This window comes from Callithrix jacchus, chromosome 6, assembly GCF_049354715.1.
Source record: "Callithrix jacchus isolate 240 chromosome 6, calJac240_pri, whole genome shotgun sequence".
NCBI lineage: Eukaryota > Metazoa > Chordata > Mammalia > Primates > Cebidae > Callithrix > Callithrix jacchus.
Genome location: NC_133507.1, coordinates 144110981 through 144331340, shown reverse-complemented (window position 1 = coordinate 144331340; position 220360 = coordinate 144110981). Strand labels below are relative to the sequence as shown.

Genomic DNA, 220360 nt, shown 5'->3' with positions numbered 1-220360 from the left:
AACACGCTGCCAAACGACTGTGCTTGACAAACGGGTCAGGCAGCAAAAAGGGCAGAGCAGATGCACAGTGGTTTGAGTCTCCACGATGTCTGTTTCATGTTCGGGCATTCTGCGCTGCTTTTGCTTCTAGTAGGCAGAAAGGATGACTATGAATATTGTAGCTGGACTGTGGGTTGAATAAACATCTCCAGCAAAGGGTCTAATTGAGTTATGTCTGACCAAACCCTGTAGGTGTTTTTTCTTCTCGATGTGACTAATGGAGTGTGCTAAGAAAATACTCAAGGTCCACACTCAAGCTTTTCATTATTCATCTGTAAGGTTTGGCCTTTTGTTTCTGTTGAAGAAAGGTAGGAAAGGCATGAATCTCCATTAGAAAACATTTGAAGGCTGGGTGTGGTGGCTCATGCCTGTAATCCCAGCACTTCCAAAGGCTGAGGTAGGCGGATCACTAAAGCCCTAGAGTTAGTGACAAGCCTGGGCAACATGGCAAAACCCCATCTCTACAAAAAAAAAAAAAACAAAAAAAAAACATATATATATATATTAAAAAATACGCCAGGTGTGGTGGCTGACGCCTATAATCCTGGCACTTGGGGAGGCCAAGGTGGGCAGATCATAAGAGATCAAGACCATCCTGGCCAACATGGTGAAACCCTGTCTCTATTTTAAAAATACAAAAATTAGCTGGGCATGGTGGCATGCTCCTGTAGTCCCAGCTACTCAGGAGACTGAGTCAGGAGAATTGCTTGAACCCAGGAGGCAGAGGTTGCAGTGAGCCAAGATCATGCCACTGCACTCCAGCCTGGCGATAGAGTGAGACTCCATCTCAAAGAACAAACAAACAAAAAAACCCAAACGTTAACTAGGCATGGTGGTCTGGCCTGTCCTTGCCATGTGAGTCAGGATTGCACCACACAGCATTCCAGCCTGGGCAACACAGTGAGACACTGTCTCAAAAACAAAACAAAACAAAAACAAGAAAAAAACATTTGGAAGAATCCATCATGTTAGGAGTGCTGGCAAGGCTATGAGAGGGAGCTGCTATGTACAGCATTGAAATCAGAGGGCTCACAGACAGGAAGTCTAGGCAGAAAGGTGAAAATGTGGAGAAAATCTGCCTGGTTGATGTCAAACCTGAGAGCAAAAGAAATGTTCTGCTTTCCACATGTCATAGCTTTCTGTCAGGAATAAAATATGCCTGTCCCTAAAATAAGCACCTGCTTAGGGCTGGCAAGAAACCAGTTGTGACACACAGAATAAACAGTCACATTTGATGCTAGAAAGGTTCTGAGAAAAAGCCCCATTGGAGATAGGAGGGATTCATTAGAGATATTTTGGCTGTGAGTCTTGGGCAGAACATTTAAGCAAGGATCATTTGGGCGACTGGGACAAATGAAACAAGATAGCCAGACAGAGAGGCACCCCATAAGCAAATCATGTAGGTGAGATGACTTGTGCAAAACACCAGGCACAACACCTGTCACTCAGGGGCCTGGACTGGGGTCTCTACTGAGCCACAGTGGAAAGCGCTCTCTGATCTTCAGGATCCTTCAGCATCTTTTTATTGGTGGCTAATTAGGAAGACTAAAGTGATCTGTGTTTAGTGTGCACTGTGCATAACTGAACCCACTCACAATGACACCCATCAGGTTTCCATGTGACAGAGACACTGCAGACTGGAAGCTCAGGAGGCTTCACTCCTACCTGCGCTCATGGGTACAGGTAGATTATAAGACCCTTGCAGGCATGGGCATTAAGGCAGCACTCAATTGCCATCCTAGCTTGCCCCCAGTGATCTGAGACCATCTTTGTGTATATTAAAGAGGCACTGGCATTTGAACACCTGCATCGGGCAGAATGTGGCTTGCCATAGAAAGAGCCAGGCCAGCAGATATGCCGAGTGTATGTGTTAAAGAACCATTACAGCGGAACTCCTAGCTACATCCTCACTTTGCTTGTTTGTTTTTGCATGCCATACAGACAGGCGTGGAAGAGGAAGAACTATTTTTGGCTTTGTATAGCTCCCCTTCTCATGTGGCTACAGTTTTAAGAATTTAACATTCTCTTCATGGCCCACATTCAACTCTGATTCTCTTAATGTGCATTCTGTAAATAGTCAAGTCTGTACTACAGGTGTGTCTCATTTTAAGAAAACAATGGATACATGGTGTGCACAAAGTCACCCATTAAAGCCTTATGTTTACAGAAATGATGAATCTGAATTTTAACTGAAACCCGTAAGTGCAGTTAAAATTCATGTGAAAAACATCAAAACACATGCAGCTTTGAGGAAAACATCTCTGGTCTAAAATGAGATACGTGTATATTGCTGTTCCACTTGGCTCTCGAGTGGCCTCTTACTAGAGGACGAGGGCTTCATTCACAATCATTAGAGAAAGAGTTGGAGCATTTCGAAGTCCCCTGAAGAGCCAGGATCGTGGTAAAATATTTTTAAAATGAAGTTTCACATGACAAGTTCAGGGCACTGAGCAAAGAGAAGACTGAGGACGGGCATGGGCATGAAGAACACAGAGTGAGGTCCCAGCTGCTGGCCATGGCCGCCAAAAGAGAAACAAGATATGAATGACGCTGCGCGTTCGGAGATGGAACGCTGTGCATTCAGCGGGGGAACGTGCCCAGGCTGACTGGTAAGTACAGTTACCCTTGAACAGGATGGGTTTGAACCGCAGACGTTCAGTGGTATGTGGATTTTCTCCTTTCTCTGCCACCCGTGACACAGTAAGAACAACCCCTCCTCTCCCTCCTCTTGCTCAGCCTCTTCAACGTGAAGATGATGAGGACGAAGACTTTTGTGGTGATCCCCTTCCACTTAATGAAGAAAATAATATATTTTCTCTTCCTTATGGTTTTCTTAACATTTTCTTTTCTCTAGCTAACTTTATTGTAAGAATACCATATATGCCTATAACATATATGCGGCAATCTACTGTGGGTGCTATCAGAAAGGCTTCCCATTGATAGCAGACTATTTGTAGTTAAGTTTTGGGGGAGTCATAAATTTCATGCATTTTTGCTACATAGGAGGTTGCCACCCTACACTTGTTCAAGGGGCAACTGTATTTCAATGAGGAATGATGAAAGGAGTATGTGAAGTTACCTCTGGACGTCACCCCCTCTGGGAGGGGCTGCTTACACTTCCCATCCCTGTGGTTTGGTTCTGCAACGTCTCAGCCCTGTGCTCATCCTTTATTTCACCACCACCACCGTTATTCTTACAATCACCTACATGGTTTGGTTTTTCCTTGTAAGAGCTGGAGGCATTTGGGAAGTGTCTCAGACAAGCTGTTCTCTAGCCATGGAATACCATCTCCTACCGACTTCCTGTCACATTCCCTGTGTGAACCCCATCTGTTCTTTAAACTCCACTCATGCAGTCTCCCCCTCCTCCAAGTTCCCATGTCGTACTTTTCCCTACAGCCATAACCATTTGGCTCTTGAATTGTAATGTCTTCTCTCTCCTGGGAAAACTGCACAGGAATAGGTTGGAGCTTTACATCCCATACATCCTGCTCAAAGTACAAAGAGAGACCTAGGTTTGCCCTTGCAAATAAGGGGCAGTGTCAACCATATGTACCATCTCAAATAGCAAATTTGGGATGCTTAAAGGCAGAGCGCATTATTGCAGTGACGTGAGGTGAATTTGAATTACGGTTGTGCTCATTTGGTTCAGCAGATACGGAACTCATCTCTAAAAACCTTTTACTTACCTTAACTAGCAACACTTACAAGATTTACCTTTCAAAACACAGCGACATTTAACTCCATATAAGGTGAAAGGAGATTCTTTTATATCAGGGACTAGAGGAGGGGATTGAAGGATGCTAGCATGCCACTTCTTTCCTGTTACCACACCCGTGGGCCCTCCAACGCTCACCATCATTTGCACGTGACTGGATTATGACAACCACAGAGAATTCCGTAGCCTGCCACTTAAGTGTTGTCGTCCCCTTCTCAACTCAGGTCCAATGAATTCAGAGAAAAATGTCTACATTAAGAAAAAAATTCAAGGAAACAGAACACTGGCTTTTAAAGCATTTAATAAGTCAAAATCAAATAAAAGTTATTTTAAAAAGAATAAATTTACATATAGCACATAAGCAAGACAGCTGAAGGTCTCTAAAATAGAAACCTGGAGCATATGGCCCCAAAACACCACGTGCTTTGATTATACTCAGGAAGCATGAGTTGCCCATTTGGGTGAGAAAAATCCCATGTTACAGTAAGATCACTGGGCATGTTTTAGAGTAATTCCAGCCACAGCCATATAAGTGTTTTTAATTCAGGGGTGTATTCTACGTTTTCATCTTCTGAATATCTTGTGATGGTGCAGGTTTGAGCAAAACTGGCATGAAATGAGAGGTGTTTTAGATGAAGATTGCAGCTAATCTTTAGATCAAGATGCCTTGGCCCACAGTGGCAGTGGGTTGGGGGTAGAATGGGGACAATTAGGAAAAAGGCATGTCATTTTATCTGGCTCCGGGAAGGGCAGATTAATCCTGAGAGCTTTGGTGTCACAGTTCCCAGAAGCAAGGTTGGCCAGACCATAGGCTTAGGTTGTGGTGAGCTTGACTTATAAATTAATCTCCAAGACACCAGATCAAGAGGGACCGTGAACCTAGACTGAAGCCATACCAGTAGGGGGCGCTCCTTCCCCAGAGAGAAAATCCAGATGTCTTGAAAGGAACCTGAAGCCATAGCCTTTTAAGGGGCATGCAATGGTGTGAGTGAGAGAGGATTTAACCCAGCGAAGTGCTATGTGAGAAAGGAATGGAAGAGGGCTAGCAAGAAAAGAGTTTGAATCAGATAATGCCTTGCTTTCCCCCCAATCAATTTCTGTCTGCTTCTACACCACAGAGCAGGAGGGCTCAAAAACAGAGGTTGGCGTCACAAGTGTATGCTTTTCATTCTCCAGCTGCAGCAATCAGCTACTTTAAAAAGTGACCAACCATGGCCAATCCTGGGCTCAAGCTTTAAAGTGCTGTGGCTGATATATTCATCCTCAACCCAAATTAGGTAAGTGCAGCCTTAAATATATCAATATAGCTGACGTGCCTTCCTATTGTTGGGGGTTAAAACTAGAGACAGCACTAAAAAGTATGCATATATACACACATATATATATATACACACACACATATATATATATGATATGCCAACACCCACTGCTTTGACCATTATCACAATCCCTCCTTTTAAAAGACACAAGTGGGAAAACCTGAACCTTTTGTCAGCTGGCTTCAGACAAGTCAACCACAATTATTTTGTATAGCTACCCACTGTTGCGAACTCTGGCTGGGAAGCTATGAGGATGGAAATACAGAAAAGTGCCTCATCCAGCTGACAGCCACTGCAGTGCAGGTGCAGGTGCGGGCTGAGGGTGCCTGCTTGCTAAGGCCCTTCCCCTGAGTTGTGCTGTAAATACTCGTCAGAGTTTGATGTAAAAGCAGTCAAATGGTAGGTCATCTTGATCTTTGCTTTCTAACTATAATAAACGTGAGAAGAATTTTAAGTAAAAAGAGGATGTTTTGCTAAAAGTTCTTGAGAAATTGGAGTGCTAAGTTAGATACTAATGATCATCCCAACAGTAAGGCCGTAGAATATATTTGAAATCAACAAGAATGTGATTTTTCAGTTTTATCACATTAAAAGCCTCTGTAACTTTCAGGGAAGCTAATATTTTCCAAAGTATATACATGGTAATGATGTGTTGGGTTGATAAAGCATGGGCTTCAGTCTTACAGGCACTGTGCCTCAATAGATACTTTGTTAACTATAGTTACACGAACTTTGAAAAAGTTCTTGATACCTGTTCCTTATTCTTAGGAACTGAAGAGGAAGGGACTCTGATGTCTGCATAATCATCACCTTCCTATGTTAAGAGGACTCACCCTGGTAGGCTTAATGGGTGTTGTATTTGGTTGGCTTGTTTTCCCAACGGATGCTAAAGTTGTTCTTGCATTAATTACCCTTAAAATTGCCAAGAGGTAAGAGGTGGGAAGACAGAAAGGGAGCCTGATTCTATTCAGTAGATGGGAAAATAGATTTACAGAAGGTAACTGTGAAATTGGAGGAGTAATGTCATGGAGGCCTTGTCAGGACCAGGCAGTCAAGGAAACCTATCTGTTGTTTGTCAGGCTCCAGAAAGGATCGAGTTCATCTGTTCTTCTATGGATCCGCTTTCCAGGAGATGCCAGTGTCTTCCAAGTTTTTATGAAAGCAAAAAACTGCTGAAGATGGGCAGAGGGCCTGTCCCAAACCACTAGGAGCAGGAAAGGGTGGGAATCTCAGTGAATCCCAGATATATCCACTTGTGTTGAAGGCTAACACCCAACCTGTTTGGTGAAGTGGGAGCAACCAGCTTGTTTTATGGGTCAGAAGAGTTTAGTAATGGTACCTGGAATCCTGCAAAATGTATATAAATAAGGAAGACCAGATCTCTGTTTCAACAGGAACACCAGGACTCAAGGAAAGCAGGCTCTTCCCCATGACCTCACAGCTCTGCCTCTGCCTTTCATCTGTTCACAGTGAGTTTTTTTTTTTTTTTTTTTTTCCAGAATGGTCTTACCACCCAACCAGGCACCATCTAATTTGATCACAGCAAGGAGGAGGCTGGGCACAGTGGCTCATGCCTGTAATCGTAGCACTTTGGGAGGCTGAGGCAGGTAGATTGCTTGAGCCCAGGAGTTTGAGACATGCCTGGGCAACATGGTAAAACCCTGTCTCTACAAAAATTAGATGGGCATGGTGGTTCATTCTTATAGTCTCAGCTACTCAGGAGGCTGAGGCAGGAGGATCGCTTGAGCCTGGGAAGCAGAGTTTGCAGTGAACTGAGATCGTGCCACTGTACTACAGCCTGGGAAACAGAGGAAGATCCTGTCTCAAACACACAAAACAAAACAAAATCAACACCAAATAAATGATAAGGAAGTCACCCTCTCCAAGGAATGTAGTTTAATATGGTGCCATCCCTTCTCCTGGACCAAGGTTCCCATTTTGGAAATCAGACTCAGCACTAGGCAAGGTTGTAACTGAAAATAAAAGCTCTACCTGCAGCTTCCCAGATCATCCTATCTCTCCTGGCTCTCCAGAACCCAGTGGGGCTCACAGCTACTCCTAAGCCAGGCCACAACTCCCGCTAGCCCATGACTAGGTCCAGAGTTCATGCAACAGAAAGACAGAGGAGCAGGGGCTGGGGTGGGGGTGTGCCTTTCAAGATCTGGATTATGGTTTTTAGCTTGGGTTCAACTGTAGCATAACCACTGCAGACTAATGACACCTATGAGACAATTTTTCCCTTTCACATAGTGGCATCATTTATCTGATAGTAGCAAGACAGCCATATGATTTTTTTGTTTAAGAAAAATGAGTTGTCAAGAATTGCCTACCAATAACTTTCCTATGTCTTGGCTCTCATGTCCGGTGGGCTACTTTTCAACCGTTTGAGACTCAGGGTAATCCCAGAAACCTGTGCAGCATTGGCACAAAGGTTGTAGCGCAGATGCCAACCGATGTGTAGGTAACAAACTTGTAAGGCACTTCGATCTCCAGTCTCCGCCTGGCCTCCTTGTTCCTGGTAACCACCTTGAACCACGAGTATAACACTTGCAGTGAGAGATTTTGGACAAGCTGACGAACCAAGAGGATCAACACAATTCCCACTGTAAATTTGGTCAGAACCAGAACTAACAAGTCGGTGGTGAGCGGTGGGATGTTCTGAATAACAGGGAGAGATTCGGTGGGCTTGGACACAAGGTGGAAGAAATGGTTGATCCAGCAGCCTATGGTCACTCCAGCCCCAGCGGCCATAATGGTGGTGGTGTCCGCCCGGGTTGGGCTGTAGTAATCAGAAACCGGATAATTGTAACACAGAAAGAATGGCACAACTATGACGCACACAGGGAAGAGGGGGCTGGCTGAGTCCAGGCCGTCGATGAGGGTCCAGGCAGGGTAGGTGAGGGCGATGAGGAGCGTGGTGATCAGGACGCCACCCAGCACATCCTTTGGGAAGGAGAGAAAAGAACAGTGTGAACCAATGAGTGTTTCCTTGCATACAGGTCTAATTCTGAGTCAAGTATGGTTAATGTTAATTTCATATTGAAAACACAGTTTTTGCATTGTTTTCTTTTACAGTACATATTCAAAAAAAGTGTAAACTTCTAAAAAGTTGAAGTGAAAATAGGAAAAAATGCTCCCCACAACCATGCTGCTCATGTTTCATATCGTCTTTCACCTTTTTTAACCTTTTGGAATAAATTCTGTATTTGTTTTCTTAATAACTATAATCCCATTGTCCTTCAAACTTATATAAACACAATAAGTATTTTGATGCTTATATCACAAATACTGTCACCGTCTTCACAGAGAGACCACCATTCTTTCTTGGCAGGCAGGAGTTGGGCTGCAGGCTGGCTAGAGGGGGAAGATCACTTCTGGGGGAGCTGAATGCACACAGCAAGCACACTGTTACATAGAGGACATGCTCCTTTGGGGTGGTCTGAGGAGACATTGGATGTGGTGGCACCAAAGCTCTTTTGCATCAGTCTTGGCACTATACTCCGCCTTCAGAGACAGGATTTCAAACAGTGTGCATACAATTTCATGGAGCAGTTGTACCATGATTTATTTAATTAATCCCACTCTTTAGAACATTAAACTTGTTTTCTTCCATCGCCTCCTCCCTTCCTTCCCTGCTTAAAATATCTTCAACTTCTTGATGTCCCACATTTTCCTCTTTCCTTAATCTTCTCTTTGCACAGTGTAATTAATCGATTCTTAGTTTCAATACCTGGAGTTAAGCACTTTCCCTATGTTTGCATGTTTCCATACATTCTTTTTTTCCTATATATAAAATGGAATTCTAAGACTTGTCTTGCTTTTCCTAATAACTTCATTATTTATTTCTCTTGCTTAGTGTCTAATACAATTACTTCTGATTTGGATAAACAATGTGTGAGAATTAGATTTTAGAAACAATCACTAAGGCAACAGCAAATTTCACAAATTAGTGGGCATCCATCCATCCATCCTTCCGGTGGCCGTGGATGAGTGCCTACTGTTTGCCAAACACAGTGCTAGAGCATCCAGGGTGAACCAAACACACGATCCCCACCTGTCCTGGATCTCACAGTCTGGTAAAGAGACAGTTACCATTATTTCAGAGGGAAAGAGGCCAGTGAGGGATCTCGATGGTCCCTTGGAGCTGGAGAGGAGAGGGTGAACACAGGCAGGAACCACTTCACACTTGACACAGGGCCCTGAAGTCCAACCCACGCCGTGAGTACCACATCCTGGGAGCAGCCTGAAATCCTGAGTAGCTCTCACTGGGTAGCAACATGACTGGATTTTCACTTTTAAAAGATTGTCTGACTGCAGTGGGGAGGGTGGACACGGGGAGGAGTGAGGGTAGTGGGAGAGGACTGAGGGTGGATGGGGGAGGAGTGAGGGTGAAGGGAGGAGGGGGGAGGAGGGAAAGTGGGGGGAGGAGTAAGGGTGGAGGGGAGGCGTGATGGTGGTAGTGGAGGAGTGAGGGTGGAGGGGAGGAGTGAGGCAGGGAGGAAGGACAGTGGTGGGGGAGTGAGGGTGGTGGGGGATGAGTGAGGGGAGAGAAATGAGGGAAGAGAAGTTGGGGGAGGACTGAGGGTGGTGGGAGGAGTGAGGGTTGGGAGTGAGAGTGGACGGGGGGGAGGAATGAGGGTGGATGGGGAGGAGTGAGGGTGGTGGGAGGTGAGGGTGGTTGTGGGAGGAGTGAGTGGTAGGGGAGGAGTGAGGGTGTGGGGAAAGTGAGAGTGGATGGGGGATGACTGGGGTGTAGGGGGAATGAGAGTGGTTAGGGGAGGAGTGAGGGTGTGGGGGAGTGAGAGTAGATGGGGAACAAGTGAGGGTACTGGGGAGTGAGAGTGGACGGGGGAGGAGTGAGGGTGATGGGGTGAGGGAGAGCGCCTGCTTCTCAGAGGAAGGCTTGTGTGTCCTCACTGCCTACACCTGGCTCCAGGGCTTCACCAGTGCACACTTCAGTCCAGGTCTGCTATCCCCTCAGGCTTCACGATCTCTGCAGCCTCCGTCCCTGTGGTTTCTTTTCTTGGGCATATGAATATGCACTCATATTGCCTTAATTTGGCAAAAAAAAAAAAAAAGTCCATCATTTAGGCTTCCTGGTTACCAAAATTGAGCCAAACTCTTTGGGTTTTCTACACATGTTGCCTCCAGTTTCTCAACTTCATACGCAGCTGCTCCTAGACTCCCGCACTCGGGATGCACCACTCTGAAAGGCCACTCCCTGGACACTCACAGGCTGTTTCTTCAACATCTAAATCCTCCAGCAACAGCCCCATATTTCTCCTTGGGGATCCATGAGGTTCTGGGAAATTATGAAGTTGAAGCACATGACCTGGGTAGGCCAATCAATGCACTGAATTCCTTTCTTAGAGAGTAGTTGCGGGGGTGGGGATGGGGGTGGGGGGGGTGATCATGTGACCTCGCTGAAACAATCAGAAAGAAGTGTAGGCCTTTTGTTTGGAATTCTTGGAGAGAGATGTTCTTTCTCTTAACGTTGTGCCCTGGGATTTAAACCCTTTACTTATCAGACCTTTAAAATCCAGCTTGTATTAATGCTACCCTGAAATAGTCTGGTTCTTCTGTGACCTCTAAGAAATCTCTTTCTTGGTTTCTTCCATTAAATCTTCCTCTTTCCACATCCTAAATGTGGGCATTTCCACAGATTCTGTCTTCAAGCCCGGCGTGTTTCTCTCGAGTTTGCACAGTTCCCTGGCTTCATCTCTCCCTTCCCTATCAGTCTCAAAATTGAAGCCTGCATTTTTTAATTGAATGCTAAACGTTTCCATCTGGATGTCCTATCAGCTCCCCTAAACCAATTTGTCTAAAATAAGAATCAAAAACCACCAAAAAAAAAAAAAAATGGATAAAAGAAATGAGCAGCTAAAGGAAATATAAATGTCTTTTAAATGTATGAAAATATCCCTAACTCAATACGATATGAAATTAAACTATACCAAGGAGAAATTAAAGCCTATGTTTCTACAAATAATGGTACATGCCTGCTTACAGCAGTTTTATTAATAATAATCAGCCCAAACTGGAAACAATCCCAATGTCCCTGAATGGGTGAATGGGTAAATGAACTGTGATACTCCTCAGCAGTAAAAAGCAACACGCTATGGAGGCGTGCAACAGCTTGGATGAAACCTCCAGGAAATTATGCTGAACTGAAGAAGTCAAGCTCCTAGGGTTACATACTGTACGGTTCTATTTATATCATGTTCTCGAAAAGATAAAACCACAGTGATGGAGAATGGATCAGCACTTGCCTAGGGGTTTTGGGGTGGGGGGAGGTGGTGACTTCAAAGGGATGGCAGGAAGGAGTTTTGAAGATTATACAACCATTCTTCATCGTGGTGGGGTCACTCAGATCGATACATGTGTTAACATTCATGGAGCTTTATGCCAAACTTAAAGTCAATTTTTAAAATAAATTTAAAAATATATTTCAGACACGTAAACCAAAACTAAAAAGCTGATGGGCTTTTCTGTTGCCACTGAATGCCTGCTGCTATCTGCAAAGGCATTGCAGGAATCTTGCTCTGGACCCCAGCAAGGTTCGCAGTATAGCTGATCCCTCCTCCACCTTCCCCCACAAACCGTGCAGAAAATTGACTCCTCATCTGTCCCTGCTGACAGAGATGCAGAGGTTTAACGTTCTGTTAATGAAACTGTAGGGGTGAAATGGGACTCTTTTTCATTAATCATATGGATGCAAAATGGTGTAACATTTGTGGGGAAGAGCCTGTCCATAGCTTTAAAAATTACACATTTATTTATTCTCCAGTCAATCTCATTCTGGGACTTGACCTTAGAGATATAACTGCTCAAGTTTGAAAGAAAATGTTTACAAGTTATCTGTTGTTGTATTGTTTGTAATAGCAACACACTGGAGATAACCCAAGTTCCATCTATAGAGGTCTAGTTAAATTTAATGATGATATAGTCACACAGTGGAATACTATGCAGTTGCAAAAAGAATGAGGATGCTCTGACAAGAAATTTTAAAAAGCAAGGTGCAGGCCAGGTGTGGTGGCTCATGCCTGTAACCCCAGCACTTTGGGATGCCACAAGGGACAGGTGGATCATGAGGTCAGGAGTTTGAGACCAGCCTGACCAACATAGTGAAACCCTATCTCTACTAAAAATACAAAAATTAGCCCGGTGTGGTGGGCACCTGTAGTCCCAGCTACTCAGGAGGCTGAGGCAGGAGAATCACTTGAACCTGGGAGGTGGAGGTTGCAGTGAGCCAAGACCACGCCACTGCACTCCAGCCTGGGTGACAGAGTGAGACTCTGTCACAAAAAAAAAAGCAAGATGCAGAAAAGAGCATACATATATTACCATTTCTGATTTCCATTTTTTAAAGCTGGGCAGATGCGGAGATATCCTTTCACTTGAATACACAGAGGTGCTACTTGGATGACTGGGGACAGTCAGGAAGGAGACTTTTCACAAGATGCCCTGTGTATCTTTTGAACCTTGTATCATGTGAATATATGACCTCTTTTTAAAATGTAAGATAAAATTCAGTCTCTCCTCTTCCAAACAGCATCTGCCTTTCCACTTCCATATGAGTGAGATCTCAGGGGCCATAAGTGTCCACCTCACAGGATGGTGTGATAAAATCTCACCTCCGGAGCTCTGAGGACATTTTGTTTGTATGTTTTTAAAGGCATAAGAATTCTGCATTTTGGGAGGCCGAGGCGGTTGGATCACGAGGTCAAGAGATCGAGACCATCCTGGTCAACGTGGTGAAACCCCATCTCTACTAAAAATACAAAAACTTAGCTGGGCATGGTGGCACGTGCCTGTAATCCCCAGCTACTCAAGGAGGCTGAGGCAGGAGAATTGCCTGAATCCAGGAGGCGGAGGTTGTGGTGAGCCGAGATTGCGCCATTGCACTCCAGCCTGGGTAACGAGCGAAATTCCGTCTCAAAAAAAAAAAAAAAAAAATTCTGAGGGAAGGAGGAGAGCCAGGTGCAATGAGCTTCACTCTGCAAACAACCTCTCCTCTCTCATGCGGGACAGAAGATTCTGCCATTCAGATCTTCTCCCAGGTAGCTCCACTGGACTCCAGCCTGAGCCCTAATAAAGCCTGGAAGATAAAAACAGTCACTTTACCTAAATCTACAAAGCACAGAGCTAAAGAATGCTGCTTTGAGACTCCCCTAGCAGAGGGACCTCTGAAAGGAAGAATCCTTTCTTCCTCACACTTCTAGGCCAAGCTGCACTGATGGTTATTTCAGTAGCAAACATTATCAAATTTTAGTGCACACTGGAATCTCCTAGGAAAATGTTAAAATGCAGATTCAGCGTACTGTCCTCCGATTCTGATCAGAAGTGTGGCCCAGGAGCCTACATTTTAACACCACAAGGTAATTCTGATTGTCATGAGTCTAAATAGAAAACTCGGAAATGCTAGCGTAGAGGTTTACAAAGGCTTCTGTGACATGGGTTTCATTAGCCCATCATCCCACGTTTTCTCTTGCTTTCCCATTTGAACTTTCTGCTCTACTTAAATAAGTGTATTTGCTTTTCCCAAATATACCTAATACAATTTTAGGGTAAAAATTTTGCACTTGTTTTATGTACAGCTCACTTTAACCACCTCTATCAAGATCTTATTGGTGCTTCTAAGACTAAATTTAAAAGCTACTTCTTTTTTTTTTTTTTTGAGACGGAGTTTCGCTCTTGTTACCCAGGCTGGAGTGCAATGGCACAATCTTGGCTCACCGCAACCTCCGCCCCCTGGGTTCAGGCAATTCTCCTGCCTCAGCCTCCTGAGTAGCTGGGATTACAGGCACGCGCCACCGTGCCCAGCTAATTTTTTGTAATTTTTAGTAGAGACGGGGTTTCACCGTGTTGACCAGGATGGTCTCGATCTCCCGACCTCATGATCCACCCACCTCGGCCTCCCAAAGTGCTGGGATTACAGGCTTGAGCCACCGTGCCCGGCCAAAAGCTACTTCTTTTCCAAACTATCTTCTGTATTAACACAGTCAGAAACAGCCTTTCTCTCGCCTTCTCCCTGAACTGAATGTGAAGGCACTTGCTGGGTGTTACTTCAAAAGCCCTTCCTTGCATTACCTTTTGCTCTCATTGTATGTGTTTCCTGCTTTTCCTCTAAGTTGATTATAGGGTCTGATCAGCAAAGCCAGGGTCTTTGCATTATTCCACAAAGCTCCTAGCCGAGTGCTGAACACGTAGCAGACATTGAATTATAGGAATTGGGACACTGGAATGCCTTTCTCCTTTTGTTTCTTTCTTTTTTAAAAAAAATGTTTTATTTCCATAGATTATTGGGGAACAGGTGGTGGTTGGTCACATGAATAAGTTCTTCAGTGGTGATTTGTGAGATTCTGGTGCACCCACCACCTGAGCAATATACACTGCACCAATTTGTAGTCTTTCATCTCCTACCCCCTTCCCATCCTTTCCCCGAGTCCCCAGAGTCCTTTGTGTCATTCAAAACCTCAATGCAATACCACTTTACTCCTGCAAAAATGGCCATAATCAAAAAAATAAAAAAATAATAGATGTTGGCTTGGATGCAGTGAACAGGAAACACTTCTACACTGCTGGTGGGAATGTAAACTAGTACAACCACTATGGAAAACAGTTTGGAGAGATTCCTTCAAGAACTAAAAGTAGAACTGTCATTTGATCCAGCAACCCCACTACTGGGTATCTACCCAGAGGGAAAAAAGTCATTACACGAGAAAGGTATTTGCACACGGATGTTTCTAGCAGCACAATTCGCAATTGCAAAAATGTGGAACCAACCCAAATGCCCATCAGTCAACTAGTGGATAAAGAAATTGTGGTATATATATATAATGGAATGCTACTCAGCCATAAAAAGAAATGAACTAATGGCACTCTCAGCAACCTGGATGAGATTGGAGACATTATCCTAAGTGAAGTAACTCAGGAATGGAAAATTGAACATTGGATGTTCTCACTCAGAAGTGGCAGGTAAGCAATGAGGATGCAAGGGCATAAGAATGGAATGCCTTTCTCTCATCCCAAGTACTTATAATACTTAGTACCCACTGTTTCAATAGGTAAATAAAAATTTGTCTTTCTTTCCTCTGTCTTCCTTTGTAACTGCTGATTTGTAACCAAATTCTCAGACATCTGGTGGGAATATTTTTTGTAAAATGAATTCTGTTCATCGTCAGTGCATCAGGAGACTATTTTTGGTTCACAGCCCCAGCATTTGAGGCAAAAGTAATTGAAGTCGATATGGCTGTTGGTGAGATTTTCAGCCATAAAAGGTGATATGGTAATAAAAACATGTAGGTATTTTTGTAAGGAAAATACTTGAACTATAGCTAATAAGCTTTCTAGTATAAGGCTCTAAATTTCTTATAATGAAATTACTCCAAACGATTTCTAAAAATAAAGACTGTAAATACTTGAAAATTTGAAAACAACTGTTTATGTTGGTTTCTTTTAAGCTACCAAATTCACAGAAATTATGAAAGCTCACAAAATATCCATCTCTGAACTGGATTTGTTGTTTTTATTTTTTGCATATTCCAAGTTAGGAGGTGACTTCTTTGGAGCTGCACAGTATGTGAGGCCAGAGGAAAAATGGTTCACAATTCTGCAGCACAGCAAAGTCAAGCTGTAGGGCAGACGACTGTGTAACAGAAGACCAAAAATGGGGATAACTGTCCTGAACAGGTGGATTTGAGGGATGGGGAGAAGAGAAGAGAGAAACGAGTGTAGGTGGTTGATAGGGAACATGTGAAATACCTGGAAGACAGGTAAAGAGAACGGTGCAAAAGGTGTGATAAGGGAAAGACATAAGAGCAAAAATGAAGAGAATAAATATCTTTACTTTGTAAAGAACAAATTTAAAACTCCTTCCCATAGAGAAATATAACTAGACTACAAGGTATACAAAATATACAACATATTCAAACACGTAGACCCAGTGATTCCATTCATAGGAATTTATTGTAAGAAAATAATCAGAGAAGATAATCAGGCTTCTCGTGAAGTATATAGGGATGATTCTTTTTGGGTTATTTTAGCTCATGCCATTTAAGTCCAAAAAGTCCACATGATCCATTACAGAAACATCAGAAAGCACAAACGAGCAAAAATTGCGTAAAGAATGGAACATACGTCATAATAAGAATCTAGAAAGATAAATTAAGCACATTATTCTGTTTACACCAAAAATGAGATAAAGACTATGCTGTTTTCTTATTTAATAATATAGCAGGAACATTTTCCATTTGCAAAGACAAATTTCTGCAACCCTATTTTTTATGGTTTCAAGGTAACCATAAATGAGATGTTTTAAAAAGAATACAAGCTTTGCAGAATAGATGATCCTAATTTTATATAAATATGTGCTTATAAGCATGGATAAAATATCAGAGAAATAAAAATGTTAGGAGTAATTTCTTCTCTGTGTTGGGATATCATAGATGACTATTATCTTCTCTACACTTTGGTATTTTCCAAATTTTCTAGAGTCAATATCTGTTGTTTTTATTATAATAAAATGAAATCAAGGAGAAAAAATCAGAATGTGAAAATCAGAATTTTTTTAAAAACAGACTAAAGTTGAAATGTTTATAATTTTCATATCATGCCAAAAAATAAAATCTATATGATAATCAACATACCATTCCTTCATGATCCAAGTAACTTTTAAAATAAAGGCATGCAAGATGTGTTTCCAGCCTTACCCCATAGCCTTGTTTGAAATATAGTCAACCTTTAATTCAGTTTACCATCCAAGGTTTACATGTAGCCTTTTAAATTATTTGGGAAAAAAAAAATCATTACACAAAACTAACACTTTCCAAAGTTCAAATGCAGAAAGTTCTAAATCCCTTTGATTTTTCAACCTATTCTCATTTTCAGTTATAAAACTCGATATTTAGGTAAAAGTTTGAATTTTATTATATCTTATTGTAGGAAACAATAATAGAGGCAGACAAGCTCCAGTGTTTAGAAAAGAATGCTGATAGAGCTACCCCAAGCATCAGAACAAATTTTACTAAATGCTTATATAAACACATAAAATAGAGTGTTTTCATTCTTAGCCAAACGGAAACACCCCTCCTTTTGGTAAACATCTCTGGGTATCTCAACAGCAGACTAACCCTGAAAACTTCCAGCATTTGTGAATTCTGACGCTACATCACATTCCCATATGCGGTTTCCTGGGAAGCATTTACATTCTATCTCCAAACATCTTCACTGAAGAATGCTATTAAACAGGCCAACACAACAAGGTTAGCCAGAGAGAAAGAAGGGGAGAGAACAAACCCATTCAGTCAATTGTTGGGAAAGAATGCATTCAGATCTTGGAACTATTTATGCTGAGAACTCTATGATTCTGGCATCTTCCCCTCTGCCAGGTCCCCTGCTGAGAATGTGAAGGGCCTTCTCTGCCCTTGGCTGCCTTCACAGAGTGAGCTGAAGCCAGGAGCAGAGTAAAAGCCAAGGCCCACTTCTTTGCAGATGCTGTGAATGCTTTGAATGCAAGCAGACGCTGACATTAACACAAAATGGAACAAACCAAAACACCTCAGTAATTCTAGAACATCACTTTTAGTTATAGATCGGCTAACGTTTCCTAGTTAACAGCCTCAGAATACTTATTCTTTTCTATGCTAGCTCAAAATTAATTCAATTCCTGGGAATAATGCAGATGAGATTCAATAGCAGCCAAATGACGAGGAGGAGGCGACATTATTCATGAATATGAATATAAATGATTACAGAGAGAAACCTACATGTAATTAGCATATGTATAGGGGAGAAAAGTGAATGCATAAGTTCAAAAATATTAATTTCCTATTGAAAGCACATCACCGTCCATAGGGATCAGTCAAAAGCAGGAAGCTGATTTACCTTGCCATGTGGAATGAGCAAAAGCAGTAGAAATCACCTGATGCGAATGGGTCTTTGAGTGGGCACTCTGTCACTGAAAGCTTGTGCTTTCCATGTCATGACTGTCCTCTGAGCCACCTTAGATATCCTAGCATTGTTACAAGTCTAGAACTAAAAATCACTAGGTGTGGAAATCTCTGGTAATACAGAGAAGGCTTTGAAAAAGACTGGAAACTGACTGAGGCTCAGGAATAACTACATGAGGTAGAAAAAAGTATGTCAATTTGCACCTTCTGTAATTTGAGAAGAAATGCCCGCTTGGAAAGTGAGCATACTTAAATCTTCAGTTGAAATTGACATTTTTAACAAAAGATGGTTTTCTGTAAGTGTGCTAAGAAAAATCATACAAAAGGTGAACAGAAGGTAAAACCCGATTTCTATGTCATTCGGGGGCAAAGCCCATCCCAGGATTATAAAAGCGAAAGTACTTTGTTCAACTTATTGTTTACTATTGATTAATGAGTTCAGACTTAATGAAATGAGAGGTTAGCTGGTAGATTCTTGTCTGGGTGAAAGGAAAGTAATTTCGGTTTGGTGGAAATGAAACCTGTAGGTTACAGTTTGTTGCCCTGTAGGACAGTAACTCTGTAGGACATATAACTAGTTTTGTATATAACCTAATAATCTCAATGTAATATTTCTTTATTAGATTGTCTATAGATATTTACTAGTTCCTTCATTAAATCTTACTGGTACTTTCATTAATAGATTTAATAAAATCTTTGACACATATTCATTTTATATTTGGAAGGGAGTTATGATTTTACCATTCAAAAAGTATACCCTGGCAAGTAGATTGTTATTTCAGTGTTTATTATATGACTAAATATTTATAAAGAAAATTATGTTAGATTATTGAATATGTATACTGCATGTAAAAACAAGTGCAATTTTAATTTTGCTTTCCTTTGTATATTCTCTTTAAATGATACTGGTTTGCTAAAAGGTAAATAAGGCAAGTATTGTTTTTCCATGTGATAATATGATAATATAATGTATAATTTGCATACTTTGTATGATATCGATATCACTGGAAAAGTATTTGAGTATACAATATATTTCTCAACTTTATTTCATATCAGGCATGATTTAGGATATAATCACTTGCTTGTCTTGACTTCACAGAATCTAACAAGTCCAAACAGAAGTCTTCATGAAACAGACAAAATTTCCCCACCCATAATTCACATGAATACGAACAGTTCTAGTTATAATGAATCACAGGATTTGGCAGGTCAATAGGATTGTGACATTAGAACAAACAAGCCTCCAGACAGGTTATAACATCGTCTTTGACAACTGCCAAGCAAGCAGCTTGCAGGAATGACAAGCCTTGGGAAGGGCAACCTGCTAGAAGACACAAAGACACTGTCAAACATTCTAGTAATTTTGCTCAAATCTGGGTGGGCAGAGGGGCCTCTGGGCAACAAGACAACAGAAGAGTTATGTTCGATGCAGTATAATTGTTAAACAGGCCCATGCAGGTTGAAGCTTCATTGGCATCGTCACCATATTTTCTGGGATGTGCATCTAGACTGTTTCAGTGCATTTCAAACTGTATATTGCATTCAGATCTCCCGGGAAGTCCGTTAAAATGCAGCTTCTAATTTAGTAGGTCTGGTAAGGGCCTGAGAGTCTGCATTTCTGACAAACTCCCAGGAGATGCTGAGGTTGCTGGTCAGAGGATTCACCTTGCTAAATCACAGAGGCCAATGTGAGCTCTTCATGCTAAAGGGGGCATGTCAGGGCTTCTGGCATGCCTTTTTTTTTTTTTCTTTTGCCACACATGTAAAAGAATAAAAACATCTGAATTATATTAGTGCTGTTGTTGTCTTTGAAAGTCCTAGAGTGATATTGCAATATATAATACATAACCACAAAGAGGCACAAGAAAAAGATCTGGAAATTCTTTGTAGACCTGGAGACGTGGGTGTTCACACACAGAGGAAAGTGAATCTATCCCAGCCTTTTGTCACTGACCTTGGGGAATGTTGCTTTAGCTATTGAGTCATGGCTCCTGTGCAAAAGCACAGCTCCCTGGGGAAATATTTTGTATCCCTTCTACCTAATAGGAACTAGAGATTACTGAGGATTTTTTAAATGTTGGTCGTTTTTTGCAGATTGTTCCAGTGAAGTCAAATGTGGCCATGTTCTTTTTTTGATGAGGCTGGACAATCTCATTTACAGAGATTGTGACATCCTTGTTATTAAATATGTTTCAAGTGAGCAGAAGGTTAAGCCATTTAATTTTATTACAATGGAGAAGTGACATCCAAGGTGCAATGAGGTACAAGATTGTGGTGCTTGGGTGACCTTTTGCTTTTGTAAATGTGGTGAAAGCCAAGGATTATGGTGTTGAAATCCAACCATGCCATAGGCCTATGCACACGAATTAATCTTATGCAGGTTGTCAGGGCTTTAAAAAATCAAATAAATCATAGCCCTTACAGGAAATCCTGTGTGCATTTAAACATATGATATATGACATGTTTATTTCCTTTCCCAAGTGAGCATGTTTCAAGGAACATTCCCACAGACATACGTAAACACAGACCTCAGCAGTGTTTTGAGATTAAAATGAAGTTCCAGACCTTTAGCTAATTTTCAGAGCATAGCTGCAAGCTGGCTACTTTGCTCTTCTACATCTGCTGTATCCAATCAGCATTCATCAAATCACCAACAGGATATATTTTGGTAACAGACCAGTTCTCAGGCAGTTTTACGACTGTGATGGATAAACAATCCATTTGCCCTTTTGTGACAACTGGAATCTGCTGTTTCTCTTGACAGGCTACTTGGCCCGGCTCAACTCTAAACTCTTTAAGGTGGAATTTCCATTTTGAAACAGCCACCACACAGAAGGGAAGGATAGATATTAATTCTTTGGAGAACTTGGTTCCCTTTTCCAATTGTATTTGGGAGGTAGGATTGCAATTAACACAACGTTAAGAGAAATTCTGCAAATCAATGGTTTGAGAGTTTTAAAATCGATTCCTAAACAAAAACAGACAAAAGACATAAGCTCTTTGAAGGACAGGCGTGATGGCTCAAGCCAATAATCCAAGCACTTTGGGAGGCTGAGGAGTGGATGGATTACCTGAGGTCAAGAATTTGAGACCAACCTGACCAACATGGTGAAAGCCTGTCTCTACTAAAAATACAAAAATTAGCCAGGCGTGGTGGCACATGTCTGTTAATTCTAGCTACTCAGGAAGCTGAGGCAGGAGAAGCGCTTGAACCTGGGAGGAGGAGGTTGTAGTGAGCCAAGATTGTGCCACTACACTCCATCCTAGGCAACAAAGTGAGGCCCTCCTCAAAAAAATAAAAAATAAAAAAGACATAAGGTCTTTGAAACCCGTGTACTTGTTTGATTGCCGAAGTTCACATTAAGCATTGTTCTTCTATTTTTAAAAGAGAAAAAAAGACATAGAGCAAAAAAAGAAATCCTAAGAAATGCAAGTACCAGTGGAAGAAGAAGAGTTATTTTTCATCACAATAAAGTCTAAAATCTTTCCTCTCTTCCAGGAAATCCTCATGTCAATAATAATAGAGCTCAAATGATCTTGCTCCTTCCCTGACAGATTCTCCTATCAGGGGTCACAGTAACGCTAAAATTGCTGTCTGGAACTTCGCTGACCATGCTGTCCCGGGTGGTACTTTCTGCTGCCGCCACAGCGGCCCCCTCTCTGAAGAATGCAGCCTTCCTAGGTCCGGGGCCATGGCAGGAGGATCACTGGAGCCCAAGAGTTCAAAACTAGTCTGGGCAGCATGGGTATTGCAAGCAACAAGGACCTTTCACACAGAGCAGCCACAGCTTGCCCCTGTACCACCTCTTCCTGAATATGGAGGAAAAGTTCGTCATGGACTGATCCCTGAGGAATTCTTTCAGTATCTTTATCCTACAACTGGTGTAACAGGACCCTGTGTGCTTGGAACTGGGCTTATCTTGTATGCCTTATCCAAAGAAATATATGTGATTACCGGAGAGGCCATCACTGGCCTAGCAGTAATAGGGTTATACATCTTTGGAGTTAAAAAATTTGGTCCTTCTGTTGCAGCATTTGCTGATAAACTCAATGAGCAAAAACTTGCCCAACTGGAAGAGGCAAAGCAGGCTTCCATCAAACAAATCCAGGATGCAGTTGATATGGAGAAGGCACAGCAGGCACTGGTTCAGAAGCGCCACTACCTTTTTGATGTGCAGAGGAATAACATTGCTCTGGCTTTGGAGGTTACTTACCGGGAATGACTGCATAGGGTATATAAGGAAGTAAAGAATCGCCTGGACTATCAATATCTGTGCAGAACATGATGCGTCGAAAGGAACAAGAGCACATGATAAATTGGGTGGAGAAGCACGTGGTGCAGAGCATCTCTGCACAGCAGGAAAAGGAGACAATTGCCAAGTGCATTGCTGACCTAAAGCTGCTGGCAAAGAAGGCTCAAGCACAGCCAGTTATGTAAATGTATCTATTCCAGTTGAGACAGCTAGAACGTTGACTGACTAAATGGAAACAAGTCTATTTGACAAAATCTTTCTGTATTGGTGTCTACTGAAGTTATGGTTTACCTCTCCTAAAAATGAAAAGTTTGTTTTAAATAGTGAGAGAACGAAATCTCTGTCGGCCAGTCAACTATTTCTCATCCTTCTTACTCTGCATTTGAGTTATTCTATGATCACTTCTGTATAAGCAGTTTGCCTTTATAAAAACTTGCTGCCTGACTGAAGATTACCACGTTATACTTTAAATTTGTAATTAATTCTACCATCTTGCAATAAACTGACAATTGAATGACATGAGGTTTTTCAAGTTGTATAAGTCTCTGAAATACTCAGCTTTTGTCATATAGGTAAAAATTAAAGATGTCATTGAACTACTGTCTTGTTTATGAGACCATCCAGTGGTGAATTATTTCTGGCTGATAGGAGATAATGTAAAGCTTTGTAGTATTCTTAAAATAACTAAATGGAATATTGTATATAAAAAAAATAATAATAGAGCTCAAATAATTACTTGTTCAGTCATTCAATAGCTATTATGTGCTTTTATTTTTCATTAGCTATTACTTACTGAGAAATAGACATAGACAGGAGGAGAATAAGAATACTCTCTGTCCATTAAATAAAAATACCTTTATTATTTTATAACAACAAGCCAGGCCCACTACTAAAAATGCATTTCAGAGTCCTTTGTCCATAACTAATGCCCCAAACACACTCACAATTTGACAACAGTGGCACCATACTGTAAAAGCTGTTCTGTAACTTGCTTTTTAAAAAATAATAATATGTCACAGGCACCTTTCCAAAATCATAGAGCTATATTAGAGTCGGCCTTCAAAATCCATGGGCTCTATGGATTCTGCTTCTGTGGATTCAACCAATCTTGAATCAAAAATATTTGAAAGAAAAAATGGATGGTTGTAACTGCACTGAACATATACAGACTTTTTTTCTTGTCATTATTCCCTAAACAATAAAGCATAACAACTATTTACATAGAATTTACATATTAGGAACCGTAAATAATCTAGAGATGATTTAAAATGTATGGGAGGATAGGCATTGATTATATGCAAATACTGTGACATTTTATATAAGGGAATTGAGCATCTGTAGATTTTCATAACCATGGAGAGTTCTGGAACCAGTCTCCCACCTATACCAAGGGAAAAGTTATATATATATTTTATTATTATTATTATTCATTATACTTTAAGTTCTAGGGTGCATGTGCAGATCTTGTAGGATTGTTGTATAGATGCACACATGCCATGGTGGTTTGCTGCCTCCATCCCCCCATCACCTACATCAGGCATTTCTCCCACTGTTATTCCTCCTCAACCTCCCGACACCCTGCAATCCCTCCCCTAGCCCCTCACCCCCCAACAGACCCCAGTGTGTGATGTTTCCCTCCCTGTGTCCATGTGTTCACATTGTTCAACACCTGCTTATGAGTGAGAACATGTGGTGTTCGGTTTTCTGTTATTGTGTCAGTTTGCTGAGAATGATGGTTTCCAGCCTCATCCATGTCCTGCAAAGGACATGAACTCATCCTTTTTTATGGCTGCATAGTATTCCATGGCACATATGTGCCACATTTTCTTTATCCAGTCTATTATTGATGGACATTTGTTGGTTCCAGGTCTTTGCTATTGTAAAGAGTGCCACAATGAACATATGTGTGCATGTGTCTTTATAGTAGAATGATTTATAATCCTTTGGTTATATATCCAGTAATGAGATTGCTGGGTCAAATGATATTTCTATTTCTATATCCTTGAGGAATCACCACACTGTCTTCTACAATGGTTGAACTAATTTGCACTCCCACCAATGGTATAAAGGTGTTCCTATTTCTCCACATCCTCTCCAGCATCTGTCTCCAGATTTTTTAATGATAGCCATTCTAACTGGTGTAAGATGGTATCTCAGTGTGGTTTTAATTTGCATTTCTCAAATGACCAGTGATCATGAGCATTTTTTCATGTTTGTTGGTCACATAAATGTCTTCTTTTGAAAAGTATCTGTTCATGTCCTTTGCCCACTTTTTGATGGGGTAATTTTTTTCTTGCAAATCTGCTTTAGTTCTTTGCAGATTCTGGATATTAGCCCTGTGTCAGATGGGTAGATTGCAAATTTTTTTTTCTATTCTATTGGTTGCTAGTTCACTCTAATTATTGTTTCTCTTGCTGTGCAGAAGCTCTTAAGTTAAATTAGATTTCATTTGTCTATTTTGGCTTTTGTTGCCATTGCTTTTGGTGTTTTAGTCATGAAGTCTTTGCCTATGCCTATGTCCTCAATGGTATTGCCTAAGTTTTCTTCTAGGGTTTTTATGGTGTTAGGTCTATGTTTAAATCTTTAATACATCTGGAGTTAATTTTTGTGTAAGGTGTCAGGAAGAGGTCCAGTTTCAGCTTTCTGCACATGGCTAGCCAGGGGAAAACTATATTTAAAGACCTGTATAATATTTCACTCTATGGACATACCACGCTTTATATGACAAGATCTGATTGATGGATATTAAATTATCCATTTTTCTTTCTTTTTGTTCCACTAGTGGGACAGACTAACAATAATTTAGAGGCTTACAAATAAAAATGAAGTACAGGCACGTGCCAAGATTTTCCTAAATGTCATAACAGTGATCATGCTGGCAGAAATTTGAATTTATATTTTCCCAAGGGGCCAAAGAAACAATGTTTTATTTTCCTATTTTATTTATTTATTTTTTTGGAGACAGAGTCTCGCTCTATCCCCCCGCAGGAGTGAAATGGCATAATGTCGGCTCACTGCAACCTCTGCCTCCTGGGTTTAAGTGATTTTCATGCCTCAGCCTCCCGAGTAGCTGTGACTATAGGTGCCTGCCACCGTGCCTGGCTAATTTTTATATTTTTAGTAGAGACAGCGTTTTGCCATGTTGGCCAGGCTGGTCTCAAACTCCTGACCTCAGGTGCACCTCAGCCTCCCAAAGTGCTGAGATTACAGGTGTGAGCCACCGTGCCCAGCTGAAACATTTTTTTAAAACAATGATGTAAACATCCTTCCTTGGCCTTTCAGCTAAAATAGAGTGTATTACCTATTCTTATCATTTTAATTAAAAAATGATGCAAACAAATGGGAAAGTCAGATTGATTTTACAAAAGGTGACTTCACAAACAAATTCTGAAGATGGTGCTTTTTGCATTAAGAGAGGCATACAATTATAAGCTATGGAAAAACTTCACCCTTTGATGAAACTACCTGTAACATACTATATAATCCAAAAGGCAAACACCTAATAAAAGAAAGAAGCAGATGGAGCCTGGCTATGGAAGATTTCATCAACCCTTTAGTCTTAAGTAGAAACTGGAACTTGCCTAGAAACACAAATACAACACACAGTAGTGTTAGTCCTCAAATATGTGCTATCCCTAAATGTGGCTGCTTTTTATTTGGGAAAAGTGGATGCATTCTCAGTACCACCCAGACTTTAAGCCTTTACTGAGCTCCCCGCTCATCATGCTGAGATTTAAGTGGCACTTCTGGGCCCTCTGTGATAAACCACCCACTTCCCAATGGACCATCTCTGAAGTCCTAGTCTGTTCAGCTGCCTGGCCATTAACCTCAGAGAGGTCCCCTCCTGAGGGACCCCCAGTTAGGCTAATTATCAGTTAATTATCAGCTCCTCCAGGTCTGACAACACACCATGCTGAAGCAGCCTGAAGCAGTTGCCCGGGTCCCAGGCTGCAGAATGTCAGGTGCCAGTTGGTTTCTCCACTGTGGCACAGTGGCTTCTGGTCTGATACAGATGGACCCAATGCCTGTCAGCCCTTTTGACTGTGGCTCTCTGCTATGCAGGGACCTCTGACCTCTGCCTCACTCTGGTGCCTGACCAACTTCTGTCTTTATCCATCTCCTGCAGTCTGTACTCAAGGCTCATCCAGCTCCCATCCTAGACTTTGAGCAGCTGATTCATCCCACACTTGTAAAACAGATGAAAACGGTTGCCCCTTCTGTGGCTTTCTTTCTTTCTTTTTTTTTTTTTTTGAGATGGAGTCTCACTCTGTTGCCCAGGCTGGAGTGCAATAGTGTAATCTCGGCTCACTATAACCTCTACCACCTGGGTTCAAGCAATTCTCTCACCTCAGCCTCCTGAGTAGCTGGGATTACAGGCACCTGCCATCATGCCCCGCTAACGTTTGTATTTTTGTAGAGACAGGGTTTTACCATGTTGACCAGGCTGGTCTTAAATTCTTGACCTCTGGTGGTCTGACTGCCTCGGCCTCCCAGAGTGCTGGCCACTGCTCCCAAAGTGTTGGGCTACCATGCTCAAAGGCATGAGCCACTGCACCCGCACTATGGCTTTTTCAATAGTGTTGGAAAAGAAGATAAAAAAAAATTAATTTGCCTATGTTTGTAGTTAGAAATACATACCAAAATTCTTGCTGGAAATTCTGCTAAGCCCTAATTTTGATTCAACTAATACAGAAGCATAAAATGCCTTCAATTTCCCTTTACCTCATCCCAACAATGAGTGTCTGAACTTTTCCTTTGGTGGTTAAAAAATGATTTATTTTGTCTTTTTTAAAAAACCTTAAAACCAAGAGGGAACGAATGTTTCCCCATGAGTATTCATTACTTTTAAACCAGAAAAAATTCTCTATTTTTACAAAAGGGTAAAAATATTTCTCCCCAGGGTAAAGAGAAAACAATGGACATAATAAATAGTGACTGATACGCAGAAACGTAACTAAATTCTCATTTTATCTCAGTAACTTATCCAACAGGGTGTAACAGAAAGTAAGGTTTGGTAGGGTGCAGTTTATATTGCAATTGGCTTTTCCCCCCATATTAAGTAAGGCTGTTTGAAGTAGATTTTTTTAAACAACATGAAAAAAATACAACAAAAATGCTGTAGTCCAAAGCCAGAACACAGTTCTGTATGGTCTGCAGGTAATTTAGTGTTTGAGAAGCCTTTTCAACATTCTCCAACTCCAACCAAAACTAAATCAAAACTTGGTATGAAAACAAAATAAATGAATCAGCAAATAAAACAGTATCTGTATAATTATCCAAAGATCAAACAGTTTAGGGACAATAAAATAGAGCAGCATTTCAGCTAGGTTGTGTGCAAAATAATGGAACAAGTATTCGCTGTTTATTTATATTTCACACATTCACTAACAACAAAAAATTCTGCCTAATTCTACTGTTACTATATTTGGGATGATTGCTTTATTAGTCAAAGAGCTTAACATTCGTTTTGTGTAAGTTGAATAGTTCAGGGCATCATGATTATAGTATGATTCGTCTTCTGGGTTTGTTCTAGTCCTCCTTCCTCCACAAACACAATTTTAGGTCCACATTTTGAGCCTTTGAAAGAGTAGGAAAATGGCCAGGAGAAGTGCCTCATGCCTGTAATTGCAGCTCTTTGGGAGGCCAAGGCAGGTGGATCACCTGAGGTTGGGAGTTAGAGACTAGCCTGACCAACATGGAGAAACCTCATCTTTACTAAAAAAAAAAAAAAAAAAAAAAATCCAAATTAGCCAGGCATGGTAGCACATCCCTGCAATCCTAGCTGCTCAGGAGGTTGAGGCATGAGAATCGCTTAAATCCAGGAGGCGGGAGCCGAGATCATGCCGTTGCACTCCAGCCTGGGCAACAAGAGCAAAACTTCTTCTCAAAAAAAAAAAAAAAAAAGTAGGAAAAATGCCATGCTATAGTTAGATGTAGAAACCATATCACAGGGCTTTGTCTTCCCTGCTTCTGATGACAGGAGGCACTTTATTTTAGAGAACCAAATCTCCTGTATGCCAATCCCCACCCTAACCTTTGCTGCCAATCAGAGCCACTGCTCACACAGGTGGCTCCAGACCTGGCTGGTTCCATCACCCCTGGGACAGCATCTGACGCAGCCATGGACTTCTTAACCAGCTGCGTCCAATGAGAGATCTTCCCTGAAACTCTCCTCCCTGAAGTCCTTTAAGGGGTGAAACAGAAAAAAAAAAAAAAAAAAAAACTAAGCCCAAGATTCTAACCTCAAGGAGGATGGCAACCCAAGAGCATGAATCCATCATGCAGAGATGAACTTGGGGAAGAACAGTGTGGGAAACTTCTGGTGAAGGTCAAGGCCTGGGGTCCCACTCTCCCAGTGCCAGTCACCCCTCTGACCTTCTTGTACTGTGGTTATAAACATCAATACATTTCCCTGTAAGCTTAAACTAGTTTGAGTTCATGTCTGCTATTTGCATTCAAGGGGTCCTGACGAATGCAGGTGGTAACCAGTTGGTTTTGGGCACACTCAATTGTGGTGACCTGATGGGGCTCTTTCCAGTCCCTATTCACAGGACACGGCCTTCACATCCCACAGGGGTGGCTTTCAGCTTCCATTTCTGCTCTGTGACCCTGTCCCCCTGCCAAGGCTAACAGTCAAAGGGTAGTGCTGGGTCCAACCGAAGTCTCACTTCCATATGTTAGAGTTTTGATCTGAGGGAAGAGTTGTTGGGAGCTGGGATACAAGAATGGTGGCACTCCAGTGGGAAGGTGATGACACTCCTTAGGCAACCCCACTTCTGGTTCCTCCTGAGGCGTGGCTTTTTGACACCTTCCTGAGCTCCATGAGCTACCCCAGTCCTTCAAATACATTCTATCTTCCCTCCCTTTCCTCCTTCTCTCTCTTTTTCTTCAGCTGGTTGCAACTGGTTTATTGTTCAAACCAAGAGAACATGAAATTATACACCAAAAAACTGTTTTTGTAAATTATCACTTCACATAGAATGCTTTTCACCATGAGAGAATGTAAGACCTCAGTAAAAGCTGCTTTCAGCAATAGGGAACTCTGTTTTACCTTGAATGGTGAGTCCAGAGGTGGGGTGGCCCTTGGGGTGGTAGAGTCACCCAGTGATGTCACCAGGCCCCTGTGTTTTATTTCAATGTTTTGGCATAAACAGTACTGACTTTTCTCAAATGCCAATTCCCCAAACATTGCCAAATGGCTGCTGCTCACAACTGGGGCTGCATCATCATTCATATCCAGCAAGAGATAGAGAAACTTCCCCTCCATGTGTGGAGCAGCATAATCAGATTTGGAAATAATTTCCTAGCACTGGTGTAAGAACAGGTTTGAGACATATTTAGGATCCAGAATGGATTCCGCCTGACTGATGGAGGTGAGGGAAGGGAGGGGCTGGGGTGTCGCCCATGTTTCTTGCTTGGGTATCTCGGTAGACAGGGATGCCCTCCCCGGGGTGGGGCCAGATCTGGTTTGGTGAGAATGATGACACAAACGTGTAAGTTTAATGCCTCTCCGTGCTTCACTGGGGCCAGCCCAGGAGCCTAGCTGGAGCCTGTCAGCAAGCTTTGACAGGGGCACCAAACCTCATCTGACAAGGAATGACTTCTTAAGTGGTGGGATAAGCAAATCCCACTTATGCAGATAGAGCATTACTATAAAGCAGGCAGCCACCTGAATGATGTACTTTTATACATCATGAGCATCAAAGCTGTATGCGATCAGGGTGGATCAGGGCACACCCTGATGGCACACAGCTTTGACGCTCATGGCATTTAAGTACATGTGGATGCTGGGTGCCTACAGAGTATCGGTCTCCACTTTCCTTCCACCTTCCAACCCAGTTTTGTTCAGGAGCATGCCCATATCCAGCACTAAACATGGATCATTAAGCCAATCAATGACTCTCAACTCCGGCTGCACATTAAAATCAACCAGGGAGCTTAAAAAAATACCAAAGCCCAGGACCCACCTGCATATATCTATGAATATGTACACACACACACGACCTAACATTTGCCACCTTAACCATTTCAAAGTATCCAGTGCTGTTAACAGCATTTATGTTGTGCAACCAACATCATCGTCCAATTCCAAAATACTTTTCATCTTACAAAACCGAAACTCTACGCACTAATAACTCCCCCTTTCCCTGACAGCCTCTGGCAACCACCATTCTAATTTTGGTGTTTATGAATTTGATTACTCTAGGTACATTACGTAAGTGGAATCATATAAGATTTCCTTTTCTGACTGGCTTATCTCACTTCGCATAATATCTTCAAGGCTCATCTATGTTGCAGCAGGTGTCAGAAGTCCCCTCCTTTTCCAGGTTGACTAATACTCCAATGTATGTGGACAGGCATGTGCTTCACTTGATTGCACTTTGCATATACTGTGTCTTTTAACAAATTGAAGTTTTGTGGTAATACCATAACCAGCAAGTCTATCAGCACCACCTTTCCAGCAGTCTGAGCTCATTTTGTGTCTCTGTGTTCTCTCGCTTTCCTCTGGCTTCTCTATGCTCTGAGACACAACAATATTGAAGCAATTAATAACCCTCATAGCCTCTCAGTGTTCAACTGAAAGAAAAGTCACATGTCTCTCACTTCATTTATTTATCTATTTTAGAGACTGAATCTCATTGTCACCCAAGCTGGAGTGCCGTGGTACGATCATAGCTCACTACAGCCTCCAACTCCTGGGCTCAAGCAATCCTCTCTCCTCAGACTCTCAAAGTGTTGGGATTCCAGGTGAGCCACCTGGCTGACATCTCTTACTTTAAATCAAAATCTAGAAATGATTAAGCTTAGTGAGGAAGGCATTTCAAAAACCGAGATAGGCCAAAAGCTAAGCCTCTAATGCCAAACGGCCATATTGAGAATGCAATGGAAAAGTTCCTAAAGGCAATTAAAAATGCTACTCCAAACCACATGATTATCTCAATTGACGCAGAGAAGGCATTTGACAAAATTCAACAGCCCTTTATGCTAAAAACCCTCAATAAACTCGGTATCGATGGAACGTATCTCAAAGTAATAAAAGCTATTTATGACAAACCAACAGCCAATATCATACTGAATGGGCAAAAACTGGAAGCATTCCCTTTAAAATCTGGCACTAGACAAGGATGCCCTCTCTCACCACTCCTATTCAATATAGTACTGGAAGTTCTAGCCAGAGCAATCAGGCAAGAAAAAGAAATAAAGGGTATTCAAATAGGAAAGGTGGAAGCCAAATTGTCTCTATTTGCAGAGGACATGATAGTATACCTAGAAGACCCCATTGCCTCAGCCCAAAAACTCCTGAAACTGATAAGCAACTTCAGCAAAGTCTCAGGATATAAAATCAATGTGCAAAAATCACAAGCATTCGTCTGCACCAATAACAGACTTAAAGAAAGCCAAATCAAGAGCGAACTGCCATTCCCAATTGCTACAAAAAGAATAAAATACCTTGGAATACAACTCACAAGGAACGTAAGGGACCTCTTCAAGGAGAACTACAAACCACAGCTCAACGAAATCAGAGAGAACACAAACAGATGGAGAAACATTCCATGTTCATGGTTAGGAAGAATTAACATCGTGAAAATGGCTATACTGCCCAAAGTAATTTACAGAATCAACGCTATCCCCATCAAGCTACCATTGACTTTCTTCACAGAATTGGAAAAAACCACCATGAACTTCATATGGAACCAAAAGAGAGCCCGCATAGCCAAGTCAATTCTAAGCAAAAAGAACACAGCGGGGGGCATCACACTACCAGATTTCAAACTATACTACAAGGCTACAGTAATCAAAACAGCATGGTACTGGTACCAAAACAGAGATATAGACCAATGGAACAAAACAGAGGCACCGGAGGCAACACAAAATACATACAACTATACAATCTTTGATAAACCCGACAAAAACAAACAATGGGGAAAGGATTCCATGTTTAACAAATGGTGTTGGGAAAACTGTCTAGCCATGTGCAGAAAGCAGAAACTGGACCCCTTCCTGACACCTTACACTAAAATTAACTCCAGATGGATTAAAGACTTAAACATAAGACCTGGCACCATAAAAACCCTAGAAGGAAATCTAGGCAAAACCATCCAGGACATAGGAGTAGGCAAGGACTTCATGAACAAAACACCAAAAGCATTGGCAACAAAAGCCAAAATAGACAAATGGGACCTAATGAAACTCCACAGCTTCTGCACGGCAAAAGAAACAGTCACTAGAGTGGATCGGCAACCAACAGAATGGGAAAAAATTTTTGCAGTCTACCCATCTGACAAAGGGCTGATATCCAGAATTTACAAAGAACTCAAACAGATTTACAGGAAAAAAACAAACAAGCCCATTCAAAAGTGGGCAAAGGATATGAACAGATACTTTACGAAAGAAGACATATATGAGGCCAACAATCATATGAAAAAATGCTCATCGTCACTGATCATCAGAGAGATGCAAATCAAAACCACATTGAGATACCATCTCACGCCAGTTAGAATGGCGATCATTAAAAAATCTGGAGACAACAGATGCTGGAGAGGATGTGGAGAAAAAGGAACACTTTTACACTGTTGGTGGGAGTGTAAATTAGTTCAACCATTGTGGAAGACAGTGTGGCGATTCCTCAAGGCCTTAGAAATAGAAATTCCATTTGACCCAGCAATCCCATTACTGGGTATATATCCAAAAGACTATAAATCGTTCTACTATAAGGACACATGTACACGAATGTTCATTGCAGCACTGTTTACAATAGCAAAGACCTGGAATCAACCCAAATGCCCATTGATAATAGACTGGAATGGAAAAATGTGGCACATATACACCATGGAATATTATGCAGCAATCAGAAATGATGAGTTTGTGTCGTTTGTAGGGACATGGATGAATCTGGAAAACATCATCCTCAGCAAATTGACACAAGAACAGAAAATGAAACACCGCATATTCTCACTCATAGGTGGGTGATGAAAAATGAGAACACATGGACACAGGGAGGGGAGTACTAAACAGTGGGGTCTATTGGGGGGAAAAGGGGAGGGCCAGTGGGAGGGGGAGGTGGGGAGGGATAGCCTGGGGAGAAATGCCAAATGTGGGTGAAGGGGAGAAGAAAAGCAAAGCACACTGCCATGTGTGTACCTACGCAACTGTCTTGCATGCTCTGCTCATGTACCCCCAAACCTATAATCCAATAAAAAATTTAAAAAAAAAATGTTACTCCAATGAATACATGAATGATAAGAAAATGAAACGGCCTTATTGCTGATACAGAGAAAGTCTGAGTGGCCTGGATAGAAGATCAAACCAGCCACAACATTCCCTTAAGCCAAAGCTTAATGCAGAGCAAAACCCTACCTAACTCTCTTTAGCTCCATGATGACTGAGAGAGGTAAGGAAGCTGTCTCCATGATGACTGAGAGAGGTGAGGAAGCTGCGGGAAAAAAGTTTGACACTAGCAGAATTTGGTTCATGAGGTTTAAAGACAGAAGCTGTGTTCAAAATATAAATGTGCATGGCGAAGCAGCAAGTTCCGATAGAGAAGCTATAGCTAGTTATCCAGAAGACCTAGCTAAGGTCATCAATGAAGGTGGCCATGTTACGCAACAGAGATTCAGCATAGACAAAACAGCCTTATGTTGGAAGGAGATGCCATCTAGAACCGTCAGAGCCAGAGAGAAGTCATGTCTGCCTTCAACGCTTTAAAGGACAGGCCGATGCTCTTGTTAGGGGTTATTGCTGCTGGTGACTTTAAGGTGAAGCCAATGCCCAGTTACTATTCTGAAAATTCTAGGGCCGTTAAGAATTATGCTAAATCTATTCTACCTGTGCTCTAGAAAGAAAATAACAAAGTCTGGGTGACAGCACATCTGTTTAAAGCATAATTTACTAAGTTTTTTTTTTTTTTTTTTTTTTTTTTGAGACGGAGTTTCGCTTTTGTTACCCAGGCTGGAGTGCAATGGCGCAGTCTCGGCTCACCGCAACCTCCGCCTCCTGGGTTCAGGCAATTCTCCTGCCTCAGCCTCCTGAGTAGCTGGGATTACAGGCACGTGCCACCGTGCCCAGCTAATTTTTTGTAATTTTTAGTAGAGACGGGGTTTCACCATGTTGACCAGGATGGTCTCGATCTGTTGACCTCGTGATCCACCCGCCTCGGCCTCCCAAAGTGCTGGGATTACAGGCTTGAGCCACCGCGCCCGGCCAAGTTTTTTTTTTTTTTTGAGATGAAGTCTCGCTCTTGTGCCCCAGGCTGGAGTGTAATGGCAGGATCTTGGCTCACTGCAACCTCCGCCTCCCAGGTTCAAGAAATTCTCCTGCCTCAGCCTTCTGAGTAGCTAAGATTACAGGTGCCCACCACCACACCCGCTTAATTTTTGTATTTTTAGTAGAGACAGGGTTACACCATGTTGGCCAGGCTGGTCTCGAATTCCTGACCTCAGGTGATCTACCTGCTTTGTCCTCCCAAAGTGCTGAGATTACAGGTGTGAGCCACCGTGCCCAGCCAATTTACTAAATATTTTAAGCCCATTGTTTTGCCTACTGCTCAGAACAAAAGACTCCTTTCAGACTATTACTGCTAATGGACAATGCACCTCATCACACAAGAGCTCTAATGGACATGTGCAAGATACATGTTGTTTTCATGCCTGCTAAACACAACATCCATTCCACAGCCAAGGGATCAAGGAGTCATTGCTACTTTCAAGTCTTACTTTTTAAGAAGCACATTTTGTAAGCTACCATAGATAGTGATTCCTCTGATAGATCTGGACAAAGTAAATCAAAAACCTTTTGGAAAGGATTCACCATTCTAGATGTCACTAAGAACATTTGTGATTCATGTTCATGGGAGGAGGTTAAGTTATCAACATTAACAGGAATTTGGGAGATATTGATTCCAGCCCTTATGGCTAACATGGAGGGGGTTATGACTTCAGTGGAGGAAGTAACTGCAGATATGATTTTAAAAGCAAAAGGCGGGGTTCAGCGGCTCACACCTGTAATCCCAGCACTTTGGGAGACCAAGTTGGGTGGATCATATCAGGTTAGGTGTTCAAAACCAGCCTGGCCAACGTGGTGAAATCCTGCCGCTACTAAAAATACAAAACTTAGCTGGGCATGGTGGTGCATGCCTGTGGTCCCAGCTACTTGGGAGGCTGAGGCAGGACAATGGCTTGAACCCGGGAGGTGGAGGTTGCAGTGAGCCAAGATAGCACCATTCCACTCCAGTCTGGGTGACAGAGCAAGACTCCATCTCAAAAAAAAAAAAAAAAAAAAAAAAGAAAGAAAGAAAAAGAAAAGAAAATAGCAAGAGAACTAGAATTAGATTTAGATGTGGAGCCTGAAGATGCGACTGAATGGCTGCAATCTCATGATAAACATGAATGAAGAGTTGCTTTTTATGGACAAACAAAGAAAGTAGTATTTTGAGTTGGCATCTACTCCAGGTGAAGATGTCGTGAACATTGTTAAAATGACAAGGAAGTGCAGGATATTACATAAACTTAGTGGGTAAAGAAGTCGCAAGTCGCAGGGTTTGAGAGGATTGACTCTAATTTTGAAAGTTCTACTCCAGCTAAAAGCCTATCAAATATCATCACATGGTTTGTCATATGTAAAGGGGAGAAAAATAAGGAAATAAAACAGCACTGGCATTCTACAAAGAAATCCTTCCTAAAAGGAAGTGTCAATTGATGCGGCAAACTTCATTGTTGTCTCTTTTAAGAAACTGCCACAGCCAGGCAAGGCACAGTGGCTCACGCCTGTAATCCCAGCACTTTGGGAGGCCGAGGTGGGATGATTGCTTGAGTCCAGGAATTTGAGACAAGCCTGAGCAACATAGTGAGATACCATCTCTACTAAAAATACAAAAATTAGACAGATGTGGTGGTGCGTGCCTGTAGCCCCCGCTACTTGGGAGGTTGAGGCATGAGAATTGCTTGAATCTGGAAGGAAGACATTGCAGTGAGCCAAGATTCACACCACTGTACTCCAGCCTGGGTGACAGATTGACATGTCTCAAAAAAACAAACAACTGCAAAAAAACAACTTGCCACAGCCACCCCACCCTTCAGCAATCACCACTCTGATCAGTCAGCAACCATCGACACCGAGCCAGACCCTCCACCAGCAAAAACACTATGACTCACACAAGGCCCAGATAATTGTTAGCATTTTTTAGCAATAAATGATTTCTAAATTAAGAAATTATGTGTGCATTGCTTTTTTTTAGACATAGTGCAATTGCACACTTACTAGACAACAGAATAGTATAAACATCATTTTTACATGCACTGAGAAACAAAAACGTGCGTGATTCACTTGATTATGATGCTTTGGAACTGAACCCACCATGACTCTTTGTTAGCCTGGATGTCACCCCGTGTTTATCCAGTCCTCTGTCAGTAAACACTTGGGTTCACCTTTAGGCTGTTGTGCATAAGGCTGCTCTGAATATGGGGCTACGAATATCTTCAGAGAGATTTTTTTGAAAGCTTCCCATGGGGTTTGAATATGCAGCTATGGTTAAGAGCGACTGTAGGCCGGGCACGGTGGCTCATGCCTGTAATCCCAGCACTTTGGGAGGCCGAGGCGGGTGGATCACGAGGTCAAAAGATCGAGACCATCTTGGTCAACCTGGTGAAACCCTGTCTCTACTAAAAATACAAAAAAAATAGCTGGGCATGGTGGCGCGTGCCTGTAATCCCAGCTACTCAGGAGGCTGAGGCAGGAGAATTGCCTGAACCCAGGAGGCGGAAGTTGTGGTGAGCCGAGATCGCGCCATTGCACTCCAACCTGGGTAACAAGAGCGAAACTCCGTCTCAAAAAATAAAAAAAATAAAAAAATAAAAAATAAAGAGCGACTGTAAAAGAAATTCCCTAGAGATTGCGAGGGGCCCGGGGAAAGGGCACACTACGAGTTGGCTCAATCCAGCTATTCCATCCTAACCATATCATCATGCCAGGTAGTCAGCAGCATAGACGTCTGTCTCCTTCAGCAGACTTGGACACCAGAAGGGTGGGGTAGGTTTGTTTACCACAAGAGCTCCCAGATCTAGTTCCAAGCCCAGCACCCTGTAGGGGCTGAGTAAGTTGCTGTTGAATAAAGACTACGAATCTATAATTCTACCTTATCCTACTATTAAAACCAACTGTTCTCTTCTATTAGGAATTACTCATCATTTTACCCTAGGCCATGCTCTGGTCCTGTAACCTGACTGGTACCTGGGTCTGAGCCTGCCTGAGTCAGCGTCTAAGATCTTTATGAAATAAAATTATAATCAGGAAAGAAGACCTGGGTCCTGACAAAACAGATGGGACAATGGAGTTGGGAACAATGGTTGCTGTGGCCTGTTGCTCCAGCTTCTTCTGGGACAAATGCTCCTAAAAGGGGGACGGGACCCATTCCTTGCATCTGGATGAGAGGCCTAACTTACCTTTCCCTAAATATCTGCTTACCCTCCCCACAACTCACTTTAAAAGGAAAAAGCTGTAGCTGTGTTTCTAGTGAGCTGGGTTTTGTGGACTCTTTATTCATTTCTGTAGCTGCACATGCTCGGGCTTACTTTTATTTTAACTTCAACCCGAGTTCTCAAGATCATTTAAAAAAAATTTTTGCTTTAAGTTCTGGGATACATGTGCAGAACGTGGAAGTTTGTTACTTAGGTATTTGTGTGCCAGGATGCTTTGCTGCACCTATTGAACCATCCTCTAAGTTCCCTCCCCTCACCTCCCAACAGGCCCTGGTGTGTTATGTTTCCCTTCCTGTGTCCATGTGTTCTCACTGTTCAGCTCCCACTTATGAGTGAGAACATGTGGTATTTGGTTTTCTGTTCCTGTGTTAGTTTGCTGAGGATAATGGCTTCCAGCTTCATCCATGTCCCTGCAAAGGACATGATCTCATTCCTTTTCATGGCTGCATAATATTTCATGATGCATGCGTCCCACATTTTCTTTATCCAGTATATCATTGCCAAGATCATTTTTTATTAATGCCTACAGAAATTTAAAAGTAGCCCTAGATAGAAAAGAGATGCCAGAGAACCTGAGAGTTCACCTTCATTTCATATTGAAGTCCCTGAACATATTTGGAAAGAACCTCTTGGTAGCACGAAGCAGCAGTATAGCAAATTGAGAACGCCCTCCTCCCTTCCTCCTCTCTATCTCAGAAGCCACCAGTGTGCTGTGACGTGGTATGGGACATCAAGGATGTGCCTTGGAAGGTAAAATTACAAGACTGGCCCTTCATTGCTCCTTTCATATTTCCAAGATCTGAGCCCTGCCTTCACCCGAACAGCTCCCAGATCAGGGCCCGGCTGAGGTGAAGCAGGTGATGCAAGGGGCATGCAAATACAGGGTCAGATCTTGTCTTTACTTAAAATATGACTATTTAGCTCATCATGGGGGTTTTATGGCAGGAATTTTAGTGTGTTTAAAAAAATTGCAGTTAAATTATTTGTCTTGATTCCTGAGATCTTTAGCATTCCTTAACTTGGAGACTTGCCTGCCTCTTCTGAGGCCTGGCCTTGAGTCAGCTGCTCTCAGCACCCGCCTGTGCATTTTAAGCGTAATGTTGCTGTCTGACAGACCCTCCCAAAGCCCCCTTCTCTGAGTTACTTTGGCCTCTGTTCATTTTGACAAATGATCTCCCCAATCTGTTCACTCTGAGGCTTCTGCTGCCCCACTTCCACATTTCCCATAAAAATCCCACACCAGGGACCAGAGAGAGAAGAAGCAAAAAGTCTGACGTGGGTGTAGGCCTTTCCCTGCAAGGTTTTTTTTGTTAACTTAACTTTTGAGCTTCAGAGCTGAGATAAACACACAATGAGTAAGGGCCCATTTCTTTGCAAAGAAGTCTTTCTTGCACCCATTACCATGATCAATAGCGCTCCTGTGTTCAACCACAACCAGCCTTATGCTCTGTAACTTCAAGGCAGCTGTGAACAGGCTGGGAAATTGAATTCCCAGGGAATTTCAACTGTGCTAATCATGGCAGCCCTGGAAAATATTTCTAATATGGCAAAAGGGTGGATGGACCTTTAAATGCAGATGGGACTCTGTTCCCACCACTGCCTCCGCCTAAAACAGTATGGAAGGAAGCGAAGCCACAATTGCACTCTTCTGACCTGGGGGGACCCTTACCCTGCAAGGGCACTGGAGCCCCTGATTTCAGGCCCCTGAGTATGAGGACCTACGTGGGGAACCGCGTCTATTCACCTGTGTCTGTGAGCTGGGGGGCTTTTCCTGCACTGCTTGCTGCATCATTAGTAAACCTATGTGAATGTAAATGATTGGAGTTTCCAACGCTGTTCTAGCCCATTTTTCAAAATCTTGAGGGTTTGGTGTAGCTCAGCCTCATTTATATTATCTTAATGTTTCATTACTATTGTCATACATGAACCTGAACATAGTTACTTACTGCATGGGCATGATGAGAAATATCAATACACATGCAAACAACTTTATAAATGAGTAGTATGAGAAACATATTGACACAGTGACCATAACACCATTCAAACCATCACCACAAGACCAGACCCCAAAGCCTTACCAGGACCGTATGCATCCCAGTGTAGAGCCTGCTGAGACACACCAAGGTGGAAAACACCACGGCCATCACCAGTCCCAACACAAATGGATACTGTGGGGGAGGGAGGAAGAAAAGCAAGGAAATTAGATCACACTCAGACATAGACGATTTGTTGTCATAGGTGGAAATAGGATTCATTAATGCAAGAATTGCTAGTCCAAACCTTTCATTCCCCAGACCAGAATCTGATTATCTCAAAACATTTTTTAAGTGGGGAGACAGAAGAAAGAGAAGGGGAAGACACTTAGGTCTATACCGTACTGGGAGGAATTTTCACAACATGTAAGCATGCACCTGAGACATAGTAGGACTTGGCTTTAAGACTCATGACCACAACTATGGTGCTAAGAGTTTTTGTGAAATGAATAACTTTGATTTCTACCTATTTTTAAATTAGAACAGTAAGAAACAATTTGACCAAGCAAGGTAGATAGCCAGGGCTATCACCTGAAAGTCCCAACAAGCAACTTCTCCTCCTCTGTAAGAGATGCAGGAGCAATGGACCCAAACTGAGAATCAGCATATTTGCATTCAGATGTCAAAAGCACTTGTGCAGATGCGACTGACTCTCAACATTTGCTGCTGAGTAAAACTAGTGGCTAGAGGAATCCAGCTAACGCTGAATTATATAAGGAACACACAGATACTCTGCTTATAAACTAGACATAGGCATGTAAGCCACCTGCTTCGAGCACCAGTGTCAGTGGTGTTCCATAGTAAGAAGATCAAGACTATACAGTGCTGTCTATATTAGGCAAAGCACTCTACACCAACTCCTTAAATCTTCACACAACCCTATGAAGTAGGCTCTATTATCAGCCCCATTTTACAAATGAGGAAGCCCTTAGCCATGATAATAAATGACATTAGTAATCAACTTTATCACAAAGAAACTTTCCTGTCAGTGCTCCCATTTGACCCTCACAGCAGAAGCTTGGGGCTCAGAGAGGTGCAATGATCTGCCTGAGGTCACACAGCCGAGAGTCAGAACTGGAGGCCATGCTTTCTGAGTTCCAGCCCAGTGCATTCTTTCCCATGTAACACATGAGTACAATAACACCTGGCTGTCATGTCTGTTCTTAAGATTTATTATTAACTAAGTCTCTTTAATGTAAAGGTGTTAAGAATTAATGAGTTAATGTATTTGGAAATTAGAGTGTGGGCAGTAGCCTCAACACGCATTTTAAAATTTTTATTTCAATAGTTTTTGGGGTACTCAACACACATGTATATAAATAAAACAATATTTAGAGCTGTTTCTGAGCAAACAAAGCTAGTGAAATATATTCACCATTAAAAATCAAATAGGAAAGAAATTAAACGACATGACTCAGACCTTATGAAAACTGCTATATCATGTAAGGTGATGAGAATTTTTTAAGGAGGACTGGGAGGTCCTGCAATGGATGCGCCCGTGGTGGTGGTGGTCGTTTTTCTGCTGCCAGCCTCCACTTGCCGCTTTTCTCTTAAGCAATATTAGCATGTTCACAGACTTTTCTGGGCACCAAGAGCAACGCAATGGGAGCTGGCACTTGGCCTATTACATCCTTCTAGAGCAGCTGACATTGGGTACAACATCACTCAGCGTCTGCACTAAGTTAATTCAGACAGTGCTAGAAGCTCAGATACTGTTTGGCTGTGGCATGACCTTAAGGTAACTTATGACAGAAGTTGATATCTAGTCAAATATATTCCTTATAACTATCCCTTTCTTACAGAAGAGAGGTCTAAACCCAGGTGGCCAGGTAGAGGGCTACAGCGGTAGAGGTGGGACCCCACACTAGTCCCAATCTTTCAAGCTGCATGAGGCTTGACTTCCTGCTTCTGGATAACCTGGAATATGGACCATTCCCGAGCTTCTGGGGCAAAGGGGCAGGGCAAAACAATGCTGTTATTTATCTACAAGACTGTGAGATTGAACAGAATAAAAAACTTCCAGTGGGGCTGGGTGCAGTGGTTCATGCCTATAATCCCAGTGCTTTGGGAGGCCCAAGCGGGCAGATTGCTTGAGGCCAGGAGTTCAAGACCAGTCTGGGCCACATAGCGAGACCCCTTCACTACAAAAAATTAAAAAAACATATTAGCTGGATGTAGTGGTGCACAGCTGTCGTCCCAGCTACTTGGGAAGCTGAGGTGGGAGGATCGCTGGAGCCCAGAAGGTCAAGACTGCAGTGAGTGGTGATGGTGTCACTGCACTCCAGCCCCAACAACAGAGACCTGTCTCAGAAACAAACAAACAAATAAAACTTCCAATGGGTAAAAGACAACACTTATAAAATTAAACACAAGATTAGAGCCACAGGTCTCACTTAGGAGAAAAATAACTTCCATCGCTATAATAATACAACTGTTTAAGTCTTACAATAATTGTCATTTAAGCAAATATTAAGTAAAATTCTTCTATTTTCAACATTTATTAATCCCCTACCATTTAGACTGTTCCAGAAAACTTTGAGCCATCGTTTCTAGAGGCTGAGCCTTAACCAGGGCAGAGACATCCTTGGAGGCTAATTTGAGGCACAGACTCTTTGCTGCCTCAGGCCCTGGGGAGTCTGGCAGAGGGATTTGGTGGAATCATCTCAGCCCTGGAGGATCATTTGCTAGGACATAAATTCCTCTTGCAAACAGAGGATGAGAGCACTAATTCAAGCACTGTCTCATCAGGCAGCCCAGGGTGATGTTACATGCTGGTCTCCTGGGACGGTCCATATTATGCTATTTGCCCTGGTGTCATTATTAATGGTGCTGATGTTCACACTCAGGCATAACCTGATTTGAATGCTAAATTACAAGATCACTTTATTTATGATGCAATTGTCATCAGCTTAATAGGTTTCAGTGTCTCTTAATCTATATTTCATAAACCTTAAGGTCCCTCAAAGCAGCTTTAAGAGAAAATTCAGAAGTGCAGCTTCTATTGGCTGCCTCAGTAGATGGGTTGGAAAAAGAAACAGGCCATGTTACCTGGTATCTGTCCATAGTAGAGATAAGGAGGGTGAAGGCGATGGCAGTGGACGCCATGGCGTGGGTGGATGGCATTCCATATTCAGCGATCACTCTCTTTTCCAGTTTCACAACTGGAGGGGAGGAGGGACGGGGCCACTTCAAGATATCCTTGGCCACTTGGCCAATGTACATCACCAACTGCAAAACCAAAGGACCAAGGCAAGTTTAATGAAAGAAGGAAAATGAATGCATTTCCAAGTGTCATGGATTTATTTTGGGGTCTCAGGCTGCTGGTTGAAGTCTCCTTTCTCTCTGACCAGCTACCTGTTGGCAAAGTCTTGTAGGATATTTTAGTTGGTGAAAAGGGAACAGGCTTTCTAGATTCCATAGGACCACTGAGCAACTAAGATATGACATTAATGCATATATTATTTATTTTAATCATATATTTAACAAACAATTATGTAGCTTATATATGTGCTGGGCACTATTCTAGGAGTTTTGCAGATATTTACTCAATCCAGTAACACCTGCAGAATGCAGACCCATTTTACAGATGAGTAAACCATTGCACACTCATCCACAGGCACAGAGTCAGCAAGTGGAAGAACTGGGATTAGAATCCAGAACAATCCTTGTAACAACATAGGAGGCCATAATACTAAGCAAATTAATTCAGGAACAGAAAACCAAATACCACATGTTCTCACTTATAACTAGGAACTAACCATTGAGCATACAAGGACTTAAACATGGGAACAACAGGCATTATGCACTGGGGGGGAGGGAGTAGGATGAAAAACTATTGTTTACCATGCTCACTACCTGGGTGCACTATACCCATGTGACAAACCTGCACATGTATACCCCATATCTAAAACAAATGTTGATTTTAGAAAAAAATTGGATGTCCATATCCCCTAAAAGTGGATAGGGTTATTAACAACAGACTTATTTATTTTGTCAAGGAGTAAATAGGAATATTAACAATAGACTAATTAATTTTGTCAAAGGAATTTACGGGACAACTTCATAATGTAATATCCAAGAGCAACATATTTGCTTAGGTACCTGCCTTTGCAGCTTAAAGTATTGTCTGAGAACTGGCTGTACCAGTCCCATCCAGGAGCTGCTTTAAAATGCATCATCTCAGGACCTTCCTTAGACCTACTAAATTAGAAACTCCATTTTCAAAAGACTGCCAGGTGATTCGTGTGTACAGGGGAATTTAAGAAGCACTGAGCTAGATAGTACTGTTGTACAAATCACTTTGTCAGGGGCTTTAATCATAAAACACATCTTACCAGGACTGTATTGACCTTACTAGGGTTTTATTTAGCTTGTGATGAATGACATTACCTTGCTTAGAACAAAACCAGCTATGAGGAACTATTTCAAAATAATTTTGATTATAGTCAGCTGGATTGCTGTAGGAGTTACCATATTCTAGTGTCTTCTTTTAACTCCTTTAGTTGCTGGTTAATTCCGTGCATAATTCCAGCAAACCCAGTAACCCGCCCCCCACCCTCAGAAGGTGTTGCATGTTTTTGTGCTTCACTGCCACTTTGCTCAGGGCTGAAAACCAAGAACCACTCCCTGTGCACAGCAGGCCAAATCCACAGGCTATAAAGCCTCAGTGACAATTACTCTGAATTCCATAGCTGCAATTTCGAATTGGACTTTGAAACTTAACTTCTTTACCATCCGCTTACCACCAGGAACTGCTCTCCTGGAAACCAGCTCACTCTTTTCATGTTTCTGCCTCCCTCCTGTGAACCCGTAAAAACTGCATCTAACTGACCATTATCTGGGGAGCTGAAAAACTTGCAGGTATTATTGACTACTGAGAATTCCTCAGAAGCTGCTTGAAATATACTTCTCAGTCCTACTTTTTCTTTACCCACCAACATATAAACTATTATAGGCATAACAACTAATCCTAGTTCCCTCAGAAATACTTAAAATCCTCACACCATAACATGGAGGATAAGGGTAAAAAAATACTTAAAATCCTCAGAAATGGAAACTTTAAAATCATAAAAATAATGGTTGGGTGACTCTCCTTCAGATAAAGTTTAATTTCTTTGAGGTTCACGAGTTCCTTTGTCTTCATCTGTATTTCACCTTCTGTGTTTGAAGAATGTTTTGTAGAATTAGGAAAATTATTCATTTTATTTAAAACTATTACTACAGCTGTATATTATTTCTCATTAATAATTTTCAAGTAACAATGACTGCGATCACAGCTCTCTTTAAACAAGAGAAAACAGCTACATTTTTCAAGTTGCAGAGGAAAAGTATCACTCTTAGAAGTTGGTATTCTGTCTCTAACATGGTCATTTGTGACCATGATGCTATGATGGGCCAAGCCTTGTATTAGGACCCCATCCTTGAGTAGGGAAAACAGTAACACAATAAGATTTCAGGGGATAATGTGAAAAGGCTTTGAAAAAAATTCACAAAATTCTATGGGCATGTGTGTGTGTGTATGTATATATATATATATATATATACATATATGGAGAGAGAGAGAGAGAGAGAGAGAGAGAGAGAGAGAGAGAGAGAGAGAGAGAGAGAGAGAGAGAGAAACTCTGGCTCAACCTGGATGGCCAGGGAACCTGAGGATAGGTAAAGTGAAATAGGAGAGTTCCCTGACCCACCTCACAGGATGTGTGACAGGGGTGTGGCTCCTCTGGCTGCAGCTGCTACTCAAACCACTTAAGAGGGGGAGCACACAGATGGACAGGGGTAGGAACCAGTGCGAGAGCTTTTGGCCCCACATTAGGAGTCTAGGGGTGTGTGTCTGCAACTCTCAAAGCCCAGTGGGTGTGCTACAGTGCTCTTTTAGTTCTGTCATCACAGACAGCTTAAGTGTTAACCAGCTCAGTACCATCTTGGTACCCGAGTTCTTGTCCAGCATCCAGGGAGGATCAGGTCACACACAGACTTGAAGACTGGTGAATGCAGGGGTTTTATTGAGTGGTGGAGGTGGCTCTCAGTGGAAGGGATGGGGAGCTGGAAGGGGGATGGAGTGGGAAAATGATCTTCCCCTGGAGTCCTGTTATCCACCTGTGGATCTCCTCTCTGACTGTTCCCAGCTGAACTCTGAGACATTATTTCTCTTCTCTCCTTCTCTGCTGTGCCATTCTGCTGCTCTTTTGCTCTTCTGTTTGTCTGCCTGTGTAGTCTGGGATTTGGGGTTTGAGTATAGGATAAGGAGGCATGAAAACAGGAATGTCTGTTCCTATTTAGGGCCATGAGTTTCCAGGCTGGAGGGTGGGGCCTTTGCCAGGGGACCACCCTCTTCTACCCAGTATTTCCCTGTCTCTTGTCTGTATCAAAAGGAAGATGATTTAACCAAGAGATGGGTATAGAAGCATCCAGATTATAAGAACAGCCAGAGCAAAGGCTTGGGGAAGTGAAGCCAGATGGTATGTAGTGGGGACTACTAGGAGGTTAGGACCACTAGAGTTTAAACTGTGAGGCACACCACTACACATTCACTAGAAGGGCTAAGACTAACAACACTGATCACATCAAGTGTTGGTGAGAATATGGAGCACATGAACTTCTCATATGCCTCTGGAAGAAACACAAAATGGTACCACCCTTTGGAAAATAGTTTGGTAGTTTCTTTAAAAGTCCACTTTATACTTATAAGTTTCTTAACATATACTTATCATATGATCCAGCCATCCCACTCCTAGGTGTTTGCCCTTGAGAAACAACGGCAATATGACCAAATCCTCATATATGAATGTTTCTAATAGCTTTCTTTTTTTTTTTTTTGGTAAGAGTCCTGAATTGGAAACAACCCAATTACCATTAACAAGTAAGTAAACAAATTGTGGTGTAATCACATAACTGAATACTACTCAGCAACAAAAAAGAATGAGTTAGTGATATATGTTTGCATGGATGAATCTCAAAATAATTATGCTGAATGAAGAAGCTAGACCAAGACAAATGACAAAGCAAACAGTACATACTACATGATTTATTTCCATAAACTTTTTGAAAATGTAAACTAGTTTATAATGACAGAAAGCAGATAAGTGGTTGCTAGGGAGGGGAATAGAAATTACAAATGGGCATACGAAAACCTTAGGGGGTGATAAATATCATTTTGATTGTGGTAATGAGTTCAGGGATAGGTACCTATGCTAAAATGTGTCAACTTGTATATGTTTTTATTTTTACTTTTTTGAGACAGAGTCTTAATCTGCCGCCTGGGCGAGAGTGTAGTGGCACAATCTTGGCTCACGATCTTGGCCCAGCCTTCAACTTGTATATTTTAAAAATGTGAGAACCCTGTGACTACACTAAAAATTACTGAATTATATGCTTTAAATAGGTGAACTTTGTAGTACATTAATTATACCTCAATAAAGCTGTTAAATATGTGTGGTTTATTATATGTCAATCATGTCTTAAAAAGTGGTTCAGGCCAGGTGTGGTGGATCATGGCTGTAATCCCAGTAATTTGGGAGGCCGAGGTGGGTGGATCATCTGAGGTCAGGAGTTCGAGACCAGCCTGATCAATATGGTGAAACCCTGTCTCTACTAAAAATACAAAAATTAGCTGGGCATGGTGGTGCACACCTGTAGTCCCAGTTACTCGGGAGGCTGAGGCAGGAGAATTGTTTGAACCCGGGAGGCTGAGGTTGCAGTGAGCCAGGATTGTGTCACTGCGCTCCAACCTGGGTGACAGAGCGAGACTCTGTCTCAATTTTAAAAAAAGTGGCTCAACATTTTTTCTGAAATGTGAGAAGCAGATATTTGGGGAGAACCTGGTGATGAGGCACCATTTGTAGAATGGATCTTTAGCCTACTGGGAGATCCTAGGCAGAGGCCTAGCCTGACCTGATCTGCATATCTGATGACTCCCTTTGATACCAAGAGTAGATTGGGGATGAGGACATCAGGATTTGAAGGAAAGACATGAGTTAAGAGAATATTACAAAATCCAGGTGAGAGATGCAATACGATATAAGGCAGCAGTAGGGCAGAAGAGCGATTTGAATAATTTTTTTTTTAAATGAAAGAATGTTGAACAGGTTGACAAATGCACAGAGAATGACAAATAGGGAGAAATTACATATGGAAGAGAGGAAAAAGAAATCAATGGAATATGGACCTCGAGATGATCAGGCACTGTGGACGTGATTTTGGAGTTGAGAAGGGTTAAGCCCCTGGTCCTCATAAGGGATAGGTGCTCTCCTGGGGGACATTCTGGTCAGTGCAGTGATTGCAGACACTACTGGCATTTGCTGGGAGGAGGCCAGGGATGCAACATGCCTTTCAATGCACAGGAAAGTGCCACTCAATGAAAACTGGTTTTTGTGTTCAATGTAACTCCTTTATTTTTTTCTATTTTGAGACAGAGTCTCACCCTATTGCCCAGCCTGGGGTGCAATGGTGCGATCTCAGAGACTCCGTCTCAAAATAGAACCTGGAACCTCCGTCTTCTAGGTTCAAGCAATTCTCCTGCCTCAGCCTCCCTTGTAGCTGTGATTACAAGCATATGCCACAATACCCTGCTAAGTTTTTGTATCTTTAGTAGAGACAGGGTTTCACTATGTTGGTCAGGCTGGGCTCGAACTCCTGACCTCGTGATCCATCTGTGTTGGCCTTCCAAATTGCTGAGACTACAGGGGTGAGCCACTACACCGGGCCTCTAATGTGACTCTTGAGTGTTCTGCCAGACATTCATGTAGGCAAAAAACACATCTATAGTCCTCTGAGAGCCTAACTCTATTTTACAAGTAAACACCCAAATATTTTCTTGCAGGGTGTGTACATACACTAAAGTTTCCAAGGCCATAACAACTGCGTAGACTGAAAAAGATTGACTTTGGTTTATTTGGAACTTTATCCAGATTAGCTGGGTGTAGTGAGTGGCTTGTGCCTGTAATCCCAGCACTTTGGGAGGCTGAGGCAGGAGGATCACTTGAGGTCAGGAATTTGAGACCAGCCTGGGGTACATAGTGAGACTCCATCTCTATTTTATTTTAAAATTAATTTTAAAAAAGAATTGTTCATCATTTGGAGAAATCAGGTTATGAAGGGAAATGCTCCTTATTGTATTTGAGACTTCAACATTGCATATCTGTGTCCCAGCTACCATCACTGGCACATTCATGGTGATACTGCTTCATAAATAGTAAAGTAGGTTCAAGGATCCTACTATCCTATGAAATAAATAGTCTAGTATAGATGAGTTACAGCAATTACTTATTTTAAAAGTTATTTTGATTATAAGGCATGTTATTTTTTAAAAAATTGTATGTGTTAGTAGGTCATTTTAAGAAATTAAAATTTTAAGAAAGTAAAAGGATTATTATGAATTTTAAGAAAGTAAAAGAATTATTATAATATATTTAGAATATAACAGGAGGTGCTCTGATGCTAAATTTAGTGAGCCAGACAGGAAAGATCACACATTGTATGATTCTATGTAAGTAAAATGTCCAGAATAAGCAGCTCCACAGAGATGGAAAATGGATTAGTGGATACATATGGCTTAGAGGCCAGAAGTCTGAAATCGAGGGGTCCACTGGGCCACACTCATTCTAAAAGTTTCAGGGGAGGGTCCTTTCTTTGCCACTTCCAGTTTCTCGTGGCTGTAGGTACTCTTTGACCTACGGTCACATCACTCTGATCTGTACCTCTGGGTCACACTGCTTCCTCTTCTTCTATCTCCTCTTCTTCTTATCTCATCTCTCTGCCTTTTTCTTATAAGGATATTTGTCTTTGCATTGGCCTATCCAGATAATTCCGCATGATCTCCCCATCTCAACATCCTAAAGTTAATTACATAAACAAGGACCATTTTCCCCTAAACAGCACTATTCACAGATTCTAGGGAATTGAATGTGGGCATATTTTTTCGGAGGCCACTACTTAACCAACTACATACAGTGAATATTTGGCAAGTGAACCATATGGATCAGGTACTGCGCTGGTTTGGGCGAATACCATGGAGAAGAAGATAGACAAGATCATTGTTCCCACACAGCACAAAAACTGAAACATTAGCAAAAAGTCTGCTTAGCTCCTTTACATATTATTGTTCCAATAAAATGGCATCAACATGCTTTAAGGAAAAAAGAGGTATGGGGTCTGGCAGAATTGAATAGTTCTGCCTAAGATTAAAAAATATTACTATAAATGTTCAACATCACATGACATTAGGGACTTCCAACTTCAAACAACAATGAAATCCAACTACATACCTATTAGAATGGCGAAGTCCAAAACATGGACAATACCAAATACTGACAAGGACATGGAGCAATAGGAACTCTCATTCATTGCCTATAGGAATGCAAAATGGTACAGCCACTTTCAAAGATGCTTTGGCAGTTTCTTATAGAACTAAACACACTCTTACCATATAACTCAGATGTCACATTCTTTGGTGTTCATCCAAGTGAACTGAAAACTTACCTCCACAAAAATCTCATACACGGATGCTTATAGCAGCTTTATGTTTAATTGCCAAAACTGGGAAGCAACCAAGATGTCTTTTAGTAGGTAAATGGATAAATAAACTGGTTCATCCAGATTATGGAATATTATTCAGCACTAAAAAAATGAGCCATCAAGCCATGACAAGATATGGAGGAGCCTAAATGCATATCACTAAGTGAAAGAAGGCTGTCTGCAAAAGGCACACAATGTATGACTGCAACTCTATGACGTTCTAGTAAAGGCAAAACCATGAAGACAGTAAAAAAGATCAGTGGCTTCCAGGGACTGAGGAGAGGCAGGGTGAACAGGCAGAGCACAGAGAAATTTTAGACAGTGAACCTACGCTGTATGATACTATAAGGGTAGCTACATGTCATTCTACATTTGTCAAAACCCATAAACATACAAGACCAATACCTAGTTTATTGAGGGCTTTTAGCATAAAGGGCTGTTGAACTTTGTCAAAGGCCTTCTCTGCATCAATTGAGATAATCATGCGGTTTTTGTCTTTGGTTCTGTTTTTGTGGTGAATTATGTTCATAGACTTGCATATGTTGAACCAGCCTTGCATCCCCAGGATGAAGCCTACTTGATCGTGATGGATAAGCTTTTTGATGTGCTGCTGCAATCGGTTTGCCAGTATTTTATTGAATATTTTTGCATCTATGTAAATTAGTTCAACCATTGTGGAAAACAGTATGGCGATTCCTCAAGGAACTAGACATAGAAATTCCATTTGAGCCAGCAATCCCATTACTGGGTATATATCCAAAGGATTATGAATTGTTCTACTATAAGGACACATGCACACAAATGTTCATTGTAGCACTGTTTACAATAGCAAAAACCCAGAACCAACCCAAATGCCCATCGATGACAAACTGGACAGGGAAAATGTGGCACATATACACCATGGAATACTATGCAGCTATCAAAAACGATGAGTTCATGTCCTTTGTAGGGACATGGATGAACCTGGAAACCATCATTCTCAGCAAACTGACACAAGAACAGAAAATCAAACACTTCATGTTCTCATTCATAGGTGGGTGTTGAACAATGAGAACACATGGACACAGGGAAGGGAGCATCACATACTGGGGTCTGTTGGGGGAAAATAAGGGAGGGACAGCGGGGGATGGGGAGTTGGGGAGAGATAACATGGGGAGAAATACCAGATATAGGTGATGGAGAGGAAGGCAGCACATCACACTGCCATGTGTGGACCTATGCAACAATCTTGCATGTTCTTCACATGTACCCCCAAACCTAAAATGCAATAAAAAAAAAACATACAACACCAAGAGTGAACCCTAAGGTACACTATAGACTTTGAGAGATAATGATATATCAATGTAGGGCCATGGAGTACAAAAAATGCATCACTGTGGTGGAGAATTTTGGTAGTGGGGGAGGTTGTGTATATGTGGTGTGGGAGAAGGCATATGGGAACTCTACTTTCCACTCAACTTTGCTGTGAACCTAAAACTTCTCTAAAACAATAAAGTTTATTTTCCAAAGTCACTGTGGTGGGCCAGGCCTGGTGGCTCAGACCTGTAATCCCAGCACTTTGGGAGGCCAAGGAAGGTGGATAACTTGACCCAGGAGTTTGAGATCAGCCTGGACAACATGGTAAAACCCTGTCTTTACAAAAAATACAAAAACTAGTTGGGTGTGGTGGGGTACACCTGTACTCCCAGCTACTCAGGAGGCTGAGGTGGGAGGATCACCTGAGCCAGGGAGGTCAAGACTGCAGTGAGCCGTGATGCACTCCAGCCTGGGTGGCAGAGCAAGGCCCTGTCTCAAAAAAAAAAAAAAAAAAAAAAAAATTACTGTTGCAGAAGAGAACTACTTCTCCATTTAATTATCAGTTAAAGAGTATAATGATTTACTTTGGGCAGTATGGCCATTTTCACAATATTGATTCTTCCTAACCATGAACATGGAATGTTTTTCCATCTGTTAGTGTCCTCACTTAGTTCCTTGAGCAGTGGCTTGTAGTTCTCCTTGAAGAGGTCCTTGTTAGTTGTATTCCTAGGTATTTTATTCTCTTTGTAGCAGTTGTGAATGGGAGTTTGCTCATGATTTGGCTCTCTGTTGTTGGTATATAGGAAGGTTTGTGATTTTTGCACATTGATTTTGTATCCTGAGACTTTGCTGAAATTGCTTATCATCTTAAGAAGATTTTGGGCTGAGACAATGGAGTCTTCTAAACATACAATCATGTCATCTGCAAATAGAGACAATTTAACTTCCTCTTTTCCTAGTTGAATACCCTTTATTTCTTTTTCTTGCCTGATTGTTCTGGCCATAAATTCCAATACTATGTTGAATAGGGGTGGTGAGAGAGGGTACCCTTGTCTTGTGACCATTTTCAAAAGGAATGCTTACAGTTTTTACCCATTTAGTATGATATTGGCTGTGGGTTTGTCATAAATAGCTTTTATTATTTTGAGATCTGTTCCACCAACCTTCTTCACAGAACTGGAAAAAACCACCTTAAACTTCATATGAAACCAAAAAAGATCCCACATAGCCAAGACAATCCTAAACAAACAAACAAACAAACAAAGCTGGAGGCATTATGCTACTTGACCTCAAACTATACTACAAGGCTATAGTAATCAAAACAGCATGGTACTGCTACCAAAACAGAGATATAGACCAATGGAACAGAACAGAAGCCTCAGAAGTAATGCCATACATCTACAACCATCTGATCTTTGACAAACCTGACTCAAAAAAAGCAACGGGGAAAGGATTTCCTGTTTAATAAATGGTGTTGGGAAAACTGGCTAGCCATATGCAGAAAGCAGAAACTGGACCCCTTCCTTACACCTTATACAAAAATTAACTCCAGATGGATTAAAGATTTAAACATAAGACCTAGCACCATAAAAACCCTAGAAGAAAACCTAGGCAATACCACTCAGGACATGGGTATAGGCAAGGGCTTCATGAGTAAAACACCAAAAGCAATGGCAACAGAAGCCGAAATAGACAAATGAGACCTAATCAAACTCCACAGCTTCTGCACAGCAAAAGAAACTATTATTAGAGTGAACCAGCAACCAACAGGATGGGAAAATTTTTTTGCAATCTACTCATCTGACAAGGGCTAATATCCAGAATCTACAAAGAACTAAAACAGATTTACAAGAAAAAACAACCCCATCAACAAGTGGGCAAAGGATATGAACAGATATTTCTCAAAAGAAGACATTTATGCAGCCAACAAACGTATGAAAAAATGTTCATCATCACTTGGCATTAGAGAAACTCAAATCAAAATTACATTGAGATATCATCTCATGCCAGTTAAAATGGTAGTCATTAAAAAATCTGGAGACAGATGCTGGAGAGGATGTGGAGAAATAGGAACACTTTTACACTATTGGTGGGAGTGCAAATTAGTTTAACCATTGTGGAAGACAGTGTGGTGATTCCTCAAGGATCTAGAACCAGAAATACCATTTGATCCAGCAATCCCATTACTGGGTATATACCCAGAGGATTATAAATATTTTTATTATAAAGACACATGAACATGTATGTTCATTGTGGCACTGTTTACAATAGCAAAGACTTGGAACCAACCCAAATGCCCATGAATGATAGACTGGATAAAGAAAATGTGGCACATATACACCATGGAATACTATGCAGCCATAAAAAAGGATGAGTTCATGTCCTTTGCAGGGACATGGATGAATCTGGAAACCATCATTCTCAGCAAACTGACGCAAGAACAAAAAACCAAACACCGCATGTTCTCACTCATAAGTGGGTGTTGAACAATGAGAATACATGAAACAGGGAGGGGAACATCACACACTGGGGCCTGTTGCAGGGTGGGGGAGCTAGGGTAGGGATAGCAGCGGGTAGGAGGATTGGGGAGGGATAACATTAGGAGAAATACCTAATGTAGATGACAGAGGGGATGCAGCAGACCACCATGGCATGTGTATACCTATGTAACAGTCCTGCATGATCTGTACATGTACTCCAGAACTTAAAGTATAATAAAATAAAAAAGAATATGATTAACTCAATGTGTGGCTTGCCCTAAGTGAAGAAGGGCTTTTCTCTGTATTGTTGAAGGGGTCACCTTCCTTAAGAAACCCAATTAAATTCCATCATCCTTCATACTTCTTTGGGCTGAGGTCCCAAAGGCCTGCACATAAAAGCAAAAACCCAAAAGGAGGCAACACTGGAAGTAATCAAAGATCATTATCACCTTGGCAAACTGGCTGGGGGCTCCCACATGGCATTGAGGGATGGCATGGAACTGTAATCATAATAAAAGCTAAGTCATCTGCAGGATGAACAGAGCACCAAGAGGCCCTTTTCAAATTATACCCACCGTATAAAAAAATTAGAAAAATCCCAATATCTTTTTTCCTTCCCTTGGCTACACTCTTAGTCCCCTCCACCATGGAGAAATAGCCCAAGTGATGCACTGGTAACTAACGGGAGCGTACGATTATTTCTCATGTCTCATGGGGTAGGAACACTCCAAACCACTGGGATTTACAGTCTATCTACAAGTTTGTTTCCAAAAAGTCAGGAACTGGTTATATCACTGACTGTTGGGGGCAAAAGAACAATGATTGGTAACCCACAGACCACAGCCTCTCTACCAGTACATACCTATTCTGCTTCTTAATTGATCCAAATGAATCTCATTCCCTTTTTTTCTCAGGTTACCAATAAGATGACTTGGATAAACAGACACCAGACAGCCATCCACTCCTAGGTGTATCCTAGGAGAATGGAAAGCACATTTCCTCACTGGAACTTGGACATAAATGTTGTTAGCATTTGTTGGCATCATTCTTGTCAAACTCCAAAAAGTTTAAACAACCTAAGTGTTTATCGACTGATAGGCAGATAAACAAACTGTGTTATATCTTTATAATGGAATATTATGTGGCCATAAAAGGAAAAGAATTACTGATACGTGCTACCTGAGTACAGCTACATCAGTACCTGTAGTATTGATACAAGACTACCACATAGGTAAATCTTGAACATGGTAATCCTGAGTGAAAGGAGTCAAACATGAAGGACACACATTGTATGATTCCACTTACATGAAATGTTCACTGAATCTATGTGAGGCTATATGTATAATACATGAGAATAGATATCTATCCTTAAAAAAGTTAAAGTCTATTATCTTAATCCTTTAGATCCATCTGGAGTTCAATAGAGGACACTGAGTGCCCTGCTGGGAGATTAAGATGTCACATCTGATGAGAAAACTGCTTAACCCTACCATCCCACCAGTGAATAGTCCAGAACACTAGGAGTGGTATCGTTTACTTGCCATTGGATGGACATCACATCCAAATGACTCCCACTGAGGGAATGGGTGTTTTCAGTCCTAGGAAATGTAGAACACACTCAGGCACAAAAATCATGCTTAAGCTCACCCTTCTTCAAACAAATGAACAATCAACCAACAGCAAAAATCTGGGAGCAACTCTAAATGTTCATGACAGGACACTGGTAAAATAAGTTGTGTAACTGTTAAAAAGAAGAATGAGATATACTGTTAAATGAGAAAGCAAGAGGCCGAAGAGTACATTTTGCTGCCATTTGCATTTTGAAAAGGTATTTACATACCAATGCATGTGGGTACATGGGAAACTGAATAGTAGATTCACTGGGGGATTAGAATTGCAAAGTGGGCAGACGACACACTTTGCAAACACACCTTGTGTGATGTTTCAATTTTTCGTGCAAAAATAAATAAAAATTTACTTCAGATAGCAACAGAAGCATTGCTAAGAAAATTCTTTTCTACTAGATTCCTCCCTCAAACTGATAGAATTTTCATTGTCAGTCCTCCTGACCATAAAAAGACTAAGCAATAATATTACAAGCTTTATCTTCACAAACCCCTAATGGCAACATGTAATACATGTTAGTCATGTCCCAGGTCCAACTTTCTCATCTGATTAAAACCACAAATGATTCCCGTCTCTAAGTGTGATACCACATCTTAAAGATATTCTCAGAATATGCAATTTGGAGAGAAGTCTGTCTCTGGTCTTGGCTGATTGATTACTAACCAAAGACTCCTTCTTCTTTTACTTGCATCCAAAACAGTAAAACCTGCACCACGACTTTTTCATAGGTTAGAAACTCTAACAAACTCAGGAAAATCAACACAAGCCATTTGCTCCAACAGCTGAATTCTACACCAATCGCCTTCACTAAATCACCAAGCATTATCCTTGATCTTCATTAATGACTAGTTCTTCCAGATTTTCAAGATGGAGTCAGAATAGTTTAAGTGGAATATGAGTGGACCTGTACTGGGACACTTTCTGTGGGTCTCGAACAAAGCTGGGGTTGGAGGTTTTCTCTGTACTCCCAGATCACCATGCCCAAGTGTTTTTCAAACACAGTCATTCACAAACCACCTTCCAGATTCTGCCACACTAATGGACCACCCATGTTATTATTTCTTTAACACTGGTCTTTAAATTGGCTTATTTCCTTTTGAAATCATGATCTGATTGTTAGTTAACTTTTGTAATATGCAATTGACCCTTGAGCAATTTGAGAGTTGGGAGTGCCAATGTTCCATGCAGTTGAAATCCATACATAACTTTTGACTTTCCCAAACTTAACTACTAACAGCATTCTGTTTACTGGAAGCCTTACCAATAACATAAACAACTGATGAACACACGTTTTGTATGTTATATGTCTTATATACTGTATTTTTGCAATGAAGTAAGCTATGCCAGGAAAGTTATTAAGAAATCATAATAAAGGGAAAACACATTTCCAGTACTGTGTTGTATTTATCAATGTATCATTTGTTTATAAGATGAATCATCTGTATGAAATGGTGGAAATCGCAAAGGGAAGACCTCAACCTATGGTACATCTGAAGCAGTTCAACTTTTTCTTGTAATTTGATAGCTCTTCTCTGCTTCTTGGCAGCGCTTCCAGCATCATTAGTGGCACTTTGAATGGGTCCCATGGTGTTATTCAAAGTTTACGATGTTGCATTAAATATGATGAAAAATACATGAGAACTGCAAAAGATCACTTTCTGCTGTGATGCAATTTCCTGGAGAGACAACTGTTCACATGGAGATGATTAGCGTTACTCAGTGATTTAAGTGGATACTCACAACACTCGTGCTCACCATAATAACAATAGGAGGTAGCCATGAAATTATTACAGTTCAGTATGCACTACAATTAACTTAGGCTGTTATAATTTAATACTGCATCTTTACAGTTGTTTAAATTTCCTAGACTGTGACTGGTGTCATGCATAGTTTTATTTGTTTATGTGCCTAAGTTTTGGTAAATTTTAACTACTTTTTCTTGTTTTTGAGACAGAGTTTCACTCTGCAGCCTAGGCTAGAGTGCAGTGGTGCGATCATGGTTCACTGCAGCCTTGACCCCCAAGACTCAGATGATTCTCCTACCTCAGCCTCCCAAGTAGCTGGGACTACGGGTACCTGCCACCACACCTAGCTAATTTTTGTAGCCATGGGGTTTTGCCATGTTGCCCAGTCTGGTCTTGAAGTTTTGAGCTCAAGCAATCCACCCTCCTGAGCCTCCCAAAGTGCTGGGATTACAGGTGTGAGTCACCGGACCTGGCCTAAATTTTAACTTTTCATGATAGATTCAAATATATATATATATATAAATTAGTGGGATGTGTGTGTATACATATATATACGTATATATATATATATGTATATACATATATATACGTATATTATATATATGTATATACATATATATACGTATATTATATATGTATATACATATATATACGTATATTATATATATGTATATACATATATATACGTATATTATATATATGTATATACATATATATACGTATATTATATATATATTATATACATATATATGTATATAATATATATATAATATACGTATATATATATAGAGAGAGAGAGAGAGAGAGAGAAAGAGAGAGAGATGAAGTTTCGCTCTTGTTACCCAGGCTGGAGTGCAATGGCACAATCTCGGCTCACCGCAACCTCTGCCTCCTGGGTTCAGGCAATTCTCCTGCCTCAGCCTCCTGAGTAGCTGGGATTACAGGCACGCGCCACCATGCCCAGCTAATTTTTTTGTATTTTTAGTAGAGATGGGGTTTCACCATGTTGACCAGGATGGTCTTCATCTCTTGACCTAGTGATCCACCTGCCTCGGACTCCCAAAGTGCTGGGATTACAGGCGTGAGCCACCGCTCCCGGCTTCATATATATTTTATGGTAGTAAATGATAACATATATAGTATTGACATATGTTTTATGCATTTATGACATATCTTTTTCTTAACTTTTCCAGCATTGCTAGGCTACACCTTTCATCTGTGAGCTTTTCCAAATTGTTGCAAATTTACAGAAAAGTTTTCAATACATTTATTTTTAAAAATTCGTGTATAACGGGACCCACTTGATTTAACCCATGTTGTTTAAAGATCTACTGTATATTCAATCCAAGATGTACATATATAAACTAAACCCCCCCAAAAAAATAAATAAAAATAAAAATAAATTAGTGGGATGTGGTGGCATGCGCCTGTAGTCCCAGCTACTCGGGAGGCTGAGGCAGGAGAACTGCATGAACCCGGGAAGCAGAGGTTGCAGTGAGCCAAGATCGTGCCACTGCACTCCAGCCTGGTGCCTGGCAACAGAGCAAGACTGTGTCTCAAAAAAATAAATAAATAAACATATATAAACTAAACCACAACAAGCTCATCTCACATACTTGGCACTTTGGGAACCATAGTTGTTCTTTTACAATTATGCAGTTACATATATCCACTCATCTTCATATGATTATCTCTAGTTTAGATGATGGTTGTTTAATCTCCCAGCTCTTGCAATAAATCAAGGTCTTAAATGAGAGTGAGTGAATGCATGCATGTGTGAGTGCCTGTAAGCAAGCAGTAAATATAAATATCCCTCACTATCCAAACTTTTGCTTTCTGGAATCAGAAGCTGAATATATTTAGATAAACTTTTGTATAAATTCTTTGCTATTGAAACTCATGTTACTTGCACTCTAAAATTCAGGAACCAAATGGCTTTGAACAACTTGTAAGATTTGCTACCCAACCTTTCTTGCTTCCTGGACTTGGCCTAAAATGTATTACTTTCACTTTCACATTTAAAACCCATGCAGGTCTCTCAGTTCCTCTCCAACAAAGAGAAGCCTCGCCTTTTTGTGTAGTGCCAGCCTCCTCACGCTGTCATGATGGCAAAAATTGGATTACATGGGTTTGGCCATTCTGGGTACCTAGTTAACAGGCTGCTTCCAAAATGGATATTGCAGCCATCAGTGTCTCCTTTCTTGACCTCAATAATAGGAACTACATGCCCAGAAATGATTCTACCCATGGCAAGTTCAATGGCACCATCAAGGCTGATACAAGTACAGTCAGTTTGAAATCCTACATTCATTTTCCAAGTTCAAGGTCTTCCCAATACCAAATGGGATGAAGTGATGTTGAATACATCATAGAGTCCACTGTACTCTTTACCATCTAAGGCAAGGCTATCATTCACTTGAAAGGGTTATTATTCCTACTGGCTTTGCCAATGCTTCTATATGCTCAGAATGGGAGAGAACTGTGAAGATGACAACTCCTTTGAAATTGTCAGCAATGTCACCTGCATACCAAGTGCTTTGTTCTCCTGGCAGAAGTCATCGATGATGACTGTGGTAACATGGAGGAATCTCAGACCATGGTCCACGCCATCACTGCTTCCCACAGATCATGATTCTCTAGCAAGCTGTAGTGTCATGCCAGTGGTGATTATCCCCGAATCCCTGGCTCAGCCAAAACTGTGCACAGGATAATCCTCTAGTTGAATGGAGAGTTCACTGATTTGGCCTTCCAAGTCAGTGGAAAGGTTGTTGAGAATATGATTTGCCATCTGGAGAAAGGTACCAAATATAATGACATCAAGGAGTCCATGAAGGAGGGATCAAGGGTCCCTGGAAGAGCATCCCAGGCTACACTCAGGACCGGTTGGTTGCCTATGTGGCAACCACTATCCACTTTTGCTCTGGGGAGGATATTGCTCTCAGTGATCATTTAATCAAGCTGATTTTCTGGTATGACCACAAATTTGGCCATAGAAACTGACTGGGGGGAATCTATCTTATGGTCTGCATGGCCTCTAAGGAGTAAGAGTCCTGGAGCACTCACCCCAGCAAAAGTATGAGAGGGAGAGTGAGGCCCTTGGTCACTGAGGAATCCTTGCCCCAATTCCATCCCAACACATTGAGAACCTTCCTTTCTCTTTATTTGGGTCCCAACTAAGACCCATGAAGAAGGAAGGACCTGAGAGTCTTCCCTTGTTGAGTATCATTGATGTCATCAATAAAATTTCCATGTGCACACTAGGAGTGCAGGTAAGAAAATAAAACACATACAGACACACAAAATAGACATTATAATCACTAGCATTATAATCCCACACACTATACTGAAAAAAAATGCTGTCCTATAATTTATACAATGATTCAAAGCAATTATTACTAGGGACCTCTGACCTTTGTCACCTCACCACAGGAACAGCCCTACAAGTGAATCTTATATGTCCCTTGAAGGTGGACTTGAATACCGAAGGTAAGTGAACCTGTATAAATAAATCTATGCTTTTAACACTTTAAAACAAGAATGCATCATGCTCTATTCCCTCTTTATTACAGCCTTAATATGTTTGAATATTTCATAACATGTGTAATAAAATTAAACATTCATTATTATTATTATTTGGAGACAGGGTTTTGCTCTTGTTGCCAAAGCTAGAGTGCAATGGTGCGATCTCAGCTCACCGCAACCTCTGCCTCCCTCTGCCTCAAGTGATTCTCCTGCCTCAGCCTCAAGTAGCTGGGATTACAAGCCACACCACCACGCCTGACTATTTTGTATTTTTAGTAGAGACAGGTTTCTCAATGTTGGCCAGGCTGATCTCAAACTCCTGACCTCATGTGATCCACCCGCCTCCCAAAGTGCTGGGATTATGAACGTGAGTCACGGCACCTGGCCTTATCATCATTTTAACATATAGCTTTAGCTACAGCAGAAGGACTTTCTGATCATCCCTCATCTTTAGCAACGATGCTCTTGGTTTTTACCCTTTTGGGTTCTATTATTTGGCTGTTTTTCCTGAATGGGCTACATAATCTAAACAGAGATCTTTTTATCAGGAACATACAGTTTCTGTATTTCCTTAGGCTTCTCAAAGCAGAATCTTTCATAGCAGGCGATTAGAATAAAAGGATAGTCTAGGTGATGTCCTTAGAATGGGTAACTTTTCTTCAATTAGAAATAAACCAGCTATATATTAATTAACAACCAGTTTAAAACTAAGACCTAAAATACTTCAACTTATTATTTCTTCTTATTCATATTTTTAAAAGGCACTACAAGTCTCGAATTGAAGCAGTGCTAAAGGATAGAATTTTGTACACAGAGTGAATGTTCTCTCAGGAATGGTGCCAATTCCAGTGCAAACCATTCCTGATGTTAGCCTCCAAGATGAGCTGCCATTCTCCCTGGCACTGTTGGCTTTAGCAACAGCAAGCTAGAGCTTCTCAGCATGGTGCATTGATAATAAGCAGCTGCTGCCTTTATCTAAATCATCACTTACATGTGTATCTGTTCAGGAGTCATTTAGATGTTAGAAATCAACATTGTGAACAGCAGCCTATCTACAGCGCATATTATTTAAAAAAATAGGTTGAGTGTCCTTAATCTGAAAACCCATAATCCTAAATCCACCATCTTTTGAATGCTGACATGACACTTAAAGGAAATACTCATGGGAGTTATTCGCATTTTAGATTTTCAGATTAGGAATGCTGAATGCAAATATCTTGAAAACTGAAAAAATCTGAAATCCAAAAAAATTCAAAAACCAAAATACTTCTGTCCCAAACATTGTGAATAAGGGATACTCAATCTGTATGGAGTATGCCTGGTAATAAAGTTTAAGGAAAGGAAGAGTCTTTGCCTTCAAAGGATCCTGGCTATCTTCAAATTACCTCAGAAAGTCACTTTTATTTTCCCTCCAATGGTGTTAAGAACAGCAAATGATCATCCCCAAACCCTAAGGTCTGAGCTCTTTGTCCCCAAAGGCTGATATTGCTAGTTCTATTTCCCACACATAGGGGGAAGCACCATTTCATGGTGAGATGCTTTGCTGTGATGCAGTCCGTGAGCAAGAAGGGGATATGGTTAGGTTAAATCTAAGTTATAAACTTATGTAATTTTCTCAAGACATTTTAATGTATATATGCTGATTCCTGGCGATTTAAAAGAATTTAATTGGGCAAATTTCCCAATTTACCTAGGCCAATTTCCTTATTTCACACATATTTTGCAAAACCAACTCAATCACTTGTATTTTATGAGTGCGCCTAATGAATGGGAAAACTTGTGGGGGTGGCATAAGGAACATCTGTCCAGACCTTTCTTAAAGCTCTGGTCATTCTAGTGGTACCCAGGTAAACTTGGGTTTTACCATAAAGATTGAGAAAGCATTTGTCTTAAAGTTGCTAACCATAAAGGCAAATGTTTTTACCTGTCTCCTCCTTCCTCCATCATCATCAAACATCCAAACCCTTAACAAAACAAAAATAACTCTGTAGACTATTTGGATTTTTCTAATATGTCTCACAATTTGTGGGGAAAAAGTTTAGTTGAAAAAAGCATAGATATTAAAGTGAGATTCAGGCTCAGTATATCCTGGAATAGTGATCTAGCTTCAGAGTATCTATTCGTGACTTACCCTGAGACAACAGAAAACGTGAATGCACCTCTCTCACCTGTCCTTCTATGGCAATGTCTGTTTATAAGAAAGTCTCCTGATGAAGTGAGATCAGGTCTGCCATTTTGCTGATCAAGAGTTAGGCTCAAGGTCATTAACATCAAACACGTAATTTTTCCAGCAACTGCCCACTCTTCCTACACATTTGGTCAGAGTTCGGTCATTTAAGGTTAAGCTCCTATAAAAGGACGGCTTTTGAGGTTTGAGAACCTCCCTATGAATTTAGCTGTTAGAGCTGGAGGTCACCTCAGTAGGTCTGTCACAGGTTTTTGTTCTTAATAGAATTCAGAAAATATCTGAGTGGTGATCACTCAAAAGAAATAAGAAAGTTTTATTTCTGGAGGGATTAAAGACTCCAAGGGGCCAAACCACAGCAAACTCATCTGTCCAGGTTCAGAATGACAGTCACTGACCTCCTCTTCCATGAACAGTCACCTGTACTGCAAAAAGGAGACCTGGATTTATGGGCAGGCTCAAGTGCCCTAACTAAGGGTCCTTGGGTGGAAAGCTCAAAGGTCACAGGCATTTTTGTGTGTCTGAATTTTGTTCTCTTTATAAAAGCCCAAATCTCTCCACTTGTCTTATGGCAGGGAGCCAAATGGTGATAAGAACAGCAGATGATTGTCCCCAAACCCTCAGGTATGAGTTCTTTGTCCCCAAAGGCCAACATTGCTAGTTCTATTTCACACATGTAGGGAGAAGCACCATTTCATGGTGAGATGCTTTGCTGCGAAGCAGTCCATGAGCAAACTGAATTACCAGTTAAGATGCTTGTAAAGAAATGGAGAGCTGAGGAAATGCATGGACACAAAAACTCAATATGAAGGCTAACAAAGTTATGGGAGCCATAATCACAGGATGCAGGGAAGAAAATTCACTTAAGACAAGGCAGACGATACCAGTTTTCACTGAAGGCACCCTGGATGTGTATCTGCTAATCTGGGGGAACAGCCAAATGGACTCTTTCATTTCTTCACACAACATATGTTTCCATTCTCAGTTTGACATTGCAGACTTTGCTATCCACACGGGGAAAAGCCAATTCCATACTCTTTCCACACAAGTGCCAACATGGTGACCATGAGCAGGTCGGCTTCCAACAATGCGTGGCAAACTAAGTCCACTGTCTTCTTAAACACCCTCGAACTGACTGTATTTCTAACAACACCCCCACTTACTCCTCATCGCTCCCTCATTTTTTTCTGCTTATCGTTTCTCCTCTTAAAACTGAAAATGAAGATATCCAGCTGGAAGTCAGAATCAAGACCGTCATGACTTGACTGTTTCCCTCTGTGCTTCCAGTCCCCACTCACGCCTCCATCCCAGTGGTGTATCACCACCACCACTGAGAACCACAGTCTCACATCTCACTGTGTCATAATATTGGCCCCTACTTTAAGATTTAACCTCTCTCCTAGGAAATTTCTAAACCTTCTTCCTTATGTGACAGAGTATCTGAGCCCGGAAGCTCAGGTGGTGGTTCGCATACTTCTGGGATGAACACCACTCAGCCAGACCCACTGAAAGAACAATTCTTTTGGCCTTAATGAACAATTATTCCTGCTGGTAACACCCTTCTGCCAACCAAAGGGTTCAGCCGTACTTCTAGTGAGGCCCAAAATGAGAACTTAACCTTGTAAGTTCCAGTCCAGAACGCTGGCATCCTGACTCTTCAGGCCTTCTGCCTGGGGACCTCTGGTCTAGTCAGTTGCATGGATGGCCTCATTTAGGGTAAACATGAAGACATTTAGAGCTCAACCACAAACAGGCAACTCACCATCTCCTTAATAAAAAGGTTCTAAAAATGCAGATGACATGGAATTGGAAATGCTTCCAGCCCATCATCTCTGGATATTGCTTCCTTTTCATTTTGGCTGCAATGATGTCTTTCCTCAGAAAGGCTGCCTTTCCCCCAATGCCCCAACTTGTGTTTCCCCTAATGCCCCCTCTTTTCTGCTTCCTCCTCCTCTTTGGCAATAAGTCTTCATTATAAGGTTTCTCCCAGTTAGGGAAGAACACACTCTCGTCCCCTGGGGTTAGATGATTCTCCTCCTGAAGAGCCAGTCTTTGAGTAGGAGGGGAGAAGAATCCCAGAGTCCTCTGCCTGACGCCAGTTCACTGCAGGGAGCAGGGGAGCAGGCTGGCCAAGCACAGGCAAAGTGTAGGAGAGAAAGCAGGGAGCCACTGATTTTCCAGTTGGCCAGTGAGTGATTAACTCTGCTCCATTAGGAGGGGAGGTTGCTCACACCAAACACCTCCTAAACCTTCATGTAACCTCCCAATGACCCTTTGTAATGAGAAAGGCTTGACTGGAGCCTGTCAGAATCTGCCTTCAGGGCAGTCACTTCCCTACTTCTCTGTGCAATGTCCGCTTTCCACTGTAAGGCTGAGGCTCAGCAATGCTGACAATGGAAGTCTCTTTACAGAACCCATGTTTGATGAAACGTCTTAATAGATTTGAATGATAGCACATGTTTTGTTTTAAAGATGAAAAGACCAATTCGAAGACGGCTTTGCAGTTTTTAAAATTTAGCTATCTTCTCCGGAGCCTTGCTTGCTGGAGTACTTAGACTTCTGGTTTCCACCGATTTCCATATGAACACAGAAGTCAACTAGAAAGGATGATGATATATTTCAAACATTCTAGACTTGCCATAAACAATTTAAATATGAGTTATAAGTAAACTAAGTAAAGTTGGTCCTGTACCCAAACACTTCTGCTGAAAGGCCTTCTCTGCCCACCTTACTTAACACACCATGCTTCTCATCACTTTCTCCTCATGCCCTCTTTCTGCTTTCCTTCGTACAGCTTTATACCCTGCCTGCATTTAGACTATATATTTTTATTTTATCAGCCTCATCTTCACCCTGAGTGGACGTTCTGCCTTAGTGTGGCCCAGAGTCTAGAACAGTATCTGGCATTTTAAGTGCTCAATTTTTTCTGTTGTTGAAAAAAAATTCACTCATTCATTCACTTTTAAAATGAATGAATGAATAAATAATGCTTCTCGAGATTCAGTGATCTTTTAGTAATTAATGATTTCTTTGGGCTGGGAGACCACGTTGGCTTCTCCAAATGTCCCAGACATATTGGCTGCCATTAAAAAATTTAGAATGCTCCATGAGTTGATGTGTCACCCTTGCCGAGGGGCCCTGCCAATTTTCCCTGTATCATTTTAATTTTTAGAATATGTGCTGCTGAAGTGAACACAGTTATTAATGTTAATCGCATCATGGTATACAGAGCTGAGAGCATCTCATACAACCTCTGCCTTTTACATATGAAAGAACCCAAGTCTAAATCAGTGAAATGATAATCCATGATCTCAGGCTGAGTTGATGGTTGAGGCAACACCGAACTTAGGTTTCCCAAAGGGGCCACACCCTCTGCAATCACCAAAGGAGACTGAGAATGGGGCCTGTGTGAAGTAACCCAGGAGCATGTGGTCTCCTGGAAGCTTCTAGAAGAAAGCTACTTCTACCTCTGCTGAGTCACATGAGCTTCTCTCACTCCTCCACAAGGTAAACTTTTTCCCTCTTTGAGATTTTCTTGGCCTGGGACTCTTTCCCTCAGGGCTCTCCTGAGGCTGGCTCCTCTTCGTCAAGACTTAAGTTAAAGAAAACTGGCACAAACTGCCCCTCCCCAAACACCTTCTCTAAAGTAGGTTTCTGCTCTTCCCTGATTATGTCCTACACAGTAATTGTACAATACTTAATTCCTGTATTGATTACCTGTTAGTGTCTGTTTTGCCTACATGTGAACCCCAGAGCAGGATGGAGCCTGTCTTGTCCATTGCCTAATCTGTACCACTTGGAATAATATTTAGCACATAGTAGTTCCTTGCCACGTGTCTGTTAGATGAATGAACAAAATAAATACATTTAAAGGTTGTTGCTCACCAATTACAAGGTTGAGAAAGAAATCTGCCAGGCGCAGTGGCTCACACCTGTAATCCCAGCACTTTGGGAGGCCAAGGTGGGAGGATCACCTGAGGTCAGGAGTTCGAGACCAACCTGGTCATCATGGTGAAACCCCGTCTCAACTAAAAATACAAAAATTAGCTGGGTGTGGTGATGCACACCTGTAGTCCCAGCTACTCAGGAGGCTGAGGCAGAAGAATCACCTGAACCCAAGAGGCAGAGGTTGAGGTGAGCTAAGATCACACTATTGCACTCCAGCCAGGGTGACAGAGTGAGACTCTGTCAAATAAATAAATAAATAAATGAAGAAGAAGAAAGAAAGAGATCTGATGCTCTTTTCAAAAAGCAAATACAATTTGGTTTCTGGTTACAAAACTCCTGAACAGTTCAGAAACATATAGCATTTTTATTTTCATCCTACAAACACATTCAGGGAACCTTGACCAAATTTATTTCCCAACTTTCCTTCAGGGCTAATAGGGAGCCATTCCAGATGGAAACAATTCCATTCTAAAAGCAGTTCCTCTAGGATGCTACTGTAGTGCTTTATAGATGTTCTCCATGTATTTTTACCATCCTGAACTGCAATGACCTCTTTACATGGGTGCTCCCGTAGGGGACATCTCTTAAATCACTGTTATAGAAATGGCCCTTATTCATGTTACCCAGTATTTATTTAGTGAATTGCCAGGTTGAAGAAGCAATAAGAAACCAACTGGGAGGGAATGCAGATACAGGAGTCAGAGTGGCTTTCCTAGAGATTATGCCTGCACTGAGACTTAGCTGAAGCAAAGGGAGTAGGCAGCAGGCAGGAATTATGAGAGGATGAATGGCAGAGTAACACTGGGAAAGGGGCATAAAGTAGAGTATGTACATACCCCCTATGTAGGGGATGGTGGAGCAGGGGATTTCACCAGAGACAAGAACAAACAGGGGAAAGAGCTAGAGGTGAAGATTTAGGCAGAAGTCTGACTGAGAAATCTTGTATGTAATTTTAAGGTGCTTAGATATTACATATTTTTAAAAGTTCATATCTGCCTTTCAGATAGATCACTAAATGCTGTGAGGAGGATGGATTTGAGGGTATAAGAACAACTCAAGCCAGACCGATGAGAACATCTACTGCAATAGTGCAAAATAAAGATGATGTAGGCCTGAACGGAGGGAATGTGTCCAGAAATGTTTAGAATACAAAATTACCAGTGTTCGTATAGGATAAGTCTTTATTAAATGAATAAATGCAACAACCCTGCTTCCCTGGAGAAAAAGACTCTGCTTACTACTTTGGAAAGTGTCTGAATTTTAGAAGAGAAGACCTCATTGACAGGAACTGTTTTACATCTGTGTTTCACATTGCTCTGTGTTCAGAGACGTCTCCACAGGCAGGCACAGGAAGTGTAGGGTTGAATTCTTTGCCTTATTTATTTATTATCTTTGTCAAATAAGAAGCAAACCTGGATTTCGGTAAGGAGAGACGTCATTCAAAAGAATTCTTGCATGAAGGGAGTGGGCCACCATATGGCACAGAGACCAAGAGATCTGTAAATGTCTGGAATGAAAGGAGAAAAGGGCTTTTCTACTACTTAGAGAAGAATGAACAAGGCTCAGGAGAACTAGAAGTGTGGAAGTGGATGGAAGGTGAAGATGGGTCAGGACAGTAAAACTATGTGTACACTGAGGTCAGCCTATTTGCAGAAGGGGCTGTGGGGTAAGAATGGGTCAAAGTTCAGGGGTCTACAGATAGAGAGAAACTTAATTAAAGTTTGGTCAAGTCAAGGTGGCAGGTACTTTGTCCAGACTGACCAGTGGGGACACAGATCAGTTAATCATTTATGAGACAAAGAATGGGAATTTGGAGAGTTTGTGTCTGGCCTTGTCACTAATAAACAAGGGAGGCATCTGTGGGTCTTATCTAAGCCACAGGGAGAAAGGGGATTCCTTGGCGTAAATCCTTTCCTGGAACACACAGAAGGGTAGAAGGATTATCTTCATGGTTTCTGTTTTCTAACAGCATAGACAGCTCAAGTAAAATTCAACCAAGCCATTTTTTTTCTTCTCATTTTTAAGCCAAGAGACCTTGTGGATATTCTCTAACCAGTTTATTTGCAGGAGAAAATGTAAATATAAAAGGACTTGGGTGCAAATACTTTTTTTTTTAATTTTTAGTGAGATGGCTTTATTTTATATGTGTGTGTGTGCATATATATATTTACACAAATATATGTATATATATTTTATTAATATATATATTTTTTATTCCACTTTGGGTTCTGGGGCACATGTGCAGAACGTGCAGGACTGTTGCGTAGGTACATACATGGCAATGTGGTTTGCTGCCTGCATCCCCCCCCGTCACTTATATCTGGCATTTCTCCCCATGTTATCCCTCCCCAACCTCCCTACCCCCAACAGTCCCTCCCCTATTCCCCTCCAACAGACCCCAGTCTGTGATGCTCCCCTCCTCGTGTCCATGTGTTATCATTGTTCAACATCCGCCTATGAGTGAGAACATGCGGTGTTTGATTTTCTGTCCTTGTGTCAGTTTGCTGAGAATGATGGTTTCCAGATTCATCCATGTCCTTACAAAGGACACAAAGTCATTGTTTTTATGGCTGCATAGTATTTCCTTGTGTATATGTGCCACATTTTCCTTGTCCGGTCTATCATCAATGAACAATTGGGTTAGTTCCAGGTCTTTGCTATTGTAAACAGTGCCACAATGAACATACGGGTGCATGCGTCTTTATAATAGAACTATTTATAATCTTTAGATATATACCCAGTAATGGGATTGCTGGGTCAAATGGAATTTCTATTTCTAGGTCCTTGAGGAATAGCCGCATTGTCTTACACAATAGTTGAACTAATTTACACTCCCACCAACAGTGTAAAAGTGTTCCTATTTCTCCACATCCTCTCCAGCGTCTGTTGTCTCCAGATATTCTACTGACTGCCATTCTAACTGCCATGAGATGGTATCTCAATGAGATTTTGAATTGCATTTCTCTAATTACCAGTGATGATGAGCATTTTTTCATATGTTTGTGGGCCTTATATATGTCTTCTTTTGAAAAGTGTCTGTTCATATCCTTTGCCCACTTTTGAATGGGTTTGTTTGTTTGTTTGTTTGTTTTTTCTTGTAAATCTGTTTTAGTTCTTTGTAGATTCTGGATATTAGCCCTTTGTCAGATACCCATCTGACAAAGAACATGTTCTAACCCAATGAAAAGAACCTAAGAACCTTGAAAAAAGGTTTGATGAAATAATATGAGAATAAACAGCTTAGAGAAGAATATAAATGACTTGATGGAGCTGAAAAACACAACACGAAAACTTTGTGAAGCATAAACAAGTTTCAATAGCCAAATCGACAAAGCAGAAGAAAGGATATCAGAGATTGAAGATCAGCTCAGTGAAATAAAATGAGAAGGCAAGAGCAGAGAAAAAAGAGTAAAAAGAAATGAACAAAGCCTCCAAGAAATATGGGATTATATGAAAAGATCTACTCTATGTTTGATAGGTGTTTAAGCTGGAAGATACACTTCAGGATATTAGCCAAAAGAACTTCCCCAACCTAGCAAGGCAGGCCAATATTCAAGTCCAGGAAATACAGAGAACACCACAAAGATATTCCTCAAGAAGAGCAACCACAAGGCACATAATCATCAGAGTCACCAGAATTGAAATGAAGGAAAAAATGCTAAGGGCAGCCAGAGAGAAAGGTTGGGTTACCCACAAAGGGAAACCCATTAGACTTACAGGGGATCTTTCCTCAGAAACCCTACAATTCAGAAGGGAGTGGGGACCAATATTCAACCTCCTTAAGGAAAAGAACTTTCAACCTAGAATTTCATATCCAGACAAACTAAACTTAATAAGCGAAGGAGAAATAAAATCCTTTATGAACAAGCAATTGCTGAGAGATTTCATCTGCCTTACAAGAGCTCCTGAAAGAAGCACTAAACATAGAAAGGAACAATCAGTACCAACCACTCCAAACACATACCAAATGGTAAAGAGCATCGACACAATGAAGAAGCTGCATCAACTAGTGGGCAAAACAACCAGCTAGCATCAAAATGGCAGGATCAAATTCACACATAACAATATTAACCTTAAATGTAAATGAGCTAAATGCTCCAATCAAAAGACACAGACTGGCAAAATGGATAAAAAGTCAAAACCCATCAGTGTGCTGTAACCAGGAAATCCATCTCATGTACAAGGACACACACAGGCTCAAAATAAAGGGATGGAGGAAGATTTATCAAGCAAATGGAGAGCATAAAAAAGCAGGAGTTGCAATTCTAGTTTCTGATAAAATGGACTTTTAAACCAACAAAAATCAAAAGAGACAAAGAAGGGCATTACATAATAGTAAAAGGATGAATGCAACAAGAAGAGCACCCAATGCAGGAGCACCCAGATACATAAAGCAAGTTCTTATTGACCTACAAAGAGACTTAGACTCCCACACAATAATAGTAGGAGACTTTAACACTCCACTGTCAATATTAGATCAACAAGACAGAAAATTAACAAGGACATCTAGGACTTGAACTCAGATTTAGACCAGATAAACCTAATAAACTTCTATAGAACTCTCCACCCGAAATCCACAGAATATACATTCTTCTCAGCACCACATCACACCTACTCTAAAATTGACCACATAATTGGAAGTAAATCACTTCTCAGCAAATGCAAAAGAATGGAAATCATAACGAACAAGTCTCTCAGATCACAGTGCAATCAAATTAGAACTCAGGATTAAGAAACTCAATCAGAATCATAAAACTTCATGGAAACTAAACAACTGGGTCTTGAATGTTGATTGGATAAACAATGAAATGAAGGCAGAAGTAAAGATGTTCTTCTAAACCAATGAGAATGAATACACAATGTATCAGAATCTCTGGGACACATTTGAAGCAGTGTCTAGAGGGAAATTTATAGCAATAAATGCATACATGAGAAGCAAGGAAAGATATAAAATTGATATCCTATTGTCAAAATTAAAAGAGCCAGAGGAGCAAGATAAAAAATAACTCAAAGGCTAGCAGAAGACAAGAAATAACTAAACTCAGAGCAGAACTGAAGGAGACAGAGACAAGAAACCCTTCAAAAAAATCAATAAATCCAGGAGCTGGTTTTTTAAAGATCAATAAAATAGACAGACTGCTAACTAGATTAATAAAAAAGAAAACAGTGAAGAACCAAATTGATGCAATAAAAAATGTAAAGGGGATATCACCACTAATTCCACAGAAATACAAACTACCATCAGAGATTACTACAAACAACTCTATGCAAATACACCAGTAAACCTGGAAGAAATGGATAAATTCATAGACACTTGCACCCTTAAGCCTAAACCAGGAAGAAGTTGAAACCCTGAATAGACCAATAGCAAGGGCTGAAGTTGAGGCAGCAATTAATAGCCTACCAACCAAAAAAAGCCCAGGTCCAGATGGGTTCACAGCCAAATTCTACCAGACATACAAAGAGGGGCTGATACCATTCCTTCTGAAACTATTCCAAACAATTCGTAAAGAGGGAATTCTTCCCAAATCATTTTATGAGACCAATATCATCCTGATACCATAACCAGACAAAGACTCAACAAAAAAAGAAAACTTCAGGCCAATATTCATGATGAACATAGATGCAAAAATCTTCAATAAAATACTGGCAAACCTATTACAACAGCACATCAAAAAGCTTATCCATCACGATCAAGTAGGCTTCACCCTAGGGATGCAAGCCTGGTTCAATATACACAAGTCTATAAACGTAATCCACCACATAAACAGAACCAAAGACAAAACCACATGATTATCTCAATAGATGCAGAGAAGGCCTTTGACAAAATTTAACAGCCCTTTATGTTAAAAACTTTCAAGAAAGTACATATCAACAGAACATATCTCAAAATAATAAAAGCTATTTATGACAAACCCACAGCCAATATCATACTGAATGGGCAAAAACTGGAAGCATTCCCTTTGAAATCTAGCACTAGACAAAGATGCCCTCTCTCATGGCTCCTATTCAACATGGTATTGGAAGTTCTAGCCAGAGCAATCAAGCAAGAAAAAGAAATAAAGTATATTCAGTTAGGAAAGGAGGAAGTCAAATTGTCTCTTTTTGCAGACGACATGATTGTGTATTTAGAAGACCCTGTCATCTCAGCCCCAAATCTCCTGAAACTGATAAGCAACTTCAGCAAAGTTTTAGGATACAAAATCAATGTGCAGAAATCACAAGCATTCCTACATACCAATAACAGACTAAAAGAGAGCCAAATCAAGAATGAACTGCCATTCACAATTGCTACAAAGAGAATAAAACACCTAGGATACAACTAACAAAGGATGTAAAGGACCTCTTCAAGGAGAACTACAAATCACTGCTCAAGGAACAAGAGAGGACACAAACAGATGGAGAAACATTCCATGCTTAGGAAGAATCAATATTGTGAAAATGATCATACTGCCCAAAGTAATTTATATATTCAATGCTATCCCCATCAAGCTACCTATGACCTTCTTCCCAGAACTGGAAAAAGCCACCTTAAACTTCATATGGAACCAAAAGAGAGCCCACATAACCAAGACAATTCTAAGCAAAAAGAACAAAGCTGGAGGCATCACACTACCTGACTTCAAACTATACTACAAGGCTACAGTAATCAAAACAGCATGGTACTGGTACCAAAACAGAGATATAGACCAATGGAACAGAACACAGTCCTCGGAGGCAATGCCACACATCTACAACCATCTGATCTTTGACAAACCTGACAAAAACAAGCAATGGGGAAAGGATTCTCTGTTTAATAAAGGGTGTTGGGAAAACTGGCTAGCCATGTGCAGAAAGCAGAAACTGGACCCCTTCCTGACACCTTACACTAAAATTAACTCCAGATGGATTAAAGACTTAAACATAAGACCTAACACTATAAAAATCCTAGAAGAAAGCCTAGGCAAAACCATTGAGGACACAGGCATAGGCAAGGACTTCATGACTAAAACACCAAAAACATTGGCAACAAAAGCCAAAATAGACAAATGGGATCTAATGAAACTCCAGAGTTTCTGTACAGCAAATGAAACAATCATTAGAGTGAACCAGCAACCAACGGAATGGGAAAAACTTTTTGCAATGGCAGACTGCCTTGGTAGTGGCGGACTGCGTTGGTAGTGGTGGACTGCCTCAGTAATAGTAGATGCCCTTCCCCATCCCGTGTCCAGCTGTGCTTGTGACAAAACTCAATTTGGCACGTTTCAGATTGCTGGTCTTTGTGGTGGTGGGACCTGCTGAGCCAGATCGCCTAGCTCCCTGTTTCAGCCCCTTTTTTTTCAGTTGAATAAGTGACTCTGTCTCCCAGGCATTCCAGGTGCCACTTGAAATGGCCACCCAGTTTTGCCTGAGTTTTTGTGCAGAGACCCACTGCACCGACTGAAACAGCTGTGCTGGAAACTTGTGGCACTTTTTAGCCCGGGAATCTCCTGGTCTGTGGGCAGTAAAAACTCATTTGGAAATGCTGTGATCACTTACCCTCTGCATTGTTCTCACTGGGAACTACACTCCAGAGCTGTTCCTATTTGACCATCTTGGATCCCCTACCAATAGTTTTTGTTTTTATTTTTTTGAGACAGGACCTTGCTCTGTTGTCCAGGCTGGAGTACAATGGCATAAAATGGGTCACTGCAGCGTCAACCTCCTAAGCTCAGATGATCCTCCCACTTCACCCTGCCAAGTAGCTGGTCCCACAGGCACATACCACCATGGCTGACTAATTTTTTAATTTTTTGTTGAGACAGGGATTCACTTTGTTGCCCAGGCTGGTCTCAAACTCCTGGCCTCAAGCAATCCTCCCACGTCTGCCTCCCAAGTTGCATGAGCCACCATGCCTGGGTAGGTGCAAATAATTAAAAGTAAACTCTGACATTAGCCAACTCCTTCAGGTTTTCAAACCATCAGCAACTTTTTTGAGGGGGTGGGGAGATGGAGTCTCGCTCTGTGGCCCAGGCTGTTGTGCAGTGGCGCAATCTCTGCTCACTGCAAACTCTGCCTCCTGGGTTCAATCAATTCTCCTGCCTCAGCAACTCTTATGCTTTAAGGGAAAGCTAAAGAAAAGCCTCCAGGAACTTTCTGGGTGGCAGATGCTAGGCAAGGTCAGGACTTCCAACACAGAGAAAAACACAAACTTCCTTTTAAAATACAAATGGGAGAGAGAGATCCAGTCTTTGGCAAATGTTTAAATGCTGCTCTGATTGCCCCCATGTATCGTGAAATGACTAGCTATGATTGTTTTGGAGGCGAATTTAAGCTCTCGGTCAGCTCCCATTAGAGAAAGCCTCATGCTAATATTTTGGACACATACTGATTATGGACCACTGGTGACAGTCGTGGAACTGCACATTCAGGGCTGAATTGGCACCCTCAGCATGTCGCTTGTGAACACATCGTTATTCAGTGAAGGCACAAGTGCAAGGTAGGCAGCTGTGGGCTGGCAAGGTGACCTGGGAGATCACCGCTGCCACCTCCCAGAATTTCCCTGACTAGTCAGTGTCATTACCCATTTCTCTGAAACTTCATAAGGAGTGCATTTGCTCATTCGTGAACATTCTCTCTATCTCTACTGCCTATAGTAGAGCCTTTTGGGCTTTTTCCAAAACTCTTGATTTCCTCCTGTCAAAAGACAAAATTACAACAAATTTAGCTTAAAGATTTTTTTCTAATCTTTTTTCTTCCCAGTGTTCAGTGCAGCTGGGATCCTTTGGAAAAATCTTAATTGGCTTCATTTGCGATTCTAGAATTGGGCAACACTTCATTCCATAAAATAGAAGGAGTGTTCCAATGGGTTCAGCAGAGGAGGCTGGTTTTACAGACAGGAAAGGGCTGAGGAAAGAGAACAAAAGCAGTTTGGTGGTTTTAAAGTGATTTTCCTTGAAAGCTGGGAACAGGAAAATAGAACAATAGAAAATGATTGATTAGTTAATATCATGTTGTTTTTTAATAAGGATTAAAACAGAGGGAAATTAGTTATCCTGCCCACTGAAACTGGCCTTTATGGCTATTCTCTCTGACCCTCCTGATTTCTCAGAAGGTCAAATGAACAGATTGGTTTTGGTTTGGCGATGGGGAATTTTAGCATGAGTTGGACCAAACCAATAGCCTCCTGTAAATGTTATTTAACATTCCAAATTTATTTTAGGCCTAACAGTACAATGAAGTAAAAAGAGGGCTGGCTTGAGAATGAGCTCTGTTGTTATTAATGTCTCACCTTCAGTTTCATCATACATAAATGTAGATATTCATGCTTTACAAAATTAATGTTAGACTTAGTTAAGAATGCATTTGGGCTGAGTGTGGTGGTTCATGGCTATAATCTCAGTGCTTTGGGAAACCGAGGCAGGAGGACTGCTGTAGCCTAGGAGTGCGAGACCAGCCTGGCTCGCACAAAGTAAGACCTTGTGATATACTTTGGCTCCGTGTCCTCACCCAAATCTCATCTTGGATGGTAATTCCATAGTCAAGTGTGAAAGGAAGGCCCAGGTGGGGGATAATTGGATCATGGGCGGTTTCCCCCATACTGTTCTCATGATAGTGAGTTCTCACAAGATCTGATGAATTTATAAGGCAGTTTTCCCTGCTTTTGTTTGCTGTCTCTCACCTGCCACCATGTAAGACGTGCCTCTTCCTCTTCTGCAGTGATTGTGAGTTTCCTGGGGCCTCCCCAGCCAAGCAGAACTGTGGGCCAATTGAACCGCCTTTGTTTATAAATTACTGAATCTCAGGTAGTACCTTCATAGCAGTGTGAAAATGAATAATACAGTAAATTTGTACTAAGGTAGTGGGCACTGCTATAAAGATACTTGAAAATGTGGAAGTGACTTTGGAACTGGGTAATGGGCAAAGGCTGGAACTCTTCAGAGGGTTCAGAAGATGACAGGCAGATGAGGGGAAATTTGGAATTTCTTAGAGAGTTGTTGAATGGTTTTGACCGGAATGCTGATAGTAATACGGACAATGACGTTCAGGCTGAGGTGGTTCAGATGGAGATGAGGAACATTCTGGGAACTGCATCAGTGGTCACTCTTGCTGTACTTTAAACATAGAAACTGGTGGCATTTTGCCCCTGCCCTAGAGATGTGTGGAACTTTGAACTTGAGAGACATTATCTGAAATTGGAACTTATGTTTAAAATGGAAGCAGAGTATTAAAGTTTGAAAAATTTGCAGCATGATTATGCCAAAGGAAAGAAAAACCCATTTTCTAGGGAGAAATTCAAGCTGGCTACAGAAATTTCCATAAGTAACAAGGAGCCAAATTTTAATTGCCAAGACAATGGGAAAAATGTTGCCACAGCATGTCAGAGATGTGGGCCTCCCATCACAGGCACAGAGGCCTAGGAGGAAAAAAATGATTTAGTGGGCAGGATCCAGGGCCTCCCTGCTCTGTGCAGCCTCAGGACTTGGTGCCCTATGTCGCAGCTGCTTCAGCTTCAGCTGTAGCTAAAAAGGGCCAAGGTACAGTTCAGGCCATTGCTTCAGAGGGTGCAAGCCCCAAACCTTGGTGCCTTCCATGTGGTGCTAGGCCTGTGGGCACACAGAAGTCAAAAACTGAGGTTTGGAAACACCCACCTAGATTTTAGAGGTGTATGGAAATGCCTGGATGTCCAGGCAGAAATGTGCTGTAGGGGTGGAGCCCTCTTGGTAAACCTCTGCTAGGGCAGTGCAGAAGGGAAATGTGGGGTTGGAGCCTTCACACAGAGTCCTCATTGGGGCACTGCCTAATGAGTCTGTGAGAAGGGGGCTGCTGTCCTTCATGCTCCAGAATGGCAGCTCCACTGACACCTGGTACCATGTGTCTGAAAAAGCCACAAGCACTCAGTGCTAGCCCATGAAGGAGCTGCCCAAGGCTGTGAGAGTATACCCTGGTGAATGTGACACATGAAGTCACAGGAGATCATTTTGAAGCTTTTAATATTTAATGATGGATTTTGGACTTGCATGGCATCTGTAGCCCCTTTGTTTTGGCCAATTTCTCCTATTTGGAATGGGTGTATTTATCCAATGCCTGTACCCCCATTGTATCTCGGAAGGAACAAACTTGTTTCTGATTTTACTGGTTGATAGGTGGAAGGGACTTGCCTTGTCTCAGATGAGACTTTAGACTGTGGACTTTTGGATTAATACTGAAATAAGTTAAGACTTTGGGGGACTGTTGGGAAGACATGATTGTGTGTTGAAATGTGAGGATGTGAAATTTAGAAGAGACAGAATAATATGGTTTGGCTCTGTGTCCTCACTCAAATCTCATCTCAAATGTCAATCCCCCTAATCTGCACCTGTTGAGGTGCAGGTGGGAGGTGACTGGATTATGGGGGAGGTTTCCCCCATGCTGTTCTTGTGATAGTGAGTTCTCATGAGATCTGATGATTTTATAAGGCAATTTTCTTTGCTCTTGCTCACTCTCTCTTGCCTGCTGCTATGTAAGATGTGCCTGCTTCCCCTTCTTCCTTGATTGTGAGTTTCACCTCCCCAGCCATGCAGAACTGTGGGTCAATTGAACCTCCTTTGTTTATAAATTATCCAGCCTCAGGTAGTATCTTTATAGCAGTGTGAAAACAGATCCTGTCTTTACAAAAAAATTAAAAACTTAGCCAGACATGGGGTGCATATCTGTAGTCCCAGCTGCTCAGGAAGCTGAGGCAGGGAGATTTCTTGAGTTCAGGAGTTTGAGGTTACAGTGAGCTATGATCATAACACTGCACTCCACCCTGGGTGACAGAGGGAGGAGACCCTGTTCTTTAAAAAAAATGCATTTGGAAGTGCTATGCCATCTTAAACATTATTTTTTTAGAAACAATGACTGACTCATGGTTCCTAGGGGTGAAGAGCTGGCATGAGACAATTATTACTAGAGTACAATTACCTTATCTTACTGGGCAAGCACATTAAAATCTTCTTTTACATGTTTTACCTACTTAGTGGCACACCCAGACAGTGCAGGAAGAAGGTGTTGCTACAGATAACTAATGAATTATGCTCAGGGTTACAAGACGCCCAAACCAAAAAACTACAAGTGGAGACCTAGATTTGATGGATCTATAAGAATACAAGATTCAGAAGCTGTTTTATGAGATACCTTCAAAAAGATTACTATGCCTGTGTTCTCACTTATGTCAACCTCTAGTGTTCAAATGCACATAACTGCTGGGTGCAGTGGCTCATCCCTGTAATCCCAGGGTTTTAGGAGGCCAAGATGGGAGGATTGCTTGAGCCCAGGAGTTTGAGATTAGTCTGGGTAACACAGTGAGACCTTGCCTTTACGAGATAAAACAAGAACAACAACAAAATTAGCCAGGTGTGTTGGCTTGTGCCTGTGGACCCAGCTACTTGGTAGACTGAGGTGAGAGGATCACTTACATCTAGGAAGTCTAGGCGGCAGTGAGCTGTGATTGCACCACTGCACTCCAGCCTGGGCAACAGAGCAAGACCCTGTCTCAAAGAGAACTCAAACAAAGAAAACAATAAATGTACATAATCTTGCAATTTTGGGTTGCAAAGGCTGATAAATGTCCAAGTGACCCCATAAGAGTATTTTGTCATTGCCTAGGTTTTGATTTGAGTGCTTGTTCCCCTCAGTTTTTAGGATGATATCACTTGGAAAACCCCTGTTCCACTTACCAAGTATATTTTCTAAACTAGGGCCCATCCCATGCATGGCTCTTTATATTTTACTCTTAAAGGTAACACACTAAAAAGGTTCTAGGTGATTTCCTATATCCTATATCAAAATTTATAAAAATATGTTTCTCACAAATATAGAAACTTACTCAAAATTAACATGCACAAGGGCTAGATGTAGATGAACACATCCTTAAACACATACTTTTAGGTCGCTGAACTGTTTTAAACAAAGACAGGCACCTGGTTTTCTGCAGCTCAGCCTTTCACAGAGTTTTACTTTTTATTTTATTCGTTTATTTTTGAGATGGAGTTTTGCTTTTGTTGCCCAGGCTGTAGTGCACTGGTGCGATCTCGGCTCATTGCAACCTCCGTCTCCTGGGTTCAAGTGATTATCCTGCCTCAGTCTCCTGAGTAGCTGGGATTACAGGCATGTACCACCATGCCAGGCTAATTTTGTATTTTTAGTAGAGATGGAGTTTCTCCATGTTGGTCAGGCTGGTCTCCAACTCCTGACTTCAGGTGATACGCCTGCCTCAGCCTGCCAAAGAGCTGGGATTATAAAAGCCCACAGAGTTTCAGTGATTTAATCTTTTCAGTGCTAAAGACGCACCCTTTTGATTGCCCTGTAGGACAAACAAATTAGAAGACTTTTTTTTAAAAGCTCAGTCTCTAACATACATTCTAAAAGCTTTCTGTAGTATAAATTTAGGTTTAAATTTCTGATTTCAGCCTCCAAAAAGACAAAGACCCGAAACAACCTTTAGCTTGTTTGAAATGCTACCCAAATCAATGAGCCCTGTTTTTTTTTTGTTGTTGTTGTTTTTTGTCTTAATACATTCTAATTAACAGCCAACATACAGTCCTTGCTGGCTACTGAAAATAAAAAGGAGACTTTTAGTTCATCACCTTGTGTCTATTCCTTCAAGCTAAATATTCTTTCCAATTATGTAAACAAACATTGAAAATTGCTCAACCTCCATTTTTCACAATTTGTTTAAGAAACCCTCAAGGGCTGGCTTGGAAGGGTTCATCCTGCTGGCAGTGATGTTACAGGTATGCAATCACTTGTAGAATTTGTATTAAAGACAAGGTTTAATGGTCTCCTTTGTCTGAATCTTCAGTTATGGCCTAATAAAATAAATCAGCTCTCTTATTTTACTAACTTAGCCTTTGTTTGCTTCACTAGCGTTAATTTAAAAGGAAGCAAGCTTACTGTTCTTCATGACTTGCTAATTTCCAAGTTACAGGTTTTTTTTTGGAAAACCTTCAGAATTTCATTCCCCAACCCCCAGAGTCAAATTGCTATGTGTTTGAAAAGCATTTTCAAATTAAACAAAACATTTTTTTCCCTTCTGATTTTAGTGTCTGTGAATGCCAGAAGAAATTTAATTTTAAAAGGAACAAAAAAATCTAACATCTGTTTCTAGTTAAATCTGAGTATATGTAACACAAACAAAGAATTTATATGTGTGTCTATGTTCGTGTACACACACACACACACACACACACCCCCCGAAGCTGAGAGCAAGGCTTGCATGTTTGATGTTCATGCCTTTGTGCCTGGACTAGTGGAGCCCAGAACCCACATGGATTTCCATGCCCTTTGACTTGTATTTGTAAAGTCACATGATTTCTGGTGACTCAGACTTAGGTTAGTTTCAACCACTGTCTCACTAAGCAGCAGTCCCCAATCTATTTAGCACCAGGGACCGGTTTCATGGAAGACAATTTTTCCGCAGATAGCGGCTGGGGGAAGATGGTTTTAGGATAAAACTGTTCCACCTCAGATCATCAGGCATTAGAGTCTCATAAGGAGTGCACAACCTTGATCCTCCCATGCACAGTTCACAATAGGGTCCGTGCTCCTATGAGAATCTAATGCTGCTGCTGATTTGACAGGAGATGGAGCTCAGGCGGTAATGCTTGCTCACCCGCTGCTCACCTCCTGCTTCCTAACACCTGGTTCCTAACAGGCTATGGTACCAGTCGATGGCCCAGGGCTTGGGGACCCCTGTCTCTAAGGACCCCTCTCACAGAGGATCATTAATAATTGCTTCCTTTCCCTATCGTGGGAGACCAGAAGAAAATTGGTAGGAGCTAACCCAGTCAGGTGTGTGGGAGTCACCTAGGAGAGATTTTGCAGGGTGCAAGGTAAAATAATAGCAATATTTTAAGCACACATTTAGAATGACACTGTAAGGCAGATGACCTGAATGTCTGTTCCGAGCTAGGGAATCCAGGAGTGGCCAATGTGCGGATTCATTTACTTTCTATGATAAACATCTGAGCCCCCTGTCCTGTGGAATATGGGGTGTACAGGGGATTGAGGCCCTGAGTTGAGTTAAACGAAAGTTGCTAAGTGGAGCTCTTTTTTTGTTTTTTTTGTGGGAGGGAGGCGGGTGTGAAGTGAAATGCTATATAAAATGCATGCTATTTGCAAGGGGTTGTAGATTTTCTGTCCACTGCTGGCCTGGAGGAGGGCAGATATGTTGCCAGTGCACTGCCACTAGACTGTCTCTCCTATGTGAGCCCCTAATAAAATCCCACATCTCGTTTGCTCACTCCGGGTCTCTTCTTTGGCTTCTTGAACCTGGTATTTTCTCTACTGACGTTAATGGGGGTTTGTCACAACGTATGGCAGATGCATTGCTGAAGCCACGACATATGACGAAAAGACTAAATACCCTATAAGATGCATTACCACCCGTATTTTTATCATCATAAAACTTTCAAAATTGAGAGGGGCCCTGTGGTCATTTTGCTCAACTTCACATTTCACAGATGGTTGAACGGAGGCTCAGAGAAACATCAATTTGTTATTAGTAATAAATTCATTGCATGCTTGTAACATCCTGCAGGCTCTGAGTCCATCCCAACCTGGCTATGTCCACCATGTGCATTTCTCATTCAACCTTTCTAGAAAAACAATGTGCTAGGTAAAATAAACAGAGGTTGAGCAACTTTCACTTGTACTATAAACTGTATCTCCTATTTTTTTTTTGAGACACTCTTGCCTTGTCACTCAGGCTGGAGTGCAGTGACACAGTCTTGGCTCACTGCAATCTCTGCCTCCCAGATTCAAGCAATTCTCCTACCTCAGCCTCCCGAGTAGCTGGGACTACAGGCGTGTGCCACCATTTTTTTTGTATTTTTAGTAGAGACAAGTTTCACTGTGTTAGTCAGGATAGTCTTGATCTCCTGACCTCGTGATCCACCCACCTTGGCCTCCCAAAGTGTTGGGATTACAGGCGTGAGCCACCTCGCCCAGCTAAAATTTTTAATTAACATGGTTTACTACTTGCAAAATGAAAAGTGGAATTTATTGGAACATGTTTAATACAGACAAAAAAGCCTTAGTATATTTAACATAATTAAGGGAAAAGTTTAGAGGAGAGCAAAGAAGTTCATAGCCAGGGTTCTAGAATCACATAGTTACTGGTTTGAATCTAGGCTCTATATCCCTGGCCATGTCAGCTTGGCCGGCCCTCTCACATGGTTTCCTCACCTTCAAAATGAGTTATCATAGTAGTGTCTACACTTCCCTCAAGAATATTTATAAAGACCACAACCCTGCATCTAGCACCCAGTCAGGACTTGTAAATGATGGCTCTTGCTGCTCAGAGAGTGAGTATCTTGAAAGCTGGCAAATAGTCACTGGAGAAAGAGCCAAACTATGCCCACACAGCCACATGTGGCTCATGTTTACAAATTCTATAATGTTATTGTTCCTAGGCAGTCAGATCGTGGCTCTTTGCCTATTATTTATTATTTTTTTATTGCATTTTAGGTTTTGGGGTACATGTGCAGAACATGCAAGATAGTTGCATAGGTGCAAGATCAAAAAAACCCAAAACCTAGCAGAAGACAAGAAATAACTAAGATCAGAGCAGAACTGAAGGAGATAGAGACACGAAAAACCCTTCAAAAAATCAATAAATCCAAGAGCTGGTTTTTTGAAAGATCAACAAAATAGACCACTAGCCAGACTGATAAAAAAGAAAAGAGAGAACAACCAAACAGATGCAATAAAAAACGATAAAGGGGAAATCACCACAGATTCCACAGAAATTCAAACCATCATCAGAGAATATTACAAACAACTCTATGCACATAAACTAGTAAACCTGGAAGAAATGGATAAATTCCTGGACTCCTGCATCCTCCCAAGCCTAAACCAGGAGGAAGCCGAAACTATGAATAGGCCAATTCTTTATTCAAGACCTTTCATTCCACCTCGCGGAAGATGGAATAATAAGTAATAATAATAACGATGATGATAATGATGATAACAAGGGCAGGCAAGCAAGGAGACCACTGGGGCCAGGGCCTCAGGCGCCAGGAGATGGTCAGGAATGCTAGGGGAGGGAAGACGTCCAGAGAGAGGGGCTGGCACCCACGGAGTGAGATTCAGAAAGCCTCAGTTTCCCAAAGGTAGCCTCAGCAGGCTAAGGCCCAGCTTCCCCATAGCAAACGCAGCACCTCCCTGTCACGTGCAGCCCACCAAGGTCACTACGCCAAAAACAAAACAAAACAAAAACCTGAGAGGCCTTTTGTGGCAGCAAACCCACAAGAGAGGAATGGAGGTCAAGGCAATTTCCCTGAGGCCCGGCCCTCTAACTAGAGAGGGCTTCCCAGGAAGCCCCACCCTCTGCTGGTGAAAGGAGCTGGAAGAGAAATGATAACAGCCATTAGGTGAAAAAGACTGTTTGTTTTGCAGTTCTCAAGCTTTCAGAAAATCCCAGAGGCCAAAATAAACTGTGGCCTCTTTAGCTGTGAACAGAGCACTTAACCAAGGAAAGCCTCTCCTTTCCCTTCCCAGCATGGGTAACACTTTCTAATCCTCAAATGCGATCAGAGAGCTGGTGAGGAGTTGGAGGTTCCTTGTCACTCACACGAGAGCTGGACAGGCACGGGTGCGAGGAAGATGAAGGCAGGCAGAGGCGAGAAGCCTGAGAAGGTGGAGGGAGGAGGCGGGGGGATGGGGGGGTGGTTTGCACATTGATAAGAAAAATGCCCAGTCCCCTTAGGTCAAATCCCTAGCTCCTAACAGGGACAAAGGGACCGCTCTTTCCCTCGCTCCTTCTTTTCCACTTGGCTGCTTTGCAGAATAGGATAAGGAAGTAGAACTTGGGCCCAGGAATGACAAGCCCACTGGATCTGCAGGCAGCCCTCTGCAGGCCTCCAGCTCGGAAACAAAAGTACCAAAGCCCTTCTCCGCCCTGCTAGGTCCCCATGATGCTCTGGCCTTTCGAGTACGTGTGAAAAATCTGGGACACACAGTCTGACAAATGCGGGGGTGGGAAGGGGACTCACCAGGACCAAGCACAGAGAATTGGAAGGAAAATGCCTAGAAAATCTGTAACATATGGCTGCTGTACATATAGGAACTTGCAAATGAGACTGTGATGCCAAACAGAGCCTTTCCAATCAAATAGGGAAAGCACATTTCTGAATAATTGGACTGGGGAAAAAAAGTAAAGTTTTGCCACCTGAGGCAACATGGTGCAGTGGGATAGAACGGATGGGGTTTAGAGAGAGCGCTAGGGACGAACACTGCCTATTCTGTTTACTGGTTGTACCCCTTTGAGCAAGCCGCTTCATCTTTTTGGACTTCAGTTGTACTCATCTGTAATATGGGGTTCTTGGGTATAAAGTACTTGGCATATAGTGGAGGCGGCAGTAAGCAGCTTCCATGAGAAGCAAATCCATTCCAGATGGCAGCTTTGCAAAGGGAATCGATTAGTTTAAAAGAGAGAGAGAGAGAAATTAAGATTTTGTTGAAAATTTTATCTGAAAGCCCTCATGGCCTATGAATTGGTTCATCATCTTTCCTTTTGTTTTACAAGTGAGTAGGAGAGAACCTGGAACAAAATCCTGTCTGGAATGGTGCCTTTGTAAAGAAACCCCCTAGGGACCAATTCTCCTGTCGGCAGTGGAGGAGGATTCAGGTTTAGTCACAGCCAGAGAGAAACTGAGTCCCTTACCCTCTGCCATATCAGATGCTTCTTGGTTTGGGGCCTAAATATAACTGGGCAATGACTATTTGTTTTTCCCAGTAAGTCATTAACAGCTAGCATAAGACCAAAAGGAGAGAAGAACTAACTCCACAATAAAACTCAGTGTAAAGTGTTCAGTTCTTTGCATCATTTTAGCAGATCCAACCTAGTTTCATAATTTCCTGACTCCAGGAACCTGATGATCCAAGCAATTTTCTACCTGCCAAAGCTTTAAAGCTGTCACCCATCCACACGATAAAGCAAATGAAGCATCAAAATGATACATGGGGTGAGGGGAACAACAGGCTCTCTCTGGGACAGCTATAGTTCTCCATCAACAGCCCTGCAGTCTTAGGGCTGTGCGGCAGGGGCAGCAGGAAGGAAGGAAAGAGGGAGGGGAGAATGAGGGCACATTTTCCAGTCATCATCATAAAAAAAGGGGATAATTTTTCTGGTGATGATGGTTGACAACTAGAGAGATCTAAATTTATTTGTTCACCACAGGTCCAGTTTTAAGGGTTTTTGTTTGTTTGTTTTTTAAACCTGTACTAAACCCAAAACTTTTCCTTATTGTATTTCAAAACCAAACCAATGCAGTTTTTATAATAAACCCCCTAGAGACATTTACTTAATATTTAACTAAGGCTAAATTACAGATTCCACTTCAGTGGGACTAAGCAGAATCTCTGACGCCTAATTCTATTCCATTCATTGCAAGTTAGTGAGGGTGACAATCTGGCCATTGTTGAATACTTTTTAAAGACTCATTAATCTCAAGCAAGAACCAACTTAACAAGCAGGGCAATCTTTTGAAGTGAAGTGGTAGTGGTTTAAACAGAGGATTAAGAGATAATCACATTTAAAGTCATCTTTTGGTTCCAAGATTGACCCCAGTCTATGGGTTGTGAATTACAGGGATGGGGACAGGCTTTTTCCCTTTCCACCCTAACCAGGTGACAGACTCCCTTATAAGACAGCCAGATGGCAGCCTGCCCACATCCAAAAACACACTAGAACATTTTGAAACGTTATCACAAAATGTTTACCTCTTAACCAACTTATAAGACTGTTGCATAAAATAATACCCTAAATTCTATAGCAGTTAAACACTATCTAAATAGTATGTCCAATTTAAATGTAAATTTTCCATGTACTTTTACCATGAGTATCAGCTAGCTAGCTGCTGATAACCAGAATGTGAAAGAAATGGGAAAATCATCATTTTAAACTGAAGCTCTTTAACATAATTTGTCTTAGAAGAATGGGAACAGAAGAACCTGCTAAAAGGAATCTTCTGCTTTTAAAACATCCTTATCACCAGGATTTTGGTTCTACAAAAAATGAAATTTATATTTGCCAAGCATTTATGCATTTTCCTTTACGGTATTCCTTCAGTCATGTTGAATACAAAACAGGAGGCAAGCTAACAATTATTTAGCAATGGATTTGATATGCATTTCAAGTGTATTGTCTCATACTGAGGTGACTCAAAACACAAGTCAAAATAAGTAAAGCCACATTTGCATTCAGTCTGCAGAAGAGATGAAATACCTTCTGTTCTTTTTTAAAAAATATATTTTCCTCTATACCATGGATGAACCTCTTTTAAGTGGCACATAGCCAACATGTGATGAAGAGTCATGACGACATCACAAGCCTCCGAGGATCTTCTAGCTGAGTCCTTTCACTTTGAAGCTAGGAAATCTGCAGACCAGAATCTCCAAGGTCCTTGAACTAGGTTTCACTGCTAAGATTGTAGTTCAGGTGTCCTGATGTTCCAGACCTGGCCTACGGCTCTGTGGCCACAGTTAACTGTCCATCCCTACCCAATACAGCTTTTTAGACCAAGTACAACCAATCTACGCACTGGCCAGAGATGGATGGACTTTTGCTATGAGGCCACACCAGGAGCTGCATTTGGGTGTCTTGAACATCTGAACTAAAAGACAGTTGAGAGGCTAATGGTGGCCCATACCTATAATCCTAGCACTTTGGGAGGCCAAGGTGGGAGGATTGCTTAAGGTCAAGAGTTTGAGACCAGTCTGGCCAACATGGTGAAACCCCGACTGAGCCAGGTGTGGTGCTGCATGCCTGTAGTTTCAGCAACTGAGGAGGCTCAAGTGGGAGGATAACCTGAGTCGAAAAGTTCAAGGCTGCAGTGAGCTATGACTGTGTCACTATACTTAAACCTGGGTACCAGAGCAAGACCCTGTCTCCAGTCAACCAGTCAATCGATCAAATAAGAGACAGTTGAGAAAGTTGCCAGCCAACAGCAGGAGATAAAAAGATATCAGGAAAGACAGCTGAGTTGTAGCAGACAACCCAACTGTTCTCTAGTATTTGCTCCTGTGAGCCTCTGGTTCTTTTATTTTCCGTCACCTTACAACAAATTCCCACTTTCCTGAGCTAGATTGAGTGGATCTCTGTTTCTGGAAGCCAAGAAACACTATCTATATTACATCAGCTTGGTGTTCCTTTCTTGGTATCACAGGACCAGAAATTTCTGACCAAACCTCAAAGCTGCTGGTGAAGTAGAAGCAGCCCCTCCCACTTCTAACACAAATACTCCTTGCTTCCAATCTGGGAGATGATCAAAAGCCAATCATTATTAGAAGAGAGATTAACCCTGTCTGGAAATTCTCAGGGACAACCAGAGCTTCCACATAATCAGAAAAGCCATAGTAACAATTTGGTTATGATAACACTTACTTAAAAATAACCATGCTATGTAAGAATGGTGGGAAATACATCTTTTGATGTTAGGTGAAAAAAGAAAAATCTTCCAAATGGGAAAAAAGCAAGGAGAAACTCAAAAACAAATTTTAACTTTATTGGAGTTCAGGCAGCATGTACCAGGTTTTCTAAGGGCTGGTTACCCTCCAAGTAAGCTATTTTATGCCAGGGAAACTACACCCCAGAAATATTAAGTATCTGAGGACAGGAGTCCCAAATTAAATGGCCATTAAAGAATCAGGGAGGTCACAAAGGGTAAGACAACAGGGAGTGATGAGGCCTCTGCCTAAAGTTAACACTCAGTGTAAAAGCATTCCAAAGTCACTACTGATGATACTATAGTATTAAATACTACTTCTTAAAGTCTTGAACTTCTAAACATCTTATATATAAAGATACACTGCCCCTGAGACAGAAAATTCAGTATCATTCTATGTTAACAACTTGTGGAAATCAATAAAAAATGAAAGCCGACTTTAAAAGAAAATACTCAAAAGGCAGACTTACAATTCATGAAAGTTAATACAAATGATTAATGAAAGTAAAAAAAATGTTTTCATCTTCACTAATTATATATGAACTGGAAATTAACTGAGATACCATTTTTCCTTTTTTTTCAATTTTTATTTTTATTTATTTTTGTTTTTTGAGACAGAGTCTTGCTCTGTCACCCAGGTTGGAGGGCAGTAGTGCAATCTCGGCCCACTGCAACCTCTGCCTCCTGGGTTCAAGTGATTCTCCTGCCTCAGCCTCCTGAGTAGCTGGGATTACAGGCACGTGCCACCACACTCGGCTAATTTTTGTCTTTTTAGTAGAGATGGGGTTTTTTGGTCAGGCTGGTCTCAAACTCCTGACCTCATGATCCGCCCACCTCCCAAAGTGCTGGGATTACAGGTGTGAGCCATCACGCCCTCAATTTTTATTTTAAGGTTGGGGCACATGTGCAAGATGTGCAGGTTTGTTACACAGGTAGACGTGCCATGGTGGTTTGTTTCATAGATCATCCCATCACCTAGATATCAAGACCTGTAACCGTTAGCTGTTCTTCCTGATGTTCTCTCTCCCTCCAACCCCCAACAAATGCCCAGTGAGTGTTGTTCCCTCCCACCAATGTGTCCGTGTGTTCTCACCAATCAGCTCCCACTCATAAATGAGAACATATAGTGTTTGGTTTTCTGTTCCTGTGTTAGTTTGCTGAGCATAATGGTTTCCAACTCCATCCATGTCCATGCAAAGGACATGGTCTCATTTCTTTTAATGGCTGTATAGTATTCCATGGTGTATATTATTTCCATGGCTGTATAGTATTACATGGTGTACCATATTTTCCTTATCCAGTCTATTATTGATGGGCATTTAGGTTGATTCCATGACTTTACTATTGTGAATAGTGCTGCAATGAATATATGTGTGCATGGAGACACCATTTTTCATTGGTTAAGTTAGCAATCATTTAAAAATTAGACCACAAAAAGTTCAGGAAGAGGAATCAGAATGAGTACTCTCACACAGATGATAAGCAGGTACTGAAACCAGGTATTTCTGAGAAAACAATTAAGCAACATACATCACTAGCCTTGACAATTCTATCAATTTCATGAGTCAGGAAAAGGTTTGCTCTCTTAGAAATAGGCCTATGATTTCCTCGTGGATAGCATAACTTCATTTTGTTTGGTCAAGACAAAGCTCAAATACAAATCTGTGGCTCACTCTGAACCAGCATGCCTCATTTCACTTTAGTCTGGGCTTTCATTTTGTATTGCATCTGTGTTTCCCCTAATTTCAATTTTTATCTGCTTATCTCATTTTTTTCTACATCTCATTATGAACGCCATGAAGCAACTGTGAAAAGGAATACCTGCGTAAAATATCCTAAGAACAGAGAAAATGAGGCTTCCAAGCTTCCAGGATCAGTTGTGATATCAATGTTTGCATTGCTATTTCACAAAATGAGGAATTTAGCAAAAAGTGAGTGAGACTTTTGCTTCATGTTATAAAACTAAACACCGGCCAGGTTCAGTGAAGTTGCCTCTAACCTTTTAAAGATACAGAAATATAACTTTAAAGCTTTTATTTTTTGTTAGGTCTGTCACCACGCCAAAATGAAAGGAGAGATTAGATAATCACTCCATGGAACAGTGACTCATCTTCTGAAACATCATCCACAATATCTCTTCAGAAGCATTCTAATCAGAAAATCCACTTGTTGTTTTTTTTGGCCCAATGTCTAACATTCTTTTGAGCCCATAGATAGGTTAAAAACGTTGATACAGTACAGAAGAGAGAAGTCATGATTTGATTGATGTGTTTCAGCTAATTGAACAAAAGGCTATCTAATGCTGTGGGGTTTGTTAACCCATTTATGCTAGAGGTTGCACATTTTTTGTGTGTGAAAAATCAGACCTTGGCGATGACCTTGAGATGTAGGATATAAATAACTCCTACAAGCTTCGAGTTCCAATAATGGAACACTAGGCATAAATGGGTTAAGAAGGGTGGATAAAAACAGTTAAGTAGAGTACAGGGTTAATAAATGCCATAAGGGTACCGCTGGAACACAAACCAAAGCAAATATGCAACAGAAGAAAACTTTGGGCAAATCATTTTAATGCTTAAAGCCCCAGTTTTAACATCTTAAAAAAAAATACTGTGTTCCTCATGCCACTTAGCTGTATTCTTCTAAGAAACAAGAATGGCAGCTGCCCCGGTAGACAAGGCCTGGGTGCAGGATCAAACCCACTTTGCCATTTAATCCGATGTGACCTTGGGCAAGTTATTTGACCTTTCTATATTTCAGTTTCAGGATCTGTAAAGTGGGCTAGTGATAGCTGTTTCTCAGGATTGCTGGTAGGATTAAGTGAAATAAAACATGTAAAGCACTCTGACAGTGAATGGCATGTATACTACATGCTCTATATACGGGATGGCTTATTAATATCTGAAATATTACTATTCCAATCTAGAAAATGATACTGCCCATTGTTATGAAGCTCAGATAAGATAATGAACATGGATGCCTATAAAAGCAACAAAAGATGTACAATCCAGGTGAGGACTAATTGTGATTGTGAGGAGACAGTACTTGATACAACCATAAATTCTGCTAAGCTACTTCAGACAGTGTGAGTCACCTCTAATGTAACAAAAGATTTTTAAAAGCAATAAAACCTGTTGGGGCTTCAGCCAATGACAATTCCCAAGTTCATATAAAACGTGCCAAGCATTGGCAGTCCTGAACAAAGCTGCCTTCCAATGAGTTTTGGGTGAGATAAGAATGTTCAGTTCCAAGACTTAAAGTTCTGTCCCTTATGCAATGAACATTTCTTAATCCCTACCCCTTTGAAGAAGGAGCCACTAATTTAGGGATATCCTTTACAGAAAAAAAGGCTGCCTCAGCAGGAAGCTAATGGCCCTGGCTGGGCCAAGTACCAGTACCTAACCCTTATCCACCCCAGGCTCCCCTCCCAACCCCACCTCCCACCACCAGGACTGTCCCTTCCTTTCATCTACCTTCAACTCCGGAGCCAAACCAAATAGCACTCATTATTGTCTCTGTAGCCCATCAGAGAGCACTCCTAATCCCAACATGCATACACATACACACACTCTCTCTTATGCATACACATGCAGATGCACAAACACACACAAGCACATTTGCACTTTCCTCCCTCCCTCCCCCTCCCTCTCTTCCCTCTGTCCCCTTGGAATGGCCTCCATTCTCTCCCCAGGCACTGGCAGGAATGAACACACTACCTTACATTTCTCACACCGCCCTTACAGATGCAGCTGACCACACAGAATAACTACAAAAGTCTCAGCATGGGGTTTTAGGGGGTTGGGGGCAGGGTGGTGGTGGCTGGTGAACCAGGCCATGCGCCCATTTTCAAAAGTCAAGTAACAGGTGGCCAAACCTCAGGACAAACTGCAGATTCAGAGGTTATTTCTTCCTTTCACAGGCAAAGATTTTATTTGCCTCACTCTTTGACAAAAGCTTGTCATTCTGCCTCCAACAGGCACTCTGACACATTGAAGTAAGGAATCCAAAGCATAAAATAACCACCAATAATGACAACCAGAGAGTCCCCTAACCACAGCCTTCTATAAAGTCTAGAGGGCTTCCCAGCTCTCAGGAAAAGTTTTCCACCTGCAGTGGGGGAGATAATTGACCTTGAGCGGAGTAAACACATTGTAAGATATTCACGGGTAATGTACTTCCCATCATCTGTCCCACTCAACCGTCATTAAGGTTTTGGGATTTAGAACACACAAACACGCACACATACCCCTGTATATACACACACATATATACATTTGTATACATACAGTCACACATAAACATACCTTTAAACACACACATATACACATACACACACATACACACACAAACATATATGCACATCTATATATACACACATAAACACCTATATACATACACTCACACATATACACACCTATAAACACACACACATATACACACCTATGTACACACATAAATATATATATACCTATATACATACAAACATATATACACAGCTATATCCCCACACCTATACACAGACACTCACACATAATACTCACCTATAAACACACACATGTATATATACACCTATACATACATATATACACACACCTATATACACACATATACATATACACACACCTACATCCATTCATAGATATATACACACCTATATACATACGCACATATATACACACCTATACACACATACACACCTACATTCACAACTATGTACAAACATGTACACATATGTACACTTATACACACACACACACGCATCTTAGAAAATAAATGACAGAAGAAAAGAAACTCAAGCTCCGTGGGTTTTCCATGGGTTTTTAGGTCTTGAGAACAGAAAGACCACTCCCATTCTCTCCCTTCTGCCCCCAACCTGCCTGCTCTGTGGACACAGAAGCGGCCTCAGAAACCTGGAGGGACAACTGGACTAATGTTCTCTTTACGATTTGCAAGATGCCTATGCTTTTGCAGACTCTCAAATTATACTTTTAGACAGAAGCTAGATTTCAAAGGAGGGCTACAGGGAGACAAGGTTAGGGAGTCCCAGGTGGAGCCAGGGGCTGTTGCTCCCTACTGCCTTCATCTCCACGTGGTGAAGGATTTGTGTGTGTACCCTGCGCTTGCCACCCCTCACTACCCAGGACATTGCTGTTTTATTTCTGTCCCCTACCCCTGAGAACATTCTAGTTTAAGATCCCTGATAAAGTCCACTCTACTTGTTCTACAAATGAGAAAACATTAAGCCCACTGTAGGAATGTCACTGGCTGAAATCCTCTCTTTTAAACTCATCCAGGTGCTTCTGAACCTCTATTTCTAGTGCAGAGTCGGGGAAACAGTCTTGTCTGGAAGCCCCTCCACCCACTAATAATCTTTGACCTTAGTAATGATTGATCTTCAAGACTTCTTCGCCTTCATTCACTAGACACTATGCATTTTCAGGCTCAAGTAGCGACCTGCAGAGTCTTCCACATGCCAGGCCTAGAGCTCTGTGCACACTCTAAGTATTCCCACGATTACTATGGGGATGCACATCATTCACACAATTTTACAGATGAGGAAGGTAAGGCTCAGAGCAAGGGCACACAGTTGGGGCTGGACTGTACTTGAGCTCAGGCCTCTCTGACACCAAACCTACATATTTGGAGCATGCCTTGCTGCCTTGCAAATGTCTATCATCTCCTTCAATTAGGCGCAAAATCAGAACTCATTTGTCCCTGAACAAAATTAAATGCTAGGTTACCAGCAAAATAGCAGAAAAGGGCTCTGCCTGCCTTCCTGGGATTGTCATATGGTTTCTGTGTATTTGCAGCTGCTCCTACTCCACTAGAAAGTTCCCTCAAGGAAGGTGCTTTGCCTTATATGTTTTGGCCTCTCCTATGTGTATAGTTGCTTAATACTGCTTGGAGGTATTGCTCGACAGCTTCTGAATTTAGTTTCTGATCAAATTTTACTGAAATAGGCCTCTTGGGAGGATGCATTTCATACCCATCTACGGGTCCTTAGAAAGGTCCTTTCTTGGCCTGGTGCGGTGGCTTACGCCTGTAATCCCAACACTTTGGGAGGCCGAGGCAGGTGGATCATAAGGTCAAGATTGAGACCAACCTGGCCAATGTGATGAAACCCCATCTCTACTAAAAATACAAAAATTAGCTGGCTGTGGTGACGCTCGCCTGTAGTCCCAGCTACTTGGGAGGCTAAGGTCGGAGAACTGCTTGAACCCAGGAGACGGAGGTTAATGCGAGCTGAGATCCCGCCACTGCACTCCAGCCTCGGTGACAGAGTGAGTCTCCATTACAAAAAAGAAAAAAAAAAAGGTCCTTTCTCCTCTGTTCATCACTTCTCCCCTCTCCTACTTTGATCAGCCCTGGGGAAAGCATAATTCAAAGTTTAGAAAGTCACAGGTTTGTTTTTTGCAAATAAAACAAGTTGTGTTCATAGCTCTCTAATTTCTCCAAAGTAGATTAGGCAACAAATCCGACTCTAAGTGGTTTTAAAGAAAGAACATATGTGCAAAGTACTTGAATATCAAAGGAAGTAGTTGTTTTAGAAGTGACGTCAGTTACTGAGTAGTAATAATACTTACAACCCATATGATGATCAACCTCCTGGATAAGTAAGGGTCAATATTCCAGTGAGTAAATGGAAGAAATGTGATGTAGAACACTTCTTGACCCAAAGCAGCTGAAAATCGGAATAGGTAATAGTAGAAGTAATTCTTCACGATGTAATTCTGTACAAAAGCCTAAAAGACAAAAGTTAGAAGACTCTGTGAGTTCATGCAATATGTTAGTATGGGGCAAGTTTTAAACATCTCTGTCTAAAACTCACAGGTTTCAATTGCCAAAATGCTGCCTCCTCTCCCATTATGTTATTAAGGTATTATTACTGTCATTGAACACATTTCAACCTCAATTTATCCAAACACAGAGCATGTGAGTTTTTTTGTAAAATTAAATAACTAATATCCAAGACAGAAGTACTAGGAGAAGACACCAAAAAATAAAAGCCCAAAACTTTTTTCTTGTATATGCAGAAAGCTAGAAACCAGAAGAAAGTCAACTCCGTTAGGACATTATATGGGTCTCTGCAGTAGGCAGAGTAATGCTTCCCTCAAAGATTTCTATGTCTTAAATCCTAGAACTAAGTATATTATCTTACAGGGCAAAAGAGACTTCAAAGATGAGATCAATAATCTTTCTATTTTAAAATTTGTATTGATACATAGTAATTGTACACATTTATGAGGCACATGTAATATTTTCATACACACATACAATATGTAATGATCATTCAGGATACTTTGGATGTCTGTCACCTCAAACATTTATCATTTATCATTTCCTTGTGCTGGGAACATTTTAGATACTTTGTAGCTATTTTGAAATAGACAATAACTTATTCTTAACTGTAGTCACCCTCTTGTGCTATTGAACGCTATAACTTGTTTCTTCTAATTGTATATCTGTAGTCATTAAACAACCTCTCTTCATCCCCTTGCCTTCCCAGTCTCAAATTAATAATCTTGAGATGGGGAGATTATTCTGGATTTTCTGAGTGGGCTAAGAAAATCCTAATCACAAGGATTTTTTTTAGAAATGGAAGGAGGAGGCAGAATGGTCAGAGTCAGAGAATGATTTGAAGATGCTAAGCTGCTGGCTTTGACGATGGAGAGAGTGACCATGAGTCAAGGAATTTGCATAGCAGCCTCTAGGAGCTGGGAAAAGCAAGGAATCACATTCTTGCCTCCAGTCTCCAGAAGAAATACCACCCAGCTGACACCTTCATTTTGGCCAAATATCCATTTTGGACTTCTGACCTGTCAGAGAATAAATCTGAAACTGCTTCAGGTTATAAGAGTGAAGAAGTCTAGCCTGGCTGACTCTATCTTGCGTCTAGCCTCACAGGCAGGCTATACTCACTCACTCTGGGGCATAGGCAAGACTACCTATGGGAGGAATTTTGTTTAGTTGTTTAGTTTAACTTTGTTTTGTTGTTGTTGCTGTTGTTTGTTTTTGAGATGGAGTCTTGCTCTGTCACCCAGCCTGGAGTACAATGGACTGATCTTGGCTCACTGCAACCTCTGCCTCCCAGGTTCAAGCTATTCTCCTGCCTCTCAGCCTCCCGAGTAGCTGGGACTACAGATGTGCTCCACAATGCCCGGTCATTTTTATATTTTTAGTAGAGACAGGATTTTTCCATGTTGGCCAGCCTTATCTCAAACTCCTGAGCTCAGGTGATCTGCCTGCCGTGGCCTTTAGTTTAGCTTAACTCTGAAGCAAGGATGATAATAAACTCACAGGGACCAGTTTTAGTCCCTCCCTAAAACTGGTCTGCTCCCTGTTGGGGGATGAAAACCTCCTTTGTAAGACTAATGAAAGGCCATAAGCTCAGAATTTTGGGAGAGGCCCAAATTCTGCCAAGATGTATATATAGTTAAAGGACAACCAGCCACTGTCCCTTAGCTTACCTTTCTACAATTCCCTTACTGCTCAGGAGTCATGTGGCCAGAAGCCACAAGATTTGTGACTTCCCCAATTGCTCCTATAAATAACATTAGTATTATAGAACATAATATTTGTCTTTTGAGATGTTTTCCAGACTTTTGCATTCTGGTGACCAACTGACTCCACCTGGACCCATGACTCATGACTCCATTGGTCTTATGGCCCCCAACCAGAGGCTGGTTGGAGGAATAAACTCTCATCTTCCACTTGGCTAGCTGGCTATGTATTAATTGAACTCTTTCTCTACTGCAATACAACTGTCTCAGTGAATTGGTTTTATCTGTGCAGCAAGCAAGAAGAACCCATTGGGAGATTACAAATTTGCATTTTAGGCCACTAAGTTTGTGGTAATTTGTTATGGCAGCAGTTGATAACTAATATAAAGATGTTAAAAAAAATCCTTTGCCTCTGAACTTGATAAATTCACCTTTTAAATGGTACTAATAAAGCTAACTCATCACAATAATGGTGTGAGAAACACTTGGCAGAAAATACACATGAGACTGGTTAGAATGCATTCTCATTTTCTATCATCCTTTTCTTCCCAGTTATCCTGGTAGTGGGCAGAAAAGAAAGACTTAGGAAGTTAAAACAGAAAATCAGCAATCTATTAAAAAATATGGTAAACAGGCCAGGCGCGGTGGCTCAAGCCTGTAATCCCAGCACTTTGGGAGGCCGAGGCAGGTGGATCACGAGGTTGAGAAATCGAGACCAACCTGGTCAACATGGTGAAACCCCGTCTCTACTAAAAATACAAAAAATTAGCTGGGCATGGTGGTGCGTGCCTGTAATCCCAGCTACTCGGGAGGCTGAGGCAGGAGAATTGCCTGAACCCAGGAGGCGGAGGTTGCAGTGAGCCAAGATCGCGCCATTGCACTCCAGCCTGGGTAACAAGAGCGAAACTCCGTCTCAAAAAAAAAAAAAAAAAAAATATGGTAAACATCTTTACATTATGGTATATTAACAACTTAAAAAACAAAAACATGATCACCCTGTTTCATGAAACTAAAAAATAGAATTTTAATGCTACTTAAGGTCGTCATAAACTTTATAAAGATAAAATCAAAGTAAAATATCAACACTAAGAAGAGAAAAAGAGGCAATACTGTTACAGGAGATTTTTCTCAAGACCCTTGGAGATCTGGGTTCTTGTTTTGTTTTGTTCTACACAAAATCTGAGGTTCTTGAACCCCAGGGGATTTCAGAGAACAAGTTATGTGTGTTTATGTGTTTGTTCTGGAAGTATTCATTCTTGCCCGATGTTCAGCACTTGGGCTAGGTGCCAAGCATATGTAGAACAGCTAGGTGTGATGTTCTGCTTCAAGAAGCTCTTATGGGAGAGTGGGGAGAGTACGATTTGGGGGAATAAATTTTTAAAGGATCACTGTTGTGTTTAAGGCCTTAAAAAAGGCCAAGAGTACTTTTATACTTGAAAAATAAAAAAATGTGACCTTGGAAAGTGCAAGGACATAACTGTACTTGACACTATTGGCGGACTACCAAATATGCATTCCTCTCTCTTACCTCCCCAAGAGGTTCCCTGTTTTACTCCGGCATCTCTACCTCCCCCACATAGCCCTGTGACTCAGGGGAGAGTTGACACTGATCTCCATGAGTGGATCTAGATTCATCCGAAGGAGTCATGATAAGCACAAGAATTCAACTCCGGGCCAAGCAGTGCACAGGACTACCTGGGAGACAGTCACTGGGCAGGGATAAGTGCATGATGTGATCTAAAAAGGGGCCTCCCATCAGGAATAAACTTTACTTCCAAGTGAATTCGAATGAAAGAGAATGGCACTATATGCATCCTACACAGGAAAGACAGTAAGGCACAAAATGAATTAGATAAGGAAGCTTATAGTTTCACCTCTCTGCTAAGATATCATGGTTGCACATGCAAAACAAACACAAAGGTCTGAGACAAGTAAGTGACAAATGCCTCTCTCTAGAGCAGAAACATGAACTGCCTGAGGTAAGGACTAGTCTTTGCAGGTTCTGTTTATGAATACACAATCCAACAAGCCTGACCTTGAGGCCCACCCTATAAAGAGCTCCTTTTTAGATAAAGGTTAGTTATTTTAGCCCACCAGCTACCAGGTACACCTGATAATCTTTCCAGCTTTGAAGCTTTAAAAGGATAAATTTTGCCAAACTCTAACAAATGTCAACCCCCTCCGTGGTATCATTTCATAACACCCAAGTGTTATATGACATTATAAATACTCAGCAACAATCATTTTCCTACTCTTAGACATTTACCTGAGACCGTGTTCAATATCTTAATCCTAGTAAACGATTGAAAAGGCCACCAAAAATGACAGCAAACTGATTGAGTGCTACATATCATTCACTGACATCTTTAGACAGGCTTAATTACAATCTCTCAGGAATGTGTTTTTTGAGGGAAAAGCTAACTATTCTATAACTCTTCTCAGGAACAGAATAACCAAAGGCGAAGTTTAAAATATCGGCAATATAGATGACGCCCCAAGGATTTCTTAGATAACTTCTCTGTATACATGATTTAAATACTTCAGCCAAATTCTCGGGGGCTTAGACATATCTAAGTAAAACAACATGTACATGTCTTTTTTTATTTTTTTAAGTTCTAGGATATATGTGCAGAATGTGCAGGTTTGTTACATAGATATACATGTGCCATGGTGGTTTGCTGTACCTATCAACCTGTCACCTAGGTTTTAAACCCCGCAAGCACTAGGTATCTGTCCTAATGCTCTCCCTCTCCTTGTCCCCTACCCCCTGACAGGCCCCGGTGTGTGATGTTTACCTTCCTATGTCCATGTGTTCTCATTGTTCAACTCCCACTTATGAGTAAGAACATGTGGTGTTTGGTTTTCTGTTCCTGTGTTAGTTTGCTGAGAATGATGGTTTCCAGCTTCATCCATGTTTCTGCAAAGGACATGAACTCATTCTTTTTTATGGCTGCATGATATTCCATGGTGTATACGTGCCACATTTTTTTTCTCCAGTTGATCATCAATGGGCATTTGGGTTTGTTCCAAGTCTTTGCTATTATAAACAGTGCAGCACTAAAACATAAAACAATATGTACTCATCCTTTTAGAATAACGAAGAGTTTCCTTTGTAGGAAATCTCAATGTGTGTGACTTCAATACGTCTTTGGACATAATAGGAATTTCAGTTCCAGTGTGTATGTTGGTCCCACTGGGAACAATTAGAGAAAGAATAAATAGTGTTTAGAAGTGGTAGGTAATGTAGGGCTGGGCGTGGTGGCTCACGCCTCTAATCCCAGCACTTTGGGATGCCGAGGTGGGCGGATCACCTGAGGTCAGGAGTTTAAGACCATCCTGGCCAACATGGTGAAACTGTCTCTACTAAAAATACAAAAATTAGCTGGGTGTGGTTGCATGTGCCTGTAGTCCCAGCTATTCAGGAGGCTGAGGTAGGAGAATCACTTGAACCCAGGAAGCAGAGGTTAGAGTGAGCCGAGATTGTGCCACTACACTCCAGCCTGGTGACAGAGCGAGACTCCATCTTGAGAAAAAAAAAAATAGAAATGGTAGGTAAAGTACAATGTCAGAGACGAGAAACCAAGTTCCAGAATCCTACTTTGACATTTCTGACTGGCCAGCACAAGAGCTGAGGGCCCAGGCTTTGACAGCAGGCTTTGAGGAGAGCCACCCTTAAAAATAAAATGTTTCTTAGTATGCATCTCCTCTGTCACACAGCAAATGAAGACGTGTCTGACAAGAAGTGATAAAATGAAAATTACCCACATACCCATTATTACTAATTGCAAAATGTCACTGATAATTCCTCACTGGTGGCTCTTATTTATTGATTTATCTTAATGAAAGTTAAAAAGGTGGTTCATAGGGCTTTTTGTGATTTCAGACTCCCAGTCCCATATCCCCTTTAGGTCATAAGTTCTTTAAGTGCACATTTTCTTAAAATGGGATTTTCCCACCATTTAACCTTGTGGTCGTGGAAGAGCTACTTTATCTTGCTGATGTTGGAGTATTCAGTGCTGTTTGCAAGGCTGCCTTCAATGTAAAAATAAGCCAGGAAAGAAGGGGAGGCATGCAGATTGACTGCACGGTGGAAGAAAAAGAACACTGAGAATGTACAACTTACTAAGCTCTGCTGATGAACACCTGAACAGTGTTTTGTTTTCCAAACACACAACAAGGAGTCCTAAATGCAAAGGAAATATACCCAGGTCAGTGCCACTGGATATAATAAGGGCTGATCCAGACAGCAGAGGAGCAAATGCCCAGCAGACTTGGCGGCCAGCCCAGCTTTTGAGCTTTCAAAGGAGGAATACAAGAAATAGCTTTCAGTCAAAACAATGTGTGACCTTGGGGAGTCAATTTGCCTTTCTGAGCCTCAACTACAAAGAACGCAAAGGATGGAGTAGGATTAGCTCAGTTGCTTTTTAATGTACATTTTTTTTTTTCACAAACAAGGAAAGGTTCATTAAATTAAATGTTACCCTAGGGCCTACTATATAAAAATGATATAAGATTGCAAGTACTCATTGAAAGTACTGTGCTAATTAGCTGAACATGAAGAAGGGTTCACCAAACCCCTATCTCAGGCCAGCTGCACCCACCCCTGCCACCCATTCCCCAGTCCTTCTCTGGCGGGAGCATCCTCTCAGAGCAGAGTAGTTCAGTGATCAGCTTGAAAATCACTGATCTCAACTTCTTCCAGGGCCCAGATATCACCTTCCTGTAGTTAACTTTTGGTCTTAAGTAAATAGGCTATAGCTATTCTGACCTTGAAGTCTTTAAAGAATTTGATACACTGTAGAACAACGTCACTGCAAGGTCATGTTACTTTCTCTATTTTTTTTTTTCAGATTAGAGCTGTAAATATACATTTTCTTCTAAAAGTCAAGTCCAAGATACTGCACCACTTCAACAGAGCCAGGAGTTGACATCTAGGGGGATGGTAATCTGCAACTCTAAGCCATCCAGTTTAATTGGAAGCAGCAGAAAGAGCTTGTTCTCTGGGACTGAGAGAGATCAAATCTACACAGGGTATAACTCAGTCCTATTTTAAAATAATTTGAAGATCCAAAGCTCTTTTACAGAACTCACCAAGCTCCAGCTTTCCCTTCATAAGTGTTTTGCTTTTGGAGTTTAGCAGACTGACTAGAAAGAAGCAAATAAAATGATTATGGAGTGAACTGACCTGGCCATCAGGGAAGAGGGAAGGACTGGGGGAGAAGGAAATGGACACTGGAAGCAAAGTGTCTCAGACTGAACTCAGGCTACCTATGCTTCCTACCTGGATAATTTCATATAAATGACTTGATCTCCCTGAGCTTCAGCTTCTTCACCTGCAAGTGGGAATAATAACAGTACATTCCACACAGAGACCTTGGGAGGATGAAATGAGATTGTTTTGATGGTGTGTGCAGGGTACTCAGATCAGAGCTGGCAAAGAAATTTCTCAATAGGACATGGCTGTTGATGATGACGATAGTGGGGGTGGTAGCCGTGAGGATTCTAGAAAGCACTTCTCAATTGTAATATGCATACGAATGACCTGGGCATCTTGTTAATGAGAAGATTTTAATGCAGTTGACCTGGGGGAGGGGTGAGACTGCTCAGGAGCGCAGGTGATGTTGATGTTGCCATGTTGCTGGCCTATGGACCTCACTGTGAGTCACTTTAGGATCAAGAACACCCCAGAGAAGGGTTTTTCAACATAAAAGTAAGGCTCTCAGATTTAATCCTCAGTATTAGAGGATGTCTCAACTGGCATTAAGAGAGTAACGTGATCCAGGTGACCGATAAAAATGCTGGTGACAAGTCAGAGGAGAACAGTGAGCAGATACCATGGAGGATCCTGCAACAGTCCACACACAGGAACTGAGCCCAGACAAGCACCTCAAACCTAGAAAGTACCAAAGGGAAGGCACAGGTAAGAAACCCCTGAGACAGCAGCCTGATCCAATGATGGACTGGTGATGCAGAAAGAAATAAGCTACCTTGCTTCTTGCCTTGATCTGAGAGAGGTTTACATCAAAACTGGAATGACAAATTCGAAATTAGTTAAGAAGGAGTAATGAAGTCTGAAAACGCTTCCTAACTTCTCAGAGCATCACAATTCCAAAAAACCAAACCATGTTTCCTTAAGAAGGTATTTTGCACAGAATCCTGGCTTAGAAACAGGTTCCTCAGACCTTTTCAGGGAACATCTGTCATTATATTTTCTGAAAATAAACACTAAAAGGGGAGCTCATTAAGATCAATGATTTTTTGGAAATTCTAAACTTTGTTTTTTAACCTAACCTGGCTAGGAAATTGTCATTTTTAGTTACGTCTGCAATAGTCTACATTTGACCTAAATAGGCCTGCATGCTTATTCTCATTCTTATCAGCTTCTGAGGGTTGTCACATTGTCACATGCCTGTCTGAGTTCATTCTCAAGGTAGGCCTGAATGTCTTCGGTGCTTGGGATTGTAAAGGTGACAGGTATCAGCCTATTGTCTGTGGATTAATAGCCATTTATGAAGACCAGAGCCTCCTCCAAAAAATTCCTTCCAACGTTGAAGTGGTGTTCCTGAAGGGAGATTAAGGACGGACTAGAACCCTAAGTTGTCTTGTTCCCTGATTCTTTCTTTTTCTTTCCTTTCTTTCCCTTCTTCTTTCCCTTCTTCTTTCTCTTTCTTTCTTTTGTTCTTTTTCTCTCTTTCTCTCTTTCTTTCTTTCTTTTTTTGATGGAGTCTTGCTCTGTCACCCAGGCTGGAGTGCAGTGGTGCCACCTCTGCTTACTGCAACCTCCATCTCCTAGGTTCAAGCAATTCTCCTGCCTCAGCCTCCTGAGTAGTTGGGATTACAGGCATGTGCCACCATACTGGCTATTTTTTATTTTTATTTTTATTTTTAGTAGAGACAGAGTTTCACTATATTGGCTAGGGTAATCTTGAACTCCTGACCTTATGATCTGCCTGCCTCAGCCTCCCAAAGTGCTAGGATTATGGGCATCAGCCACCACACCCAGCACCCACCCACATCACATTTTTTTTTGTGACAGAGTCCCATTGCTATGCCCACGCTGGAGTGCAATGGCACAATTTTGACTCACTGCAACCTGTGTTTCCTGGGCTCAAGTGATTCTCCTGCCTTAGCCTCCCCAGTAGCTGGAACTACATACAGGCATGCACCACCACATCTGGTTAAGTTTTTGTATTTTTAGTAGAGATGGGGTTTCACCATATTGGCCAGGCTGGTCTCGAACCCCTGACCTCAAGTGATCCACCCTCCTCAGCCTCCCAAAGTGCTGGGATTATAGGCGTGAGCCATCAACCCAACCTTTGTTAGCTGATCCTCATACTCAGTGTACATTCAGCCAGAATTTCAAATCTATAGCCTAGAGAATATGGAAAGGCAAATCTTAAGAAATTTGGTGCTTCTTTTAATAGAGCCTATCCCTTAAGGTTTTGATTCTACTGACCCCTTTCTGAAAGATTGGGCTTTGGCGGCATGCCATCACACACCACAGAGATGGAATCGCTGAAAAACAAACAGTCCCTCCAAGCTATTAGAAGGCACCAACTAGCATGTTAACACACCAGGTACAAACTCAGCAATGACCAACATTACAAAAAAATTGAGGGCCAGTTGTGGTGGCTCACGCCTGTAATCCCAACAGTTTGGGAAGCCAAGGCAGGCGGATCACGAGGTCAGAAGATCAAGATCATCCTGGTTAACACAGTAAAACCCCATTTCTACTAAAAATACAAAAAATTAGCCAGACGTGGTGGCATGCGTCTGTAGTCCCAGCTACTTGAGAGGCTGAGGCAGGAGAATCACCTGGAACCAGGAGGCAGAGGTTGCAGTGAGCTGAGATCGCAACACTGCACTCCAGCCTGGATAACAGAGCAAGACTCCATCTCAAAACAAACAAATAAATAAATAATTGAAAACAGCACAGTTTTTCCAAACACAGGCCATGTCTACATAGAACATTCATTCATTCACTGCATATGCTTCAGTGATGTAAGGTTGACAATAAGCAAGACTATCTTTAAAATACTATTTTTAAGTAGAGACGTGATCTCGCTATGTTGCTCAGGCTGGTCTTGAACCTGTGGCTTCAAGCAATCCTCCTCCTTTCACCTCCCAAGGTGCGAGGATTTCAGGTGTAAGCCACCATGCCCAGCGAGCAATACTACTTCATTTAGCAATAAGTGCTATGATGAAATTAAGTCAGGTTAATGGCTACAAAGTGATTTCTGTGTGTTTGGGGATGCTCATCACAGAGGAGCCATTTGAACTGAGCCCTGGATAATGAGGGGCACTGGTTGTTTGGGAGAAATCTGTGGGTCAGAGAGAGAACACTTAGTGAAAGGCCCCAGACAGGAGGCAGCTCTGCTTGCTGGGACATGTGTGAAAAAGAGAGAGAGGAGATGATCCCAAGAGCAGATGCGAAACCAAGCCCAGACTTGGGCCTGCGGCTGGAAGGAGCAGAAAGCCACAGGACGGTTTTAAATGGGAGCCCAAATTGATTTACTCTGGTGAAAATAAAACAAATTTTGGCTCCAAAACAGTGGGATGAAGTCCCGCTTTAATTCTTTTGTTTTTGGTTTCTTAAACTTGGTGAGAAAATATCATTAATTCCCAGCTCTGAACTTAAAAGCCCCTGGGGTCAAATGGCACCATTTCTACCATGAGGGAGACATGTGCTGTCCTGAATTCCCACGTCTATTTACTAACCTGTTCCCATCACTTTTAATTACCCTCACTTTTTTTTTTAACAGAATCAAGACTTTCCAACCTATAAAGAAAATTAAATGATGATTACTCAGGAAGCCTAAGAAAGATTGACAGTGTCCCTTGAAGGGGAAAACAGAAGGAACAAAAAAATGCATGAGGGTTTCTTCTTTCAAGTCCAGGAAGAATTACAAGTTGGGTGAGCTGGCTGGTGTCTAAGCAGCACTCGGGTGATTAAAATTTCAGGATGGCGAGACTGAAAGTCAATAAAATGTAAGGACAACTTCTTGGAGCTAGAGAGCTTGGGAGGGAACTGCACACTCATCACTTTCGTCTGCTTAGTGGGCATTTGTTGGGATCCCTCTGCTGCATCTAAGAATAAGAGGGACGTTTGAGGGGACTGAGCCCAATGTGGCTTTCATTTTACAGTGGAATTTCAGTTGTAGTCTTTTATACATTTGAACTGTTTTTCTCTTGATAATCTATCATATTTCAGCTCATCCCCTGAACATCTGTCTTTTCTTCCTTTTCATCAAGGTAAACAAGAACTGCAAACTGAGAAATTCTTGAAATTGTGAGACAGTGACCCATTGTGGCAACAATGCTCTTCTTGACTCTAGGAAACGGTCTTTAATTAGGAAAAACACTGCCTCATCATCACTTAAAACCCTGTGCCTGGGCTGGGTGCAGTGGCTCATGCCTATAATCCCAGCTCTTTGGGAGGCTGCGCAGTAGGACAGGAGCTTGAGAACAGCCTGGGAAACATAGTGAGACCTGTCTCTACAAAAAGTTAAAATTTTATCCAGGTATGGTGGCACATACCTGTGGTCCCAGAAACTTGGGAGGTTGAGGTGAGAGAATTGTTTGAGCCTGAGAAATGGAGGCTGCAGTGAGCCATGATCGTATCGGTGCACTCCAGCCTGGGCGACAGAGTGAGAAAACAAAAAACCTCTGCACTTGAAGGACACAGCATTTGATTAGGAACCAAATGTGGGCAAAGGAGAAGGAGAGGGTTAGAAGTGAGCCTTTGTCTGGATAGGACAGCAATTTGCAGTCCTCATTTCAGAGACCAGGGATGTGAGCTTCTGCTAGAGAATTTCTTCCACAGACAATAAGAAAAGTTGGCATCACCACAAAGAACAGAAATAGCCACTGCCATTTTTAAAGAGGGTGGGACAGCCAGCTGCCCTTTAAATACTCAAAACGTCCTAAGAACTTAACTGTTTTTCAAAACATCTTGGATCTGCTAAAACCTGAAACACGTCGTACTGAACATTTTTTCCATTTAATTGTTAAGCCCTTGTACGTCCAGGGGGATCTGGTGGGCAGATGTTTCTGATTCATTTATATTAACTTATTAAAATGACATTTGGAAGAGCTATATGACATTTGAGAGTAAGTGTTGTAAACTTGAGTGTATTTGTTTTCATCTAGCCATTTTCCCTCACCCCAACACACACACACAGGAATCAGAACGTGGGAGGGTTGATGAAGTCTCTTCTAACCTGGCAGCAAGTCCTTACCCATCCCTACCTCCCTTCAAAAAACATTTTCCGAAGCATTAAAAGGCACTGCCAAAATGTAAGAAAGTTATTCAGGCACATATAAAGTTTTTTCTTTATTATTATTTTTATTTTTATTTTTTTGCTGGAGTGCAGTGGCGCGATCTTGGCTTGCTGCAACCTCTGCCCGATAATCCTTTATGTACCAAGATTTTAAAAGCAAATACAAAAATCACACAAAAACAAGACTGAAGTCTGACAAATTTGCCACAAAAGTCAAGGTAGTTTTATGCAAGGGCTTTCCAGCTTTCTTCTTTGTTTATTTGGGCTAAATGGCCTCAAAATTTTTAGCTTAGAATTTTCTTTCAAGATGGTCACGTTTGTAGGTGCATGTGTACACAGAGAAGCAGGATGAAGCGAAACAGTATCTTCATGCTACCCCTCCCATTTCTTTCTTTCGTTTTTAAAAATACAGACAGGGTCTCACTCTGTAGCGCAGGCTGGACTCAGTTCTCAAGAGACCCTTCTGTGGCACCAGTGCCCGACTCTGTTTTTTTTAGATTTTGCAGCGACAGGGCCTTCCTATGTTCTTGAGCTCCCAGCCTCAAGCAATCCTTCTGCCTCCCCAGATGCTGAGATCACAGGCTAGAGCCGCTTCCGTTAGCCTCTTCCTCATTTCTTAAATCCAGCCTTTTGCTTTTCAGAGCTCTAAAGGAATCCAAGATGGTAAAGACAGTTCTCAGGAAGGATTTTCCTTTCTCCATCCATCCAAGTCCCTGGGGCGACTGTGGGTATGTGGTGGTGGAGATCCATGATAGGTCAGGGATGGAACAGGCCAAGAGGGGACACAATGGAAGGGGGAAGACATTTTGCCAGGAGGATCTCACTCTCTCCATGCTCCTCCTGAAGTCTTGTCTACACCAGAAATTCTTGGGGTGTTTCATCAATTTCCGGCACATTTTCAAACTGTATTTCCCCAATGGGGGGCTGTCTCTGAGGAAGTTTAAAGCCATTTGTCACAAAAATAAACTCAGGAAAAGCTTTGAAGTTGGGTGCACACACATGAAAGAACATTAGGAAGAAAACCATGCTGGGTGGGAACAATGGTCCTTCCCACCCAGACTGCCATGAACACTGCTTGCTTTGTGCTCTGTGAAATTTTTTTTTCTGATTATCTGATTATCAGGGTTTTTTTTTTTTCTGATTAACACATTTTACTTGAGAACACTGTGGAAGTTCAAAAACTGTATAAAAGCAAAATCAAAATTGCCATTGTCCCATCCCTCAGACAATCGTCTGGAACATTCCCCCAGTCTCTTTCCTATGTATACCCACGAGTGCATATGGCGATATGAATCTTAACGAAGTTGTGATTTTGCCCAACCTTAAACTTTAAAACATTATTACATTGTGAGTGTTTCTCTAGGTCCCTAAATATTATTTCAGACCATTCTTTTGGCTGAGCTTAACTTTTTACCTGTCTAGATCCAGTTTTGCTGCGCTTCACCTCCTCATCCACCCATGCTCACAGCAGATCCAACAGCTGACCCCGACAGCAAACAAGCCCACGGGATAACCAGTGCTGATGTGAGCATGAGTCTTCTCACCCAAGAGTCTTCTAACTCCCTGCTTACTCCTTGCTCATTTCTGCTCTAACGTGAGTCTTGTCACCCAAGAGCCTTTCTAGCATCCTACTCACTTCTGCTGGGGTGCATGGAGGCCCCATTCCCATGGACCTCTCTCTACCCTGCTTATTCTTTAACCTGGCCAGATAAGCATCTGTGTTGACAGTGATCCCCAACACTACACACTTGAATTTCTTGGCTTACAATGTTTGCTTGTGTTGTTTTCCTGAGGACCCAAGATCTCCCTCCTAGTTTTGCAAAAACTTCAAGCATACCCTTTAAGGCCTCTCAAAGGCTACAGCTCAGAGATACACTGTTGAAATAAAGAATGACCTGGGGGCAGGCATGACTCATGACAGTCAGTGTGCTGAGGCAGAGGGACAGTCCCCGAAACTATCTCACACAGGTAAAGCCAGGTACTCTATAATTTGGACGTCACAGGGGTTTGAACATGAGCTGGAGGCATTCTTTGTCAGTGACAGCCAGCTCTGGTTGAGGTAGATGAATATGGACAGAACCTAAGAGCAGGTGCCCAACCCCTGGGCCAAGGACTGGTTCACACAGGGAAAGCCAAGTCCTCTATAATTTGGAAGTCAAGAAGTTTGTACATGAGGTGGAGGCTTCCCTTGTCGGCTCCAGCCAGCTATCGTTGAGATAAATGAATATGGACAGAACCTAAGAGCAGGTGCCCAACCCCTGGGCCATGGACTGGTTCTGTTAGGAACCAGCAGGAGATGAGCAGAGGGCCAGTGAGCATCACCACCTGAGCTCCACCTCCTGTCAGATCAGTGGCCCCATTAGATTCTCATAGGAGCACGATGAGCCCTATTGTGAACTGCACATCAAGGATCTAGGTTGTGCACTTCTTATGAGAATCTAATGCCTGATGATCTGTCACTGTCTCCCATCACGGTTAGATGGGACCATCTAGTTGCAGAAAAACAAGCTCAGGGCTCCCATTGATTCTACATTATGGTGAATTATATAATCATTTCATTATATTAATATATTTCAATGTAGTAATAGAAATAAAGTGTACAATAAATGCAATGTGCTTGCATCATCCTAAAACCATCCCCCAACCTGCCTGGTCCAAGAAAACATTATCTTCCAGGAAACTGGTCCCTGATGACAAAAGAACCGGGGACTGCTGCCTAAGAGGGTCTGGGTGTGGTCACCAGCCTTGGGCCCAATGCCGGGCCTGCTGGGCAGCTCTGGGGAAGTCCGAACTTATAATTTCCCCTTTCAGTGGTTACAACACCAGCTTCCTTACTACGGCATCTGGAAGAGGAATGGAGTCACTTATGTAAACCACATGCTACCCCATTAGACACACGGCATGTGTTCAGTAAATGGTCCTTATATTTGCGTTGCTTCTATTAACAAGGTAAATCACAAGACAATGTCAAAAGGAAGTCCAGTTGAAATAGAACACAAAGGAGAGAAAGACGGTAAGAAGATTAAAAAAACAGCCAAATGTGGTGGCTCATGCCTATAATCCCAGCACTTCGGAAGGCGGGAGGAGTGCTTGCACCCAGGGGTTCAAGGCTGCAGTGAGCTATTATCATGCCACTGCACTCCAGCCTGGGCAACACAGTGAGATCTCATCTCTAAATCAATTAATTAATTTAAAGAGATTTTTTAAAAAACGAATCATGAAGGAGGAGGCAAATAATTCATCCTGAAAGGAAGACTCAAATTTTAACAGAGAAGGGAAAGGGACATTCCAGCGGAAAGGGACATTCCGGCAGAAAGGAACAGCATGAGGAGAGGCACAGAAGCTGCGAGGCACCGTGTTCCTGAAACAGTACATGGTCCACCATAGAGTAGCTGGAGAGGGAGGGACTTATAAAGAGACTGTAGGCAGCAGAGCTAGAATTGGAGGTCAGAGCCAGAGAGGAGAGCCCTGGAGGTGATAATAAGGAGGTTGGGTTTAGCGCTTGGGTATTAGGGAGCCACTGAATGTGCTGGGCCAGGAGGTGCTGTGATCAGAGGTGTCCTGCTGTAAAAGGTCACCACTGGATTCACGTTCTTGTCTTTTCTCAGTAATTTTGCATTTTTTACAGATTCAAATGTATCTTAAGAAGAAGTCACAGACATGTTGCCATGAAGCTCAACCACTTATGTTATGTTCTCAGGGGTTTTATACACAACCCAGAAGAGCTGGAGAAATCCAGCCTCTGCCAAACATAGCCCAGCAGTCCCACCAGAGCTCCCCCATGCTCCCACCTCACATCTGAAATAACAGCTGGGCACTCAGAGAGTCTCATGGCCCATCCTGGAAGATGAATAAAGCTTGGTTTCTGTGTTTGGCCTTGGCTCTGCCATGTGGGATCTGATGATATAGTTATTTTGCAAGAAACTACAGGAACACAAACAATGTGATAAAACCCAGAGAAAGTGAATCATTCTGTAGATGGCAACTGAATGCCACAGGCTGTGCAATGCCCACCCCGAGCAAACCCAGAGGCCCTGGGTTGTTATTTATTTATTTATTTTGAGATGAAGTTTCTCTCTTTGTTGCCCAGGCTGGAGTGCAATGGTATGATCTTGGCTTACTGCAACCTTCACCTCCCTATGTTCAAGCAATTCTCCTGCCTCAGCCTCCTGAATAGCTGGGACTACAGGTGTGCACCTGCCAAACCTGGCTAATTTTTGTATTTTTAGTAGAGATGGGATTTCACCATGTTGGCCAGGATGGTCTTGATCTCCTGACCTTGAGATCTGCCTGCCTCAGCCTCCCAAAGTGTTGGGATTACAGGCATAAGCCAGGGTGCCTGGCCAGCCCTGGGTTTTGACTGAGCCTGGTCACCAAGGGCATGTGCTTCAGATTCCTGCTCTGAAAAAAGGGACTGTGGTTCCTATGCCCAAGGAAACAGAGCTTGTTGAAAATATCAAAGTGTGGGAAATGTGGTTCTTATTTCTTTTCACAAGAACACAGTTTCCTAAAAGTGCCGTGTGATCAGAACTGATGACCCTGATGCGTCAGCAATGGTCAGAGGAACGTGGTTTTCCAGCCTTGATAAAGAAGGGAACCAAAGTTGAACAACCTGCAATATCTCAGCTTTACAAGGAGGACAGTGAATCAGGAAAAGCATGGAGTTGAAGGCCAGAAGGGAGAAAAGAAATGTACAAAATCCTCACAGCCCTCATTTCAGAATGGTAAACAGAAGTCCATGTTCACAGAGCCTCTATCCACTGCCCGTCTCTGTCTCTCTTGCTCTCTCAGACACACACACACATGCCCATGCACATACACACACATGCATGCACGCACAGCCCCCTTCCCTCGACCTGCCATACCAAACCTGTTGTAAATCTTGGGTCCTGACACATTTCTGAAATAGAGACTGTTTTGGTTAAAATAATGACTTCAGCATCATGTGTCCTTGTCCTTTAAAATATGCCTTCCAGGCTGAGTGTAGTGGCTCATGCCTATAATCCCAGCACTTTGGGAGGCCACAGGCAGGCGGATGATTTGAGCTAAGTAGTTTGAGACCAGCCTGGCCAACATGGTGAAATCCTGTTGTCTCTACAAAAAATACAAAAATTACCTGGGCATGGTGGCACATGCCTGTAGTCCTAGCTACTTGTGAGGTTGGGGTGGGAGGATCACTTTAGCCTGGGATAAGGAAGCCACAGTGAGCTAAGATTGTGCCACAGCCTGGGTGTCAGAGTGAGACTCTGTCTCAAAAGAAAAAAAAAAAAAAAGTATGGCTCCAGACAAGCAGCATGAGCATCCCTTGTGAGAAATTCAGAATTTCAGGCCCTGCCCTGGACTGGCAGAATCAGTGGGAATTTTAACCAGGTTCCCAGAGTGATTCTCTTGCATGTTAACGTTTGAGAAGCATTAACCTACATATATTGAGAAAACAAAACACCTGGCTGTATTGAGACTTTGCTATTCTATCTGGGCCTACTTAATATGTACACATTTATAGGGAAACTATCTTAAAAGTGTGAAAGCACTCAGTGAGGAAGGGGCAAACTAGAGAGACACAGTCAATTAGTGCTTGCCCTGTGCTGGGGGTGAGGTGAGGAAAAAGGGAATCCTTGCTAATGAGCATGGGTTTCTTTTGGGGGTCATGAAAATGTTCTAAAATTGACTGTGGTGATGGTTGCACAATTCTGTGAAGATACTAAATATAACAGGTAAATTGCATGGTATGTGAACTGCATTTCGATGAACCTAGAAAAAATTTAAAAGCACTCTGAACCCTTGAAAATAGCAAACTGAAAACTTCTGACTGTAAAAGAGAGCACCTGTAGAGCCACATATTAAGAATGCATTAAAGTCCATCTCATCTTTTCATAACTTCATACATAATAAATATTAAGAATTTATTTTTGCTCTAAAACAATATAGGACATTTTAGCACTCTTAATAAGTGACTGCTCAGCTGTCCTGGCTTGGTGAAATTTCACCAGGGGAATGTTAGGGAGCAGAATTTCTTTCAACAGAGGCAGTGGGCCAGGCACGGTGGCTCACACCTGTAATCCCAACACTTCGGGAGGATGTGGCAGGAGGATCACTAGGGCCCAGAAGTTTGAGACCGGACTGGCCAATATAGTGACTCCCCATCTCTACAAAACATAATTTAAGAAGTAGCTAGGTGTGGTGGCACATGCCTATTGTTCAAGCTAATCAGGAGGCTAAGGTGGGAGGATCGCTTCAGTGGGAGGTTGAGGCTGCAGTGAGCCATGATCTTGCCACTGCTATTCCAGGCTGAGCCACACAGCAAGACCCCACTGCAAGCAAAAACAAAAACAAAACATGGTCATTGGCTCTTAGAACCGGGTAACTAGGGTTTGTATCCTGGACTTTCTGATTTAGACCCCCTGCTCTGACCCTCCTCCAGCCATGTCCTTCCCTATGAAGCAAGAGAAGATGCTCAGTTCTCTAGATCATTCATTTACAATCCCAGCATTTCCTTCCCAAATGCCTGAGCCTGCATCCCAGGCCTGCACAGGTCTCTGCCCCAGGTCTACCCTCCCTGGGGTGGAGGACAGCACAGATGTGCACCACCCTAGACTGGAAGCCTGGCCAAGGATGGCTGTTCACAGGGGAACACAGGCCAAGACAGAGCCCTTGTGCAGTCTTAGATGGGAGACGGGCTGCCTCCCTTAGTTTTGCTACATCTTGGGGTAAATCTCTAGGCAGAGAATTCTAAATTTGAACCTCACTTTCCAGATTACATGAAGACATAGATGTCAAGATAGAAGGCCATAACATTATATTTAATGGTTTGTTAGTTTAATAAATAACTTGTAAATAGTTTGACCTCAGTTTACGTTTGTATGTTTACATTAAAACGTTGCAATTTTAGAGGTTGTCTGATTGCTTTTTTTCTTCTACATCTGTTAAATAATAAGGGAGTATTTCTGGTCTTCTCTGGAACATGCCATATTTTATAGGCAAATATTAATGCATAGGCCTTATGCATTAAAGGCCATCCCATCTTTTCATAAGTCATACATAAAAAATACCAAGAATTTATTTTTGCTCCAAAACAATATAGGAAGTTTTAAGATTAAAAAACATCTTAAATTTGTTTACCTTCATGAATGCCTCATATTTGCAAAACATGGTAGTTAAAAAAATAATTAAACAGGAAATGAATGATGAAAAAAACCACGAATATTTTGCAATATTAATAAAGTTTTTAAGGCTCCTCCTGGGCTTTGCTACTTCTGAAGAATGGAAAAGCAAATCCTCTAGACAAAAATGCAAGGCTCTGGAGATTTTTTTCTCTTTTTTTAAATAACAGAAACAGCTTAAATGGAACTTGGGGAGGGTGGGGCTTAATGAGTTTAACCATGAGAGTTTAGTGTTTCATGGCGCTTTGATGCTTCTTAACAAATAGTCCAGTGACATAATCCTAGAAAGGGTGATTTTGCTCCTGTTGTGCCATGCAACCCACAACTTGAGCAGGAGAAATAACCTTATTTATTGCCCTTTCAAAATATTCTGCTTTGGGAATTATTTTTATTCTTTGTGAGCTGTGAAGCTGGTGCTGGGTCACCACTTGCTTTTGGCTTCCATGAGCACACAGATGTCACCCATGTGTTGACAACTGGGTTAACTCCCACTCAGATCCTATTCTACCCCAGAAGATGCTCAGAATCTGCCATCCATTCCTTACGCCTTTTGTCATCTGGATTCCTTGTGGAAACTCTCCTGCTTTTTCTTTGTACTGAGGATTAGGTATAAATACAATAAATATGCTTTAACATTTCAATCATTTTAGACACTGGGGAGGTAGGAGAGATGGGAAAAATGATCTCAGATAAGACTATGAATTTGTAAGTTGCCATAGAGCTATGCTGTTCAATGTGGCATCCATATGTGGCTATTTAAATTTAACTAAATAAAAAAATCAGTTCCTCAATAGTTAGAAGTCACATTTCAAGTGCTCAACAGCCACATGAGGCTGGTGGCTCCCAGTCTGGACAGTGTAATACAGAGCATGTCCAACATCACAAAAAAAATTTCCATTAGATGTGCGGAATGTGAGAGTCTGAGTGTCTTCTCCATCATCTCAGTCAAGCTTTCTTTTACTCTAGGGTCAGTATTATGATTTCCTAGACCATCATATTTTTGCAACTTAAAGCAATTTATTCTTAAATTCTAAAAGCAGATAATAGTGATAGTTGCACAGCTTTGTGAATATACTAAAAACCTCTGAGTTGTACATTTTATTTATTTATTTATTTTAGAGACAGGGTCTTGCTCTATTGCCCAGGCTGGAGTGTAGCGGCACAGTCACAGCTCACCATAGCCTCAAACTCCTGGGTTCAAGCGATCCTCCCTCCTCAGCCTCCCAAGTTACTGGGACTACAGACACATGTCACCATGCCCAGAGAATAGTTTTTAATTTTTAAAAATTTTTGTAGAAATGGGCTCTCGCTCTGTTGCTCAGACTGGAGTACAGTGGTTCAATCACAGCTCACTGAAGCATCAAATTCCTGGCTTCCCAAAGTGTTGGGAGACGGGCATGAGCCACTGTGCCTAGCCAAGTTGTACATTTTAAAGGGGTAAACTTCACGGTATGTGAATTATATCCCAAGTTAAGAAAATCAAGCCAAATTAGTCAAATATCAAGTAATAATTTTATAACCACATTGTCAGGTATCATACAGAGCAATAAGCTCAAATGGTCTTATTCAAATGAAAATCAAGAAACAATTCATTTCTGAAAACAAACTCCATCCTTCAATGGCTCCCAACTGCACTTAGAATGAAGTTCCAATGCACAGCCATGGTCAAGGGCTGAGATCTGACCTGTGCTTCTCTCTCCTACTTCCCTGCTTCTCCTTTTTTATGTTCCAGCCACTCTGGCCTTTGCTTACTGCCTCTTTCCCGAGTGTGTCTTGTACATTCCAGCCACCTGAGCTTTGTCCTAAGCATGCTCTCCTTCTGATTGGCTCCTTTGCATCTCTGAGATTCCATCCCCCTGACATGTGTCCATTCAGAGATGCCTACTCTGGCCCTCCTCACCTCCCTAGCTCCATGTCATGACCCTGTTCTATCTTCCTCACAGCTTGTAGCCCATCTGAAATTCTCTTAAACTTTTTTTTTTTTTAAGAGAGTGGAGTGGCGGGGTCTCACTGTGTTGCCCAGGCTGGTCTTCAACTCTTGGGCTCAAGCAATCCTCCCACCGTGGCCTCCCAAGTAGCTGGGATTACAGGTGTATACCACTATGCCCAACCTAATTATCTTACTCTTGTACCTGTTAGTTTATTTAATCTAAACTAGACTACAAACTCCTTGAAGGCAAGGACCTTGAGCAATTTGTTCCTGCACAATTCCTGGCATCAGCACAATGGTTGTTGTTCTGCCCACCATGTAGTAAGCATTTAGCAAATGCTTGTTGTCTGAAGAAACAGAGAAGTAAAAGTGGAGGCCGCCATTAGCACACACTCTGGTTAGAAAGTAGCCATCTATGGGTTTTTAATGACACCCAAGGAGCTATGAAAAATACACATACCTGGACTACACTCCTAGAGCCTGATTTACTAAATCTGGAGTAAGGTCTAAATTGGCCTATTTTTTTTTCAAACAGTTCCACTGTTTGGTCCAATTCCTTCATTTTCAGAGAAGAGAATGAGGCTTACACTTGCCTGAGTTTTCAGCTAGTCAAGCAGAAGCCTGCTTGTCAAGTTTGAGAAGCTCAGCTCTCCAGGAATGAGTCTATGGGTGTGTCTGGTCCTTCACTACACTGTATCTGTGAAATCCCTGTGGTTCACACTAAGGAAAATCTATTTTGATGCATGGGTCTGAAAGGAACTGTCATAACAGACCACTTCAGAATTTATCACAAGATAAAGTTAAGTTACCCCTGAACTCACTCCTTCCTCTCCCAAGTTTTCCTATTACGGTACTGAGGTTTTTACCTTGGCAGAGAGCTGTAAACACATTTTACCTTACATGCTCTTCTCTAAAGTCGAATGTAAACATGTAAAATACTGAACATCAGCAATGGGAAGAGCATCTTTCAAGAGTCACCTGTGTCATATTTTCCATTATCTTTTTGAGAAAGTAAAAAACCATCAGGTTGTCTTTTCTTGATCTTTCTATGCTGGCAGGTTAGAAAGAAAATTTTCTGATTTGGTTGGCAAAAAAAAAAAAATGCGGTAAACATGCTTCCATTTTTGAAGGACTTAAAAGGAATTCCTTGCTAGAGAAAAAAATTAAATGGCAATTGCTAACAAAAGAAAAAGATTACAAAAGGCATCTGCACTTTCAGAAATACACCATAGCCTCCATCATCTCAGTCAAGCCTTCTTTCACTTACTCTAGGATCAGTACTACGATTTCCTATACCCCTGCATTTTTGCAACTTAAAGCAATTTATTCTTAAATTCTAAAAGCAGATAATAGTGATAGTTGCACAGCTTTGTGAATATACTAAAAACCTCTGAGTTCTAATGTTCTCTAGCATGCTTATCAAAAGAGGCAGGTCAGCACCATTATTAAGAACCTGGGTTTCAATCTTGCCTTGCCATTCACTAGCTGTGTGGCCCCTGGACAAGTGAATTAATCTCACTGTGCCCCAGTTTCCTCAACTATAGAACATAAAATACAGTTGATTGTTGAACAACACAGGGATTGGGGTGCTGACCCCTGTGCAGTCAAAATTCTGCATATAACTTTTACTTCTCCGAAAGCTTTACTACTAATAGACCACTGTTAACTGGAAGCCTTACTTATAAACATTCAATTGACACATATTTTGTATGTTCTATGCATTATATACCGTATTTTTATAATAAAGTAAGCTAGAGAAAATAAAATATTAAGAAAATCATAAGGAAAATATATTTAATATTAAGTGAAAGTTTTTTCCCTGTCTTCATGTTGAGTAAGCTGAGGAGGAAGAGGCAGAGGAGGTGTTGGTTTTAATGTCTTGGGGTAGCAGAGGGGGAAGAAATCTGTTATGTGATCCCACACAGTTCCAATCCATGTTGCTCAAGGGTCAACTGTACTTACTTTACAGAGCTGTGAAAAATTATATATGTGTATATATATATATATATATATTTGCACTTTAGGTTCTGGGGCACATGTGCAGAACATGCTGGATTTCTGCAGGGATACATACATGGCAATGTGGTGTGCTGCCTCCATCCCCCTGTCACATATATCTGGCATTTCTCCCCCATGTTATCCCTCCCCAACTCCCTACTCCCCACTGTCCCTCCCCTAGTCCTCCCAACAGACCCCAGTGTGTGATGCTGCCTTCCCTGTGTCCATGTGTTCTCATTGTTCAACACCCACTTATAAGTGAGAACATGCAGTGTTTGATTTTCTGTTCTTCTGTCAGTTTGCTGAGAATGATGGTTTCCAGATTCATCCATGTCCCTACAAAGGACACGAACTCATTGTTTTTTATGGCTGCATAGTATTCCATGGTGTACATGTGCCACATTTTCCTTGTCCAGTCTATCATCAGTGGGCATTTGGGTTGGTACCAGATCTTTGCTATTGTAAACAGTGTCACAATGAACATATGTGTGCATGTCTTTATAATAGAACGATTTGTAATCCTTTGGATACATACCCAGTAATGGGATTGCTGGGTCAAATGGAATTTCTATCTCTAGGTCCTTGAGGAATTGCCACACTGTCCTCCATATTGGTTGAACTAATTTACACTCCCACCAACAGGGTAAAAGTGTTCCTATTTCTCCACATCCTCTCCAGCATCTGTTGTCTCCTGACAAAGATCGCCATTCTAACTGATATGAGATGGTATCTCAATGTAGTTTTGACTTGCATTTCTCTAATGACTAGTGATGATGAGCATTTTTTCATTTGTTTTTTGGCCTCATATGTGTCTTCTTTTGTAAAGTGTCTGTTCACTTTTGAATGGGTTTGTTTGTTTTTTTCTTGCAAATTTGTTTTAATTCTTTGTAGATTCTGGATATTAGCCCTTTGTCAGATGGGTAGATTGCAAACATTTTTGCCCATTCTGTTGGCTGCTGGTTCACTCTAATAATTCTTTCTTTTGCTGCGCAGACGCTCTGGAGTTTAATTAGATCCCATTTGTCTATTTTGGCTTTTGTTGCCAATGGTTTTGGTGTTTTAGTCATGAAGTCCTTGCCTATGCCTATGTCCTGAATGGTTTTGCCTAGATTTTCTTCTAGGGTTTTTATGGTGTTAGGTCTTATGGTTAAGTCTTTAATCCATCTGGAGTTAATTTTAGTGTAAGGTGTCAGGAAGGGGTCCAGTTTCTGCTTTCTGCACATGGCTGGCTAGTTTTTCCAACACCATTTATTAAACAGGGAATCCTTTCTGCATTGATTGTTTCTGTCAGGTTTGTCAAAGATCAGATGGTTGTAGATGTGTGGCATTGCCTCCAAGGACCCTGTTCTGTTCCATTGGTCTATATCTCTGTTTTGGTGCCAGTACAATGCTGTTTTGATTATTGTAGATTTGTAGTATAGTTTGAAGTCAGGTAATGTGATGCCTCCAGCTTTGTTCTTTTTGCTTAGAATTGACTTGGCTATGCAGGCTCTCTTTTGGTTCCATACGAGGTTTAAGGTGGTTTTTTTCAGTTCTGTGAAGAGGGTCATAGGTAGCTTAATAGAGATAGTGCTGAATCTATAAATTACTTTGGGCAGTATGGCCATTTTCAGAATATTGATTCTTCCTAACTATGAGCATGGAATATTTTTCTATTTGTCCTCTCTTATTTCCTTGGGCAGTGGTTTGTAGTTCTCCTTGAAGAGGTCCTTTGCATCCTTTGTTAGTTGTATTCCTAGGTATTTTATTCTCTTTGTAGCAATTGTGAATGGCAGTTCGTTCTTGATTTGGCTCTCTAAGTTTGTCATTGGTGTACAAGAGCCGTGAAAATTAAATGCGTCGATGCATGAGAAGTATTTAGATAGTGCCTGACATATAGAAAGCGCTGGGTATAATAATAATAATGATGATGATTCCACCCATCAGACATGAAACAACTGCTAGGCAATGAGTTTGCATGTATCTCTGCTACCATGCTCAGTAAACAAAATCTTTTTATTTTTTTGAGACGGAGTCTTGCTGTGTCACCTAGGCTGGAGTGCAATGGTACAATCTCGGCTCACTGCAACCCCTACCTCCCAGGTTCAAGTGATTCTCTTGCCTCAGCCTCCTGAGTAGCTGGGACTACAGGCACAAGCCATCATGCCCGACTAATTTTTTGTATTTTTAGTAGAGACGGTTTCACCGTGTTAGTCAGGATGATGTTGACCTCTTGACCTCGTGATCCAATTGCCTTGGCCTCCCAAAGTGCTGGGATTACAGGCATGAGCCACCAAGCCCAGCTGAAAAAATATTTTTAAATTTATAGATCTTTTCCCCTATCTTCCTTCCTTTAAGAATTTGATATTTATCTATTTATCTTTCTCTACTTTTAGTGTCCTTGCAATGCCATCAATCTACAAACCAAGGCACAATGTTGCAGGGAGCCTGTGGTGAGTAGGAAAGTCTAGCAAGCGTCAGATAAAAGGAAGGCTAGCTGTATCTGGAGATAGCTGTGCCTCACAGCACAGCCCAGGGCTCAGCACATCAGCCCTTCAGACATCTGCTCTGCAGTTTCTCAGTCAGCCACACAGAGCATGTAGGGTTTACGTACTTCGGACACAACAAAATAATTCCATATACACTTATTAGACCAGACAGAGAGGCAGCTGGAGTGTCTCATGTGTGGTCACATACTTTCTAAATGATTAATATCACTTTCAAAGTATTTGCCATCAGTTGGGTGAGAAGTAGATTATATCCACCTGCTCTTTTTTAGGCCACATGAAGAAACTAAGCTAATCATTTTACAGGGCACTTTTTTCCCTTCAAAATATCCTCCCAGATGATTGATTTCATAAGAACTTTGAAAATTGTTTATGGAAAGTTTGGTTTTAGTAGGGAGTTTTGTTTGATTAAGTGACTGATTACAGGTTTTGTTTTCCTTTCTGTATGTTTTTTATTCACTTGCTACTTTTCAATAAAAGTGAAGAAATGGAGGAAGGGAGTGTTGGAATTCCAATTAATTAAGACAATAAGAATGCATTATGTATTTGGTAAAAATACATTTTCTATTTTATGAAAAAATTCACAAAGAGGTTGTTTTTAAATAAATATGAAGTAAACATTAAATAGTCAAAAAAAGAAGAAGAAAATAAAAATAAACCTGTTAACCCTATTCATATGGAGAGCTCTTGGAACTAAAGAAATGCTTTCATCAGAGTTCGAGTTCTAGGACGCATGGAAAAGTCAGTGAGAAAAGTGAGATTCTCTTCTTGTCTTTCAAACATGACAAAGGCTTGGTACCAACTCCCTTTTCCCCCAGGATTTGGTCTGGGAGTGGCAGGGAAGATGTTGCATCTGAGGTGGAACCTCCCCTCCAAGTTCCCATCAGGTCGTCTGCCAGCTGTGTCTCTCCCAGTGTACTTTTTTGTTTTAGAAAACACCTGAATCACTGCAGTTGGGGATCCTGGATGAAACTGATCTTACTGCTTTTGGAGGAGGAGTCTGTCCACCTGCCTGAGGATAACAATTATTTCATCCTCAGCTATGCCCAGTTGATTTCATGGTATCTATGCAATGATATCTATAGAAACTAATAATATCTGTAGAAAATGACAGCCTATAACAAATTAATGGAAAGAGAAAAGAAGAGAAAGATGACTATTTGGAAAATTTCCACAAATGTCTATGCTGCTGCTAAAAAGAGCTTCAACAATATAAAAGCCATTAGTCCCGGGAAGGACAGAGTCTTTAAGCTGCTTGGTGCAAGTGAGAAGATGGATGTTATTCAGGCAATGGCTGATGTCATCTCCATCTGCTAGGCATGGTCTGCTAGTAAACAATGTGGGGTGCTGGAACAGAGAGCAAGGGCTTTCTTCATCTCAGAGGAGGCAGAAATGTTTGATGCCGCAGGAGATAACACAGTCTATATTTCATATTCTAATTTCTCTTAAGTAGATGATTCCTTTTAGATTGAAGCACATAAACTTGACAATATTTGATTATTGTTGATACACAAAAATGTCTATTCTTATGGTTCCACTCATAAATATAAATATGGAGGTGTTCCATTTTAAAAGAGGAATTCTGCCACCTCAAAACAGTGTCTGAACTTGGAGAGATGCTCATTTCCCTCTCTGCCAGCAGGGCCAATGTACCAAGGTGACCTTACAGATTAGAAGTCACAAACAAGCACCCTGAACACAGAATTATGATCCACAGAGCTACGTTCCCTTTGGCACACACATAACTGGCTTTAAAATATCAGCTGCCAGAATTTTAAAACTCCCCAGATTTCATACTGCTCTTGAAATTAGCTTGTCAACAATGTGCATTCCCACAGGCCTTGTGATAAGAATTAAATGACCTGAGTAAAGGACGTGTCCTTAGGATTGCGGACACAAGTTCAGATCAACTCAGCTTGATTTGAACTTGTAAACCTGACCATTTCTGTTTTTCACCTGGCCCAGGGGGGCTTTTCAGGCCTAGGTTAACTAAATGAATTTGTGTTCATGTGTCCTCACCCAGAATGCCAAAGCCTGCAATCCAAGCCTGAAAAAGTGGATGATGTTCTGACCAGTTAACTAGGAGCCCTTTTCCCTTCTCCACGTAGCGGCCCTGACCCCAATGTCTTAGAGAAGATTCATTTGGTTACAAAGACCAGATGGGTAGAAAGAAAGAGAGACAAGACAGAAAGCACAGTGGGAAGGCAGCATCTGCAGTAATCTCACAAACAAGAACATGTTTTTGGAATCTCCACAGACGGGAATTCTACATCCTCTGTAATCCAGTCCTAATGTTGAGCAACCTTCACGGTCAGGAAATTCTGCCATAAATAACCCAAATCCTTCATGCAGCTTAAACCCATTTCCTCTTACTCTCTGTTCACTGGAGATGGGGAACAGCTGGTCACCGTTCTCCGTACCAAGTCCTTTGTCAACTGGATGATTGGATTCTGGCTCTGGACTGCTGTCATAATTAGGAGCCTGACCGGTTCCATATTGTGCTGTCTGCAAAAGCATGTAAAATGCGAAGATAAAATTTTGAGCATGCTGTGCTTCAGAAATATGCCATCAGGGGTACACAGTGCCTTGTCATGTCACCAGGCTGTTCACAATGTATAAACTTGTGAATGTGAGATTTCTGCATGGAAAAACGTGTCTTTCTAAGGCTAGCTCTGCAATGTGAGTATAAAAAAAATAATGCAAAGGGTTTCTAAACGCTACCGACAAAAACAATACAGCATGTATTAAGCATTTCCTGTGCTCCCATTATCTCATGTGCTCTTCACTACAACATAGTAGAAACTGCAGGTGGGGAAATGGTCCCACAGAGGCTAACTTGCCCATGTTTATGCACCAGGAGTGGGAGAGTAAGTGTGCAAACCCAAGCAGTTAGACTCCAGAGCCTGGGCTCTCTCAACCATCCCTCCAGCCTGCACATAAAGCAGGGGCTGGTATGTCCCACACAGCTCATGGCACGGTAGGGTACAGCCCTTTTGTTTTAACAACCACACTTGGCCAGCAGAGAGACCAAGAAGTCATGGTAAAAATCATGCAGTGAGTGCTCCTGGCCTAGGGCAAAGATAAAACTCCAAAGAGCTTTATGGCTCAGAGCTTGACTTCTTCTCTCCAAGTCCCCCCAGGGACCCCAGGTCTCCACTTAGATGCAGACACTAAATGGTTCCCCAATTCCCAGCTGCATGACGTATTCCCAAGCATGTGCTTCCGAGTCCAACCTGGATCACAAACGAGGTTCTGCTGAATATCACCTGGTCACTTGGGATTCTGGCCGGCCTCTCTCGGGTCACTAGCAATAAAATGGTGACAGCAGAAGTTGCTTTGTGATGTTGGAGATATCACCTCTCTTGCTGTCTCTATCCCCTTGTTTATCTATAAGTTTTCTTACTGTGCTTATTTCTACCTGACATTATTTGCTATTTGCTCCTCTGGTTATTTTTTTGCCTCCTTCATTAACCTGTGAGCTCAGCATTGAAGAGACTTTACCTGTTTTACTCACCACTGTATTCCCAGCACCTAACTCAGTGGCTAGCATATAGTAAACACTAAATAAATATTAGTAGAATGACTAGGTTCTCATTAAGAAAATTAAATGAATTAAATGAAAACATCTATGTAAAATGTAATAAATCTCAGTCCTTTTTCACTTCTCATGGGGTTTTCTCCTTCAAATGGAATAATCTGTTATTTAACTTTTGTGTGTCTGATTATTCAACCTCTGTTTCCTCTACGGTTCTATGGTTCTGCAAACATTACTCTAATCTTCTTTTTCTTCTTCTTCTTTTTTTTTTTTTTTTTTTGACAGAGTCTTGCTCTGTTGCCAGGCTGGAATGCAGTGGCACAATCTTGGCTCACTGCAACCTCCGACTCCCTGGTTCAAGCAATTCTCCTGCCTCAGCCTCTCGAGTAGCTGGAACTACAGGTGTGTGCCACCATGCCCAGACAATTTTTGTATTTTTAGTAGAGACAGGGTTTCACCATGGTGGAGAGAATGGTCTTGATCTGTTGACCTTGTGATGTGCCCACCTCGGCCTCCCAAAGTGCTGGCATTACAGGCATGAGCCACCATGTCCAGCTAATCTTTTTTATTATGGACGCTTGGCCCAGATATCAGGGTCCCTTGTCACCTACAGCAATACTCCTTGAATGCCCAGTAACTCAATTTCTCAAAGTATAGCACGCAGATGCTATTAATTGCTTATTGGCCACTACCCACTTCCTTGTGGCTTGTTAGCAGAACCCAAACTCAGGCAAAACCTCAGGTAATAGCGCAAGTCAGTCTGGCAATTCAATTATCTCCTTTCCCAACCACCTTTGCAATTAGGGGTTGCAACTGACTCAGTCATGACACCAAGTCCTGTCAGTGAGAAGTAAGGAGGTGAATGGGTCAGGGGTGAGATATTCTGGTTATGCTTTTGTTTTTGTTTTTTTTTTTTTTATAAAAAGGATACAGGCTGGGCGTGGTGGCTCATGCCTGTAATCCCAGCACTTTGGGAGGCCGAGGCGGGCCCATCATGAGGTCAGGAGACTGAGACTATCCTGGCCAACACGGTAAAACCCCATCTCTATTTAAATATAAAAAATTAGCCGGACGTGGTGGCACACACCTGTAATCTCAGCTACTCCAGAGGCTGAGGCAAGGGAATTGCTTGAACCTAGGAGGCGGAGGTGGCAGTGAGCTAAGACTGTGTCACTGCACTGCTCCAGCCTGGCAACAAAGCAAGACTCCATAAAAAAAAAAAAAAGATACAGGCAGCCATCACTACTGCACCTTGTTCCTAGCTGGAACATGGTTCTGATGCCAGAGCAACAGCAGCTCTCTTAGCATATGAGGCAACAAGCCAACAGGCAAAACGTGGAGGAGCATATGAAAGCAGCAGCATGAGTCTTTGATGATACTGTGGAGCAGCTGAACAAATGTCAGCACTCATCAGCCTCTAATCTCTTGTTCTATGAGGAAAAATAAAAATTTCAAGCAACTGTTAACAGGGATTACTGTCGCCTATAGCAGCAAAAATGTCTTCACTACTGAGTTTACGAACTTCCTTTACAACTACAATCCTTTTTTCCATTATTTTCTCATTTATTTTAATATCATCATCATCATGCCCCAAATCCTTCAGACTCAAAATGTTGAGTTATCACTGGATATGAAGGGCAAAGAAGGCATCCATCTCTGAGTCCTGTCAATCTGGTCAAAATGCCTCAATCAAATCAATAAGGATATCGATATAAATATTCCAGTGTTCACATTAGCCAAAAATGGAAAGGATCTTAATTGGCTGGCAGAGATAAATCATAATACATAATGAATAGCAAATGAAATAGTAATTAAAGTTTTGTACATGAATGTTTATTGATGTGGAACAAAGCTAAAGATAGACTTATACATAAGAAAATTAAGTTGGAAAACTATATGTTTTTAAATTAAAGATGGATATAGCACATGCATAGAAAACCTATCTAGAAAGCTGTTCCCCAGGATAGCAACAATAGGTAACCCTCAGGATTCTGGATACTTGGATTGACTGCTTCATTTTAAACTTTTGACTATTTATAGTTTCTACAGTAAAAACATACCACATTACAATAAGAAAAAACGTTTTCTTGGGTTTTTTGTTTTGTGTTTGGTGTCTCTGACTTATCCCCGTCTCTCCATTCTCCTTCCATTATCAGCATCCCAGACATCCAAGGTGACTAAAGTTACCACCTTCCAATGGCTCCTCCACCACTTATCTCTATTCCAACCTATACCATACTCAGCTCTCTCATCATCAACACTCTTCAGGTTACTCCCCAATTTAAAATTAACAATGACTGGTTTCTCTAGGTATAAGCCACCAAAGTGTTCAACAAGCATTCAAGGGCAGATTGAGCAGACCCCTGAGTTTATTTCCACTCATTCCTCTGCTCTTGTTAGTCCCCAAACATTCCTTCCACATGGCACATTTAATCCCACCTCTGGTTCTTTGCTCTCTAGTTCTGACCTTCCGGGATGTTCTCTCCAACTCTTCTGACAATCCAAAACCTTTACATTCTGCAAAGCCCATCATATCTTTTCTCATCAGCCTAGGCCAAGCAGGAAGCTCCTGGGCTGGTACCCGGATCATGAGGCAGGGAGTTGATCTATCTAAGCCTGGCATTGGGAGGATTCAGAGGAGAGGACAAGGTTTAAGGCTTCCGAGTCTGCAGAGCAGGCACAGAATAAAAAGACTTCACGCCAAATTGCCAGTCTTCAGCCTTTCCTACACATCCTCCCATCAAGAGCAGCAGCTCTGTATGGTCTAATTACTCCAAAGTGATTCTGGGCCTCTCCTCTGGGGACCACCGTCTACCTCCGGGAGACTAGACAGGACATCCTAGTCCCAAGGGTAGCACAGTCCTTTTACTCAATAAATCCTGGATATTTTCCTCCTCTCTGGAATTTTCTAGGCCAGGAGTAGTAAATTCAAATGCCTATGTGGGTCAAGAAAGTGATGTGAGTCAGAAAAATAATTGCAGGTGTGGGACAAGAGGGAGTCCTGTGGACTGAGGGAGTTCAAAATGTGCAAGGAGGCAGCTGGAACTGGAAACCAACCTCTTATGGTTGTGCAGGAATGCAAGACACTGCTGCTACAGCTCCTACTTTCTTAAAGAACACAGGCAGAAAGTTTAGAAAGCCTCCACTAATAAAGCCGTGTGTGAACAAAGTATGTCTCTGGTCTATGTTTGGTCCAACAAGTCCTGGTTTGTGACCTCCAGCTCTGAGGTTCAAGCAGGGCCACCAAGTTCAGCAAGGCCAGGTCCCAGCAGCAGCAATTAGTCACTGTCTTCACCTTCCACGGGATGATTGCTACCCACGGGGGCTCCACAGAGGTGGCTTTATTCTCTTAACGTTGCATTGAGTCAAGGAACACTAAAGGGTCCTCTCTTTCTTGTCCCTGGTCAGTTAACTCTCTCCTGGGTTGGAGTCTGGCCAGGGACTAATTGGAGTCTGGGTGCCCACATGTTCAAAGCTTTCTCTTATTACTCACACTCACAATTTATTTTCCCATCGTAAAATTCTCTTAGCTTATAATATTCTAGTCTTATGCATGAATCTATACTTCACATACTCTAATAAAAAATCTCCAAGGACTTTTTTTCCCCAAAGGTGGAATGTATCGATTTCTAAAGTCTGAGACCTTCTGCTGTACCTAGTTCTATGTTTGGTAAGTTTTAAATCCTCTTAATATTTCTATCAGGAGCCTTAGAGGAAACCACACTCAAAATTGTTGGTTTATTGTTTTCTTAAGGGGAATCAAGGACTCTGAGAAAGAGAGATCATGTTCAGATGAACTTTGATGATCTTTGAGAAAGAATTTGTCCTTTTCCCTCATATGTCCTGCTCACCTGTTTACCTGTCTCCACCAATGGACTGAGAGCTCTTTAAGAGCAGAGACCAGCAGGTGTATCCACCCCAGAGGGCTCACAGGAAAATCTAGGGTCTGACACATTATATTTACTTGATAGATACTGGCTGAATATTAATAGTGTTATTTCAGAATGAGAAACTCTCTAAAATTTTCTACAACTCAATAAATGTAGATGAAAAGAAGCAGAACCTGGAAAAGCATTTTTATGGCAAATGATTGGGTGCCACAGACCACCAGAAGGAAGGACTGTCAAACTCCTACCATGCAAATCCTGGAAAACAATATGGCTGAATGCTTCCCTATGCTGCAAGACCACAGTTGAAAGCATATGATTAGCCCAAACTAGAGTCTACCTTTATGAAGTGGCATAAGAAATAAATCTGTACCATCTGTATGGTCCTAAGGCCCTTCATCTCCCATCACCCATGCTCTATAACAAGACAGGAATTTCATATTGGACAAGACCCTGTTGGGTTAAAATAACAGAAGTGACATTAGTAGTAGTAGCAGCAATAGCAGCGTTGGTGACGGTGGATTGGTAGAGATGATAGTTAAAATCACCTTTGAAGGCTGACTTGACACAGATACCATGTATTCAGCACTACCACAGATGACCTTATTTACATCTCAGAACTCTAGGAGGCAATATGCGACTATTTTCCCTCCATTTCACAGATAAGGAAACCAAGGCGGTAGAGGTGACGGTAGAGGTTATAATAGAGGCTACATGAAGTGTCTTAGATGTGTCAGAAGCCAAGCACCATCTTAGCCTATTACACTGCCTCCCCTGCAAAATACAGCACAGACATGGAGCACACAGACCTCTGTGAGGGTCCATGTGTGGCCACGAAGGGCTCACTACAGCCAACATCCCTGCAGCACACAACCTAAGTCAACAGCACCAAAACCAATGGTTAAAAAAACCAAACAACTGGAAAACAAACAATATCTACTCTTGGCACAACACAGACCTACAAAGAAAATACTGGGGAGAAGAAATGATAGGGAAGAGCAAGAGGAAAGAAAATCATCATTATTCCTTCTCTCTAAGGTGGCCCCTAGTAAATCCTTCCCTTCATAAGTAAAATAAACTAAAGAAAACCAAATACTGCATGTTCTCACTTATATGTGGGAGCTAAACATTGCATATACACAGACCCAAGGATGGGAACAACAGACACTGGGGATTTCAAAAGTGTGGAGGGAGGGAGAGGGACAAGGGTTGAAAAATGACTTATCAGGTGCTGTGGCCACTACTTGGGTGATGGGATCGTCAGACACCCAGACCTCAGCATCATCCAATATACCCATGTAACAAATCTGCATATGTACTCCATGAATCTAAATTAAAAATTTAAAAGTAAGTAAAATAAAGCTGAAATTTAAAAAAAAAAAGGATTCATAGGGCAAAGCTCAGAATCAATTCACTCCACGATGCAGCACTTCTACTTCACCGGACAGTTGCCATTCTGGGCTGTTTTCAATTTTAAGATTGTGACAATGTTTTAGAGGAGGAAACTATTAAAAATGTCATTTTCAAGCATGGGTGTTTTATAAAGGTCATTACAAGCAAATGTGACAATTACTTCAGAGGTGTTCCTTACTATAATGTCATAATTCAATATTGGATCATTCTGATTTCAGGTTTGTACAGCGAGGCTCCGCTCTGACTGATCTACTTACTGACTCCTGCTGCACTTGTGGTCTCAATCTTAATACTGAGGGCTATAAAACTGTCTGCTCTGGGAAAGAGTAAATTTAAGGGTCCCCTGAGACAAATCCTTCCAATGTTACACCATTATATTAGAGTGGATTCATAAACCGTTAGATACTTCAGAGCTCAAATGTTAGTACAGAAACATGTTGCAAAAATAAACTACATTTTGGATTCTTAAAAAACATTTTAGATCTTAGCTAAAAAAAAAATCATTCAGTTATCACCTAGGGGACTGGGTATTTTATATGTTCAAGGATATTTGCTAATTAATCAAATTTTATGTCACTGGTATCTAATATTCACAGACACGAAGATGAATTACATAATTAAATTGTTCGATGTTTTTCTGTACTTATGAAAAATGTCACCCAACAAAGCCAAAAAAGAGAGAAGATAAACATACTAGTACAAAAAGTCTAACAGATAATATTTTATGTTTGATATAAGCATTAAATATTGTTATTTATATCATGACAAAAGCTGAGTGTATTTCAAAAATAAGAAGTTGGTACAATAATAGAAAGTCCCTTTTGAGAAGTGTCTGTTCATATCCTTCACCCAATTTTTGATGGGACTTTTATGGCATTTGCTTTTTTTCTGTAAATTTGTTTAAGTTCCTTGTAGTTTCTGGATATTAGACCTTGTGACCAAGAAACATTAAAAAAAAAAAAGCTAATCATCACTGGTCATTAGAGAAATGAAAATCAAAACTACAATGAAATACCATTTCATGCCAATTAGAATGGTGTTCATTAAAAAGTCAGAAAACAACAGATGCTGGAGAGGATGTGGAGAAACAGGAACACTTTTACACTGCTGGGGGGAATGTAAATTGGTTCAACCATTGTGGAGCACAGTATGGTGATTCCTCAAGGATCTAGAACCAGAAATGCCATTTGACCCAGATATCCCATTACTGGGTATATACCCAAAGGATATAGTATATCATGCTACTATAAAGACACATGCACATGTATGTTTATGAAGCACTATTAATAGCAAAAACTTGGAACCAACCCAAATACCCATCAATGGTAGACTGGATAAAGTAAATGTGGCACATATATACCATGGAATACTATGCAGCCATAAAAAAGGATGAAATCAGGTCCTTTGCAGGGATGTGGATGAAGCTGGAAACTATCATTCTCAGCAAACTAACAGGAATAGAAAACCAAACACCACAGGTTCTCGCTCATAAGTGGGAGTTGAACAATGAAAACACATGGACACAGGGAGGGGAACATCACACTCCGGGGCCTGTTGGGGGATGTGGGGCAAGGGGAGGGATAGCATTAGAAGAAATATCTAATGGATGAAATGCTTAAAACCTAGATGATGGGTTGATAGGTGCAGCAAACTACTATGGCACATGTATACCTATGTAACAAACCTGCATGTTCTGCACATGTATCCCAGAACTTAAATAAAAATAGAAAATCCCTTTAATTAGCCCTTCTATAAGATTAAAAGAGAAAAAGTATAATCCTATTAGATACACACAAAAAAATTCAGTAAAATTTAATAATAATTTATGAAAACATCTTAGAAAACTAGCTCTAAAAGGAAAAAAGCTATATCAAATATAATATTTTATGTTGAAATGTTGAAATTGTTCCCTCAAAATCAAGAACAAGAATGTTTGTTCTCACCACTTCCATTCCACATTAAACTGGAGGTCCTTGCATATGCAATAAGGTAGGAAAAAGAAAAGTATAGGAATTGAAAAGGAAAAAGCAAAACTTTTCTGACTGTTTACATACCAACCCCACCCCAAATAAGAGAGAATTTCTTAGAATTAATAAAGGTTTAGCATGGTTGCCAACTGAATACACAAATAAAATTTGCTTTATTATGCAAATATCCTTAAACGCAAAATTTAATTGCATTCCTACACACTAGTACAAAACAGAAAATGCAGTTTCAAATATTTTAATAGTAACAAAATAAATTATCTAGGAATAAATCTAGTAAGATTTTAAGCAGAAAATTACAAAATTTTACTGAAAGACATTTAAAAATATTTAAATAACTGGAAAGAAAGACCATTTTGGTAAAAAGACTATCATAAAGATGTCAGTTATGCCTAAATTAACCCACAGTTTCAATATAATTCCCATTAAAATAAATATTAGCTACAAGTTATTTTGCATTTATTTCGGTTTTTATTTATTTTATTTTTTAGAAATAGAGTCTTACTATGTTGCCCAGGCTGGTCTCAAGAAATCTTCCAACTTCAGCCGCCCAAGTAGTTGAGACCACTAGCACATACCATCACACCTGACAATTTAAGATTTTTTTTTTTTAAGGAAAGTGAAAAAGTTTAATTGTTAGAATTTTTATTTTATTTTATTTTTAAAAATTTTTTATTTTTTGCTCATCTATTTTTTTCTTTTATTTTGTTTTAGAAGTTATTTTTTAAAAAAGAAAATATCCTTTCATTCTAGTTTTTAAAATGAGCAGTTGTTTTATTCCAACATAAAAATTGACAAATTCTTATAATTCAATAAAGAACCAAATTAAACATTTGAAAGTGGTATTTGTGATTCCTCTAAATTGAATCCTACTTTAAAAATCCCTTTACTTCAGCCACTGCCACCAGATGAAGAGATACCAAGATCCAACACAAAGCATGCCCAAGACATTGCCAGCAGGTGTGTAAATAACTAAAACCAGCTGCTAAAACCATTAGAAATATCCAAAAGCAACTTTTAAAGAAACAACAGAAGATACATGCCAAAAATATACCAAAGGGAAGAGGAGATACAACATTCAATATCAGCTTCTCTTAAGATGGCCCTGAGTTCTTTAATAATATATTTTTGGCCAAGAAAAGATCTTTTTAAGGCTGAAATTTTTCAGTGCTTTAAGAAATTCCCATTAGTGCAAAAGAACATTGTGTATTTTAAGTTCTTAGCATTTCATGTGGCTGCTTGGACAGAATAGGAAAAGAAATACCGTAATTCCATGGGACGTCTTTATGCAGAGACATAGGGGGCACCATTTTGTTTCAGTTAAGAAGGCCACTGGAGTACTTCACATAGTTTAATAAATATTCCTTCAAGGTAAAGATCATAAGAAATACAGTTGAAATTTGACATTTTATTATAAAAATGTCAATGATTTTTTTAAGATTATAATATGGATCAATGGTAATAATTTTAGTAACTAATATTCCTCAAAAGTATAAAATATCCTCATAGAATCTCTTTTATAAAATGAAAATAATTTAATTTTTTCTAAACATAAAATTCCTACCTTCATATTGTAAACAATGTAGAATATACAGAAAATTACAAGTAAGAAAATTAAAATGACATTTAAACCCTCTGCGCCCAAGAACAATCAACGGTAACATTTGATTCACTGATACAGAACCTTTTAAAAATATATATTCAATTATATGCTTTACAGTTTTAAAATGTGTACATTTAAAACTTCATATTATAAACTCTACTTTTTAAGCTGATTTTTCTGGTTGAACAACATTTTGTGAATGTGTTTCCATATCTAGAAGTACATGGAATTTTAATTACTTTTATAATATCTTTTGGATATTGTGATTAAGTTTCTCCCTTTGTAGAACACAGTTGAATAAACCATTTACAACTGGATATTTGACAAATACTTTCTGATAATGAAAACTACCTGTGGGAGAAGAACATGAACCTAACTATTAAACAAATGGAATAGTTCTACCATATGAGGAATGGCTATTGTTGACCTTGAGTCCAGGGAAAGCAGCCACTGAACCATGAGTCAGCCTCCCTGCCAAAGCCCCAGGCCTCAACATTGAGGATACAGTTAAAATACAGAGGAATTAATTTTTTTATGTACATCAGAAGAGAATTAACTATTTGAAAACTTTTCATTTAAAATTAGACAGCCACTCTCAATGAAATTACACATGGACCAAGTAAGCCTCAAAAATGATCTCTTAGCTGAATGTATTTTCCTGGTTTTATTTTCTTTTAGTTCACACTATACCAGCTAGAGCTGTGCAGAAGGAACAAAATGTGTGAAAAAGTAGAAGGGAGTGTAGATCTTAGATGGTTCTTTTAAGGTGTTCCGTGGTTAAAGGAAGCCGAGAGTATCAGATTCCAGGGCTGCTGGGCTGAAATCTGATGTTCTACGGTGGTGAAGAAGGGGATTAATGACTTGGAGCATGTTTGTAGACTGAGGAGGAAGAAAAGACAACTGGAAGAGAGACTGACGTCATTGTAATATGCAAATCTGATCTACTTGCAACACCAATTTAAAGTAGCTTAGCAAAATGTAAAAAAAAAAAAAAAAAAACCAGTATTTTAAAACACAAAAACCATGAAGCTTTAAAACAAGTCCATCAAAATAAAATTAAGGACAAATGTGCTTTTCTGACACTCAGATGCTTCTCTGTGCTCTCCTTGGCACATAGCAGCAGTCAGTGAGCAGAAGGTTGACAGCCAAACCCTGAAGCTCTGGAAATAAAAGCACGGCAGGCTCAGAGGGTACCTTCTCCTGAATGCTATTCTACATTTCCTTGTGCAGAAAAAAGAAATAATGCCTGTAGTAAAAGTTGTGAGAAAGATGCAGAATCAATTTTTATAAGGCAGTATTGAATTTTTAAACTTTATGTTGAAATAATTATAGATTCACAAGCAGTTGCAAAGGTAGTAGAGCGAGGTCTCATATGCCCTTCACCATTTCCTTCCGATGTTTTCATCTTACATAACTATACCCAATAGCGAGGCCAAGAATCTGACCCTGGCACATGTGTTGAGTTTTATGCCATTTTATCACAAGTGCAGACTCCCATAATCACTATCGCAATCAAGACAGAACGTTCTGTCACCACAAAGCGAACCTCAGACTACTCCTTTGTAACAATCCTTCCTTTCTTACCCTTAGCAACCACTAATTTATTATCTTAGAAATTTTGCCATTTCAAGAATGTTATATAAATGGAATTCTACAGAACTTGATCTTTTAAAATTGGCTTGTTCACTCAGCCTACTGCCCATGGAATACATCCAAATTGTCATGGGTGTCAATTGTTCATTCATCTTTACTGTTGAGCAGTACCCTAAACTGCATTACATCCATGTCATAGAACACTGCTCAGCAGTAAAGATGCACGAGGGACATGCATTTTTACTCATCTCATGAGGGACATTCATCTCACGAGGACCATTTTGGTTTTTTCCATTTATTTATTTTTGTGTGTGTGGAGATGGAGCCTTGCTCTGTTGTCTAGGCTGGAGTGCAATGGTATGATCTCAGCTCACTGCAACCTCTGCCTCCCATGTTCAAGCAATTATTGAGCTTCAGCCTCCCAGGTAGCTGGGGTTACAGGCACACATCAACACATCTGTCTAATTTTTGTATTTTTAGTAGAGACAGGGTTTCACCATATTAACCAGGCTGGTCTTGAACTCTTGACCTCAGGTGATCCACCCGCCTCAGCTTCCCAAAGTGCTTGGGTTACAGGTGTAAGCTGCCATGCCTGGCCTGTTTCCAATTTCTGACTATTACAAATAAAGCTGCTGTGACAACCATGTACAGGTTTTTGTGTGAATAAATTTCCATATCTCTGGGATAAAGGCCCAGGAGTGCTATTGTAAGTTGCCTGGTAAATGTATATTTAGTACAGACTTTTTCAAAAGTTTTCGAAAATTCCTTATTTGAAAGTAACATTTTCCCATAATAGATTACTTGTCTGGTGAGTTATTGGGGCCTGGGGTCAGGTAGAGTAGAAGGAGAAAAAGCATTGGTTACAAAATAAGCTGTTTTAAAAGTAGAAGAGATATTGCATTTATGGGCCTAGTCATAACAAATGGGCACAATAATATGTGTAGGTATGCCTGCCTATACCAGGAAGCACTCAGGACAAGTCGGGAAGTCCCATTTCTATCCCTGCAATGATACTGGGGTGGTAGGAAGAAATCAGGGTTAGACCATTTATTGTCCAACATATTGAAAAAATTCAATTTCTTCAAGAGCAAAACTTTTAGACAATAAAATAAGATATGTGCAGGCATGGTGGTGCATGCCTGTAATCCTAGCTACTTGGGAGGCTAAGGTGGGAGAATTGCTTCAGCCCAGGAGTTAGAGGCTGCTGTGAGCTATGTTGAGCTTAGAAGGAGAAAAACTTCAGTAATCAATTAATGTTAGTTCCTTCTCTCCAAAAGTATTGGGTATTCAGAGATACACTGCGGAATTACTACTCAGAATAGTCATTCCATTCTGCCTTTTTGAGGACATTTGTGATGTTACTGAGTATGACAAGAAGGCAATCCTGAGCCATCCTAGAAGACATCCAGGGGGAGGAGACTCAAGGTTAAGATAACTTAGATGGCGTGTCCAGAGTTGTCTGCCACCCTCTGCAATGCACCACATAACTAATTCATTTCATTGTTTCAATTTTATAGCATTAGAATATGTGGATAACACCCTTTAAGCATATAGTGCCTTCCTGACTTAGAGTTGCTAGTGAATGTGTGTTTTCCCTAAACCTTTCAGAATTCCCCAACCCTGCCCAAGGTTTCTGAAACACAGCAAACATTTCACAAGACACAAATGATGGGTCTTACTTGGAAAGCACCGGGGAAGAATCAGGCATGACTTATCTAAACCCATAGATACTTTGAAGGGAGTTACCATTCCCTATTTACTTTCCCTCCCTTGGATTCCAGATATTTTCTCTTCATGAGGAAATATTCAAATTATGTTAGCTTTAAGTTTTGTTAACTGTTTTATAGTGGAAGATTTTGATGTACAATGGATAAAAAGACCATCAAAAATTAGTAAGAAAAAAACTATCCCAGTGAAAAAAGTGGGTAAAGTTTGTAACCAGGTCATTCACAAAAAGAGTAATATAAATGTCCACTAAGCATGTGAAAAATATTCAACCTTGTTAGAGATCAAAGGAAAACAAAATTAAAAAATAAATGGATGCTTTTATTTTGCCATCAAATTGGCAGATTATTTTTTAAAAAGGTTATACTAGTGAATGCCAAAATTAAGGGGTAAAGAAATAATATATTTTTATTTTTTTAAAGTAATGATGGAATTTCACTTTGTTACCCAGGCTGGTCTCAACCTCCTGGCCTCAAGTCATCCTTGCCTTGGCCTCCCAAAGTGCTGGGATTACAGGTGGAAGCCACCATGCCCAGCCTGAAACAGGGTATTCATGATACCTCAGAACACCAGTCTACAAGATACTTATTAATTACAGAGAGAAAAATAGTAAACAGAAACATACTGTTTCTTTAAAAGTGTTTGAAACCACAGGTAAGGGAATAAATCAACATACCTCCTGGTATGATTCACTAAGAAAAACACAGTATTTTGCCTGTGCTCTTCCTATCAAAAATGCAGAACCATGAACGTAATTATGAAGAAACATCAGGCAAACACAAATTGAGGGATATTATACAAACTAACTGGACTAAACTCTCTAAGTGTCAACATCAGGAACAAACAGACTGAAATATTTTTTCCAGATTACACTAAAGAGACATGTCAACTAAATGTGATTTATAATTCTGGGTTAGAGTCTCCAGCAGTACAAGGAAGTTAGTGAAGCAATTACTAAGATTTGAAAAAGATTCACAGATTATACAATACCTCCTCCTTTTGATAATTGTACTGCAGTTATGTATGATGCTGACATAGGAGAACATGGGTCAAGAATTTTTTGAACAACATTTGCAAATTTTACAAAGTCTGAAATTATTTCAAAATAAAAAGTTAAAAATAAAACATTAAATATAATACTTGATGCTGTTTATTCATACCCCAAATGTTCATCGACAATAGAGTGGATAGTCATGTATGCATTCAACAAATTCTACATGGCATGAAAAATGAAAACACTACGGCTACACATCCTATATAATTCCATTTAGGTGAGGATCAAGAAGCAATGAAAGAGGCTGGGCACGGTGGCTCAAACCTCTAATCTCAGCACTTTGGGAAGCTAAGGTGGGCAGATCACTTGAGGTCAGGAGTTTGAGACCACTCTGGCCAACATGGTGAGACCCTGTCTCTACTAAAAATACAAAAGTTAGCTGGGTGTGGTGGCAGGTGTTTTTAATCCCAGCTACTCAGGAGTCTGACATAGGAGAATCACTAGAACCCAGGAGATAGAGTTTGCAGTGAGCCAAGATTGTACCACTGTACTCCAGCCTGGGTGATAGATGGAAACTCTGTCTCAAAAAAAAAAAAAAAAAAAAAAAAAAAAAAGAAAAGAAAGAAAAAGAAATAAATGATGAAAAAGGAATGTTAATAGAAATAGAGACAGAGCGGGGAATAGTGGTTACCTGGGGTGAAAGTGGCATTTGACTGGCAGGAGCCTGAGAATTTTCTGAGTTTGTGGGATTGTTTTATATCTTCATTTGGGTAAATAAAGATGTAGACATATAGTCAGACTTCTCGAGCTACGCATTTAAGATCTGTACATTCAGTATATGAAAGTTATAATAAATAAATAAATAATAAAGCTAAAAAAAGAAGATAATACTAAATGCTAGCACTGGGCCAGCAGTTTGGGTTGCAGTTGGGAGCAAAGACGGATACACATTTTCCAAAAAGGCTATTTGGCAGCAAGTGGGAAAGGAAAGGTATAGAGAACGCTAAAATAAGCTTGTGAATATCTGGACTCAAGTTGAGATACAAAGATAAACATTGAAACAATCTAAACATATACCTCAGAAGATTGCTTTTTTCAAACGATAGAACCATATGATGGATTGTCATGCAACTATTAAAGAATATTCAGTGACGTGAGAAAACGCCCACGAGTAGCAGAAAGCTAATTCTAACACTGCATGTGTAAGCATGTTCATAACTCAAATATGCTATATGTGCACAGAAGGAAAAAGAAGCAGTACTCTCAAATGTTCACGATATTTGGTCTGAGGTGCAAAATTATGACAGAATTTTTTCTTCTTTATATGTTTTGATGTCTTTCACTATTCTCAACATAACCATGTATTTACTAGTTGAAAAGGAAAACATTAATTTAAAAAAAAAAAGTGACATCTTCCCAGAAAAACAACAAAACAAAAACCTGTGATGGTTAGTACTGAGTGTAAACTTGATTGCATTGAAGGATAAAAAGTATTAATCCTGGGTGTGTCTGACTTGCGTAATGCTCTGGCATTGTCTAATTAATCATGGTGTCCCTAGAAGTGAAATTATTAGGAAGCCTACTACCGTCCTACTTAATTTATACAAGCAGAAAACTTCTAGGTCAAATGGACAAAAGACCAACTTGAATTATAAAAACAGAGAATCACAGCCCCTCAATCAATTTCCAGACTTGAGCCAGTTTACAGACCCAGAACCCCTTGAATGAAGGGGAGGCTGGGTCCCCTGGAGGAAGGACCCCATGACATTACCGACAATGTATGCAGTGAATCTTTCTCCCATCCTTCCCCAAGGAGACCTCTGGCTTTTCACCAGGGTAACTGTCCACTGGGGACAGGAAAATGATCAGACATTTCAGGGACTACTGGACACTGGCTCTGAGCTGACATTGATTCCAGGGGACGCAAAACATCATTGTGATCCTCTAGTTAAAGGAAAGGCTATGGAGATCGGTAATTAATGGAGTTTTAGCTCAGGTTTGACTTACAGTGGGTACAGTGGGTCCCCGGACTCATCCTGTGGTCATGTCCCCAGTGCCAAAATGCATAATTGGTATAGACATACTTAGAAGCTGGTAGAACCCCCACATTGGCTCCCTGACTGGTAGAGTGAGGGCTATTACGGTAGGAAAGGCCAAATGGAAGCCATTAGCACTGCCTCAACCTAGAAAAATAGTAAACCAAACACAGTATCCCATCCCTGGAGGGACTGCAAAGATTAGTGCCACTACCAAGGACTTGAAAGATGTAGGGCTGGTGATTTCTGCCACATCCCTGTTCAACTCTTCCCATTTGGCCTGTGCAGAAGATAGATGGATTTTGGAGAATGACAGTGGATTATCATAAGCTTAACCAAGTGGCGACTCCAGCTGCACCTGCTGTACCAGATGTGGTTTCATTACTTGAGCAGATTAACACATCTCCTGGTACCTGGTGTGCAGCCATTGACATGGCAAATGCCTTTTTCTCCATTCCTGTCGATAGGCCCACCAGAAGCAATTTGCCTTCAGCTGGTAAGTCCAGCAATTTACCTTTACTGTCCTGTCTCAAGGGTAAATCAACTCTCCAGCTTTGTGTCATAATCTTATTCAGAGAGATCTTGATCGCTTTTCACTTTCACAAGATATCACACTGTTCCATTACATTGATGACATTATGCTGATTGGATCGAGTGAGCAAGAACTAGAAAACACACTGGACTTATCAGTGAGACACTTGTATGCCACATGATGGGAAATAAACCTGACTAAAATTTAGGGATCTTCTACCTTAGTAGAATTTCTAAGGGTCTAGTTGTTTGGGGGCTGTCAAGATGTTCCTTTTAAGGTGAAGAATAAGTTGCTACATTTGGCCCCTCCTACGACCAAGAAAGAAGCACAATACCTAGGGGCCTATTTGGATTTTGGAGGCAACACATCCCTCGTTTGGGTGTGTTACTCCAGCCCCTTTATTGAGTGACCTAAAAACCTGCCAGTTTTGAGTGGGGACCAGAACAGGAGAAGGCTCTGCACCAGGTCCAGGCTGCTGTGCAAGCTGCTCTGCCACTTGGTCCATATGACCCAGCAGACCCTATGGTGCCTGAGGTGTCAGTGGCAGATAGGGATGCTGTTGGGAGCCTTGGGCAGGTGCCCACAGGTGAATCACAGCAGAGGCCTCTAGGATCTTGGAGCAAGGCCCTGCCGTCTTCTGCAGATAACTACTCTCCTTTTGAGAGACAGCTCTTGACCTGTTACTGGGCTTTGGTGGAAACTGAACATTTGACCATAATCCATCAAGTCACCATGTGACCTGAACTGCCCATCATAAACCAGGTGATTTCTGAACCATCTAGCCATAAAGTGGTTCATGCACAGCCAAATGTAAGTGGTATATAGGTGATTGGACTCGAGCAGGTCCTGAAGGCACAAGTAAGTTACATAAGTGGCTCAAATGCGTATGGTCCCCACTCCTGCCACCTTGCCTTCTCTCCCCAAGCCTGCACTGATGGTCTCATGGGGCATTCCCAATGATCAGTTGACAGAGGAAGAGAACACTAGGGCCTGGTTCACAGATGTTCTGCACAATATGCAGGCACCATTCAAAAGTGGACGGCTGCAGCAATACAGTCCCTTTCTAGGACATCCCTGAAAGACAGCAGTGAAGGAAAATCTTCCCAGTGGGCAGAACTTCAAGAAGTGCACCTGGTCGTACACTTTGCATGGAAGGAGAAATGGCCAGATGTGTGATTATAAACTGATTCATAGCCTATAGTCAATAGTTTGGCTGAATGGTCAGGGATTTGCAAGAAGGATGATTGGAAAACTGGCGACAAATAAACTTGCAGAAGAGGTATGCAGCTGGATCTCTCTGAGTAGTCAAAAACTGAAGGTATTGGTATCCCATGTGAGTGCTCACCAATGGGTGACCTCAGCAGAGGAGGATTTTAATAATCAAGTGGATACAATGACCCGTTCTGTGGACACCACTCAGCCTCTTTCCCCAGCCACCCCTGTCATCACCCAATGGGCCCATGAACTAAGTGGCCATGGTGACATGAATGGAGGTTACACATGGGCTTAGCAACATGGACTTCCACTCACCACGGCTGACCTGGCTATGGCTACTGCTGAGTGCTCAGTTTGCCAGCAGCAGAGATCAACACTGAGCTCTCGATATGACACCATTCCTCGGGGTGATCGGCCAGCTACCTGTTGGCAAGTTGATCATATTGGGCCTCTTCCATCATGGAAAGGGCAGATGTCCTCACTGGAATAGACACTTACTCCGGATATGGGTTTCCCTATCCTACATGCAATGTTTCTACCAAGACTACCATCTATGGAGTCAGGGAATGCCTTATCCACTGTGATTATATTCCACACTTCATTGCCTCTGACCAAGGCACTCACTTTACAACCAAAGAAGTGTGGCAGTGAGCTTACACTCATGGAATTCACTGGTCATACCATGCTCCCCATCATCCTGAAGCACCTGGATTGACAGAATGGTGGGATGGCCTTTTGAAGTCACAATTACAATGCCAACTAGGTGACAATACTTTACAGGGCTGGGGCAAAGTTCTCCAGAAGGCTGTGTATGCTCTGAATCAGCATCCAATATATGGTACTGTTTCTCCCAGTCAGGATTCACGGGTCAAGGAATTAAGGGGTGGGAGTGGAAGTAGCACCACTAACCATTACCCATAGTGATCTATTAGCAAAATGTTTGCTTTCTGTTCCTGTGACATTATGTTCTGCTGGCCTAGAGGTCTTAGTTCCAGAGTGGGAGAACTGCCACCGGGAGACATAATGATCATTCCATTAAACTGTTAGTTAAGATTGCCACCTAGACACTTGGGCTCCTCCTACCTTTAAGTCAACAGGCCAATAAAGGAGTTACAGTGTTGGCTGGGGTAACTGACCAGGACTATCAAGATGATACTCCACAACAGAGGTAAGGAGGAGAATGCATGGAATACAGAAGATCCATTAGGGCGTCTCTTAGCATTACCATGCCCTGTGATTAAAGTCAATGGGAAACTACAACAGCCCGATCCAGAAAGGACTACAAATGACCCACACCCTTCAGGAATGAAGGTTTGGGTCACTCCATGAGGGAAAAAAAACACACGACCTGCTAAAGTGCTTGCTGAAGGCAAAGGGAATTACAGAATGGATAGGTGAAGAAGGTAGTCATCAATACCAGCCACAACCATGTGACCAGCTGCAGAAACCAGGACTATAATTGTCATGAGTATTTCCTTCTTTCATTAAAAACATGCTTGTGCATGTATATACTTGTACTAAGGAAATATCTTTATTTTCTTGCTCCTTTTTCTTTTTTTTTTTTTTTAATTTTTTATTGGATTTTAGGTTTTGGGGTACATGAGCAGAGCATGCAAGACAGTTGCGTAGGTACACACATGGCAGTGTGCTTTGCTTTCCTTCTCCCCTTCACCCACATTTGGCATTTCTCCCCAGGCTATCCCTCCCCACCTCCCCCTCCCACTGGCCCTCCCCTTTTCCCCCCAATAGACCCCAGTGTTTAGTACTCCCCTTTCTGTGTCCATGTGTTCTCATTTTTCATCACCCGCCTATAAGTGAGAATATGCGGTGTTTCATTTTCTGTTCTTGTGTCAGTTTGCTGAGGATGATGCTCCTTTTTCATGTGACATAAGATTTATGGACTTCACATCAGCATTTAAGTATTGTTAACTTTATGTAATAGTATTTGTGTTGGGGATTGGTGAGTTTCCTGTTGTATGAAGGATAGTTGTCTTATGTTAGGCATAATTATGACCTTATTATTATCTTTATATGAAGATTACGTATGATCTTGGGGGATTTGTATGGGGTCAAGTTGGCAAAGGGTGGACTTGTGATGGCTAATACTAAGTGTCAACTTGATCAGACTGAAGGATACAAAGTATTGATCCTGGGTGTGTCTGTGAGGGTAATGCCAAAGGAGATTAACATTTGAGTCAGTGGCCTGTGAAAGGCAGACCCACTCTTAATCTGGGTGGGTACAATCTAATCAGCTGCCAGCTCAGCTAGAATATAAGAAGGAAAAAAAATGTAAAAAAAGAGACTGGCCTAGCCTCCCAGCCTACATTTCTCCCATGCTGGATGCTTCCTGCCCTTGAACACTAGACTCCAAGTCCTTCAGTTTCAGAAGTCACACTGGCTCTCCTTGCTCTTCAGCCTGCAGATGGCCTATTGTGGGACCTTGTGATCATGTGACTTAATACTAAATAAACTTCTCTTTATATATACATATATATCCATTCCATTAGGTCTGACCCTCTAGAGAACCCTGACTAATACACAAACCAACTTCTAACAGAGCCTCCTTCCATTTGTCAAGCTTTAAACAAAATACTTGATGTTGTATTTCACAGCTACCGGTTCGTTATCTTTCACTAAGTCCTTTCTCCACCAATTAAGGCCTGGTTGTCACATTACCCCAGGAGCCTGTGTATTTGCCACCACACCTCTTTCTCCTGGCCACAGGAATCTTTGCTTTGATGGGCAATTTTCCACAAAATCCGATAGAAACAAAGTTTTTGCAATTTGGAGAAATCAAAACATACCCAGAGATGACAGAAAGGGTATTTCTTATGAAGGCATTTACCAAATAAATGGTGTTAACATAGTAATGATGAATGGGGTATTTTGTTTTTTAATTAAACAATAGAGCACTGCCAATGAGCAATTGGGGGAGAAGGGAGCAATATTTAAAACGGTTGAAGGAAACCACTGCCCCCTTTTGCAAGACTCCCAAGCCTCGCGCTCAACATCTTAGGTGGTTGGTGCCTTCCCTTTTCATCTGCTCTGGCCCAAAGCCTCAGGGACTTTTTTGTTTGTTTCTTCACCAATTAGTTCATACTGTGCTTGTAGCAAGACTGAGGGAGACAAAAAACATGAGCTCACACATCTATGCATTGAGACATTGCCCTGTGCCGGATAAACGTGTGCAATTATTATGTGTCAATTATAAATTCAAAAATTAATCAAAAAATGCAAGTCACAGTCTGGCCTTGATTTTTCAATATTTCGTTTTCACAGTATATGGAATGTATCTCACCAGGTGAGAAGAATAATAAAGACCCATGGATGCCCCAAATTTTAGCATTTTCATAAATTCCTAATATAGACAGAAACACTCTCGATGCGTTGCCTGGAAACCGTGACAGTGTTTTCTCACAAGAAAATCTCTGGCTGGATAAAATGCAACAATGTCTTTCTTCAGGACATAATTCTTATCGAGACCACAGAGGGCTTAATCATTAACAAAAACTGTACAAGAGGAAGTGAAAGTGCTTTTCAAAAAATGTAAATGTCTTGACATCTTAATTAGAAGTCAAAAAAGTTAAAAATCACACTAGGCCTGCTGTCCACAGCCTTCCTAAAACATAGTTATTGAAATGCATTTTTAAACTTGTCAGATGTTTCACCATTAACTAACTTTTTAGCAATAGCTCCCATCATCAGAAGGAAACAAAGCAATTAAAAAGTTACTCATTAATCAAAACCCTCTATCAGTTTCCTGGATAAAAAGGAAGGAGCCAACACTGAAAAAAAAAAATCTTCAAGCTACAAGAAGACACAGCCAGGCCAAGGGTCCAGGGATAAGTTACCTCTGTTGTGAGGGAAAGGACAGGTGACCATATTTCTGCCAAGTCAGAAAAGGGTGAGTTTAGCACACCCTTCAAGCTTCCATTCACCAGGTAGGATTAAGTACCTGCCTTCTCCAGGCATGTCAGGCCCTGCAGGTATACAGGTGAGCAGAGGGATCTAACTTCCTCTCCCCATTGTTCTTTCTCACCAGCCACCATTCCAAACTACAACAAGAGAAATAATGACCTACTTGCAATTATGTGGAAATCCTTCAAAGGGACCAGCACATTCTGGTTGCACTGGGAGATCCCCACAGGCTCCCACCATGGAGAGGGGTTTTTGATATAATTCCTCAAGAACTAAGAAAACTTTGCATGGATATGGATGAATCTGGAAACCATCATTCTCAGTAAACTGACACAAGAACAGAAAACCAAACACCACATGTTCTAACCCTTCACCCCCAGGACCCTCCCCTCCCTGTGTCTGCCTGTTCTCACTCATAAGTAGGTGTTGAACAATGAGAACAGGCGGACACAGGGAGGGGAGGGTCCTGGGGGTGGAGGGTTAGGGGAGGAATAGCAGGGGGTCTAGCATTAGGAAAAACACCTAATGTAGATGACGGGATGATAGAGGCAGCAAACCACTACCATGACACGTATATATCTATGTAACAAACCTGCATGGTCTGCACATGTACCACATAACTTAAAGTATAATAAATAAATAAATAAATAGAACTAAGAAAACTGCAGCAGCCACACAGCCAGCTTCCTTTCTAAGATCCCCTCTAAGCCATTCTATCCTGAAACACAATCTTTCCTCTAGCTTCTCACGTTCAGTGGAGTCTGCCATACTCTTAGCTTCTTTTTCCACTCAGAAATTTTTCTTCTGCTTATTTTTTCTACAGACTTTTCATTCCCCTCTCCACCTCTGGCTTCTGAATTCCTACTGTTTCCTGTGTCTTGAAGCTTCTGTTTCTTTACAACCTCCCTCCGTTCGATGAGGTTTGTCAGAACTCTACCATTTATGCCCCTGTGTCTGGGTCTTACGTTCAGACTCACCAGGGAGCAACTTGATTGTGTCTGTCAGTTACTATATAATATGCATGATCTTAACTGGATGAAGTTCCATGCCAAGCCGTGTCATAAAATGCTGGCCAGCCTATAGCAGGCTGCCTTTCACTCCAGGGCTGATCCCTGACACAATCAGTTTGTAGTCATAATCGTGGGATCCTATGATTCAAAACATAGCAACCTCTCTCTTAAGAAACGATTTGTGTTTTTTCCTCCTAAGGCATCTGTGAGTGAGAATGACAATAGGTGTACCATGAAGAACCCAAAATAGACATTAAAGTTTGATTTCATGTGAGTCCTGTATTTGTTGCTGCTTGAATCTAACACCACTATTTCTTAAAGTCTTCACCACTGGGCTCCCTCCACACTCACACAGGCACCTCCATCAGTCCTGCACAGAGACACCCTGAGATCCCTCTTAACATAGTGCTCCGAGTTGCCAATTCTGATTTGCCACACAGGATGAAACTGACTGCTGTCTTCTTGTCTATAGGATAAAGTCCAAATTCTGCAGTAAGCCACATTAAGGCTTCAGCCTAAAACTCTGGCTGCAGCCCCAAACCTCAGCTGTATTATCACACCAATTTCTTTATGCAACCTATACTGGATGGATTTCATTTCTCCTGTCTAGTCCTCTCTCTGCCTTTCTCCAGGGAGGCTGACCTTGATGGACTTCTTCAGCCAGTTCCCAAGCTCCATGACTGTAGACTAAATTTCGTTAAAAGGGAGCACTGGTAGGATATGAGAAAGAGGGCATATAAAGAATGAGCTTGAGATTTGATCCCCTTTCCTCCCCACAAGTTCCGCCTTCCTGGCTGTGGCTGCCTTTCTTTACTAAGGGCCTCAGCTCTGGTCAGGAAATTCCCTCTGCCATCTAAGCTTTCAGTGGGTCTGGGGTTACCAGAACCCTATTCCCTATTCTTGCTTTTTTAGGCTGAAGTTACTTGCTCCAACATGCTTCATCCTCCCAAGTTGGTTTTTTTCCAACCCTGTCCACATATTTGTAAATGGTCCTTCAGTTACTCCCACCTTATACAATTTTTAAATAGACTTTGGGGGTGGGGCAGGGTCTCTGTCTGTCACCTAGATTAAGAGTGCAGTGGCATGATCTTGGCTCACTGCAACCATCCTCTCTTGGTTTTAAGCAATTCTCATGCCTCAGCCTCCCGAGTAGCTGGGACATTAGGTGTGCACCACCATGCCTAGCTAATTTTTATATTTTTTGGTAGAGGCGGGGTTTCATCATGTTGGCCAAGCTGGTCTTGAACTCCTGACCTCAAGCAATCCACCCGCCCTGGCCTCCCAAAAGTGCTGGGATTACACCTCCTGACCTCAAGTGAGCCACCATGCCTGGCCTAAATAGACTATTTTTAAAGAAAAGTTTTCTATTTATAAAAAGATTGAAAAGATAATACACAATTCCCATATACTCACAGCCTTCCTTATACTCTGTAGCCAGTTACCCCTATGATTAGCATCTTATGTTGGTATGATACATCTGTTACAATATTGAGACATTATTATTAACTGAAGTCCATACTTTATACACACTTCCTTATTTTTTACCTAATGTCTCTTTTTCTGTTCCATGACCTCATCCAGGACACCACATAACATTTAGTCAAGGCTCCTCTTGAGCTGTGACAGCTTCATAGAATGTCCTTGTTTTTAGTGACCTTGACAGTTTTGAAGAGTACCAGTCAGGTATTTTACAGGATTTCCCTCAATCTGTAACAATACACAATTTCAATATGCATCAAGAGAACATGATGTCACATGACTTACCACTGGTGATGTTGACCTTGATCATCTGGCCAAGGGAGTGTCTGTCAAGTTTCTATACTGTAAAATTATTATTTTTTTTCCTTCTCTTTCCATACTGCACTCTCTGGAAGGCAGTCACTATGTGTAGCCCATGTTTAAGAAATAGGGAGGCTGGGTGTACTGGCTCATGCCTGTAGTCCCAGCACTTTGGGAGGCCAAGGCAGGAGGATCGCTTGTGCCCAGGAGTTCAAGACTAGTCTGGACAACATAATGAGACCCTGTCTCTATTTTTTTAAAAAAGAAGAAGAAAAGAAAAGAAATAGAGAGCTATGCTTCCTTCCCTAAAGGTGGGATAGAGCCTATGTTCTTTAAGAATATTAAGGTAAAATATAGATAAAATGTATGATTTTAACCATTTTTAAGGGTTTTAATCACCCTTTTTAAGTTGGCCAACTATTTCCTGTTAACACTCCAATGCTACCCACGCTGAACTTGTCAACATTCACCAAAAGTGACATGTGTCTTTATGTTCTAGCACTGCAGAATCCAGGTAAAGAACGAGCTTCTCTCATTTTTGCCTGTGTGATTCCTACTCACTCTGAAAGCCCTAACTCAAGACTTCAGTGGGCTCCCCTGGGGAAAGTAAGCTACTCCTGCTATTGTCTCCCTGTCATTGTATTCATCCTTCTCTTCTAGTATTTTTCTTTTTTTTTTTTTGCACTGCACCCTTTTATTTGGGCTTTCACATGGCAGAAACTAAATTGTATTTATCTGTATGTCTCTAAGGCTGAGGACTCCCCAGGAAACATGGTAGTCACCAATAAATGTTGATTGGAAATGAAGGAAGCAAAGGTGAGATAGAAGCCAAAGTGGTTTATTCACTTTAAATATTACTGAGAGTATTAACACCTAACGCTGGTGAGGGGGTGAGAAAACCTGCACTTGTAGTGGTTTACCCTATTACATCCTTCCTGTGGGGCAATTTGGTAATAGCTCCTAAGAGCCATAATATATGCAATTTCTTCACTCAGCAATTTCAAGTCTCAACACTTTATTTAGAAGGTAATCAAAGACAGGTGGAAAGATACTCGTACAAAGATGTTATCATTTTTAATGCAAAAACTGGAAACAACCCAAAGACGCCACACCTGGCTGACGAAATTATAGTATATCCATCCTGTGGAGGAACATGCAGCCATTAAAAATTAGGCTGAACATTTACTAAGTGATTAGCATGGGGTGGGGGTGATATAATGGGCATGAATTTAACTTTCTCTTTATGTGTATCCAAGTTTTCTCCTATGAACAATGATGGTATCTGTAACTAGAAAAAAAATGATCAAATGCATACTTTCAAAATATCTCATTTTGTCCTTTCACACCTCAGCATCCAATAAAAGATAATCAAAACTTGCATTCTGACCTGTTGGCCAGTTTAGTAATGATGAAGCCAAAATGTCACAGGGGCCACGACCACTGCTGCAGCCATCACCACCCTCCTACTGAATACACTAAGGGTCATGGGGCCCAGGAGAAGAGAACTCAGAGCTTCCCAACTTGGTTGGCCAGCTTCTCTGGACCCCTCTTCTAATCTGAATCTTGGACATTGGTTTATGTTTGTTTTGTTTTTAAAGCTTCTCTAAGTGACTATACTGTACAGTCATGGTTTGAAAACCATGGTTCTTGGTTGGGCTTCGTGGCTCACACCTGTAATCCCAGAACTTTGGGAGGCCAAGATGGGCAGATCATCTCAGGTCAGGAGTTCATGACCAGTCTGTCCAACATGGAAAAACCCCATCTCTACTAAAAATATAAAAATTAGCTTGGCATGATGGCACATGCCTATAGTCCCAGCTACTTGGGAGGCTGATGCAGAAGAATCATTTGAATCCAGGAGGCAGGGGTTGCAATGAGCTGAGATCAAGCCACTGCACTGCAGCCTGGGCAACAGAGCAAGACTCCATCAAAAAGAAAAGAAGAGAGGGAGAGAGAGACAGCAAGAAAGAGAGAGAAAGAAAACCATGTTCCTTTTCCACTCCGTTCATTCTGCAGATGGAAAAACACGTTCAGAGAATCCAAAATAACATGAAGGTAGAACTAGATCCCAGTCTCCTGGTTTCTGGGATATATTTGTTTGTACTTTAGCACACCAATGAAATCAAGGGTGGAGTTTTAGAGATTAACTGATTTAGAAGGCCTCGATTGCTTCATGAGGGAAACTAGGAGTCTAAAGATTTCTAGAAACAACTTTTCTTTGATCTCCCTAAGTCAATGTGAGAACTATGTCTGAGCAGTTATCAAAAAGCACTGGACACAGGGATATTAGAAAAGATGACCCTTAGTCTAATGTAATGCCGAGGAAGGCGCTGCAAGGTCTAACTAAATACAACTGTACTGAGTAAGCAAAAATGTTAGAAATCAAAATCCCATTGTATCCGAGGCTGGCTTTACCCCAGAACAAATAAACAAAATTCTCATCACACTTTACCTTCCCAGCCCAGTCCTAGGACCCCTGCCTTTTGCTCAAGGCAATGCTTCCCAACACAATAACCAAAAATGGCATCCTACAGTTACTCTTGCAATTCAGATACCCTTGCAAACTGAAAGCAATACCACCTCTTTTCACACAATCTCCACCCTGTCCCAGATGGTACCAACAACACACACCTCAGTGAATTAGATTAAGTGAGGCCCTGGAATTTTCCCTGGAATCTGCACAGAGGAAAGAAGTTTAGTCTTGGGAGTCAAAAGATCTGACTTCCCCTGACCTTCCAGATATCCTGGAAGTCCTCAACAAATCACTTAACCCTTCAGGACTCAGACTTTCTGTGAAATTCATGACTACTGGGCAATCTTGAAGGTCTAGTCCAATTTATTCAATGACAGGCTTGTACAAGCCAAGCCCACTCCTGGTTTGTAAAAGATGAAGTTAATCTTTAAGCTAGCAGCATGTGGTATAATGAGAACTTGCAGAGGAAATTTTCAGTCATTTCTACACTTGTTCTGTTTTCAAAATTAAAACAAATATAGAAAATGTAAAAGGTGGGAAGGTAAATTAGATTCATTAAGATCTAAAGTCACTTAAATGAAGAAGAAAACTTCTCTATTCTTTGAAGGGTCTTAAATAAATATTCTGGTGCTGTCTTCTAGGTTATGCAGAAATATCATTTGACTTTCAATATTCACTCATATTTTTTTTTAAAACAAAACATCGCCAGTCACAGTGGCCAACACCTGTAATTCCAGCACTCTGGAAGGCTGAGCCAGAAAGATCACCTGAGGCAGAGTTCAAGACTAGTCTCAGCAACATATTGAGACCCTGTCTCTACAAAAAAAAAAAACAAAAGCCAGATGATGGCATGCATCTATTGTCTTAGCTACACAGGAGGCGGAGGCAAGAGAACTGCATGAACCCAGGAGTTGGAGGATGCAGTGAGTTATGATCGCACCACTGCTCTGCAGCCTGGATGATACAGCAAGACCCTGTCTCTTAAAAAAAAATGTTAAAAACTATTACTTTATATTGCAATCTACACTCGTGTATTCACAAAAGCCACCAGCTCCTCCTACATGGCAGGCCATGGGAAGAAAATAAGCAGACAAGTTTCCTGGATTCTTAGCGCTTACGATCCACTGGAGGGGCTGTCAATAATCAGATATCCACACAAAGGCACATTTAGACAATGTGATAAATGCTGTAATGAAGAAACCCAGCAAGCAAAGAGGGCCTATGGCAGAGGGAGCTAGGCTGGAAGGTCAGAGAAGGCACCCATAGAGGAACTGACCTTTGGAAACAGAAGGATGGGTGGGGAAGTTATTTAGAGAAAGGACAGACAGCTCAGGCAGGCCAAGGCCTGTTCAAAGACCCGAGGCAGAGGGGCAGCATACTATTTACAGTTGCCCCCTTAAAATCCTGTACATTACCTGGGTGCAGGTATGAGATCATTTTTGAGGAGGGATTCTATGTGTGTATAAAAAGGATTAATCTTCCCAAGTCATTTGAAACCAACCCACCTGTAAAAACATTCATTAACCTTTCATTTATCAAACACTCTCAAGTTTATGTCTCACATTATATACCAATGCAGTGATTTCTTATCTTGCACATTTAGCTCTCTTGCTTTTATGTGATCTCTGAGCAGATGTCCTGTGTTGGGCAGGTGGGTGCGGGGAAAACCCCACCATCTGGCTCACTGAAGACCCAGGATCGGCAAGTAGTAAGAAGATATCACTGTGTAAGAAATCTCCTTATCTTGCTTTTAAAGGTCAAGAGGACCCACTCTGGAGTTTAAAGTTAAGTTACCAGGGGTGATGTTTAAAACAGCTCGAAAAGCACTAGTGGAACAATTCACTCTTTTTCATCTTCCTGAATTAGAAGATGAAATTAGAGATACAGGATAAAAGCTTGTGAAGACAGCAACAGAAAGCAACCCACGAATCTACCTGCAGGTGCAAATGGTGTGTGCACCAAAGATGTCATGGAGCGGTTCACCCAGGGGACTTTTCTTTTTTTTAGACAGTCTGGCTCTGTCAGTTCCATCTCAGCTCACTGCAACCTCTGTCTCCCGGTTCAAGCTATTCTCCTCCCTCAGCCTTCCGACTAGCTGGGACTACAGGTGTGTGCCACCACACCCGGCTAATTTCTTATCCCCCCTACTCTGCCCTCTTTTCAAGACAAGGCAAGAGAAAAGAGGGGGTTCTCATACTCATCTATAAGTTACTAGAAAGTCACATGGGATAAAGAAGGAAGAATAAAGAGAAAAAAATGCAGAGGGAGATTTCTCTGGAGTGGAACACACATCCACCCTTATCCTCCCAAACTCATTCTAGAATCCAATGCCTATAATATTCCATTCCACACAGAAGCCAGGTTCTTCATAATTCCTCAGTTACATCTAGAAACTCAGAAATAAATAAAGGCTCATTTTCTGTCACTGAAACCTCCCAGGAAGAACAAAATGTGGCTTTTGAACAAGGAATTGGAATTGTTAATAGGTTGCTTCTGTTCTCCTGCGCCACACTTTTGACTTTGCTGAGGGAAAGGGCAGCCGCTGCCGGTGCCCCCTGTAGACAAGCATCCCCAGAAGCCAAGAGCAGCCCGTCTGCTCCCTCTTGCCTGGAGTCCCTGTGCACTGCCACGACGACAACTCACGCTGGTTCCTGCCAAGCTGCAGCGGGTTGTATAACCACGCTCTGAACGCCTAGTTGGGAGCCCGGCGAGCTTCCCTCCCAGAAGCATCAGAAGCATCTGCTAGAAGTCACTGGCGTCAGTCCACAAAGACCCACCCGGCAGGAGGGACCCCCCGCCCCCCGCCCGCGCCAGATTCTGGTGGAGGGCCGAGCGGGAGGTGCTGTTAGGACATCATTGCTGGGGCTAGTCCAGGGGGTTGTAAATCTCTCTAGGAGCCGTTTGAGCCCGAAGTTCTGTCCCCAGAGCTGGTGAGGAGGGCGGCAAGCCCATCAGCGCCCGCATTCGTGCGGATCCGGGAAGGGGGATGGGCGGAAATGCAAGAATACAGAGGGGGGTTGTCTAAGAACGTCTCCCCGGGGAAGTGCCAAGGACATCCCCGCTTCTCTATTCCATTACGTAACTCTTACCTATCTGCTAGCATCTACCTGAATTTAACTACTTTTTAAAGTGGGAAGTCTCTAAATGCACAGCATTGACACGGTCTAGGGATACCTCAGTGGACCCGGTTGGCCCTGGCAGCGGTTGGGGGTTGCATCCTGGTTACTGGAAGCCCAGGCCTCCCCGTCCGCTCGCAGGGCCGGGAGCCGGGTCGCTGCCGGGGACAGCGCCCTCTCCATCCGGCCAGCCCCGCGTGGCGGAGTCGCCGAGCCGCCCCCTCCCCGTCCCCGGCAAACACCTGCCCGCGGTTACCTGCGGCGCTGCGGCTCGGCGCTGCCCTTTGGCCGGGGCTCCGCCACCGTTGGCCGCGGGGAAATGATCGACCCCAGGGACCCGCGCCGCGTGTTCGGCGGGGTCCGTGCTGTTCTCCCGGGAGCCTTCATCCGGCGCCGGGAAGAGCCCGCAGCGGCGCTGGAAACGGGCGACGAGCTCGGAATCCTGCAGGCTCCGGAGCAGCTCGGCCATGGTGAGCCCGGGGCCGCGCTCTGCCGCCGCCGCCACGCCGGGCCGGTGCCCTCCGCTGCCACAGCCACTCCCGCCTTGACCCCACCGGTCCCGCACCCGTGGCGGAGGCCGGGCGGGCGGGGCCCCGGGTCCCAGCCAACAGGTGCGCCGCCCGGGTCCTAGCGCCCGCCCAGGTGTCAGCCTCCACCTTGCACCAGGCGCGTCCCCTTTTCTCTCCGTCCCAGGGGGCAAGGGAACACTGTTGGGAAACTGGGCGGCCCTGGGGCCAGGACAGCCAGTAACCGGGCAGAGGACTGCAGGTGTCCCAGCTGCGAATCTCTTCTCGCAGAGCCCCCAAACATCCCACTTCCTCCCGTGACACTAATGGAACGGCCGAGCAGGCGTGCACCTGCTCGAGTCCATCCTTTCGGGCGCAGGTTGATCCCATCATGACTTTTCTTGCAACTCTGAGCCCAAGGTGAAGCCAGATTTCCTTACACGCCAGCTGCCCACAGCCACCCACGTATTCCCACGTCCCTGCAAGACTAGTTCTAGTAAATACAGCGAGCCCCCTAAGGAAAATTCCCCAGTTCTTTCCAAACTGAGTGACGCAACGTCTCCCCAGAGGTCCGAACACCCTCGACTTTGCTCAAGTACCCAGGAGGTTCAAAGTGGGCCCTGAGTCAACATCCGCAGCGTCGCTGCCCCCGCCCTTGATTTGGCAACTGGGAACACTTTCAGGTGGGTGGGGAGGAAACTCCCTTCTGGGTTTTCCGCATTGAGAAAAAAGATGCTTACCACCCTCTGCTACTTCTTTTCGCTCTGCCTCTCTTTTAAGCCATGGCACTAGGAAGAAGGCATCAGACCATCTGGCGGGACTTTAAACAAGAAGCTAACGAAGTGCTGGAGGAGTGGGGACAGGATTAGGTATCTCACTGCACCTGCACCTGCTTTAGACACTCAGCAGAAGACAAGAAAGGAAACATCCTGCAGGCCGGCCTTGGTTTTCCCTCCCTCCTCCTAAATTTCCCTCCTAGGCTCAGAGATCCCGTGGGAGGCAGCAGCCAGATTAGGCCCAGGTGATCGATCTGCAACAAAAGTGCAATTTAATCCCGTCTTCCGTTTGCCACAGAAGCCTGCGTGTTTACTGATTGTCCATGCAAAGCCTACTAAGAATTTGGTTGCACAAATGATGATTAATGCACATTTGTCATTGCCTTATTTATTCCGTTGTCCTTATAGGACTGAATGTCCTTGGGATGTGACTTTCCAAGATGATGTGGTCCCCCTTCATGCCCTAGCTTCTACTTTCCTTGCTTCTCAGTCCTGTCTGGAGAACAAAGTCAAGGGGACTGAGAGAGTGCTGCAGCTCTTCAGGAACACCATTCTCCTCTTACAGGAAGACACAGGGTTACTGTCTTGCCTGGCGGGGTCACACACACAAATGTCCAGCCCAGGAGTTAGAAGCTTCTCTCCACAATGCTGCTGGCTGTCATTTACAGGTTTGGTTTTAGAAGATGGAGCTGCAATCACTGGGAACCTGTTCTACTTATGTGTTAAAGAAATATGTTTTCCTGTAATGGCACTTGCATCACATGTCTCCCAAATTTAGTGCTTCGATTTTTGTTTCTCCCAATTAGGAAAAAGGAAAAGCAAAACATGGCACACCTAGCATTAAGGTAATTGCCGAAGAATTGTATTTGCAGACAGAGCATTTTATCTCCATGGAGGATCAGTTACTGATTCCAGCTTTCAGTGGCTCACCATGCCACCTGATTTAAGTTACTGTATGTCTGGTTTTATCTCTGTAATGAAATGATAATCCTCACTTCTTGTCTTTCTTATAAGGCTCTTGTAAAAATAATCTTGAGATAAGCTCTATAAGGCCTAGTGAGATCATGATAACAAGGTGTATTGTGCTGCAGCCATTCAATCTAGAAAGGAATCCTCAGGAGAATTTGGCTCTGAACATCTCGAGTGAGACTGAGGAGCCTTCTGGATAGTGGTAAGTACATTTCCCTAGAGCCTTTTTTTCTAAGGCCCAGTCTTATATTCTGAACATAAATTTCCCAACCAACCTAACAAAAACCAACATCTTTGAGAATTGGTAGGGCTGAAAGACTGCTGTAATGGTGCAGAGATATTAAACAGTAGCTTGAAGTCATGCAAAAAAAAATTTTTTTGATGCCAGAAAAACAGCTTGTAGTTCTTAGATCATTGAACACTAGTCATACCTGTGGGAAACACATTTCACCCTCGCCCCCCTTTTTTTTCCAGGGCAGACATCCAGTTATTTGTGCTTTGCTCAATTGTAAAGATATATATATATATATGTTATATATATATATATATATAACATATTTAAAAGGAATTGATGGTGGATGTATTAATATTAGTTCAGATAAAGATTAAGCTACTGTCACAAAGAGACCCCAAAATGCAGTGGCTTAAGAAACACAGATATGTATTTCTCTTTCATAGAATGGTTCTAAGGCAAGCAGTTGAGGTTGGTAGGAAGCTCTGCCCCATGGCCCTACTCCATGATCAGGTTCTTTTCATCTGATTGCTCCACCATACCCTGAAACTGAGCCTTAGGTCATTGTCCTCTTTTGCATGGTTGAATCTGGGTTAGGACACATCCGAGGTTCAGTTCCTGAAAGGGTGAAGAGAGAGAGTGTGTGTCCTGAGCAGCAATGTCTTATTAAGCAAGTGAGGCAGAAATTCACACATCACTTCCACTGACATTCCATCAGTGAGAAAGACTTAGAAATGTTATCTCTAGCAGGGTAACCTTAGGTCCAGCTTAAACTATATTACTGTGGAAGAAGTGGAGGACAGAAATTTTTGCAGACAACCATCAGTCTCCACCAGTGTTAGGAAACTAATGTTGGTTAAAATTATACAGTGAAAAATACATGTTATAATTCAACCATAATCTATACATTTTATCTAGGCAGCCTGTCATTCACTTGGCGTTTTATAAATACTCATGTGCAGATACAAGTTTTTAAAAGAAGCCACACTAAAAATAAGTTATTCCTAAAGACAATTGGCCAGGCCTGGTAGCTCATGCTTGTAATCCCAGCACATTGGGAGGCTGAAGTGGGAGGATCTCTTGAGGCCAGGAGTTCAAGACCAGCCTGGGCAATACAGGGAGATCCCATGGCTACAAAAAAATTTAAAAAGTTAGCCAAGCATGGTAGCATGAACCTGTAGTTCTAGCTACTCAGGAGGCTGAGGCAGAAGGATTGCTTGAGGCCAGGAGGTTGAGGCCGTAGTGAGCCATGACCACACCACTGCACTTCAGCCTGGGTAACAGAGTGAAATCTTATCTCAAAAAAAATAAATAAATAAATGAGGGCAGGGACAACTGGTAACCTTTAATAAATTAAAATAAAGTGTTTTTATTAGTGTTGTTAAAATACCTTTCATTTTAAAAGAAAAATTTTGCTGTTAATTGCATTATTGTATTTTGAATTCTGATTTAGTTATTTCTCTGTGGAGCAGGTTACTTCCAAATTACAACTAGAGTGTTCAGTTTTCAACTGGGCAGTGTTTCCTGGATCAAGACAAGTATACAGAGTTTGGTTTCTGTATTGATTGTCTATTGCTGCATAACAAATTATCACACCAAAGTAGTAGCTTAAAACAACAATATTTATCAACTCAAAGTTTTGCAGAGCAGGAATCTAGGTGTATTTCAGCTGGGTCCCCTGGCTCTGAATTTCTCTCAAGGTCACAGTCAAGGTGCTGGTTTAAGCTACATCAGCTCAAGGCTCAACTGGAGGCAGATTTGCTTCCAGAATCACTCAGATGGTGGTTAGGAGACTTAAATTTGCTGCAGACTATAGGCCAGAGGCCACTCCCTTTTCCTCAACACATGGGCCACTTCATAGAATAATAGCTCATTATATAGCCCTTTACTTCATCAAAACAAGCAAATGAGAAAATCAAGACATACAGAGAGAGTCTGAACAGGACAAAGTAGATGCCATTTATAGCCCAATCTTGGAGGTAACATTTCAATATTTTTGTCCTATTCTACTTCACAGAAACAAGTCCCTAGATCTAGCCCACACTAAAGGACAGAGGGAGTGAGACAAGAATATGAGTACTAAGAGGTAGGGATTTTGGGGAGCCCTTCCAGAAGCTGCATGCCACAAGTTCTTCGTGCTTACATTAATTCTGTAACTTCATAGCCATAATATCAATATTTATTGTTCCTAAGAAATACAATGCATCGTCTTAGCCTCAAAGAGCTTCCATCTGTTGCAGACACAGAGAAAAAAAACCACGTGCAATAATATGAAAACAATATTAAAAGGAAAAAAATGGGGCACCAGATGACTAATTTCTAGTAAAAAACTACATGTATCACACCTGTAATTCCCAAATCTGGAATCAGAATTACCTCAAAAATTGCCAAAATTCCAGGTATTTTTAAAGAAAGTATAAATCCTTAAATTAGAAAAGAGTGAAACAATGAGACTAATAAATGCAAAATAGAGTTCTTAGAAAAAATGTAAGAAAATGACAAACCATTAGCTAATCTAATAAACAAAGAACAAGAGGAAAAACAAAAGCACAGAATGTTAAAGGAAAAATAATCATTAAAAGCAAAGGAAACATTTTAAAAGCCTTAGCAGCTACTTTGTCCACCTCTATGAAAATAAGTTTAAAAAATAGATGAAATCGATATTTTTAAAAGAAAACACAACTTACTAAAATTAATCCTGGAAAATAAAATCTAACGAGACTAATTATCATAAAACAGGCAGAGAAAGGAAAATAAAATCTAACGAGACTAATTATCATAAAACAGGCAGAGAAAGGGGTTAAAAGACTCCTCTATGGAAGGCACCAGGCCTAGCTGGCTTCACAAAAACATTCCATCCATCATTTGAAAAACAGTTAATCACAATGCTAATTAACCTATTCCAGATCATAGATAAAGACATTTTTCAAAATTTATTTTATGAAGCAATTATATTTATCTTGAAACCTGAAATAGTATGAAAAGAAAACAACAGAATACTGTCACTTGTGAAAATCATTCAGAAATCTTAAAATATCAGCAGTCAGATTCCAGCAGCTCATTTAAAAAATAATACTTTTTAATAAAAAAGTGAGATTTATTCTAGTAATGCAAATAGGTTAAGTATTAGAAATCCATCAGTATTATCTATTCTATTCATAGAGCTAAAGAGAAAAATCATATAATCCGTTATTGACTGAGTTGTGTTCCCTGCCCTAAAAAAGATATGTTGAAATCCTAATTCCTAATATCTCAGGACGTCATCTTATTTTGAGAGAGAGTCACCACAAATATAATTAGTCAAGAACAGGTCAAAATGTACAGGTGGAATATCCTAAATCTGAAAATCCAAAATTCAAACATGATCCAAAATTAATACTGTTTGAACACTGACACGGCACTCAAAGGAAATACTCACTGGAGCATTTCAGATTTTGGACTTTCAGATTAGAGATCCTGTACTGGTCAATCAAATGCAAATATTTCAAAATCTGAAAAAATATGAAGTCTGAAACATTTGTGGCCCCCAGCATTTTGGATAAGGGACACTCAACATATAACAGAGTGGACCTCTGATCTATTGTGACTCAGGCACTTACTCGCATAGACGACCAAGTGAGGTCAGAGACACACAGGGAGACCACCACGTGATGATGAAGGTGGAGACTGGAGTTTTACAGCTGAAAACCGAGGGATGTCAGGGATTGCCAGCAAATCACCAGAAGCCAGAAGAGGCTAGGAAAGATTTCCCTACAGGTCTCAGAGGGAGCATGGCCCTTGATATCTGGCCTCCAAAATTGTGAAGCAATACATTTCAATTGTTTTAAAGTACCCAGTTGTGGCACTGTGTCCCGGCAGCCCTACATCATCTTTTTGATGGATACAGAAAAGACATTTGACAATATTTTATGCTCACTCTTCTCAAAGCTCCTCAGTAAAATAAAACTGTGTAGTGTCTGTGGTCAGTGAGCAAATGATTTTGGTTGGATAGAGAGTTTCTGTATTTGACTAATGGAATATAATGTGGGAAAAATAAATTGTCTTCCCAGCAGGAAGTCCTGAATATCTGGTTATGAGGTGTATGATATGTTTGAGGCAATGAGAAACCTTTGAAAGGCAGGCTGGCAGCGGTGGCTCGTATTTGTAATACCAGTACTTTGGGAGGCTGAGGAGGGTGGGTCACTTGAGGTCAAGAGTTCAAGACTAGCCTGGCCAACATGGTGAAACCCCATTTCTACTAAAAATACAAAAATTAGCCGAGCATAGTGGTGGGTACCTGTAATCCCCGCTACTAGGAACTGAGGCAGGAGACTCGCTTGAACCCAGGAGGTGGGGGTTGCAGTGAGCGGAGATCGCATCACTGTACTCCAACCTGGGCAACAGAGCAAGACTCTGTCTCAGAAAACAAAAACACAAACGAAAACCAAAAATATTTGGAAAGTAAATAAAAGACATGAGAAAAGCAGGCTTTTCAGAAAATTAATTGGTTTGCTATTGGGTGAATGGTGTCTGGAAGCTGCGAAATGCTGGAGATGCGGATATTCGTTATAGGCCCCCATAACTGAGATTTCATAGGACTTTTTCAGATGGAAGAAACTTCACTCAGTTGCATACTGAAGCAAGCATGAGTCTACTGACTTTTCCAGTCTTTTTCTTTTTCATACAAATGGTAGCTTATGTTACATGCTGTTCTCTGTCTTGCTTTGTCCATTAAGATATACTTAGAGATTGTTCCACACCAGTAAAAAAGATCTCATTCATTCTTTCTCTTTAACTGCAAAACGTTTCATGTGTTGTAATTTATTTTACCAGTCCTCTAGTATCGACCACTTTAGGTTGTTTTCAAACAATGATACTATAGATGGTGCTGCGATAAATAACCATTGTTCCCACCTGCACTTCCGTACCATAGACTCCTAGTGATGGAATTGTTGGATCAAAAGGCCTGTGCATTTGTAATTGTTAGATATGGCTTAATGGACGTCTAGAGAGTGATGTACCAACTTCCTCTTCAGTTAATAAAATTGTCTATTCCTCTACGTCATTGTCTATCAAGTATTACCAAATTTTTTAATCTTTGTCAATTTGATAGGCTACATACCGTATCTCATGGTAGTTTTACTTTGCACGTCTCTTATTATCAAGGAGGCTGGCCATCTCTTTTCATGGAGTTGGAGAGAAATGTCCAGGTCTATTCTGGGTAAGAACGCTGACTTATCCCAGTCAGTTGCAGGGAAAATATTAGCTCCCTAATCTCCCAACTTGAATGTCATGTTTACTCTATTAAAGTCAGGAAGCTCCGGTCCAGTGTTTGCCAAGGTGCCAGAGTTGGTGCTCATCCTGGAGTATCTTGGGGAGCTACAGAGAAAGGGATCAAACCTGGTCCGTAAAACCTGCTCCAACCCAGGATTAAGTGGGTGGTTCTGTAGCAAGGCTGTAGAGAAACCCCATGCAGGAAAAGTAGTTATGGGGTGACTTCTTGCCTCATTCACCACTGGAAGTTAGGTTATTGCAGCAAGAGCTTAATTAATACAGATTATGTTAATTTGCATTGACTAAGTTTTATCGTTTTCTTGGATTATAGTTACAAAATAAATGATCTGAGTGGCTTAAAACAACAGAAATGTTAACAGAACCCTCAAAGTTCTGGAGGTCAGAAGTCCAAAATCAAGGTGTTGGCAGAGGCACTGCACGCCTCTCTCCTAGCTTCTGGTGGCTGCCAGCAAGCCTTGGCATTCTGTGGCCTGTGGCAGTACCACTCTGGGATCTTCCTCTGGTATTATCACATGGCGTTCTCCCAAGGTGGTGCTTCGTGCCTAACTTTCCTTCTTCTAAAGGCGCTAGTCATTGGATTAGAATTCAAATGATCTTGTGAACCCCCCAAATCTGACACAGGTATCAGTTTAGAAAGTTTATTTTGCGGCCGGGTGCGGTGGCTCAAGCCTGTAATCCAAGCACTTTGGGAGGCCGAGCCGGGTGGATCACGAGGTCGAGAGATCGAGACCATGCTGGTCAACATGGTGAAACCCCATCTCTACTAAAAATAAAACAAATTAACTGGGCATGGTGGCGCGTACCTGTAATCCCAGCTACTCAGGAGGCTGAGGCAGGAGAATTGCCTGAACCCAGGAGGCGGAGGTTGCGGTGAGCCGAGATTGCGCCGTTGCACTCCAGCCTGGGTAACAAGAGGGAATCTCCGTCTCAAAAAAAAAAAAAAAAAAAGTGTATTTTGCTAAGGTTGAGGACACGTGCCACAGCCTCAGGAGGTCCTGACAGCATGTGCCCAAGGTGGTCAGAACACAGTTTGGTTTTATACATTTTAGGAAGAGATGAGACACCAAACAACAAATATCAGATGAACATTGGTTTGGTTTGGAAAGGTGAAGCAACTTGAAGTGGGGAGGGTGCTTCCAGGTCACAGGTAGATAAGAGACAAATGGTTGCATTATTTTGAGTTTCTGATTAGCCTCTCCAAAGGGGGTGATCAGATATGCATTTATCTCAGTGAGCAGAGGGGTGACTTTGAATAGGATGGGAAGCAGGCTTGCCCTAAGCAGATCCCAGCTTGACTCCTCTCTTTAGCTTAGTGATTTGGGGGCTCCAAGATATTTTCCTTTCACATTTCCCCTATTTTCTTTTTAAAAATCTTTTAGAGAAAGCATTTTAGAAGAAAATGAGTCTCTGGTCTCACGTTTTGTCTGATGTCTCATGGCTAGGATCGTTTCTTCCTAGAGGGGTAAGTCCCAAGTTATTAGGAAAGCTCATTTTCAGAAGGTTGTAAAGTCTTATGTCTACAAAGAGAAATAGGGGGAGAAGGGGAGAAGAAAAACAATAAACAAAAGAACAATCCTGGAGAATCGATATAAGCCGCATTACTCTCAAGCCCATACATCAGTAGGCAGGCTACATCAGTGAAAGTGGCTTATGTGTGTAAACAGGCTGTTACTTTCTTCTGAAGTTGAAGTTGCCTAGCTTTGGATTACAGGGTTTATGAAAGCACAGCTTAGTTTTCAGTGACTCCAAATTAGGAAAAAGTAAAAGAGGAAAAAAATTAAAAACATTATTTGGAAGACTTGTAGCCAAGAAAAATTAGATAAGAAAAAGACATAATTTATAATTTGATTTGAAAAGTTTGTCAAATATCAAAGGTTTAAAACACTTGATATCACAAAATAGCATCACAGATGGGTGGGGTGGGGGGAACACATTTTTAGGGAAGATGGTTACCTCAGAGGAGAGATATTCATGCAGAGTCCTGAAAAAGAAATGAAGGAGCCCACCCTGCCAAGACCAGGAGAAAGAGCATTCCAGACAGAGGGACCACCATTGTTAAGAACTTGAGGCAAGCACGAGCTCCGCATCCTGCAGCAACCACTGAGAAGCCTGGCTGGAGAGGCTTGAGTGCCAGGGTTGACCCTGGAAGATGTGTACAGAGGCTGAATCAAGTAGGGCTGTAGAGGCTGTAATTAAGGGTAAAACTCTCGGCCAGGTGCAGTGGCTCACGCCTGTAATCCCAGCACTTTAGGAGGCTGAGCAGGTGAATCATGAGGTTAGGAGATCAAGACCATCCTGGCCAACATGGTGAAACCCCGTCTCTACTAAATTACAAAAAATTATCCTGACAAGGTTGTGCACACCTGTAGTCCCAGCTACTTGGGAGGCTGAGACAGAGGAATTGCTTGAACCCAGGAGGTGGAGATTGCAGAGAGCAGAGATTGCACCACTGTACTCCAGCCTGGTGATAGAGCAAGACTCCATCTCAAAAAGAGTCATACTTTCACTTTACAGGTGAGAAAACTGAGGCTCAGAGATAGAAATCTTGGCCAAAGCCACACTACTGATAAGTGTTTACACCAATTGAACCCAAATCTGTTTGACTCCAAAACTGGTGATCTTTATTACTAAACGACACTCTATCCCTGGGTTTTATCTTTACTTTTCATTTTTGTATTGAAATACAGTCTTCATGCATAATACGTGTCAAATAAATACTTAGTGAATGTTGCTCTCGCTAAGAGTAAGGCCTCACATGTTTTGGAACTTCTGGACTTTATGACTCATTTTCAAATTATTACATTTAAATTCTACAACAGCCCTGGTAGGCAAGTGGTTTTAATCCCCATTTTATGGAGGAGAAAACCGAGGCTTGGAGGCCTGGGGTGATTTCTCCTCAAGCTACAAAATGTATTAGGTACATTTTGTGGGGCTCACCATCTACCATCTCACAATACTTTATGAGAGAGGTTCCTTCCTCTTCCACCCATCATCTGTCTGTTGGAGGAGGAGGGAATGGGAGAGGAGATTGACCACCACGTTTGAGCCAGATGACCCAGGCCCTGGCCAGAGCTAATTGGCCCTGGGCTGGACACCTGATCAAATTTGGGCTAATCACATGATCTCTCTTTGGGAATTTGGATTCAGAGATCTCAATCAGTACCTGCTGCACTAAAGAGAAGAAAATTTAAAACCTGGAGAACACACTGTAAGGCAGATAACCCTGTCATGTGCTAATGAGAGAAAATTAAAGCAGCCATAAAGAAGTCAAAGGTGAGCAAACAGCCCCTGAAAGTCAGCTCTCTATTCCCGGGTCCCAGCCACTATAAGGTTTTTCCTGCTTTGGGGTAGCTCAGGGAACCCAAAACTCACCTAGTAGACCTGTCTGGGGAGGTAATATTAGACCCTTGGAGACCTGAATGAGAGCAAGGTTCACATAGAGCTTTAGTTTCCAAAGCATTTTCACACTTTTACCCTTTTATGTGTACAAATCTTCACACCAACCCCTTGAGGTAGTTGGGACTGATACTCCCCACCCTCAATTTTATGGATGAGGAGCCTGAGACTCAAAAAAGTTAAATGAACTCTAAAGGCATTTCCAACTAAGGGGAGAACCAATATTCATGCTTACACCTTCTGGCTGCAGATACTGATCGTTAGATCCCAAACCCAATGTGCTTTCTAGATGCACATGTTGTTCACTAAATCATATTGTATTCAGAGGCTGAATGTTTAATTCGTCATCTGAATTGTGAGATGCTGAAATGTAGATGCTGTGAAAGCATGATGATAACTCTAACCTGAAGCCCCAGAACCTAGGCAGAATCCAGTCCATGAGGACCGGGAGTTTTTAAGCAGGTAGGCAGACAGGACCAGGTCTGACTTTTGCAGTAACTCTACTGATAGTTCTCTCTCATGAGCTGAAGAGGTGTCCAGGATTGAATCAAGGTTTTCCAAGAAGATGAGAGTTGCCATGGAAAAAGAGAAAAACCCTCCACAGCCAGCAGTAGCCCTCCAGACAACTCACTTGTTAACAAATTCCTTATTTCTGTTATTTGTTGCTAGGAGAGGGCTAACTCAGAGAGCCAGGAATTGGTAGAAATGGAAAGAGAGGCTCTAGGACTGAAACCTGAGCTGCTTCCTACCTTTGCTTCACAGTTACTGGATCACCAAAGCCCCACCCACCTCTCTGCTGAGTTAGCTTGCTGCTGCCATGGAAACTACCAATTCCTGTATGTGTCAGGGCCTGGGAATGTTGCAGAGGACTGCAGGATCTGGGGTTCCTAAGAGATTCTGGAACTCAGTGATCTATTGATACTATTTCACCTCATGTATACATCGGAATGCTTCCTGGACTCTGCTGGAAATCTAGCCACTTTATTTGGGCAATGCATTTTGAAAGCCAAGCAAACTTTTGATACACAGCCTTTTCAAAATTTGCAAACTCCCGTATATGAATTTGGTAACTGACAGTTTAAAAAAAAACATAAATTCATATCTTTGCATCTGTGTTACGTAAATACTTGAGGATTAGTAGCTTTTTCAGATTAAAGATTTTTTTCAGATTCATTTGATAATGAATTGTTCATAGCCTCAGCTCCATGGACTATCCAGGTCACTGGAATTTTGAAATATAAAGCATGGCATTTATCTTATGTTGTTAAGGGTGAACCCCTTTCTTCTCTTTAATTAAAAATATGTATCTTTCTTTTTAAAATTATACTTTAATTATATTTTAAGTTCTGGGGGACATGTGCAGATCATGTTACATAGGTATATACATGCCATGGTGGTTTACTGCATCCATCCACCCGTCATCTACATTAGGTATTTCATCTCATGTTATTCCTCCCCAATCCCTCCACCCCCCTGCTCTCCCTCCCCTAGCTCTTCCACTCCCCAACAGGCCCCCAGTGTGTGATGTTCCTCTCCCTGTGTCCATGTGTTCTCATTGTTCAACAACCACTTATGAATGAGAACATGTGGTGCTTGGTTTTTTGTTTCTGTGTTAGTTTGCTGAGAATGATGGTTTCCAGCTTCATCCATGTCCCTGCAAAGAACATGAACTCATCCTTTTTATGGCTGCATAGTATTTCATGGTATATATGTGCCACATATATATCAGATTCTTTATTCATACTAAAGATTTAATGAATGGGTCATAAAAAGAAATTCAAGACAATTCTACTTTCTATTTTTAAATCTCAAAGTAAATACATAAAAGTTTTTTGTTTTTTGTTTTTAAAGAAATCACTGTAGGATCCTTCCCAATAGTTAGCTTCCTGGACATTTTTTTATAACATCATTCAGTTTACAATTCAGTTAACAGTACTTTCCAAGGCCATGTTTATTATATAGATCTGGGTACAGCTGTGGCACTTAGTTATCCAAAATTTTTAAAGCCTCATGTAGCTCTGGATAAGCTTCCAAATCTAAGTGAAGCACTTTTGGTTGTACTTTATACATATATTCAACTTCATGAATAACCTAAAACCTAAAACTTGATTGGAAAACTTCACAAATAGTCACCCCCAAAATACATTGTCTAGTAAACAAAGTAAGTCCCAGAATAATGTAGCACATATATAGCATGTTGCTATTTATGTCTAAAATATTTAAAATACACATTTGTGTGTGTGTGTGTGTGTGTGTGTGTGTGTGTGTGTGTATGCATGCACATGCAAAAGAATATCAAAAGATCTAGGGGAAGAACAGTCACTGGCTAACACCAACTACCTGTTGGAAGAGGTATGGAATAGGAGCCAAGGGAGACTTCTAATTTTTGACTCTATGTGGCATTTGTTTGAATTTTCAAAGACATGTATTGCTTTAGTGATTTAAAATATTTATTTTTCTTTTAAAACTGTCCTAACTGGTCAGGCTTGGTTAGTGAGAGAAGCAGGTTTCTCAAATGCTTACACAAAAGAGATTGTAATTATGCTGAGAGATCATAATCATTTAAAGGTGGCTGTGAGCCAGCAGGTATCCCAAGAATATCTTTCTTACAAAGTTAACAATATCTCTGCTAAACTCGCCTGATAAACAACAGAATTTTTTGTTTGTTTGCTTTGTTTCCAACCAAATGATCTACTAAGTTATTTTGTGATGGTGAGAAGGTCCCTGGGTAGGGAGGGGAGCAGTGTGAGATGCTGGGGATGTACTATAACCCCTCTGGCTCTCAAGGTTCTCCAACATCCAGAGGCAGATTAAGCAAGGTCCATCCAACTAAAACATCTCTCTGCAGTGGGCAGACGATCAATCTTGTAAGTGGCCTGTGCACATAGGCCTGCAATGCCTACTCTGTACAAAGGCCCCGACCATCATGCCTGCCAATACAGACACTCAGAGCCAGAATGACTTGCAGACTACACCATGGCTTTGGTTGAGACATCAGCATTAATTTAGCAGAGTCTGCAAACAAATGTGAGAACTATCAATACACAGGAACCAACATCTAAAGAGGCTGGCCCACATCATCATATTAAAAAATAGAATTAATTGCCAGCCTTTAAAAATCAGGTGACTTCCTAGGTGGGAAGGTAAATTAGTATAGCCATTATGGAAAATAGTATGGACATTCCTCAAAAAAATTAAACTAGAACAATCATATGATCCAGAAATCCCAAAAATGGGTATATACCAATATATCCAAAGGAAATTACATTGATGTATCAAGGAGATATCTGCACTTCCACGTTTATTGCAGCATTATTAACAACAGCCAAGATATGGAATTAACCCGTCTTTATTGTGTATGAATGGGTAAAAAAAAAAATGTAAAACACAATGAGGCATATCAGCCTTAAGAAAATCCTGTAATTTGTGACAGCATAAGTGAATCTGGACATTAAGTGAAATAAACCAGACACAGAAAGACAAATACTGTATGATCTCATTTATATGTGGAATCAAAAAAGTTGAACTCATGGAGACAGAGAGTAAAATGGTGGTTACTAGGGCCTTAGGGTGTTGGGAGAAGTGTTGGTAAAAAGATACAAATTTTCAGCTAGACAGAAGGAATATGGTCAAGAGATCTATTGTACATCATGGGTAATTTGTAAAGAAAAAGAGGTTTAATGGACTCATAGTTCCACGTGGCCGGGAAGCCTTCATAATCATGGTGGAAGGTGAAAGGCACATCTCATATGGCAGCAGACAAGAGAGAATGAGAACCAAGTGAAAGGAGTTTCCCCTTATAAAACCATCAGATCTTGTGAGACTTATTCACTACCATGAGAACAGTATGGGGGAAACCACCCCCATGACTCAGTTATCTCCCACCGTGTCCCTCTCTCAAAACATGTGGGGATTATGGAAGCTACAATTCAAAATTTGGGTGGGGACACAGCCAAACTATATTAGAAGAGTTTCAACATTGAATCTGAAAAGAAATCAACAGTCCTTCGCCTAGAATCTAGAATGCAGTGGAAGAGATTGCAGAGGCATCTGTATCTTCTAATTTAGTCATATGTCTGGTCTCCAAATCTTCTTGCCTTTCTTAGTATAATTAGTGTTTGTTAGCAAACAATCCAGTATCTGAATTTCCCTCTGTGTGTTTAAATTTAACCCATCTTGACACTTGCAGCAGTTTCTCTCAAGGGGAGTCAGTAAGTTTACTGGAAATTTTAATAAGGTATGTTGTCTTATAATAATAACAAATACTTATTTACTCAGAAGAATAATTAACAGAATACTAGTTTATGATTTTGTGCATGGTACCTTCTCATTGCTAATAACAACCTTCTTTTTATTGCTAATAATGCCCTTTGTATTACCAATAATGCTGAGAGGCAAAATCAGCTGGTGGAGTGGGTTTGAATTTAGGCACACTCTGGATTCAAGTCCAGGTCTCCTAGTCCTTGGACATTTCTCTTTCCTTCTCTGTGCCAAGTTTAAGTATCTGTACAATTAGGATATTTTTCTTGTAGGGTCATTTTAGGAAGTTAATGGGATACTTCTTTCTTCCTTACTTTAACTGTAATAGGAATTTCTCCAGATGTCCAAATTTTTCCTATCTGCACCATTGTAGAGGTAGTTTCCCCTGCATTATAAGGCTAATTCATAGTTGGAGCCACTCTGTTAGGTGAAATTAACAGCTTTGTTTGCATGCCATGAAGCCCTCCTTATCGCTGACTTCTGTGGTCAGTATGCAATGAAGGAGAGCCTTCATGATGAACAGCAAAGTGGTAGTAGGAGACCAGCAGAACAATCAGACACACTCTGATTTCTAATTTCCATTTGTTACCTACATGTTCTAGGGGCTTGAATATTTAGAGCTTTTACACTGTGTTTTATTGTTGACATGATGCCACATTAAAATACCAGTGTATTGCCTGTAATAAATACTTATGGAGTTCATAAATCCACAGTCTCATCATGAACTGAATTTGTTAATCATGGTAAACACTGTTTGTCTACATGTATTAATTGGTATATGGATTTGTTGACCATATACTCTCCATGTTGGAGAGTTCTTTTAGTTGGTTTGCTGACTGCTTTGACAGAAGTGAGCTATTAATTTCCTGAGAACCAGGAGCTTGTCCCACTTTTTAGTGAATGCAAAATCTGCTCCCTTGTCTGGCTTCAATTTTCCATTTCCTTTTTTGTACTTGGTTAACCTTCATTTTGTGTCAGGGAAATAGTTTCGCTGAATCTGTTCAAATGTCACTGACATACATAGAGACAGTAAACATCTCCCAGTCCAAAGGCCTGAGGACAAGGAAGCCTGATGATGCCTTGTGGACTCTAGAAGAACTTGGCTTTGCTACTGAATCACAGTGCTGGGTTCCAGGTATCACTTCACACAGTCAACAGGCAGGAGTCCCCACACCACCTGCTGCTGCCATCACAGCGAAAATGGTGTGCCCTTGCTATGTCTTACAAAGGAATAAATTTTCTTGTTGTTGTTCAGGTCAATGAGATTTCATCCTATCAATTTGTTTTTGTTTTACTTTTTAACTTTATATATTTTTTAAGACTAGTCAAGTGTAGTAGTGAGAAGGGAAAGAATAGACCAAGGAGTTAAATCTGTAACTGACTATGAACAATCAATTGCCTTAACCCACTACTTTGGACCCCAGCCTTTTTTTTTTTTTTTTTTTTTTTTGTCCTAAGACTAGTCAAGAGCAATAGCGAGAAGAGGGCAAAGAGTAGAACAAAAAAATTTTGATCACCGATGTTTTATTTGTGAGTCTTCTAAGCTCTTCCAATTATTACAGGGGGTGAAGGCCTAAAAACTACATTTCTCAAACTCAATCTTATTGGCAGAGTTCCAGCTTAGATTCCTCCCTGCGAGATGCTGGGGTGATACTCAAAGGTGAGAGAAAAACCAGAAGCTGTTTTGCTCCGGCAGCGTGGACAGCCTTGCATAGGAACCTCAGCATATGACAGACATGGGGCTTGGCCAGCAGCTTCTAGGTGTCTTGCTGTGGAGCACCCACTTCCTGTGGAGCACCCACTTCCTGTGAATCACCACAGGATCCTGTGATTCCTTTATTTTCTGATTACCTAAATTCCATAGTTTATGTTCCTCCCAGTCTTTCCAATGGGTAATGAGCTTCTAATCCCTCTACTAACCCTCTTGGTACTTCAAATATCTGGAGTAGTGTATTAGTCAAGGCTCTTCAGAGAAACAGAACCAATAGGTTGTGGAGATTTATTATAAGGAATTGCATGTAATCATGGAGGCTGGTAAGCCCCAAGGTCTGCAGGGTGTGTTGGTAAACCAGAGACCAGGAGAGCCAATGGTGTGGCACTAGTACAAGTCCAAGGGCCCAAGGATCAGGAGAGCCAATGATGCAGTTTCAGTCCAAAGGCCAGTATGCTTGAGGCTGAGGAAGAGGTGATGCTTCAGTTTGAGTCCAAAGACAGGAAAAAGCTGATGTTCCAGTTTCAAGGCAGAAAAAAATTCTCTTACTTGGGTGAGAGTCAGCCCTTTTGTTCTATTCAGGTCTTCAACTGGTTTGATGAGGTCTACACATCTTAGGGATGGTAATCACTTTATTCAGTCTGCCAATTTAAATGTTAATCTCATCCAAAAAAACCTCCAAAGAGAAACACCTAGAATAATGTGGGTTTTTTTTTTTTTACAATTTTAATTAATTTTAGAGATAGAGTCTCACTATGTTGCTCAGGGTGGAGTACAGAGGCCATTCATAGGCACTACCACTGCACATCATAGTGCACTACAGCCTCAAACTTCTGGGCTTAAGTGATCCTCCTGCCTCAGCCTCTCAGGTAGCTGAGATTGCTTTTGTATGCCACTGCACCTGCCCCAGAATAATGTTTGACTGAATATTTGGGCACCTGGTGGCCCAGTCAAGTTGACATATAAAATTGACCAATAGAAGTCGCTTCTGTTTTGGGCCACCCATGTTTGATATATCCCTCATGTGTCATACACACAAATGTTTATCTTACCTAGAATCATTTTTTTTCCTCTTTACCCCAGGGTAATCAAATTTTATTCTTGAGAAATTTTTACAATTGGCCTCATGTAAGGAAGTGCAAGTGGGCAGGAAATAGTAAGCAGTAGTGAAAAGTGCACCTTGTCTTTCTAAAGGACCATACAACTCGTTAAAAACCATTATTCATTCTTCTCTCTCCTTTTCTTCACTGTTGTTTTTAACTCAGTAAGAGGTGAGTGTCTGTGCAGTGATCCAAACGTCAGACCTTACAACCCAAGGAAATGGCTACCACACCAGTGGTCAGTTAAAGGCTGGGTCTATGGGGTTGTAAAGGAATGTTCTAAGCACCTTTTTTGTTAAGGTTTGACTGTATCCCCACCCAAATCTCATCTTGAATTGTAGCTCCCATAATTCCTATGAGTTGTGGGAGGGACCTAGTGGGAGATAATTGAATCATGGGGCGGTTTTTCCCATAGTATTCTCATGGTAGTAAGTCTCATAAGATCTTATGGTTTTATAAGGGAAAACCTCTTTTGCTTGACTTTTATTCTTTCTTGTCTGCCACCATGTAAGATGTGCCTTTACCTTCTGCCATGACTGTGAGACCTCCCTGCCATGTGAGTCCATTAAACCTCTTTTTCTTTATAAATTACCTAGTCTCGGGTGTTGAGAAATATTAAGTTTACACTGCCCCTATGGCTCCCTCATGGAAAATACCTTTTAGTTTGTCAGTAATCAGTGGTGAGCAGGTAACAGCTGCCTACTTGGTATTTTTTGAGTTATGGGAAAGCACAGGACACCTGTTTGTTAATAATAGTCACCTGTTCAGAGAAAAAAAAATACATGGATCAGAGTCTGCTAGGGGCCTTCAGCCTGGAATGCTGTCAGCCCTGAGACTCTCAGCTCAGTAGGCTGCTGGCCCCCCAGATAGACTCACTTTACTGTGGGTCTCCCAGCTGAGCTGGTACTCAGCACTCGGGTATGTCTTTATTAGCAGCATGAGAATAGACTAATACATCTTTCCTCTTGTATTCACTTTTTCAGGATCATCTATTTTGGGGAAGTCAAAGGTAAAGCATATATATTCCCTGTATACCAATCACAAAGTGACACACTTAGGAGCACATTCTTTTACACTTTTTTAAATGTTAAAATATGTCTTGAAAATAGTAATTGCCACCACATATCCCAGGACATTTCCAAAGAGCTCCAGTGGCCAGAGCCTCCTGGTCCATATTTGGATGGCCTCCAGTATTAAAAAGTCTGCCACTGAACTCCTAACCCCAGAATGGGGGATAATTTTCACACAGAAGAAAGTGTCTGAATTCCAGATAAGACTTTGCCTATCATACATCAGACACAGTCTTCTAGGGAATTACTGTAGTTTACCAGACTGTACAAATTTATTTCTAAGAATTTGAGGAGGCATGAATGCTGGTCCCATCCCAGTGTAGTCATTGTCACGTTAACTTCTTAGGATTACAGTGGTTGTATATTTATGTATGTAGGTGACACTCCAACAATACAGGGGTAAGGGGTAATGACCCCCACATCGTCAAAAATCCACATATAACATTTAACTCCATTAAACTTAACTACTAACAGCCTACTGTTGACTGGAAGCCTTATAAAAAACATAAGAGATGCTTCACACATATTTTTTACATTACATGTATTATATACAGTATTCTTACAATAATGTAAGCTAGAGAAAAGAAACTATTAAGATAATGATAAGAAAGAGAAAATGCATTGACTAGTCATTAAGTGAAAGTGGTTCATTATTAAGGTTTCCATTCTTGTTGTCTTCACATTAAGTAGGCTAAGGAGGAAGAAAAAGAAGAGCAGTAGGTGTTGCTGTCTTGTAGGGGCAGAGGCAGAAGAAAATCCACATACAAGTGGATCCATTCAGTTCAAACCTGTTTGTTCAAGGGTCAACTATACACACACACAAACAAACATGAACACACACACACAGATAGGGGAGGGTTAGACAAGATGACCTCTAGGGTCTCCTCAAGCTCTAATTAATGCCTGACTTTACTATATTAAAGTTGAAAGTTATTTGGACTACTGAATCCCTAGCATCAACCAGTGAACATGCCTCAGTCAACACACTAATTTGTTCTTCCCTAGAGCCTTATTGTCAGACCTTGATGGAGTCATCTTGTCATTGTGCCTTCCCCTAATCTCTGGGATAGCTTCTTCCCTTTATATCACTCCCTGACTTTGACTCACACCATTGCTGTTTCTGTTTTTCTCTGTGGATTGCATTCTGTCTTCTGTCTGTCATATCCTTCCCTGAGCTCATTGGTCAGGGCTTTGCCAGCTGCCAGTGGGTCTTCAGATCTTACTTCCTCAATTATGGTTTCTTTGGTCTCCCAGTTATAATTAATTTCTACCTCCTTTATCTCCCACATCACACCATCTCAGATCTATTTGGCTGTTATAGTCGTTACCATATCTACCCATGTACTCCCACAGACTATTCATGGATGACAAGATCGATGTAGATTTCTCCTTTCAACTTTCTACCCTTAAAGCGGTGCTTTTTAGTTAGCTGGTGCTGAACAATTCAGCATTGAATTGAATCCTGTTTTCCTTTTTTCCCCCCTTTATCTTCTCTAAGAGGGATTCAGGATTCCATGGCATGGTTTTCATAGATCCTGGGATTAAAATGGCCATAAACAAGACTATGAGAATGTCTTAACAGACCAGAGCAGGATCGCTAAATGTGCAGAGACAGCCTCACATCCTGAAGGATGTTGGAAACCAACTGGGAAGGAGAACAGGCTAGACCATCCAACTAGACATCCCTTCAAAACAGACCCCTTTGATCCTGCCTTCCTTACTTCATGCAAAAAGTTACTTACCAGTCTGGCCCATAATGTTGGCCTTCCCAATAATTTTATAGATGATTATTGGATAAGGGAGTTAAATGGGACTTTTCCCCAATAGCTACTTAAAGAAGAAAAGTTGTTTTTTTGTCCTAAGGTACATGATATTTTTAAAAACATTTAGGCTACTTATGAATTGATAGTAGTTAATAATGGATTAAAGTTATATGATATAGCAAGTAACTTAGCCTTTTCAAATCTCAGTTTTCTCATCTGTCAAATAGTCTAATAGTAACTTTTCCTAACTTTTTAGTCTCTTTGATTATTAGAGATAATATTTATAAAATGCCAGCATGGACTAGTACCCGGGTCACAGTAGGCACTTAGTAAATAGTGGCCATTGACAGGCTGTATGAGGATGAGATTAAAATATCAACTCATTTTGTTCTAGCCAATAATTCAAATATTCTTCTAATTAGTAAGCTGAGTTATGAAATATGGCTCCAATAACACTTTTCTAAGTATTAATTTACAGAAAATATTGTTATTCAACACTAGCATAATTACTAAATTACATGTATTGGCTTTTTAAAAAGGAAGATAAAATCAGTTCTGATCTTAAGAACTAGAGTAGGTTTTTATGTACTAATTAAATATTTTAAAGACATTTTTAGAAACGCGTCTGTCTATGTTGCCCAGGTTGGACTCAAACTTCTGGACTCCAGCAATCCTAGTGCCTTGGCTTCTCGATTAGCTGGAACTATAGGAGTGCACCATCTACCTGGCTTAAGTGGAATATTTTTTAACAAAATAATTATGTGCTTGGTTTATATAACACTTCCCATTAAAACAGATTCTGATCTTTTTTTTTCCCCTCAAACAATTCAGGTCTGAATATGTTAATCCCAAGATTTAATAAAAAGCTTTATCATGCCAACTTTAATTAGATTAATAAAGATTATACAAGTGAATCGTTTACCTCAGGTATATTGTTTGGCAAAACTTGTGTTGCTCCAGAAAGGCTAGCTCCTCCTCTAAAAATAATCATAAGGAGAAAAACACATCTAATGTCAGGAGCGGAGCTCATATGGCAGCTGGTCAACTAATGGATCCCGTAATTGGCAAAGAGATGGGCTTCTGCAGATAAAGGAAACTGCGTAATCATGTTGCTAAAAATACACACGAGTGTTTGGCTCTTAAGATAACAAATGGGCTGACACAGGACCATATGTATGAAGCTAAAAATACCTTGCAAAATAGCTGCAATGAGGTGCCTTGAGACACAGTTGTAATAATAAATGACTGTATATTGGCTGTCAGACCCCTATTTGACAAAATTAAAATATCCTGTACTACTTTTCTACTTACTGGGAATATCCGAGAAAAGAACACAAAATTGTCAATGTGGCAGTGAAAGAAAATGCTCACAGAAATGTGAGATCGGATAACCAGATAATGCAAATGATACATAGCAACCATATCTACCCTTAGAATAGCTAACTGTAACAGGGACCATTTGTTTTAAGACAGTAAGATCCAGTTCACCTGATTGTGTTATGTGACTTAGAATCACTAGATACTCAACTTTGAGCCACAATATCTTAGGAGCTGTATTACCTGGGGCAAGAATCCACATCATTATTCTGAGACTTAGCTGTCTCATCTACAAAATGGGGTTAATAAAACCACTCAATACTGTGGAAATAGAATAATATAACAAAACAGAATGTCTGGCAGAAACAAAGCTTGTCTTTTTTTGTCTCGAATGTAGATTGAGTTAAACATAAATAAAGAATTCATCCAAATATTTGCTGAATGATAAAAACATTATATTTTCTTTATTCCTAAATGAAATGGTTAATTATTCAGGGATAAGAGAAACCTTTTTATAACCAATCAGATGCCTTGGACTTTGTAACCTTGGTGATATTCTAAAGTGCTGTTGAGATTGCCGCTGCTTCTGCTCTAATGAATCAAGTGTTTCAGTGAAGCTGGGTATACAGGGTCCTACAGCAACAGAAGTGTTTTTGAGAGTAGTGGACATGATGGGGCCCTTCCTGAGCAAAAAATCCTCCACTCGTGTTTCCTAATCAGACCCTGAGCTTCTTAGCCATGTGATACTGCTGTGGTTTTTGATTGGCCTCCAATAGTTGCATAATTCTATGTCTGTTGCCATAGAGATCAGTGCACTATATAACCCAGGTCCAACCAATCAACATGAGGCATTTTCCCAACTTCAGTCATTCATTTTGGAATGGGTATGTGATCCCAGTTGGTCCAATTAGAGTGAAGCTTAATCCTTCTGTTTGGTGGTCAGGGTATAAAAATAGCTTTCTGTCCTGTGTATGAATAAGAAAGTACATATCATCAATACAGAAAAGCCAGTTTCACAAACTCACGACATATAGAAAACTTTTTTTAAACATACATATGTGTGTGCATATGCAAATGCAGTCAAAAATATTTTCTCCTAGCTACCTAGAAGAAAAAAATCTAACAAAATATGTGCAAGACCTTTAATAAGTAATGGGAAAACTTAATTGTAAGATATTAAAGGAGATGTAAATGAAGAATTATGTCATATGGATAAATATGAAAACTTGGTGTTAAAACATGTCACTTTTAACTTATTCTATACGATCAATTCATTTGCTATGAAAATTCTAATAAGTTTTTTTAAGGGACTTGATAGGTTGTGTACTCCAAAAGAAGACATTGAGATGAAGTTTGAGGTGCTAGATGTTTACTAGTAGTCAGTTTTCACATTGCTATAAAGAAATGCCTGAGACTGGCTAATTTATAAAGAAAAGAGATTTAACTGGCTCATGGTTCCACAGGCTGTACAGGAAACCTGATGCTGGCATCTGCTTGGCTTCTGAGGAGGTGTCAAGAAACTTACCACAATCATGGCAGAAATGGGGGCAGGCATGTCTTACATGGCAGGAGTAGGAGCAAGAGAGAGTGCGGGAAGAGGTGCCACACACTTTTAACCAGATCTCTAGAGAACTCACTCACTATCACGACACAGTACCAAGGGGAAAATTCACCCCCATGATCCAATCTCCTCCCATCAGGCCCCACCTACAACATTGGGGATTACAATTTGACATGAGATTTGAGTGGGGACACAGATCCAAACCATATCAACTAGGAAGGTATGAAAGGAACAGGGAGGAAGCAGAATTGAACAGAGGAAGATGTAAAACTATGATGCATCCTGGACAAGTTTCAACCAACCCTGTGGGGAGCTCTGAGACAAGCATTGCCTGTTAGAGCACTCTACTTCAGGCCAAAATGTCCCTTACCCCACTGAACCACCAGCTACAGACTGCCCTGGAAAGGCTGAGTCTCAGTGGAGGTGGTTTTCTGAAGCTGAGGCTAACCTTAAAGGAAATGACATTTGGGGGCTGTCTCTGACTGCACCCCTTTCAGCCTGCCAGCAAATTCTTCCTTGAAGGAGGTCTGTGTCTATCACACAAGCTGATCCTAAAATTGGTGGGAAAAAAGCCAGAAGAAAGAAGAGAGGAGGAATGATGGAGAGGGGAAGGAATAAAGGGATTTGTTCTACCAGAAACAAAGCTTATTTTAATTTACCTACATATTTGTCATCATCTGTGTTTTTCATTCCTTTGTGAGGATTCAGCTTTCCTCCTGGTAGAATTTCCCTTAAGCCTGAAAAACTTACAATGTAGGCCTATTGAGATAAATTGTCTCAGCTTTCATTTACCTGAAAAAGCCTTTATTTTCCTTTCATATTACAGTGTATTTTAGATGGATATAAAATTCTGGGTTGACAGAGATTTTTCCTTTTAATATTTTTAAGATGTCATCTTCTTATGTTTAGGCCTCCATTTTTCTTCTGATAAGAAGCCTGTGGTTATTCTTATGTTTATTTCCCTGGTTGTAAAACCTTTTTGCTTTGGCTACTTTTAAGACTCAGTAATTTGGCTAACATGTATCTAGGTGTGGTTTTCTTTGGACTTGCCCTGCTTGGGTTTTCTGAGCTTTCATCAAATTGGCAAAAGTTCTGGTCATTTATTCTCCAAATATTTTCTGTCCTAAAATTTGAATCCTCTCATTCTGGGACTATATTTCCATATATATTAGAATTCTTAATATTTACCACAAGTCACTAAGCTGCTTTTCTTTTCCTTTGTTTCCAGCTTTTTTCCCCTTTTTTCTCCAGCTTAGATAGTGTTACAGGCTAAATTGTGCCCCTACCCTAAATTCATATTTTGAATTCACAACCCTTAGTACCTCAGTGTGTAATCACGTTTTGAGATAAGATCTTAAAGAGGTGACTGAGTTAAAATGAGAATATCATAACAGTTGAACAGCCTATGATTAAAATAAAATAAAATAAGAATATCAGAGGTATCCATTCTGCCTGATGTCCCTATGAGAAGAGAAAGGATACCAAGGGTATACACACAGGGCACACCCACACAAAGAGTTGGAAGAGAGTGGTCATCTGGAATTAGAGGTCTCAAAGGAAACTAACCCTGCTGACACCTTGATCTTGGACTTCCAGCTCCAGAACTGTCAAAATAAATTTGTCTGGTTTAAGCCACCCAGTCTGTGGTATTTTGCTATGTATTACTAGCAGACTAATACAGATAGGTTTTATTGTTTTCTATTCAAGTGCATTGAACTTTTCCTCTGCAATTTTCAATCTGCTGTTAATTCCATCTACTATTTCCTGAAAATATAACTTTTTCATTTCAAATTTGATATTTTTAGAATTTCCATTACTACATTAATATTTCCCATTTTGATTTCTTGTTATATGTGTCTTTCACATCCAAGGTATGTTTATAGTGGCTATTTTTACATCCTTGTCTGTTAAATTCAACATCTGGTCATTGCCATTGAGGATGCGAAGACAGAAGAACTTGGCTAACTCTTTCTATCCTGGTTATGGTACATTTTCCTGCTTCTTTGCATATCTAGCATTTTTAAAAATTGTATTCTGGCCATCTTTTTCTTTAGAGATGAAGTCCCACTCTGTTACCCAGGCTGGAGTGCAGTGGCACAATCATAGATCACTACAGCCTTCAACTTTCAGGTTCAAGTGATCCTCCCACCTCAGCTTCCTGAGTAGCTGGGACTAAATGTGAGCCACATGCCTATCTTATATGCTGGTCGTTGTTAATACACACGGAATATCCCTTATCCAAAATGCTTAGGACCCAAATTATTTTGAATTTGGGATTTTGTTTTTAAGAATTTTGAAATATTTGCATATATATAATGTGATATCTTGGGGATGGGACCCAAGTGTAAACAGACAATTTATTTGTGTTTCCTATACTCCTCATACATGTGGACTGAAAGCAATTTCACAATATTTTAAATAATTTTGTACATGAAACAAAGTTTGTGTCCATTGAGCCATCAGGAAGCAAAACTGTTACTATCTTAGCCACCCAGTGAACAATCTGGTTGTTTGGCATCACAATCATCCTTGGCTCTGAATTGATATGCTACTAATAAGCAATCATTTTCTTCAGCTTGTTCACACATATATACTTAACAGTAAAAAATATGGCATGGCGTGAATACGATGAAGAAATATTGTGAACAGAGTAACTAAGCAGCACTGTACCATCACCAGAACACCTGTCTAGACAACTGCAACAACAGGGATAGGTTCAGTCTCCACCTACAATGCTTTTCTTTGACTAAAAGGTTAATAATCAATGTGTTTCCTCTCTTTTTCTTCTCTCTTCCTCCTTCACTTCTCCTCCTCCTCCTCCTCCTCCTCCTCCTTCTTCTTCTCTTCCTCCTCCTCCTTGTCCTTCCTCTTTTTGTTTGGTAAGAAGAAACATCAAAAATAATTGAGGGACCAGGAATTAGGTCCTCTAGGAATGAGGAGGCATTCTGCAGGATAGCTTTTAAAAATATTTTCTCCAGAGTCAACTGCTTCATTAACAATGGGTTTTTTTTTCTTAGATGTCTTTTAATTTTATAAACCGACATGATTTATTGCCTTGTGATAAATATACACTGCTGTAGCCCTTCAAAAAGCCCGTCATCCATTTTCACCATGTTGTCAATAGACACTTTTTCTGCAGTGTTAACATCATCTTCATCATCACTATTACCATTTTGGCTTATTTCACCATTGGTCATTGAATAAACTGGACCCTTGTTACTGATGTTAGAAAATTTTTCAATATCACCTTCTTCCAGCTTATTGATGGATTTTAAGGATATATTTCTTGCATATGTAAGAAGGTCAGATGTCCCTGGCGATCCATGCTTTTTATTAGCATAAGAAAGGACTGCTAAGAAATTCACTCCTTGAGAACAGCAAAGCTTCTGCCTATCACAGCAAGTTTAGACTCATGCATACCTGCTGTGTTACCACATCCCAGCACAGTTATTCTGTCTTTGAAACCTTAATTCCTGTAGGGGCTTTCTCCTCAGCTGTAGTCATTGCCTTTCTGGAGTAATAAGGCCAAAACAGTGATGATTCATCAGTATTATAGACTTGATCTGGCATCAAATTTTCATCAATGATGACCTTGATTAACTTATCAGTGAATTTCTCTGCTGCTTTGTGATCAGCAGATGCTTAATCACCAGCAGTCTTTATGAATTTAATCCAGTGGTTCAAATCTTTATAGGTTCTGTTCACTGTTAGCCCCAAAGGTTATATCCACCTCTCCTTTGGGTATTATTCTGGAACCCAGAAAGCAATGTAGGTTTTGACCCCAGAGGCTCTGAAGGAGTCCAAAGAAAACATTCATAAAATTCATGTCAAGGCCACAGTACACCTAGGGGTGAAAATGTACTCCTTCTTCTATTTACTATCACAAGTTACATCCAGTCATTTTGTCAATAGAGATCATCAGAAGTTACACAATGAGATCAAGTGATTATATTAAGACTTTCCAACAATAATAAACAAAAAAGGCATTCCAATAAAATAAACTATAAAGAAATACACAGAAACGTTTGTCACAAAAGTGGGGATGATAGTTGCAGATCAGTGAAGTGTTAATGGTGGGGGGTATCTAGGTTCTTGGCATCTTGAAAAAAGAATCAGACAAAACACACAAAGAAGGCAAGGAAGGAATGAAGGGTTTTATTGAAAATGAAAGTACACTCCACGGTATGGGAGTAGGCCTGAGCATAAGGGCTCAAAGGCCCTGTTACAGAGTTTTTGTGAGTTTAAATGCCCTCTACTTGAGGTACGCCCTATATAAATGAAGAGGATGAAGTAAAATTACAAAGTCATTTACTTGATGTATGCCCCATGGAGAGGATATTTCCTGTATAGCTGAAGTAGGAATTGGCCTTGCCTGCCTCCAGATCCTATTTTCCTGCCTCAAAAGGTCATAGAGGAAGCTTCTCAGGTACTGCCAGTACCATTCCCAAACTGGGTGATTTTCATATGGATGTTTGCTTTGATATTACTCCTTAAAATGCACATAGGGCCAGGTTGGGTGGCTAAGGTCTGTAATTCCACCACTTTGGGAGGCTGAAGTGGGTGGATCACTTGAATCCAGGAGTTCTAGACCAGCCTGGGCAATATGACAAAACCCCATCCCTACAAAAGATATAAAAACTAGCCAGGTGTGGTAGTACATGCCTGTAGCCCAGCTACTCAGGAGGCTGAGGTGGGAGGATTGCTTGAGCCTGGGAAGCAGAGGTTGCATTGAGCCCAGATTATACCACTGCACTCCAGCCTTGGCAATAGACCCAGATCTGCCTCAAAATAAAATAAAATAATGAATAAATTAAAATAGAATAGAAAAATAAAATGCACATGTATGTTTGGTACACTATCTGTATGTATAATAATTTTAATAAGACATTGCTTTTAGAAACTTCATTAATTAAATGCCAACAATAAGATGCGCTAAGAAAAATTAATGTGTCTTATCTCAAATTTCTGCAATTAGTCTGTTGAACATTCACAGTTCCTTTTCAATTTTCAGTTCATCGTGATAGTTCTTTACTGGTTTTGTGATTAGCATACATGAAGTGGCATGTGTTCATTGTGACACAGAGAGACCTACCTTTTCAATACATGATCAAGATCTTCATTTTTGGCTTCATGCAGCATTTTCCTATTTTTCACTTTCATTAATAGCTACTCATCACTTTTAGCATAGAACTTCTATAGTTTATCCTTCTGTTTCTTCAGGTCGTGTACGCTGATAATTCTCATATCATGTTCTTCTGTAAGATGTTTTGCACTTACACCACTGGCTGGTTTCTCCAACAGCTGGACTTTCTGTGCTATGGACAAGCATAAATTCTTCCTCTTTTTCTTATTACTTTTACTTGTAAGGATATCTGCAGGACTTTTTTGACATTTGCAACAATATCTATACCACAGTGTAGAGAGCAAGCAAAAAAAAAAAAAAGAATCCCAAAAACCAAAAAAAAACACAGTGAGCAATGCATGGAGGTCTTGGCCCCATGTGGGGCCTCCTGTACATGACCCAGCCTGTACGTGTGTCATTTTATTACCCATTGTGAGCATGCTTGCAGCAGGAATCTGGGTGTTTGTGGAAAAAATACATTACAGCTGAAGGGAGCTGGGAGGGTCCGTTATCCTTCAGTGATACTGAATAAACTGTGTGTTGTGTGCCTTCATTTAAGTGTGATCCATCACACGATGTCAGGTGTGTAATTTTTCTACTGTGGTGTCATGCTGATGCTCAAAAATTTCAAATTTTGGGGCATTTTGATTTTTTTAGAGCTTCAGGTTCAGGATTAATCCAGGCTCAACCTGGATTAAGTTGTTAGGACTTTGAATTTTGTTGTCTCCTCTAAAGAATGTTGAGACTTGTTCTTACAGGGAGTTAATTTGCTGTAAGATCAGCTTCATAAGCCTTCACTTTAAGGCTAGGGTAGTCTTACTCATAAGAATCGTCTCTCTAGACTCTCAACTCATTGCCATGGTGTTTGGATAGGTCTCTCCCCACTTACTGGTTAGAGTTTTAATGATTTCAGCTCTGTGAAACCTTCAGAGATTGAGCCTAGGGTTCAACCAAACAGATTTCTGAAAACTTTCTCTATTATCTCCCTTCTTTCCAACACCTACATCACAACTTCCAGTTGCCTCAGCAGCCCCCACATCTGACCTTTGTTTCTCCATCCAGCAAGAGCACAGCTTTTGTTAGAAGCTCCATTTCACAATGCCTTGGCTTAGAAAATGCCTGCAGGCAGAAAGAGAGTATATTTGGAGCTCCCCTTCTGTGTCTTACTCTTAAGGATCACAGCCCTGTGCTGTCATCTCATGTCTTTGTCCTGTTTTATAGATGTTCAGAGTATTAGAAGTCAAAACTTATTTCAAAGCCAGAATCATTAAATCTATTGGTTTTGGCTCAGGGAGAGAAAAATTGACCAATGAAACTGAACATAGAGCCCAGAAATGGATACACGTGCATAGGCAAACTTTAAATATGACAAGATGGCATTGCAGATTGTTGGGAAAAGCATGGAAGAGTCAACATGGGTGCTGGCTTTTAATTATCCATATGGAAGAAGATAAATCTGAACTCATACCGCACATTATTTCCTGCCCCATTATACCATACCCTAAATTAATCACTCTCATTATTACTAATCCTCTCAGCCAAAACTCTGCCAGTTGAACCTTAAGACCCTGAGTTTGCAGAACTGTAAATGACTATTTATACCTATTTTTCTCTTTCTCATATTTTAATTTTTTCACTGAGTATTTATGTAGTTAATGTAGCTTAATTATTCAAAGCAAGATACTGAAAATGTCTAGATGGGTCTACACCACCCCGTATAAACAGATAGGTTTGGTCCTGGCCTTTTTATTAGCTCTTAGTAAGATTACACATGCAAGCATCCCCACCCCAGTGAAAATGCCCTCTGGATCACCTGGATCAAAAGGAGCAGGTATTAACCACGCACGAAAGTAGCTCAAACACTTTGCTCAACCACACCCCCATGGGAAACATCAGTGATAAATCTTTAGTAATAAACGAAAGGTAGACGAAGCTATACTAATATTTAGGGTTGGTTAATTTTGTGCTAGTGTAAGAAAATATATTTTCAGAATAGGATTTTTTAAAAGAAGACAAAACTAATAATCATGAAAGGAAATATTGATACATTTGAGTTTATTTAAATTAAGAACTTATGCACTGCAGAAGACATCATAAGAAAATGAAAAGAGAAGCCCCCAAACTCGAAGATATTTACAAGCCCGTGTAACTAATAACATATTATTTTCAAGTCAATAAGAAAAAGACAAACCGTCCAGTAGAAAATGGATGAAAGACATGAACCACATAATTAGAGCAATTTTAATGGTGGAAAGATGCTAAACACTATTAGTAATCAGAGAAATGCATAGTTAAGACTGTAGTAAGACATTATTTTATGCTGATAAGATGGCAGAAATTAAGAAGCATGGAAATAACATATGCTGGTGATTAGCTAGAGCCATGAGAGCACTTAGGAAGGAAGGAAGGGAAGAAGGAAGGAAGGAAGGAAGGAAGGAAGGAAGGAAGGAAGGAAGGAAGGAAGGAAGGAAAGAAGGAAGGAGGGAGGGAAGGAAGGAAGGAAGGAAAGAAGGAAGGAAGGAAGGAGGGAGGGAGGGAGGGAGGGAAGGAGGGAAGGAAGGAAGGAAGGAAGGAAGGAAGGAAGGAAGGAAGGAAGGAAGGAAGGAAGGAAGGAAGAGCAGACAGACGACTTAGTAACTACTGACAAAAGCTTAACTTCCATAGCCAAAGTCATCCTGGAGGGTAAAGCTAGAGGAGGATCTAGCTTTAAGAATCAAAAATAAATGGGGCTGAAGACATTGTATCCACATGAATCTCTGAGTCTAAGTAAATCTAAAACTTGACTATCTCTGGACTTATACAGAACAGAACAGGAGCTAGAGGTGCTGACCCCCTGCACAGTCAAAAATTCCTGTATAATTTTTGACTCTCCCAAAACTTTACTAATAGCCTATGCTGCCTGTATCCTTACCAATAACATGAACTATTAACTAATGCATATTTTGCTTATTAAATGTATTATATACTATATCCATACAATAAAGTAGAGGAAAAATGTTATTGAAAAATCATAAGAGAAAATATATCTACTCTTCATTAAGTGGAAGTGAATCATTATAAAGTTCTTCATCCTCATTGTCCTCACACTGAGTAGGCTGAGGAGGAGGAAGAAGGGTTGGTCTTGCTGTCTCAGAATGGCAGAGGCAGAAGAGAATCTACGTATAAATGGACATATGCAGTTCAAACTCATGTGGTTCAAGGATAATGCCTTTTAGTTGCATTTCTTTTATCAAATTTACCACCACTCTACCCAACAAGCTTTCAATTTCTTAGTAGAGATATGGCCTTGGTGAACCTACTTAAGATTAAAGTAAGTTCACAAACTTGAACTTACTTTTAACGCAAGTGCAGCAACTTGTGTTAGGCAACTTCATGGTTGATTAGGCTTTGGGGACTGATTCATACTAACCAGTAACTGGGCTGCTAGTTGCCTATGTAACATCTCTTCTCTCTAATTACTCCCTTAGTAATTAGAGTCTGTTTGATTCAGGGTCAGAATGCGCTCAGCTGATAATTACCTCTTTTGATCTTTTTTTCAGATATATGTGGCCATTGTCAAAGTTCTGGCCAATGAGGAGTATTACACTATTCTCCTTCCTGCTTCCTGGAATACAGAGTCGAATGCTGGAGCTATTGAAGCTTCAACAGCTCCAGCAGTCAACTCTTGAATCAAGAGTAACTATGAAGACAGAAATCAATCACCAGGGTGGTGGGTGCTATAGACTGAATGCTTGTGTCTGCCTTCCGGCCACAAATTCATGTGTTGAGATCCTAATTCTCATTGTGATGATATTTGGAGGTGGGACTTTTGGGAGGTGATGAGGTCATAAGGATGGAACTCTCATCAGGGGGATTAGTGCTTTTATAAAAAAGACCCTAGAGAGCTCTCTTGCCCTTTCCTGTCACACGAGGACACAGCTCGAAGACAGCCATGTACAGAAAGCAGGTCCTCACCAGACGCTAGATCTGCTGGCGTCTAGGTCTTGAACTCCCCAGTCTCCAGAACTATGAGAAATAAATGTGTGTTGTTTAAGTTATCTAATATATATTGTTTTTATTATATCAGCTGAAACAGACTAATACTATGGAACAGATGGAAATAACCTAGGTCTCTACTGACTTGGTGAACCCACCCCAATCCTGATCCACCTACTCGCGGTTTTCTTTTGCAGGTAAGCATAAACTCCATGCATGCAAGCCACTCTTATTTTGGATTCTCTTTACATAAAGCTAAACATATCCTTAACTTTTAGACTAAAATACTAATGTATATGAACAGGAATAGAAAATTATTCATTTACAATGAAAACATAATTACAAATCCCAAGTATATGAAAAAGAATTGCAAATTATTCATTTACAGAGAAAAGAAAGCCATAAATCTCATGGGGCCAGATGATTGAATTCTGAGTTTGTATATTCTCTCCTCTAGAAACCTGTTTAGGAGGCGGAGAAAGGAAGGCAAGGGGTCTAGCCAATCAGCTAATAGGGCCAGTTTCATCAAGTCAGAGACCTTGAGGACTCACAATCCACGTGGAGATAGATGGGCACAAGGGTCTCCCTTTCTAGCTCTATGATCAGAGGATTTTCCTTCAGACAACAATGGGTGAACATGGTTCAACCTTGCTTCTCCAACAACCAACATGTATTCCCTGCTCTGAATTTACAGTCTTTAGATGAGTCATCACCATCACTAGGGTTCTAGTCAGATCTGCTACTAATGTTACTGACTTTAGACTGATCTTTTGCAAATTTTTTGAGAATTTAGACCACATGCAAAAGCAGACATCCTAGTGTAATGAATCTCCTATGTACCACTCATCCCACCTCAACAATCATCTTCCCATAGCCAACACTGCCTCAACATACCCCCATCTGTTTCCCTCCATCCCAGATTATTTTGAAACACAACCCAGACATCATATAATTTTACCTGTAAATATTTCAGAATGCATCTTTGAAAGATAAAGGTCAGGCTGCGCATGGTGGCTTACACTTGTAATCCCAGCACTTTGAGAGTGAGGATTGCTTAAGCCCAGGAGTTCAAGACAAGCCTGGGCAACATAGTGAGACTCTGTCTCTACAAATAATAGAAAACATAGCTGGGCATGGTGTTCACATACCTATAGTCTTAGCTACTCTGGAGGCTTAGGTGAGTGGATACTTTGAGCCCAGGAGGTTGGGGCTGCAGTAAGCTATGAACTCAACACTACACTCCACCTTGGGCAAGAGAGAGAAAGTGCCTCAAAAAATAAAGTTCTGAGAAAACATAATCTATTAGCATACCCTCCATTTCTAAGAGTCAGTGAAAGGTCACTTTTTCCCTTGAGACGGGGTTTCACTCTTGTTACCCAGGCTGGAGAGCAATGGCGTGATCTCGGCTCACCACAACCTCCGCCTCCTGGGTTCAGGCGATTCTCCTGTCTCAGCCTCCTGAGTAGCTGGGATTACAGGCACGCGCCACCATGCCCAGCTATTTGTTTGTATTTTTAGTAGAGACAGGGTTTCACCATGTTGACCAAGATGGTCTCGATCTCTTGACCTCGTGATCCACCCACCTTGGCCTCCCAAAGTGCTGAGATTACAGGTGTGAGCCACCGTGCCCAGCAAAGGTCACTTTCTTAGTGGAGAGACATTATATTCAACTAGACATATCCCTAACTTGTATAACAAAATGCCAATGTCTATAAGGAAAGAATAGCTAAGCATTCATTTACAATGAAAAAAAATTATAAATCCCATAATAGGAGAAACCCAAGAGACACTTCCAGTCTTCTCAATCCTTGCCTGCCTTCTGCCAAAGATGCTTACTTTCCCACCTTCGCATGAAGCCCAGGTGGTCACGTGTCCCAATCCTGACCAATGAGATGTAAGAGGAAGCTTGCCCAGGTTCCTGAAAAAGATTTTGCTTCCTTATAAAAGGAGAGATGGTGAGGGGTCTGCTTCTCCTTTGCTGCATTGAATGCAGTTTAAGAGAATGCTACTGTAAAGGCATGATCAAGACAATCACAGAGAACAGATACACAAAATGTAGTATATCCATATAATTGAATATTATTCCACAATTAAAAGATGAAACAAAAATGATTCATGTACAACATAGGTGAACCTTGAAAAAATTATGCCAAATGAAAGAAGCCAGACAATAAACTTCACATATTTTACGATTTCATTTATATGAAGTGTCCAGAATACGCAAATCTGTAGAGGTAGAGAGCAGATTAGTGATTTTTTGGGGCTAAGAAATGAGAAGGGGCCATTCTTGGGTCAATATTGACCAAGGAGAATGATATTGCTATGACTGGTTTTGATCAATCACAATACATCACCTTGGGTTGGGGTAAACATCCTAGTCACCAATTGAACAAATCAAGGTCTTCTTCACAGGAGTGGTAGAGGCAAGAATGGATATTGGCTAGGCAGCAGATAGTGTCTCTCCCGTGGTTGAAAAGGGCATTTCATCATCAATCCAACAAATATTTGTTAAGCACATTGTATTAGGGCATGGCTCAAGGTATACAAAGGTTTGTGTGTGTGTGTGTGTGTGTGTGTGTGTGTGTGTTGGAAAGGGAGAATGGGACATGGGTATGAAAATAATAATCATGAACAACTACGGCTTTAACTGCAAAAGGAAAAGTTTCCATTTTTATATAGACCATAATATAGTCCCTACCATAGATAGATTAGGTGAATCACAAAACAGCAATAACTTGCCCTAAGAAAGTATACATTGATTTGTGCTTTTGAAAGAGAGAACATGTTTTAACTGCTAAGGATTATATTTAGAGTAAATTTCTAAGAACTATTGAATTAAGTATTGATCCATATCTTTAGCTAAATCTGGGCAAGAAACACAGTTATCATTTAAAATGCAAAAGTGATGCAAATATAGATGTGATACTCTTCAAATGAAGTGATGCAATCTGTCTCTACTTTATGGGAATGGCAACACTGAATTTCAGTATACTTTATACACGATTCTCGGGTGCTCCACCCATTTTAATCTGCAGTTAGGTACTTTGGATGCATATATATCTCAAAATACATATTTAGCCTTTGGTTCACCAACTTCATCCTTATAAAATATCCATTGAGAACAGTTATTTTTTCCAAATTCTAATTTGATGATATGGAAAATATGATATTTGAGCTTATTCGTGCTAGAGAAATTAATTCAGTAGTTAATTGTTCTGATGTAAACTTGCCTTTAAGCATGATAGCCAGCTTCACACTAGCATAATTGGCTGGAAATTTGCTACCATGCCAAATAGATGCAAACAGGAACAGCTTGTGACGGATAACATAAAGAGGTTTACCATGTTTATTTTAAGTTGTGAAGCTAGGAAATGCTGAAGACTTTTGTTGAGGTCCTGTTCAAATATATGAGTATTTCAACATAGACGATCATCAAGACGACCATATCGTCTCTGGTGAAAAGGTACTGAATTGGGCAATGAGTTACATGGACTCTGACACCAGCCATGTTCCTAACTAGGATACATGACAGAGTAGGACCCCAGATAAATTTTGTTGTGGCTTTCAAGCCCCTATGTGGTGTGATGAGAATGCTTTTCTACTCAGTGCTTTTTAAAGAATTTTTTAAAAATTAGGACTTTTTTATTAAAATAGCTGAGCATAAGCATTCGGTAGCGCTGTGTAGCCCTTAGTGATTTTCCACCTGAGCTAGCTATTTGCCTTTTCTCCACTCTGTTAAGCCCTCCTTCACTCTCTAGAAAAAATCCTGACCCCCAAGAGAGGGATCAGCGTCAGTATTGACTCGGTTTTGCTGCCAACACTTAAGGTTGTTGCCTGCATTTGCTCTCAGAAACAAGGCTCAGTGAGCATTCAGCTGTGTTCATCTTGGTGCAGGCTTCTGTTAATGTCTCGGATAAGCTGCTGGGAGAATCTTGCTGGGCCAAAAGGTTGTACATTTTTAATCTTGAAAGATATTCCAAAATTATCTTGCAGAGAAATGTCACCAATTTAAAGGCCCTCTAAGAAGTTATGATATTAATTTACTACATGCTCAATGATATTAAATATTATCGATGTTGCAAATATTTTCCTATCTAGTATGTGAAAAAGGCATCTCTCATCTTAATTTGCATTTTTATCGTTATAAATGTTTATTGCCTTTTGTATCTCTTTTGCTATGAACTCCCTAATTATTTGTCATTTTCCTGTTTTTCTTCCCCCTATTAAAAATGTTTGTTTATGGGCTCTTTGTATTATCACAAAGAGACAAAATTTTTGCCCATAGTATGTGTGACAGTGTTTTCCAGTTTCCTTCTATATTTTGATTTGATGATGTTTTTGCCAGGCAGAATTTTAAAATTGTATAGTCAGTAATTTTTAGCACTTTTTTTCCTTTACAGAATTTGGATTTTGTAATATGCCTTTAAAGTCTTTTATATGCCCATATTATTTTTAAAAATCCACTTACACTTTCTTCCAAGACTTTTATAATTTCGATTTTTAAGTCTAATGTTGATCTGAAATTTGTTTTGGTGTAGGGAATGAGGTAGGAATTTAGCTCCTTCTATCCAATTTGGACTCATTTACCATCTTTTTCTATTTCCTGTCAAGAGTGGGATGCTTCCTATACATTAACTACTGAGGGCAGAAACTAGGACTATTATAATTCAATTAAATGTGTTAAATATCTCTACCTTAGCCATTTCCTTTTCCTTCTTACCCTCCTTTATCTCTTCTTCATTCCCTTCCCCTATTCCTTCCTTTCCTTCTCCCTTTTTCTGTCTAACTGTCATCTGCTCTGGCCCACCTTCCCTTCCAGTCCTCCCCCTCACACCTTCTTCATCTCATCAGTCATTGTCTGTAAGTGAGACCTGATTTTGCTTTTATGCTTCTAATTAATGATTCTCTAACTGGAGAGAGATTGAAGGAAACAAATCACCTTTGAGAGACTATGAGATCTGGGAGAGGGAGGATCATATGTAGATTAAAAACGAAGTAAAGCTGTGACCACTTGATTTAATTTGTCTCGTCATAAACAAAGATGGTGTAAGGACTTTATGTATATAAAAGAGCAGATAAATTTCAGAAGATACAGAAACACTGCTTTTAATCATTCCTACCTCACAATATCTACCTACTTACTTAATCAAGTGTCAACTGCGCACACATGGTTTCAGAGAAGTGCTAGATTTTATATTCTTTTCCATTTCTGCAATATCCTTAGTCTCCATTTTTCTACCAGGTTTTGTCTTTCTGCTTTAAGGTTTCAAAATTCTTCATTCTCTTGGGGAAATAAGACCAAAATGAAGACTTTTTTCTAACCCTGTTTCCTCTCTGGATATCTTCCCAGTTTCTCCCACTGCCTACCTAATTTTTCAAATCAATGTTGACCTTTATTGCTGCTATTTTGACTCAACCAATTCTCTTCTTAACACCCTGTAATCAGTGTATACTGCTATATTGATGTGTTTTCTTCTTTCTGTAAGCATTCTCCTTTACCTCTTTCTTGTTTCTGATATTGTACTTCATTATCTCTTTTTAAAGATTCACATTTTTATTTTGCTTTCTCATGCCCAAGTGGTTCTTTTTAAAAAATTTTCACATATACACCATGGAATATTATGCAGCAATCAAAAACAATGAGTTCGTGTCCTTTGTAGGGACATGGATGAACCTGGAGAACATCATTCTCAGCAAACTGATACAAGAACAGAAAATGAAATACCGCATGTTCTGACTCATAGGCGGGTGTTGAACAATGAAAACACATGGACACAGGGAGGGGAGCACTACACACTGGGGTCTGTTGGGGGGAATAGGGGATGGACAGCAGAGGGTGGGGAGTTGGGGAGAGATAGCATGGGGAGAAATGCCAGATGTAGGTGAAGGGGAGGAAGGCATCAAATCACACTGCATGTGTGTACCTATGCAACTATCTTGCATGTTCTTCACATGTACCCCAAAACCTAAAATGCAATAAAAATTTTTTTTTGCAATTTGTATGAGTATATAATAGGTATACATATTTATGGGTTACATGAGATATTTTGATATGCTATGCATGATAATCACATCAGGGTAAATGGGGCATCCATCACCTCAAGCATTTATCCTTTGTGTTACAAACAATACAATTATACTCTTTGGGTTACTCAAAAATGCACAATTCAATTATTATTGACTATAGTTACCCTGTTATGTTAGCAAATACTAGACCTTATTCATTCTATTTTTCTTTGTACCCATTACTAGTTCCACTTCTTCTGAACCTCACACTCCCCTTTTAGCATCTAGCAATTATCCTTCTATTCTCTACCTCCATGCATTCAATTATTTTAATTTTTAGCTTTCACAAATATGTAAGAATATAAATAAGAATATGTAAAATTTGTCGTTTTGTGCCTAGTTCATTTCACTTAACCTAATGACCTCCAGTTCCATCCAAGTTATGGCAAATGACAGGATCTTATTCTTGTTTATGGTTGAATAGTACTCCATTGTGTATATGTTCTTTATCCATGAATCTACTGATGGACAGTTAGGTTGCTTCCAAATCTTGCCTTATGAACAGTGCTGCAATAAACATGGGAGTGCAGACATCTCTTTGATATACTGACTTCCCTTCTTTTGGGTATATACCGAGGAGCACGATTGCTGAATCATATGGTAGCTCTAGTTTTTCAAGGAACCTCCAAACTGTTCTCCACAGTGGTACTAATTTACATTTCCATCAACAGTGTCTGAGGGGTCCCTTTTCTCCATATCCTTGCCAGCATTTGTCACTGCCTGACTTTCGGATAAAAGTCATTTTAACTGGGGTGAGAAGATATCTTATTGTAGTTTTGATTTGCATTCCTCTGATGATCAGTGATGTTGAGCACCTTGTCATATGCCTGTTTGCCCCAAAGCCCTTTCGCCTGTGGTGGCAAGCCTTGCTGGAACTCAAGTTCTAACCACTCGGATGCGCCATCTCCTCTAGCTAGGGTTGGTTAAAATGCTCCCTCCATGGGCAGATGTTAGCTAAGTTCAGTCTGGTTTTGCTTTCTGCTGTGACAGTGCAGTACTGAGTTCAATAAAATGTTTCACAATTGCTGTCCTCTCTCTCTCTCTCTATGGCATGCAGCCACCATTGTGAGATGGGAGGGGATGGTGTCAACAATTCAAAACTGTCTTCTGTATCGTCTTCTGTATTGTTAAATTGGTGTCCCTGTCATGGGTGATGATTGGTGAAGGCTTTATTGAGCCATATTGCTTCTCCCCTCTCCTCAAGTGATTCTTAATGGAGAGGAGGGGAGACGGGATTCATCCCCAGTGGATATTTGGCAATATCTGGACATATTTTTGGTTATCACAACTGGGGGAGGGGTGTCCCTGACAGTGACTGATTAGAGGCCAGAAACACTGCTAAAAATCTTACAATGAGCAAGACAGCCACCTACAACAAAGGATCATATGCCCCAAAAATCAATATTGCCAAGGCTGGAAACACATTTAATACACAGTGGGGTAGTTTCTTCAGGAACATTTGGAAATGTGAGGTGCAATGAAAATTATTTTGATAATTTCATGACTAAAAGACTGGGGAGTGCCATTGGCGTTTATCCTGGGAGCTAAGGATTCAACATATTTTGGAGTGTTTATAGTCTCATGCAATGACGAACTGCACAGCCCCAAATGCCAACAGCACCGTTGTTTGGAAACACTGCATACCTTTATGTCTTCTGCATTTCCTTTGTTTGTTTCTCCCTCTTACTCAATTACTGTGAGTGTTATTCAGCCACTTAGTTTTTCTCTCTGCTTCTGAGAGCTCATTATATCTCTTGATTTACTCTAGTTCTAAACACCTACTGATGAAAATAGTGAGATTGAGTGTCTGTGAATGACAACACTATTTTGGCAGTCAGCATTCAACCTTGGAGTTATCCTTCAGGATTTTGCAGACATTATTTTATTGTCCTCTGGCCTCCATTTTGTCTGGTGATTTCATCCATTATATGTATTGTGTTCCTATTTACAATGTGTCTTTTTCTCTGGCTGCCTTTAAGATTTGCTGCCTTCTTTGATTTGCAGCCGTTTAATTATGATATGCTGAGGTGTGGTTTTCTTTGCATTTAGCCTGCTTTGGATTAATTGAGTTTCTAGGATCTGTGGGTTGATATTACTTATCAGTTTTGAAATGTTCTTGATATGATCTCTTTATATATTTTTTTGCCCCATTCTCTCTGTCTTCTTTTTCTGGGAATCAAATTTCATATGTATTAGACTGAATGGTATTGTCAGATGCTCTGTTCTGGCTTTTTCTTCTCCCTCACCCTTTATGTTTCAGTTTGGGTGTATCTAATTGACCTGTATTTAGGCTCATTAATATTTTCCTCTCATAGGTCCAGCCTGCCATTAAGCTCATCTAATGAATTTTTTATTTCTGGTATTATATTTTTTATTTTTAGCCTTTCTTTACGGTTCTTTTGTGGACCTTCCATCTCTCTGCTACTTGCTGAAACTCCCCATTTCTTCATATATATATTTTTATCTTTGCTAATATACACATCAGCATTTTTATCACAAAGTTTGTCTGACAATTCTAACAACTGATCTGTCTCCACATCTGCTACTACTGATTTTTCCTCTCTTGACCACGGGTCACATTTCTCGCACTTTCGGGTGATATAATAACTTTCACTGTGTGCTGTATTTTCTATATATTAGGGACTAAAGTAAGCAATATTTTCCTTGAGAAAAGGGCATGCTCCCCTTCTGTTTGCTTTAGAATGATGTCTGAGTCATTCTGATCTGTGGTTGAAGTGGATCGGGACTTTGTTGCAGCTTTAGCTTAATTAATTTCACCACTAGCATCAAATATTTTTAAAATGGTATCAGGATTTCTTTCCCTTCAGCAGACCTTGTGATTTGAGTGCTAGAGAGATGCCAGACATCTCTTTACATCTGAGTCACCAGCTTTCAAATGGTGATTTCTCTCAGCTTTGTAGGGTCGCTGCCAAGTTTTTTGTTAAGTGGAGATTTATTTATTTATTTATTTATGCCTCTTCAGTTCCATTCTCAGTATCTGGGGGCTTTGAGGGATCTCTCTTTTTCCAGCCTTTAAAGGGTTGCTACCTTATACTCTGTAAAGTCCCAAAATATACTTGAGAGAAATTCCTCTGACATGGTTTGGAGCTGTACCCTTACCAAATCTCATGTCAAATTGTAACCCCCAATGTTGGAGGTGGGGCCTGGTGGGAGGTGATAGGATAATGGGGGAAGATTTCTCATGAATGGTTTAGCACCATCCTTATGATAGTGAATAAGTTCTCATGAGATGTGGTCATTTAGGTGTGTAGCACCTCCCCTTTCACTCTCCCTTCCTCCTTTTCTAGCCATGTAAGACATGCCTGCTTCCTCTTTGGCTTCTGCCATGATTGAAAGTTTCCTGGAGTCTTCCCAGAAGCCCAGTAGCTCAGCGGATGCCAGCATCATGCTTCCTGTACAGCCTATGAAACTGTAAGCCAATCAAGCCCCTTTATAAATTACCCAGTCTCAGGTATTTCTTTATAGCAGTGTGAGAATGAACTGATAAAGCCTCCAGGTGGTTTCTTTATTTCTCCCAGCTTTTCTGTTTCACCTTATCATCAGTTGCTGAAAGCTCAGAATGCCTCAAGTGCTTTCTTTCAGCTTTCCTGTCTCATGTACTGCTAGAAGCCTAGAGAGCCTTAGATGGAGTTCTCTCAGTTCTCTTGCTCTGCCTTCATCTTTAGGGAGCAATTGTCTTGAACATGGGAGAGACTCCATGTATCTCAGGAAAGATTTCTCTTAGTTCTTCTGCCTCAAGCATTCAGGAAGTTCCACTGGTGCATTAATGAAGTGGGAAAGTGTTGGTAGGTGGGTGTAGGTTGTAGATTCACTCTGTGGATGCATTTCCTTGGAATTTTCACTTGTCACATCTGCTCATACATGCCGTTAAGTCTGTTGAAAATTCAGCTGAATTCTTCTTCATCTTGCCCTGATGTTAAGAATAAGAGCAACTGTGGATCTCTTCTCTTCAAATGTCTCTTTCTAACATTTGGTTCTTTTAGGTTCTTTGCATCCTCCCCACTCTCTTAAGTTTTTGAAAATATGATTTTGTACCTTTTCTAGCTTCATTTGCTAATTAGATTGACAATTATGGTCTACTGTGGCTTTGTATGCCCTAATAGGAAGCGGATATTGTATTGGAATTATGTTTGAGGCTCCTTTCTCTTCATTTCTGGCTCTCAATAGTCTCACAATTTTTCTCTTTAACTTGAGTCCGATGACCCTTGGAATGAATCCTCATTATATCAGAGTAAGGATTAGAATATTAACTTGGCCTTACTGGTGGTCTCTCTCTAGTCAGTCTCTCCCTCCTTCAATCCCTCTATCATGTTATTGCTTTAATCTAGTCCCTCTGTGATTTGGGTTCTTCAACTGCATTACATCTAAATGAGCCTGTCTATAGATTAATCCCACTTCTTTTAAATCATCTTTTTAAAAAAATATATCCTAATTTTATTCCAGTGATATTGAATGTTTCATATATATTTAGGAAGGTGGAAGGATCAGGTTGAGGTTACATAGCCAAGAAAATGCCCTAAATTCCACTGCAGTGGTCTGGTGGAAATACCATGGTTGCCCCCGCTAGACCCTGGGCAGAGCATCTTGGGTCTTCAGTATCAATTCTGATACTGAATGTTGCCACTGCAAACTCACTATGGCTGCCCTCCTGCATCCTATTGCCACAACTGAGTCTACATGGTATTCATGTATTCATGCAATAAATATTTACTGATTGTCTACCAGATGCAAGCTCTCTTCTAGGGACTGTGGAAACACGACTAAATAACCAAGGCTTCTGCCTTTGTAGATTCTGTATTCTAACCAAGCAACCAATCTATCCTGGTTTGTCTGGGACATTTCCAGTTTTAGCACTAAAAGGCTTGCATCCTGTGAAGCATTTAAGTTCAATGGAAATTTTGAAGAAGAGTATTCCAGTCAAAGGAAATAGCAATGAACTTGAGGTGAGTGAGGCCCTGTTATTAGGGGAATAGCAAGGACCACAGTGTGGCTATCATGAATTGAGAGAGATTTAGGCAGGCTAATAACATCTCCAAGTTTCTGTTTATTCATTAATAATTTTGGGGGGGAAACAGACAATCTTTTGCTAGTACCTGGGAAGGATTAAAAAGACAGTGCATTTAATTACACAAAGGACTCTGAAGAGTAGGCATATGACTCAAGGATCCCTTTGGCCATCTCAGCAAAGCCAGGAGTAAAGACAGGATTTCCCAGGAAGGAACTGTGGAAGAACCTCTTGTCTAATGAAATGAATCTCTTGTGACATACATAAAAGACCCATGATGTTCTTAAGAATGTTATGCCATAAGAAACACTGCAAGGTGGGTCTGAAAGGGACAGCAAGGGGACAGAATGAAAGAAGGTAATTAGACTCCCCACATTTTACAGGCTGATAAACTACTAAGTTGATAAACTACTAAGACTGATAAACTGGCTGATAAAACTACTAACTTACAAACCTGTGTTAGCCTTCATGAAAAATGAAGGATGACTCAGCACAGAACAGTAAGCCCAGATGGTGGAGTCAGTTCTCAGAACACCAGGGAAATATGTTAAAAAGTAAAACAAGACTTGACTACAGCTTTGAAGACAGGGAAAAACTTTCAACATTAATTAGAGTAAATAGATTACATTCTATATTGCAAAGTCTTAAAACTAAAGTTCTCAATCTCTATAATATCATAATAAAATACATTCTGCTTTATAAAAAACCATTTATTTCTTTTTCATAGTATGCTATGTGATATATATTTGGCAAAGTATAACAAGATGTCTAGTTAATATTCTATTCTTTTTTTTTTTTTGGATGGAGTTTCTCTCTTGTTGCCCAGGCTGGAGTGCAATGGCACAATCTCAGCTCACTGTTACCTCCGCCTCCTTGTTCAAGCAATTCCCCTGCCTCTGCCTCCCAAGTAGCTGTGATTATAGGTGCTCACCAATATGCCTGGCTAATTTTTGTATTTTTAGTAGAGACAGTGTTTCACCATGTTGGCCAGGCTGGTCTGGAACTCCTGACCTCCAGTGATCCACCCACCTCAACCTCCCAAAGTGCTGGGATTACAGGCGTGAGCCACTGTGCCCAGCCTATTTTTATTTAATAAGCAAAGTATTTATTTTTTATTTTATTAAAAGGACACATAATTTTCAGGTTTCAATGGAACCTTGTTTTTCTGCCATCTTTAGTTTAACTGGCAGAGTATGAGACTTGCTTGTAGGAATTAATACTTCCTGAAGTCTATGAAACTGACTCCAGGACTCAGCAAACTGACAAGATCCACTGTCAATTATTACCTTAGGCTGAATGATTTTAAAGTAGCTTTAAATTGATTCCTAAAAAGTATGCTAGAGAAAGAGACACACTCAGGGGTTGTCACAGAGAAACAAGCAAGAAAACTCTAATTTTTAATATGATTTTTGGCAGTTGGGATTTAAATCAATTGGCTCTCTTTTAGTTATTATTATGGACCTAATAAGCCAACCTAAAAAAAGATACTAAATTAATTTAAAGTAATTCATGTTTATAATACAGATGGACAGAAATAAACCTAATTTTCAAATACTGATAACAACCAGGCTGTTTCTCATCATAGGAAAATAAAACCAACATCCTCCCTGTATTAGTCTGTTCTCACGCTGCTATGAAGATATACCCAAGACTGGATAATGTAATAAGGAAAGAGGTTTAATTGACTCACAGTTTTGTAGGGTTGGGGAGGCCTCAGGAAATTTATAATCATGGTGGAACAGGAAGCAAACACGCCCTTCTTCACATGGCCACAGCAAGGAGAAGTGCTGAGCAAAGGTGGAAAAGCCCCTTATAAAACCATCAGATCTTGTGAGAACTCAATATTACGAGAACAGCATAGAGGTAATAACCACCCCTTTGATTCAATTTCCTCCCACCAGGCTCCTCCCACAACACATGGGGATAATGGGAACTCTGATTCAAGATGAGATTTGGGTGGGAACACAGCCAAACCATATCACTCCCAAAGAAACTTTCAGAATATGCACCTTGACTCCTCTATGAAAGGGAATCATCTTGATCATCGATAAAATGAAAAACCTGAAACAATGTATTATTCCAACCCACAGTAGAAACAATGGGTTTCTACTGTGTATACATAAACAATGTATTATTCCAACCCACAGTATTATTCCAGCCACAGAGAAGAGGCTGGGGCCTTATACTATATGAAATATGTTAACAAGGGAGAGAAGTATAATAAAAATAAAATAAAGAAATCCAAATATTCTTTCCAAAGACTAAAATAGTACCTCTCCAAAAGATGGAAAGTATTTTCCTATCTCATGGAAAGGCAGTGGTCCGTGGCATTGGCTACTTTACGGGGTTGAGGAAGTAACTCGTTTGTTTTAATGTACCATGTAATCTGGCTCACTTCCCATATTGTTCTGTGATCTTAACTGGGCAATTAAAAGGAAAACTCGGACCAGTGTTTCAAATGTCATCTTGATACGACCATATGCATTCCAAGTTCACTTCAGTAATTTGCTTTTCTTTTATTCTCCCTTTTGTCTATAAAGTTGAGCCAATGATAATAAAATCAGTACAAATGCAAAACAGTATAAGAAACGAGTTACTACAGGATCTTAGAAGGCAGATTTCTGAGTTTGGAAGGCATGAATTCCAGGAGGCTTCTATGGTTGGTGTTTTACTTGGATCATTTCTTGTTGGTAAATGCCTCATTTTCAATTACTTTTTAAATTTTGTTTCTCTATAAATTGTCCAGACGTTCTGTGCCCATCCTGCATTTGGTTGGGATTCTGTCTGTCTCTCTCTCTTTCCCAGTCCCCACAATGATTTCTACTGTAAAGTTTCTGGTGTCAAGGTTACAGCTGACACAGTTCTGGCTTTAACAGAAGGCCATTTTCAACAAAGGATTTCCGGTTTGTGTTTGCGTATAACATACCTCTGCTTAGGAACGTGCCAAGTCGATGAGACTCACGGGGTGCCTCCTGGCTCCACAGTGCTGTGTTCAGGTACAACAAACTTTGACAAAATGGCACCACAAAATCAAAAGCGACTTCTAGGAATGGAGTCCATAGTTCTGACTGGCTGTGACCTTGGTGACAGCTGTGTCTTTGGGGAAGAACTGAGATAATTTCTAAAGCCTTCTACTGGATGTTTCTATTTATTTTAGAGACCTAGCTCAGGCATAAGAGCTATCTAAGGAAAAAATAAGAAATGGCGCTTCTATAGTATGAAGATTATGACTGTGCCTAACTCCCTCCGAACCTTTGCAGGAATACTTGCCACAGTTAAGTCAAAGTCTTTTCAACATCAATGATTTGTCTGATATAATCTGATTGCTAGACGGGTGTCTTTATGGGAGTAGTCAGGTGATCAGACAGAATTTCCAAACTTGCTTTGAGTAGCTTAAAAATTAATTGACTTCTGAGCTCTAAACTAGCAATGTATAGCATATGATCTTTTAGACAGTTAATAGTAAGATGGGTATTCCCATAAGCTTTTGCTGAAAAAGAATACTATTAAAAGATCATTTTTTAATCATTTCCTGGTCCTAGGAGGACCTGCTATATCCAGGCTGAAAAATTTTGTATGTATTTGAATTAAATGCAAAAAAAATTATTTTAAAGAAAAGAATCTGCATCACATTCTGTCTCTTCAGCAACATAAAATGCAGCCCCAAATCATTTCCCATATTCAATTACAAGAGTCAGGACTTGGTCCAGCTCTAATTGACTCCAGGAACATTTTATTTTTTCATTTGAAAGATAATTTAATTCACTGCCATATGTTTACTGGGGTAGTTCTCTGATCTTGGCCCTGATGGTCCCTCTCTCCTCACTACCAGGTGTGGTTTCCAAGGGACCCAGAGGCTCACCCTTTGCTCTCATTTCCACAGTTTTTTACCAGCTTAATCTTCTGTTCTGAACAGCATTTATTCTTCTGTGTTTTTTCCCTCTAGAGTCTTTCTCTTCTTGTAATCATCGAAGTATTCACGCTTGAATTGAAATAGTGAAGTCAGCTTTTAACGCTAGATCAAAAATATCAGAAGAGCCACCAATTTCATGGTTCATGAAATAATGGTATCAATATGGACTGTTTAAGAGATACCAGAATCTTCTGACCCAAATGCAAACCCCAGTGGCCTTGAAATAATTTGACCCATATCTGATGACTGAAGAGCCATGTTAAGGTTTTGCTTAGAGTTTTCCAGGCCAGTGACTTCTATTCTTAAAGAAGTAGGAATTGGAAGATTGAACAGTGTATTCATTTGAATGTCAGAAGATTCAGAAATATATTTTCTGGGAAAACAAAATGCCTTTACGCAAATTATAAGAGTTCATGGAGCTCCCTTTTGTGCAGAAATACAATGGCTATTAATTTAAATACAAAATTCATCTTTCCCACTGTATGGTCAACTATGGCTTGTGTAATAAACTCTCCCAAAACAGAATGGCTTAAGGCATTTATTCCTTCTCCTGAGGCTATGAGTCAATTTAATGGTTCTACTGATCTGGTTGGGTTTGCTTGTGTGTCTGTGGTCAGCTGGCTTGTTGGCCAGGAAGCGGGCTGATCTAGGGTGGCCTTAGCTAATGACTCAGTCTGTCTGCATGGGTCATGCATATCCCTCCAGCAGGCTAGCTCAGGTCTGTCCTCAAGATGACGACAGGAGTCCAAGAAAGGGTACCCAGCTGTTCAAGACAGCAAATGGAAATATGCACACATTTTTCAAGTTTGATATGTCAAACTTGCTCTTTTCTCATTGGCCAAAGGAAGACCATTGCCAAGCCCAGGGGTAGGGTGGGAGAGCACTGCCAAAGGGTGTGCTTAGATACAGGGAGGTGTGAAAAGTTGGGACTTTTAATGCAAACAACCTGCCGCCCTTACTCTCAGGTACAACTAGGGTATGGCAGCAGGCAAGCCGGAGAAAAGGGCTACTTTCTTATGATACTGATGTGTGCCATTATTGGGAAAGTAGGTCATCTTTCTTTTGAGATTTGTCTTATTCTGTTTTGTACTGCTATAAAAGAATACCATGGACTGTGTAATTTATAATATATATAAATTTATTGATTTGTCATTCTAGAGGCTACAAAGTCCAAGATTGAGGGGGCAACATTCAGCAAGGACCTTCTTTCTTCATCATCCCGTGGCACAAGGGCACAAGTGGAAATAACACTTTTCAGTAAATGCGGAAGAGCATACGTGGGGAGGATGGGCAGTGGAAGTAGAGTCCAAGGTTGCCAAATTAAAAATGTGGAAGTCCACATCCAAATCATGTTGTCAAACAAGAAATCAAGGTCAAAACTGAGATATGCCGTTTTGGGGGGGGGGGTGTCAAAGAAACAGAAAAGCCTAGAGTGGGGGCATGAAACCTAGATGGCCATGAAGTCATTTTGCCCTGGCTTTTGGCCCAGGTTTGAAAAAATCTGGATGCAACATTTAAGGACATACAGGATCTAAATTACATCAAACTGTCATGACAAGATTTGAATGCCACTCCTGTAATCCCCACACTTTGGAAGGCTGAGGCGGGTGGATCGCAAGGTCAAGAGATCGAGACCATCCTGGTCAACATGGTGAAACCCCGTCTCTACTAAAAATACGAAAAATTAGCTGGGCATGGTGGCGTGTGCCTGTACTCCCAGCTACTTAGGAGGCTGAGGCAGGAGAATTGCCTGAACCCAGGAGGTGGAGGTAGCGGTGAGCTGAGATCGTGCCATTGCACTCCAGCCTGGGTAACAAGAGCAAAACTCCGTCTCAAAAAAAAAAAAAAAAAAAAAAAAAAAAAAGATTTGAATCCCTACAGGCAGTGGAGGTTTTGAAATTTCTACACAAGAAAGTTTGGGTTTTGCTTAGAAGAAACAGTTGCTACTAAACCGTTCTTGTACATCCTTAATATGTATGAGCCCCCGTAAAAATGTCCTTCAGAACTAAGGGTCGGTAAAACCATTTGCCCCTGTGTGAATAAAGAGACTTTCTTTTGCTAGCCTACATACAGAATTTCTGTAACCTACTGGATTTTTTTTCTTTGCCTTGGTTGCTAGGAAGGTCAGAGTTAAAGTTTCACAGACCACTGAGAAGACTTTGTAGGCAAAATCTTTGGACATAATTTTTCTATCCCTCTTTTATTTTCTGCTTCATCTTTGTCTTCCCTTTCTGTTATGTTCAGTCTTAGGATACCCTGGTATTTACAGAGAGGGCTTTGAGGAAATTCCAACGGCAATTTTCTCATTTTCTTTCTAGAGTCTCTTGGGATTCTGGCCTCTGTGACTCCTGTTTTGCAAAGAGAAAGGGCAGAGCAGGCATATTCTCATATTCCACTCAGGTTTGTTAGGGTCCCCACAGAATCTCAGCTTGGGGGAGTTGATTTGTAGAAATAGGAAACCAGACTTCCTAAGCAATCAGCCAGAGAACACCACAGTTGGGCGGGTGTTTCCACATTACCCAAGTGGGGTCAGGAGGTTGACAGTGTCCTCATGGAACACTCTTTCCCCAGCACCATATTTCCACCTCAGATCGCCTACACCGTACTCTAGTAGAGATTTTGTCCATGGGTTGCCAGATTTAGCAAATTAAGATACAAGATGCTAAGTTAAGTTTGCATTTCGAGAAATAATGAATAGTTTTTAGTATATCCCAAATACTGCATGAGATATATTTGTGCTAAGAACACTTATTTGTTGCTTATCTGAAGTTTAAATTTATCTGGGTTTCCTGAATTTTTTTCTGCCTATCCAACCATATTAAGTAAACACCATCATGTTTCCTTACAAGGCACATAATTGAGAGTATTCTTACATTAATTATATTCCTTAAGAGCACTATCTCAAGTATTTTTCAAAAAGCCAAATACTCCATAAACTTTCTTTTTCATCCCAAATAACACTTATTCAGAAAAGGGAATACAATTTGTTATATCTAATTAGTTTGCTGCTCATTAAATCAATGTCTTAAAATAATCCTATTTTGGTCTTTTGCTCATAGTTATCATTGTTAGGGGTTTCATATCTTGGAGACTTTTAGACAGGCCAATATTATGGAATCACAATTAAAATACCCCTTTTATTTCTTTTTCAAAATATGTATTCAGCCAAATCCAAAGTGTGTGCCATTCTACAGGACATTTGACTAGGCTTCTTCAAGAAATCAGTGGCTCAGAAATAAACAAACAAAAATGAGGAGAGAATGTTCCAAGTTGAGGGTTAAGGCAGAGATAAGATTATTAGCAGCTGAATACAATGAGTGGCCCTGAATGTTGATATGTACAAGCCATATCTGGATTTTGCACGATCCAAGTCTGGATCTTGATATGTACAAGCCAAGTAAAAAAAATTTAGCATAGAGGGGAAATATGAATATGACCCAACTATTAGGTGGAATCAGGAATTTTTGTTAGTTTTATTGTGTGTAGTAATGCAGTATAATTGTTTAAGAAAAATCATCCTTCATTTGAGATTTGTCTTATTCTGGTTTGTGCTGCTATAAAAGAATACCATGGACTGTGTAATTTATAACATACATGAATTTATTGATTTGTGGCTCCAGAGGCTAGAAAGTCCAAGATTGAGGGGGCGGCATCTGGCGAGGGCCTTCTTTCTTCATCATTCCGTGGCACAAGGGTAAAGAAAAGGCGGGAGAGAAAGGCAAAAGGGGCTGCACTCATCCTTTTATAAGGAACCTACTTTCCCAATAATGGCACGAATCCCTCATGACCATTAGGTGATTACACCTCTTATTAGGCCCCACCTCCCAACACTGGTTGGGAATTAAGTTGTCAAAACATTCGAGCCATAACAAAATTCATGCTGTAGTATATTTAGGGCTAAAATAATGTGATGTCTGGAGTTTGCTTTAGGAACTAAAAAAAAGAGGCCGGGCGCGGTGGCTCAAGCCTGTAATCCCAGCACTTTGGGAGGCTGAGGCGGGTGGATCACAAGGTCAAGAGATCAAGACCATCCTGGTCAACATGGTGAAACCCCGTCTCTACTAAAAGTACAAAAAATTAGCTGGGCATGGTGGTGCGTGCCTGTAATCCCAGGTACTCAGGAGGCTGAGGCAGGAGAATTGCCTGAACCCAGGAGGTGGAGGTTACAGTGAGCTGAGATTGTGCCATTGCACTCCAGCCTGGGTAACAAGAACGAAACTCCGTCTCAAAAAAAAAAAAAAAAAAACCTAAAAAAAGAGACAGAGAAAGAGAAGCATAGGGGACGTGAGTGTGGCAAATTGGTGACGGCTGCTGAAGCCCTATGATGAATTCAAAGATGAGCAAACCCAGCACGCAAGCACATAGCAAGCCTCTGCTGTGCCACATTTGCTACTGTCTCATTGGCCAAAGAAGCCGTATGGCCAGGCCCAGAGTCTAGGGGAGGAGAAACAGACTGCACCACTATACAGGAAAAATATTGTCAGTTTTCAGTCTAACCACATCTAACTTCTGGTTTATATAAACATGGTATGGAGAGGAAAACATTAAATGAAATCACAAAGAAATAATTAGGCAAATCCAAAATGTGCAACATTCTGTAGATAATCCATCTAGGGTTTTCAAAAAGTCAATGTTATAGAAAAAAAAAAAGGATGAGTTATAGGGATAGGGGAGACTCTTGCAGAGTTAAAATGACTAAAAGATATAACACCCAAAACCAATGTATGAACTTCATTGCGTCATTATTCAGGAAAATAAAAACAGCCATAAAAAATGATTTGGACAACTGTAGAAAATTAAATATGGATTGATACACATTTAAATTTTCTTAGATGTGATAATGGCATTAAAGTTATACAGGAGATCATCCTTATTCTTAAATGATGCAAGGTGATATGTTTAGGCATGAGATGTGATAATGTCTATAATATACCTTCTAATGGATTATCAAATCAATATGCCTGTATATTAAAGAATGAGATAAAGCAAACATAATGGTATGGGTTGAATTGCACCCAGCCTGTAAATTTGTATGTTAAAATATTAACCCCCAGTACCTCAGAATGTGACTATAGTTGGAGTGGGTCTTTACAGAGGTGATTAAATTTAAATGAGGTGGTGAGGGTGAGCCCTAATCCAATATGACTGATGTCTTATAAGAAGAGAAGAGAAAACACAAACAGGCGTACAGAGGGAGGATACTGTGAAGACAGACGGAGAGGCCAGCCACCTATAAGCCAAGGAGAGAAGCTTCAGAACTAACCCTGCCAACACCTTGATCTCAGACTTCCAGCCTCCTGAAGTGTCAGAAAGTAAATTTCTGTTGTATAAGCCACCACATTTCTGGTACTTTTGTTCTAGCACCTCAAGCTGACTAATACACATGTCAAAATGCTGTTCATTGTTAAACCTAGGTGAGGCTGTGCAGGTATTCACTGTGTCATTTTTTTCAACTTTTGTGTATGTTTGAAATTTTACATATTAAAAAATGGGAGGATGCTATGGGCTATATGTTGTATCCTACAAAATTCATATGCCAAAATTTAATTCTCAGTGTGGTGGTCTTAGGAGATGGAGTTTTTGGGAGGTGATTAGGTTATGAGGATGGAACCTTCACAAATGGGACTAGCGTCCTTTGATGAACCTGAAGAGATCAGAGTTTTATTCTTTCACCTAGTGAGGATACAGTGAGAAGGCACTGACTATGAACCAGGAAGTGGACCCTTACTAAACAGCGAATCAGCCAGTGCCTTGATCTCAGACTCCCAGCCTCCCGTGCTGTGAGAAATAGATTTCTGTTGCTTATAAACCACCAGTCTATAGTATTTTGTTATAGCAGCCTGAACAGATGAAAACAGAGGACAAGGCCTTCTAGGACACCTTCTTCAGAAACAAGCTCTGAGGAAACAATATTTTCAATCAATTATAATTGAATTTTGAAATATAGATTTGGCTGTAACCTTGCTTAGAGAATAAATGAGTAGTTGGAAGCCTGACAAATTAAATGAGAAAACCATTTCACACCATATCAGCATTTCCATCAGCAGTTCCCTTGTTCCAAAGTATAGGACATTAGAGCTAGAGAGAGACTTAGTGACATGATTAATTTAGAAAATATTTTGTGCAACAGAATAAAAGGACAGTGTGGCCACTGACTTGAGTTTTTTTACTCTTTTATTCTTACCACTGCTGCTGTAAGTTATTTCAAAACAGCAGCAGTGGCAGCTGGCCAACTTCGGAATATAGTGACATGAATAAGGGACATCGATGCTGGAATTATCCAAACAGTGCATTAATTCTTTCATTCTGCCAACAACTCAAACAAATATTTCCTGACAAAGTTTTATTGCATTTTTAGTAAACAATCTAAAGGGGTTAATCATAGGATTTGATTCAAGCAAAAAAGCAGTTCATTTTGTGTGTTGACTTTTTTCTTTTCTTCTGCTCTTCTCAGCAACTATCCACACATACAAGTGGCCTGGCTATTTCTCGTCTCCTGAGCATCAATGAGGTATAAAAAGAAATGATCACATATCCAAGTATTACTATTTACAATGGTGCTTGCATTTTTTTTAATGCTATCAAGACTCTAAGAGAGTGGTTTTCAACACTAGCAACACATTAGAATCAACTGGGAAGATGTGAGCAAAACAAAATAAAAACCAAAAACAATAATTTTGGAATATATTTTTTAAAATTCTGGGCCGTGTGTGGTGGCTCATGCCTGTAATCCCAGCACTTTGGAAGGCTGAGGGGAGTGGATCACCTGAGGTCAGGAATTCAAGACCAGCCTGACAAATACGTGAAACCCTGTCTCTACCAAAAATGCAAAAAATAGTCGAGTGTGGCAGCAGGCACCTGTAGTCATGGCTACTCAGAGGCCGAGACAGGAGAATTTCTTGAACCTGGGAGGCAGAGGTTGCAGTGAGCCAAGTTCGAGCCACTGCACTCCAGCCTGGGCAACAGAGCAAAACTCCATCTCAAAAAAAAAAAAAAAAAAAGTATGATTTAATTTATTCTGAAGTAGGACTGTGGTATCAGTATTTTTTTAAGTTTCCCTGGTAAGAGTGTGAAGCTAGGTGAGAACAACTGCTCTAAGTCCATATACTTCTCGGTAGTCAATGGAGAGCCTGTAAAGGCTTCTTCAAATTATCTCCAAAACCCATTTTTTTTTTAAATATTTTAAAATTTATTATGAAAAAAGTCTAAAAATGCTGTTAAAGTATCATTACACTTCAAATTTTTTGAAAAGTGTTATCTGGCATCAGATATGCTATCGTGCAGAATGGGATAAAGTATAATTACTGTTGTTGCCAGGCTGTGACATCTAAAATAATTTTTCCTGTTGAAAATGCCATGGAACTCAGTAGTCCCAAGACTTTGACTTTTTTTCCAAGACTGTGATTTATAAATACGATTTTTTATTAACAAAAACTAGGGCTTCTTGAAGTATGAACAGTTTTAGGTCTGGAGCATAAAAAGTACATGATGAACCTAAGAGAGCTGCTTGCCCTAAAGCAAGAGTGCTCAAAGTCTAATGGGGTGTTTCAAAATGACTCAAAAGCCAGAATGAAGACACTCCCATTGGCTACAATTTCAACATCAGAAGGAATAATGATTATAAAGTGATTGTAATACAAAAAGTAAAAAACCTGGTTCATACTGATACTCAAAACTAAAAGAACACAACAGAAAAAAAGAAACTCATTTACCACTACTGGAAGCAACTATTTCAACTTCTTATTCTGAAAAGAGAAAAAGAGTTAGACATTAATTTGGGGTAGAAGGAATGAAAACTCATCTCCAGTTGATGGAGAAAAACTCCTCTTTGCAGATAGATGCTACCTAACTTTTTAAAAAGGTAGATATATTTTTAAATCCCCAAACCTCAATGACATAATTGATCAGAGCAGCAATTATTAATGAAGATTAGCAACATTAGGTAAAAAGCTAATGGGACTTCTGTTTTTGTTAAAGGTAAAGTAACAGGGATAAGATATACCCTTCTACCTGACACGAGCAAAACAATAGATAAAATATATAATGATGACATTTAGCACTGGATATGAGACAGCAAAAGACTGTAATCCTTGAGAGGTGGAAAACAAATGAGGTAGCCCTCTGAATGTATGAGTTTATTGCTTTGAGTTAGTTTCCAGGCTGCCATACAGGGAAGGCAAAGCTCAGTGGTATCCCTGGGTTGACAGTATTGAGCTCGCAATCCAGGGAAGCCAGGATTCCCAGAGTTCACAGGGCAGAAAGAAAATGAGCTGCATTTTTAAAAATCTGGAAATATAAAGGAAATCTCCCTCAAATATTCAACTCAGTATTCATAAGCACATGCATGTGAGGAAACTACCTGAGATCAGGAAAAGAACCACCTGAAAATATAAGACGAAATTTAATTTGCAGTTAAAAATATCAAAAAAAAAAACTTCCAATGAAGAAAATTCTGGCCCCAGATATCTTCATTGGTGAAAAATCACACATTTTAAACAGTCTTCCACAAAATTGTAGAAGGGAATACTTTCTTTTCTTTTTTCTTTTTTTTTTTATTTGAGACAGAGTTTAGCTCTTGTTACCCAGGCGGGAGTGCAATGGTGCGATCTTGGCTCACCGCAACCTCTGCCTCCTGGGTTCAGGCAATTCTCCTGCCTCAGCCTCCTGAGTAACTGGGATTACAGGCACGCGCCACCATGCCCAGCTAATTTTTTGTATTTTTAGTAGAGACGGGGTTTCACCATGTTGACCAGGATGGTCTCCATCTCTTGACCTCGTGATCCACCCACCTCGGCCTCCCAAAATGCTGGGATTACAGGCTTGAGCCACTGCACCTGGCCCGAAGGGAATACTTCTATCACATTTTATGAAGCCAGTATTACTCTGAAAACAGAACCAGATAAAGCTTTTATTAAAAAGAAAAGAAAATTATGAACCAATATCCTTTATAGGCATATATGCCAAAAATTCTAAATACAAGTTTAGCAAGTTGAACAGAGCAGTATATAAAAATCATGGCCAAGTGGAGTTTATCCCAGGAATGCACAGTTGGCTTAGCATTTAAAAATCAATCAGCATTTCTAACAGAAGAAAAAAAGAAAACTAGGAGAAACTTCTTAACCTGATAAAGGGCAGCTCTGAACCTGTAGCTAGCATTATATTTGGTGGTAAAAGACTGAATGCCTCCTCCACCCAGGAATAAGCTCTTATTGCTTCTATTCGACTTTGCACTGGAACTTGTAGCCAGTGCAATAAGGCAAGAAAGAGAAATAAAAGGTATTCAGATTAGAAAGAAAGGCATAAAACTGTCATTATTCTCAGATAGTATGATCATTTGCATAGAGAATCTAAAGAAGCTACAGCAAAGCAATAACTAATAAGTGAGTTAAGGTGGTCAGATGACAGTTAACTATAAAGAAGTCAGCTGACTTTCTTATATACTGGAAACAATAAACTTAAAGCAATACCATTTTCAATAACATCAAAAATGTTGATGTTAGGGATGCATATGACCAAAATGTGCAAGACTTGTATACTGAAAACTAATAATACTGAGAGAAAGGTAAAAAGACCTAAAGTTCCTCTATTGTGTTCACAGATTAGGAGACACAATATTGTTAAGATGTCAGTTCTCTTAAATTGACATAAAGGTTTAATGTTATCTCAATTTAAATCCCAGTGGGTTTTATTATTAAAAAAAAAAGTTGATTCCAAAATTGGCATAAAAAAGCAAATGACCTAGAATAGCAAAAACAACTTTGAAAAAGAACAAAGTTAGAAGACTTACAATAACATCAGCACTTTTTATAAGACTGCAGTAATCAAGGCTATGATATTGCTATGAAATAGACAAATAGATAATACAACAGAATGAGAACCCAGAAATAGACCCACACAGAAAAGGTCAATTAATTTTCAACATAGATTTAAAAGTAGTTCAGTTGAGAAGGAATAATCTTTCAACATGTAAATGGACATAGAAATGGTAAATTTTTAAATGGAAATTATTCAGCAATAAAAAACAACAAACTATTGATATACACAGCAACACTGATGTATCTTAGAATATTTATACTGAGTGAAAGAAGCCAGACCAAAAAAATAATACGTAATGTGGGATTCCATTGGTATAAAATTATATAAAATGCAAACTAATTTATAGTGGCAAAAAACCGATGTATGGTTTGGGATGGGAAGGGAAGGAAAGGGCAAGAGAAAACATTTTAGGGGGATTATCTTTATCATTATCTTTATTGTATTGGTGATTTTACAGGTATATCTATATTCCAAAACTTACTAAATTGTACACTTTAAACATGTACAGTTTACTATATGGCACTTATACATCAGTGAAGTTATTTAAGAAAAGCTAATGGGATGTTTGCATGCTAGCAAAGTATTATTCTACCCAACAGATTGATTAAAGTATCCCCCCAGATTAAATGTTAATCGAAAAGAGAAAAAATGAATCTTTACAAAAGAGAAATCTGGCTGCCACCATGGTAACCAGCTGATCAAATTAAATATCGCTAATAGTGGGACAAACTGACATTAAATGCCTCTTGAAACCTTAACACCTAAAGTTCAAATTCATAGAAAATACCAAGGATAGGCGAATTTAAACAAGACCTAACTGAAGCAACTACACAAATCCAGAATGTGGAATATCCTTAAAGACGATTTGCTTAGTCTTTTCAAGAAGTCAATGCATGGTTGGGGATGGGAATGGGGAATTGATTAGGGATAATGAATGTCATGTGTAAAACGTTACTGGATTTTACATTAAAAACAAAACAATAACATTTTGAAGAAAATTGATGATAATTAAATAGAGACCAAGACTCTATCAAAATTGATATTTGCTCCTGCACAAAATCTCCTCTCTTCAAGTTTGTTTACAACATGCTTGAATGAAAAAAATATTGCCCACATACAATTGCAGAGATCTTCTGAAGCTATATACCCTGGAAATAGTCAAGCTGAATTGTGGCTTGAAGCAGAGGAAGAAAACTGAAGTGGTTTCTCAATGAAAGATTGCTGCCAACTCCAGAATATTTTGAAAAAGATTACAGAGGGATTGTCAGTACTGCCCATAGTATGGTCTACCAAAGGAATCATAGCTTGGGTTTCCTTCCTTATGCTGCACTAACACCATCAAAGTATCCCTGTTATCTCCTTTTGGACATACAAAGACTGTCAACAACGTTAAAATGGAATTTGCAAAGTAAGACTTCCACTAAAAGAACAATCTTAATATTTGCTGTGGATATGGGGCCCTGTGATGCGTGATAGCACATCAATACTGGCAGCTTTGGAAAAAAGACGTGTGTTTTTGTGGCTTTCTATGTAAGCAAATATTGATGGCAAAGCAACAAAACAACAACAACAACAAAAATCCTGCCAAACTTTCTGAAATAAATCTGGCCCATTTCCATGAAAGACGGAAACTTCGTCACACTCAGGACCTCAAATCTTCACTTTTTTTCAAGATTTTTTAAAAAAGAAATGCAGTAGAAAATAAAGTTCCTTCCTTTCCCTTCCTTCCTTCCTTCTTTCTCTTTCTTTTTTCTCCTTCTCTTTATTTATTTAATTTTTTTAAGACGGAGTTTCCCTCTTGTTACCCAGGCTGAAGTGCAATGGCACGATCTCGGCTCACCACAACCTCCGCCTCCTGGGTTCAGGCAATTCTCCTGCCTCAGCCTCCTGAGTAGCTGGGATTACAGGCACGTGCCACCATGCCCAGCTAATTTTTTGTATTATTAGTAGAGACAGGGTTTCACCATGTTGACCAGGATGGTCTCCATCTCTTGACCTCGTGATCCACCCGCCTCGGCCTCCCGAAGTGTTGTGATCACAGGCGTGAGCCACCGCGCCCGGCCCTCTCCTTCTCCCCTCCCCTCCCGTCCCTTTCCTTTCCTTTCCTTTCCTTTCCTTTTGTCACTCTGTCACCCACGCTGGAGTGCAGTGGTGTGATCTCAGCTCACTGCTATCTTTACCTCCCAGGGTTCAAGTGATTCTCCTGCCTCAGCCACCCAAATAGCTGGGACTACAGATGCTCACTACCACACCCAGCTAATTGTTGTATTTTTAGTAAAGACAGGGTTTCCCTACGCTGGCCAGGTTGGTCTCAAACTCCTGACCTCAAATGTTCCACCCACTTTGGCCTCCCAAAGTACTGGGATTACAGGCATGAACCATTCTGCCCAGCCTAAAGTATGTTTTCTATAGACAGAAATTTGCTGGTTTTTTACAAGACAAGTCTTAAGCATTTGAATGACCTTCAGGCAAAAAAGAAAAAGTGGGGAAAGGGGAAGGAAATGTTCAGAATAAAGGAACATTTACGTAGGACGATTGGACATGGATGAGTTTATTCACAGCTTGACTTATTTGGTGGGTACTTTTGATGAAATTAGTGAGGTGATCTTTTCCATTCAAAGCTTTACATGCTATTAGGAAAGCTGCAGAGCCACTATGAGCTCTTCTGTCCAAATTGCTGCTCTGGAAAAGGAGATGGGAGCAGGCACTCCTGTTATTTTCAATAATAGGAAAAAAAAAAAGTTTCTATAGGCTGAAGTAGAGAGTAATATTTTTTTCCCAATTTTCTGCAGGCAAAAATCTGTGGGCACCTGGAACCTTGCAGAATTCTTTTGATGGTTATTTCTGCTCCAGAGATATTGAAATTAAATGTGTGTTTATAATCCTTAACTTGCTGACATCAAACGTGCAAATTCTGCCAACAATAACCTCACAAAATAATTGATGCTACGTGGTTTAAGCGAAGAGAGTCTTGACGAAATCTGATGTTCCTTATCTCAGGCCTGCTCTTGTCTCAAAAAATGCACTATGGAAGCTCTGGTTCAATTATTACCTTTATGAACTATGTGAAAAACAGTTTTTCATCACTTAACAGTCAAAACAAGAGATGAATTCCACTGACTGTCAAAGATAATATTGGCACTCCATCAGATAGCATGCTACAATTTCATCCTCTTATTCAAGCTAAACAGCACTTTTGCTGTTAGATTAACTTTGGAGCAGATTTAAACATACCTTTTGTGTTACTTGTTTGTATGGAAAATTTTGTATGTTTTTGCATATCCTTGCAACAATTTTGTGTGTTTTCCAAGAATGAGCATGAATTTCTGCCTGAAAAAAATGGGAGTGAAGCATAAACATAAAAGATTATTTCTATATTCTGTACAAGTAGAAAAATGTGTTTTCTTTATTCTGAATGGTATAAAGCATTCCGAGTCAATGTCTGTGTGTTTTTTTCTGGGATGCCTACTTCCCTTGGCCTCTCAAAGTGGTAACATATCCTAAAAATGTAAGAAACTGCGAAAAAAAGGAAAGAAGAAAGAAAGAAAAGAAAGAAAGAGAAAAAGGAAGGAAGGAAGGAAGGAAGAAAAAAGAACTCAAATAATAGAATTTCAAGCATCCATCAATAGCTAGAGCAGGATTTATAAAGCATCCAGCTTTTCATAGTGCCCTAACAACTCACCAATGAGGCAGTCTCCTCCATTATCTCTGCCTAAGCTCATTCTTGCAGTGTCTAGCTCGAGATGTTAAAAAAAATCAGATATTTCCCATTTTTTACAAATGTATCTTTTTTGATCAATAGTTTTATCACTTTTTTATGTTCCCTGGCCTTACTCAGCTGTCATGCTTCTCAGAGTTTACTTAATACAGAAGCTTTGAATCTGACCCCATGTACAAGAAACTGTAGGAGAGAAGCCAAGGGACATCATCACATTTTGATACTTGAGGCTAACAATTTCTTAGACTGTGTGTTGTTTGAACATAATTTCCTAGACTTGATTTTCCTGTTAGCTGAAAAATAAGTCTGCTACTGAATATGTTTCAATCATTACAGGGTTGACTCATGACTAGAAACAGAAACAGTGAAATACACAGAGAAGGTAGGACCATTAGTTATATCATTAGTACTGTACAATGTTGCATCTGCTTTCCTTTGATATTTGACCTGTAATATAGAAATGGAGATTAATGTGATATAAAGGTGCAAGTTTGTTGAACTGTATGAACTATCTGTTAATTAACAAAGTAGCTTGAAAGCTGTAATGAACTGTAAAAATTTAAAACTATCATCAAATGTAATTCTGTTTTGTTTCATTTTCAAATAGAAGTCTTAATTCACTCAACCTCATTTGCAGACATCATAATATTATGGTAACTACATAATATTATGGTAACTACAATACTATAGTAACTACTATTCCTCTTTACTACTACAATATATTCCTCTTTACTATATATTTCATTAAAATGGAAAATTTCAGCCAGGCTCAGTGGCTTCTGCCTGTAATCCCAGCTCCACAGGAGGCTGAGGCAGGAGGATCACTTGAGCTTGAAAGTTTGAGGCTGCAGTACTCTGTGATCAATCACATCTGTGAATAACTGCTGTAATCCAGCCTGGACAACAAAGTGAGACCCTGTCTCTGATTTAAAAAAAAAAAATGAGGGTAGAGAGGGTATTTCCCTTTCAGAATACACTTTATCTCTGAATCTGCAAGTTTCAATGTAGCTTTTGAAACAAATGAATAATCTTTATGGCATTAGCCTAAGTACAATTCAAACATTTCTCAGGGAGAAAGTGTAATGTGATTTTTTTTCTATTAGATATAAAACACAAATAGGAGAACCAAAATCTGTCCACAAAATTTATTTTTTATTTTTTATTTTTGAGACGGAGTTTCGCTCTTGTTACCCAGGCTGGAGTGCAATGGCACGATCTCGGCTCACCGCAATCTCCGCCTCCTGGGTTCAGGCAATTCTCCTGCCTCAGCCTCCTGAGTAGCTGGGATTACAGACACGCGCCACCGTGCCCAGCTAATTTTTTATATTTTTAGTAGAGACGGGGTTTCACCTTGTTGACCAGGATGGTCTCGATCTCTTGACCTTGTGATTCACCCGCCTCAGCCTCCCAAAGTGCTGGGATTACAGGCGTGAGCCACCGCGCCCGGCCCACAAAATTTATTATATAAAAATGCTACTCTTTAAGGTCTCACCTGTATTTGACCTTTTATGAAATAAGATTTTAGAAACTAGGTAAGATTTCTAAAATGTCACGAAGTCCCTCACAAATGTTTTCTATTGACTTATTGACATCTGGGACTAAATACAAAAGAAATAATCCTAAATATTTTAAAAGCTATATTAAGATGTTTATTGAAATTAAATTATAATTTCTAAAAGTTTAAAGTTTCTTATTCCATAAATGTCATTCAACTTTAAGATATCTGTTCAATTAGTTCATTAAACAACACACTAAAAGAGAAAAGATCACATTATTATATCAATATTCAGTCATTTTCAACAAAAACTCCTAGTAGCATAGGATAAAAAGAAATATTTTAATATGTTAAAGACCACTCACAAAAATCCTGTAACAACTGTAACAATCAATAGTCAAGATGTTGCTAAGAAATAACACCTTGAAGTCATTTCCATTAAAATTAGTATCAAGAAGTATGCCCGCAGCCAGGGACAATGGCTCATGCCTGTAATTCCAGCAATTTGGAAAGCCTAGCTGGGCAGATCACCTGAGGGCAGGAGTTCGAGGTTAGTCGGGCCAACATGAGGAAACTCCAGCTTTACTAAAAATACAAAACTTAGCTGGGTGTGGTGGTGCACACCTGTAATACTGGGGAGGCTGAGACAGGAGAATCACTTGAACCCAGGAGTTGGAGGTTGCAGTGAGCTGAGATTGCACCACTGCACTCCAGCCTGGGTGACAGAGTGAGACCCTATCGCAAAAAAAGAAAAAAAGTATGGCCACAATTATAATATCCAGTTTTAACTGAAACAATGAGAGAAGGAAATAATCATTTTAAATATTGAAAAAGTAAAGACAAAAATGATGTTTTCTTTTAACATTCTTGTATATTCAGAAAAACTAAGAAGCTAATAAACTTTTTAAAAAATAATAAAAGAAATTGGTAATGTATTTAGGCACTATACACACACACACACACACACACAAAATGCAATAATCTTATTTTATAACAGCAATAATATGTTAGAAGTAGAAATGGAAAAAAATAATTCCATTCCTATTAGCCAAACCAAAGGCAACCACACAAACAAAAAAGCCCACAACCCAAGATGGCCAAAGGCCCTTTATTTAGATAGCTATCATTTTAATTGAGGGATATAAAATGAAATTGAGCTAAGAGAGAAACATTTTCTCCTGTGTGGAAAGTCTTAAAATTAAAAATGCCAATGATTTCTAAATGGATGCAACAATTTAATGCAATCTCAGTTATAATACCAATGTTTTAAAGTAGACAAAATTAATATAAACTTTATATGGAGGGATTAGTATCTGAGAAAAGCCAGTAATTTTTTTAGGAAGATGTGTATATGTGCATTTGTACATAAGCACTATTGCAGGGAATAGATACCATCTTACTTTCCCAACTATTAAAATTCATTACAAAGCTACTATGATAAGATAGTATTCCTGTACATTAGCCTAAAACATTTTGTATTTTAGTGTCAATGATGTAATACTGAAAGAACTTAAGCACAGTATGTTTATAGTCAATAAGATAACATAATTATTTTATTTTATTTTGTTTTTGAGACAGGGTCTAGCCCTGTTGCCCAGGTTGGAGTGCAGTGGTACAACAATTATGGCTCACTGCAGCCTTCACTTCCTGGGCTCAAGTGATCCTCTCACCTCAGTCTCCTAAGTAGCTGGAACTAGAGGTACATCACCATGCCCGGCTAATGTTAGTATTTTTAGTAGAGATGAGGTTTTGCTATGTTGCCCAGGCTGGTCTTGAACTCCTGAGTTCAAGTATTTGCTGGCCTCAGCCTCCCAATATGCTGGGATTATAGGTGTAAGCTACTGTGTGTGACTCATAATAATTTTAATCAGTTGTTTATTTACTCCAATATAGAACAGTCTACCATGATATATCATAGCGGAGATGTTAATAGAACAATGCAGTAAAACAGAACAGAAACAAATCTAAGGATATATGGTAGCTTGATATATAATCAAGCTGGCATTTCAACTCAAGGTAATAAATAATTGAATATATGATTCTGGCATAATTTACTTTCTGTCTAAAATGCACCCCCAAACAATAAAATTCCATACTCATTTTTTTTAATTGTGTGGGGAAAGATGTATGTATAAAATTGAAGAGCAAATGGTGGATTGGAGCAATATAATTGCATTATATGTGGCAGACCAAGTGTCATTTCCTCCTACTACAAATTCCCCCAGCTAAGCCTTAAGAAAAAGACAAAAAAAAGAATGAAAGTATGGGCAATTTATAGAAGAAAAAATACAGATTATCAAGAAACTCTTGAAAACATAAATAGCTCCATTTGTAGCATGGAAATGCAAGTTAAGCGAGATTTTTTTAAACTTCAGATTGTCTATTAAGAGCAACAGGATTTAATGTTGTTGAGGGTGGGGCTGAAACCAGTAATCAAATGTCAATTGCTGAAGTCTTTTGTGAAATTAATCTGAAAATATCTACTAAAAATTAGAATACTCACATGCTTTAAGGATTCCACTTGAAATTATGTATCCTATAGAAATAAAAACCAATATGTACTAATATGTGTTTAAGAATGTTTATTATGACATTATTTACAAGGACAAAAAAAAGTCCACCTCTAAACAACCTGATATCTATGTAAGAAATGGCTGAATAAATTATGCCACATCAATAACACATACTATAATGCAGCTATTTTTTTGTTTGTTAGTTTTGTTTTGTTTTGAGATAGTCTCTCTCATTGCCCAGGCTAGAGTGCAATGGCACAATTTTGGCTCACTGCAACTTCCGCCTCCTTAGTTCAAGCAATTCTCTTGCCTCAGCCTCCCAAGTAGCTGGGATTACAGGTATGCACCACCATGCCCAGAACATTTTTGTATTTTTAGTAGAAACAGGGTTTCACCATGTTGGCCAGGCTGGTCTCAAACTCCTGACCTCAGGTGATCTGCCAGTCTCAGCATCCCAAGGTGCTGGGATTACAGGCATAAGCCACTGCACCTGGCCCAATGCAGCTATTAAAAATGATCTTAGGTGTACATTTTGGCTCTGGAGATGCCCATGATATATTACTATGTGAAGAAGACATTGTAGAACAGGGATGTGATGTAATTTCATTTTGAAAAATGAACTCTGTGTATATACATACATATATTTATGATATATATTAACATGAACATTGAGAAAGATAGAAACTTGTGCAGCAAAATGTTAACATCAGTTATCTTGGGGAATGCAAGTGGGATTCAACAGGAGTAGAGGGCAGATTATTAGATTTTCTTAAGTGTTTCAATGTTGTTTGACTTGTTAAAACATGTCACTTTTGTTATTAAAAACTCTGATAAAGTTTAAACAACGCTCCAGTAGGGAAAATATTTCAAATGTTGGTACTAGATTACTTTTCCCAGTTCTAGGAGGATAGCCTCCAAAAACCAAAATACTGTTAGCAATAGTGACTGGGTCTCCAAGAGTGATCACAGCCTCAGTATAGTTACTGTTTTGCATTCTTTAGTAAGTTCCAATGCATCTGAAGTGGAAATATTTAAATCTCATATGAATTTAAAAGATTTATAGCAAATGACTATTTAAAATA

General features: G+C 40.7%; 1 protein-coding gene, 1 non-coding gene and 1 pseudogene across 2 annotated transcripts; 1 reads left to right on the top strand and 2 right to left on the bottom strand.

Moving 5' to 3' along the window:
• Window positions 1–4041: 4041 nt before the first annotated feature.
• Window positions 4042–154245, bottom strand: SGPP2 (sphingosine-1-phosphate phosphatase 2). Its single transcript, XM_002749830.6, has 5 exons — window positions 153956–154245; window positions 95115–95273; window positions 42834–43013; window positions 39831–39920; window positions 4042–8019 (listed from the first exon to the last, which is right to left on the bottom strand). The coding sequence occupies exons 1-5, from the start codon at window positions 154166–154168 to the stop codon at window positions 7468–7470; spliced, it is 1194 nt and encodes a 397-aa protein (XP_002749876.4). The 5' UTR covers window positions 154169–154245; the 3' UTR covers window positions 4042–7467.
• Window positions 21580–22540, top strand: LOC100407440 (ATP synthase peripheral stalk subunit b, mitochondrial-like; annotated as a pseudogene).
• On the bottom strand, window positions 66243–66350 carry LOC118154937 (U6 spliceosomal RNA). Its single transcript, XR_004745189.2, has one exon. It is a non-coding gene; the product is annotated as a U6 spliceosomal RNA (small nuclear RNA).
• Window positions 154246–220360: the final 66115 nt, after the last annotated feature.

Coding starts and splice junctions, on each gene's coding strand:
- SGPP2 (XM_002749830.6), bottom strand. CDS start 154,168: ATGGCCGAGCTGCTCCGGAGCCTGCAGGATTCCGAGCTCGTCGCCCGT. Junction 43,014..95,114: donor GGTTGATCATCATATGGGTT/GTAAGTATTATT, acceptor TTGGTTTTGCAG/TTGGTGATGTACATTGGCCA. Junction 39,921..42,833: donor CTACTATGGACAGATACCAG/GTAACATGGCCT, acceptor CCTCCCCCACAG/TATCCATTTGTGTTGGGACT.